Source organism: Chironomus tepperi, unplaced genomic scaffold, assembly GCF_022539635.2.
Source record: "Chironomus tepperi strain 1889 unplaced genomic scaffold, CSIRO-AGI_Ctep_v1 contig_337, whole genome shotgun sequence".
In the NCBI taxonomy this organism is placed as follows: Eukaryota; Metazoa; Arthropoda; class Insecta; order Diptera; family Chironomidae; genus Chironomus; species Chironomus tepperi.
This window is the reverse complement of record NW_027226459.1, coordinates 900,286-1,132,550: the sequence shown is the minus strand read 5'-3', so window position 1 is coordinate 1,132,550 and position 232,265 is coordinate 900,286. Positions and strand designations below refer to the sequence as shown.

General features: G+C 32.5%; 24 protein-coding genes and 1 long non-coding RNA gene across 31 annotated transcripts; 9 read left to right on the top strand and 16 right to left on the bottom strand.

The window, feature by feature from the left end:
• Nucleotides 1–40,374: 40,374 nt before the first annotated feature.
• or (AP-3 complex subunit sigma-2 or) lies at nt 40,375–41,734 on the bottom strand. The gene is made up of 4 exons (XM_070644421.1): nt 41,403–41,734; nt 41,152–41,339; nt 40,882–41,089; nt 40,375–40,820 (listed from the first exon to the last, which is right to left on the bottom strand). Exons 1-4 carry the CDS (start codon nt 41,469–41,471, stop codon nt 40,698–40,700), a joined length of 588 nt encoding a protein of 195 aa, XP_070500522.1. The 5' UTR covers nt 41,472–41,734; the 3' UTR covers nt 40,375–40,697.
• A 2,031-nt stretch (nt 41,735–43,765) lies between these two features.
• Nucleotides 43,766–46,354, top strand: LOC139093640 (peptidoglycan recognition protein 3-like). Its single transcript, XM_070644414.1, has 5 exons — nt 43,766–44,499; nt 44,873–45,251; nt 45,311–45,435; nt 45,670–45,763; nt 45,821–46,354. Exons 1-5 carry the CDS (start codon nt 43,768–43,770, stop codon nt 46,108–46,110), a joined length of 1,620 nt encoding a protein of 539 aa, XP_070500515.1. The 5' UTR covers nt 43,766–43,767; the 3' UTR covers nt 46,111–46,354.
• Nucleotides 46,355–46,496: 142 nt separating this feature from the next.
• Nucleotides 46,497–49,340, bottom strand: Patsas (palmitoyltransferase Patsas). Its single transcript, XM_070644392.1, has 3 exons — nt 47,911–49,340; nt 47,632–47,850; nt 46,497–47,572 (listed from the first exon to the last, which is right to left on the bottom strand). The coding sequence occupies exons 1-3, from the start codon at nt 49,210–49,212 to the stop codon at nt 47,390–47,392; spliced, it is 1,704 nt and encodes a 567-aa protein (XP_070500493.1). The 5' UTR covers nt 49,213–49,340; the 3' UTR covers nt 46,497–47,389.
• Nucleotides 49,341–54,149: 4,809 nt separating this feature from the next.
• Nucleotides 54,150–55,115, top strand: LOC139093762 (neuropeptide Y receptor type 1-like). Its single transcript, XM_070644593.1, has one exon. The coding sequence runs from the start codon at nt 54,150–54,152 to the stop codon at nt 55,113–55,115; it is 966 nt and encodes a 321-aa protein (XP_070500694.1).
• A 1,179-nt stretch (nt 55,116–56,294) lies between these two features.
• Nucleotides 56,295–57,777, top strand: LOC139093761 (glycoprotein-N-acetylgalactosamine 3-beta-galactosyltransferase 1-like). Its single transcript, XM_070644591.1, has 2 exons — nt 56,295–56,740; nt 57,156–57,777. The coding sequence occupies exons 1-2, from the start codon at nt 56,295–56,297 to the stop codon at nt 57,775–57,777; spliced, it is 1,068 nt and encodes a 355-aa protein (XP_070500692.1).
• Nucleotides 57,772–60,337, bottom strand: LOC139093660 (cyclin-dependent kinase 12-like). Its single transcript, XM_070644436.1, has 3 exons — nt 60,205–60,337; nt 59,323–60,142; nt 57,772–59,263 (listed from the first exon to the last, which is right to left on the bottom strand). The coding sequence occupies exons 1-3, from the start codon at nt 60,326–60,328 to the stop codon at nt 57,901–57,903; spliced, it is 2,307 nt and encodes a 768-aa protein (XP_070500537.1). The 5' UTR covers nt 60,329–60,337; the 3' UTR covers nt 57,772–57,900.
• Nucleotides 60,338–60,432: 95 nt separating this feature from the next.
• LOC139093664 (AP-1 complex subunit mu-1-like) lies at nt 60,433–62,312 on the top strand. The gene is made up of 2 exons (XM_070644440.1): nt 60,433–60,792; nt 61,004–62,312. Exons 1-2 carry the CDS (start codon nt 60,675–60,677, stop codon nt 62,149–62,151), a joined length of 1,266 nt encoding a protein of 421 aa, XP_070500541.1. The 5' UTR covers nt 60,433–60,674; the 3' UTR covers nt 62,152–62,312.
• Top3alpha (topoisomerase 3-alpha) lies at nt 62,215–65,678 on the bottom strand. Its single transcript, XM_070644439.1, has 3 exons — nt 65,447–65,678; nt 63,889–65,392; nt 62,215–63,790 (listed from the first exon to the last, which is right to left on the bottom strand). The coding sequence occupies exons 1-3, from the start codon at nt 65,588–65,590 to the stop codon at nt 62,445–62,447; spliced, it is 2,994 nt and encodes a 997-aa protein (XP_070500540.1). The 5' UTR covers nt 65,591–65,678; the 3' UTR covers nt 62,215–62,444.
• A 368-nt stretch (nt 65,679–66,046) lies between these two features.
• On the bottom strand, nt 66,047–68,910 carry TM9SF4 (transmembrane 9 superfamily protein member 4). The gene is made up of 6 exons (XM_070644329.1): nt 68,570–68,910; nt 68,420–68,484; nt 68,286–68,349; nt 67,910–68,225; nt 67,568–67,845; nt 66,047–67,373 (listed from the first exon to the last, which is right to left on the bottom strand). Exons 1-6 carry the CDS (start codon nt 68,676–68,678, stop codon nt 66,328–66,330), a joined length of 1,878 nt encoding a protein of 625 aa, XP_070500430.1. The 5' UTR covers nt 68,679–68,910; the 3' UTR covers nt 66,047–66,327.
• A 532-nt stretch (nt 68,911–69,442) lies between these two features.
• Nucleotides 69,443–125,942, bottom strand: LOC139093706 (uncharacterized). 4 transcript variants are annotated; one of them, XM_070644519.1, is made up of 8 exons: nt 125,814–125,942; nt 121,288–121,695; nt 102,113–102,351; nt 88,671–88,854; nt 76,639–76,837; nt 75,944–76,307; nt 75,413–75,880; nt 69,443–75,352 (listed from the first exon to the last, which is right to left on the bottom strand). In XM_070644519.1, the coding sequence occupies exons 5-8, from the start codon at nt 76,815–76,817 to the stop codon at nt 74,060–74,062; spliced, it is 2,304 nt and encodes a 767-aa protein (XP_070500620.1). In that variant the 5' UTR covers nt 76,818–76,837; nt 88,671–88,854; nt 102,113–102,351; nt 121,288–121,695; nt 125,814–125,942; the 3' UTR covers nt 69,443–74,059. The 4 variants fall into 4 exon arrangements, with proteins under 4 accessions (XP_070500620.1, XP_070500621.1, XP_070500622.1 ...); XM_070644520.1 differs by having other exon boundaries at nt 125,819–125,884; XM_070644521.1 differs by having other exon boundaries at nt 121,288–121,557; nt 125,819–125,852.
• Nucleotides 76,285–76,988, top strand: LOC139093708 (uncharacterized). Its single transcript, XR_011544728.1, has 2 exons — nt 76,285–76,487; nt 76,567–76,988. It is a non-coding gene; the product is annotated as an uncharacterized lncRNA (long non-coding RNA).
• LOC139093616 (uncharacterized) lies at nt 93,637–94,767 on the bottom strand. Its single transcript, XM_070644382.1, has 3 exons — nt 94,590–94,767; nt 94,344–94,530; nt 93,637–94,285 (listed from the first exon to the last, which is right to left on the bottom strand). The coding sequence occupies exons 1-3, from the start codon at nt 94,711–94,713 to the stop codon at nt 93,700–93,702; spliced, it is 897 nt and encodes a 298-aa protein (XP_070500483.1). The 5' UTR covers nt 94,714–94,767; the 3' UTR covers nt 93,637–93,699.
• A 941-nt stretch (nt 125,943–126,883) lies between the features above and the next one.
• Dim1 (thioredoxin-like protein Dim1) lies at nt 126,884–127,569 on the bottom strand. Its single transcript, XM_070644471.1, has 3 exons — nt 127,406–127,569; nt 127,213–127,349; nt 126,884–127,155 (listed from the first exon to the last, which is right to left on the bottom strand). The coding sequence occupies exons 1-3, from the start codon at nt 127,481–127,483 to the stop codon at nt 126,942–126,944; spliced, it is 429 nt and encodes a 142-aa protein (XP_070500572.1). The 5' UTR covers nt 127,484–127,569; the 3' UTR covers nt 126,884–126,941.
• Nucleotides 127,570–127,830: 261 nt separating this feature from the next.
• On the top strand, nt 127,831–131,927 carry LeuRS (Leucyl-tRNA synthetase). Its single transcript, XM_070644642.1, has 5 exons — nt 127,831–127,968; nt 128,066–128,149; nt 128,210–130,815; nt 130,874–131,039; nt 131,161–131,927. The coding sequence occupies exons 1-5, from the start codon at nt 127,966–127,968 to the stop codon at nt 131,809–131,811; spliced, it is 3,510 nt and encodes a 1,169-aa protein (XP_070500743.1). The 5' UTR covers nt 127,831–127,965; the 3' UTR covers nt 131,812–131,927.
• LOC139093802 (uncharacterized) lies at nt 131,924–138,410 on the bottom strand. 2 transcript variants are annotated; one of them, XM_070644641.1, is made up of 3 exons: nt 137,866–138,410; nt 133,016–137,324; nt 132,844–132,947 (listed from the first exon to the last, which is right to left on the bottom strand). In XM_070644641.1, the coding sequence occupies exons 1-3, from the start codon at nt 138,206–138,208 to the stop codon at nt 132,944–132,946; spliced, it is 4,656 nt and encodes a 1,551-aa protein (XP_070500742.1). In that variant the 5' UTR covers nt 138,209–138,410; the 3' UTR covers nt 132,844–132,943. The 2 variants fall into 2 exon arrangements, with proteins under 2 accessions (XP_070500741.1, XP_070500742.1); XM_070644640.1 differs by having other exon boundaries at nt 131,924–137,324.
• Nucleotides 138,411–139,795: 1,385 nt separating this feature from the next.
• Nucleotides 139,796–142,261, bottom strand: LOC139093760 (uncharacterized). The gene is made up of 5 exons (XM_070644590.1): nt 142,225–142,261; nt 141,138–141,261; nt 140,858–141,064; nt 140,489–140,764; nt 139,796–140,429 (listed from the first exon to the last, which is right to left on the bottom strand). The coding sequence occupies exons 1-5, from the start codon at nt 142,259–142,261 to the stop codon at nt 139,796–139,798; spliced, it is 1,278 nt and encodes a 425-aa protein (XP_070500691.1).
• Nucleotides 142,262–145,646: 3,385 nt separating this feature from the next.
• On the bottom strand, nt 145,647–151,591 carry LOC139093586 (uncharacterized). Its single transcript, XM_070644339.1, has 5 exons — nt 151,454–151,591; nt 147,133–147,256; nt 146,841–147,047; nt 146,494–146,769; nt 145,647–146,434 (listed from the first exon to the last, which is right to left on the bottom strand). The coding sequence occupies exons 1-5, from the start codon at nt 151,488–151,490 to the stop codon at nt 145,750–145,752; spliced, it is 1,329 nt and encodes a 442-aa protein (XP_070500440.1). The 5' UTR covers nt 151,491–151,591; the 3' UTR covers nt 145,647–145,749.
• Nucleotides 151,592–151,847: 256 nt separating this feature from the next.
• Acadvl (Acyl-CoA dehydrogenase very long chain) lies at nt 151,848–155,181 on the bottom strand. Its single transcript, XM_070644413.1, has 4 exons — nt 155,015–155,181; nt 154,624–154,873; nt 154,370–154,552; nt 151,848–154,198 (listed from the first exon to the last, which is right to left on the bottom strand). The coding sequence occupies exons 1-4, from the start codon at nt 155,080–155,082 to the stop codon at nt 152,801–152,803; spliced, it is 1,899 nt and encodes a 632-aa protein (XP_070500514.1). The 5' UTR covers nt 155,083–155,181; the 3' UTR covers nt 151,848–152,800.
• Nucleotides 155,182–155,305: 124 nt separating this feature from the next.
• On the top strand, nt 155,306–156,140 carry LOC139093668 (cysteine-rich PDZ-binding protein). Its single transcript, XM_070644444.1, has 2 exons — nt 155,306–155,518; nt 155,886–156,140. Exons 1-2 carry the CDS (start codon nt 155,379–155,381, stop codon nt 156,046–156,048), a joined length of 303 nt encoding a protein of 100 aa, XP_070500545.1. The 5' UTR covers nt 155,306–155,378; the 3' UTR covers nt 156,049–156,140.
• A 4,948-nt stretch (nt 156,141–161,088) lies between these two features.
• LOC139093759 (fatty acid 2-hydroxylase-like) lies at nt 161,089–162,585 on the bottom strand. Its single transcript, XM_070644589.1, has 4 exons — nt 162,346–162,585; nt 161,847–161,981; nt 161,490–161,642; nt 161,089–161,436 (listed from the first exon to the last, which is right to left on the bottom strand). Exons 1-4 carry the CDS (start codon nt 162,583–162,585, stop codon nt 161,089–161,091), a joined length of 876 nt encoding a protein of 291 aa, XP_070500690.1.
• A 2,550-nt stretch (nt 162,586–165,135) lies between these two features.
• On the bottom strand, nt 165,136–167,015 carry LOC139093758 (uncharacterized). Its single transcript, XM_070644588.1, has 5 exons — nt 166,773–167,015; nt 166,307–166,441; nt 165,755–165,844; nt 165,546–165,698; nt 165,136–165,492 (listed from the first exon to the last, which is right to left on the bottom strand). Exons 1-5 carry the CDS (start codon nt 167,013–167,015, stop codon nt 165,136–165,138), a joined length of 978 nt encoding a protein of 325 aa, XP_070500689.1.
• Nucleotides 167,016–170,188: 3,173 nt separating this feature from the next.
• On the top strand, nt 170,189–178,276 carry bib (big brain). Its single transcript, XM_070644355.1, has 5 exons — nt 170,189–170,672; nt 170,823–170,989; nt 171,142–171,268; nt 175,098–175,305; nt 175,707–178,276. Exons 1-5 carry the CDS (start codon nt 170,515–170,517, stop codon nt 176,997–176,999), a joined length of 1,953 nt encoding a protein of 650 aa, XP_070500456.1. The 5' UTR covers nt 170,189–170,514; the 3' UTR covers nt 177,000–178,276.
• Nucleotides 178,277–196,566: 18,290 nt separating this feature from the next.
• Gli (carboxyl ester lipase-like protein Gli) lies at nt 196,567–209,900 on the top strand. Of its 3 annotated transcripts, none has more exons than XM_070644319.1 (10): nt 196,567–196,692; nt 201,797–202,595; nt 203,507–203,639; nt 204,354–204,785; nt 205,543–205,769; nt 205,829–206,340; nt 206,398–206,585; nt 206,648–207,085; nt 207,150–207,319; nt 207,489–209,900. In XM_070644319.1, the coding sequence occupies exons 2-10, from the start codon at nt 202,339–202,341 to the stop codon at nt 207,988–207,990; spliced, it is 2,859 nt and encodes a 952-aa protein (XP_070500420.1). In that variant the 5' UTR covers nt 196,567–196,692; nt 201,797–202,338; the 3' UTR covers nt 207,991–209,900. The 3 variants fall into 3 exon arrangements, with proteins under 3 accessions (XP_070500420.1, XP_070500422.1, XP_070500421.1); XM_070644321.1 differs by having other exon boundaries at nt 207,150–207,332; nt 207,489–207,669; XM_070644320.1 differs by lacking the exon at nt 196,567–196,692 and adding an exon at nt 198,463–198,628.
• A 59-nt stretch (nt 209,901–209,959) lies between these two features.
• On the bottom strand, nt 209,960–229,996 carry CycE (cyclin E). Its single transcript, XM_070644492.1, has 6 exons — nt 229,798–229,996; nt 228,527–228,623; nt 221,616–221,685; nt 215,388–216,284; nt 214,708–215,325; nt 209,960–214,449 (listed from the first exon to the last, which is right to left on the bottom strand). Exons 2-6 carry the CDS (start codon nt 228,538–228,540, stop codon nt 214,291–214,293), a joined length of 1,758 nt encoding a protein of 585 aa, XP_070500593.1. The 5' UTR covers nt 228,541–228,623; nt 229,798–229,996; the 3' UTR covers nt 209,960–214,290.
• Nucleotides 229,997–230,431: 435 nt separating this feature from the next.
• On the bottom strand, nt 230,432–231,242 carry ND-B17 (NADH dehydrogenase (ubiquinone) B17 subunit). Its single transcript, XM_070644391.1, has 3 exons — nt 230,897–231,242; nt 230,721–230,822; nt 230,432–230,650 (listed from the first exon to the last, which is right to left on the bottom strand). The coding sequence occupies exons 1-3, from the start codon at nt 231,146–231,148 to the stop codon at nt 230,510–230,512; spliced, it is 495 nt and encodes a 164-aa protein (XP_070500492.1). The 5' UTR covers nt 231,149–231,242; the 3' UTR covers nt 230,432–230,509.
• Between the last annotated feature and the right edge of the window lie 1,023 nt (nt 231,243–232,265).

Here is a 232,265-nt window from a genome sequence, read left to right as displayed (position 1 = left end):
ACTGACACAGCGAATTCCTTATTTAGTGTAACCATGTTCCTATTTGGAGCTTAGGTAACAGAATAAGACTTTCAATGTGACTCTTTTGCTGGTTTTGTAGCCTAGTTTGTACAATTTCTCTGTGCTCACCTTAAGCTGACATTTTTTCATCACTGTTCTGTCCCAAGTAGCTCAATAAGTTATCGAAGCTCAATAAGCCACAATCTAAATTGAGATTTTTCAATTTTGTCAATATTTGATTCGAATTTGAGCTTTTAATCGATTTTCTAAATAATGGTAACTTTTCCAGGCTTGACTAAGTTATATTCTCACGTTTAGACTTCTTTTTGCCAGTTTGCTAAGCTTGAAAATGAATTAAACACAAATTAACTATTGTTCCACGTTTTTTTTAAAAAAAAAGGATACGTTCAGTTTACTCTGATCTTACAATATTTTTGAATCTCAAAAAACCGATCAAAATTTAAATTACAAAATTACGTTAGAACAAATTGAAATAATTATGATCTTGGATTTATGTTGTGTTACTTTATGTTATCCAAAAATCATAATTCTCATTATTGAACCAATAATCCTCATTATTGATGAATTCATATTCATCCCTGCCACCTTTTAACAAGCATATAAAACCGCGCTCATTTTTTTCCAGTTCCTCCATTAATTTGTAACAAAAACCATTCATTCTTCATCTCATTTTGATGTTTTTGATGCTTCAGCAACAATGACAAGAAAAGAAAATGTTTTTTTTTCTCTCCATGCAATAACAGAAAAAAATTGGATGTTCAACAACTAAAAATAGATTTCATATTCTCATCATTTTCCTTCTATTATTGTTTCCATTGTTGATGCTGTTTTATTGATACTGAATTTGAAGATGGGAGAAAGAAAATTGAAAGGAAGAAGAACGTGAATAAAAAGAAAGAAATGAAATTGAAGCTTTTAGTTTAGTAATGAGGGCTGTTCTATATACCATTTGCTCTTGTTGAGAATACAATAATGGTAATGGTTTTTTGCTTAATGTGAATCGATTCTGAATAGTTTTATTTTAGTTTGACGTGAAGGTCATACTGTCAGTGTCCTTGAATGACATATATAATGTGTGTCTTATCGTTAGAGCTTTATTGAATACGAATTTATGTCCATATATTGATTTTTAAGTCAAATACTGGCAAATTGTTTGAATGAAGATTTAATCAGTTTCTTGGAAATTGTAAATTGGACACGGAAAATGCTTCCATTTGATGTTATTGAAGCTAATCACGACGGAGTCATAAAAGGTCTGTGGAGGAGCCTAAATCTGCACATTATATGACCTAAGGTTAATGCAATGTATCTAACCACAATTTGTATGACACGAATCACACAAATCAAGCTGATGTGGCTAGAACAGACCCAAATACAACTAGGCTTTCCTTGGAATCCTTAAGGTCGATTGACCGGGTTCAACACCCGAGTCGTTAAGGTCGATTGGCCAACATTCTAACTGTTAATATGAGAGAAAAGATATACTTCCGATCAACAGACCCCGAGTGGGATTCGAACTCACGTACTTTGATTTTTGATCTTATACTCCTACCAATAAGCTATCGGGCGTTATTCGACTTTAACGTTTTACTGAACAGTACAACGATTTCTATAGTTCAGTGCTAGATTGTCGTATTAACGGTAAGACACGGCCTTGATGACAACATGACAGCTAATTGCGACCCAATACAACGAAAAATGCAGTTCATCACAATATGCCGCTCGGGTATCTTTCACTTCTTTCTCATTAAAGCTTTCCTCATAAAATTAAAAATTGATTCCAAAGAATTTTTATGTAGCTTTGTTGTTCAACAGCAATAAAATTGCAAAGTGTCATAAATTCCATAAAAAAAAGAAACTTTTTTGTATTTCCTTCGTTCCTGTAAACAATTCTCATCCTAGGTATTTTTCTTTTTTTAATTTTCCTCATTTTCTTTTACTCAAAGTTTTCTATTAAAAATAAACCGCTTTGAGCGAGCATAATACCTTTATACAAAAGATTTTTATTATTCAAAATGAGAAATAAAAGAATTTCTTTTTTATGTTATTCAGGATAAGCGTGTGAAGTGCTTTTGAAATAAATGCAATAAGAAATTTTGTGGAATTTTTTTTATGTGTTGAATAACTTTTCTTTGGCTGCTTATGGCTTAATTTGAATAATTTGATGGTTTTTAATCGATAAAGTCAAATATAGCTTGGATTTTTGGGACAGTGAGTAGCATTCTCACCTTGGACATCACAGGTAGGTAAAAATGGATAGAGTGGTTATGACCAGTTTTGCTATGGCTCACCCCTACTTGCTAGAACTCGTCCCTTCTTGCTATGACTCGCCCCTACCTGCTATTATTCACTTTTACTTGCTAGAACTCGTTTCTCCTTACTAGGACTCATTCCTAATTGAAAGAACTTAACTCTAATTGCTGGACTTGCCCTTTCTAACTAGAACTTGCCCCTAATTGCCAGTACTAACCACTCCTTGCTAAGACCCGCCCCTTCTAGTCATGACTCAACCTTACTTGCTGGAAATCAACCGTACATTCTAAGACTCACCCGTACTTGCTAGAAATTGCTATAACTCGCCCCTTACTTACTAGAACTCGACCCTCGTTACTAGGACTTGCTTCTACTTGCAAGAACTCACCTAAACTTGCTAAGATTCATCCTTACTTGCTAGGATTAGCCCCAAATTGTTAGGACTCGCTCTTAATTGTCACGACTCGATTAGCATCGAATAGCTAGCTTTGTCCCTGCACCTTATTCACTTCACTACAGATCCTTATAGATCAATAGTTGTCACTAAATGTTGAGGCATTCATTCACCACTTACAATGCTTTTCATTTTCCAATATCAACTATGCACTATAACACTGTCTCTATTGGCAGCCCTTCGGATATTTGCAGAATCTAAATCCTCAAATTTTAGAACCTCAATCGTGTTTATACCAAGTTTATACCCTCAAAATCCAAAATACAATCAATCTTTTGTTTGTCATCGCAAAAAAAAAAAAAAATCGTTTCAGTCACAAAGTTAAATTTTATTTTCAAATTTTGTCATATTTATTTGCCCCAAACTGAGGGGTTTCAAAAGCGAATGACATTTCATCGAGCATTCCATCAAAAGCAAGCAAAAACAATACTTTGTGAACCTCAACAAAAGAATGAAAAACAACATAAAAGAAAAGAAGAAAATGAAATATTCATGAAAAAAAGGAACGAATTTGAGGAAAGCAACAAGAAATAAAAAAAAGTATAAAGGTTGGTAGGCAGGTAAGGAGGCTTTTTTTTATGAAGATTTTGCTTCCTTTACTTCACTTAAAGTTACTCAAAGATTACATTATCTCAATGATACTTAATGCTCAAGTGCTATGCTTCTTCAAATGGAAAAAGAAATAAACAAATAGAAGGGAAATTGAATGCACAACAAATGGAAAGGAGCAAAGAAGATGTGAGGAACACAAATTTGATTCTAATAAAAATTCCTTCATTGTTTTTCTTATTTTATTGATTTTTTTCTTACTTGTGTAGCTTGTTTCATGACTTTTCCTCTTGAGCATATTGTAGGGAGGGATAGAAAATGAATTTTATTGAGAATATATCTATGAAGATGGTGATTGAAGGTGATGACAATGACAAATTAAAGATATTTTACAGGGTGTGATAATTGTGTAATGGAGTGTGGAAGGTTATTAAGTGGATTTGGTAAAATACACACTAATTGTTGATATGGTGAATCTCAATAATCAAGTTGATAGGTGTCTGAATGCATAGAGCAATTTTGAGATATTAAGCTTCATCTAGAGCTTAAAGTCGACTAGGATTTTGTATGGAAAATTCGATTCAAGTCGACTCGACTACATAGAAAATCCGCTCTGGCTTTATGTAAGCGAATTAGTTAGTGCGTGACTTAGGCCTTTGTGGCCGAGTGGCTTGACAAGCTTGTAATATTGTATTTCATGTGGACGTGGGTTCGATTCTCATCAAAGAACGACATCTCGATCATTACATAGAGTGCTGTCAATATGACTAGAGCTCGCACAATGTTAATGCCACTTAAATGACCAAAACAGCTAAGAAACACCGAAAGTTCAATAGTGGACATCCATTGAAAATAGCGTACCCTCCTTCCCCCCATCGTAATGCTTTGCATTGACATCATGAACCAAAATTTTGACTCTTTAACTTAATTGTGAACCCTCCTTCCCCAGAGAGATACTTTGAGATCGAAGTCGAGTAGGATGACCATCATATGACTACTTCATGATTGCTGCTTCTCGCTGATAGTACCAAAAATACCATAGAACAGTAATAGGGTAGTCTTTCTGATTTTAATCTTAGGATTGTCAATAAAATTTCTATTTTCTTGTTTTTTTGATCTGTTACTGCAAGTAAAATTGGGACATTTCATGACGTTAAGGAAATCTTCTCGGCTGCCCGACTGCCCTAGAATCTAAAGGTTCGACCCTCTTGTCCCTTCTTGAAGACTGATCAGAAAAATAAAGAAAATCAAGATCAAATCGCTTTCGAGTTCTCTACAATCCCAGAATATTCAGATCTCAATTCCATCTCAGAACCAAAACTTATAAGTCACATATTTTTCTTATGCAGCATAAAAGTTTGCAACAATTTTTTGAATTAATGCATTATAAAATAAAACTCTTAAATTAAATCATACAAAGAATTTTTACTTAAAAAACTTTCTTGCATTTCTCGAATAAATTTTCTTATATTTTATTCAATCTAGGTGATGAATGTGAATTTTGTGCATGCATTTTAATATTTGAGAAAAAAATTTCATCTTCCTTTATTTGAATGCAAAGTTTTTTACTTTTTCTTACTCAAGATAAATTGTTCAAGAAATGTTGCATTTTGCATTTTAAAATATTTTATTTCCAACAATTTTAAACTAATGTTCTTTGTCTGTTTGAAATAAATTTATGTGCACAGCACATAATGCTTTTTGAACATAATTCTTTTAAGTGAAAATAAATGTTGAGACACAATGGTAAACTTAGGAATTTTGTATTCGAATGCTCATTTTCAAATTATCTCAAATTGAATTGTTATAAAATCAGATTTATTCGTAATTTGTTCAAATCAGTGTCGTTATCTGGATTGTTGGTTAACCGAGTGACACAAATGAAGAAGGCTATACAATCTGCTCTAAATGGCTCTAAACAGCTTTGAGGGTCTAAGTGTCTCTGAGTGGTTCTTAGTGGCTCTAAGTAGCTCTGAACGGCTCTAATTGACTCTTAGTGGCTCTAAATGACTCTGAGCGACTCTCAGCGGCTCAAAGTGACTCTTAGCGCCTCTAAGTGATTCTGAGTGGGCTTTAGGTGACTCTAAGTGACTCTAAGTGGGTCTAAATTACTCTGAGCGAGTCTAAACTGCCCAAAGTGACTTTAAGTGACTCTGAGCGGCTCTAAGTGACTCTGAGTGGGCTCTAAGTGACGTTAAGTGACTCTGAGCGGGTCTCAATGATTCTGAGTGAGTCTAAGCGGCTTAAAGTGATTCTAAGAGACTCTGAGTGGGCTCTAAATAACTCTGAGCGGCTTAAATTGATTCTGAGCGGCCTCAAGTGACTCTAAGTTGGCTCTAAGTGTCGTTAAGTGACTCTGAGCGGGTCTAAGCGGCTCTGAACGAGTCTATGCCGCTCTGAGCTAGTCTGAGCGGCTCTGGGCGAATTTAAGCGGCTTTGAGCGGCTCTAATCTACCTTGAGCGTCTCTGATTATATTAGAAAATCGGCAATACAATGTTAAATCAAAACAACATCAAAATGATTTTGTCATTATTCTCCAATCATAAAGTATGTGGGAAGGAGAACATCGACATTATTCTTTTATTTTTATGGCGAAGCTTAAATTGTTTTTCAAAAAAAAGAAAGCTAAACTTCGTTTTTTAAAACGAATAAAAAAATATGATAAAGCATGTTTTATTTATGAAGTCATTTATATTGAAACGAGATATAATGAGTATTTGAGTAAAGCTTTATTGCCATATACATATTTATAGGCAAAACATAAAGTCATCTTGGATGAATGGATATAAAGTTTTTTTGAATGGGAAATTTAGAACCTCTGTTGCTGATGCTGTGCTATTGTGAATCCATTTATTGTTAATGCTGTTGTTTGTTGTTGCTGTCGACTCAATCATTTTTGAATGCCAATCGAGGACTTTTTTTGTTGAAAAAATTACAGACTAGAAAACTAAACATCATCACAATCGATATCCTTGTATAATGGCGATAACAATAAAATTATTGAAATAATGTTCAGCTTTGTGAGATGAGAGTTGACAAGTTTTGAGCAGAATGGGTGAATTGGTAGGTTTTGTGGATTGTCCTTCCTTCTAGAACAGTGGTGGACAACCTTTTATTTTTCATAGCACGCCTTGGTGGTAAGCATTGACTAAAATTGCACATGGCATACTATTCATGGCACTAGTTCGACACTCTAGGGTGCCGCTACTGCCCAAGAACTACTTCCGAGCAATTAGTCGACCTTATGTCTTGTTATGAACTTGACTGTATCACGACAAATTCCCAAAAACAAACAAATTTCCATAAAACCTCTCAAATGACCTTTTCATCAGCATAACCTCAAAATTACTTCCAAGAAATTCCAAACCTCAGGAAAAAAACAAGAAAAAACAAAGTTTTTAATCAAAAGTTTCCCACATAATAATAGTAAAATCGATACCAAACCTAAATAATAAAGCATCTTGTTAAAATCAGCAGTTCCCACAGATTTACGAAGAAATGCGCGCCTACACAAAAGTCGAGAATATTCTCTCCAACCTCCTATAAGAGGCAAAGGAAAGAAAAAAAACACAACGTAAATGACATGCAAGATGAGAAAAAGTTATGAATAAGAAGGAGGAACAAAAATTTTATTGCGAGATAGCATATTGTCACTCAACAATGTGTATCTTCCTCTTCATAACAATGTTGATGGCGTATCATATATAAAATATTATTCATTTAATATGCATGAATGAGCGTTTGTTGAAACTACTTTTGTGATGAGCGCACATGTTAGTGGAAAGAACGAGAAAATAAATTAATTTTTTGAAAATTTTCTCAAGCATAAAATATAAAAAGTTGACTTTGTAGACGCTAAGGGTAGATTTAGGATGTACGGGATTGATTTTGACGAATGTATTAACATTCAGGTACACAATGAAGGAGATCTGGAAATCATAAGTCACAGAAATGCCCAAAAATCTTATTTCAGACCGTCGTGACTATAGTCTAGTGCCAGATTCGGTGAAAGAGGTCAAGGATCAGGATCAAGCTAGCCTAAGACCAGATTTTTTTGTGTATTTGATATGTCATATGTAAGTTTTGTCCAAACTGTGTGCCGCGACACCTTCGTGTCATGTACAATCTAAGAGAGTGGCTTATTTTTTAAATCAAAGTCACTTAAGGTAGCAGTTACATGGACCAAAATTGCCAGGGTAATACCAGTTAAGTAGCTAAATTATTAGAACTTAATAATCCATCCAATCAGCTTTTCCGACTAAGTATCTTGAACATTGACTTAAAAACAGAATGTAACTCGCTTATCTTCACCATTCCTGAGACACACGTGATCCCATAACCATCCTTAGCCAAAAAAATCCCTATAAACACATTTCAACCTCATAGTAGTTGCCCAGGGGAACAAAAAATTACTTAAAGATGAATTAATTAAATCAATCTCAACACAAAATTAAGCACACTAGCCGAAATGAACGAGCAGCAACAAAAAAAGAATTTTCGTTAATTAAATTAAGAGTTTTGTATAAATAAATAATGAGTCGATGGAGAAAAGTTTCAGCAGCAATTTCGAGTGAGTCGAAAAAAAAAGTTTCATTAAAGGTATATGCGCACCAACCTCCATCCATATGATACACATTGTTCACAATTTGTTTGTTGGTATTCGTCATTGTTACGCGCTGATGAAATGAAAAATTCATTTCAATCGTAATTAATCAATTTTGTTTTGTGAGTTATAAACAATTAGTAAATGTTGGAAGTAAATATTTTGGTGGTGGGAAACATTTTTGTGTCGATTGAGTAGATTTGATTGAAATATTGGTGATTTTATCAGTATTTAAAAATAGAATTTCAATTAAATTGTTATTTTTGTTAGAAAATGAACAAATTAGCTTTAAAAATGTTGTAACGGTCATTTGAGATTTGAATAATATAAATTTTACATAGTTGAAGGCCCTTTTTGTACAAAACATCAGTTTGTCATTGAATTTTGAAGAATAAACATTAATGTGATTAATTAAATCATTTTTAACTATTTGGAAGTTGCTTAATTAAATTTATTTGTTCAATTACATAAATAGGCTTCATCCTTTACCTAGCAACATGTAAGTTTTGATTATAAATACCAAAAATCAAGCAAAAATCATCGAATTCTCCGAAAATTATTTGTAATCTCAATTCCCCTTAAAAAATCCCAACAACTACCCAAAATTTCAAACTTTCATTCACCACCTGAGCTCCACAACAACCTTCATTAAAATATAATTTACCCATAGCCTCAAAAATTACATTTTCTCTTTAGCAACAAAAAAAAAAATTCCTAAAACAACCATTAAACAACCACATTAATCTCCATTATCGTCATCTCTATCATCATCACAGTGACAATAATTACATTTCATAAATTTCAATCAAATTTACGTTCTGCCTAACATAAAATGGAACGTGAGAGAAAATCAAATTAAGTTAAATGAAAAATATTGAAATTAAACATGAGTCCAGGCAATAGGCAAGTTAGGGACGTAAAGAATATTTTGTAGTTTTAAATGAGATATGATGTTATTAAATTTGATTAAAATAAAGCTTTGGCATTTAGGATTAAGATTAAAAATATCAAATGATGGCTAATGGATGACTTATAGATGGAAATGGAAGGGAAAATTGAATTAGGATTCAATAATAAGCAGCTTTTTCTATGTTTTGGATTATTTCAGGTTCGGAACACTGAAATCCTCTTTTTGGATTGCACAAAGAGTAACCATCACTCCTGAATTACAATTCTATAAACCAGACCAGCACCATGAACTTGCTAATGGACTAAAACGTCGCTGTATAAACGGCAATACTTGAAGCTGCACTGAGTACACCGTGACACCTTTGAGCTTCTCGGACACTTCTCATAAAACATTGTTACAAATTTAACTCAGCACAATGACTAGCGGGCATAGAGCAAGCTCTCGAGAGCTTGTCTACCTTAAATATAATATATGAGCATGCTAACGAGCATGTTGATCTGTTCTTAAAAGCTGGCAATTTGCCGGCTAGGGTTATTGTTATGATGTACAACCCCAGGTATACAGAGGTTAATTATCGGTAGCATTTAAACGTGTGGAGTAACTAATTATTTGAACATATGTCCATGTCAGGTCTCATTCCACTTATTCAATCATTTACAACGTATTCAAGTCAGTTCCAGTGAAAGCTCTTTCCGTTCTCGGAACCTTTATCTATGAACTACATATCCCCCTTTCATGGCCCTTTCTAACAGCTCAAATTACCCAATTCTTGGTTTTTACGTCTTAAACTGATGTACATTAGCTATTCCACGGGATACCAAAAACACAAGTCATTTCAATAGAAGAAAAATAATAAATTAATTTTTTGTTTTTCTTTCACATGCCACTGGATGTTATTATGTATCACAACTTGAGAAAAATAGTCTTTTATGTCAAATTGGTCAATCCATTCACATATTTACTATTTATAATTCAATATTTCCATTAATCTTAAGTCCGTCAACAAATAAACAAGTATACAGTTCAGAGTAGAACAAAAAAAAAATGCGCTGAAAAGATGTAAATGACACAAAAATACAAAGCATCCATTGAGTGATCCATCATCTCCCCCGTAAGGCATTAATTTTATTCATCCCGAAGACATTTTCTTCTTCCTACACTTGATTGACATTTCTCATTCCATTCCATTATTTTTACTTCTCTCATTCCTCATTCACATCCACTTCATCATCGAATATGAAAATTTTATGCTTCCAATTCCTATTTTTTGTTATTATTACAAGTTAAGTTTAGCTTATTGATTTTGATGGAAGCAACATCAGGACGAAATAGGAAGAACAGAAGTGTTTTATTGATGTATTAGTGAATGAGCATCTTCATACCATTAGTTCCGATAGGAAATATGTCCTGAAAAACTAATTCATTGGAAATTTCCAAATGACTGATGAGAGTCCATCCAAAGATGCGATTCAAAGTTTAGTTTTCATTCCTTTTGATTAAAAATCAGAACGGATGGATGGACAGTCATTGGAACTAAAAGAGTTTTTCACTTCTAGATGATCATCAAGCATTCATCTTAAAATGACCAATTCAATGGGTTGAATTTATGTATGAGGGGATTTAGCAGGAGTGTCCAAGTTGAGTTGTGTCGAGTGTGTCAATTTAAAAAAATATATATTTTTTTGGGGATTTATTTTAAAATGTTTTAAGGGTCACATTTATATAAGAGAGGTTGATAATGTAGGGGATGAATAAATTGAGTCTGTATCTCATTGACACATAAAAATGTTTGGGATTAAGTTATGTGTCGAATACAATTAAAATCATCCTTATAAATAAGGAAATTGATGGTCAGTTCGGGTTGTATAGTGATGTATATGATTATTGCAATCTTCCTAAGTCTGGCAGACGAAGTTCAGTTCAATTTAATTTATTGTGAATTATTAAGTGCTAAAATTGAGGTTTAACAGGTTTTCGTCTTGGGATAAAATCATCACAGATCGTGACTCTGACTTGGTGCCGAATTCGATTTAAATTCGTAACCATGTCAGAGTTAAGCCAACCTGGTGTTGGAATTTTGGATGGATTTAATAACTTGTGGCATTGGGGTAGGATATACTCCAAAATATCACAGAATCTGGATTTGAGGTTGTAAAAGCTTGACATTTAAGAACCCAAATCTTTCATCTAGCATTATTGAAAAGAAGCTGGCGTTACTCTAGAATGGTGCCGGATTTATGAAGTGCATAGCACCAAGATGACATTTAAGAGAGGTTATGGATCGCAATTGATCTGTACGGCCAGCGAAATTAATATATAAAGTCACCTCCTCAAATCTGTCCATCTGTGTATCTCCATGAATAATACATTTTAACCCAGAACTCTTTATTATTTGCGTGCTCAAATCCACTCAGATTTTACCTCATCAAATTAATTTTTTACCTACCATGTCACATAATCAAGCATGACTAGCCGGAAAATAAATTGTAAAAGAAAATTTCAAGCGAAAATGTGACAAAAACATCATTAAATATTCAGCAACTTACACTGATGCTTCAATAAGAAGAAGAAGAAAAAAACACCAAAAACAGGCAATTCAAAATGGCATCCGAGGTAAAACGAGGGGTGAAAATGGAAGAAGAACCAAGAAATCATACAACACAAGGTGTGAAGAGAATGAATGACTCAGAAAGCAGGCAAAGAAAGTCGAGTGTCATTCAGACACACGCATATCAACGTGAAAAAGCAAATCGTGTGTCAAGGTAGGAAAAGCGAAGAAAAAACATTCATCATTAAGGTGAAAATGTGTGAATGAGGACGAGAATGCACTGGTCTATGAAATTGCTTTCAATTTATAAATTGAGTCGAGTTTTTTTCCATTAAATTTTGAATGGAATGTCTTTTAATGGGCTTTATTTTTGGAACTTGTACTTACTTTTGAGGAGGTTTGGGGGGCTTTGGTGCTTGGTTCTAAAAATAGATCAGATTTGAGGATTTTGTGGAATTTTCTGGTTAATTAAGGAGTTGGCAACTCACAATAACTCATAGGCTTTACTCTAGTCTGGCAACAAGACGTGAATGCAAGTAAAAAATACGAGGTAGCACGCTGTCAACATTGCAGCCATCCCGACAAAGCTTTAAGACCAATCGGCATCAGTCTGAAAGTGGCAGTCTGTTATTTAACCAGTCTATACTCTAACACATAGGATCTTGTCCGGTCTGGTAACAATACGAGAAAGCAACTTAAGAAAAGCGAGGCAAAATGACATGCAAATGGCAGTCAACAGACTAAATTGACTCTGTTATTTAAGAACCTTCAAGTTGGTCACTTATACTAGCATACCAAAGGCAGTAGACCGTTGCAGCATACAGCAATACTTAATTTGAAATGTACATGTAACTCAGAACTATAAATCCAGATTGACATGAGTAAACGGTAAGAAAGACGAGGTAGAATGCTGTCAACATGACATTCATGAAAGGCTGTACAATTTTAATTAAACTGCATCAGTTTGAGAGTGACGGTCACTTCGCTGGAGCTATTTTGAATTATACTGACACATAACCACCATTTTTAGCGTTCTCGTTCGAGTATTGGAAGCCTTTAAGGGTCTTTTAGCTTTGTAAAACTTAAAACAATGACAGAAGACAGAATAGATGCAAATTCCCCATTTCCAGAATATATGTCAACAGTAAGCAAGCCCTAAGGTAGTTCCAGCAATTCTTTTGATTAATTTATCTATTCGATGAACAGATTCAAATTTATTCGTAGTTTTTCTAGGATAAAATGACTCCAAAAATCGAAAATTGTCATGTCAAGTGCAACAGAAACAGCAGCAACAACCAATCAATTGAATTCCCTTTCCCATTGAAAATTTAACCCTTAAAGGCACTCAAAAAGAGACATGCAAAATTCCAATAAATTTGAAATTCCCTCTTTGAATATTAACTATCGAATTTACAGATGGGATTTACCGAAAATTGTCATTTTCATCCATTTCACCTTGTTTTACATTTATGAATTTTCTATTCTCATGCCGTTCACAACCAATACTTTTTTTATATCTGGTTGTTGCTGTATATGAATATGTGAAATGAATAAATATAAAAAATATTCCCAAACAATAGGAAGCAAAGGAGTAAATCGAGAGAAAAACAAATGGCTGCAACATGTCCATTTCCATGTAAATTTGAACATTTTCGTTGTAACAGAACTGAAAATTTTATTTCCTGTTCAACTGGATGTTCTCTTTTTCTAAAAATAGAGCATATATATGAGTAGCAGCATTTGCATTCGACATGTCATGAAATTCAAAAAAAAAAAATAAAAGCACAATCGAGATTGTGGATTGGGGAGTTGTTGCTGCCTGCCTGTCTGTCTATCACTTTTTTCCTTTGCCCTATTTTCACATATTTATGCTTGCTTTTAATGGAAATTTTTTCTCTCTCATGCTTGACACTTTTCTACATTCACAAACATCGTCCGTCGTCTTCATCTCATATCCCACATTATGACCAATGTCTTTCCTTCCTTCTTATTTTTAATTTCAATGATGAAAAGTTGATTTAGGAATCATTGAAGGATTGGATTTTCCTGTCTTGGGAAATATTTTTATTATAATTCTGTCATCAACACTACATAATGGAGATGTATGGATTGATAAATGGAAAAATAGCAATAGATGTAGATGTGATGTTGATGTAAGAATGAGTGTTGGGCTTTAGAAGAGTGTATTGACTCGATTTTATGACAATAATGACTTTTTTTCTTTGATTGTGAATAGTCTATTGTCATAAAAAATGGTAGACAATCAGCAGATTTTTAATCAGAAATTCTTGAATCTTGTGGCTTACACTCTGAGTAGCATATGAAGTAGGACAAGCTAAAAATCTGACCTAGCTGATGAAGCTAGATACCCAGACCACTGGTCGATCAGTGTGACTCAGGTTTGAGACCAGATTTAATCGAATCTGGAGTAGAGCTCCAGCTAAGATGACCTGGAACTAGATTTTGAACCATTTCTCAACTGTTTGCTTTGAGGACACTCACTCGAAAAGCACAAATCGGTTAGTAAACCACTTGAACAGACTTGAATTCGGTTGGACTCCAACATCATGTCGGTCTGAGAACGGATTTTGGAACGTTTAACTGACTTGTGATATAACTTGTGATATGAGGATAAGCACTACTTATTCTGAAAATTTGATGATATGCTTTAGACAGTTAAAATTAATCAAGGCAAAGACAATTTTCAATTTTATAGTTTTCAGATGCATTGTCCGATGCTTTATACGAACTAAAATTTGAGTCCTAAAGCGCAACTAGAAGTGGAAGATGAAATATGTACATACCGAGTATGCTGAACCCTCAAAATAATTCTAACCTCGCAACGTTACTAACTAAATGCAAAGCTTCTGTGCCTCTGAAGTCAGAAAATTTGACTCTTGAATTCTGGAATACTTTTGTTTAGTCTGCATACATTTAGTGGAGTTTTTTAGTATTTTTTTTACAAAAAACAATGGCGTAAAGGGTATTGTTTGACCCTTCCCATCTAAACTCCCATCCCTCCATCCAAAGGAAATTCCCATGAATTTCCAAAAATATCTCACATTTTAGTCGCCATAAAAAAGCATTTGACAAGCTGGATAATCATAATACTCCATGATTGTTGTCATAAAAATAAAAATAGGATCATCATAATTGAAATCGAGCATATTTGCTATGCCTCAAAAATAATGTCAGCTATGAGATGAGAATGGAATCGACATACATGAGAATTTTTATTATTTTTAACAAAAGTGAACCTGTTCGGTACACAAAGTGTCTGATAATAATTTAGAATGTATAAATATTATTAAAATAAATAAATTTTAAGGCATAAAAAAATGTGAAAATATTCAGTCATTCCGGGGATATCATATGCTCATTCAATCAACAATATCGACTGTGTGTATGTATGCTGTAGGGTATATGATGCTATTAAAAAGATTGATTATGTTACGAGTCATGAGCATATATACCTGTGTCGCTACTCATTCAACCTACTCCCTCGCCTTTTTTTTGTTCATTTTCATTTATTTTCCCGTATGAAAATTGAATTTGAAATTAAAAAATTGAATTTTCCTTTCTCTGTGTGGAAATTTAATTAATTTTTTTTGTTATATAGCACGTAGCCAGCATACAGGAAGATAGATTTAATGATGTTGAAATCAGAGTTGCAAAACAGGTGCTTTTGACAGGCAAAAACCGTACAAATTCTTGATCATTTGTATGGTTTTACAAGAATTTGTATGGAATTTGTACGGTTTTTGTCTATCACAAGCACCTGTTTAGCAACTCTGGTTGAAATGCATGGCAAGCAATAAGGAAATATTTGTTCTAATTTATTAGCCAAGATTCTAGCTTCATTTGCCTTGAGTCATTAGTTTTTCACATGTTATTAGCCAGAATTCAATTAAATTCATACAGTACATGATGATATTGACAAGCTTGCGCGTGGATATAAAAGAGTGAAGAAAATGTTAATCGATCAATCATTTTGACATCAAAAACACTCACACTTAAAATAAATGAGTTGACTGAATTTTACAAATGGAAATTTCCAGCTACGCAATTTGAAAAAGAAGTTTGAATATTTTAAAACTTCAGGTGAAATTTTGCCAGTGGTTTGGCTGAAGACACAGATAATTAAAATATAATTGGTCAGAATCTTAAATTGCATTGGAGTTGGGTATGAATAATTGGAAATAAAGCCAGCTTTAGGAGACATCTAAGAAAGGTCATGAATCGTATTTGGTATAACCAGCACCAAGCTCTGTCTTCACTGGTCGAGACCGTCCACGAGGCTATCATAAGACATCTAAGATTGTCTTCCCTTACCCGAGGAACTCAATGGAAGAAATTTAATTTTTTGCCATAAAAAAATATCAAAAACAGGTTTTACGGTTCTATAGGACACCTTCACGGCATTCCATTGATGCTTCAATGCAGCAGGTACCTTAGCGACTACGTTAAAATGCTCGACTCAAGATAAAGGCTCAAATTTCAACTAGCATTGTCAAACCTAATTTACGTTCACAAGCACACGTGCAACAAAATCTTCATTGTACTTTAAAGAGCATCTCCAAGGCTTAAATTTATCATAAACAGAGCATGATTAGTAAAATATGAGAATAAAAAGCTCAAGAATTCTACTTTTTTTTACCTTCTGTGATTTTTCTATCTCTTCGTGCATCCCCAAAGAACATTTCTTGACATTCCATTTATGACTTTTTTTGCTGTTGCTTCTATCTTTCATCTTTACTCCTTTACGCTGTGGTATTTCGTAGTCACATAGGAGTACAAGGCAAAAAAAAAAGTTTTCATATTTGTGCTTATGACATTCGTAAGCATGTGTACGTGCAGAATCATTTATCAATAATGTGACATAATGGACTATTGTTCATGTCATATGGAACTTAATCGTGTACAATTTTCATTATTATGCTTTGCTTGATTTTAATTAATCATCGAAATTTTGCAGATAGATTAAATTCCTTTTGGATTTTTGTTGGACGTCGTATGGAATTGTGAGAATGTTAGAGATATGGTGAGGGGATGTGGAGATGTGCGAAGGGGTTTTGGGTAGAAAATTTCTCAAAAAGTTTAAAGGATTAAAAAAACAATAAGAATTTTGAATTTATTACAAGGTTTACTCGAATAGCACAAATTGGTAGATTGGTCGAGCATCCAACCCCAGATCGGCGTGACTCTGACTTAACCTAGAGAGTAGCTTCCATTTGGTGTTGATAAAAGAGCTTTAAAGGAGCTTTAAAAGCTCCGTAGGGAAGTTTTCTTCATTTGAGCCGCAATCTAGTTTCTCAATTTACGTTTTCGATAGGGTAACTTCCTACAGACCTCGACAGAAAATGCGGTTACGCTACATTGTGCCGCTCATATACCAAAACCAAAAGATCGCGAGGAAGACCAAAGAATAGCATATACCAATCCAGAACACACAATCTCAACAAATTTCTTTGAATTTAAATCAAATTTTTATTTCCCCAAGGCATATAATTTACATCAACAAAAAGATTATTTTTCTATCAAAGGAATCCAACGAGACAAAATATTTCTAGGAATCTCCCCTCGGTCATAATCCCTACACGTTATCACAATGAGTAAATGCACATACGCACATCCACGTCAATGTATTATCTTTCCCAAAAAAAAAGAATATCATTTTCATATCTCGAGCACGTAATAAGATGTGCTTTATGCATAAATTTAATGATATTTCCTTTTCCATGCCACCATAATCTTCATTCAATTCCAGTGAAGGCGAGAAGCAAATTGAAAATTTTTTTTAGTGCTTTTCATTCAAAATTTAGTCCTTTGGGGTTGAAATGAGAATCATTTATGCATTAAGTGCTATAGTTTCAATTGATAAGGCACTGAAAATAAAGTGAGTGTCATGTCATGACACATGCAACATTTTTTTTTGTATCGCGAGGATGAATAGCTTTAGGCTGATACTTGATGATGGACTGTATTTTTAAAATATAATCGAGTTAAACTTAACGTGTTAATTAAATAAGTATAAAATTGGAAAATAAATGTCGATGAAAATAATTTAATAGACTGACTCGATAAAAATTTAATTATTTTTTGAAAAATGTGATAATTTTGCAAGTCATGAAAAATTTTTGTGACCGGATGATTATGATGTTATAGTTCACAATAATGTTGAAACAATGGAGAATTTATTTATGGATTTGTGAGAGTTATTTAGTCATATGCAGATTAATGTGTTAATACTAGCCCTGCTAGGAAAATGCTGAATTCCGGACAAATTCAGAGCGCCGGATTTATCATGATTTTCCGATGAACTCTTCGAGTTAGTGAGATATCCGAAAAGGTATATAAAAGATATAAAGATAGCCAAATGATTAGGTTATATACCGGAAATCTAAAATTAGTTTTTGGATTAAAAAGTCAGTCGCTCAGGATCATCATCACAAGTACGAACTCTCGATATTGGTAGCTTAAATCAAAAGTTCGAATCTCTATTGTCTTACAAGATTCTACACATACATCAGTATTTAGGATGATATTTACTATGAATTGTAAATTTGTTTACAGCTTGCAAAACATTACGTGAGCGATCAAAGAGTTATTGAAAGGAAGCTGATAATAGAACTTTGAGTGGACAACAAATCGTTAGGACTAGTCATTAACTTGCTCTTGACTAGTTATTACTTATTTTTATTCATTTTGGTAAACAATATTGTACTTGGTATTTGTAACTAATACTCGATAGCCAGTGATACAGTTGGCTGTTCAGGTGCTAAATCTATGAAATATCATTAACTGCATGTATGTACAGCCAGTAAAGCCCACAAGTTTGATTATTTAAATTTAAAGCTTTATAAAAAGTACAATTAAATTTATTAATACACAAATCATGCTGCCGGAAATATTCAAACGGAAATCCCATTATGATATGCATATATCCACAACCTCCTTAAAATTTTCACATTACCCCACCAAAAATTGCATAAAAATTCATTTCCATTTTTCTATTTCAAGCATAAAGCAGCTCTTCAAATGAAATTGACAGTAAAATGCTACGAATGGAGGATATGTAAATTTATAAGTAAGCAAATTCCGTGTACGATAAATATAAACTTTTACGTATGTCCTATTTATTAGAGGAATTTTGAAATACTTCATGAATAATTTAAATTCAAATGCTGTAAACTTTTTTTTTTGAGGATTTCAGGCACGCTAAAAATATTTTTTCGTTCTTTTCTGTTTCTAAGCTTATTTATTTAACGAAATAATTCAATAAGCACAGCCAGTTCCAAAAAATATTTCTTCGCATGGTTTTTACAGCTTCCGTTATTCTTTCCTTCCCTCCTACATCCATTCTGACTATGATAAGCTGTCACTTTATGTTAACATTAAAATTCATGAAATTTATTCCTAAGGCTAAAATGGAAAGGAGATGAAAAAAATTCTTATGCGTAAGATATAAAATTCCTTTCCTTTACTTTTGTGTCGAGTCACAGGAAAAAAAAGTTTTTTTTGTTTCCTCATCGCCCACTCTTATTCTAATGCTATTGTTATAGATTGTTGTTTGTTTAGTTGACATTCTTAGAGCCTCTTGTGGTCACTTTTACTATGTAGAAAATTTTTCATTAAATACCAATGTGTAGGAGGCCATGTGAAGAATTTTAGTAGTTACGTGGTAAGCAAATTATTACAAATTTTTATGATTAGGTTGGATAAGATTAAGATTGCAAGGTATTCATTTAAAAAGTAAGTATGAGGTCACAATGTCTTGAATTTGATCATTGTTTGATAGCAATATGATCCGGTGCAATATTCGATACTGGAATACTGGAGAAAACTGCTGTCTTTAGCATCTAGCCCGGAAAACACACGACATAAAAATAGTCGAAAATCTGGTCGGCTCGAATCTTTCAAGAGCCAAATTTCATCGAATCTAGAAATTAAAATGCCTTTTATTGTATCCTAGGCTCTTTAACGGAACTAAGTCAAAATAAATAAGAGCTATTCATTAAGGACCTTCATTTAAGGTGCATTTATGACATCTCAACTTCATGTTGACGTTATTCATTAACATGACAATCTGTGAGCATTCTAGCCACTATTTTACAATGTTCAGGTTTGATTTCACTTTTCTAAGACATTACAATTGGTAATTGGCAAGCGATAGACCAAAAAGCTCATGGGATTGCTGTGTGAGCAACGACGCAAAAGTGGTGGGAATTAGAAACTGGCAGAAGTTATCTAAAGACAGATCCAGCTTTCGACGAATCCTAAATGAGGAAATGGGCTCCCGTGCACCTTCGCCAAGGAAGTAAGTAAGTAAGTAATTGAAAAGCGGTAGCCAGCGATAGCCTCAGGAGCCGACTGAGTGAGTTCATGGATCACACTTGATCTGTACAATGACAATCCAGGAAGGCATACAGCCTAGAAGAAACGTCAAATCCAGGTACATACCCATGACCTCATTTCGCCGAATCCAAGCAATCCTTTTTTAATAAATAGTAACAGATTTAAAAAAGCATTCTCTTAAATGTCGGACATCAAAGATGAATAAGCTTTTTTTTGGTCATTATTTTTATCATACAAAGAAGCATACAGCATTGCTAGTCCCAAGAAGCCTTACAAAAACATCATGTAAGTCTTCAACCTTTAATTTTCCTCTTTTTTTATTTCGTGAAAATCGCTTTAGACGAAGGAGATTTTTAATGGTCTTTTTTTTAATGGAACTCCTCATACTTTTTTTCATATTTTCCTATTCTTATATATATTTTTTTTTATTAAAGGACGATAACAGAGGTTTATTTTTATTATTAAATGCTTTCTCTCCTTTTGTCGTCATCGTCATTTCTCTTTTCTTTTTTTGTTGTAATAACAACAATGCATACTGCTCAGGCTTCTTATAATACTTTTACATCTCCGTCCATCACACAGCACCCTCAAGTTCCATATCTACATTATATACTTCTTATTTTACAGGGGGCATATATAGGCACAGAGTGAGGATGAGCAAAAAAAAAATTGTTATTCTTATTTTTATTATGATGAATAAGACAAGAAGGAAATGAAAGAAAAACAAAGATGGAGATGAGCAGTGACAAAGAAGTGAAAGTTGCGTACTTTTTTTGTTCTGTTCCTTGTACGAGGGTGGTGAATAAGGAATGAGGAATTAATGAAAAAAATATTGAGCGATGAAATTTTTGTGTTGAATTTTAAAATTGTTTTGCATACAATTTTTTTTTGTAGCTTTAATGAAGAGAGTGGGGATGCTTTAAGGATGTCAAGTTGGTAAATATTTGTGGAATATAAATTGAGATTTTTTTTTTGGTTTGTTTGTATTAAAATGAGAGAATATGGTATTTTTGACAAATATATATGAAGCCTTGGCATATTTTAAAATTGAATTTGATGAACCCGAGCTGCATATTTTGGATCAGAGTTTGTTGACATGTTGGTAAAGGTAATTGACGAAAGCTAATCGAATCACTGATTCCGAAGAAGGCGAGCTGTAGAAGCGGCTATTGACGGAATATGACAAACTGCGGAAGAGGCAATGCACTTGGCCACAATTTGTGCGTCGCAAATTTACAAATTAAGTTGGTAATGTGACTACATAAAGCGTAAAAGCACCTAGAATTTCTCTGGAATCGAATCCGAGTCTTTAGAGTTTGTAAGCCGACACTTAAACCTCTATGCAACTGTTGATTTTTCCTTGCCTGAAGCAGTTCACTAAATCTGTCTAGCAACTTCGAATTGACAATAAATTCAAGCTTTAGTAGCTTGCGCAAGTCTTGTAGCTGCTTTAAATGCACTTGTTTTATGACGCATGCCTATCAGGGCAGATGTTTAAGAACGATAGAGCTAATTACAAGTTAAAGCCATTTGACAGCCTAATGACATCAATCACAAAAATGTACAGCTCGGGTAAAAATTCCCATTAACCAAAATAAGAAAGGATATAATTAAAACTTGAATACTTACATAACGGTGTTGTGGTGACAAAAATGAGTAAAGTAATCCATTTAATTAATATGATTAAATTGTCGGTGTGTATTTGTTGAAATTTCACATTAAATTTACTGAAACACTTGATTTTTCCAACATTTTTAAACGAATTATGATTTACTATTAGCGATAACATTTTCCACAGAAAATTCTCGGCGCGAAAAATTGATTTTTTTTCTCTTTTTTTATTCTTTTTTGTTAAAAATAATTTTTTATGACGAAATTTTTTAAATTTAAATTTATTATTTTGATTGCTGTGCGAAAAACTCCTGAAGAAATTTTCTTATTTAATCGTTTCCGCTTACTTAATTTTTATTTATTAATTTTAAAGTATTATTATTTATTTATTTATTATTTATTGTGAGAATTATGAGGAAAAAAATTATGAAAACGGTTATGAAGTCATGCTAAATTTGCGTGATTTTTTCCTCTCAGAACATCTGATGAAATTTTTCAATTTTTTAATGCTGTCGATGTCACGCGATGTCTTAAACTTTATATTTTGTGTCTTATTATCTAAGTTTTATGAATTACGTTCGGTTTTTTAATTCTCGGTCTAATTCATTACTATTGACTTTTATTTTATTTATATGCTCAATTATTAATTTTATTTAATTTAATTAATTATGATTCTCTTTTTTATTATATTTAACTAATTTCCCTGCAAATAAACAACAAGAAGAAAAAGTACAGATGAGATTTTGTTATTTAATATTATCCTATTCAGGTGCTTAGGCCTACGCATTTTCATTAATGGCTTTTCATTATTATTTTCTTATCTTTTCAGAGTTGTTTCTTTAGGTTTTAATTTTTTTATATAGTTCAAGTTAAGTCAAGAATCAGACTATATCGTAAAAATTAAAAAATAATTCAAAATTGTGGATATTAACATTTTTCAAATCAAAAATTGCAGATTTTTTATATAAAATCTATAAAAATTGAAATTTTGTCGACTTTTTATTTGAAGAAAATTGTAAAAATCGTAAAAAATCAAAATTTTTGAAATATTTTCAATTTTGGTATAAATTTCAAACTTTAGAATCTTTGTCGTGCATTAAAATTAGAAGAACTGGGAATAAAATATAGAAAATTTCGGATTATCGGTTAATCCATCAAGAATCCGATCCAAGGACGAATTGACTCTGACATGGCGCCTCAATTGATTTAAATCTTGCATAACGCCTGAATGAGGCCGGCATGAAGTTTGCTTTTTGTACTAAGCTTGTTTATCGACTTGTGCTCCTCGAATCTTAAGTCTCAATATCAATGTAGTGTCTTGAGTCTCAAAGTCGACTTGAATTTTATATGAAGTAGAATTGACTTGAGCCAACTTTGTCATCCAAAATTAGAGTCGACTTCAAATTATGAAATTTTTATCAAAAATTGAAATAAAAACGAATTTTCAAAAAATCCTTAAAAAATTTAACATAACCCTAAAATTCTTCAAAAATTCAAAAACTAATCCAAATTTCTCCCTTAATTTTATCATAAAATTTACAAAACACATGTTTAATTTCCACTGAACCATATCAATGTGCTCTAAATATATTTTAAAACTAAACGAATGGAAAAAGTTGAATAATGGAAAATTTCTAGTTTTTTTTTATCATCTCAGTGCTTGCTGAAAACTTAGCTCTTTTCACTCCGATTAAACTTTACACTTTTAAAAGAAAATAAAAACTGTTTCCACTGAAGTGGAATTTCCACTTTTTTGCTCTTTTAACCAGTTTTTCACATAAAGTTTGTTTTGTAGCTGAAAAATCCACTTGAAAAAAATTATTTCAAGATTAAATTCACAAACATTTTTCTTTTCATCATCATGCTCGATTTATTACAGCATGAATGGAATTTGAAATTGCAACAAAAAAAAAGTCAATCTTCTTATGGGAAATCAAGCTGCATTATAATGTCATCCGATTATGTCTTGTAAAAAAATCAATGACACTAGGGTTAAATCCAAGCATTATCTATAATAATCTATGTCATATCCACAAAAAAGTAGAGTCTAATGCACTTCCTTCTAGACAAATTCAATCTCCGTCTCAAAGAATGTCTTCCTATTAAATCTCCTTTATTTAAAAAATTTGTCCTTTTATTCTGATTCCTTTACATCCAACTCTGTACATTACACAGATGTATAAAATGGATGTAAAAAAAGGTAAGATTGGATGAGAGGAAATATTTATCTATGAAAGCTCTTTTCCTTTTTCCTTTTTTTTCTTTTGTGCCTTTGTCACTTGAGAAATGGGCAAATTTTCTCTTATTAAAAATTAAATGGAAGAGATGACTATGTGTAAAGTTAAAATGTGAGTATTGCAGCAACATGTGTTGGTGGAAATGATAGTTTATCATATAGGTGACGTTTGACTTTGTGTATGATGACTGGATATAAAATGCAGTCACTTGATAGCTTTCCTTTGAGAAAATTATGATTTTTTATGGAGCTTTGAGAAAATTTTTTTCAAGAAATTTTACAGCGACGCCTGCATTGATTTGAAGATGTTCTCAAGAATTGTGAATTTGCTGCAGAGACTATGAGCTGTAGAGACTCTATAGCACATTAATTGTTCGAAAGATACGTAACGCTTAGAAGAAGACTGGACAATTTTTGTAGGGAGGACTTATTGTGTTTCTTGCTTTTGCTAGAACTATAGCTAGAGCTATAAAGAGTTGCGATTAAGAGAGTCCTTCCATAAAGATACATTTATCAACGTAGCTTTCGAACGTTCCCACACTAGTTTGATGCTTCGACATTTAATAACCGACATCTGAGTAAAACCATTGATCACTATTGATCTGTACAGCCATATATAGGACCAAGGGCCGTTTTCAGACAACATTTGATGTTGAACTTTATGATTGTCTAGGATATAGATTTGAAATTGTGTATTTCGAGTCATTTTGGATTGAAAATTGACATTGTTATCATTATTTGATCAAATTCCTAATAGACAATGAGTATGATCCATAATGGCATCACGATACCATGAAAGGATGCTCATTATCTGTCAACTGACACTAATGACTTAGGAAGCCATAGATTAATATCATGTCAATCTGTACGATCAGAGAATGATAGAGCCAGAGGCCGTTAGGCTCCGTCTAAGGAATGTCATGGATCACAATTTGTCTATACGGACAATAAAGTAGGTTGATAACAAGGTTAAAGTCTGATACTTTTGTATGAAATGTGACAAAATTGCTCCTCAGATACAAAATCAATTCCAAACTACCTCCCATATAACTAATCAGCTCACTAAGCCTATATAAAAAAAAAATTAATCAATTTAAAGGCATTCGACAAAAATTTTAAAGGACCAAAAAATAAAAAATTGACACAAATGAAAAACCTTCCCAGAACATCAATGACAGACAAGAAGAAGTAAAAAAAAAAGTTTACGATTGAGATTAATGTTTACTTCAGTAGAGCAGCAAAAGAGAGATGAATGAGTCAAAGTAAAAAGGAAGGAGAAAGAAAAGCTCTTGTGAAGCTTTTTCATCAACAATTTACTTGTTATATTTTTTTTTCTAACTTCCTTCCTCCTTTTGCTACCTTTTTCTACACTTCTAAATTATCATGTTAAAGTAGTTGAAATGTGTCTTTTATGGCATTTTATTATGAACTGAGGCGCATTTTCTCAACATTTTCTTGTGAATTCGTCAATTTCTGTGATGTGAGTTATCATTTATAGCTGTGAAACATTTATTGTCTGTGACAAATTGCAGACTGAATAGCCTTGCTCAGGAGAGTGATTCAATGGAAAAAAGGCTTGTTACTTCTTTCTGTATGCAGAGTTGGTAGCTGAGATCGTACCCAAATTGAGAGTATGTCGCTATGAAATGTCAAGTTTATAGCTAGACTTACTGTCTACTAGTTTCAGTTTGTTCTACTCGTGCTAGAATTATAATCAAGAGTTTCAGATTAACTCTAAATCGTTGTATCGACTTTTTGCTTTGTGACAAATTGACATGGATGTGGATCTGATCAATAAGCAGTCAATTAGCATGTTCAAATGGTATCGTGATGCCAACACGGATCATATTCATTGTGTTATAAGGATTATTGATAGAAAAATGATAAAAATCTGAATTTCCCATCCAAAATCACTCGAAATATCCAATTTAAGTTTGGTATCCTAGACAATCGCAGGTATAGCTCTTGGTATAGCCTCAAAAATAGTCAATTCTTGAGATTCTATCTGATTTTAATCCTCCCAAATTTACAGCTATTTCACAGCCATCAACACTGCCCAATTTCTCAATCAAAGTGACCATCAAGACACATTTCTCTCACCAAAAACTGCGTCAAAAGAGTTGAAACTGTCAGTGTCTCTTGTGTGCCTTTTTGCATTTATCTCCCTTCCCATAATTTTTTTGTGCCTTCCTTCTTTGCTATTCTTTTGTGAATCGATGTGAGACTAGGAAAAGAATTTGTTAAAGGGATTACTTTGTGACGATATTTGACTAGGATATTTGAATGGAAAGAGGAAACAGAAAACTTTTTTTCTACTCAACAATAACAGCATCAGCAGCAACAAGGCATAAGGAAATAGTGAAGAAGAAGAAAAGTGCGAAAGATTTTTCTGTTTTTTCCCCGTTGTCGGATGGAATCGACTATTTGAGATAATTTTTTTGCTTGCTTGCCTTGTTCCTAACTCACATGAACTCACACAAGACTTTTTTGTTGATGCCATCATGTAAAGAAAAATAAAAACTTTTTCTTTCGATGTTTTACAAATTTTTTGGAAAGAACTTGAGCATTTTGGATCTTCTTCCGTTTTGGTCGCTTTCTGTGGATAATTCATGAGGTTTATGACTGTACATACACAAACTCATGTGCTAGAATATTTAATGTATTTGTGCTTAATGTAAAACATATTGTGTGTTATATATGCCTGTGGTTCACAAGAAATATTGCAGAAGTTTCCCCTCTTTTATGTACATAATGAAAATGTATCTGGTATAAAGCATAAAATATAATAGATATGTGAGGGAAAAATACGGGAAATACAAACTAGTAAATATCATGAGAGGGAATGTTTTAATAGAAAATACCAGGGATAAATGCCTGTCAATCATGATCAATCATTTTAACTTCAATGCCAGACATTTGTTCTGTTTTTTCAGTCAAGGAATAATTTTTTTACGATTACTATGTATGTTCGTTATGTAAAAGAATAATTTGGAAGCTGTGGAATCCCACTTGACATGAAATGATCAAAAACAGAACTCAAAGTTAACCCAAATTGTGTATGGGATCTAGTCTACTGAGGTAGACTTTTCTATGCGAAATTCGAGTCTTCTTCGAGTTCTGTTTTAAAACAGCGCTGTCCAAACTGTGGAAAGTATCACCAAGATGTGAGCCAGCACAAAAAGGTTTGAGCATTACTGCTTTAAAGTAGAATAATATTTAGAAATTCGAAAACTTTAAGACTTATGGTGTCAGATCAGAGTGAGATGTGAGTTATCGAGCCATATGAAGGCGAATCTGTCACTGGAATAGTTAAAGCTTAATGACGGAACAGTTAAGCAACATTTTTTATATTTTATAAAGAATTAGGTTCGATTCTCATTAAAAACAGAACTCTAATTCATTAGATACACCAATATAGCACAGAACAGCATTTTAGATGCACAGAACTGGAGTTTTCGACTGTACCCTATAGTTTTTCTAAGGCTGCGGACTTGAAGTTTTGGACGAATGCTCCTAAATTTTGCCTTAATCACTAAATACGATTGTAATCGATATGAAAAGGTTCCTTAAGTTCCTCAAGACATTACAAGAGCTACCAGGCTTCTTACAGAAATATCAAAGAGCAAAGATGGCTTCTTCTATTTTTGTCAAGCATATCCAGCACACAAAAGTCAAGAATTCTATAACATATAGACAAATTTCTCCCCAATATCCATAAACTATAGGCACAAAATAAGATATTTTTCTTAATACAATATATTGTACCATAAATATATGTGTATAAAACCCGTACGAAGAAGCCATACGTGAAAAAGGAACACATAAAAATATGAAGATAATCATCTCTATATATATAATATGTATCTTCAAAGGTTCAAACAGAAAAAAAAGTTTTCAATTACATATCTGCACAAGCACACACTGTAGAAAGGATAAAATTAATTATTTAGTCTTTGTTGGACATAAAAAGGGGAGAAAAAAGAAAAACTTTTCAATAAAAGAGAAGAAAAAAATTAATTCTCTTGGTTTTTGTTGCTGCTGACATTATTGATTGCCCCAACCAGTTGAAGTCATTTTTCTTTTGTTTCTATTTTCAGATATCGATGATGGATATAAATTATGTGTCAATTATAAATTGTTATTTAACTGATGTTGGTTTTATAGTTGGCAACTTTATCGAGGAGCATGAGGTGGAAAAATCTCATTAAAGAATTGATGAGAAAGGGCAGATTAAAGGGGAAGCATGAACGATTGAAAAAAGGCAAATGGGGAATTGTCAAGAATTATAGAAAGTCATGCAACAAGGGGGTGTTTTATAGTGAGAATTATACCTGATGGAATTTTAAGATAATTTTTTAGTTTGGGGTGACTTTTAATTGTGATTTGAGATGACATTTGAGATTTTTGGGGAATTTTAGATTTTTTAGGGGTGATTTTGAACTTTCTAGATGATATGAAAGCGTGGGGCCCATGTAGACAAAATGCTCCATGAGTATTAATGATTATGTATCATTTAGGATGCATAGAAAGCGACCTAAGAACTCCTGGAAAGAAGCCGTTGATAAAAACAGTGATGCACTTAGTATTGGAAATTGGCAAACGATAACCAGCGTTAGAACCAGCTTCGGGCGACATCTATGAAGGGTCATGGATCCCAATAGATCTGTCCGACCAGCGAAGTTAGGAAGATGGTTGCGATATTGTTTAAAATAAATTGAAATTGACTAGTTGATAACTCTTTAGCATAATTCCAAAATTGTCTCTAAATATCTATCAAATGGAGCTTTGTGTCGCTGATATGAGCAAGTAGCTTCAAATTCCTTAAAGATAAGAACTTAATAATTCCACACTAATTCCTTAATAACTTAATAACTCTTAAAAATTATCTCGAAAACTTTTCAATCATTACTTTAGAAGAATTTTTAGTTCATTAAATTTTATCCTCTAAATGAAGAACTTTCAAGCTGAATATTTAATACAAAAAATGTAAAACTTTAACTTTAGTATCAGAACTTTATAATTTTTGTGTTCTAGAACTTTTTCATTAAATAATCATATTGAATTTTTGTAGAAAGTTTTTTAACCACTTTGAGTGATTTGAAATTCACAAACATCTTTCTTTTATGAAATTTCCACTTATCTATTTATTATTCAGGAAATATGGAGCATTTTTTTTCATTCACTTCAAATTTTTTTAGAGCACAAGACTTTGTGAAAGCATTAATAAATGCTTTTTTCAGAAATTTAAAAAATTTTTTGTTATTTTTTATGAGAGAAAACTGATTTTATGTTGCTATTTAACATTTTAATGTTAATGGAGTTTTTGTTCATCAGTTTTGAATTAATTTACTTGGAATAATTTCTTGGAATGTCTCTAAATTGACTTTTTCATACAAAATCCGAGTTAAGTAGGAGCTTAGGTTTTTAATATTTGAAAGTTTAATTAAGAAAATATGCTCGATTTGAAATAAAATTGAAAATTTGTCCTTAAATTGATGATAATTTTGAAAATAAAGTCTGAAATCCCACTAAAGCTTGTGATATAGCACAGAAAGTCTAGAAGAACTCATATGCTCTGGTTGATGAAATTTTTAATTTTAATCATCAAAAAACTCTTTATTTTCATTTTTTTTTTAAAGAACCAGGTGTATTTATAAAAAAATGAATAGTCTATTTAAAAAAATTCGATTTTGTTTTTTAAAAATTGAAAAATGAGTTTTTTAAGATTTTAATTTTTAAAACTTTATCCTTGAATTTATAGATTCAAACATTGAATTTATCAACACAAATTTTAAATAAAAAATTTCAACTTTATAAATTTAAAAATGATCTTAAGTATGTGAAATGTAAGTCAAAAATTCTTTTTAAATATACAATTTTTTACATTGCATTTTAAATTTTGATCTCAAAAATTCGTTTTATGAGAACTAAATGTAAAGAATTTTCATAAATTTGAAATTTTTGATGTCAAGTTTTTTTAAAATTTCTTTAAAGATTCTTCAAAAATCTGGACTGTTACATTGAGCAAAACACAATTCTTTATTAATTCTTTCAAATAATCACTCTCTAAACTAGAGTTTAATAAATACGACAGATGTGCATGTAGACAGAACAAAATTAATATTTCATTCAATAATATGCGTGAATGGATAAATACTTTTACGCACGACGTATCAAAGAACTCATAAAAATGTTAAAGATTTCTCCTCAATAAGAAAAGCCATTAAAAATATGCGTAAAGCTCCCAAAAAAAAAAAGAAAATTATAAAAGAAAAATTCACCTTCGTTTTTTTCCCATTCAGAAATTTTTATATATTATTTGTGTTGCTTTATGATGATTTTTTTTTTATATATTATATTTCGGGAAAGGAAATGAATTACGTGCGTGTGTGCATGTATGAATGTATGTGAAGATATATCCTAATATAATATGTACGAAGAAAGAAATGAGCCTGTGTGTTTTGATAATATTTTCTATATAAGGAAAAATTCACATAATCCTCTAAATATTTTTCGTAAAGTCCTAATTTTCTTATCTTTTATTACTAAGCACATTATTATCATTAAACTTTCTTTCCTCCTCGACTTTTTTTTACATTTTTTTTCTTTCTTTTCATTCAAAAAATTTTTAATTTTTTTTACTTTTTGTCACAATTTTTATTTTTTGAAGTGCGAGGAAGGAAAATTGAGGTTTTCTCTTTTTTTTGGTTCTACATTAAGTTGATGTTTCCATGCCTGGGAAAATTTTCCCTCAACTTTTCACTTTTTTTCCACTTTTCCTTGGATTTAAATTTTCACTTTTCGGCCCATTTTTATGGCTGTTTTTGATTAATTTTTCTTTAAATTGGTGAGGAAAATTTGAAGCACAGAAAAAAATTGAGAACAAAAAAAATTTCCTGAGATGCTGCAACTGGTCGAATTTTCTTTTTTTTCCACTTCTTGCTTGAGGAGAGAAAAAAAAAACTTTTTTTCACACAATTTCTGCTGTTGCTTTTCTCAATTTTTCATCCATTTACACACGAAAAAAAAAAAGATTAATTTTTCACTTTATCCCATTATTCCATATCCATCAGAAAAAATTTTTTCTTCCTTCGAACGTTCAAAAACATTTCTTATGAGCTTTTTCTGTTCCTTGCTTTTTTGCGTTTAGCTCTTAAAATAGTTTCAATCTGTTTCACTTAAATTAACTTATAAAGAGATGTATTTAGGTATATTTTGTGTGTGTATGTGTGAGAAAAATGTCTTTTTTTTTAATTTGATAATAAATTTCTATTTTATTTGAAAAAATGAAAAAAATTTCAAATTTTCCACGGACTCTTTTTCTAATCGAACAGAACGACCCAAAACCGTGACACCAACTAAAATATCCTTTTTTTCTAGCTTTATCTGAATGGAAGCAGTTCTTGTTCATTACTCTCAATTTGGAAGTTTTTCTTCACAGATTCAATGATGATGATGATTCTGTTGGATGCTGCAAATGGAAAACTGGAAAATTCCATGCAGAGTGAAAAATTTTTTTAACTTCCAAATTTGGATGCTGCGCACAATGATTGCTACCCTCCATCATATCATTATTGTCATTGTCATCGTCAGTACTTTCTGTCATTAGATTTCCGAGCTTCTCGCATCTCACATAAATGAATGAAGATTTTTTTTCTTTTTTTGATAGTAGAAAGAGAGAAATAAAAAGTTTCAATTTTAACCTTAGTGGGGTTCAACGTTTTTTCTATTCTGCTGTTCTTTCCACAAGTTCTTGTCTATTTTTGGTTCTCATGCAAATTTGAGATAATTTAAGATCATTATAAATTAATTAATTTTATTCGAAATTCAAATGGTTTGGGAGAACAAAAAGCTTTAAATGGTCTTTAATTTTTATCTCAATTTGTTTAATTAATGGTGGAAAGTTATAAGCTGACTTCACAATTTATACTTTTTAATTTGTTTTCGAGCAATTTCTTTCATTTCACATCATTAGTTATTATTGTCAGAGTGTGGCTTTCTCAAAAACGACTGTTAATTTTTTTTAAAAAAATATATTTTTGTCGAATTCTTCGAATTTTTTTTGACCGTTACTTGTACTTTTCTTCGTAACGTAAATTTTTATTTTAAAATTAGTTCAGTTCGAATAGTTCGAATTTCTTCGACAATCAAATGTCGAAGAATTCGAATTTGAGACTGCCACACTTTGATTATTGTTTTTAAAATTAATTGGAATTGTCGTCCTTTAAAACAATTCATTTTCAAATTTCAACAAAAAGATGGAAAGCATCTTGTAGTAGTCAATTGAAAACTCTTAGATCTCAGATTTAGTATTAATGTAAGCTCTCGTTCCAATTATTAAATCAATTTCAGTAATAAAAACCCTCCACAAAGAATTCACAGATCTCGTTTCCTTCTTAATCATTTCATGACCCGCTCTAACATCTTACTTTATCTAATTCTTAGTTTCCGTCTTTAAACTGCACTACTTCAGAATCCGAAATATCAAATATTTAAGATGCTCCACTATATGCATGCTCATCTATATTTAAGATGAGCAAGCTCTTTGCCAGTTAGGGTTTGCTTCTTTTATTGTCTAATCTTGTTCTTAAATCTACTTCTATACATTTAACTAGTTCACCTTAAGCCTAATACCATCAAAGTTTTCAAAAAACATCTCAATCTACAGTTTAAATCCGCATTCTTCTTAACTCATTCAATTTATTTACAATATTTTCAATGCCAAGAAGAATTCCGCATTATCTTCCTCATAAGCCACACAATGTTATTTTGCCATTATATTTATGCTGAATCTTCAAGGTTGAAATTTTGTGAGGCATTTAAAGATTTTACGCTAAACTTGATATAAACAAGACATAATATATTCAATAAATCTCCATTTTTAAATGGCTCATCATAAAATGTTCTCTCGAATCTCATTCAGTAAATTCATGTTCAAACTTTTTCCTTCCTTTTCTTTATCTTTATAAGCCAATTCACTATCTCATACGCGCATAAATTACATATAAATCATCTAATTTTTGTGAAGAAAAGTTCAACATCAAAATGATTTTGTAAAAAGCAAGCAGCGTCGAAGGAAACAACACAGCAGAAAAAAAGAAATATGAAAAATGATTAAACTTATACTTACTCGGAATTCTCTTGGTGGAAGTATTTTCTATACATAAAAAAAAGTTAACATACGTAAAAAGGAAAAAATGCTCGATGGAATGAAGGAAATCAGGGAATTTATATTCATAATTTAAAGATGAATTTTAATATGCGATAAAATATTTCAATTTGACGAGGAGCAATTTTGTATACTTTTTTATTACCGAAAAATTTATGTTAAAATATTTTTTAATGAAGGGAACAACAGGAAGACATAATTTATAGACTTTAACAATGTCTGGGATGAAATTTAATTTTTTTTTGAAGCTTTTTTACGAGTTACTAATGAATTGTTAAGATTATATAAAGGAATCTTTTTGGAATGGGAGTTTTAATGTCAATTTTTGAGAGTTTTGAAAAGTGACGGAAAGTTGCTTAAGTTTATGATTCTCATGTTTTGATGCTTCATGTTTTAGGTCTAGAGTACTAAAGAATCTAACAGATAATGAGCATATTCACTTAAATGAGTGTGATTATTAGTATTTTTATTTATGCATTCCAGTATTACAAAGGTTTAATATAACTTAAGAGTTCAAGCAACAGATATTCTCATCTTCTAACTCTACAAAGTTGAATAGCCTAAGATATATCAATACAATGTACCTAGTCACATTTGTGTGTCGCAAATGCGCAAACCGAGTTGGTATGAGTATAGAAACAGCGTAAAAATCCTCGAATTTGAAAAGACTTTTCCTGGCGTCGATTCCGGATCATTAGGGTCGGCTGGTTTACATTCTATTCACTAAACTACTGTTGCTTTTTGTTGTCTACTTATGCCCGAGAAGACAAAAATATTCTAAACTAGTCATTAACTAGTTTTACCGTATCTTTGTCCACTAGGGATGAGTACACTCAATCAATAGAATTGATCATGCTCGAAATTGTAAGCATTCTCATCAAAATGCTCCTTGTTTGTTTAAAAGCAGCAGGTACCTATACAACCATAAGAAATATTAAGCTGATACTTCATTTCTAAATTCTACAGAGCTTTTCCACTTAGTCCTGTCAAAACATTTCACAAAAAAATCACCATAAAAAAGATTCAAAGCTTTCAAAAATAGAACCAATTGGATATTTATCAAACATATGTTACAAAAAAAATCCCTTTCAACTGTTGTTGCTTTTTACTTGCCAGTCGTAATATGAGAAATTTTACAGAATCACACCGAAAAAAGAAGCAAAAAAAAATTGGCTGGCAAATATTGAGCTTGAAACGAAGCGTGTTGTTATTTGATATGATATTATGCGATGTGAAACTTTTTTTTTAAAGGATGAAAGCTTTTATTTATCGAGATTTTATACTGAAACATTTTTTTGTCGAGGACTCATAAATACACTCAACTCTTTTTGATCTTTTTCACTTCAAATAATCTGATAAAAAAATCCTGTTTTTACGATAGCTGGATATAGCTTCTCGTTCAATTCCTTTTTGAATCGTGTTATGTTAATTTATTGAGATTGTCGACTCGATTTTCGTGCTTGAAAAAATTTTCAATTTGAAACTTTTCCGTCTATTATTTCATAAGTGACCCTTTGAGAATTTGAGTTAATTCCTTTTTCAAAAATTTGTCTGTGATGATAAGCGTTGAATTTAAATTTTTATTCGAGTCATTTCCCGGAAAAGCCTTTCTTAAATGAATAGATTTTTTCAAAAAAAATATTCTTAATCCTTAATGGCTGTCAACGTAAATTCAACAAAAAAACTTTTGAAAAATCTGTTTAAGTTCAAAAATCTTCATCAAAAGGAGGAACTTCTGTTGTTCTGGTTAACATCCTAAATAAATAGAATTGAAATAAAAAAAATACTTCTCGGAAAAAGCAAAATACAGTGACTTTGAAAATTTATGGAATAATCGGCAAGCTTCTTTATAAGAATGCTGCTATAGACTTTTATACAATATATACGCACATACATTACATTATAAAGTGAAGACATTCGTTTAAAGTTTTCTTTTCTCCCTCATTTCAACATTTTTCTCATTCAATGGTATTTGAGATAAGGAATGAAAAGCATATACACACATTTTTTTTCGTTTCGAAAACATTCTTCATGTCGTTAAAGAGTGAAATGCTGGTTGGAAAGTCAGGTTAAGAAGAAAGAAAATTATAATAATAAATAGAACGCATGTGAGTTATTTGGAAGGATACATCACATCGAACGGACCCCGAATGGAACAAGATGTGATTAGTTGATCATACTAACTTACCAACTGAAATCATGCTCTTTTGTGTAACTTCAGTTACAACATAATGCTTTCCATTTGACTCTCTTGCTAGCTCTGTCTTCTGGTTTGTACAAATTCACAGTCTGCACGTAAAGTTGACATTCTTTCATCATTCTGTACCATGTAGTTTTTGGAGCTCCCAGATGTCTTTTTGTGTTGTGTTCGAAGTCGACTCAAATTTTATATGGAGTCAAGTCGTCTTAAGTTGAATTTTTCAGGCAAAATTCGTGTCGACTCGAACTCTTTCCTTGCGGATTTCAACCAAGAACGGTCAAACGTATATTTCTGTCCCAGCATTGATATTTTCTCTGCTAAAAGTCAGTCTAGGATTTAACAAGTTAATAACTAGACATACGGTTTACTAATCGTAGCCTGTTCGATTCAGGCAGTTTTCATTTGTCCGTCGAAACCAAATTAAAAATCCATTACCTCTGAACTTAATAAGAGATCCATCCCTTTTGATAATGGCTCACTAAAACATTGCCACTCATTGCAAGGATTAACTTCTCGAATAAAGTTTATTCTGTCTTTGGATCCATGTATGTAAATAGCATTCCAGAAAAAGGTTTTAAAACTATTTTAACTAGCTATAACACAAAAGCGTATCCATCACAGACTATGTGGTCAGACCTTCTTATTTTAGGACAAAGATCTTCAATTTGCTTTGGTATTTCTTGGAAAAATCTCAAACTCCTTTTGCACATCATCCAAAAGAATCGTGCTAAAATTTAAATCAACAAAGAAGCAAGAAGCAAACAAGATGGGGTTTTGGTTTGAAAACTTTCATCCTAAACTTTTTTTTTTATTATTTCCCATTCCACATTTTTTTACACTTTTTTCATGTTGAATTTGCTCTCGCGGTTTTGTTTCGTTTTTTTGTATGTGCTTTATATCATGCTTTGTGTGATTTTTTTTATTAGTTGTACACTCGAGGGAATGAGTAAAGGATTTTTTTTTGTTTTATTTGTTTGAAACAATATGAAGAGTTTTTCTTTATTTTTTGAAGTTTTTGATTTAAAATGAAAAGCACAAATTTTTCTGATTCCACAACAATGAAAAATAAATTTTCTATTGTTTGTGAGTGAAAAGTTTTTTGGTCGAAATGAAATAAAATTCTCATTTAAGGAGAAAGTTTTGGTTTATGTTTGTTTATTTTTATAATTTGAAACAATATTTAAATGAGATTATTGTTCTTATCAAATTAAGATATGCAAAAAAAACTTTTTATTTCATTATTTAAAATATCTAATGAATGCAACAGTCTAATGGAATGATAGAACTCAACTTGTTATCTGTTTTAATGTCAATTGTTTTTGTAAATCGTAGCTAGACTCAATAAATTTTTTGGAAAGTCTGTCGAGTTTTTAGTCAGACTCGCAAAGTTATCTGTTTTTATGAAATTGTTTGTTTGAGTCGTAACTAGGATCAATCTCGAAGTAAGTCGATTCTGTTGGCTACGGCATGTATTTGTAGTCTTAGGGGACAGGAATCTATGACCGATTTCTTCGATGATGGTACGATACACTCAGGTCAGTTCCATCAATATTCCATATATAAATGAATCGTCTAGACGTGATACAAAGCCTCCAGAAAACTTTAGTTCAATTAATTTAATCTTTCGTCAGCCAAATTGATTTATTGTAACAATTTTTCCATTCAAACATTAGTTCCGATTGTCGATTTATTACAATCTTTTACTCACAGTGCTTCCCATTAATTTTCAAAACCAAAAAAAGAACAATAAAGAAAAATGGAAGTTAGATAACAAAAAAAAAGTGTTTTTCCCCTTTTTAATAGCGTCAAGCCAAAAGTTTCAGCAACAACTAAGAGCAAGAAGAATGAGCATCGATTTCCGGCTATATTTTCACACATAATATAAAACCATAAGAATGATACGATTAAGCTCGACGATTTATTTTGATGTAAGTTGTCATATGACACTTAAGGAAATGAATTTTTTTTTTCATGCTGATGCTAAACATATCACATAATTTATGTGTATATTTGTATTATGTCACATGTGTAATACATGACATATGTCATGTGGTGCAATTTTTGTAAATTTTCTGGTGTCTGTATCTTAATAATTTATGTGGACTTGAAAAATAAATTCATTTATTTTCATTTTAAAGAGACAGCGCAAATGCTCTGGAGGAAAAAAAAGTAAAAGAATAGAAATAGAATGTGGATGTGGGTATATGCTACTCTCAGCATAAGATATGAGGAAGCTTATTTTCTCTTTTTATACTTGAATGAATAACATTGGTATTCACACCTTGGGTGAGGCACTAAGACTAGGTTCATTAGTAATTGATAATTTAGTGTGAGAGTTTTGTTGGAACGCTCGAAGTTGATTCAAATTTTATCTAGAGTCGAGTCGACTTGAGTTAACTTTTTCATACTAAATCCGAGTTGACTTGGAGCTCTGGATTTGCTGATAGGTAAAAAATATCGATAAATGCTGTGTAATGTGCATGGCATACAGAAAGAAGGATTAAATAAGCATTGTGTCGCACTTCATGGTCGCCTTGGAAGCTAAATAGGTAAGAGCACTCTTGACATGTAATCGAAAGGTTCAACAAGAGTTTGGCCATGAATCGCAGGCCTGAATTTTTTACAATTTAAATGCACAGGTCTGCAGTTTTGGAGGAACTTTAGTTCAAGTCATTGCTTACTTACTTCGCTGGTCATATAGATTAATTGTCATCCTTCTTCTGATTGCCAATACCAAGTGCAATATTGATTCTATCGACAGCTTTTTTCTAAGAGTTCTTTGGTCATTCTCGAGCTCTTACCATCTCCAAAGTCAGAAGTTCAAGCCATTACTATTAAAATCTGAAAACTTTTCATAAATCGTATATTTTTGGATTTTCTTGAAGAATTTTGTGGCACACCTGAGATGCTTCGTGGCACACCAGTTGTGTCGGTATGCGCCGCGGCACACAGGTTGCTCACCACGGATTTATCAAATTCTTCCCTAAATAAAATCCTCTCAAAAACAGATAATTGAGTAATATTAATAAACATCGAAGGTATTATAACTCGAAAGCATATGGAAAATAAAATAAAGTTTTATGTTAAACAATTTTAAAGTCAAAAACAATTCATTGAAGCTAAAATATTCAGTTTCAGCTCATATTCTCAGGAATTTCAAATTTGCCTGGAGTGTTTCAATTTAAAATTAAATATTTTTGAAAGAACAAAAAAAATAAGAAGGAAAATGTTTATTTTATTTGATACTACATTCATTCCATTACGCTTGAGTTACAATTATTTAATGCATAGAAGAAAGGAAAGAAAAGTAAAAAAAAAAAAATCGCGACATTAACATAAGCAAAGACAGAAAATTATTACAATTTTGTATCTTAAATTGCTTAATTTAGATGAATTATATGGATGACGCTTCAACAACGGAACAAGACTTTTTTTTCTCATTTCATCATAAACGATAAATTATGAACAGCAACATAAAAAAAGGAAAACGAGCGAGAAAGATATCTGACAATTTTCTTTTCTTTCTTTTTTTCATACGTTTAACTTTGCTCATTGTATGTGAATCTTGATAACAATACAAGCAAAATATAAAAGGGGGGAGGATGAAATAAAAGAAAGAAGGAAATTCGAAAAACGAGAAGAAAAGCTGATAATTAGAACAATTATTTCAGTAAATCTCATCTTCACTGTGATGTCTTGTGTGTGTATGTCTATTAATATATGTCTCATTCCTATGTCATTAGGGAATGTTCGTCAAGTGATGTTTATTTGGGAGAAGGAGAATTATATTATATTTGCTTACTTCGTTGGTCGTACAGATAAATTGTGATCCATGACCTCCTACAGGTGTCGCCTGAAGCTTGCTCTATTTCTGGTTTTCATTTGCTAACTTTCAATACCAAACGCAACAGTATCGACAGCTTTCTTCCAAGATTTATGATTTTGATGGTGGGCCACCTATGTGCTACAAATAAAGTTTGGAAATGCCATAAACCGTGTGGAGTGTGGTACCATCCAGGTGTGTGCCGAAATATAAAAGGTTGTCCACCACTGCGGGAAAAAAAGGTGAGTCCAAAAACGCGTTACGCAATTTCCAAACGTTCCCTTCAGGAATTTTTTTCCTCATTTTCCTTTGTTCAAGTAAGATAAATGAAATAAAATTCTAGGAATTTTTCCCATCAAATGAAGGAATGTCGAGTCTTGTGAAAATTTCTCATTATTTAATCTATCAGAGTTTTTGATTGATTTTTGTCAAATTGCTTCCATTTGATTGGTTTGTTTTAGGAAATGTGAATTTCTTTTGGGAATTGTGACCAAAACCAAATGAATTTTAGTTTTTCGATTTTATGAATGTTAACTTTTGAGGAAAGATATGTGGTGAATCGTTTGTTAAAAAGCTGGTAGAATTCATTGAAGAATTTGAATTTCTATAAAGTAGTCGACAAGGCACAGCATCCTCAAAGTCCTACTTAGACATGTAAATGAGATTATATTGTTACTTTATAAATGGAATAATGACAGCACTGACCTGAAAGTATCGTCATTTGCTTACAAATTCAACGAGAAAATTCATGCTGAGTTTTAGATTTGATAAAATAAAATTCCCAAACATTTCTAAAGTTTGATGAACAATTTTTTGGGAATCCTAAATCCTTGTAGCAAAATCCTCAAAAGGAATCCTTTTGAATTTGAAATCTTTTCATGTATTTTTATTGAGAAAATTTGTGATTTCAAAACAGTGGTTTTAAAACTTTTATGTCAATTATTGGTTTGATGATTACAATTCGAGTAAGGTTGAGCTTATTATAAATTGAAAATTGCTAAATGGAATAAGAGATTAGAAATTTTAGTTAGCGTACTGACCTGAAAGTATCGTAAAATATTAATAACGACAGTTACTGCTTACAAATTCAACGAGAAAATTCATGCTGAGTTTTAGATTTGATAAAATAAAATTCCCAAACATTTCTAAAGTTTGATGAACAATTTTTTGGGAACCACAGGATAAATAATCCTTGTAGCAAAATTTTCAAAAGGAATCCTTTTGAATTTGAAATCTTTTCAGTCAGTATTTTTATTGAGAAAATTTGTGATTTCAAAACAGTGGTTTTAAAACTTTTATGTCAATTGAATGCAGATTCTCTAAGGTTTGATGATTTTTGATAATTCGAGTAAGGTTGAGCTTATTATAAATTGAAAATTGCTCGCTAATGAGTTTAAATTAAATTTACTGCAAAATTAGGAATGATCCTGGATTGAAGAGATTAGACTCATTTTAGTTAGCTCATTCTGCAATAGCTTTTGCTTATCGAATCAAAATGTGACAGCTCTGTAAAAGGTTTTTAAAAAAAAGAGATTTGTTTACTTAAAATGACTTTAAGTCATTTGTATTAAAATTAAATTAATAACGTACATTACTTCTCTTGCTGGGACAGGTTTTATTATTAAATTACTCAATTTTGCTATAAAATATTAGTATTTGATAATCTCATGATTTTTTTCTTTAAATATATATAATAGGTATAAGTGTCATATGTACGGAGAGATAAATTTTCATTTAAATATTTTATTTTATAAAATTTTGAATGATTTCTCTTTTTTTTTTAATTTTATGTTTCGTCTAATTGATTCATGATTCCATTAGTTAATTTCATTAAGATTCATTTATTTTTTCAGATCACCTTTCAGTTCAGTATACCCACTGTCATTTTGATAATAATCCAGTTTAAATGCTGACAAGCTCGTTGCATCCAGTGAGACAGTCGGGGGTGTATCAAGGGGTCGGGGTCAAAATTTAAAATCACGTAACTTATCGGGTAAGTCGACAAAGACTTTGTCTTTAATTTGGGGAAGATTAATATTTTTCATAGCAGAAACTGCGCGTGATGCACCAGTTGCTGATATTCCAGCCTAATAGATGAATTTGCATGTTTTGTGACAAAATTTTGGGAATAAAAAATCAAAAACTTACCTCAGCTTTTTGTATTTTACTTTGGTCCTCGATACGAGCAAGAATCTCATTCATATTAGTCTGTAGAACCATTCCGCCCATGACTAGTTCATTGAGAATGTAGTGTACAGCATCAGCGTGAAAAATTAAATCTAATTCGCATACATTTTCAAAGCATTTGTCAAGTGTCTCAACGAACACTTGAATTAAGTCGAGAATGCCAAGTTCACTGATAAGAAGAGAAAATTGATAATTATTAATTAAATAGTGTCAAATAAGGCAGATAATTACCTCTCACTGCTATCAACACAAAATACAAAATATAATGTAGCATAGTGACGGTAAATTAATTTACAATCTGTACTGGCATTATCAATAAGGAATGATCCTGGATATTCTAGGAAGTTACATACGGAATCCTCACGCTTACTCACTAACTGGAATGTTTCTTTGATTATTTGCTGTTGCTGATGCTCATTCTGCAATTAATTACAATACATATGTTACAGTCAAAATATCAATTTTCTAAAATATTTTCTTACAAAATACGTATAAAATTTTGTTAGTCTCGGTTTTCCATGATTATTGAACACAAGAATAGCTTGAATCATCTTGAACAAATTTATTTAATGTGATAATCTCTGTAATTCTGAAGGTTTTTAAAAAATTGATTTTTCTTCCTTTTGATTTTTCGTTGTTGTTGTGATGATTTGTTTACTTTTTTCTAATCATTAAATTGAGAGCTTTGGATGATTGATTTTTGGATGACTTTAAGTCATTTGTAAGGAACTTTTGTGATAAATTTATCCTTGATAAATTATTAATTAAATTAACGTATAATAGACTTAATTTTTAATATTATTTTTTAAAAGTAACTAAATCAGCTAAACTCAACACAGATGAACTGAATTGACATGAACTATTGGGTAACTGAACAAACGAAATTTGAATTTTCAACTTTTTTAACGGATTTTTTTCTTTTCTCACCATATAGTCATGCTTCGATTGCTTTGGTAATTTAAAATATGATAATGTTTTATGAAGGAAAGTGCAGATTGTTATTTAGAGATGGAAACAAGAGTATTGAGCTTGATATTGGAATTTGGCAAATGGTAAACAGTGAAAGTGACAGTTTTAGGCGTCATCTGAATAATCAGAATTGATCTGTACGGCAAGTGAATTAATCATGCAGACTAATCAATGTTAACTAGATTAATTTTAATAAAATATTTGTAAACACACGTTTTTTTTTTTTTTTACTAAGAGGATACAATTGTGTAAAATATCTGAGAGGATTAATTTTTGTAGAGTTTTGGAAGTTGAGTTTATAGATCAAAAATTTAAATTTAAAGAAACGGTTACAAGTTGTTAACTCGATAATTACTTAATTAATTGATAATTCGAACTTAAATTATGATTAATTGATTTAAAAGAAGATTTCTTAAAGGCACCTAGATGCGTTGAAACTTCTTGGTACTGATTGAATATATATATTGTACAAATAATGTAAGACAAAGGTTTTTTATGCCTTATTGAATGATCTAGCTAACATTCAAAAGGGCTTTTTCCTTTGAAATGATGAAAATATAATGAATAAATAATAATAATAATAATAATAATAATGAGTCTTTAGATACTGTATAACTTGCTTATTTAGTTGCCGATTGCTTAAAATCTATAAAAATGATGATAAACAGATATGATGAAATTGAAATTATCAGACACACCCGGCTAGACCTTATAAATATTCCTATTATTTTTATCATACAGTCCTACTTATCGTCTACTTTATTGGCAGTTATAAACCTATCCAAATAATTCCATTAAATAAACAATCAGAAGTTTAGTCAGCCTTGTAACTAATTGATAAAATCAAAAAATTTCACCAGAATGGATTAAACCGATTAATTTACCATTTTAGGTCATTAATCGATAAGCATGGGCGTCAAAACAATCGTCATTTTATATAATTGAACTTGTGTCACACGCCAGTAATGGTAAGCTTTCGCACCTTATCAACAAAAGTAGATTTTCTCTACAAACCAGTTTTCATTTCCAGTAACCAGTTTTTTTAATTTCTTATCAAAAACAAAACTTACAAAACAATAAGAGTGGGTGTGATCGATGGATTGATATTTCTGCTAATTGGTGATTAGTGCTTGAGAGATTATGAGTATAATATTGAATGAATTGGATGTTCTTTGATTTAGGAGGGATAATCATACACCAGAATATACCAGAATGGCACGAGTCGGTTACTAAATCGTCTACTGGAACCATGCAGTTGCTACAAAAGGCTTTCTATCTGACTTTATTGGTGGCCGAATCACAAAGCTTGGACAGATTCTCAGTGTTGACATCCAAATGGCATTCCTTTATTGTCGTCCTAAACCATGTTGCTTTTAAAGCACCAGTAAGTCAATCGATCCCAAATCCAGCACAAGGGCGGTGTGACTCTGACTTGGTGACGGATTCGAAACCATGCATCATGCAGCTTCGATCTACTCATCCGAAGAAGTGACTGAAGTGGTCCTAACCTTAACCGACAAAAGCATCCTTACTCGGGTAGGTGCCTGATGCTCTTGAGGTGATTCGATCACGAAGTAAATCCACAAAAGTCCAATAATTGAACTTTTAGCATGTGAATCAGTCGATGTTCTGATGGTCTTAATTATTATGACACGAAAATTAGGTAGCATTTTTGAGATTAAAATTCTGTTTAAATTTCCATAGAAAACTCCGTCAATCTTAATACTTTCAAACAAATGCCTTATCAAAGATTTTATTTTTAGCATATCAGATTAATGACTTTTTAAAAAGAAACGAGATAAGATAAAAAATCAAAATTATATTTCGAATGCTTTGATTTATTTGATTCAGTCTATTCGGAAATTTCAAGTAAATACGATGAAAATCGACGAAAACTTAGCAAATGTCTCAGAAATAATGGAAAGGCGGAGAGGATTACAAAGAAATGATTCATTTTCGACAACAACTAGTTCTAAAGCAGATGCATTTGTTAGACAACAGTATGAAGATTTAGCTAAATTAGCCTCAATAAGCGATAGTACATTAACATTAGGGTCAAAAAATAGTGCAAAATTATCAAATAAAGAAAGTGTTCATGTTGGTGACGTGATTTATGTCAATTATATCATACCAAATGATTCAACAAATTGTACCAATTGCATCTTTAATAATACTAATAATAGTCAAAAGCTAGATCGTGATAATGTCTCTGACACAGCTATTTCCATTTTCGACACAGAGAGTAACAGACTTATAAAGCATATCAGAAATAGAAAATTTATGTGGATTTGTATTACGTGTATTGTTATCGCACTTTTTATAATTATTGGCACTGTCATTACATTCGTAAAATTAAGACAACAATATACAGTTGTTGATAGATGTGTAAATTGTACGAAAAATGAAGAATCAACAACTGAATCTATTAGTACAAATCAGGGAACAAATACTTATGACACTACTCTGCCACAATTATTATTTGGTGATTTAGTCATTGCACGTGAAATGTGGAATGCTGATCCACCAAAGTCAAATAATATTTCATTACTTTCATGGCCGATAAAGAGGATTATCATCGGTCACACGTCAGGAGAATCTTGTTTTAATAAGGTACGAAAACATGATTGAATGTATTTTTTTATGGTAACTATCCTGCCAGATACATGGCAGGACTTGTGTCAGCTTGTTGTGGACTATCTTAGGTTTATCGACCTGGAGAGTCCCTAAATTAAGAAGTATGACGTCCCAACTCATCCGAATAGGACAGGTCGGTTAATCAATTCAAAATCCAGCACCAGGTCAGCATAACTCTGGTATTTTGCCGAATTTAAGCAGAATCAAGTACTAAGTCAGAGCCTGATTAACTGGCTTGATTAACTGATATACTTGTGCTATTAGGGTACCCTCTTAATTAAGCCCCTTGTTATAGAGTATAGCTCTCAAAAATCAAAAATCCAATAAAATCAAAAAAAAATATTTACAGCTCGACTGCTCAAAAATTATCAAGAGCATCCAAACAAAAGATCCTAATCTTGACGATATTCCATACAATTTCCTAATCGGTGGAGATGGAATGATTTACGAGGGACGTGGTTTCAATTATGAGGGACAACATTCAATGAATTTGGATGGCACAGATTATAATAGTATTGGAATATGCATTGCATTCATTGGAGTATACCAGGCTGATGCTCCAAATGCTTCACAACTTAATTTAATTGAATTATTCTTAAAAACATTCATTGATCTTGAAATCATAGACAAAGATTACATTATTGTATCGCAAGATGATTTAGTGGATAATCCAGTGCCAGCTACTGAACTCAATAAAGCAGTAAAGAAATTAAAGAATTATAGAGAATGTAAGTTGGTCATGAAAAAGTAAGGATTTCGAAAAATATTAAAAGAAAATTGATTACAGTGTACAAAATTTACCGAAGAAATCAGTGGAGTGCACAAAGATACAGAGGAACTCCAACAAAATTTAATGGAGTTGTTGAATCAATTCTCATAGGACACACAGAAACAACAGAGTGTACAGATTTGGTAAGAATATTTGATTTAGATAATCAGAGGTCGAAGTCGACTCGAATCGAATTTCTATACAAAATCAGAGTAGAACTCAAGACCAAAGCTCGATGTAAACTCGAAATCGACTCGAAGCCAGAGCTCGAAGAAAACTCGAAGTCATTGTTTGAAGTCGACTCGCAGCCAGAGTTGAGCTCGACTCAATTTCGATCTTTGTCTTATATTCTTGATCCTAACATATTTTTTTCATAGGAATCCTGTGCTATAAAAGTAAGAGCTATGCAATCAGATGCATTTAGCAGAAGCTATGATGATACATCATATAACTTCTTTGTTGGAGCTGACGGTAACATTTAGTACAAATTTCCAATCATTAATCTACAACATTTCAATATTTCTATAGGATTGGTGTTCGAAGGACGAGGTTGGGACAATGTTGGTGCTCATACAAGAGAATTTAATCCAAAATCTATTGGCATCGCAGCAATCGGAGACTTTAGTACAATCAAACCAAATAATAAATTGACAAACTCAATATTAAGGATTTTAGAAGATGCACAAGCACTAGGAAAACTATCATCAGATTATAAAATTTATGGTCGAAGTGATTTAGGATATTGGGGACCTGGAGATGCTTTTATGGATGTTATCAAAGAATGGTGTCGATATGGAAACAGAACAATGACATGCTGACATTTAATAAAGGAATATTTAGTCATAATGAAAATGCTTTGAGCTTTTAATTAGTTTATGGCATAAAAGTGTTAATTTTTTATCTCTTGTCCAAACTCATTTTACTTGTTTTGTTCGGTTTTTTAATAATCACGTCATTTAAATTCTATTGAAATCAGGATTAAAATAAGTAAATTTTTAGACTTTAACAGTCTTCAGATAAGATAGAAAGTAAATATTTATCAATTTTTTTGGCACGAGGATTATTGCATGATATGCAACTTTGTGGTGCTTTATGGTAAACAACATCTTCTTTTAATTAGAAACTTAATAAAGAACCTCAATTTTGATAAGCTTTGAAGCAAGAAAATTTTATTTATTCGATAACAAATTTTCAATATGTTGGCTTATAATTTTTTTTTTTATAAAATTTCAATAGAATAGATAAAACATTCAAATTTAATCATATCTAATAAATTCAAGCTATTTATGGAATTAAAGTTAGATAACGGCAATGCTTAAACTGGTTAAAACTAGTTACTGATACGGCAAAAATGGTTCGAGTCTTATGAATCTTCACTTAATTGAAATCCTGAGTAGCAAACCCAGCTGGAACCAAAAAGACACAAAAGCCTGTTTCAGCGTCACAACCTAACTTCACTAACAAACCAAGACCAGCTTTTCACTGACCTGCCATCGGCCTGTTGCCTGATTTATTCCACTGTGTTTTTCTAGTTTCTTACATTAAATCTTGCAATCAGATTAATAACCAAGTAACTTTCCCAGATCATTCAAATTCCAAAATTGCTAACTCTCATCATCAAAGTTCCAAATCGACATGATCTTTAAATGGAATTAAGTCAACTCGAGTCGACATCTTCATACAAAATCCAAATCATCTTCGAATTCTGCTCATTACCATTGCATCATCATCTAACTGCAAATCCATTAGTAGCTTGACATATTCCCAAAACGCCAAGAAATTTCAAAGCTTCAAATCACATCCTACAATTCACGAATTCCGTCATCCGTTTCCAATAAAAATCCTTAACACTACGTAGAAGCATCAAAATTTCTTGTCATTTGAGTTAAATTATTTAGGCTATAAAGTCGTTTTCTTGTGCAATAAGATTAATATTGTTCATCACGTGAAATCGTTGTAAATCATGAGGATCAAACTTTTGTTGAAAGCAGATTTTTTTTAAAGCTCAAAAAGTGAGTTGTGATAATTTTTTTTTCAAAAAAGATTTTATTCGGAATAAAGTGTTGATCTTGATGACCTCAACGATTTGAGTGATTTTCAAAGTTGCTCATCTAAAAACATTTCCTCATCGACCGGACGCATTAGAACAAATTCAAATAAATTCATAACAATTCCTCGTGAGAAGCGGTTATTATAACGTCCACGTTTGTCACGCAAATATGGATAGCGTTTATAATTGAACATTTCATTTGTTGTGAGATTCATGCAAGCATGTAGAATCTAAAAAAATTATGCAAATGATTAACAAATTTACACAGAAAACAGGGCAATAATCTTACTGATGTGGATGTCAATATCCATCCTAAGCCACAGAAGAAGAATGCTTCTAACAATCCGAGAACATACAGTATTGTAAATCCTTCAATCATAACGCAATAACAGGCAAAATAAATGGTGAATGAGCAGTTGACCGCAATTGATAAAACGAACAGGAAAAACCAGACACGATTTTTGAGACCGACACAGTTATGAATAAATGCACAATGATGGTCGAATGACTGCAAAATTAACAAAAATTTAGGAAATAATCCAAAAAATTTCAAAACTTTTTCACAAACCTGAACACATCTGTTGCAAATCCTACAATGTTTAGCTCTCATTGGTCGTAAACATCTGCAACTATGGCATAATCGTGACAAAATTGCATTACATGACCGCTTTTTCCACTTATCAAAGTAGGGTATTTGTTTTATTGCTTGATAATATGAATCTGAATTAATAGGAATATAGCCTGGATTTTTGCGATTAGCTATTATCCAACTAGCCCACATTAATAAGTTCCAATAGATAAAGACGTAGTGTGAACGTCGCAATGTATTCCATGTGAGTGGAATGCATCGAATGATATACATTGGATATCCCCACATCAGCACAGATACTAAAAATAAGAACAAAGGTCCTTTAGAATTTCCAGCTCCACCGAACAGCCATCCCCAAACTTCTGACAATGCTGGAAACCAGCGTGACTTCTTCTTCATTTCATTTTGAAGGAGCTTTACAATCTCATAATGGCGGTGACTTTGTGCTAACATAAGTGGTGTCTTTTCATTCTTATCCTTTGGTTGCAGATCCAAATTCCTTTTCTGACACAATAATTTAACAGATTGGATATTTCCAGATAAGCAAGATAGGTGTAAAGGCGTCGATCCAAAATTATCAGTTTTTGTTAAATCAACACCAGAATTGATTAAAATTTGAATAATTTCAGCATGTCCTTTATAAGAAGCCCAATGAATAGCTGCGTCACCATTAATATCTGTCAAATGATGTTGTGCACCCATGCCAAGCAAGTAGCAAGCTGTTATCATCTTTCCATACATTGCAGCAGTCATAAGTGGAGTCAATCCTTTAAAATCAGCTGTATTGACATTCACTTGACCCGTTTGAAGTAAAAGCTGAATAATTGCTGTGTGTCCTTTACGTGCTGCCCAATGTATCGGATGTGGTCCTTGAATTCCTAAGCACGGTAAATCAATTGGTGCATTTTTCTCAATAAGATACCGAAGAAGTTCAACATTTCCATCCAAGCACACCCAATGTGCAATTGTATATCCGTGCTTATCACGTGAACTTAATATTTCTGGTCCTAATTTATCAACTAAATTTTCAACTTCATTTATTTCACCTGACTTAAAGCAATCAAATATATCTAAATCGTCATCATCCATGGGATTTCTGAACAGCAGCATCTCTGAGCCACCACTTTCCGTCAGGATATTTGAATCAGTTGATGTGATCTCTTGCTGGTCATTTTCCTCATTCATTCCACATGATAATGTATTTAAATCTAACTCCCATACTGTCCTTCCCGTTGGTTGTAATGTTTGCGGAAATACACGACTACTTCTTAACTCTGTCATGTTTTTCTCCAGCTTGACTGATTATTATAATCCAAAAGTGCAAAAAGAATGAAGATTTTGTGGAGAAAGGAAGTGAAAAATATGTTAAATCTAATTTTTTAAGTCACTATGAAATTATTTCTGTATTTTTATTTTGAAAAATCAATTTATTGATCAAAAGAGGTTAAATGACATGCGCACAAGGGAGATTTATGAAAAATATAAGATTGCCAAAAGGATGTGGATGATTAGTAGATGGAAATGTGTAAAATGGAAAAGTCGTCCGAAAAACTTAAATATTTTGAATTTTATTTTGTTGATCAATAAGTAACAAATATTAAGAGTATTAATGCTGCAGAGAATTGCCTGATTATGTCACAAATTAACCTTAAAAATGGAAATTTTAAAAATTTTTTACAAATTTTTATAAATTAAAAATAATTTGAAATTCAATTTTTAGCGGAAAAAATGTTAAATTATGTTAAAGTTCTTAAAAATAATTTTATAGACAAAAATTCCGCCAAAAATTATGTCCAAAATAAATAATTCCAATACAAAATGCCCAGTTTTTGATGAAAATATGAAAAACATGTGCGTTTTCAGAGCCCGTTACGTTTTTCTTTATTTTATTTTTCATCATCCTATTGAAATTCTCATTCATTAGGGAATGTTCTGAAATTACGTAGCGGTAATAGAGCCCCCGAAAAGAAATCAAATGAAAAGAGCCAAATGATCATTTGTAAATTGTAACAAAAAAGAAGCTCAGTTCCCCTAAACTCTTACTAGTGTGGCGCAGCACACAAGTTACCCAGCACATCCCTAAACGTTACAGAATTTCTGAACGTTAACTAATACAGATTATAGTTTCTATTTATCGAAAGCTTAAATTATTAACATGAAATTTGAGCTAAAGTGACTATTTGCTGTATTTTTGCTGGAGAATAATTGTCCTTTTTCCTTGTCTCTACCAGAGCTTGAAGTCTACTCGAATCGGCTCGACCGACTTCGTGTATTGAACTCTATAAAGCTTCATAATGTACCAGACTGTGGAATTAATCAAACAAATTATGACAATGCTTTTAATTTCCGCATCTACTCCCAGACTTTTAATGATCCTAGTTACGCAAATCGAGATTCCCCTTATCAAAAATGTCTCTGAACCGTAAACGGAGTCAATAAACGCAAACAAAAGCAATTTGCAGAAATAAATGAGAGAAAAACATATGATTTCTTTATCAAGTGACCCCAAGAATCTCGGAAATGCGTTATAGATTTATTGCATGTGCAAGAATGTAAAGGCAAACAATTTCAGTCGTCGTTTTGAAATCGATGCAATCGGAAGAAATTAAAAATCAGTGAAGAGTTAAAGGATAATAAAATGGCAAATTCAAGTATTTCTCTTGCCTTTTCGAACCAAAAATTGTCAGTAGATTACGAAGAGTTTGAAATGTTTTACGAATATTTTGACAGAAGACCGATTCTGAGATTTTGTTACATTACAATTATGGTTACAATTGCGATACTTGGATTTATATCAAATGCACTGATCATCTACATGAATTTAAGGAAGTATAAGGACAGAAGTATCTTTGAATGGCTAGCAACTTGCATTGCATTTGGATTGATTTTGAACTGCTTCAAATATTTTCTATTGATGCTGTCGATTGTTACCCACGAAGTCACAAATATATTCACATGCTACATAGAACATATATCTGGTGATTTTTCAGATCCAATGATTATTTATTCTGCTGTTGTTCTGATGATTATCACAAAATTCAATCCACAAATCAGCAAAGTCCGAGGATTCCTACTTATTTTATTCATTTGGATTTTCGTTTTATTTTTGGCATATCCGATCTACAGCATCATAGTCATCCAAACTAGATTCAATGGTAGGGCAACTGGACATAACATTTGCATCCAATTTTTCCCAGGACAACACTGGAAGACCATAATGAATCGACTGTCAACTAAGCTGTATCTTGAGTTCATTGTTCCATCAATCATCATTGTGATCTACTTTTTTGCAACTTTATTATTCAAAACACCAAAAGTGATCAAACATTCAGGAATATGGAAGTACGTTGTGATTATTTCATTATACTTTTGTATTACATCAGTTCCAGTAAAGCTCAACATGCTATTCTTTCACACTCATGGTGTTACTTATTTGAAATATTCTTATGTATACTTTAACTCTGTCTTTATGGCTTCGATACTAATGATAAGTCCACTCACTTATTTCTGTTGCAATCGACAATTTTATACTGAAATTCGTGAATATTTTAATTTAGATGAGAAAACTGAGAATGAGAGACATGAAATATTTTGCGATGAGCGTATTATTATTTTTGATAAATAAAGCTATTAATACTAATAAAATCAATGAATTTAGCATGACTTGATTTCTTAGCTTCAGAGGTGGGTGACCTTTTATTTCTCGCGGCATACTTTTCTGGTAAGTCTCAACTGGAAAGGCATACGGTTTGTGACATTTTTAAAAAAATTGGCTACACATGAATTGACCACAAGAAAAAGGTTGCTCACAAATGTTCTAATTTGTCACTTAATAATCTGTTTGTATTTCCGTCAACGTTGTTTGTAGAGAAAAAATCTCAAATCTTGTAAAAATAATGATGATCTGAATTTAGAGCGTCAACAGATTAAGCACAGCATAAAGTTGATTTTGCTCATCTAATTTACGCTTCACGGTGTGAATATTATATGGTTAGTAGTCATAGACTGCATCCCGAGCCGCATAATATAGTTCAACAGCAACACGTAAAGGAGCTCGGGTCAGGTCGTAATCCGTGTAAGAGGTCGGAGGGAAGGAGTAATTTGATTCCTTTAAATGAGATCGTCAAAAATAAAAATTTAGACAAAATTGATTTGATGCAACTTTTGAATTTCCTATCCTAATCCTCTAACTACACCAGTGAACATATGTATATTATCAGTCAAAGCTGCGAAGATAGAAAACTTTAAATGCATGTAGCCCTGCATATAGCATTGAAAATAAAATGCGAAATGAATTTATTCAATGAATATAATTCAAATCAGTTGTAATTTGTATTTTGTTTAAATCACATTAAAAAACCTCAAAGCAGGAGACAAAAAAATGTCACAAGATAACAATCCAGAATTGGTGACTGAAGAACATGACTGGGAATATTTTCATCATCATCCTTATGTACTTTTAGTGCACGTCATTCTCAACATTCTCATCGTTTTAATCGGATTAATTGGAAATGTGATAATCATAGTGAAGATCAATAAAGGACGTCAGTTAAAAGCAGTGGATATTCTAATAGTTAATATTGCAATTTCATCAATATTTTATGGCTTTTTAATAGTTTCAAATATCACTGATGATGTTTATGGAGCATTGAACCTTACAGTATGTTATATTAAAGCCATGTTAGTTAATTACACAGCTGTTTCGACAATTGCATCAATATACAGCTTGATAATTGTATCAAAATATTACTGCAATTTAGATAAGTCATATGGATACATAATAATAGCAATAATTTGGATTATCGTAGCTTTTGCAGCTTATCCTTATATTTCTTTGGAACTTTACAGCTATAAAACCACAACGGGAGTAAATGTTTACTTTTGTGCTCCATTTTTTAACGAATATGCAGCATTTAGCAAATTAGAAGTGATTTTGATAACAATTGAATATTTAGTTCCAGTAATAGTTTTAGTCGTAGTTTTTACATACTTAAGTATGTCTTTAAATACCGAGAATGTGTCAACCAACAGAAACATTTACCATTATTCGTTATCTCTTGGCTTTCTATACAGTTTTGCATTTATTCCTATTATATTGTTTTTCATGTCATATTTGTTTTATTCAAAATTTTATATGACCTTTACATCCACAGTTTTATTATGTTATCTAAATAACCTAGTATATTTATGTAATATATTCGCTATTTGCTATTTTGATCGAGCATTTTATAGAGAAATTCAAGAAATTTTTGAAGATATAATTAGGAGAATACCTAATAACAGAGATTTGGAAGGTCTACTTACAGAAAATGATAATAATTAAACATTTTAGAATTATGTAGTGCAGGGCAACCTGTGTGTCGCGACACACTATTGTGGCACCAAAAATTATTCAAATGCTTTAAACCGTATGCCAAATGTGATTTCGGTCAAGGCTTGCAAACAAGTTGTATCGCGAAAAATTAAAGGTTGCGCACCACCGGTACAGTAAATTATAAGCTAGAGTGCATTATTAAGAATATCATTTTGAGCAACAAAGCGTGCCGTGACTCAAAAGTTTGTCCAACACTGCAATACATAATAAAAATATTACGACTAGTTCTTATCACAATGTTTACTTTAATTCAATTAAATCTATAAAATGTAAACAAACATTCAGTCTAGTGTTGCTTATTCATAAAACAATGCACACATGTACATTCTCATGTATTTTAAAAGAATTTAAAAACCAGCATTTCCGATTTGTTTTTCGCGTGTTATACTTAATTTGATAAGCAAACTTTTGTATGAATCAGCATAAAAGAGTAGTAAAAAGTATTTTTGTTTATAAATTAAATTTGAAATTTGGCTTGATTCCTCTTTTTCAGCAATCTATGAACACAGGTGCACAATTTTCATATCCGAATATTTATCAGATTCATTGGGACAATTTTTTAGTACAAATTTTTCATACCCGAATATTTTTTAGTACAAATTTTCCCCGAATATTTATCCCATCCATCGGGATAATATTTTAGTACAAATTTTTTCTGAATCTTCAAATCTTCGTCAACATTATCAAGTCAAAGTAATCAAAACATTCTTTTTTTATCAGAAGCATGAAAGTCGATAATCAGTACTTCCATTAATATCATAAATTCATTTCTCGCAGCCTAGTTTTATTCTCAGTATTAATCAAGTCGTTGTTCTATTCAGAAGTAAGACACACACAAAAAAAAATGATCGAAGACGACGATTACAATATTGTGACAGACATAGAAGAATTCGAATGGGAATATTTCGAGCACCGACCTGTTGCACTTGCATTCCACGTTATCATCGGAATTACGATAAGTTTCACAGGTTTTATTGGAAATTTGATAATTTTTGTGATGAAACTGAAGAAGCGACGTGATCGTAATGGAATTGTGATATTAATATTGAATGTGACATTTATGCTGTTAATTGCATCATTTTTACTAATTTTATTCATCATTGATGATACGCATCATGATTCAACTGGATATATGCAGTGCTTAGTGAGGAATTTTCTTCAGGAATTTTCATTCACATCCAAAAGCTTTTCCTACATCGCATTAATAATTGTGGCTAGATTTTATCCAAAATTAAGTGCAAGAAATGGAATTTATCTAGTCATTATAATTTGGCTTGTTGCATGCCTATATGGATATCCACATTATGACTATGAAATAGCTTTAGTTCCATTAAGTAATGATAATTTTAAAAGTGTTTGTGCTCCAATTATTTATCCAGGAGATAAAGAATCATATTTCACATATATCATTACAATGTTTACATTCCAGCATGTAGTTCCGACAATACTATACATTGCAATTCTTATCACGACAATTAATTGGGAAAAAAATGCAAATTCATCGCAAAATAGAAACATTTTCTTATATGCAGCTACGCTTGGCTTTATTTGTAACTTATCAATTGTTCCGGTCATGGTAATCATTATGGAACTTTATATATCAATTGAAGTTAGTTATGGATGGCTCATTATCATGTCCTACTTGTCACACATATTGATTGTCCTCAATCCAATCGTCTATTTCTATTTTGATAAAGGATTATTTAAAGAAATTTGTGAAATTTATCGAGTTATTGATTTAAAACTAAATGGAGAAGAAGATCCGGAAGTGCCAGAGTCAGAGGATACGCTGCGTATTATAAACAATTAGAATGTATGTTTTGTTTAATAACATTGAACTTGACATAGTTATGTGAACTTAAATATTTGTATTATTTAATCTCAGTATTATGAGAATTAAGATGGAGTCGTTCATTAATGATGTTCAACTTTTTTAGTGGGTATGGACTTTTTGGGACGTTGTGTAGAAGTTTCATACTATAGACAAAGGGCAGAGGTTGTGTGAAACAAGGTTAATCGATTCAAAACCCGATACTAGGCCGGTGTAACGATTGACATGATTTCGGATACAAACTTAACCGTCCGACATGATGTCCGATGCATGCCGAATCCTAAGTGGTGTCGGATATGAATCGACGTAGTGCCGGATATGATTCGGATCCGACATGGTGTCTGAAATGAACCAAATCCGGGATGGTGTCGCATATGAACCGAATCCGAAGTGGTGCCGGATGTGAACTGAATACGGCGCCAATTCGTAATCACACCAGCATGGTGCCGGATTTTGGATCATTTGGTCGACTTACAGTATTTGAACATGATCTATTCTTTATGCTATTCGGATTAAACTTGATTGATTCAATCGATTTCTTGTCGACTTAATCGAATGGAAGATTGTATAGTCTATTTGTTTGAGAAACATCATTTGTGAACGACCCCGATAAGCAATCATTGTTGTTATCTATGTTTAATTATGTCAGACTAATAAAATTGGATTATGTTTGCTCAACACCTATTTTACTAAAGATAATAAATAGATCGATGTATGTAGCTAGACGCGTCTTCAATTAAAGTCAATGAATTCAGAATTTTTGGAGTCGCATCTTGCACAACAACATCAAAATCACATGTTAACAGCATAACTAGATCAGTAGTATTTTTAGTTATTCTCAGATATTCAAGCTCAATGAACACGACAATTTGAATATTATTAATTTTTTTTTGTACATAAATTAAGTGCCTTAATTGGGTAAAATAAAAATTACATATTAATACATTATCGTTTTGATTTTTTGACGGTCGTTAATACCGATAAACATTTAGTAAAAAATGATAACTTTATGTCAAAAATAAGCGTGTAATAATAGAAATCCGCTCAATAATCATAATTGGTCACATACACATGTTATCAAAAAATAAGATAATACGAAAATAAAGCCCAAATATGTATAAATAATTCAGTTTATTGCTGCATTTCATTTGATAAGTCATGGTTAAGCATACTGTAATGATTTTTGCATTCTTAATAGGATTTGTGATCGGTGTAGAACTATTCTTGTGGATATTTTCGAGTAACATCAGTTTAAAGCTTCCTAATAGATTCATCTACATTAAGTCAAAGTCTAATAACAATCTGCATAAATACGACACATCATTAGCCGATAAGTTATATGACGAAGTGAAAATTTTATGTCTAATTATAACGCAGCCTTCAAATCATCAAACCAAAGCAATTCATGTTAATAACACATGGGGATATAAGTGCAACAAACTAATCTTTTTAAGTACACAAAATGTTACAAATTTTGAGACATTCAACATTCCCTATAATGAATCGCGCGCCATTTTATGGGGTAAAGTTAGGAATGGCTTCGAGCAAGCTTTCTTAAAATATCACAATGATTACGACTGGTTCCTTAAAGGGGATGATGATTCGTGAGTATTTAATTCTAATATGACTTGAATTTTAGATGGAGTCGAGTAGATATCCCAAGTGACACAAATAAAGAAGGTTCCGTCACGAAGCATTCAAGACTGCATGTTACTGTCAAATTTAGGAAACTTCTATTTGGTGTTAATCAGAGCTCGAAGTCGACTCGTTAGAATTAATCAAGAACTGGGCTTTAACTTGACATCAACTAGTCTAACGTATTTTTGTCCACTTGGGTTCCATTCAATATCCGAGTCGGCTTTGATGTCTTGTGTTAAGAAAATAACTTTACCTGAGCTTTAAAAGCTCCGTGATGAAGACTTTTCCATCTGTGTCACTCAAGCTTGTCTGGTCCATATCCAAGTCATCCTCGACCCCTAGTCACACAAGAACTAAATCACATTTAATTCCCAATTTAAGATATTTTATAATGGAAAATCTCCGACAAATGCTTTATCAATACAATTCTAATACATCAATTATTGTTGGCCATAAGTATGTAATACAAAATATAGAGGAAGGATATATGGCCGGAGCTGGTTATGTCTTATCGAGAAAAGCATTAGAAAAATTATCAAAAGTATTTAAAAACTCTTCAATTTGCCGTACTGATAATGATGGTGCAGAAGATGCAGAGATGGGAAAGTGTCTTAAATATAATGCCTTATTTCTCGATGGACATGATATATACGGTGAAAAACAATTTTTTCCTGTCGATGTGACAGAACATATGTCAAATAAGGAGCAAGACTACAGCTACTGGTATACAAGGAATGAATGGTTCAATAGCACACATGGTGGACTTAAATGCTGTTCTAGAAATATAGCATGTATGCACTACATAACACCGACTCAAATGTATCGATTTAACTATCTTATTAACAATCTTCATCCATTCGGACTTCAAAATGAATTTGACTTAAAATTGCCAAAGAAATTAGAATTTAAAGAACTAGTCGACCTAGCTGACGAAAAAAGTTCATCACCAAATTATGTGATCCATAAAATTGAGCATAATTTCGATAAAGATGAAGTATTTTAAAATAATTACATCGAACTTTTTTTATTCAGGTTTCGTTTGCTTATTGTTACTGTAAAATAACTACCTTATAAGTACAATAGATTTATGACTAGCTTTAGAGTTATCGAAACTCACCGAAAATCTTCAATATCCTCTTGCCTGCATCTCCAAACTATCCAATCTTGGAAGCTTTAATGGCTTCTTTTCAGCCTTCTCCATCTTATTTACCCAATTTGACTTTAGTGCATCTTCCGCTGTTATTCTCTTATCAGGATTTAATGCCAACATTTGATCAACAAGATCAATGACTGATGGAGGTAAAGTCGGAAATAATGTATTTTTAAGGTTTCTCATCCTTGGACTTGGCTTGAAGAGTTTATATTTCGGAAGTCTCTTTACTTCTGGCCACATATTATATTCAGGTGTGCCACAAAGTTGAAAAATGGCATTGACAATCTCAAGCTCAGTTGAGTAGTTAAACAATGGCTGGCGTCTAAACATTTCATAAATGATGCATCCAATTGACCAAATGTCCACAGGTGGACCATACATTTCCTCGCCTAATAACAATTCAATTGGACGATACCAAAGTGAAATGACTTTGTTTGTGTATGGACGATTTACTGTCCACATTCGACTTAATCCAAAATCACAAATTTTAACTTGTCCCTTGTTGTTGACCAAAATGTTTGATAACTTCAAGTCACGATGAATAATTTGATGCTTATGACAATAATTTATGCCTTCCAAAAGCTGTTGTGAGATGAAAAAGATTGTATATTCATCAAAATCCATTTCGCTATTAATCCTCAATCCCAATAAGTCATGATTCATGTAATCAAATACTAAATATGTTGAGTTCTTCTCATGTCGAAAGACAATGTCTTTTAGCTTGATGACATTTGGATGATCTAATTGCCGTAGAATTTTTATCTCACGCAGACATGTTATTGGAAATCCTTCTGTTTCATGTTCCACTTTTATATATTTCATTGCCACTGTTTCTTCTGTATCTAAATCGATTGCTTTAAAAACTTTTCCATAAGTTCCTTTTCCAACTTGTTCTAAAACTTTGTATTTTTCAAATGACTTATTTTTAAATCTTGTGATTGTAACTGACGGCTGCTTAACGATTGATGGCCGTGCTGGTTTGGCATATACTGGTGAAGTGCCTTTCTGATCAAATGGCGTGAATATAGCTCCTGTTTGTAAATGCTTCTGCATTTCCTCAAAATGTTCTCCATGATCAGTCACAGGCTTTTCTTTGGGCTGCGGTAAAAGCTCTGGTGGATGAGAAATGACTCCTTTTTTGAGCTGACTATTTTCAAAATTGGCAGCTATTATGGGCTCGATAGCCTTACTGTCAATTAGTCTAGCTATCGGGATGCTTACAGGAACTGATTTAATAGCTACTTCATTTGATTTTTGATGAAGATTCTCGGATATTTGAGTCGGAGATGGTATAGCTGATATATCAATTCCTGGTGGCATTGGAAGATCCAGAACGCTGTAAAATATTGAAATCCTATTAATTAAAATTCTTTAAATAATAAAATTCGTACATACCCTTTCTTTTTTGAAAGATTCTCATTGCTGACTGCCGGCGTTTGGTTATCATTTGGTTTGCAGGTTTTTGTAGTTTGATCACCAGTACTTGCTTTGACTTTTTGATCATTTTTAGCTTGAACGACACTGTTAACTGTAGACTTTGGTACAATATTTGACTTTTGAGCTATTTCACTGTTAGGTGTGAAGACAAAATTGTTGTTTTCATCTAAACTTGACTTATATTCGTTACTTTTAATGACCCTATTAAGATCATACTGCTTTAATTTTGAGATTTTCTTGTAGTCATCATCACTGCTTTCCTCATCCCTAGTCTTTGTCATGTGTGGTCTTAAAGGAGGTGTATATGATACATTTTCATCATTTAATTCATTAGTAATCGTCTTTTTCACTTCATCAAGTACCTTCTCAGAATTCTTAGTCTTTTTATTCTTAAGAATTTCACTAATAAAACTGCTGGAATTTAAATCTTCATCAGAACTGCTGGTTGATGAATGCTTCCTTTTCTTTTGATGCTTCTTATGTTTAGACTTATTTCTCTTTCTAGATCTCTCTTCAGACCTGTCTGATCTTTTATGATCTCTACGTGAATCTCTTCTATGTCTGTCATGTTTATGATGGCAACTTCGATGCCTTGATCTTACATTGCAGTCATACTTTTCACTTTTATCTCTGCTTCTTTCGTATCTTTCTCTATTTCTTTCCTCTCTAACACGTCTATCTTTACTCCTCTCTTCTGAGTCATATCTGTCTCTGTTTCGGCCATATTTATCAACTTTATGCACTCGACGACTAAATTCTCGATCATCAGCACGTTTTTCTGTCAAAAATAAGACAAATTTATAAAATTATAAAAATATATATTTTCTTGACTAAACTTACTATGATTTTTATCAATCTTCCGTCGAGTGTGAGATGACGAGCTTTCATCTGCAGAAATAGGTGAGTATTCTGGAGATATCGGCGAGTAAATTGATTTTTTCTGAGATTTAGTCGTAAATTTCATTTTAAATCTAAAACTGTCACAAAAAATTCAAATTTTGTAATATTTCCGATGAAAAATCACATTATTTACGCTGGATTAGCTGAGTAATCTACGTAAATGTGGAGTAACTCCATTAATTGCTTTTAAAACTAATTTTAGATAGTAAATCAGCTATAAGCTTTAATGAAACTACCTAATAGATTGATAATGGTCATCTAAGCATATATAAGCATATCAAACATGCGTTATTAAAGTATAAATCAGGTGTACTCAACGGAGCTATTACATTTTCATACTAACTGATTTATTTCTTGTCATCAAAAAAAATATCTTATTTTTTATTTGTTAAAAAAATTAATTATCCAGGATGTTCAGTCAAATATTTATATTAGATTTAAAGGGAAAGGTTCTCATATCGCGGAACTATCGAGGGGAACTTGATTCACAAGTTATTGATAAGTTTATGCCACTTTTAATGGATAAAGGTAAATATCGATAATTTTACAGAAATAATCTATAATTACAAGGATGTGTCAATGTTTAATGAGCAAGAAACTTTATTTAAGTAATATTAAGGATTAATATGACAAAGGAAATGTCTAACAGTAATTAATTAATTAAAAAGCATAACTTAACACACCCTTACTGGATCTCTAATCTGGATCTTTTACTATTAACATATTATTGTCATTTTAGAGGAAGAAGGCACACTTGGACCAATTTTGCAGACACAGGAATGTAATTTTGCCTTTATTAAGACCAATAATCTTTACATTGTGTCAACAACAAAAAGGAATGCAAACATTGCACTCATTTTTACTATGTTGCATAAGATTGTCGAAGTGTTCACCGAATATTTCAAGGAACTGGAAGAAGAATCGATTAGAGATAATTTTGTCATCGTTTATGAGCTTCTCGATGAGTTGATTGATTTTGGATATCCTCAAACAACGGATAGTAAAATTCTTCAAGAATATATCACACAAGAAGGATATAAATTGGAAATTCAGCCACGAATTCCAATGGCTGTTACAAATGCCGTCTCATGGAGATCCGAAGGAATTAAATATCGCAAGAATGAAGTATTTTTAGATGTAATTGAAAGCGTTAATTTATTGGCAAATCAGAATGGAACCGTCTTAAGAAGTGAAATTGAAGGAGCAATTAAAATGCGTGTCTACTTATCAGGTATGCCTGAATTGCGTCTTGGACTTAATGATAAAGTATTATTTGAAAGTACTGGTCGTGGAAAATCAAAATCTATCGAGCTTGAAGATGTAAAATTCCATCAATGTGTTCGTTTATCACGTTTTGAAAATGATCGGACAATAAGCTTCATTCCACCTGATGGCGAGTTCGAGTTGATGACTTATCGTAATAGTAATCAAATCAAACCATTAATATGGATTGAATCAGTCATTGAAAGACATGCTCATAGTCGAGTTGAGTATATGATTAAGGCAAAGTCACAGTTCAAAAGACGTTCAACTGCCAATAATGTCGAAGTTATCATTCCAGTTCCATGTGATGCTGATTCACCAAAATTCAAGACAACGATTGGAAGTGTTAAATACAATCCTGAACAAAATGCAGTTATTTGGAATATTAAGTCATTCCCAGGTGGAAAGGAATTTTTAATGCGTGCTCAGTTCCAATTGCCGTCCGTTACTGCTGAGGATGCAGAAGGAAAGCCACCAATTCAAGTCCGATTTGAAATTCCTTACTTTACAGTCTCAGGCATTCAAGTACGATACCTCAAAATTATTGAAAAGAGCGGCTATCAGGCACTCCCATGGGTCAGATACATTACGCAGAATGGCGATTATCAGCTAAGGACAAATTAAAAGCTATTTCCAATTTTTATTATTGTTTAAATAAAAAAAAAAGTTATATTTTATATTCATTTTGTAAATTAATCATGATGTTCTTGAACGCCATTTTTATTATATTAACTATCTTATAATAAAAACAATAATAGTGATACGTATAATACAAAACATCTTAATTAATACCTTCCTATACAAAGTGACAGTTATAGATTTTCAAATTTGAAATTTCAAAAATAACGACTAACTTCACGTTGTAAAAATATTTAACGGAAATTTAAATTTCAAAATTCTATGACTTGAAGTTGGTTTCAATGATTTGGAGCATTTGGACAATTCTTTCTGTTATGTCCCGTTTGTCGGCAAATTCCACATTTTTTAGTTCCTCTTTCACTGCCACCTGATCCACCAGCCTGCATTGCTTGTACATTTGGTGGCAGAGGCACATCGCCCCACTGAAAAAATTTACATTTATCGCCATTACATTTATAAAATGGACGTGACTTGTTCGGACCGTCCTTCTTGACAATCAGTTTAAGTGCTACTGTTTGACATCCGCACATAATGTTCGGTAAACTATTTAATGTGTCCTTTTCTCGTCGTCTATCATCTGCATCACCTCTATTTCCATTGCTGTCATTATTAAACCAGTTCCGTCGTTGGTTTTGACTATTTCCATAATTATTGTTCTGATTATTGTTATTTGAAAAGTTCTGAAATAAGTTTCCAAAGCCTTGTTGTTGATTATTATTAGAGTTATTGTTTGATCCTGAGGAATTGCTGCTGTCTTGCCAACCTCGTCGATTGTTGTTGGAATTATTATTAGATGACGATCCTGAGTTCCGATTCCTGTCATTCCAAGGTCGATTATTTGTGTTATTTCCAGCACTTGTACCGAAATTTCTGCTACCTTGAGGATTTGAATTGTTATTTCGAGGTGGATTGTTAGTTAAGGTTGAATTATTGTTTCGAGGTGGGTTGTTACTTATTACTTGATTTCTTTGGACTACTGGACGTGTTGAGGCACCGACTACATTTCCCAAATGCTTAACATCTTCTGTCTTAATTTGCAAGACTTCTCTAGCTTTTGAGTCACAGTATATACATGTTATATAGTGACCATTCTCTATCCGTGAGTATGCAGGCACTTCATCTACTTGCGACAGCATGTAAGGCTGTGAAAATTTGATTTTAATCTTGTGATTCTCGTTATTGCAATTTGTACATTTTTCGTCTAAACTTGTTACATCCTTGACGTTCATTGAAAGCCATATTGCATGCTTACATGTTGGATATCCTTGACATGAAAAGAACGAACCTGTATTGTCCTTCTTCTTTCTTATAATCACGGCTTCTGTTTGACATTTTGGACATTTAAATAATTTATGAATGGAAGTGATTTGAAGTGGTTGTGCATTATTGTCAGGCTGAACGCCAAATCTATTTCCAACAGCTCTATCAAGCAGTGCTACTTCTCTTGTTATTGTTCGGTAACAATTTTTGTAGATTTCAATCTGTTGCTGAAGTACTTCATTGGGATCTTTACGTCCTTCACAAATTGCTTTTAAGTCTACTTCTAATCCAGCTCGAAGTTCCGGTTGTGAGAGAGTTAATTTCATTAGCTTGTAACCTTCGACTAAGCCCATACCCAGTATACCTGTGAATGTTAGAATGCGTTAAAAATTTAATCTCATTTTTAAATCCAAGGATTTAATTTTTAATCCAAGGATTTAATGTAAACCTCATTTAACTCACCTGGAACTAAATGTCCACGATCGACTTCTCCTATATATCCACGATCTTTTATCGTTGATATATGTTCAGCATGAGTAGCATCAGTTCCAATTCCATGCTTTTCCATCAAAGCAATCAAATCTGCTTCCGTTAAAAGTGACGGCGGAGAAGTTTTGCCTTCATGGAGATCCAATACTGTTGGCACAAAAGTATTTCCTATATCATATCGATGGATTTCCTTTCCAGTCCATTTCTCATAGATGTAAACATCGAGGTAGTTTCTTTCGAGAATTACAAGACCTGTTGCATTAAATTCTTCGTCGCCTACTGTGGCATTTACAATTGTTTCAGATCCAACAGCATCTCGACTAACACAAGCTAGGAAATGACGGACAATCAGCTCATAAACTCTCTTTTCATTTCCACTTAGCGAATTCGTGAATTTTGTTGGATGAATCGGAGGATGCGCTTGATCAGACTTAGTTCCATTGCGTGGATTTGGTCCCCATTCAAGTACTCGATTAGCAAATTCACCCCAATCTGGATGTTGTGCCTGCATTTCAACTAATGGTCTTAATTTTAAATCTGGTGAAAATTTATTCGTTTCTGTTCTTGGGTAGCTTATGAATCCTTGAGTGTACAGCTTCTCAGCAATTGTCATGATCTCCTTTGCAGTTATTCTCAATTTTCTCGAGCCTGTCTTTTCGAGTTCAACGGTGTCCATTGCTTGTGGTCGCCATTTAGACTTTGGCTTTTGATGAACATTTGTAATGACTGCCAAGTTTTCAGCCTTACACAACATTAGAATAGCTTCACAGCATTGCTTATCAAAAAGTCGATTACGAGCCCAATTGTACTCAACAGTCAAGTTATTCATACGATGTGTCAATTTAATTTTCCAGAAATTAGATGCTATGAAGGTTTCTATCTCATTGTAACGTTCAACGACAAATCCAAGTGTTGGTATCTGACATGATCCATAAGACACTAAATCATCCTGACTGATGTTTTGTGGAAATAAATTTTTTAGACGGAGTGTTTGGAAACGAGTAAATGCAGCACCAATTCGAAGATCTAATTCAGAACGAACCTCTACAGCTTGACTGATTCGCTCATCTGGTGCGCTGAGATTAGTCATTGCTCGTCTTAATGATGGTGCTGTCATGTCTGAGAATTTCGCTCTGTAAACCTGAATTCCTGGTTTGATTGCTCGACATACTTCAATAATTTCATATCCAATGTTCTCTCCTTCTCTATCACAATCAGTCCAGATTATTAGTCCATTGCATGATCTTACTTCCCGTTCCAATGTTCGCTTGATATTTTCATATCGTTCAGGACAATATTTCAAAATTTGAGCATGAAAAAGTTCTTCTGGATTACAACTGAGCCACTTTCGATGGATTCCAGTGAATTCTCGATTCAACAAGTGTCCGGAAACGGAAGTAAAGACAATCTTGCTGTTTTGTCCACGAACATCCATTTCGAACTCATAAATTTTGTTGAATTGCGAATATCCTTCTCTCTGAAAATATCATAAATTAAATAAGATGGCAATAAGGTTTAGTATGGCACTTACTCTATCGGAATGTCCATTAGACAGAATACTTGAAATTGTCTTGGCTGCATCATTTTTCTCAGCAACACAGAGATACTTCATTTTGTCGTAATACCACAATGATCTACTAAAATGTCTTACTCCATTCAATATTCTAAACAACATCTATGTATTTGCAATGCATTAGTCACGTCTGTTAACGTTATAGCTTAATTAAAGTAAAAAATTCCTAAAAAATGAGTTTTTGCGGCAAAATTTTTGTAAACAAACTGTTGTTGGGGGGTCCATAATTTTGAAAAAGTGGGTTTAGGTAATGAATAAATCTAAGATTTTGAGAATGTTTTTATATTGTTGAGTTATAAGCAGCTACCAGATACTTGTGAACTGTCTGAAATTTAATATATTTTTGTGAAAATTTAGAAAAATTCACCAAAGAATGCTTTGAATCGAATTTTCAAAATTATGGACCCCTTTCATAGTAATTTCAAATTCAAAATTAACGGTTTTTTGAACCGATTGACTGAAAATGTATTATTTTGTATTAGAATTAACTAAAAATGACTAAAACACAAGAATTTTCATTAAGAATTTTACATGACTTGTTTTTTATTTGCGATCAAATTTTATCCTTACTTAAATTAAATAAATTTTTATTTCCATCATATCCAAATAATTAAGATTAAGAAATTAAATCGACTTAATTATTTTTCATTGTTTTTTGATTAACGTCAATCAAATGATAGTGAATAATTGGTTCATGAGTGTCATAAAGGGGAGAGTAATGAATGAAATGAATGATTGGGTTTATTGGAAAAATAGAAGCAGAAAAAGAAAAATAAATTAACTTAAAATCGTTGTTTTCTATAAAAAAAATATGATCCAGTTAATTTAATTCATCTCTTTTAATCAATTTTAACTGCTGAATATATTTTACGAATAAAACTATAAGCACTGAAGAAGCCAATTGTTCCAGTAAGGATAAAGAATGTTAGACACATTAAGCCTGTATATCCAAAATAAAGCATTGTTGGAATGAATTCAGTGATATCAAGTTTAATGAAAAAGTAGAATACGCTATAGAATAAAATGTATATAGCACTTCCACCTGATACGAAAAATGCTCGCCAGTGCCAGAGATAATTCTCTCCACATAATTGAAAATATGTCATCACAATTGACAATTGGCCGCAACTCACAACGAGAATACAGAAGACGAGGAAGAGAAATCCAAAGAGGTAGTAGAACTGATTTTGCCATATAGCACTGAATATAAAAAATAATTCAATAAATACAGCGCCAAATGGTAATATTCCAGCCATTAATGTACATAATACAGCATTCATGTACCATTGTTGCTTTGGAATTTGCCTTGGTATCATATTTGTTCGTACGGGATGTTGAAAACCTTGTTTTCGATATCCAAAATAATATCCAAGATACACTAACGGTAATGAGATGAAGAACCAAAGCAATAATAATCCAACCATAGTTCCGAATGGCACAGCACCTGATGATTCCTTATCCCATATAAAGAAATTAAGGAAGAAGCACGTTCCAAAGACAACTCCTGGGAATAGTGTTGCTGTCAATAATGCCGTTCTCTTCCATTCCTTTCCTTTCATTGTCTTGTATAGTCTTGCCGAAAAATATCCAGCAATTAATCCCATAAAGACAAATAACATTATAGCGGCTGTCATTAAAGCACCTCGACTTGATGGCGATAACATTCCCAACATTGCAATAAAAATCGTGATAAATGCCATAAAGAATATTTGTATACCGGTGCCAATGACTGCACAAAATAGTCGCAAATGACGTGGTGGTCTGAATACGTCTCCATGAACTAATTTCCATCCTGTTTCTTCAAGTGTATCTTCGAAGCTATCGTCCGTGTTATATTTTGCGATATCGCGTCTCAACGTTCTTACCATAATCATGGTCAAAATACCTAAAAGTAAAATTTTAATTAGAATTTTGGTGCTTGAAGTGAAAAACAGTATAACGGTCAAAAATTATTTGAAAAATAACGGCCAATAATATTTCAAATTTCTTACGTAATCTAACGTAACGTAAGAATTACGTAAGTCAATTCAAGGCTTTGTATGCAGCTTAATCAAGTGATTTGAAGTGATTATTCATTACCTGATAAGAAGAAGACAACGATGAGACTGTTGATAATACTAAACCAATGAATTTGTACGTCATTCATGCCCAGCAAGTAATCCCATCTTGATGCCCATTTGACTTGTGACTCCTTCCAAACGACTGAATAAGTGAAGAATAATGAAGTATGTCCAGTTTTATTCACTTTTTGTGGTTTTGGATTGTCTGGAAAATTGCACTCTTCTCCTTCAAATTTAATATCAAGTTGATCAACTGAAAGAGTTTCGACCTCAAAGCCCACGACACGGTATTGACCCCTAAATAGTCACAAATGTAGAATAAGAAGCACTGATAATAAAAGTAAATGTTATCAATACATACTCGCTATGTGTGTGATACGAAAGCACAAATCTCAAATGATTATTAATGTATGAATCGCCAGTTTTACTATTAACCATTCCGAGTCGATAGCCATGCTCATATTGAACATCCATTGTGTCTGGATTTCTAATTCTTGTTGCAACAGGAAGATTGTCCACAATTAAATGCACGAAATATTCATGCTCAATTCGTTCAGCAACCTTTCTGGATTGCAGCATATCCCAAGTAATTGGCTTATCTTTTGTATTACATAGCAATTTACAGTTCACATCCTCTGACATTCTCAATTCGTAAGGCGTATTGACAATTCTATCACCTATAATTAAAAATTTTAATTACAGCATGTTTTGAATTATTGACATGTAATATAACTCACCCCGTAATACTTCACCGAGATTTTCTGATTTGTAATGTAAAGTTCCATTCTTTGGCAGACAGAACTGTCAAGGGAGAAGGAAGAAAAAATTCTTTACTGGATGTTTGGTCAATAATGATATTTGAAGATGTTACCTGTAGTGAATAATATTCATATGGAAGTTGTGTTCGAGATGATGTCATTTTGACTGCTTTCACCTCTTAAAGATAAATTCAGAAAGTTGTAAAGACGTAAAGTTAGTAAAATTAGGATTTTGTTGCCAACATCAGCAGAAAAAAACTTACCTATCCGACTTCCTTTCGTGAATTCTCGTGGTGCGATGCCAGGAACGTAGAAGCCATTTGTAAGGCTTATAAGTAGTAATAATACGCAGGCAAATAAACTTAAATTCATTAATAATTTTTAATATTTTTTCTCTAACATAAGATAAGATTGATATCCTTTTAATTTTCTGCGCTTTTTTACAGTCAGGCGCAATTGACTAACATTTACTTCGAGAAGAATACGTCCTTATTGATTACTTAATGACTTATGTTTTATTAAATAGTGTATAATTTCCTATTATTTTTAAAACTTTTCAATTTTTTTTTTTTCTTTTCTTCACTCAATCTTTATTATTTACTAAATTTGCTACAAGGGCGATCGAAATGCAGGGCTTGTAAGTTTCTAATCTGTTCTTGATTTTTGTAAATCACTGGTTGATTTTTTTGGCGATGATATGTTGATTTAAATAAGAAAATTAACTAAATTTTTGAATCGGTTTGGATGAACGAATTTTGAAATTTTAAAAAATTAACGGCTGAAAATTTGAATTTCGCATCTTTTGATTGATTTTGAATTTTCAATGGCCGTTATGAATAGAAATTTAAAAAGATCCAACGATTTCTGAAATTTTGAATTTCGCATCTCTTTGTGATTATGAATTTTCAATGACCGTTATGAATTAAAATTTGAAATTTCATTTGAATTGATTTGTATGATCCTCGTGTCTTAATTAATCTGAAAATTGCTGAAAACGAAAGCAAAAAACACACCAAAAATTAAATATCATTTTTGAATTTTTCATTTTATTTCTCTTTGATTTGTACAAACTATAATTTTTTTATTCCTTAATTCTTTTTCATTTTCTAAATTTTTTATAGACAAACAAACAGCAGTTTTACAAATAAAACAAGTTTTTATCCTTTCTAAAACAATTTTTGTTTTCTGGATCATTATTTTTAAATAATTAATGAATTATTCCTTCATTTCTTCCATAATTTTTTTTCACTAACAATGAAAATTTCTCTTTTTTTTTTTTAATTTTACTTTATGTCATAATGATTTCTATTGAAAGTGTACCCTGATGATTATGAAAACAATTTTCTTTTTTTTTTGGCCACATTTACCAATGATTTCTCTTTTTACTATAATAAATATTCCAAGAAGGACAAGAAATGTGCTCAAGTAATAACTTTTTTACAAAAAATTAATTTTGTTTAATTTAAATTTTTGTCCAATGATTTTTAAAAGGTTCTACAAAGTCGAGCATGAAGCTCCAATAAAGCTTTTCTTTTAAAAATTCGCAATAGAAACTTTCATGTCTAATATGGTTCATAAATTGGTCAAATTTACTGTCATTTTTGGCATCACTAAGTTCAATGTTGTTCCCGAGCAACACAAACGAAGTTAAAGAGTCCAAATAAAATTCAAACAAAGTCCTAACGGCCTGTTCACTTATTACATATAGGACAGGAATCAGAAATTACATGAATTTTTGAAAAATGTCCGTTAGTAACAAGTGAACAGTCTCCATGTGGCTTCTAAATAGACCCTTGTGTTACCCGGAGCAGAATTCATCTTCCAAAATGACATAAAATAGCTGCCAAGACAACACCACGTTGTTCTGCTTACGACGCAGCATCACAGAGACATTGTGTGGTCATGGCAATGCTCTGACTTTTTGAAATTTAAATTTTGTGAACAGATTAAATACATTCAATGCAACTAAGATACCAAAGACTTCTCTTAGCAACGCTGTTAAAGTCAGAAGCATGAGATGTATTTGAAATTTATTTCATAGAATGTGTCAAAACTCGAAGTCGATTCGAATTCAGAGCTTGCAGTCGGCATGAATTTTGTATGAAGTCGAGCTCTGCTCGGATCTTGTATTCAAAAGTCAACATTCTTAGAACCAAGTGTGCCGATCGGGTAAGGGGTTTGTTACTTTTCTAGATTCATCTCTTAACCATCCATCCGAACAGCACAAATCAGTTTGTCGATCAAAAATCCGGCTCAAGGTTGGCGTGACTCTGATTTGATTCTGGATTCGATTCAAATCCAGCACCACGTCACAGTCACACCAGCCTATTCGGTTCAACAGTAATCTTGACAAAATTATGAACCAATATATCTAGAAAATAAAACAAGACATAATTTCCCATTTTTGGCATGGACAATTATGTCTTCAAAAATTTTCATCTGCCATAAATTTGATAAATTTGTTTCAAGGAAATTCATTTCTAAATTTTAAATCTTTTTTTGATTCTAGTAAGTTTTTTCATCTAATTTTTCATTGGTCATCTAGTTTTTAATAACTATTGAAGTATAAGAAGGCATTTAATGTCCATGTAGGAAGTGTATTTCTCGTCATTTTACAAGTTACAGAGTTGGAGAAAAAGGTTTTTTTCAAGACAGGTCGGTAAGAAGAAGTTTTTTTGGTTTTTTTCTAATTTTAAGGTATAAAATTTATGGATTGATGATCAGCAGAGCTGGAAGTTGAATCAAGTTTAGTCTTGAAGTCTTAACTCGAGTCTAGTCTTCAAGTCTAGTTCAAGTCTCGACTCGAGTATAGTCTTCAAGTCTAAACTCGAATCGACTTCCAGCTCTGGATTTAAAAGGTTTATGAGTGTATGTATGTATGTGTGCGTTGTTTGAAACTAGAACTTTCATACTTTCATTATTTTCTGTATTCTTCAATTCCCAGAAATTCATTAAGTTATGCTTTGCCATCAAAAAAAAAAATCTACTAACTCTGCTGTATTTCTAAACATTTTTTTCATTTAAATGGTGTTTTTTCCTCTTTGGCAAAAACTCTTTTTTTTAAGATTCTTTTATATGCTTAATTAAATTTGTTAACAATTTTTTTTTTAAATTCACTTTTTAAACTATTTTTTTAATTGCTAAATTTATCATTTCACTGATTCTATATCTGTGTGTGTGTCTGTGGATTTTATATATATTCATCAAAAAAATTTTTATTCAAATTGCAGCATTAACTTTTAATGTCAAACAATTTTTTTTTACTTATTTTCATCTGCTATGTCAAGCATCAAGTTGATGTGGAAAAGGATCCTAATTATCAGAACAAAGAAGCATTTTATTAATCGACTTATCCTTTTGGAAACGAGATTTTTTACAATTTTGGTTAGGTTTTGTAGTGTCTGTATCAAAGTTTAAAGGAAATCATGTCGACTCGACTTCATATAAATTTTGAATCAATTTCGATTTCTGGCCTGCAATATGGGATATCGGGTCATATATAAGTTAATCTGTCAGCGCGACAGCAAGACCTCTCAGGACGAGAGGTTAGGTAACAGACCGAATACTTGATTTACTCATTTATGAGTTCGATTCTTACAAGGATTGTAGTTTTATGGAACTTTATACAAAAGTATCAGCACAATGAGTTAGTTAAGGCATCTCTATTAAGTCGTCATATTAATGGAAAGTTGCCCTGGTTGTGCTATGGTGACTGATTTCCCACTAGAATGTCCCAAAGTCTCAGTTTCGACCAATTTTCCAGAACGAAACCGAGACTGAGACTACAATGGAATACTTCGAAGTTTCGATCTCGATAAATCTCGAGACAAAGATTGAGAAGTATTGGTCTCGGTCTCGAGGAAACTAAATTTCAACCGATTCATGTCGAAGAAGGTGTTTCGCAGCATTATAGGCAACAGAACCCTCCAAGACTTCATGTGACTTGCGTAGACTTCTAATATAAAACCTTGTGCCCAGGATCGATTTCAAAATATTTAATTTTATGCATACTTCCTAAAACATACTCAATTTCCAATAAAGACCAGTCAATTAAGAATGCAAACTAAATTACTGATAATCAATGAGAATTATTAAGATCGTAAACGTTATTCAAGCCATCAAATTTATTGCATATATTTTTAATTAAATTTTACGTCTCTGTCGATTCCAGCATACAAAAAGTCATAAAATTTAATCAGACATAGGTCATTTAATCATCGTTATCTAGCAGGGACTTTTTTTTTGCAGGTTTTTCTAGCACAAATACAAACTATCTAAAAAGCTTCAAAAAATTTAAATGGATAAGGGATTTATTCACTTATGTTGTCGATATAACAATAGATGAGGTCGACATACACCCGACTTGCAGGCCATAAGTGACAAAATCCCCTAATTGCATATCCATTTTACCATAAGAATCTACGTTCATATTCTCAAATTCAACTTGATTGAACTAAATACCTTCATGATATTTCAATTGTTTTTGGGAGAAATTTGAGCACAAAATTTTCATAAACGAGTTGATGAAAAATAACAATTTTTAATAAGCATGCAGTCGCATTTAGACATTTTCTTCTCAGAAGACATACATAATATTCATAGAAAAAAGCTCACCCTTTTGCCTCTTTTATCTCATTAACTCATCAACTTATGATTATCTCTGTTTATTTCTTCATCACTAAAATGTTCACAATATATGGTAATAAATACAAATATTTGTGTCTCTCGGGATCAATTCTTCCTCTCTGTATATCAAGCAAAAATAACATTAACATTTATTGAATCATAATAAACCCGAGTGGCCGACTTGTCATTATGTCTAGTTAATAACTAGCTATTTATAGACCTATGATCGACTAATGACATTTTCTCCGGAACGATCCATAAATATGCCTTTGTCAACTTTAGGTCTTGAAGACACTAATTCTAATCAACTAGACATAACGTGAAGATCTACACTCGGAAAAGTTGCTTATTCTTCTTCTCTTTTCTATGTATTGGGTAGGTATTTTCCGTATTTTCTTACAATTTTAAACATTTTTTTGGATTTTTTTTAATGATATGGAAATGATAGAATGCTATTTCGTTCCTTATTTTTGAATTTATAATAATTTTGATGAGATTCGGACGAGACATTGCTGAATTAATGAGCTTTATTGACCATGTGTGTTCAACAAGAAACAGACACTCCAAGTGTTTGTTTTAGAGTGTTTGTCCCTTGATATTCTGTGATTCTTTGGTATCTCTAGTAAAGCAGGTTGTGAATAGTCGATCATATATCTAGTTAGTCTAACATATTGATACTGTGGACTAAATACAATCTGATCCGCATGAGCATCCTTCGTAGGCAATTAAGCTGACCAAGGATCAAACCCGAGCAGCACTATGCGGTGAACCGCGTTTTTCGCCGTAAAAATGAGACGAAATTAGCCGTCACCGTAGCTTCAGGGTAATTTTACGTAATTCAATTCATACAGCAACATACCGGTACACTAGCGAACACAATTTGCTGTCCGGGAAAGAACACATTCCAAACTATGAACCAATCCACAATATATCAGATTCAAAGTTTATTACGTAATGGTCAACCACAGCAAATTTGAAACTAGATTCATAAAATTCCACTATCCAGCAATGCTTCGTCCGAAAACAAATTATATAACATAAAGCATGACAAATAAGAATGATAAAGAATTTGTTCCAAACACGGAATGTTTAATCATTATTAATAATTTACATAATGTAAAAAATTCTCAGAAAAGTGTTTCCTTAGACCATTTTCGAGACGATGGACCTGGTAATGATGGATCAAATGTCACCCCAATATCATCTGTATCAAATAGATTCGGTTGTTGTTGATTAATTTCAGTTTTTTGTGTGACTTGATGGTTGTCATCTTGCGTCACTAAAATGGGCATTTCAAGAATCACAGCAGAAGAAGATCTAGGGGCGGATGATTTTATAAAAGAGCTTTCATTTTTATAATCTACAACGTTAATTGCAACACATTCGGTACTACTTGATTTCTTATTGATATTTCTATTATTATTATTATTAATATTATTATTATTTTTAATATTCTCATTAATTTTAATTTTATCATAACTAATAATGGGTCGTATCGTCGATAATTTGTCATTTGATCGCTGCTGTCTTTCGATTTCACATGATGATGAACTTCTAATCGTTTCGAACTTATTTGTTGAATGATCACATGGCATTAATGTACCAGCTATCTCGCTTCTTTTCATTATAACAGAGTTATCACATTTTATTGTACTACTGCCACTAGGAATATGTTGATCTGTTGATGGAGGACTTTGAAGACTTATCTCATCACTATCGGTGCTAAATTGTTCAAGATCATCATCCGTATCGTTACAACTTTCATCAAAAACAGATCCATTTGCCGAGTCAGCACATTCAATTGATGACATTTTAAATGAACTTAATGATGCTAACGGTGCCCTTCGATTTGAATCTGCACAAACAACAGTCGCAGCTACTGCATTTATTTTATTATTTGGATGACTTGTGTCATCGTTGTCTTCTATTTTACTATTACTAGACATCGACGTTTTACTTTGGTGTATATTGCTATTTAAATTAACAACATTTTCAGACAATTGTCTACTATCGCTACTATGATATAGTTGTTGTTGTTGATGCTGATGATGATTGTTATTACTTATCTCATCAGGATATTCACTTATTGAATCTATTGAGTTATCTTCGTGTCGTCGTCGCTTAAAGCGATCGAGTACTTTTATATGATCCTTTACAGAACCGCCACTTAAATGCGATTGACGTTCGCTTGGACACGGTGACGATTTTGGAGTTGCTTCAATGATGTGTATGCCTGGATATGCTAATGCCGTATGATAATCATAATCCCATGAAATTTCACGACTTTGTCGTCGCGATGAATTACGTGATACGGGGGGCAATGAACTTAAACCTAATGTTATTGCTGAAAATCTACGCTCCAAGAATGAACTTTCAGTACTGCAACATGTCATACCGCTACTACGTCGTGAGTCGATACCCTTAAAAGAATTCAAGTTAGTAAATCATGAATAAGTTTGAGAATGTAGAGAGAATCTTACTCTTGGCACAGATAATAAACCATGTGGATATGATGCTATTTCAGCTGTTGTTGTAAATCTCTGATCAAACTCATCGTCCGCCTCCTCACAATCGCTTTCATTAAAGAAGTTTTCATTTTGATTACTATAATTATCGTTTAAATGATAGGCACTAAGTATCCTAGATGATTCTGTACTACTCTGACGACGATTACGTCCCATGTCGGAATACCGTCGCGGTGGCTCTAAAAGTGTACTATAACCACCGATTGAGGAAAATCTAAGATTAGGATTGATTAAATATGGTGGACAACTAACATTTCCTACTGAAGCTAGTCGATCTCGATTGAGACCAAAGTTAATAGGCATTGGAGGAAGTTCAAGCTCGTCTTGATATAAGGAAAATGCCGTTTTCTCAAATGCTTCTTGCATTTCACGGTCCTCTTCTTCTTGTACTGCTGCAGCTGCACGTGCTGCTATTTTTGGATCCTAAAAATAAATCGGTCAATTATAATAAGCTGTGCATTACCAAAAATTTATAGTTATACTTACCTTTAAAGCTTTAACTGAATGACTACGACTCTTATAAACGATTAAAAATACCATAAGAAAAAAGAATCCACCAAGTGTGGCGGCAATTCTTATTCCAGTCATAACATCATAAGTTGCATAGAACTCAGCACGCATCGCCTCTCTCGTCTCATTACGTCCATTATGAAAATTATAAACACGCGTTGACGTCGTCGACTTGTAGGTCGTTGTAAAAGCTTTATATGTTGTTGTTGAGGGTTTTTGTGTTGCGAGAATTTTCTCTGATTGTGACGCTGTATTCGATGTTTTTGTATATGACGTTGTACTACTAAGTGATGTTGGTGCAGCGGTCGATACTGATCTGTTTTCAACATTTTTAATTTGACTGTAAAAATAAACAAATATTGAATATTTAATACAAACGTGTCTAATCAAGAGGAACATTTTTTTTGTTTTAAAATAGTTTATGTAGAGTTGGATTTCCTTGAATTTTAATAAAAAAAAAAAAAGGTGAAGGAAGAAAGAATTTCGGAGAAAAAAACTTTTAACTACACAGAAAATAAATGTAAATATTTACATAAAAATCTTCACTTTTATCAGTGCAAGTATTTAAATTCTTTCAATGTTTTCGTCTTCTTTAATAGATTTAAATAAAACATTGAAGCATATCCACCTTTTAGATTTTGTTTTTTTACGCAATCATCTATATTCATTACCTCAGCGAATCGACGTATGACGATGTTGTATGCAAATTATTTTTTATAAAATATGTCCTCAACGATTGACCCGCTATAGTTGTTTGTGATTGTTGTGGATGCTGCTGATTAAATAGATATGATGAGCTCGATGGCGACGACGGCGATTCATCTATTGACCGTCGCGCAGTTTTTCCCATTGCTAAAGAACCAACATTATCTGAAAAATAAGGAGAAGAAATTAGATCAAGATCAAGTGGATGTATGAAAATAAATAGATTGATCAAAGAACAGCATGTTTATTTTACAAAAAATTGTGATTAATTGTAAACTATTTGATTTGTGAAATAAATCAACTTCAAAATTTGAAATTAATTCTTCCTTTTTTCACTTTATTTTCTCAGAATCAATTGAAAATCAGCACACAAGTGTCGAGAAACGAAAGTGATGATGTATATATGTTCAATCATTGACGTTTTTTGTTACCCAAATAAACTTAACGTCATCAATCATTGCTGTATTTATTCAAAGATACTCCGAGACAGTTCATTGGAAGTGAATTTTTCTCTCTTTACATAAGGTCAATCAACTTACAATTTTCACAAAATGCTGAGCATGTTGCATCAAATCACGCAATTAGTATGAAAATTTGACTCAATTTCATGAATAATAGACGGTTCATTCAGAAAAATAATAGTTAATCTTTAAACAAGATCTAAAGTCATTCAAGAGCAATTAAGATTCATCTGATTGTTGTGCTGACTCGAATAGCGTTCAACGGACGATGAAGATTGAGATTACTTGAAATTAAATTAAGTTTACTTATTTGCACCAATTAAACAGAAATGATGTTTATTCTTCGAAATTTAGAGTAAAACTGAAAATAATGTTAAGGGGTAATCAACTATGATGTGATTAATATTATTTAAATTAAAAATGACCGTTATGATAACAATGAAAGCCAAATGTTCAATTATCTAACTAATAAATCAGTTGAAATCAGCAATGAGACGTAAAAAAGCAATCTAATGACGTTCAACTTATATAATCTTGTGGAAATTCAATTTGCAAGTTTATTTTTGCAATATCTGCTACTTCTGTAAGGTAAACTAATTTCCCCTCAAATCAAAAAATCATCTCATTTGGATAAAAACAAATAGAAAGTAAATTTATATGGAAATTTATTAAAGTAATCACTTCCGTTAAAGCAGCTGCGAAAACACATCAGTGTAAATCAGATTTACTTGATATGTTTATTTTGAAATCTATCTATACTCTCCATGGCACACAAAAAATCGGAACACAAATTTTGTTATATTTGATTTACAATTTCAATCGATATCTGGCTTCATGCCTTATGAAACTTTAGTCAGTATCAACGACGGATGAAAATAATAAATATCCATTTCATTCATGAAAAAAAAATATATAACAATTCAGCATCTGTTATGAACACTTGAAATTATCATAACGCGATGGAACAATCATATAATTGTACAGACTTGCTTCCAATGCTAATTTTGAAGTCAAACTCATGATATTTTTTTCATCGAATATGAAAATTCGTGAGAAATGTGAAATATTAAGGATATTTATGTCTCATAAATATGTTTAATAAAATGTCTCATTTTCACAAACCGCTATCTCTTCTTCCTTTTCTTTTATGCGAGCTAGCACACAGACATCTATTTGAGGGTATGATAAATAATGAACATTTTATCATGCAACACTTCAGTTATACAACATGTTGCTGTCTGTTTGTCGGTGATTTTATGATATTTTTATAGATTCTTGAACTAACAAGAAAATAGTATGGAAGTCATTAACATTGTAAATCTGATGTTCTGGGTTAATTCGTCGGACCTTGAGCATTAAATTGGATGTAAATTGTAAAGTACCAAAAGATAACCTAAAATCTGGCATCAGGTTCATCATGTCAAATACTTTGAAATTCAGACTCAATCTAGATTCAAGTCGGCCTAGTGCCTGGAATTTTCAGTCATATCTACGCAGTGTGATTCCTGGGAAAATATCCAAATAGCACAAGCCATTTCCTTGAACAAAAATCCGATTCCAGTCCACCGTAACTCAGGCATGGTGCCGACCATAACACAAATCAGGTACAGTCCCCAATCACTGTACTCAACTCTCCAATTGCGCCACAAAACCTTGACACACAGAAGACAATTTTCAAACTTCTCTGCCTTTTCACGTCCGTTTATATTTTTTGTCTCATTTCCACTTCCTCTTTTTGGTGTCAAAATGTTTGACATGAAAGTACATAAGATATTGTTAACCTAAATTGATGGCTCATTTTACGGTAAATTTCTTCTTAAATTGTATTTTAGTGTTCTTATGACAATGATCTCATATCGTTGCTCTGATTGCTGTTGTTCTTCTCTTGTTCATTTAAACAGACATGACTGCTTTTGGTTTTTGTTTAGTTAGAATGAATGAATTGATGCACTAGTTGATGCTTTTTGTTTATTAAAAGGATATGATCTACATGCTGAATATCAGGATTGATCCGAATGCAGAATGCAGCGAACCGCATTTTCAGTCATGAAAATAGGACGGAAACAGTCGTCATGGTGGCATCAAAACAATTTAGTGCCTTATCATTGATGCTGTACCTTAGCAAACACGTTGTGTTGCTCGGGATTGTGACTTTAATGAGGTTTAAGACTTAACCAATTTAACAATAATAATAATGAAGAAGGTTCCTGAGATCCAGTGTGTTTTCACATAATCTACAGTTTATCTTCATGATTAAAACTCAGATAATATTCACTAAAGGTTAATCTTCTTTCTCAAGAACTGCTCAAGAGCCACAATGTTGGACTTTATAAGTAAACAACCTCTGATCCAATTAAATAACCCCTTTTTGAGGTAAAAATTCCACAGCGTGAAAGCATGATAAGTTTTAAGAAAAATGACTTTTCATTTTTTCCCCATCATCGCAGAATCAACAGATGAATCGAATATGCTACGTCAGCTAAAATGCAAATATACGTACATCTTCTTTAAGTGAAATGCTTTAACAAGAAAATCTAAAAGCTTTATGAATTTTAAAGATTGTGTAGAGCTGATTTTTGAGGTGAAGATTCTGTTTTAGAAAATCTTTAAGGATTTTAGGGAAGGTCTGGAGATTACGGAATGTTGAAAATCGCGTTTTCGACATCCCTGCCCCCACCATTGCTCATTATGTATATTAAGTAATTTACGAACCTTCTCTTTAAGAGCCATAAATTTCATCCATTAAAATTATTAACTTTTCAAAATGTTTTTGAATTAAAGCCGCATTCAGGCTAATGTCAAATTATTTTCATCGAATTGTACTACAAATTATAACAACTTCAATTCCACAATAAAAAAGTATTACTCTTTAAGAGCCTTCATTTATTAAGTAACACAATAAGTTACATTTTGCAACAGTTGTTCTAGTTTATGTTCCTGAATATCAATACAAAATATTTATTGCATATCAATTTACGTAACATCTTGCAACGAAATTCTAGTCCAGTGGTGGACAATCTTTTATTTTTCACGGCACTTCTCACGTCATTTCCAGAAAATTTTAACAACATAATTGTGTGTCGTAACACAGGTTGCCCATCACTGCTTTAGACAATTCTGTCCCTGGAAATGAATGAACTCTTGAAGCCAGAATTAGATATCGACTTACTCGATGGGACAGAAATATTGGAACTAGACATCAGCCGTACAATAATTTAGTAATAATGTATTTATGCCCGCTCACGTTTTGTATAAAATATCCAATTCAAGCCATCATGACTTCAATTAAAGTTGCAATCTTCTTCAAGCTCAGCTGAATTCTCGTTTAATTGAAATCGTGAAGATTTAATCGAAACTTTCCATTAATTACAAGTTTTTCAATTGCCTCAAAGAGAATATAATTAAAAACTATCTCAAATTTCCACCCAGACGTACTTCATTCCTCTTGAAAAATATGTACGTTGTATAAAAATAAAAAATAATAAAGGAAGAATTATGAAAGTTTTAATCCTCAAGCTCTCGCAATGAAATCTCTCAGCTTTAATAATTTTTTTTTTGTTCATTCTTTCATTTTCCTTGCTGCTTTTTTTTATATCCATCTGATATGTGTATGTATATTATTCAGTATTAGTATAAGCTCTATGTGCTTAATGTATGCCTTCCTCTGTAGTATTTATGCTTAATGAGTGGAAATACCTTGACTGAAACTCTGTTCCGTGTTTTGCAGATGTTACATGATTATTCATTGTACTCTAATTATGATTATATTCGCATGACATGGAACTCATGTACTGAATTAAATGCAACTGCATGCTGTGAGAGCCCGAATAGCAGATCGATTAAAAATCCGGCTTTAGGGTGACTTGACTCTTACTTGGGACTAGATTGGGTTTGAATTTGACATTATTATGAAGTCACATTGACGTGGCTTTGACTTGTTGCTGGATTTGGATTTGAATTTGACACTATGGCAGAGTCAGGCAAGTATGGTGTAAGGTCAAAATTCTCGAGACATATACCGAGACTACCAAGAAAGTCTCTGTCACGATCTCAGCGTTGAGAACCCTAAGTCTGATCGACTTGTGCTACTCGGAGACGGTTCATCTATTCTCTTTCAGTTCTGTTAGTTTTGAGATGGATTCTCAATGTGGCTGTCTAACTTCTGGTGAAAATCAGTCAAATGAATTTAATTTGAATTGTTTAGAGCACTGGTGAGCAAACCTGTGTGCTACAGTACACTACTGTTCTACTGAATTCTCTAGGAAATACCATGAACACCATGTCGTGTGCTGTTTGTGTCGTGGCATACCACCAAAGTGTCCCGATGCACAATAAAGCTTGCTCACCAATGTTTTAGGGATTGAACTAGATCTAACTAGTCGTCAATCATAAAACACATTAAATCAAGTGCTGTGCAACTAATTACAGCCATTTACACTTAATGAGAGCCATCCAAACTCTCACAAAGTTCCAGATTTCCTCTATTCTCATTAATCTTTCTAATTCACGACACTTAAGATCTCACTTCAACTCATACCTCATTGACACATTATCCCTACTCCGGAAAAAAATCTAATTTCATAATTAAAGGATGCTTATTTTTTGTAACTTGCTGCTTTGCTTTTACAGTAATTATTTAAAATAATGAGTAAGGTTCAACTGATAAGCGTCAAAATCAGCAATAAGCTTTTATGTTAATGAATGAAAATAAATTATGGCATAAAATGGCAACATTCCCAATAATTTCACTTCTATATTCATAAAACGTTATGATGTGCGGGGATTAAAATTGTGTGGCTTACAGCCAATATGATATAGGCAAATTTTGTGGATGTGAATTCATTAATTAATTTCGATTTTTGCTTTAACAAATCACATGATCTACAAATATATCAAATGCCATGAACTTTTAGGAACAGAAGTAAGTTAACCAACTGTGGCATGACTTTTCCTGACATTTTTCCTTTTTCGTCTATCTCAAAAAATATTTCCCTCATTCTTGTTTTGTCTCTTTTTTTCTGTTACTGATGTTTCATTGTTGACTGACATTCTGTTTTTAGCTTCATTTTATTGATTTTTCTTATACATGCTCCTTTTGTGTCGGTGCGGGTTCATTTGTCTCTTTGAGTATTTTTTTTCTCTCTCTCACTCTGCCTTCTTCCCTTATCAAAATTTACCTGCTCTTGTAACAAAAATGTAATATATTATGCTGGTTTGCTTTTATTTCATTTCCATTCCTTCCCTACCCTACGTTTATAGTAAATTGTTGAGAAACTTTTTTGTGCCTCTTGTTTCCATTTTCATTGTCAAAAAAGTTGTTCGGAACGAATATTAAATGACATGATTTTTCCTGTTTGTTACTGAATTTCAGGGCTTGAAGCAGAGGTCGAAGTCGACTCGAATATTACATAAAGTCAAGTCAGCTTGAGTCGATTTTTCCATTCAAAATACAGGTCGACTTCCAGCTCTGGTTCGGAGTTGAATTGGAATTCTTATGCTAAAATTAAGGTTTGTCCAAAATTGCAAGGCTGCATCCTTGCACAAACTAGTCGAAATCTGCTAACTTGCGCATCTAAATTGCAGGAAGAGCAAGCAATACAAAAGCTATTGACAAGGACAGTATTGCATTTGGTATTAAAAATTGGTAAGCGGAAGCCAGCGATAGGGCCAGTTTCAGGCGGCATCAGAGGAATGCCAAGAATCACTATTGATATGAACGGACAGCGAAGATAAGAAGAAACAAGTAATGCAAGCCTGTGAATCTTGGTCAAACCCTAGAAAAGGCAGACTCTCGCAGAATCAATTTTTTATATCAGTTTGGTTATATCAGCTTCCCACCAAGGTATGCAGCGAAACTAAAAGATTGTACACTACTGTCTTGCATAATTCAATTCCACTTCCATTTCTACTATATTTGCATCTCTGTTACATAAATTATCATCTTACTTCCTATTTTCTAGTTATGTCCTTACATTGTAATCCGATTATGTGCAGAGCTCCTTCCATACTACACACATGACATGAAAATCAAATTTTTTACTTGAAATTTAAATTGACATGCGATTCATCATCTTAATATGTTCTGATGCTGAAGGACGGAAGTTTTTATTTAAATTTTCAATTTATATTTTGAGGTTTTTATGATTTTGATGGCCATAGCAAGGCTCTGAGCTACTATAATGTTTGATGTTTTGGATCAGGGTTGTTCAAACTGTGTTTTGCGGCACACTAGATTGATCCCGAGATCTTTTGGAAATTCAATCAATCGTATGCTGTGTGTGGCTTTGGATGAGGGTTATCAACTCAATCAACCTTCAAGCTCGGCTAAGGAGGCGTCGCAGGACTACATTCCCTGCATTTTAGATGCACAGGTATGTATTTATCGGCTGACCTCATAGTTCGTCCGTAGCTGAAGGACTGCGTTTTTTTATCAACTTTGACTTAGATTGTTATGCCTCGTATTTATATCCTGTTTTGTCAGGTACTGATGTTTGATGTTATACAGTCTCAGTAAATTTTGCGGACCATGTTCGTATTTCATATGAATCTTATTTATTTTGAATGACAAGGACTTGAAGAAGATTGAATCTGATTGATAAAATATGAGAATCTTTTGGTACATAGTTTCGCTTTAATTCAGCAACTTCAAGTCAAAGTCTTTGAAATTTCTTTAACAATCTTCCGTAACTTCTTTTATTAAAGCACATAAACTGCTTTAAATCATTCAATTTTCTTTACAGCAACATTTATATTGAGATAATCCGCCATGGATTGGCATCAGCCGAATGTTCATAAGTTATGAGACATGCATAGCATATAAAAAATCTAATAAAAATGTGATTTCTTATTACACATTTTTGTTAAAAAAAACTATATAACAGAGAGATTACATTATGTAGTCATCAGACTAAATGGCGTCACAAAGATTTATTTCAATGTCACAGCATTCTATTTAATAGATTGTATGATGGCTTTCAAAATATTATCATCATGTAAAAATCATACAATATTATTGCGACGACATGAGGCTTTTGTTTTGGTACAGTTTGTGATTGTACAGAAATGTTTGGATATTTTTTCTGGAAGGCAGATGGGGTAGAGATGGACGAAAATTAGACCTTAGGCTAGTTTGTAGAAAAAGACGCTTAAGTCCTTAAGATTAGGAACAGCCAGACGGATAACAGACCATAAATATGCTCACATGCTACTGATAGGACATCTCATCATACTCATTGTCTGTAAGGGATATTAAGTCAAACAATTTAAATGCTACTGTAGAATTAGATGAAAATTAGACCTTTTGGAACTTAAAAAACGTTGTTGCTCCTAGTTTCATACTTCATAATGTCCTCCCTTCTTTCAGACCATTCTAACGAAATGAACTTGTCAGTAAAAGCCTTCTCAGAAATCTACATAAATCTCCCAGACATACGACTTATTTACTCACATAAATAGTTCATTGTTGATTTTGGGACATAAATATTCAACATATTACTCTAGTCACAACATGCTTAAAGCATAAAGTAGATAAAAAAAAACTTTTTTTTCCACATAGTCACATGCGATGACAATTCAAAAAGCTCCGATGAAAGACACATTTTTTTTTGTTGCTACACACCAGTTTTACTTCCCATAAATCATTTCTATTTCTAAACTGATTTAAGGATCAGCAAATTTTTTTGTCGTTTATGCCTTAAAATGTCCAATTTCCCACAGCAATATGTTCTCTTGAATCATGTTAAATTTAACACATCAGCACATCATATGCAAAAATATTTCAGATTTTCACTTACAATATTTTGATTTATTATCGACTTGTAGACCTTTCAATTTCAGTTTTGAGTTTACCACAAAAATAAATCAACCATAAAAATGTCAAAAAATCATTACGTCATGGTATCAAAATGTTTGTATGAGGCGTTTACGGCTGGTCATGTTGATGATATGACAATTTTCATTCAAAATATCGATATTGGTCATTTATGAGGCATATATTTTTAAACAATATCGATTAAAACTTCTGTGCATGTAAAATAAAGTTCGGATGAGAAGCGTAGGTCTGCATTTCCTGCACTTCAGATGCGTAGGCTGTTTTTGGCTAAACCTAATAGTTCGTCCAAGGCACCACAAACCCTAATGTCAAGTCATAATTTTATTCTTAAACCTACACCCGTCTTATATCCTAAAATAAGTCTATTCAAGCAATTCATCAGACCGTACGTCATGAAAACATCTTGGCCGACACATCAAATGAAAATCGATGATATAAAAAGTTCAATGTCTATGTTTATCTACATCTGAAGCACTTTATCACCATAAAAATAGCTTCTAAAAACAAATGAGATTTGTATAAATAGAAAGGAAGCATCAGGTTGATCGATAAGCTTTTAAAGGTGAAATGAATACAATAGAGGATGTAAGTTCAAGCTTATTTGAGTAACGGAAGTGACAAAAGGCATTTGTTTATGGTAAAAAGGACATTAATATTGATTAATAATGATTCATTAATTTTACATTGAACAAATGTGTCATTTATAGGACATAAATTCAATATCAGTAACAATAAAAGTATATCCAATAATATTTTTCATGTAAAATATTGTCAATTTAATTGCTGGAAGGGATAAAAACCGCATTTATGTAATTAATTTTCAGCATTATTAATGGCCATTCAATTTTTGAATAATGTAAAGCTAGTCAATGAATATGCAATTTTTGTAAAATTTATAGTCTACACTTCACATCAGATAGAATAGAATTATCAATAATATCGTTCATTAGAGAGTAATTAAATTTTGAAATAATGTAGCTTTAATCACATACATAGAACATAAATAAGGGCAATCATTCAGAAATTATGATCAGTTATTAACAGTTAAAGGGAGAAATTTATTACTCACATGCCATAAAGTTGTGAATTATTGGAGGAAAAACATTTAAAAGAAGAAGTGAATGGAATTGAAGAAATTCAAGGTCATTTAGGAATAGTCTATTAGTGATGTTTTGTAAGGAGTATAAATTGTTGACTCTACTTTTAGCTTCCTATTAGCAAGCGTAGTTCTTGAGACTACTTAGATTTTCTATATGCGAACCCAATCGGCTTACATTGAAATGCTGCCATAACGCTGACGAGGGGTCAGTATACTTAGAAACAAGTGGCAGTCCTTTAACAGAAACAATAAATTTGAGGACCTAATCCTGGTGTGACTCGACGCTATTGGATTACGTAACATCCGACCCTAATGACCCAGAGTGAATTCTTATAACGTATAATTATCATGGAGATTTCAAATCATTCTATTGTGAGATGAATCCAGAATTGAAAGAGAGTACACTGCACTACAATGACAGATCAACAACTTCAAAACATCAAAACTACGTCTTATTGCTTCATATCAACAAGTCATGGACGTCATAAGTGAATGACCCTTTATAACTTTACATGATTTCTATAGAATCGGATAATTGAAAATAGTTAAGATAAATATTTACTTAACCGCATGTTTAGAGTCGTAATTGTATTATGAACTTTACGAGAGGTAACTTCTGAGAAGTCATTGCTTTACATCAGTGGTGGGCAATGTATATGCTGCGGTGCATTAGTGTAGAGTCAAAATTTGCTGGAAATGCCAAGAACAGTATGTCGTTTGTGTTTTCGAGGCTTACCACTTAGGTGTGCCGCGAAAAATAAAAGATTGTCCATCACTGGATTACAGTAAACTTGCTGACTCGATCAAAAATGTAATTTTGTGTTATAAAATACAGCTTATAAAGCTAATTTTTGAATGTTTACTTTTTAAATTACATCAGCAATCAGTCTAGCACACACAAAAAAAAAGTAGAAGAAAATTGAACTCAAAACATGAAAGAAAATTTTTGCTCATAAAAATTCAATTTTTTTTTTCTTCATCTCTTTCCCGCACAAATCAATTTTCACATAAAAGAGTGTGTATTGATGCGATTCCTTTCCTTTTGCTTCTTTTACATCCAATTTATTTGTTCAAAGGTAAAAAATTTTCCTCTCATGAGTGAGAGCGTACATAAGAAGAAGAGAAATCAATAAAAATCATGAGAGGAATGGAAGGGCTTTAAAGAGGCTATAAGTTTACGTTTTATTTGCGTAAATACATGATTGGATAAGTCATGCAGAATTTTTAAGGTGAATAAAGTCAATATTTGTGCATAACACTTGGATGATTCTTTTTGGATCATTTAATATTTTTGAAATTTTATGAAGAAAAATTTGAATTATTGCTATTTTTTACAGTAACTTAGAGGTCTGGTTCAATTGCTTGATATCGACAAAATCGTGCCTTTACTTGTAACCAATCCAGTCAATCTATCTCAACCTTTTCAACCCAATTCAGTCAATTTTAATAAAAATTTTATGTTCCTCTTAGGAATCCCAAATGGGAATCAACTTGATTAGTTGCCAAGTGGCACTTTTTGCAATTCACTCATGACACGTCGTAAGCTCATTCCGTAAATTCAAAACAATTGATAAAGTCATAAAAGGTCATCAATAAAAATCGACCAATAAAAAGTCAATTATTGTTTCAAACACAAAAAGAAAGTGCTACAATTTGAAATTTTATGATTCGTTTTTATTACCATCAATTAATTTCAAATTACGAAAGAACATGACAGCTAGGAACATGAATGATTGGCTAAATGGATATAAAATAGCAACACACAAACACATTTTTTTGTGCAATGCAATGAATTCATTGATCGATATTATGAAATGTCATCAAAAGTTAGTATTGATCAGGGTTGGCTAAACGTTTTCGTACGTAGGCATATCCTGATGCTAAGCTACATGTTTCGTAATTGTGGTGATTATAGTTTAACTAAAAACTAGTTCCTTATCGATTTATAAATGTTTATTCTTCGAAGTTCAAAAAAAGACTGAAATTTTGTATGAAAAGGGGCTTGCAACTATGTACAGTAAATATTATTCAAATCTCAAATGAACGTTCCAATTTACAGCGGAATATGGCAGCATGCCGAAACACACAGTTTGGTCAACACTGGAATATGTACATGATGGTCATTAAATTGAAGGTGAACTCACCAATGACCTAGATACTGTCAATTTACTTTATCTTATTATCATATAGATTTTCTATAGAAATTAGGTCATTATGAGTTTAATGGTGATGTCTTCATACCAAACAAATAATAAAAAATGGAAAAATTATTTTTGCATTCATGAATTTTTCTTTCTTTCTTTCAAGGATCTTGTGCTCATGCTGTGTTAGCTTATGTCTATACTTTTGAAATTATTATGTTGACTCACATAAAGGAATAATATCAGAATATACAGAAGAATGTAAACTATTTGAGAATTCTTTTTGAGAAGTGGAAGTTTCGAGAACTCATATAGCATGTACAAAGATTATTTTTTATGGATATCGTAAAGGTTCTTGTGCTGTATAAGTAAATATGTAAATTTTGTGTATCTGAGAAATGAAAAACTTCAATAATTGTATTCGCATGTTGCTCTTTGTGCCTTGAATGTGTAAAAAGAAGCTCACCTTATGTATATGCCCAAATGATGTGTCCCTCTCTCTACTTTGATACAAATTCTTTGTTGCTTTTAGATTGGGATTTGTAAAATTTTTGACTAAGACTAGACTTTTATGATTTGAAGATCTTCTTGTTGCTATCTGCAATTTATCTAATTTGAAATTTGTTTCCTGTTTGCAATTAACACCATTTCTGGAATGAAAAAAGTATGTGAAATATTTCGTTAATTTTTATTGCGACTGATAAGTAAACAAAAAATGCTTCAAAATTCTTGAATCACGATTAACCTCATGGGGTCATTCATTTATTATGTAACGTTCCTGAGTGGGTTGTGCGTTAGGTCAAAAATGAACGACTCCCATCCTCAAAATGAAAATCATCCCAAGTGACACAACTACAATTTTCGCACCAAAATGGATCGAAATCAGTCATCAGAGCAAATTTTCATCCTATAATTAATAAAGTGATGTAACGGTACCCAGCCAAGCATATGCTATTCGGGTGTTTCCTCAAAATTATCGTTTAGATGTCAATCTGACCACGAAATAGGATGAAAATATATTTTTCATGAAAATCCGTAACAACAGAGCGGGAATTAAAGTATTTATTCAATTTGAATTGCTGAAATTGCTATCAGGGTCGTTCGTAAATGACGTCCATCAAAAATTGGCATTTTAATTGCTCTGCCACATACTAAGGACGATTGTGCCTTGTAATTTATAAATGAACGTCATATGCCAATGACCCCACATCGAAAAACACGCATTTTATATAAATGAATATACAGGAATGTAATGGCGATGAAAATCATTTTCAATTTTGTTTATGCTTGAAATTTTATCTTTTGCTCTCTGCTCCAATCCAACACTGCTCTGATTTTCAAACAGGAATCAAAAAGTGCGGAATATCTTTAATTTAACAGTGAAATGTTTGTTTCCTGTACATTATCCCGAACAGGACTACGTGTTTTCTGGGTCATAGCTATGTCGCTAATGGTAAGACGCGAAGTTCCCCTGATGGCACCACGACGACTAATTTCAAGGCAATGATCTGAATGCAACAATGACGCATTGTGCTGCTCGAATATGATATATTGAGTTTCAATAGTTCAAACTATACTAAATTATAGTCTGGACCAGTGTTGCAATGGAAGATGTCTGCCGAAGACAAAGACAGCAGATTCTTCCACAGAATTTGTCTTTTAAAAGATTTTATCTGCGGAAGAAAGTTGTCTTCTTGCAGATAAATAAAATTGTCTTTCGGAAGATTGTGTCTTCCGGTAGATTTAATCTTCCGCAGACAACTGTCTTCCAGTAGACAAAAAAAAGTCTACAGGAAGACAGAATCTGCATGTAGATTTATTCTGCCGCAGAAAAATCTACCAAAAATTTAATTTTTTTGCAAAATCCCTTATTTAGCAATATATTACCTATTAATTATGTGATATTTATGTTCGAAAACATTAGGGTTTCTGACAGCGGTTAACCGTTAACAGCATAACAGCGGTTTTTTACCTAAAAATGCGGTTAACGCAAAACAGCGTTTATTGAAAATTAACCGCTGTTAACAGCATTTTTATATGTAAAGGCTTTAAATAAGAAAATTTTGAAGGCTTTTAATAAAAAAAATTTAATTAGTTTCTGAGATTTTGTAAGAAAATGCGAGTTTTGGATGAAAATTTTAGGCTAGAATTGCTTTTAAAAATTTGAAAGACTTTGGGAATTTTTATTTTCAAAATCTCGCCATTGTCATGGAGTTAAGGGCAATTTCCGTCCAGCTTGACTTGAAAAATTCAGAAAAATTTCGGTCTAAGTTGCTACGAAGAGAGTGTTCTTAACTTTTGCACATTTTTGTGCAAAATTAACAGCATTGCTTTCAAATATATCATCAAACGCCTTTGTGTTTATGAATTTTCAATAGAAAAAAATAATTTTGGAGTTTAATCATTAAAAATTATTCTTTTTCTTTGATTTTGATTAATTTCTTTACTTTTGTAGGTTTAGGAAACCTAGGTTAACCATACGAGGCAAATAGAAAGAAAATATATCAATGAAAAGCTCATTAACATAGTAAAATTGCGATATTATTAAAAATTTACAATAACCGCTGTTAACCGCGTTAACAGCTGTTTTGAGTTTTTTCATAACAGCATAACAGCGGTTATGAAAAAACGCGGTTAATCAGAAACCCTAGAAAACATAAATATTAATGTTTCAATGCTTTTAAAATATTGTAGATCATTTAAAACACATGTAAATCGAGAAAAACAACTTTTGATTTTCAAAATGCCGTTATTCTTTGTTTACATTTGTTTTCGCACAATTTTGCATGAAAATTCTATGTAAGTTGATATAAAAAGCTTTGAAACATTAATATTGATGTTTTCGAACATAAATAGCACATAATTAATAGGTAATATATTGTTAAATTAGGGATTTTGCAAAAAAAATAAAATTTTTGGTAGATTTTTCTGCGGCAGAATAAATCTACATGCAGATTCTGTCTTCCTGTAGACATTTTTTTTTGTCTACTGGAAGACAGTTGTCTGCGGAAGATTAAATCTACCGGAAGACACAATCTTCCGAAAGACAATTTTATTTATCTGCAAGAAGACAACTTTCTTCCGCAGATAAAATCTTTATAAAGAAATTGTCTTCTGCAGAAAAACTGGCAGATTGCAACACTGGTCTGGACCGTCAAAATGAAATTCGAGAAGTTGAATTATGGACTGAAAATGCTCAATTATTTTAAACGATCGACATTACATTGATTTATGTTCAGAACACTCCCCAACCCCACTTTATTCTACAAAATATCAAAGCTATGTTCACAGCTTCCATTTACTACAATATAACATCCAAAAAACCAGCGAAATTTCACTCCTAAATTTGAACGATAAAACTTTCGTTGTCTGAAAAGTTTAAGCACTTAACAGAATTTTTCCCCTAAAGCCACAGAAACATTTGTTATTAAATAAAGTAGAAACGTCAGCTTCGATTTCACAAGATTTCGTGACTGTAGAGAACATTTTGTTGGAAGGACAAATAAGTTTTTGCAATCATGATATTAAATCTCTTACAGAAAAGAAATAAAAGAAAGTGCTCAACGGAAGGTCAAGTGTCTTGCACTATATATTAACCATGTGCTGTAGCAAGAAACAGTTTCAAGCTGCTTAACACATCAAAATCTTCTTTGATTTATTGATTTTTTTACGAGTGCTCTATGATACACTTGCTTTTTTCTTTCAAGTTCTAATTGTCATCTCAATGATCAGTTTCGAGAGCTCATTAAATAGTGTAACGGTGTTGAATTGCCACTTGAATAAGTTCTGCATGATAAAATCTTCTATCTTCAGATTCTTTTGTGAACTTTTTTATCATTCAATCAAGATTTTAAGCTTTGTCATGCTCTATTTTATAAGGATTGATAGAGTGCCATCAATTCTCAAGCTGTCCATTAAAGATTTTCATTGATTATCCAATAATAAATTCACTTTTATTGTCAATAAAAGTCCCGTCTATGTGGTTTTGCATTCAGGACATTATTCATGAATTTTTGATAAGTTTGAAGCTCAAAGCTACTCATCAAATGATCTTTATTACTCACTTGTGCATTGTTCTCGACCTTTTTCATTTTAAATGCAAAATGAATTGCTCAAAAACGAATAATTTACGCAAATTAAATGCCAATATTGAGTTTTACGGAAATTGATTTTTAGCGTAGTTTTGAGATATTGAAATGATGGTTCTTCACTTTGATCTGTTAGATATTGGAACTTACCATCGAATTGCTGCTTTATGGATTGATTTTATAGCTTTAAATTACTGTTAAATGCTTTAATTAATGATTTTTCAATTTACCACACAAAAAGTTCACGTAGTTTTAGCCCTTTGAGATTTGAAATTCTTTCATTCATTCATTTTCAAAAAAAGATTGACCGTTATTTCTCATAAAATTTTTAATTCATTTTTTATTACTTTTTGCTAATCAAATACAGATTGCAGGTCATACATGCGCTTACGTCCTTCGATTATTTACATTTTTAACCTCTTTCCTCTCTTAATTGTCTGATTTTTTATTTACGGAACAAAAATGCTTTGCGGCAGATTATCGAACGAATTTTTCTACATCATTATGGTGTGTTTGGAGGTTCTTTATTTTTGGTGATAACACAATAATGAAATTTCACAATACGATAAATTTCGATAAGCATTAAGTGCATGAAAAAATTATATTGAGCTTATAATAAAATATTGAAGTTCAATCAAATATAAAAACTCATCGATTGAATTTGGAAAGTTGTGAAATCACTTCAAGCGCTTGAGTTTTCATATTTTAAATGTCTTTTACTTTTATTCCATCCATAATAATCTGTAAGGTACAGACATTTGAATGAAAATATCGATTTTCTATTTTTACTCATTCTAAACATGAAAAAAAGGAAAAATCTCAAAAGTACAGAAAAAAATGGAAAAAATCTGAAAGTTGCAGAGCTGAAAATGTAAGTAAGATGGAATTTTTCTTTAGAGATGATGAGGGGGTTGTTCAGAAATGACGTCGAAAGTTCTAACAATTCTGAATCCAAGGATCACATTCAATTTCCAACTTTTTCCTTGAGGGATGTGGGCCCAGGGCTCAAAAAAACAATTGTCGATTTTCCACGTAACATAACAAGTGAACAACCCCTATTTAAAAAGTTTGAGAGAATATTTGCATGGAAAATGGAAGCGTTAATACGGTTTTTATGTTACACTCAAATTCGACTGTCGTAGAGATTTTCAACACATTTTTACAAATGCAAACACTGCTTGCAGATTTCATCTCGCATTACATTTGGAGTTCATTTACATCTTAAAACATTCATTTGCATCAGTAAGTGGAATGTAATTTACTGTTTAAAGTAAATTTAAACGAGCACAGACACTATCATTGGATGCTATCAGTTGATTTAATTAAAACTAATTAAAGTAAAAGTTTGTTTTTCATCTGAACTGATTCCGTTCCTTATTTAATATCACTTTACATAATCAGTTATGCTTACAAATTTCTATTCATTTGATCAAATCGATAAAGTGCGTCCATAACTTCGGTGTCAAAGCTATCTGCATTATTTCTAATTATAGTTCTAATCAGACCAATAATGTCCATTAAACCAAAGTCATTGATGACTCCATTAACTGCTGGAACAAATTCGTCATTAAGCCATAAATTTGCATTGATATTAGACAGCCCTATTAATGCTGGGAATGCTGCTTGTGCAGCTATGTTGAAGATACTCTCAGTAACTGGATTAAATCCAGTGAAATTAGTTTGAACCGAGGTTGTTAAATAAGTAGTAACCACATTCTTTAAATTAGGACGAATACGACCATTAAATTCAATTTCGACAAAAACTGATGCTCTAAAGTTGTTTAAAGTCATTGAAAATGGTCCATCTCCTTCAACTGTGATGGGGAATATTTGGCCCAATAATGTCGCACGAGTTGAATGGAATCCTTCCATCTCAAGCTTATCAACTGATATCGTAATCATCCCAAATAATCCAAATGGTCGAATATCAACTTGTTCAATTTTAAAGTTATAGAATCCCTTCAAGGAAGTATTATAAAGTCTCATTTGGAAGCTTAAAATAAAAATTAGGTCATTAACCAAAGATTAGATAAGGCTGCATTATTTTCTACTTAGAAAATCCAGGAACTACTTCTTCTGGTTCAATCAAATATTCTTCGATGTATAATGGATCGAGAGGTCTAAAATTTGGAGGTATGCCTGTAAGGATCAAGTGTCTTTGATTTTCCAACAATTCTTTAACAGCGTCATTGATGACACCGCGGAATCGATCGAGGATTTGTAAAATAATCTCAGCAACTAAAGACAATAAAGTAATTTTTAAGCTCCTTCCTATAAAACTTCTCAATTCAACTCACGTGCGTAATTTTCATGACCAATTTCATTCGACACCAACTTCTCAATTGCTGCTAAATCGTTTAATGAATCAGCTGTAGAACCACACGCAAAAAGAATGACGCAAAATAATGCCAAAAATTTCATTTTTCTGTCTGTTAAGAAACCAAGTTGACAAGTTAAAAGACTACCGAATACTAAACAAGGCAATAACCAATTAATAACAAATCTCAGAGAATTTTTTATCAAGTAGCTACTGTATCAGAGGATTAAAAAAATGTTGATAAGCCTTTATCAAGTGTGCAACTAATATCAGGTGAATTGAACCATAAATTGTCATTTTATTAATCATATAGGGAGTTATGAAGTCATAGTCCCGAGCGACTATCGATCACAATTGATCGGTACAGCTAGCGAAGTATTCCTGAGTGAAACAAATGATTCATCATTCAAATGACATCATTCAGAACTCAAGTCGACGTCAAGATTCTTTTACATAAATTCTAGCAGATTAAGGAGTTTTAAAGAAAGGTTTTTTGACTCCTAAATACATCTTCCAAGCTTCCATCCCGTAATACTCTCTGAATCGAAGTGGTTTCTATTATATGTTTATATATTTCATGATGTGATGCACGGAATTCAAAATTATGTCCATTAAACAATGAAAATTTGTAATGTGGAATAAAGGCAATTCGTGAGCATACAAAATTGAATTTATGAAACAAAAAAGGATTGAATACAGGAGATCCTCAATTTGAATAATCATATTAATCCAGAGAAATCTTGTTCAAATTCCATTTAAAATGCTTAATTTCAAAATGAAAAGCTTCCATAAAGAAAATATTTAAAAATTGCTCTAGAAAAAAATTGAGTTATTTATTATAAATTGAGATCCCTTCCCACAGCAGTGAGATAATTGACGAAAACAGATTTCTAATTTTCTCATCTATTAATCTATGAATATTACAAAAATGTCTCAATCATGATGATTAGGGTATATTTTTTGGATGAAAAATCTCTCAATAAGTTATTTGGCTGCTGGTCAAATTTCAAGTATAATTTTTGAGATTCATGCTTAAAGACAATTCCATTTCGTCGTTCATTCAAGACCATAACAAGGCATTTATATCCCGATGTAGATCTGCCCTTAAGGAATTTGCGATAAGTAAATTTCCTAACTATGAATCGTTGTTTGCAGCATAAAAATCATGTGTTCATTTTCTCACAAACGCTTTTCACACGATAAAATTCATTTCAGAAAGAAAATTTACATATTTAAAGCATTTCTCTCATGAAATTTTGTGTTTTTCTCAATTTCATGGCACTAATAAAAATAATTGTATTTTCGGATAATTACATTCATTTTATGTATTAATATTCCATATGAAAATACCAATTTATTTACAAAAGTTAAGCACACAGCTTCACATGATAAAGGATTTGGCACAATATGGTAATTCAAGCTACACTCAAAACTCAATAAACAGATCTCAAACATCAACCACGTGTTTGATTCCTCTTCAAGGCAAGCCTCAAGAGTTTCATTTTAAATATGAGAAAAAAAGCATTTTGGGGACAATTGTTAAGTACGTAACGCTTAGGGATTTTTTATAAATTTGATAAAGAGGACGAGGGGTGGGGGAAGGATGGCTTAAAATACTTATATTACTTTTACCCCGGGGCATACTCTTAGGTAGAAGATTGGGGGTTAAAATATCCCTTAAGCACCCCTAACCTCTCCTTACTAAATTTTTGCGATCTATATAGAAGAATTTAAGCAACTTCTCATCCCATAACCTCAAAAAAATTTCCAGCTACCCAATGCCTTTACGTAACTTCCGAATGCACCCTTCCCAAAAGAGCTTTTACATGGAAAATCTTTACACAGAATATCACTTCCAAGTAAAGTTTGGCAACACTGTAATCAATACTTTTTTATTGTTTTATGAGAAACGAGTTTCATTTTATTTCATATATTTCTCTATAGAACCTCACCAAAATTATATTCAACAGTAAGTTGTACACTGCCGAAAAAAATCTCAAGTTCATAAAATAATCACTTTGTGTTGAACGTGCGGTTAAATAAATATTTACACCATTGAGATTGAGTTTTTTGCAAAATAAAAGGAGGGGAAGGAGAATTGGAAAATCTATCATAAAACATGAAACAAAATCAATAATATTGAAGATAATTGAGTGATATAATATTTTGATTTTGATTTTTTGGATTTTTGGAAGTGAGTTGGGAATTTGAAATTGATGAGTCTTAATTAATTTTGGAATTGAAATATTCCTTCTTTTGATAAATGAGCTGTAAAGTCATAACATTATGTAACATATTAATTTGACTTTCGATACAGAAATCCTGAGCGGCACAATGCGACAAGCCACGTTTTTTTGCCATAAAACAGGGTCAAAATTAGCCGACATGTTGTCACGTTAACGCCACGTTTCTATTAAATTGCCGAAACACTAATGCCACAACACCACATTACCGTCACATTATCGCCACATTATTGCCACACTATCGCCACATTATCGCCACACTATCGCCACACTATCGTCACACTATCGCCACACTATCGCCACACTATCGCCACACTATCGCCACACTATCGCCACAGTATCGCCACTCTATCACCACACTATCGCCACACTATCGCCACACTATCACCACACTATCGCCACACTATCGCCACACTATCGCCACACTATCGCCACACAACCGTCAGGAAACTTTTCGTCTTACCGTTAAAACGGCATAGCAATCCCCCAGCAACCACATTGTGCTGTTCGGTAAAGTGCATAATTGAAACATTACTCGTAAAGAATGTTCATGCTGTTATTATAAATAAATGAATTGTAAATATCACATTGTAAAATCTCAGATGCTCTGTTGCCTGTGTGAAATTTATTGCATTTTTCAAACTACAGAGCATGAACTGCATTTTCATTTTGAATTCTTTCCGAGATATTTATGGACGAGGAAAAAGTATTTCGCGAAAAAAAAAATTAAGACATGTGCAATTTTCCGTAGCTTGTTCTTCATTTCATCTTAATTGCTTCCCATTCATTCTTGTCTATCGGATATAATTTTTCTCTTAATTGATTTTGGACCCATAAAATCCATCAAATTAAGTTAATTCACCTTCCACCTTTACTTTCTATATAGATTAAATGAAAAACTTTTATCTTCTTTTCGTGCCTTACTTCCACTAATAAGTTTTATTGATTATCATATAAGATTTTATGACGTAACTAGATAGCACATTACCGATTATCATGATTATGATTATTATTTGGAACTGAATGGATTATTATGGATATCCAATAAAATTGTTCATTTCCATTTTTACGTTCACATCCTCAATACTTCTTACTTTACATGTTGATTCACAAAAAAATTGATTATTTTAGTCAGTTCCTCTATTTGTGTACACTTGAAATGACCAAAATCTATGTCCTTAAGCTTTAAATGTTAAGCAATCAAGCAAAACATCTTGTCAAATTTAAATCCAAATGAAATATTCAGCATCACTAATAGTTTCATATTCAAATCCATGCTTAATAAATTAAAAAATCTCAAGCACTTAAATAATTAAAATATAGCACTTCTTATTTTCACTCAAATTCAAAACAATTCAATCTGAACATGATTTTAATCTGCACTTGCATAAATTAGAAAAGTTTTAAAGAAGTCTGATGACTAATTTGCATTTTTCTTGCTTTAAGCCTTTTCTATTTTTGTCTATGGAAATTACTTTATTAGCTTTTGTGTTTCTTATTGTATGATTAGAGAAACCAGATTCTTGGATATTGATTTTATGAGAGGAACTAGAGACTCTGTTGTTGAGAGAACTGTTTTGTCGCATCCTTATGACTGTTCAGGGACATATTAAGGGAGATTTTAGAGTCAAAACTCCAATTTGTCATGAATGATGCAATGCTTTTCTGCAATGTTGCATGACCTAGAGTATGCCTAGCCACAATTTGTGAGTCGCTATTGTGCATACCGAGTTCGTATGACTAGAAACAGCGAAAAAGCATTCAAATCTTACTTGACTTTTCCTGGGATCGAACCCGGGTCGTTAGGCTCGGAAGCCCATCACTCTAACCACTACGCCACTGCTGCTATTCTGGTACCGAAGCCGTTTCTGTTTCGTGTTAATAAAAGAGATTTAGCAAGTCTTAAAAGCTCTGTGATGGAGTCTTCTTCATTTATGTCTTTCGGGTTAGTAAATAACGATTTATAACTGAAAGTATATTAGCTTCTGATTATCTGATTGGTGATTCTTTGTGCCATGGTACACCTTGGTGTTAAGTCTCGACAGGAATTACACATTGTATGCTTACTTACTAATTTACTTCGCTAACCGAACAGATCAATTGTGATCCATAATCTTCCTTAGATGACGCCTAAATCTGGCTCTATCGCTGACTTCCGATTGTAAATTACATGCAGTTCATGGCATGCACTTCATGCCATATCCACAAAGTGTGAACAACTCTGAATTATCTCGTTAGACTGATCCAGTAAAGATTGATTTATTCTGATAATTTTGTAATAGAAATATAAAAGCACTTCATTTATTATGCATGAGAATTACTTGAGAGCTTAGTGTAAACATACTCTTAAAGCATTAATGCTGTACATCGTTAAAGTATTCAAAAACTTTCGTTTTTTTCCGACATGAATTCTAATACGCACGAGTCATAATAAATTGAGGGGATGAACAATAAATTTATTGAAAACTTTCGACATAAATTAAAAGTCTTAGACTACTCCCAAATGCCAAATAAGAGAATATATTTTGATTAAAATGGGAAATAAAACAAAAAAATTGCTTGTTGGGCAATAAATTATCATCAAAAAAAAAAATTGTATCATGGATGAGGAAATGCTGCAATTGATGCATGAAATATTAAGCTTCCAGTCCAACAATCTGATTCAGTAATGACATGAAATATGGCTTGAAATATAAAAAATCGATACAAGACATCATCCCTTTCATTTGAAGACTAAACTGTCTGCCAGTAATTGCTTCAAATTATAATCGGATTATACTTTTTTTGTAGGATCAAGAAGTAACCAAACCCAAACTGATTGAAGGAATCATTTGCCGGGGAAACATTGTATTATTGCGACTGACTGAATAAATTTTATAAAGTCACAGCATCATTGTTTAATGCTAAAAGTCATTAAAAATGAATTTGACACTGAAAAAGTATCTGCTTACAGCTTTCCATGAAGGATACGATTGAGGAAAATAAAAAGGCAACATTTCGCAACAGAAATAACATGGTCGTTAAGTAAACAGGTAGATAGTTTTGTATTACAGCAAAAACGAAACCTGGATGTACAGATACAGATGTAAAATAAAATCAATAAAGCGAAATTTGAAAATATAAAATGTCAGTGAAATGTAAAGAACAGAGATGAAAATGTTGTCAAGGCGTTGGAAACTCCGAGCGAAACAAATGAAGAAGGTGGTGGCATGGATCTTTTAAGGATTTGGATTCAACATGGAGGCAACTTCCAATTATTGCTTTGAAGAAGGCTTAAAAGCTCCAAGGCGGGATCTTCTTCATTTGTGATGCCCGGGAACATCAAAGACTTTCTGCAACTTTCTGCATCAGGACATATTGAACTGTATTGAGCCATTGAGTGAGTGATGAAGCAACAGACCAAAATATCCGCGAGTACGTGGGTTCAAATCCCACCAGAGACCAATCTTTCATCAAATATTGTAGAATATTGCCAATATGTACATCAAAGATTCCGCCCAATATACTACATATTGTGCCATTTTTGGTTGTATGCTTTAATGGAAATTTCAAACTTAAAGATCCTAAAAATATTTCAATTCTTCAGCTTTTATGGCTTCAAAAAAATTAAAAACTTCGCTTGCGAAATTCCTCAATATTTATTCATACCAAAATACACAAACAAATAAAATACTTCCGTATTGGATTTCTGCTATTCTTCAAATGAAACTTTAATGATTGCAATATCTCAAAAACATTCATTCATCATTTGTATGTGCTGAGATTGGATGTATAGTTTCAGTCAGGATTGTAGCTTTGTGTTTTGCTGCATGCAATAGAGAGTGCTTTTGTTCAACGATTATGTTACGTCATGGAATCTGTGCTGTTGGAATTTTGTAGAATTTTTAAAGCAGTTTTGGGCAACTTGTGTGTAGCTGCACATTAGTGTGTCATCAAGTTTTTGGGAGTGTCATGAACCGTTTCAGTCGATGCTTATCGCCAAAAATATTAAGCTGCAGGTACCCTCAAAATAAAGCCCCCAGAAAAATAAGAACCAGCAATAAGAACCAAATATCAACCATAAATGTGTGCAATGAAATGTAACCATCTTGATGTTACCTTCATGCTCAATATTAAGGGGGAAAATAAGGAAAAAATGAAGAAAAGCAATATGTACAAGAGAAACAGTCTTCGTCAGCAAAAGAGAATAGACTGTAATTGAAAAAGGATAGAATTATGCAATATGTCATGAAATGTATGTTTTCCGACTACTTAAAAAGCCTATTGCAGAAGATTTATGAAGTATCATCATACTTCCATATCGATTTGTGTAGGAAATACTTATGTTGACTTTAAGGAAATTGTATTACATTTTATCCTGATCGGCACAAGTTTTTCATGGCAGCTGCCGGCCGGTAACCAGAAAATTGTCATTTGTACGCCGTATCACAGCCACTTGGATGCCTCATGACAGCTTTTTGGACGCCACATGACAGCGACTAGGACGTCACAAGACAGCCACTAGGACGTCACATGACAGCCATTTAGGCGTCACATGACAGTCATTTGAACAACACATGACAGCCACTTAGGCGCTACATGAAGACCACTTTGACACTACATGTCAGCCACTTTGACGTTACATGACAGCCATTTGAACGCTACATGACAGCCAGTTGGGCGTCATATGACATGCACTTGGACACAATATGACAGACACTTGGACGGTACAGGATAGCCAATTGGCTGCCATGAATGACATGTGTCGATAGGGCAAATGTGTATTCTAGAGCATCGTACACGATGATTTCATCCAGACTAGCGCCATTTCAAATATTGACCGTTATTATTTGAATGAAAAAACGGAGATAAAAACTATGTTTTTAAAAAATAAATGACCGTTGAAATTTTTTAAAATCAAAAAATACGTTACAAACAAAAAATCAATATTTATTTAAATTCTGATGCATGTGCTGTTTTCTTTCAAATAAGCAATGATATCAATGATCATTTGAGTCTTAATTTCATGGAATTTCATCAAAAAAATTGATAATTTTTTAAAAATATTTTTCATTGTTTACATTTTTATCAACGGTAAAATATTTTTTGAATTTTCGCATACAATTTCGAATCCTTCGAAATTAATGTCGAATCCTTTCGAAATGAAATGGCGCTAGTCTGATTTCATCGACTTCTATATTGCTCACATTGGAAATTCTCTCCAATAATCGTGATTCATTAATTTTTTCGTACACCTTAAAGTAATAAATGCATCACTTACCAAGTATATCTCATGACTTAATCCATTCTGATTTCCCAGAAATTTGAAATTATTTCATCAATTTTATACAAAAAGAAACTTTCTAAGTGTTTTGCTTGTTATTTTTCTTTCACTACCTTTTTGTATTCACTCACGACTTCAAAATTCACATATTTTCATGCACCTTATTCCATCACACATGTGCGTATAGTAAGCACTTTATGCTTTTATTTAATTCATCACCATAATCATCATTATTCCTGAAATGAAAGGAAGAAAACGGAAGAAAAATTAAAGTCAATTTATCATTTCAAAGTTCTTAAAGTAAGATATGTTAAAGCAAGCAGCTTATTGATTCAAGACATGCTTTACATGTTCAACAGATCATCCATGACTTTATGAATTTTTAAACATTCGTAATTGTTTCATTTTGCTCAAAAGTTTTTTGTCTTAATGAAATCACGTAACTAAAACGACATTATGAATGTGATACTTTATGGACGGATGAGTGCTTTCATAAAGGTTAGGATAATGTAGAAACGAAGGTGTAGATTGAAATTTAGTATGAGTGAATCAAGCTCACATTGCTATAGCAGTGAAATATTAATGGGGAACATTTTTATACGCTTCGTTATGATTCCTTCAGACTTTTTTACAAAAGTTACAACTTTTATTAGAAAAGTTCATCATTTGTTCAGAGTTTTGCTTTTTTCTATAAGGATCAGGGGTATACTTTGGGTAGTCAAGTAGACAGTTTGAAGGGAGCAGCAGCGTAGAGAGACAAAACCGATACTAATTGCCTAGATCTATCAGAGTGGGATTCGAAAAGACTGTCAATCTGAATTGATAGCTGACCAACCGTCAAGTGCTTCACCTTCTCGAAGTTCTTCCTGTTTTCACTAAGAACTTAGTGCCATCCAAGGAAGTAATTAGGTAAATATCAGTGAAACTCAAAAAGGATAAACAGACGAATTTCAATTTTCGCAGTGAAAATAGGCCTTAAACAGCCGTCACGTTGCAGTCAAGGCACTCTTATGTCTTGTCATCAACGCAGCGATCAAACGACTAAATGAGTTGCTTAGCAAAGCAGCAAGAAAAGCTCGATTTAACTCTCAATATCAAAAAATCCCCACTAGATACATCTCTGCACATCACATTATTATCTTCAAATCAAAGTTGAGGATTTCTTTCAAGGATTTTTCAACATAATAATCTTTTGAACTTGATTATAAAATACACAAATAAAGTTAACGATGAAAAAAATAAATGGATAAGTAGCTTTTTTCTTGCCAAAAATGCCACAACCTCATTTCTCTTTTATTCGCATAAAAATCTTTCTAAGAAGATCTTTAAGTCTCTTCTAATATCTTGTAATGAACTTGCTTGCTTGCGTGAAAATGTCTTAAAAGAAGAAACAGCAAAAAAAAAAAAATGGTCTGGAAAAAATCGATTTTTAATGAGTTTTATGTATTGTTGACTTATTAAACATGAATGATTTAATTCATGGACTGCAACTCATGTTCTGGGTCAGTGGTGGGCAACCTGTGTGCCGCGGTACACTAGTTTGCTTCCAAAAATGTTTGAAAATGCCATGATTCGTATGCCAATTGCGGTTTCGGTCGAGGCTTACGACACAAGTGTTCCACGGCACAAAGGTTGAGCAATCCTGAATTAAATGCTTAATTTAGTAGAAAAAGTTGTCTGTAGTAATCATAATAAATATGGGTTAGTTATCATCAAACATAATGGAGGCTTCTATTCAGCCATTTAAAACGAGAAAATGTGGAAAATTGAAGATGAGAATAAAAACTGAAACGGAAGAAGACTTGAAAATTGTTGACAGATGTTGAAGCAATGGGAAAAATAGAAATGGATGGAAAGGAAAAGTTACTCATTCAATTTTGAATAAAAAGAGAAGTTTTTCAAACATACAAATGGAATTGCCTCAAGTCTGATGAGTTAATGTAAAAATTTTTTCGATCGATGCATGAATTAACAGCACTTCATCAGTTCCTGTTTTTCAATTCATTTACATCCATTAAATTTTAAGGAGACATTTGAGACTATCTGATTCTGTATATTCATGATTACAGATTCATTGATACTTTGCTTGGAGATATCAAGTCAGAAATTGCTGCAAGGCATTTGGAACTGATACATATAGACTTAACAGAGAATTGAGTCCTACTCAATCCTATCCAAACTGATTAGAACACTCAAAATTTAGCGAATAGTCTGTAAAAGATGCTAATGTCCTCAACATTCCAAACTGACAGAAGTTCTTGAAGGATAGATCCGGTTATAGACTTTCTCTTTGCGCGGCAACGGACCTACGTGCGCATTACGTAATAAGTGAACGGCTCCTATTCAGAATTCAGATTTAGTCATGCAGATAATCAGAACTAACTTAGTCTAATGCTTTTGCAGGCAATTCCTGAAAACCCAACTCTGATTTCCACACATAAGATACATTTCCATCCATATTCATCTCCAGGAAAGTCACATTATGCAATTATAAATATCCATAAATTTATATCCTCATGAAAACAGAGACATGATGAAAAATTAAACAGCATTTCACTTTAATATTTTAATGAAGACAATCACGTTGATTATGATGATGGTTAAACAAGAGTTGAGTAAACATCAGAGGAAGTGTATGAAGCATACGAGATGAAAAAAAAAAATCAGTTAAAAGCTGAGAGATGTGAATTAATGAGTAATACTCAAGGGGAATTTTTGTTAAAAAATGAAGGAATTTGATGCGCAAAGCAATTAGTCATTAAATTCCTCGTACATTTACTATGCTCGTTAATCTCTGTGGAATGAAAACACAATAACAAGTACGATCATCAGCATTTTCATTCAATCGAGGAAAAAAAATCATTTTCACGAAACAAGTTCAATTTTCATTGTCTTGGCTTCATATTTAAATGAAACCAGATGCATGTGAATTTGCTTTGTTTGAGTACAGACTATAGGAACTAACTAAAATAATCAATTTTTTGAATCAACATGTAAAGTAAGAAGTATTGAGGATGTGAACGTAAAAATGGAAATGAAATGTTTTATTGGATATCCATAATAATCCATTCAGTTCCAAATAATAATCATAATCATGATAATCGGTAATGTGCTATCGAGTTACGTCATAAAATCTTATATGATAATCAATAAAACTTATTAGTGGAAGTAAGGCACGAAAAGAAGATAAAAGTTTTTCATTTAATCTATATAGAAAGTAAAGGTGGAAGGTGAAATTAACTTAATTTGATGGATTTTATGGGTCCAAAATCAATTAAAAGAGAAATTATATCCGATAGACAAGAATGAATGGGAAGCAATTAAGATGAAATGAAGAAGAAGCTACGGAAAATTGCACATGTCTTAATTTTTTTCGCGAAATACTTTTTTCCTCGTCCATAAATATCTCGAAAAGAATTCAAATGAAAATGCAGTTCATGCTCTGTAGTTGGAAAATTGCAATAAATTGTTCACTGCCAGGCCAAACAAATGCTGTCAGAGATATTTAATATACATATGAAATTTCATACACACGTGGCATTCACAAAACATCTCTTTTATTTTTTCTCACTACAGTGTACATTTGACAGAAGCCTGTCATGTTACTTTCCTGTTGATTTGAACTTATTTAATTTGAAAGGTTTTTTCATTGGAAAAATATTATAACGTTCATTTGAGATTTGAATAACATTTATTGTGCATAGTTGAAGACCCTTTTTTATAGAAAAGTTCAATCTATTTTCAAACTTCAAAGAATAAACAAATCGTAAGGAAGCGTATTTTAATTGAATTACAATTAACAGACGGAAGTTAGCTATAATCAGCTTAAGAATACGTCTAGAAGAAGTCTTGAAACGCAAATGATCTGTAGGACTAGCGAAGTAAGTGTATAATTACAATAATCAGCAAATTTCTCTTGTTGTTGTTCCAGATTTAAAGATAAGTACAAAAAGTTGGCAATTTTGCAGTTCCTGTTATTGATTATTGATAAATTCCATCGACAATAAACCCCAAAAAGCATAAAACACAATAAAAAGCTCATTCAACAATTTCCATATCATCATCTTGTACAAATTTTTACCTTAAAAAATATGAACACGGAAATTATCGGAAACCAAAATATCCTCATTGTTGCCATAAATTATTTCAATGATCTGAACGATTTTTATGTAATTTTCTTCTTCTATAAACCTATAAATTCGTATTATTACTTAACCATATCATCGTCAGCATGATGATTATCATATAACATCCCTAACATAGATCTAGTATCCCACAAATTTGCTATCAGCTCTTAAACAGTAAATAAGATTAAAGCTTTTTGTGTCGTGAGAAACTGTACTTGTGTGTGTTTAAGGAGATTCCAAAATCTCGTATTTTTAATCTTTAGAAAATAAAACGAGACTTGAGGAAGAAAATAATCTCAAGGATATACAAAAGCACGTATGAGATTCAATGCATGAATAGCTTGAATCTTTTATTACCGAAATCGACAATAAAATGTAATTTGCTATTAGAAAAGAGTTGAATCCTTTGGAAATTTTCCATGGGACTATCGTGCACGGAGAAATAAAATCTTAAACAAGGCATCGTACTTCCTTAAAATTCTAACTTCATACCGAGTGCAGTGAATTTTTAATGACTAGTTGCATGCATTGTCTTAAGAACAAATAAAGTCATTGTGATGCGGTTTGTTATTGGACATGTTCCAATGTATGTCAAGTTTATTACTAAATATATGACCGAGCCGACAATCGACTACTTAATTGCAGTCTGTGAGATCTTCTTGACTTGGTCAATGACCATTGAATGTATAAGAAGAACAGTAAACAAAAGCAACAGATTATCAAGGATATCCTAATGATTTTAATTACTTTTCTAGTGACTTTATGATTTGCATGCAATTCCAACATACAGAGTTGAAGAAAACATAAGATGTCTCGAGACTTACTTAAGCAATCACACCTTGTTGTTAAAAGCGATAATACAATTCAAGTAAACTGAACAAATTTGAGTCAAGAATGTGAATTTTATGAAGTTGTTTGCTCCTTCCCCTCTACAACTAGAGACTAAGTAATTAGATCTGCTACAAAAAGATATGTCACAAAATCCCATGATACATATCCCATTACGAAAGCAACCTCAAGCTATCTTAGATAGATGTAGTAAATGAAATTTTAAACTTTAATCCAATAAAATAATAGAACATTAGCTCAACGTCAACAAACATATCAAGCTTGAGATTGTTGTCACTTTTGAAACTATAATTGAAAAGTTCTGTTTACTTTTCAGTCGTTTGAAAATTTAATATGTCATGACATCTGTAATACCAATGTAGAATTTAATGTGACCTCCATATGACAGCCATGTAACATCAATATGGCTGCCCTGTGATATGTGACATCGATACGGCTGTCATGTCAAATGTGACATCCATGTGACTGTCAAATAGAGACGATTTCAATGTTGTGTTGATAAAAGAGCTTTAATAGCTCCATGGCAGAGCCTTCTTCATCAGTGTCACTCGGGTATAAATTGCAAAAGAGAGAGTAAAAAAGCATTAAGAATGATGATGCGATAAAATATGATAATAATGAAGATAACATGATTTTGATAAATGTTTCTTATTCACTACACTAGACACATTTATTCAGTTAGTCAGCCAGTCTGTCAGTCTCATATGATGATATTCGGTATTAAATAATTTTATGACATGATGCGTAGTATAACGATATATCAATAAACGTGACAAGAGTAAAAAAAAATCTATGGAATTCATTGATATAGATTCAATGTGAAGGAAATGGAATGTATTTTTTTCTACTTCAATGATTTATGTCATAATCATTTGTTAAGTGCCAGAAAAATCGTTCAGTTTTTTATTTCCACAAAACCAAACAAAATTTCATTTCTTTTTCTCTTAACCATTCATAGATGTAACATAAAGGAACTTGATATGCGTCAAAGAAAGTTATGAAGATAAATCTATGTGCTACCTTAAAAACAATGATGCTGAAATAATCGTTGAAGAAAGTTTTGCGTTACTTTGTTCTGTTTAAGCTGAGAATTTTCCTTTCGTAAATGTTTAGAGGATATGCTGTGTTCATGCACAGTTAAAGCCATTCAAAATTGATTTATCTTTCTTAAAGTTGGAGATGAGAATGATTGGTTGAGGGAATGTAGATGATGAATTAGGAGAAGTAGGAAATTTCATAGGAATTAAGCTTAGGTTTGTACAAGAAAGCAATTACTAGTCTCTCGATCATTAACAAGACTGGCACATATTGAAATGCTTTTATTGAGACATTCACTTGGAATAAGTGATCCCAAGTGGGACTCGAACCCACGTCTTACGATTTCTGGTCGCTTGCTCTTTCCACTGAGCTATCGGGGGCTACTCGACTCTATGGCAAAGTACCATACATAAATTATACATATTCTGTATCCCTCTTTCCAACGGCACTTCCAATGACGTACCGTTGAAAGGCCATTCGAAGATTCCCATTCCAACATGATTGTGGTTATCCACTCCTGAGCCAAAATCTATTATGTAGATGAGGAAGCAATCATTTCAAGAACTTACTGCCCGAATAATCAAACTTGTTAGTCTAATTCTCAAATTCATCTCCTAAACCTACACAACTAGTACATACATTAAAATAATTCTAAATTGATGTTTAATCATAAAGATTTTACAGCATTAAGAAAAGTAAAATTTAAAAAGCATCAAGTCCAAAAAAAAATCTGATTCCATTAAAGATTTTGTAAACGTTCAAGCATAATATTACAGTAAATGTTGATTTTTGTTTCATAATTCCCAATAAATTTTTACCTTTATTTTGTGTATAATATCTCATGATGTAAATATTTATCTAACCGCATGCTCAACATCATAATTATTTTATGAACTTAACTCTGTGCTTTATACTTCAAACAGAATGAATCGAGTGAAAAAGGAAGGAAAATTTCAATTTTCACACTATGGATGAAAAGGCGATGTTGTTGCTATGTTGCCAGATTGTATTGCAAGGCGACAGAGAAATGTGTCGTGAGAGGAAGTGAAGAAAGCTTTTTGACATTCTTGACGGTTTTGCGACAATTCTTCCTCCCGTAAATTTACTTCAAGACGGCAAAAAATCAAACAATACAGAACGAAAATATGAAAGCATAAAAAAAGGGATCTGAAATGCTTCATAACCTCAATGCATGAATTTTATTTCCAATTTGAATAATTCAGTACATATTTTCATCCGCTATAAAAAAAGCACAAAATTTTCTAACAGGTTCTAAAACAACGACAATAACTGAAAGTTTTTATATTTTGTTTATGGTTTCACATGAAAATATTTTGGATAAAAACACGAATATGCTTCACTGGCGGAATGCCATTCAACGTCCTTAACATTCACATCACAACACATAAAAGGCTTTGTCTAAAAAGCTATACTATAAGCTCCATTGAAATTCAGGAAGTACTAAAGCGTAATGAAACTTGACGGATTTAAGCGAAAATGCGCATTTGCAACCGGAACAGTTGCATCTCTTATGAGCCATTCAACATAACTTTATGTCATAATATGAACTAAACTAATTGACATTAAGAAACTATCCATTTCCACCACATTTAGATGACTTCCAAGCTGTGAGTGTGACTTCTACTTCAACCTATTGTCATGGCTAACATCCACAAATTTTCATAAATGACGTCTAGCATTTAAAAGAAAAGAGTTTTTAGAGGCTTGTGTTGCTCAAACCATGATACGTGTCACACTAGTGTCATGTGACACAATTTTAAATGTGTTGTAAGACAATTTCAGATGTGTGGCAACATAACCTCAGCTGTGTCACGACACAACTTCAGGTGTGTTACGATACAACCTCAGAAGTGTTACGATACAACCTCAGAAGTGTTACGACACAACAACAAATGTATTGCGACACAACTACGGATGTATCGCGACACAATCTCAGATCTGTCGAGACACAACTTCAGATCTATCACGACACAACTTCAGATCTGTCGCGACACAGTTGCAGACGTTTGGCGACAACACTAATGTTGTGTGTTGTGTTAAAAGAATTGAGAATCACTGCTATTCGAAAGTTAAGCAGCTAAAGATTCTTCGAAAATACAATCCATTGATTGACATCATTTACAATCGACCCCTTAACCCTCTCATCTGTAATTTTCAGCTAAAAGGGCTTGAATATAAAGAACGACTTAAACGACACATTAAATGAACATCGCTGTGTGGTTTAAGAAGAGCAACTTGAACAGATTTGTGGCAACGGAAGCAAATTATGCAATGAATTTACTCGACAATTGAATAAATTAATGAAATTAGCATTTCCTAAAACTTGCAGCCATTTATTTCTATGATAAGAGTGCGAAGCACATAGTGTGTTGCCACTTCAGCTTTAGTACGAATGTGTTGAAGAACTAAGAGGAATAGAAGATGAAAATTTATTTATACAACAAACAATTTTTGCTCTTTTCCTCCACCAAATAAGTCATGTTAAAAATATGAAAACAGACAGCACTATAAAGTAATTTAACTCATTTCTGTTGTTCATGCTTCATTCTGTTGACGTTGAATATTTTTCCTCTGGCTGCAAAAAAAGGTAAATTTTTGCTTAAAACTTTTTTTTATATGTAGCGTCATTTATTCTTCTTGTGGTGGTTTTTAGAGCAAGAGCAAACAGCATATTTTTTGAGCAGTAACAGCAGTTGAAAAATATTAATGAAAACAAACAGCAAACAAAACTTAGATTGTTTGCATGCAGGTTTTTTTATGTGTAATAGGGATTGCTTTGTTTCGGGAAGTTCTTGAACGGAGGTCGATAGGAACAGTCATGGTGAGATATACAAATGTCAAGATTATAGCCATAAGTACAGTCAATTCTACTCAGGGAATTCATTTAGAATTTAGAATATCGTTCCTGAATAGCACAGGTTGGTTAATCGACCCAAACTCCGACACCAGACCGGCGTAACTCTGACATGATATCGGATTTAGATTCAGTTTGAATGTAGATTCGGTTTGAATCCGGCACCATACCAGAGTCACGTTGGACCGAATCCGGGTCTAGATGCGACAGACGAGACTCTGTCATGGTGCCAAATTCGCGTGTCAGAGTCACGTTGAAGTTAATCCGAATACGTAACCAAGTCAGAATCATGCCAGCCTAGGATCGGAGTTTGGATAGATTAACCGACTTGTGCTATTTGGGGTTGCAAATGTCTCAAACCTCATTGAATGCCATTTACCAAAAACAGACAAAGCTACCCCTCCGTAACAATCTCTCCATAGAAGTATTCTACCGTGAACCTTCAAAGCACATTCCCGTGACTTTCTTTCAACTAGAAACGCTTTTATTCAATTCATAGCGGTAATTTATATTCGTTTGAATTTATGTTGCCTTAATCGTTTACATGAAACAAAAGTTTCGTTCACCACGATAGCAGATAGAATATATTTTGCCTGTATAAATCAGCTGGTGTTAGCATTAATATTATTATCATCATATTAGTTTAGATATGTAGCAGTGATATATTAATAATTAATGCGAGAGTATTTTAGGGATTTAAACAATTAACAAATGGAACGGTTTGTATGATAAATAAATTAAAATCATATTAAAATTCAGGGGACTAGAAATGTTTTTTGGGGATTTACGTAATATGCTTGTGTATCCTCATAAATGGAGAGTAGTGGTTGGCAAACTGTGTGTCGCGGCACGCCTTGGTAGAGAGCTTCAACCAAAATCATACACGGCATACGGTTCATGACATTTCCGGCTAAGGATACTATGGTACCGCAGCACACAGGTTGCCCACCACTGACATAGAGGCAACTCATAGTAATACACTCAGTGGTAAACATACATACATTGTTATGCAAAGTCCCTTAATTATTCACACGTTGTTAGTAAGTTGATTCATCTCAGACAAGTTTAAACAAATTTACTCACATCTATAAAGAACTATAGTTCTCGAGTAAGACGTAAGATGAATGTCTGACGTAAGTAAACTGACGAAGGATGAAGTTATAAGCATGATAGTCGAAAATGCAGTATATCCTCAACAAAAATAACTCATTAAGCTTCTTATTTCGATGATTAAAAATAGAAAAATGAAAATCAATATTCTGAACGTCACAGACTAATGTGAGGATTACTAGATTGAGGTATAGCAACGGCACAGGCAAAAAAAAAAAGCTTAAATTTCCCACAAGAGAGATTTTCACTCAAGAAACTAAACATAAAATTTTAATTGATTTATTTCCGTAAACTTTTTCAATGTTTATTTTAAGCTTAACACGCACTTCACGCTTATCTATTATACCATAATTATTAAATTGAATTATAATGTTATCAAAACTCCTCCAAGCATAAACCATTAATGATGAATATGAAATGCCTTGTCTTTTTTGTGTTTGGGTAAATTTGAAGAAAGCAAGGAAAAATAATTTATTTTTGAGTCTTTTGGGAGGATATCAATTTATAAAGAAGTGAATATTGACAGCAGAGTTAGAAATTGGCTGATTTTTCGGGATTAGTATTACTTTCATGAGATTGATCTACTTAAATATACTGGTTGAGCATGCTCTTTGTGCTCAGCATTCTCTGCTTTTGAAAGCATGGTCAGGTTTACCTGCAAGGGTTTGTTGGGTTTGCCTGACTTTGTAGATGGTAAAAGAGCTCGTGGATGACCAAAGAACTCTTGGATGGAAGCTGTTGATAGAGATATCTCCTAAGAGACAAATACACGACGTAGTTGTAGTTCTGTACCATAAAATCATGTTAAGGAGAATTGCACTTTATATTCGAAGTTGGCAGACGAACAACAACTTTAAATGCAATCTGAGGGAGTCCATGGATCACAATTGAGCTGTATAGTCAGCAAAGTAAGTCAGTTGGTTAGAGTCTCCTTGAAAGTGATCAAGATATGACCTTGACAAGCCCGTAATTAGAAATCAATCAACCTAAATACTCCCCTAACTCTTGACCACCACCTTCAATATTAATCAAATTGACACATATCAACAGTTATTGATACCTACTATAACCATATGTCACGAGAGATTTTATGCCTGTCACCAATACAACTCTGATTGACATAATGTTTATTGTCATGATAATCATGATTACACACCCACATCGAGTCTGTCTTTTATCTTAGCCAATTTATCTTGACACATATCCTTTATATCTAATTCATTGTCACAATGATTCAATAATTTTGATGAGAAAATAACATTTATAAATTAAATGAGACAGCAATAAATGTCTTGAAGTGTAAACGGATAGGATAAATATTGTGTCATAGTTGGAGAATTTATAGCACAAACATTGATTCTACAACAAAATGGGGATAGAAATTGCGATGCCATTTCTATAAGCATCGTGCAAGACACAAGATGTTTTTTGTTCTTGCTTTCCTTTTCCCATAACAAGATGGCATTCACGGATAACACCATTATTGCTGTCGTAAAGAAAAAACAGAGATGAAAAATATAGTTAAAATAGTATTTATCTACTTTTTCATTGTTCAACATAGATCTTGACCTTAAAACTTTATTCACATTTCTACATGAAGCATTTTTGTTAAGAATTTGTTTGGCTGCAAACATCTTCAGGATGTTTTAGCGACTAAATAAATGGCTGCGCGCAATATGAATTCAGAGAATTGTTTTTACAGAAAAATTTGTCATTTTTTAAAGCTTTTTTGTTATTGAATTGGATATTAAATTGGATATAACAAACCTCGATCGATGCAATTTCGTAGTGTCGTGTTGAAATCTGCTGCAATACAGCTTTATGAACACAATTCACTTAACAATGTAAAAGATGTTTATTGTTTGACTTTTAAAATTAGACTAAATATTGTAAACAGAGGGTCTGCAACTATACAAGGGGAAAATCAACTAATTTTACATTCAAATACAATTTAAATATCAAACAACCGTTAATATATTCTCAACAAGTAAACTTTTTGTATTTTGCAGCTACTAGGCAACATTCAAAACTGTATCAATCGGTCATGCATCCGAAATGTATTCGAATAGAAGCAAAAGTCTACAACGAAATTAAACAAACAAAACTGCCCCAAAGTATTTTGTATCCTTAACAGACAAATGACCGTTGTAATGTAAACAGCTGCCAGCTATGACAAGTAAAGTCTAATACTAACCCTTGTTTTACTGAGTAGGTCTACTCTTAACTTTTTAAGAGCTGTAAAGTCTATTTCCTTCGTTACACTTTGCATCAAATCTGTTGAAGTGAGCAAAGAAGCAGAAATAACTTAATTCATCAATCACAAAATGTGGAAGTTCTTTTACTGCCAAAAAATACATGCTACATAAAAACTTGACCTAAAAAGCACAGCAGGGCTTAATCGTAAGCGTTTTTTATCCTTAAATGAACCAATTTTATTTCTTTATTTCAACCAGCCACAACTCAAACGTACAATAGGAAAAAAAAATTAGGTCACCATTTCACTATGTCTTATTTGCTCTAAACTGATTCACTGTTTTCACTTCCCACACTCTCTGTGTTTCTTATTATTTAACTTCCTTCATGTTTTTGCTACTGTTGCCGACTTTATCGTTCATGATATGAAAAAAGGAGGGAAAAAGATTTCATTTCTGCCATTTTTCTTCCATCTTCCTCCTTTTTGCCTCATAAATGTTGTGCTTTTTAAAGAAGTATAATAATGTGAGAATCATGATCCAAAATGTATCACTGCTAACAAAACGGCATTTCATTTATTCTCATGCTTTCTATTCTGTTTTTCAATTTTGCATTATTTTTTTATAAATGAAAATAAAAATTAGAGTTTTCAATAGGAAGCGCAGTGCTTTGATCTGATTAATGACATAAACTATGTCAGTTGTTCTCAAGCTTGGCTGCTGAGTTTGATCTGATTGTATGGATTTCGATAATATTTGGATGATTTTGTAGTCACGAGGTGTTCGATGGAATTAAAATAGAATTCAGAATAGGTTAATAGAGGTGGAAACTAACTTAAAATCGTTTCGGTTTGGTAAAAACTAATTGAAAATTTTCTTTGAATATTTTTCTGTTTGCTCTTGTGAAGTATAAAATTTCATACAAATTTCAATAGATTTTTAGTGAACCAGGGCGAATTGAAGTCGTATTTGCCCTTTAATATTCATTTTTAGAAACTCGGTGATTCCACCGATTGGTTGAATTTTGAAAATTTTTACTTGAATAATCCGTGTTCTTTAAAATTTAATCATTTCCAAAATGACATTTAATTCAGTTGACACTTCAAGAATACCAGATAAACATCTTTATTTACTCACTCAACATCATAAACAGCATTCTAATCAAAGCAATTGCTGTTAATTAAGTTATAATTTTGATTTTAAAAATTTGTTTTCCCGCGGATTAGGAATTTCGTTACTTATACTTTTTTTCAACAATGAGAATTTTTAATAATTTTAGCTTAATAGCTTGGTTTTGAGCCCTAATAAGCACAACATAAGATGTATTAGATAAGGAACCATCGATTAGACTACCAAAGAAGCTTTAAAAGTGTTTAAATAGTCTATATTTTCGTTTTAAATGATGTCAAAAACAACAAATTCCAAAAAAAGTATAAGTAACGGGCATAAAAATGGAAATATTTCCTTAATTAAAGTGTATTAAAGGTACTAGATGACATAAAACGATAGTAAATAGGTAAATACATGATATAAGGCATTAAAAGTAGTGAAAAAGTGAGTAAATTAAGAGAAATATCATTTTTTGTGAAAAAATTCATCGGTGGAATCACCGAACTTTGGACGAAATTTAGTTCAAATTATCCGATAGACTACGATTGTCACTAAAGCTCCTTTTCTACAACTTTTATCCTAATTATGTCTCATCTCTCAAGCTTCTTCGCTTGAAATACAATCAAACTTAATTTCAATGACACTTGAATGTCGTGGAAAAAAGTCTGCGAATCACTGATTTATACACAGCTATATCCAACAATAATTCAAATTATTTATTTAGATACATAAATCAGAAAATAGGAAAAAGTTTTTTTACGTTACTTTGTATATAGTTCCAGGTATTGATCGACTTTTTTTTCATACATTTTTTGAACTTTGGCCTTTTATGCGATATTTTTTCTTCTTTTTTTCTGCTCAACATTACTTCTCATTTTTATTTTTGTTGAAAATTAGTTTTGCAAAATTGTTTAACAAAAAAAAAAAATTATATTTTGTGTGTTTCTGAAATATTTTTTTTTTTGTTGTAGGCATTGCTTCTGCCGTTTTGGAATTTTTGTGGCTATGGGTTGTTGATGTTAAAGCAGAAGTCTAGAGATTTTTGTTTGTTAATTTTTGGGGTTGTTTACCGAGTTACACCAACCTTTCCTAAGACTTCGGACTAAGGTGTTCCAAAATGGAAGTAGAGGGGAACTGGTAAAGCCGAATTGTAGTTTCAAAGCTGAAGAGCGGCAGCTTTACAATTAGACTAGTGATGGTAAGACTGACAACCGGTCATTTATGGAATCAACTTGTACAAAGAAAGCAGGTAAACAGGACTGGACTAACAACGAAGAAGTAACGCAAACTACAATGGAAATGGAAATCATTTTGCAGTCACACGGGGACGGCTTCCATAAGATGCTAATATCAGAGCTTTCCATAAAGCTTTAAGTGTTCCATATTAGAGCTTTCTTTATTTGCGTCATTCGGGATTCAATTTCACAATATTCCAAATTATTACAACTCTCAGTCAGATCTACAAATGAAGTTTTTGATAGACGTAAATTTATTCCAACCAACCTTACACAAAAGCATATTTGGGGATTTAAATAAACCCTCAATTCAACAAAGCAACTTGATAATTTTCACGCAACCTTTAATCCAGAAAAGGAAATCCCATCAGTATTCAATAGCATTATTATTATTCATCAATTCACAAATATTCAACCCGAAAAATCCAGTTAATAACAAGTCAACAACCAAAAATCCCCTCCTCAAATTCCCATTCATTTTCAAATTAAGTTTTTTTTGGGTAATCAATAAAAAAAATTTGCATTTAATTTGTTTTAAAAAAATCCTACTAAAAAAACAAGTATGTATATCCACATAGAGTGATGAATAAAAAAATCAAAATGCAAATCAAATCATGCTTGTTATGGTCTCTTCCCTTTTTGCCTTTCATATTTTTTGCAGGGGGAAGATTACTTGGCGTGAAAATTATTTGCATTTCCCGCCAGCAGTGTGAAATTTCACGACGATGGCGTGAAATGTCGTGAAATGGCGTGAAATTTCACGACACAGTTTATTCTGGAAATGACTTTAACCTTACTGGATCTTGTTATTTGATCGGGAAACTAACTTTAACCTTACTGGATCTTGATTTTAGTTCGTGAAAGTGACTTTTACCTAACTGGATCTTGATTTTAGTTCGTGGAAGTGACTTTTACCTTACTGGATTTTGATTTTAGTTCGTGAAAGTGACTTTGACCTTACTGGATCTTGTTATTTGATAGGGAAAGTAACTTTGACCTTACTGGATTTTGATTTTACTTCGTGGAAGTGACTTTAACCTTACTGGATCTTGATTTTAGTTCGTGAAAGTGACTTTAACCTTACTGGATCTTAATTTTAGTTCGTGGAAGTGACTTTTGCCTTACTGGATCTTGATTTTAGTTCGTGAAAGTGACTTTGACCTTACTGGATCTTGTTATTTGATAGGGAAAGTAACTTTGACCTTACTGGATCTTAATTTTGCTTCGTGGAAGTGACTTACCTTACTGGATCTTGATTTTAGTTCGTATAAGTGACTAAAAACAAGATCCAGTAAGTCCAAAGTCATTTATACAAACAAAAACCGAGATCCAGTAAGATCAAAGTCACTTCCACGAACTAAAAACAAGATCCAGTGCGGTCAAAGACACTTTGCCAACATTAAAGCAAGATCCAGAAAAATTCAAGTCATTTCCAAGGAACTATCATAAAAAATAACAAAATCGTTGGGACAAAAAAGTTAAAAATATGCTTTAATCACTAAAGTATACAAATATTTAGCCGCCGACATTAGTGACTTGGATCTCTGACCCCTAAGAAAACCGAATATCAGATCGGTTCTCTTACTTAGGGTGAAAATCAACTTAAAAACCAATTTAAAGATGAAAAACCATTGGAAAAGTCGATTTTAAAAATAAAAAAAATTGGTGTGAAATTTCACGACGCTGGCGTGAAATGGCGTGAAAGTGGCGTGAAACGGCGTGAAATGGCGTGAAATTTCCCGCCACGGACGTAAAATTTTTGGCGTATACGTTTCGCGCCAAGTAATCTTCCCCCTGATTTTTTGTTATTTTTCTACCTATGCTCATGTGTGTATCTTCATCTACCTCACTGTCTGAACAGTGAACACACAAAAAAAAAAAATGCAAAAGATACGATCTGATGCAAAATGGAATTACCGATCTATATAAATATCTAAAAGTTTATAGCTCATGGAAATTGAAGTTTATAGATAAATCGAAAATAAAGTACGTATGAGAGAAAGAGAGTTTGTATATAATAACATTGATGGTGCGATATATACTTAAGTAAGTTTAAAAGTCTCATCTTGGTATGACACAATACATTGTGGTGGCTAATGTCAAAAGCATTGATATGCTTTTAACGAGTCAAAATTTCAAAAATGTGAAGTATCGGCAAGGAAAGTATCAAAAATGGATGATTTTTTTGAATATAACCTTTAAACTTTAAACTAAAGGATTCTTGGATTGGATGAGTACAAAAGGGATAATATAGTCCTTAACATTCCGCGAACTTAACATTCAGAATTCTCAAAGGATAGAGCCAACTCTAGACGTTCTCTCCGCGCGGAAATGGGCCAACGTGAGCCCTAGTCAAGGAAGTAAGTAACTAATCTTTAAACTAGAGCTCGAATTTGACTGGGAATTTGTATGGAAATGTCTCCTTGAGTTGACTCGACTCTATATAAAATTCTGGTCCAAATCATGTTCTGCTTTAAACCAAGTCAATCTTCATTTCAAATAGGAAAAGATCAAAGACTCCTGCTGAGTCTCGAACTCATGATCGCAGGTTCGATGTTGTAATAATTTTGTACCTAAGTACTAAACCATTCCGCCATCGAGCTCCTTCTACTCTTTTGTATCAATCTAACAAAATTGCATTCAAGTTATCACTGTCGATTCCGAATATTAGACAGCTGAATTTTGGAACTAACTGTTATTCAAGGATTTCCGTGATCAAATTAGGTTAGTCCTTATCTTCATCGCTTTAGAATCATCTGCTTACACAATTTAATTTGTACTATCCATCCTGTTATGTCCCTGACCATGACCTAATTTGCAAAACTATAATTTTATTCCACTCATTCAACTAGTCTGCATGTCAAAAAGTTAAAATATCCACAATTTTTTAGGATAAATTTTACAGGTAAAGCCATAAATATCTAGGTGCCTTTACCGATACAAGTACATAAATCGATAAATATCATAATATAATGTCAGGTCGTAATGGTGGCGGATAAAACTGAGAGAGCTTTTCATAAAGTTTCATGAAAATACATAAAACAGTACATTTTATAGGTCAAAAGGATATTGCAAGCATTTAGTTAAACACATAAAAAAAAACTTTTTTATTTTATCATCTCCACGTATGTAGATATTCGTAATGAATATTTCTCTCCTTCTCTTTACAGTTATAAAATAAAAATGTTAACAAGATTAAAAGTGAGATGTGAAGTATTTTGCGCACTCAATCTGTGAGTGATTTGGTAGTACGAAAAAAAGTAATGAGAAGTTTTGATGAAGAAGAAAATATTTAAAATATTTCGTCGGTTCCTTTTCGACGCATCATTAAATTTAGTTTTTTTTTTCTCAGTCGAAAGAGAAGCAAAAAAACGAGCAAACAAAGCAGGAAAGGTGATAGAAACCTAAATAAATAAACGAAAAAATTTTTTTTGAGAAAGGAGAAGTAAAAAATACAGCATTGAGTAACGATTGTGTGAAAACATGGATGCTGTACAAAAGAGCAATCAATTTCCTCTCGTTTACTTGTGAAAAGGTTAAAACAACGGTGCCTTTGCTTGATGAAGCTTTTATGTAGACCTTTTATACCGATACCTTCTACTCCTTTTTTTACGGATATTTCTCTCTGTCACTCTTTTAAGCACATAAAATGTTAAAGTTAGATTGGCCATTATGAGCCATTTTGATACTTTAATGCTTGATAGCACAAAGTTTGAAGTTAATTTTATTGCTGAGATTTGGTAACGGTCATTTTATATTTGAAATTATTAAGTTGTTTCCCCTTTCACGATCATTTTCTCTTTTTCATAGTTGATTCCCCTTTCATAATTATTTCCACATTTAATTGCAATTTTCAGTATTGTTCAGGATATTTGAGAGTAAACATTCATTAAACCAAGAAGTCATTATTAATTATTTACATTATAAACCAATGTAATTATCATTTGAACATTAATAATAAAGCTATGAATCAATTTAATAGCCAACAGGTAAATAGATTCGCCCAAAAATTCACATTTAATTGATATTGATTTTTTTAACACACAAATAATTCATCCATTATAGCACTGAATATCCCGGAAATCCGGTCATATATTCAGTGATAATTTTCATCAATTCTATAAACTTTTCAAAATCTGCTAATTTCATAAAATTTTCATATTTTTTTAGCTCGAAAATTCTCATGTACGTAGTAATAAGCACCGTCGTTCACCAAAATCACATAATCATTCCAAAAGGTATAATAATATTGATATGAAAATATGAAATATTCGACAGTATAAATATGGATGGAGTGTGGAAAACGTGAAGCATCGCAATTTGAAATTGAATGTAATCCGTGGGAAAAAGTCATGTAATCAGGCAACTTTCATGTAATTATTCCTCCCATGCGAGAAGTTCCTCCTCCGAATAATCCTATTCAATTTCTCTGTTAGACAGATACAATGGCTGAATTCGCAGAAATGTATATACATCAATGAAAATGTAGGAAAGAATGTGAATGAGGTGCGAACGCACGAGCAGATAAGTATATTCTATATGGTGTGCCTTTTTTTTTTTGTTGCGTATATGATAATGGAAAACATTTGTGAAAATGATAGTAATATGAAAGGATAGAAATCCATTTGAGACTCACCAATTTCTGTTTTTTTTTCTCCCTTCGGATTCATCCGAAAATGCCAAAAAAGAAGATGAAGAAAAAAGAAGTATAAAAGTCGATGTGACAAAAATGTGAATTTCCAAACTGTTGCTTCAATTTTTCATTTTCTTCTTTTATTTCACCTATTCAATATCACTTTAGCAAATATACATTCATAAAATTTAATATCCACAAATTAAACGATTATCTCCTTTATTTTTATAGCACATAATAATTAAGTATAGACGGGGTTGCTTATAACAGATCCTTAGATTAAATTGCACTTTCAGTATTCAATTTTCAATTCCAATTTCACAAATTATATGTTTTTCTATTCAACAGATTCTCTCTCTATATTTATTTTTTTTTTTCAATTATTTTAACACTGGCACACTTTGATTTCACCTACAGATAAAAAAAAAATTATTTTATTTTCTATCCTCTTTTTCCCATTGCCTTTTCTTTTTGCGATGTGGCTAATTTATTTTGCACTTTAAACACACTCGAAGAAAGGAAAGCAAGAAAAAAATTGATTCGTAATGTTTAAATAAAGAGAAAAAAAAATCTGAGATTTGAAAATGGTGAAAATCACTCGAAACATCCCACACACAAAAAATGTTCACTCTTCTTCTCTTTCATTCTGCTCGTAGAGGATTAAACATGAAAGCGAAAAAAAATTACAAAAGTCCTCGTGTCATATTGAGTGATGTTGGCGCATTTTTGGCCAAGCAATCAATATTTGATTGGATCAAGGTCACTTTTCGACAGAAAAAACAAGATCCAGTGAGGTTTAAGTCACTTCCTGGCCTTAAAAACAAGATCCAGTAAGGTTCACGTTACATCCCCGATCTTAAAAGCAAGATCCAGTAAAGCGTAAGTATCTTCCTTGACCAAAAAAACAAGATCCAGTAGGTTTAAGTCATCATACAACAAATTTATGAATTTAACGAATTTTTAGAATTCAAATGTTTTTAACGGTTTAACGGCAAGTTAAATTTTTTGTTCAGAAAACATCGCGAAAACATTGATGAACATTGAAAAGCCACGTAAAACATTGAAAAACGCATTATTTTTGTTTACCAAAATGAAAAATGTTAATTCTCTGTTTATGAGTTGATTTGAAACTTTTAAATGCTCCCTAGGTCAATAACTTGATAGAACTGAGCTATTGAAGCAAACCAGAGTTCTCTGTGATGCTTAGTTATGGAGTAATTGACTCCCGAACATTGTGCATTATTAAGCTACTACCTTCTTTTTGAAACAAGTTTCAAAAATGAGCTAAAAATGAAGTGAGTAAGAAACAACTTCAGTTCCTCTGCTTTCTGGCAGAGAAAAGAAAATGAATCGAGGGAAGAAAGAAATTTTCCACATTTCATTTTTTTTTTTACTTCAGGAAAAGTATGAAGAAATGGAGGTTTTTAAATATTTAAATGTAAGATATGCCTAAATCTGCATGTAAATAAGATGATTTTGAACTTTATTTTTTTGAATTTTTTAAAGTTCTCATATGAGATGGAATTGTGTTTTTTCTTTACTGGAACTGAATACAATCTGAACTACAAACTGAATCAAGGATACTTTGACTTATAATTTCAAAAATTTTAAAATTGCTATAAAATCAGATCTTGAAACGATATGAATTTTTGGTAAAGTTAGGGGACATTCGACACTTAGTCAAACATATTCTTTTGTGTTATTCGGGATTGAAATTTAGAATATAAGTTAATAAATGCCGAGTTGATGACTGATTCTAGCATATATTTGTCCATTGTTAGAACATCAGCTTTCGAGTTTTTAAGGTTAGGTATGGAAAAAGAATAGATTTGAAAGCTTATGCTTGACCTTCCATAAATATTAAGCTCTAAAATTGACAGGAGCATAACCCAATACTCTTCAAAGTAGAGGCTATCAATAGATTGAAAGGGTTTTAACCTTTAAATTCCATCCTAAATATGCTCTTAAAAACTGGAATTTAAGAATTCTAAAGATAAATGTCAAAAGCTATATTTGGATAAACCTTCAACCTTTTAAGCCTTTCCAATAAAAATAGAACAATTTAGAGCTAATCATTAATCAAAAAATGTAAATATATCCAAAATTTCTTTGTCACTTATTGAAAAATACATCATTATTCATTTAAACAGCACGACAATGAGTTTAACTTTTTACAAAAAAGCTCATGAAAGGAAGTAGGAATAGAAATGAAAAATTCATACTTTTTGCATAATTTCTAGAAAATGTTTCGACTTGATAATATGAATCTCATTTAAAGAAAAGACACAAAATCAAGCCTCTTATGCAGTGGTGGATAATCTTCTGGTATTCCAATGCTCCTTTAGGGAATTGGGAAAGTCAAATTCTGACTCCGAAGCTGACTCCCAAATGTATAGTGTTTACCTTCTTGTGGTATCTCTTGATATTAATAAATACACCGCTTGCGATCAATCTATGTGACGGAATAAGTACATCAAAATATAGAGTAAAACCCTATCCAAACCACCTTGTCTGAAGAATGGCAGCCACACAATCATACTTAGGACTGTAAGGCTTACCACAGACCATTTCCAAAGTCAAAGTACAAAGACAGCAACTTAAAATAAACAGGACTGGACTTTGGTGATGAACCTCGACCGAAACCGTACAATGTATACAGTTCTTATGTGCCTTGTGCGGTTCCGGTTGAAACTGATCACCAAGGTGTGTCTTGATGAGTGCCTTGATATGTGCCTACTTTCGATGAGATTGAGAATGGCACAAATGTTGCCCACCACAGTCCTTTTGGATGACTTTAAGGGGGGAAAACCAAAAGTTTACGGAAAAATTGCTCAATTCAGATTGATGAAACGATGAAGGGAGGGAAAGAGGAAGATGGAGATGAAGTTACATAAAATAATATCACATGAAAAACACATCACTTCACCAAAATTGGATTCATTAATTATTCATTCATCACTGCACAATGAAGTCCTCTCTCTCACTCACTCTCTTTCCATTCTTTTATATTGTTCATCAATTTCTGTTCCTCTCCACTCCGTTTGCTTTCATTTCATTTCATTTTCTCTCTGCCTGTATACAATTTATACTTTTTCGTCGTTCCATACTGTGAAAAGCTCGTCAGTAAAAATATGTGTGTGCATATACACAAATCTACATACATAAATTCTTCAATTCATGTCATGAGGATATATATGTATAGAGAGAAGCTTTGATGCTTTCTATATTCTCTTTTAATTGCCTACTACACGATGACATTTGACACGAAGATGAGTGGCATCAAAAGCATCTCTATTGCTGATGCACAAAATAAATTGATAACGTGTCTAATTTTCTAAAAGATTACATTTTACACCTCGCTTTTTATGACCTTTCATCTTGCCTGTCTTACGTAGACGTAAGGTATGGAAGCTTTTGTGTCTGGATGTCAGAGGTGGGCTTAAGAATGTAATTGAATTAAGGCACAATCGGAAGCTTACAAGTGAATAAAGACAGACATAAGATTAAGCTATAATCAAAAGATAAAAGAACATAGACTAAGCCTATGTTGTGGCTAGCTTGACTGCAGAATATGTCTGGATGTTCATGACAAATCCGTCTAGATCAGTGGTTCCAAAACAATACTCCGCGACGTACTTTTGTATATGAAAAGTATAGAGGCACATTAAATTAATGTTAGATTTGTCGGATAGTTGTGTCTTGTTTGAAAATGTTTAGGAGTCGCTAGTATAGCACTGTGCTACTCAAGACAAGCTTCGAGCTCTGCGAAACACTAGGACACACTAAAGTCTTCAGCAAATACAAGAGCTCTGAGACGACGCAGCAAATTTTCACTAAATAAGTCATGGTTATTAACATGCTCATGTAAGTGAATCAATGTCTGCATTGCTAATTACGGACATAGAATTTGTGTAAACTAGGAAACACAGCCACAGAATTTGATAAATAACCTTTTGTCGCAACCTAAGCTATACATAAGAACATGGTTACTGGAACTAAGTAAAAAAGTCATGCTAACCAAAGTTTGACTTTCCTGGTCTAGAGATTCATTACACCTAGTTTTTTTTATAGATTTGATTTTGTTTAGGATGCTCCTACATCTAGATCATTATTATGTGCTGTTGGAAGTATTAGTTAAGGCCTAGGTCGAAAGTTGTTCATTTAATCACTTAGGATATTCAAAAGAAGAGATGAACTAATGAAAATTTAATAAAGAAGACCTAAAATCTCCGTCTATCCAAACCATCTTCACTTTCCAGATGCCATAAGTAAACGACCCCATTCACACTTAGTCACAATCCAGAGTTGGTAGGACTCCATACACATCACTTCCACTGGAATCCGGACTCCAAAAAGGTATCTTCTGGAATCCAATGGAGTTAGTATAGGCGCTAAGGATTCCCAATTTCCTACCAACTCTGTTCACAATCCACCCCAATCACCAACTCTGTCAATTACCACTGATTTCCTTTCTTCTTCAAAAAACAAATCTTTTTTCTCTTTAATTATTATTACAGTAGGTATGCTACCTTACATCTTTCGGTTCGTTTATTTGAGCAATGGAAAAAAAATCTTTTTTTTTGTGTATAAGAAAATGAAAAACTTGAAAACTAAAAAAGAAAAACTTTATTCTTCTTATATATTTAATCAATTGAGTCTTAATATGCAACGTAAGATACGATGCGAACCGTATGAAATCTCGAAAGAAACTGAATCGAATGGAAAACGATGGTGTGTGTAAGTTTTTCATATTCCGTGAGATCATTGGAAATATTCATGTGCGAGAGAATCGGACGAGAGTCAGGAATGGAAATCATTTTCTTTAATTTTGCATATGGATATTTAGTGTAATTGAAGTTCAACGAATGATATTCGATGCTTCTTTGCATATAAATTTTTAAATGTTATGAGACCATTACTGGATGTTACTTGATCATTATAATTTTATGAAATTACCCCAAAAAAATGGAACTTTAGTGCCTGCTGTGACTGTGATAAGAAATCACGCATGCTCTTTGGAGGAAATTCAACAAGCGACTTGGAATTTAATGCTTATTGGAATGGCATGTTCATCATTTATAACATATTAAAAGAATATTATTTTTGTGCTCCTTACTTCTTTTAATGCCCTTTTTTTTGTACCTGGAAAGACAATATTCATACTTGAGAAAAAAGATTAAGGAATGAAATCTTCTTTTCTACTATCATTACATATCTATCTTCTTTTCATCATACTTTTATTGATGTTGTTGTTGTTGTTGTTGTTGCTGCTATTGTCTGTATTATGTGTATATCATGTGCTATGAAGATTCGCTGTTGTTCTGTGGCTATTGTACACAATGAATATTTGCGTTTTCATCTCGAGATCGTTGATAAATAATTCAAACAATATCGATTAAGCTTGAAGTGAAGGAACAAAAGAGAAATGATACTTCAATTATTAATCCTTGCCTACATTATGCAAATGAAAGCTTGTGTGAATGCACACTGTGGAACTTTTAAGCTGGATTTTTAATCGAAGGTTGAGTTCTTCTTCATACTGAATATTTAAATTAACACATACCTTACTTCCTGTAATGCAATAAATAAGAAATAGCAATTTGTCTAACTGTATCTTGAGAAAAAGTTTTATTAATTAAATTAAAAGTAAACTGAGTTTAATATCGATATTTTGTTGAGTAATCCTTCGGAGACACAACTAAACCACGACCTTTTCGCGCTCCTCTATACACTGTTTCAACAATATCAATCATTTCTTGTTTATCTTCCAGCGCCCAATTTATTTTGTTGTTGTTACCCGTTCCTAAATCTATCATGATGTGCTTATTTCTAAAGAAGAACATGACTGTGCATGGATCGTACAATTCGTACCTGTGAAATATTCATAGTTAGTTAAGCTATATATCTTATAAAAACTTAATTATTTACATTTTATTAAAGTCTGGAACTGCTGTAGTGTCCACAAGATAAATGACTGCAAAGTTTTTCACTTTCTCGGCAATACTGTATAGTACTTCATCCATTTTCATGCATGTTGGATCCCAATCGTGTCCAAATCGTATTACCTTAGCATAATTAACAAAATTAATATTTATATTTATAAACGATTATGAAAACTTACGACTATTCTGTCCTCCTCACTTAATATGGCTTGATCGACCTGCCATCCATTGTGTAAATGTGTTAACATATAAGACATGGTGGAATATTTTATTTAATTACAGCAGATATGAGTTAATTTGAGATTTTTCTAGAATTTTTCTGTTTTGTTTACAATAATTTTCATTACTGACTTTGGATTAGACGAAAATTCATGGAAAAATTAGAGCGAATTGAAACTGCAATTTTAAATTATTTTGACCGTTGACAGTTTGAAGCATTGTTTTGTGGATTCATTTAGGAATAGTCGGTAACATTGTGAATTGAATTAACGTTTATGATGTACAAATATCAGATAATAATATTAAGAATTGAACGAATAAAAAGAGCTTGTATTTCGTAACGTCGACTAAAAATTCAAATTAAACCTGCGGCTTAAAATAGTAGCGGCTTTTAAAGTAAAAACACGGCACAGAGAATTTGTTCGCTATAAAAACTTAAAATATTAATTAAAGTAACTAGTGATTAATATAATTAATACGTGATTTAATCAGACATTAGCCAAATTTATCGGATAAAGAAATGGTAAGTTGCTATTTATTCAGTTTTAAGCATATTTAATGTGACAACTCATCTTAAAAAATTCTGATGCAATTAATTATACAATTTGATAATATTCTAGGCTGGAGAAAGGAAAGGAACTTTGAAACTCGAGTTTCTGCGAAAGATTGAACAAGAAGTTCAAGAGAAATGGGAACGTGAGAAGGTAAAACATAATCAAATATTTTTAACCCTACTGGATCTAATTCCTTCCTTTATTTTTTAGATTCACGATTCTGATGCTCCACAGGAACCAAGGAAAGCTCTTGAAGAGAAATTTTTCGTGACTTTCCCATATCCTTACATGAATGGACGTCTTCATCTTGGACATACATTCTCATTATCAAAAGCTGAATTTGCAGTTCGTTATCATCGCCTAAAAGGACGAAATGTTCTATTTCCACTTGGATTCCATTGTACAGGAATGCCAATTAAAGCTTGTGCCGATAAACTCAAACGTGAATTAGAGACATTTGGATATCCTCCAAATTTCCCAGCTCATGAAGATGTAGTTGTTGAAGTTGAACGAGATGTAGTGCCAAAAGATAAAAGTAAAGGCAAGAAAAGTAAGGCAGTTGCAAAATCATCAGGTGCTAAATATCAATGGCAAATTATGCAAAGTCTTGGACTCAAAGACGAGGAAATTAAGAAGTTTGCTGATACTGATCACTGGCTTGACTATTTTCCACCTCTTGCAATTCAAGATTTAAAGAAGATTGGTGCTCACATTGACTTCCGTCGTACATTCATTACAACTGACGTTAATCCATTTTATGACTCATTCGTTCGCTGGCAATTCTGTCTGTTGAAGGAGAGAGGAAAGATCATGTACGGCAAACGACATACAATTTTCTCTCCAAAAGATGGCCAGCCATGTATGGATCATGACCGTTCAAGTGGTGAAGGTGTTGGACCACAAGAATATACTTTAATTAAAATGAAAGTAGCTAAAGATAAAGTTCCAGAGAAGCTTAAGAATGTCAAAGCTGATATTTTCATGGTAGCAGCAACTTTAAGGCCAGAAACAATGTACGGTCAAACTAATTGTTGGCTACATCCTGACATTAAGTACATCGCATTCGAAACAACAAGAAATAAGGAAGTTTGGATCTGTACAAGACGTGCAGCTAGAAATATGTCATATCAAGGATTTACTGAGAAAAATGGCGAATTTAAAGTTGTTGCTGAATTAACCGGACAAGAATTGTTAGGACTTGCATTGTCAGCTCCACTTACAGCACATAAAGTCATTTATACTCTACCAATGTTGACAATTAAGGAGGATAAAGGAACTGGTGTTGTTACATGCGTTCCATCAGACTCACCTGACGATTATGCAGCATTGACTGATTTGCAAAAGAAGCAGCCATTCAGAGAAAAGTATGGAATTACTGACGAAATGGTTCTTCCTTATAATCCAATTCCAATTATTGAAGTTCCTGGACTTGGTAATCTTAGTGCCGTGACTGTTTGTGAACAACTTAAAGTTCAGTCACAAAATGATCGTGACAAGCTCCTTGAAGCTAAGGAACTAGTTTATTTGAAAGGATTTTATGACGGAATCTTATTGGTCGGTGAATTTGCAGGCAAGAAAGTTCAGGATGTCAAAAAAGATTTAAAAACTAAGCTCGTCGATCAAAATGAAGCTGACACTTATTATGAGCCAGAAAAGACAATTATCTCACGATCTGGAGATGAATGTGTTGTGGCTTTATGCGATCAATGGTATATTAATTATGGCGAGGAGGAATGGCTGAAAAAGACACAAGGATTATTGAAAAATGTCGAAACTTACCATGAGGAGTCTAAAAAGGCTTTTGAGCATTGCCTTGACTGGCTTCATGAGTATGCATGCTCAAGAACTTATGGATTAGGAACAAAATTGCCATGGGATCAACAATGGCTGATTGAGTCACTGTCAGATTCAACAATTTATATGGCTTATTACACAATTGTTCATCTCCTTCAAAGTGGAAGCTTTAGAGGTGAGAAACCAAGTCCATTGGGAATCAAGGCTGATCAGATGACACCAGAAGTATGGAATTACATCTTCTTTGCTGATGCTAAATATCCAGCAGGTAGTAAGATCAAAAAGGAAAATTTGGACATTCTAAGGCGTGAATTTAATTATTGGTATCCAATGGATCTTCGTGTTAGTGGAAAGGATCTCATTAATAATCACTTGACATTTATGCTTTATAATCATACTGCAATTTGGCAAAATGAGCCTGCAAAATGGCCATTAGGTGTTCGTGCTAATGGACATCTGCTGCTTAATTCAGCAAAAATGTCAAAATCCGACGGAAATTTCTTGACACTTTATGAAGCTGTTCAAAAGTTCTCAGCTGATGGAACTAGACTTTGTCTTGCTGATTCCGGTGATAGCGTTGAAGATGCTAATTTTGTTGAAGTAACTGCTGATGCTGGAATTTTGAGACTGTTTACATTTATTGAGTGGGTCAAGGAAATGATTTCAAGTAAATTGCTGTTCAGAACTGGACCTAAAGATGCCTTTTATGATCGTGTCTTTATTAGTGAAATGAATAGTCTTACACAACAAACTGATGAGAATTATAGCAAAATGTTATTCAAGGAAGCTCTCCGTACTGGCGTGTTTGAGTTCCAAAAATCGAGAGACACCTACCGTGAACTTTGTGGTTCCAATAATATGCACATTGATTTAGTCTTTGATTTTATTGAACGTCAAGCTTTATTAATGGCACCAATTTGTCCACATATTGCTGAACATATTTGGCAATTGCTTGGAAAATCTGGAAGCATTGTTAATGCCAAGTTCCCAGTTGCTGGTCCAGTTGATGAAAAGTTGATTAAGTAAGTAATTATTTTTGGATGTGATTTACATTTTGTACATGATTGTGATTACTTTAAGGTGCTCTGAATATTTAATGGAATCAGCTCATTCATTCCGTCTATCACAAAAGAAGGCTATGAGTGCGAAAGGAGCTCAAAAACCAACAAATGGAGTCATTTGGATTGCAAAGACTTTCCCTCCATGGCAGAGCTGTGTCTTGGACACAATGAGAGATCTTTATGAGGTACATGACCGTTAAAATTTGAATTTTTAAAACTGATTCAAAAACCGATTAATTTTGAAATTCACATGACAATTAAATTTTGAATTCAGAAAAACCGTTAAATTTAATATTTTTTCTACAGAAAAACAATTCAGAACTGCCCGACAACAAGACTATTTCCGTGGAATTGGGCAAGAAGGAAATTCTCAAGAAGCACAAGAAAACAATGCCTTTCGTTCAAATGGTTAGAGATCGAGTTGCAACACTTGGAAAAGTAGCAATGGCAGTAACTGTTGATTTTGATGAGCAGGAAATTCTCACAACGAATTTAGAATATTTGAAGGCTACACTTGATCTTGAGCAAATTGATATCAAATTTACTGACGATCCAACAGCATCTGAAAACACTAAGGAAACAGTTCAGCCAGGAACTCCATTTATAACTTACAGTGTTAAGCCATCAGTCAAAGTCACTCTTGAAAATCCAATTCCAAGATCAGGACTTTTTACTCAAACAATTAATGTGTCTGATGGTGATACCGTCCAAAGTCTTAAAGAGAAATTAGCAAAAAACCTAGACTTGAAATTAATTACGGCAATCAAGCTTTGGAGATTTGATGATCACCTTAGCGGACCAAGAAAGATGCCAGTCTTTAACGATTACAAAAAAGATAAGCAACAATTAGTAGATGGAACATTCTCTATAGATGCATCAGCGTCAACAACATTCATCACAGACAATGCAGGAAGTAAAATTGAACTTGGATCAAATCTTGTGTACATCATTGAATGACTAGAACTTTAAATCGCGCAAAAATTGATCAAATAATGGCTTGATGGCTCCTTTACGTACTGTGTCTATCTATTAACAGTTATGAAATAATTAATAAAACATTTTTGGAATCTTAATTTCTAAGGTATGTTTATTTCTCGAGTATTATGCGCAATAAATATTTTTTTGGATAATGCGCACAATATTCTAGATTTGGTGTAGGAACAATGTAGAGCTCCATTAATTAGTATCAAAAACAAAATTTTCAAAATCCTGTCTAAAAGACTCCATAACTGCTAGATCTACGTAGTAATCATTGACATCTTCTATGTAGTCAATATCTGAACTGTACATCTCGTTCTTTGCTATGACTTGATCTGTTAGTGATATGCTTAAGTAGCTTTTTCGAAGTAAAGTTCTGTCAGTTCCGTAAATCTCAACAATAAATTCTTTAAATATTTTGTAATACTTTTCCTTCATAAGCTTAAAAATTAAGGAACTAAAGGTTTGGGATGCGAAATAAACTTGCAGTTCTTCCCAAGAAGTTTTGTATGTTTTATAGAAATTTATGAGTAGCTTATGGTCGTTTCTCCGCGTTGATTTGACTAGTGTTAATAGTGGAAAATGCTCTGCTGGATATTCAGCAAATAGAATTTGTCTAATACATTCAGTTTTAGACTTTAAGTCACTTCCAAAGAATTTAGACAGGAAGTCTTCAAACATTTTAAATTTTTCGACATTTTCAATCATTGAGTATCCTTCATTGTAATTAATGCATTGAAGCAGACGTGATTTATCACATTCGAAGGTTTCTGTGATAAATATCTCAAATCCAGCATAATTATCCATATCCATGTTGATAAAAACATTCAAAAAGTCTTGACAGGAAATGAAAATATTTTGTAGTTCTTCCTGACTGTCTTTGTAGGTGTTAAGAATTTTAGTAAAGAACTGAATGCTGTGCCGCTTGACAATCATTGGCCAAATGTACTGGAAATTTTCAATTGTGAAAAACATTCTTTTGACAAACATTTTTACATGATTTCCATCCATGCCAAAAAGATTCGTCGTGAAATTCACAAAATTATCGAAATATTCTTCAATCAGGGACAAGTTGATGTTATCGTCTGGACAGAATGTGCTGTCTAATAATTCATCTAAATTTTGATCAAAAATTTCATGAATAAATTTTAAAAATTCGTCTGGAAGCTTCATTGGACCGTACCCAAATGATTTGGTGTAGATATTTTGAGATAGAAATTCCGTCTTGAGTTCAGGCTTAGTCAGGTACTTCGTCAGGATGTTTTTGAGATTCTCAAGTGCACCAACATTTTCTGAATAGAATTTAAGAAGGAAATGCTCATAATAATTATTTTTATGGTACTTTGTATCCTCCATTGAGTATTTAATGACAGTCTTTATGAATTCATTGATATCATCCTCATTTCCATCAAAGTAATCAGCTGTAAATTTCTTGATGAAGTCGTAATTTTTATTTAAGAAGAAGATTTTTAGATTCCACGTACTGTACTGGATACAGTTGATTATTTCCTTCTTATTGGATGCAAAAATGTCGTCTATGAATTCCTTAAATTCACTGTAATCATCTAGTTCCATTTTGTAGAACATTTCAGTCAGTATTGGCCATGATTTAAAGTAATTTTTGAGTTCTTCTGGACTGGCTTGATATTTTCTATAAATGGCAATAATTTCTTGTATATTTTCAATACTTTTCGAACCAAGATTGCTGAAGTAGTCACTAAACTTATCATCTCTGTACAAAATACTTCTTATTCCTTGAATAATAAAGCTTTCATCCTTACTAAACATCTCGACTAGAAAACCTTCAAGTTCTATGAAGACTTCAGCATTAAATGGGATTGTAGAGTTATTAATGAACTGGATGAGCTTGTCTTTATTGGATTCAAATATGAATCTCATTTGTTGTACAAATATTAGCAGTGATTCCCGCATAACCTTAAAAATCTCAAAGAAATTCCCGTACTCGATGAAAACATTCTGAACATCTTCCCATGAGGCTTTATATTTGATGTACAAGCTTGATATAAACGTAAAGTCATTGTTATCCTCGTCTGTCAAATTCGTCATAAATGCTTTTGATACTGTCTTGCTGAATAGCACTTTTTGGATCTTGTTGAAGTCTTTATTGAATGTCTGTTCCAAACATCTCATGAAACTTGTGATGTGGACCGTACCAAACTCTTCACATAACAATCGTTTGATAATATGCAGGTGGATTCCTTCTTCGTCTGGATAGAGTTTATAAAATTCATCAAACAGCATTGATAGTGCTTCTTCAGGTATATCTTCTCGGTCTAGTGCTTGAAAATAGAAAAAGAAATCCCGCCAAAAAAGCTTATGTTCATCCTTGGTAAAGTTTTCGTCCATAAAATGGAGCAGCTTGAAGATATGCTTGTCGTACATCCTTTTTTCAAATTTACCAAAGTTAATGACCTTGGCTGCATATTTGATGTCCTTTTTCATCAATACTTCATACCAATCTTCACCTAGACAGTCACACAGGAAACTTATAAGGCTTGATATTGCATAAAACTCAGCTTCCTTCCGATAAAAGTATATATTCCTGAATAGGCTCTTATCTCCAGTTCCTTTCCACAATTTCTTTAACGTAGCTGGATCATTTTGTAGGAATTGGCACCAAAAGACTAAAATTTTGGTATCGAACTGTTCGCTGTTGATGCTTTTCTCAATTTGTTTTGAAATCAGTTCCTTAATGTTAGGTTGTAGACATTTCTCTTTAATATTTGACTTTTTATTGAAGAAACTAAGCAGGAACGACCCATTCTTTCCTGATTCGAGTAACTCGACAAGCTGACAAATTGTTTCAATCTCTTCCTTCCGGATATCCTCATCGTCATTAAACACAACCTCAACAATGAATTGAACAACGAAAAACTCTGCAAATGTTTTGTGGACAAAGTCAATTGAGTTCCTGTCATCAGTTTCTAAAAAGGAAAGATCAACAATCACAAATCCAAAGCGCTGGATCTTCTCGGCTGTCCAATTTTTCTTTTCCTTCTTCCATCGTCTTATGATTGATAAGCTTGTCAAGTTTGTGTCATCAAATATGAATCTTAGTGCTAAAACTTGGAAGAGAAGCTTGAAATTTAGAAAAATGCTTCGTTCCTTGCTGTCTATTTTTGATTCCACTTTCTCAACTTGAGCATCGATCAGCTTCTCGTAAATTTCATAGAGATTAATGGAATCAATCTCAAAGTCAATTTTACCACTGATGTAAAGTTCAGTTATGATGACTATAATCAATGGATTGTTAAAGTCGTCATATTTCTTAAACATTCGTCCAATATTTGTGTACAGAAGTTCAAAACTCCTTCTTTCAGTTGCTACATCAGACTTCCTGAATATTTCATTGATCATCATTCGTTGATTAACACGACTGTAAGGCTCATGGATGTATGATTCTGTGCTGAATTTGTCCTCAAACTGTTCTGCATGCTGCGGACGTGTAGAAATCCAGAGTTGAATTTTTGACTTTTCTTTCAATAATTTCAAAATGGCGGCAATGAAAACATTGAATTTTGGGCAGATTTCGTCGATTCCGTCGAACAATAGAATGACTTGATTGTTGACAAACAGCTTCTTGAAGACTCGAATCCCAAAATCGGCATCAAAATTAAAGTTTTTCTTCCTTGCACGTGGAAATATAACCTTACAAAGCAATGTAATCACTTCCTCTAAGTTCGGATCAACATTTGAACTGGAAAATTCATCAAAAATTTCACGAAAATTCCTCAATCTTATGAAGGATATCCAATAATTCTCATTACCAACTTTCAACTTTTTCGACAAATTTTCAAATGTTGTCGTCTTGCCACATCCAGCTTTGCCTGTCAATATGAAAATCTTTGAATTTTCCACAATGTTCTTTACATGCCCAAAGGTAAAAGCATCAGTTCCATTTCTGGATTTCATGAAGTTCCTCTCGATATATCCATATTTTGCTGACATTCTGCAAACATCTCCAAATTCATAGAACTCTCTATCCAACAAAATGTCCTTAATGTCATCAGAAGGCAACAACTTCAATATTTCGTCGTCATCTCCAATTATATCAAATAAGGATATGGATATGCCTTGAAATTTGACTTTAGAATGAAATAGTTTTGCTTTCATTGGCTGTGTTAGGTCTGCATACCTTACGTCTTGATTGTCATCCTGCAGATTGACCAGAACTGGCACTGCCTTTTCCAGTTGTGGCTCAACAACTTCTTTAAAGTATTTGAAAAGTTCCGGAAATTTTTTCATTCGGTCTGCAATAATTTTTGAGTTTTCGCATTCAGCATTAGGATCCTTAATGTGGTAATTCATCGTCATTTGAGGAACCAGCACAATCAATTCAGAATGGTGCTCATCTTTAGGGTAAAGATCATAGACATTCTTAACTAATTTCTCAAAATCCTGATTTTTTTCACATTCGGTTGCAACTACATCCACAAATCTTACTGTATCCTCATTGTCACCCATTGGATATGGATTAAAGTTATTCATGTAGGACATAAGGAGCGCTAGATGACAGAATTCGTGAGCAAGTACACCATAAACTTCATATTTATTGTCTTCCTTCAATAAGCTTCTTGCGCCAATGTTGATAACTCCAGATGTGTAAGTTATGCCTCGAGAACCAGCGGAACTATATGGATCAAAGTAGTAAGTTGAGTCATGTGTGAAGTCAAAGAATATTCTGAGACTCTTGCATGTAGCAACTACTTGTAGGACTTTTGATGCTCCTTCATTTTGGTCAATAGTCTCGTATGCTTCATTGATGCATCTCCAATGCTTCCTACTGTCTCGGTCATTGTTGCCAATTTTGGATTTAGATTTGAGAATCAAAAGATGAGCTTTTGGAAATTGCTTTGCAGTTGCTTGATTCCGGGTACGTAAAACTCTTCGTTGTCTTGCTTCAAAGGTTGCATAAACTTCTTGTAAGCCATAAATTTCATGACATCCAATATTCAGATCCAATGAAGCTAGTAAATTGTAGATTTTATGCTTCTTATTTTTAAGTGCATAGAACATCAGTGACTCATTATTATCATCATAGAAATAACTAATATTTGGCGATGACTGAATTTTTTCAGTTAGTGATGTCACGTCACCGTCATCAACAAAGTCACGCAGTTCCTCACATTCATCTATAAAGTCTTTTATGTCATCACATGCTATATCGTAATTGAATTCATATGGAAACTTTGAATTTGCTTTAAGGAGATTCAGCATGATTTGACTGCATATGCTTTTAGTGACTTTATCGGTTGAATGGACATAAGCTTCCCATGCCTTATCAATGGCATTCAACTTTTTATTTTCACTGTATTCAAATTCGAAATCGAGATCAAAATGATATTTGAGTAACTTTGAGACAAGAACAGCATTATTATCAGTCACAGCTTTAATCAGAAGATTGTGACCATCGATATTTCCAAGATCCTGAACTCCATAAATCTTTTTGCCCGCTGAGCTTTTCAAAATACCTGTGAATTGTTAGAAATAGGAATTAGAAGAAGTTTGCTGATGTCAATGTGTGCCGATCGGAAAGTATTTTAAAAATGGCGAAAACCCGAGCAGCACAATCAGGCGAAATGCATTTTTCTACGTCACTGTGTTATCAGGACAAATTCACGTCTAACCGTTTATACCCAGTTAATACGGCAACAAAGCGGTGTCCTATGAACACATTGTGCTGCTCGGGTACAATACTGATGACTCGGACTATCCGAAACAACGCCCACGTTATGAATCTGATTGTGACTTTGTACAATCTTGTGCCCGAGCGACACAAATGAAAAAGGATTTAACGAAGCTTCCTTTGGTAACGTCAAATGGCGATGGCCATCTGTTTAGAAGCCACACTGGAATAAGTGTATTTATGGCGGAGCCTTTTTAATTTGTGTTGCCCGGGAAAAGAATTGAAACCCGAACAGCACACCGTCTTTGCTAGGGCACCACTGCGTCGCCGAATTAAAAGTTAGACTTGAAGTTGCCTTGCGTCATTGTGTCGCTCGGAAAACTTACCATTTTCTCCTTTTCTCAATTTGTCAATTAGAAAGATCTGACAAATTCTGGTAACAGTTCCGTCAAGGTCATCAAAAATGTCAAGTATATGAAACGAATTCGTTCCTGTTACTCTCCAAAATATTTTATTGACACGATCACCAACTGTTGATTGAAATGTGAGCAATACTGACTCATCATTTCCAAAATAATGACTGAATGTTGCTGCATCGAGTTTGTCATCAACAATTTGATTAATTTTGAACTCAATTTTAATTAAATTATCTTCAGTCACTGCATTAGGTCCGTAATTAGGCTGAGACAGTGACTTAATTGCTTCGTTAAGAGAGTTGAATGCTTCCATTGGATCCAATTTATGCAAATCTTTCAAAATTTAATTTTGTTATCATCTAAACTGATCATCTTAGTCTTACACACATCTAATCAGTTCTTAGCATGTTTATGTTCCTTAATAATCAGTATAAATCAACTTTTTAGAAAGTTTAAAGCTTAATTAAGTAAAATTTGTTAATTTTTTTGCTTAAAAATATTTACTTGCGACCGAAACAATCAAAAATTTAGAATGACTGCCAAAAAAATAGAGATAAAAGCGGTGAAAACAAGTTTTGTCTTACAATATGAAACAATTTACGCCGGGTATAGTGAATTTTGCAAATTTGGCAACGTAGCAACTCACTTTATAAATTTTTAAATTTTTGTAAACTTAATGCGCTGCTTACTCATTTGGTTCTAAGGAAAAGTGTTGATAATAGAAATTACAAGTCCGATCGGCATAAATTATTTAAGGCGGTCAAGTGGCTGTTCTCGAATAGTCCTCGTAAATTTTCCGAGGTCGAGACTCCAGCAAGCTAAAAGACTGACAGATTTTTCTTGAAATTTTGACCCCTGATACCAACCCAACCCCCAATTCCAACCCTTAAATACACTACGTCTAAGCCACAAACGTGATAACTGCACCCCCAATGAACATGCTTATCAGCAAGATTATGGAATCAAAGTGCACGCACGTTTTGTTTTCATTTATTTGACAGATTTACGAGTTCATTCTGACTCATTTTGTTTGTATTTAAATCTATGCAAACACAGAGCATTGTGGACATTCACTTATTAATTGTGAACGATCAGACATCACTAATCGCTATTTGTTTTTGAACACTTTGTTCGGTTACTTGCTTACTTACTTCGTTGGTCGTACAGGTCAGTTGTGATCCACGACCTCCCACAGGAGTCGCCTGAAGCTTTTTCTATCGCTGGCTTCTATTTGTCAATTTCCGATACCAAGTGCACTACTATTTCTATCGACAGCTTCCTTTCAAGAGTTCTTTGGGCGTCCACGAGCTTTGCTCGATTAATCGCTGTTATTAACTACTCGCGCGTCATTTAATCATCTCCGGTAGGTGGACAGCATGTATGATGAAGGCATGTATGACGTTGTGGAAATTGTATCCTTTTGGATCCATTGGTACACGTCGTCATTAATAAATCCTATCTATATCGAATCGCATGAAGGAATGCCAGTTAGATGTCAAAACTGAGAATTTCTACAAGCTTTGTGATACAGCCAGCAGCAGAATCAGATGAAAAGCATTTTGTAGCAACCTAGGCACCAAGTCGGAGCATGGTTCCAGTAAGTATCATCGAATCGCGTCTTATAAAGTCAAAAGTCGGAGCTGAATTGCTTCTTTCAATAAAATAAATATTTATGGCATATACGTATTCTAAATACCATCGGTAATAAAAAGTATGCTTACTTACTTACTATGCACGGACGATTTGGTCATAGTGGATTATTCTCAGAAATTAGAGAAAGTAGTGGAGTCCCTAGCTTTGCGTAATTAAAAATGCAATTTTATTGTTTTTTATTGCTCATTTATTTCTAGAATTACATTTAAAATGAACTTAAAGCCATAACAAACTATAAAGCCTTTAATTACATATGTATAAACTTCATCACACTCAATAAAAATGATAAGGTCAATTCTACAAATGGCTTCATTATAACATTGTTAATTGATTTGAGCTGGCCAATGGAAATTTTCACAAAAATTTGATCCGTCTTGCTTAGTTCCTTAAATTTTCTGCCATTTAAATAATTTTTGAGATTATTGTCGTTGATTTCTGTGATTTCTAGTTCCGAAGGATATTTTAGATCCAATAAGTCCATAAGTGCGCTATTTTTGTCATTTATGTCAATTTGATTTGTATCCAATTTGTTATAACTTCCTTCAGGCATTCTTTTGATGTCAATCAAGTGCATATTCAAATCAAATATAAGATTTTGGCGATACTCAAAGCCTTTTTCATTCTGAAATCCAGCTTTGATTCTTTCAAGTTCAGCTTTTGTGAAAATTTGTCTCAAATGGAACTCCTTTGATAAATCAACATCATATTGATATCCTGGAATGCCTGCAAGTCTTCTTGCTAGAAACAGACATGACTCATAAGTTATGAATGGAATGTACCATTTAAGTCCTTCTGCGATTGCACGGCCGAGCTTTTCGAATATTCTAGTTTCCATTTGAAGGAATACTGAGAAATGATAACGAATTACTATGTGGCAGATCCTGCAAACATAAAAGTATTATTACTATCCATCAATACTTTCCATTCATGAATAACTCACAGTTCCACAACTTCAATTGGATGTAAACACATATTGTTTTCATCCTTAATACCCAACATACTTCCTATCACAGCCCACATATGCACAAATGCTTCTCGATCTTCCTGGCAGTCATGTTTAATATATAATAAGTGTGGCTTAACAAGTGCATATCCCATAAATCCAAAAACCGTAAATGTCATGAAAGTTTGTGGAATTCCTAGACCAGTGCGTTGAAGTGAGGCATTTGATGCTGCTAAATGCATTTTTCTTACACGTTTCAGGGATTCCCATGACCTATAGAAGAGATTAAAAATAATTTACTAATAAAAATAAGGCTGACCATCACTAAGAAATGACAAACGTCAAGCAAAGAAAAAGCATACATACTTCGATCCTGGTTTTAAAGGATCTGTGTACCAGGAAAGCATATGAAATATTGTATCTGCGTATCGTTTCCTAGCCGTAATAGCATTGCTTGAATGATTAGTTTTATCCAAAGTATTAGCTCCGGTTGGTTCACAAATTAAAGAAAATAATCCAGAAAAATTGGACTGCATGATTCCGAAACGATTGTCCATGAAATATTTCTGTCCGCTAAGGAAGCAATAAGATGATTGGGAAATTATTCAGAAATGATTGCGTACGTAATAGATTAAGTAACAATTACCGTTTGAATTTAGCATCATCATAAAAGTCAGGTAGTCGAAATATGTCTTCAGTAAAGCTGACATCACAGAGTTCTGACTGTCGATACCCTTTCAATACAAGTTTAAGGACGAACTCTTTGGCGGCTGTAAAATATGTATTGTTAGAATTAAAGACGAGAAAGCCAATGGATACGCAATTATTTTAGCAAACGATACCCTAACGACTACGATTATTCGAGATTTGATGCTTGTTATAAAGCATATTGATTATTCGCGACGAACAAATTGTGACTACGTATATTGTAATTATCAATGTTTGTAATATCAAATCGAATGATGAGTTTTCACGGTTAACAACTTTATAATCAAAACAATATTAAGCCTTGCAAAATAATAGAAAGAAACAAATCTGTTATCAATTTTGGTAATAAGACATAATTCGAAAGCAGTCACGCATGGCCATTAAATGGATGACGTAAATCCTTATCGTTCTCAGTTCCTCATTCCCTTACTTGAAGGTGAGATTGTTATTGATGGGGATTTTGGAAGGACTTTGTGTATGGAACACACAAATTATGATGGGTTATCATCGATTCTAGAGGAAAGGAAGGAGGGAAAGTAATACATGAATTGATCTAGATACATGACTCGATGGATGCGGCTCTCATTTGATGTTCCGCGGCGAAACATTCTTTATTTGTGTCGGTCGAGGTACTCGATGACTTTTAAAAATGTCTGAAATCATACACCTTGAGGAGAGGTTCTCACTTAAAAATTTCTGGCTATACCTTAGGATGAATGACACGTTTTTAGAGCAGCATAGCCCATTTTTATGTTTTTTAATTATTTGTAAGTCACGGACGTTGAAAAGGACGTTAGAGTCCTTAATATGAAGGATAAAGTTCTCTTTATACATTCCATATACGTGGAAATCTACCGCGTCCCAGTCAAGGAACTAATTAAGTATGTATGTAACGCAACGTAATCTATGTTATGTAACTGATACTCATATGTCTTATATAGCACACGTATTTAAAAGTATATTCAACTGATTGACACAATTTACGAATATGATGGACATAATGGACACTATTTTGATTTTCATACCTTCTTCAGCAGGTGTTAGCTTCAAATTGTCATCCATTTTTTAGACTTAAGCTTAAATATCTTTATACTTTTGGGATTTTTAAATATTTTCGGTACTTCCCGATTATCCCGTCAAACACTTCCTATCGATTAGATTTTAAGAAGAATACTGAGAATAGTATGAAAAACTTCTATTTAAATAGTTGTGGATTTAGAGCGCTTGTTATCATTGCTTGTATTTTGTTTATATTTTTTATATTGAGACATCCTTCCTTCCGTATAAAAAGTACATTCACATTTCTATTGTTTTTGTGTAATTTTTTCCTGTTTATTAATTCAATTGGACGTAGTCAGGAACAAGTATGGATCGCAAAAATTTAAGGTTAATTATTCATGAAAAGGAAGTCTCAGCATAAATTTAAATTTTAACGGTTTTTGCATAATTTAAATTAAGTGTGGTGAAATTGTTTAATTAAAATATAAAGGACACGTTCAGTTTTTGTTTACAATTTTCATCAAAATATGAATGAAAAATAAATTACCTTTGTTGCCGTAAAGATCATGAAAAGAAGCAACTTGACTTGACATTCAAACGATCATCAATAAAAGCACAAAAATACGTTATTTAAAAGCTATTGATTTTTTTTAAAAATTCGACCTTTTTATTAAAGCTTTTAAAATGGACTTAAAGCCAATGATACATATTCCATTCCATAAAGCATTTAGGGAAGTAAGTTAGTAAGTGTTATTCATTACCAGAAGTATTCAAATAGTAATATAGAGAAATCATATTAGGTTAAATCAACAAATTGGAAAACAGACAAAAACATGACATTTTCGCCATTAAAAAGCAGGCAATGGCGCATACACTTAGATCCATTGGGCTCATTAAATTACAAATTTGTCAAATGCATTGCACCTAAAATTGATGATAGAGTCAATTCTACAAATGGCCTCATTATCTCATTGTTATTGGCTTTGAGCTGATCAATGCAAATTTTGACTAACATTTGATCTGCGCCACTTAGTTCCTTAAATTTTCTATCATTTAGATAATTTTTGAGATTATTGTCGTTGATTTCAGTAATTTCTAGTTCCGAAGGATATTTCAAATCCAACAAGTTCATAAGTACACTTCTTTTGTCATTTATGTCAATTTTGTTCGTGCTGGATTTGTTAAAACTTCCATCTGGCATTCTTTTGATGTCAATCAAGTGCATATTCTCATCAAAAACTAGATTCCTTCGGTACTCAAAGCCTTTTTCATTCTGAAATCCAGCTTTGATTCTTTCAAGCTCGGCTTTCGTGAAAATTTGTCTCAAATGGAACTCTTTTGATACATCAACATCATATTGATATCCTGGAATGCCTGCAAGTCTTCTTGCTTGAAACAGACGAGATTCATAAGTCGTAAATGGAATGTACCATTTAAGTCCTTCTGCAATGGCACGGCCGAGCTTTTCAAATGTTCTAGTTTCCAATTGAAGGCATACTGAGAAATGATATCGAATTAAGATGTGGCAGATCCTCTAAACATAAAGTATTCTTAAAATATGTCAATTATTGACCATCCATGAACTCACATTTCGACAACTTCAATTTTCTGTAAGCACATGTTATATTCATCCTTAATGCCCAACATGCTTGCTATCACAGCCCACATATGAATAAAAGCTTCTCTATCTTGCTTGTTATCATGTCTAATAGATAATAAGTGTGGCTTCACAAGTACATATCCCATAAATCCAAAAATCGTAAATGTCATGTAGGATTGCGGAATTCCAAGACCAGTGCGTTGTATTGATGTATTTGATGCTGCCAAATGCATTTTCCTTACACGTTTTAGAGATTCCCACGACCTATAGAGATAAATATAAGGTTGCTTCTTACTGAGTTCTGTCAAGGAAAGATTAGATACATACTTTGAACCAGGTATCAAAGGATCTGTGCACCAGGACAGCATATGAAATGTTGTATCTGCATATCGTTTCCTAGCCGCATCAGGATTGTTTGAGTGATTGGTTTCATCCAAAATTTTAGCTCCGGTCGGTTCACAAATTAAAGAAAACAATCCATACAAATTGGACTGCATGATTCCAAAACGATTGTCCGTGAAGTATTTCTGTCCGCTAGGGAAGCAATAAGATAATTCGGGAATCAGAGATGATTTAGTACGACAAAGATTAAGTAACAAATACCGCTTGAATTTGGCATCATCATAAAAGTCAGGTAGCCGAAACACATCTTCAGTAAAGCTGACATCACAGAGTTCTGACTGTTGAAATCCTTTCAATACAAGTTTAAGTACGAACTTTTTAGCAGCTGTAAAAGATGTATTATTAGAATATCATTTACTTAGTAAATTCGCTGATGCTTGTTATTAGGGCCATAATTCAAATTTAAACATTTCTTATGAATCAGTATCAATTTCTTTCTAAAACTAATCAACACAAAATAAACCTCACATTTACAACATGAATTATTGCAATTTGGAACTGTAGACTAGCAGTCAATTGTTCAAAACAACTTAAAACAGCATATTCAGGCTAATCAGTTTTTCTGAACAAACTTTTCTGATTTTTCAGAAGTCGACTAGGATTGTGTGTGAAAAGATCAGTTTGAGACATAGCCAACCCACACCCAACGATCGTTACGTAATAAGTAAATAGATAGATCGTCAATGACAGAAATAATCCACGATATTCTCCCTAGGGGCTAAGTAAAGTCTCATATTCCGAATTTTACTGGAAATTTACATTATAAGTCAATCCAACAATGATTAAAAATCAAAATAAACTCAATTTTGATTTTCATACCTTCTTCAGCTGGACTTAGCTTCAAATTATCACCCATTTTTTAGAATTATATAAATTATCCAGTCAAACACTTCCGAAAGGTCAGAACAAAAGCTTAACACTGATAATGAAAGGAATTAAATTTCAATTTATATAGGAATGCATTGTTATGTCCAGGATTTATAAAACATATTCTGTTTAATATAATACATCAGCATCCAATATATTCTGGATAATTTGTGTACATTGAGAGATGACAATTTCTACTGCTGTGCAAATCTACGGATAAATTTAACATTGTAAACAAATTTTCGGAAAAAGTTTCTGGATTGGATATGTTGATAAGGATGCTAGAGTTCTAAATATCCTGTCTACATACGCGGAAATGGACCCTAGCCAAAAAAGAAAGTAAGTAAGTAAACAGAATTTTAAGTCATTTTTGCTCTAAATCTCACCTTTTAATTTAAATGAGGTGAATTTGTTGAATTACAATGTAAAGGACACGTTCAGTTCTTGTTTACAATTTTCATCAAAATATGAATGAAGAATAAATTACCTTTGTTGCCGTAAAGATCTTGAAAAGAAGCAACTTTACTTGACATTCAGTTGATCAACAATAAGAGTAAAAATCCGTTAAAAAGCTTTTGATTTTTTTAAAACTCGACTTTTATTTATTAAAGCTTTCAAAATGAACTTAAAGCTAATGATACATATTCCACTCCATTTAATAAAGCATTAAATTACATTTTTGTCAACAGCATGTTTCCTTCACTGACATCACACTCAACATAGAGGATAAAGTCAATTCTATAAGTGGTCTCAGTACAAAATTGTTAGTTACTTTGAGCTGATGAATGGAAATTTTGACTAACATTTGATCCGATTTGCTTAGTTCCTTGAACTTTCTATCATTTAAATAATTTGAGAGATTACTGTCATTGACCTCTGTGATTTCTAGTTCCGAAGGATATTTTAGATCCAATAAGTCCATAAGCACACTTTTTTTGTCATTTATGTCAATTTGATTTGTATCCAATTTTTTATAGGTTCCATATGTATTGCTGTTGTAGTCTAGATGGTCATTATTTGTTTCGGAATCAGACATTCTTTTGATGTCAATTAAGTACATATTCTCATCAAATACAAGATTTCTGCGATACTCAAAGTCTTTTACATTTTGAAATCCAACTTTGATTCTTTCAAGTTCAGCTTTTGTGAAAATTTGTCTTAAATGGAACTCCTTTGATACATCAACATCATATTGATATCCTGGAATGCCTGCTAGTCTTCTTGCTTGAAACAGACGAGCTTCATAAGTAGAAAATGGAATGTACCATTTAAGTCCTTCTATAAATGCGCGGCCAAGCTTTTCGAATGTCCTTGTTTCCATTTGAAGGAATAATGAAAAATTGTAGCGGATTAAGATGTGACAGATGCTGTAAATATAAATGAATTACTAAAATTCTTCAATACTTTCCATTCATGATTAACTCACAGTTCAACAACTTCCATTTTCTGTAAGCACATGTTATATTCATCCTTAATGCCCAACATGCTTCCTATCACAGCCCACAAATGAACGTATGCTTCTCGATCTTCCTGGCAGTCATGCCTAATAGCTAATAAGTGTGGCTTCACAAGTGCATATCCCATAAATCCAAAAGTTGTAAATGTCATGAAAGTTTGTGGAATTCCTCTATTTGTACGTTGTAGTGAAGCATTGGATGCAGCCAAATGCATTAGTCTTACACGTTTTAGAGATTCCCAAGACCTATAGACGAGATTCAAAGTTGTCACTCACTGACTTATATCAAACATCAAGCAAAAATAAAGCATACATACTTCGATCCAGGCTTCAAAGGATCTGTGCACCAGGAAAGCATGTGAAATGTTGTATCTGCATATCGTTTTCTAGCTGTTGTAGCATTGCTTGAATGATTAGTTTTATCTAAAAGTTTAGCTCCATTTGGTTCACAAATTAAAGAAAACAATCCATATAAATTTGATTGCATGATTCCGAAACGATTGTCCATGAAATATTTCTGTCCACTATGGAATCAACAAGATAATTGGGAAATTATTTAATACACGATTCAGAGATGATTGCGTACGTCATAGATTAAGTAACAATTACCGCTTAAATTTAGCATCATCATAAAAGTCAGGTAGTCGATACATATCTTCAGTAAAGCTGACATCACAACGTTCTGAAGGTTGAAATCCTTTCAATAAAAGGTTAAGAACGAACGATTTGGCAGCTGTAAAAGATGTATTATTAGAATTAGACATGAGAAAGCCAATGGATACGCAATTATTCAATTACGTCATGAAATCATAAAGTCAGTGGTTCTCAAACTTTTCATCAAGGAACACATTAAATTAGAAGTAAATAATGATTGTCCAGCGATAAGCTTAAGATCACATCATGACTCAGCAGTGTATCGCGGATCACAGTTTGAGTAGCACTAAGCTAGATTCGCGAAAAAAAAAGAACAGACAGTAATGACTTTTAAAATTAATGTATTCTTCTTATGGTATCTTCTGTTCAAGTTTAAGGTCACTGTACACTCTGTTGGCATTTCGTATTGGTTCGCTCAGCTGAGTTAATTTATATCATGATTATACTGTAATATGTCAAAATATCACGTAGTCATTGCTTTTTGTCATTTTGAAAATTATTATCTGATTCGATCTTGAATAGCAAAATTTAATCCCGAACAGCAGAAGACAGTAAATTCAATTTTTGATTTTTCAAGGCAATTTCACGTAGAGCCGTCAAATGACGACGTGACAGCGTTCTGTCAACTACATTGTGCTGCTCGGTAATCCGCAATTTAGGCACATACTGTTTTCTACGCCAAAAATTCAATTAAGTCACTCAATCGGACTCGATGTTTCAATACAATTGGAAACTCATAAGGAGGTACTGCAGTTGTAATATATCTATATACAATAGTCATAGGGGTTTAACCATAATTCTTCTTCCCTCCCTGGTTACGCCCCTGAATAAGAAAATGACAGAACATTGCAACTTCTATGTGATGATCCAACTCTTAAATTTTAATTAATGATCCATAAACGATTTTTGAATTATTGAAAAGAAATTATGAAGTAAACAGAGTCGATAGAACCTTCACATTGATATTTAATCTGTAATTATATATTATATTAGGTACAACATTTCAACATTTCCTTAAAATATTAAAATGAAGGAAAACCTCTAATGAAGGTTTATTGACGAGTTTATTTATATTTATCTCAAATATCCGATGTAAAAATTATTAATTGTCAATGATTCTTAGTTTTATGCTTGTTATTAAAGCTCTCTAACAGGTAAAGAGAGTACTAAAAAACAGAACTGATCTGTTCCTAAGAACACGATATTGTTCTGCTAGAGCCGATTATCTAGATTTAAACATTTCTTATGAATCAGCATTAGGGTTGTCAATTACAAATACCAATATTTGGGTATTTGGTCCATTTTAAAACTATTTGGGTCACCAAATATTTTGTAGTTATCTACCAATATAAGAGTTAAATGTAAAGCAAGTATGAAATTTTTCCTGAAAATTTTCAAGTTTAAAATTTTGCAATATTTCTTTAAAAATTTATGGAGTATTTTTTAGAATTTTTGAGTATTGTTTTGATTAAATATCTTGTGAATACAAAAATTTAACACATGTTGTGGTTTTGAAAGCCAGGACGAAGAGATAGAAAATCGCACTTCATGTCCTTATGATTAGAATGGCTGTATTCATGAATAGACTTAGATCTAGACATTAAGTCATTCAAAAATACTAAAAACAGGACTGAGAAGTTAGAGGTGCGGTATATTTCATTGAAGTCCATTCAAGCTACAGCTACGTTAACAAGTGATGAACGAACCTTCTCTGGATATAATGTTTTGAGTCGAAATTTCTAATCATATGATTAAAGAGAAGTTAATGTTTTAGCTATTTTTTTTAATTATTTTTGAAAACATTAAAATTTCATTAATTCTAAATTGATTGTTATTACTAATTATACACTAAGCGTGAATAGACAGGCAATTTTTGAAAATTCATATGTTTTTATCATATCCATACTTTCGAAAATATTTGGTATTTGTACAATATTTGGGGGTCTCGATATTTGGGTATTTGGTATTTGTACAAATAGTAAAAACCCAAATAATTGAAAACTCTGAATTTCAGCATCAACATCTTCCTAAAACTAATCAACCTAATATGAAGCTCACATTTACAACATGATTTATTGCAAATTGGAATTGTACTTTGTCAGTTAATTGTTTAAATCATCGTGAAATACGATACTCAGATTAGATTCTCTGAACGGCTCTAAACAAAAGATTTCTAATTTTCCACTCAATTAATCATATTCCGTTGATCATTTTAAAAGTCGTAAAATCTCAAAGTAATTGCAAAATTTACAATGCACATAATTTGTGTGTAAGATGAAAAGTTACAAGTTAACATGTGCAATTTAATCTCAAAATTATGTAACTACTATAGTAAAAGCTGTATCCAATGCCAAGTTCAAAGTCATCTCTAGCTCTAGGAAAACCGGTACGGAAATGGTATTGAGTACATATTTAGAGATTTTGCAAAATCACGTCTAGATAGAGTTCAATTTTTATGACATTAGAATTTTTTTCAAAAATGTGTCTAGATGGAATACCTGGTCGGTGATCACATGATATTCACGAATGATATTCACCTGCGATGCCAATATTTTGTTTTAGATTCAGATTTAAAGAATGTAGGCTGTTATATTATAGGATTCAAATTTTATTAATGCTGAATATTTCTCATTAAGTTTTTAACTACATCAGTATGAATACTCGGGAATATAATTTGAATATTCATTAAGTATGCACTTTGATTTTGCATTTCTAAAAGCAACAAATCAAGTTGTTTTCAGAGCTTAGACTCAAATTTTATATGGAAAAATCAAATCGACTTTGAGATTCTTTCAACGCGTTAAATCGCTTGACGCTTGACCTCATCTCTTCTTCCTATTATAGATCGAAAATAATATTCACTATTTGAGAGATAACCCCATCAACAAAAGATTGTTACTTAATAAGTGAGCAGATAGATTGTCAGTAAACAGAGAATATAACAATTCATTATAGGCAATCTTGGGGCGTATTCAGTGGTTAACTCAACTCTCTGGATAAAATTCTATTAAGCTATTTAAATCTAGAAACTCTTAAGCTTTGTAGTATATGTATCTCAAGGCAAGCTACAGTTTAACGGTTGAGGACTCGCAAAACGATCGGATTCAAACCTAGAGATACAGTTTATAATGAGATTTGAACCATTTTCTCTGATGTCTTTACTGTCTATGCATAAAATGGGCATGTGAAAGATTTCCAATACCGAGTCTCAAATACATGATCTTTGGGTCGGTTTACAATGAAGTCTCAAAGAGCGAAACCACTACGACACAGAGCCACTTTTACTCTATATCACAAGATAGTTTAATCCCGATTGAATCCCAATTGATCAAAAATTCGTTATAGCTAGATGATGACAAGTTATATGTCAAGTCAGAACATTGATTAAATCCCAATTGAACATAAATACGTACAAGTAGATGCACAGTTCTAACGAATTTTTGTTCACTGTATTAATAGAGTATAGGTCATATATAAGAGCATCTTATGCAGATTTAATTCTAAAAAATGTATGCCATTTCCCAAATAAACATTCCTTTTGACCTTTCATTGGATCTTCTTCTTTTTTTTATCCAGTTTTGATTTTTGTGGGATTTTTGCCACTTTTAAGGATTTGTTAATGCTTATTTTGCATTTGCGATTTATAAAGCATTTGTTGGTATTTAATTAATGACAAAAATTAGTACAATTTAAAATTTACTACAGACTTTTGCATTTTTTCGTGTTCTTCAAAAAATACGGGAATACAAGATACTTAAAACAGGTTCTCACGAATTCTGATTGTGCATTTATCATGTCTGAACTTTTGTTTGTGTTTGCTTCAATTTAGCAATATTGTAATTTTTTGATGATTGCTAATTATTCCTGTGTGGACAAAAATACGCAGTAATTAGTCATCAACTGGACATTAACTTGCTATCAACTAGCTATTACGTTCCATTCGGGATCAAATGAGTTTTTCAGCCTTAATAACTTTATGATTTAGAGAATGAACTATTAAGCTTTGCAAAATAATAAATATTTCTGTTATCAATTACTAGCCATAATCTAAAAATGACTAAGCCTTGATTCTTGATTTAGAAAATAGTAAATTTTGATTTTTTTTCCAATGTCATTTTATGGATGACGTAAATCCTTTTTTTTTTCAATTAAAATCACGTAATAAAGATAAGAAAATCCAGAAACTATCGATATTTCCGTGACTTTGACCGACTTATGTGAATCACAATCACACAGCTGATTACGGGCACAATGAACTCAGTTTTTATTTTCATACCTTCTTCAGCCGGAGTTAGTTTCAAATTATCATCCATAATTATATAAATTTATCAAGCTTAAAAATCTTCAAATTTTAAATATTCTCGGAACTCGAATATCCCGTCAAAAAAACACTTCCGAACGGTCAGAACAAAAGCTCAACACTGAGAATAGAATGAAAATTTTCAATTTAAATATGAATTTTGGAGAAAATGAGCATGTATTCAGAACATGCGGCGAGTGTTTTTTTTATACATCACTAGCAACGCTTGTTATTGTTTGCTTGTATTTATATTTATATATTCCAATTTAAAATAGCATATGTCTCTCAACGCAATGTACTTTTACTCATTCTATGTACATTGAGAGATGACAAATTCCACAGCTGAAAATGTTACAATTGAAACAATTAATTACAAGTTATGATAATTCTATTTATTTCGTAGTTAAATCAAGAAATGTTTCGGGTTTATTATTTATTTACAATGATTTAATAATTGTGATGCATTAAACCTGACGACGGAAAATATATAATTAATGGTAATTATTGTGTCCCGAGCGACACAAAATAAGAAAGCTCCGTCTCACATAGCTTGAAAGTCTCAATCATGCCACTTTGAAGCCTCTGTTATGCAGCTTTGGAGGCTCCGCTAAATCTCTTTTAGTGACACTAAATGGAAGTGATTTAGAAGTTGCCCTGATGACACCGTAAAGGAAAAATTTCCTCCCATTTGAACGTCGATCACAAGGAAGGACAACAAATTCATGGAATAAAGCTGTTGACGGAGGCAGGATTACATTTGGTATTGGAGTTATTGATGGAAATTGGCATGCGTTAGCAAGAAATAGGGCGAGTTTTAGGCGATATCTGAGGAAGGCCATGGAGCACATTTGATCTGTAAGACCAGCGAAGTAGGTAAGTTTCCGATGAAAAATGTAGTTTGTCGCAATATGCCCTCCGAGGTCACCTCCGTGTGACATACATATGAGTACAAAATAGAACTTAGTGCCTTCTTCATTTGTGTCACTCAAGTTGAAGTTTACTAGAGTCGTCTCTATATGACTTCCATATGGGTGCCAAACAGAGCATGGCGAAGCCTTCTTGACTTGTGTCACTCGGGATGTATTTTACTAGAATAACTTTTCAAACTTTCAAATCTCTGCAGTGCATATTTTCGTAAAATTATTATTATATTGTCCATAAAATCTATTAACATTTTAGAATCACTCAGGCTTATAGGTATTTATAATTAGCAGTAAAATAAGTAAGATAAAGGAAATGAGAAATTAAATTAAATTAAAATTTCCGTTTTGATTTTAAAAATAATAATAATTGACCTAATTGAGACCCTTAAGTTTAAGTTCCTTAAACACCAATTGGATTAGTCTGAACTACGTCATGATTCTCGCAAATATTTTTGGAAATGAGGGACATTCTCTTGTAATTTTCGTTGAATTCTGCACTATGGATCTTCCTTAAATTGATTCTAACTCTGTCGCTTGCCTCCACACACCATGTCTCAGTCATCAATTTCTCATGATCAGCTGAAGGTAAATTGGCTTTAAGTGATCGCGAACAACGAGAAAGTGCACAAGTCATTGCATAAATATCAATTGCGGAATCAGCGAGACGATTAAGTAAAAATTGTTCATCAACAATTCGCTTTCCGTATTTAACTAGCAGTGACTCTACAGCACGAGCAAACATGTCAATTGATTCACCACAGAGTTTAGCTGAATCCTTAAGTGATGGTTCAACGAGTCCAGTCATGTCTACACCACCTAATCCAATGTAAGATCCTGCACGCTTTGAAGCCTCTTTGAAAATAATTCCTAAATTAGTTGCTGGATTTTGGAAGGCTCTTTGGAGTTCTTTGAGATGTGAACCAGCATATTGGATTCCAGTCAATGCGACGAACAAACGAAGGATATCATTTGTTCCTTCAAAGATTCTGAAAATACGCAAGTCACGTAAAAATCGTTCCAATCCTGTGTCTCTCATGAAGCCCATTCCACCAAGAATTTGAATAGCTTCATCGCAGGCATACCAGGCACCTTCTGATGCAAATACCTTTGAGATTGCAGCTTCTAAATGATAATCATTAGATCCGAGATCCATGTTACCAGCAACCATATAAGCAATTGATTGATTGACATACTGAACGGTTGCCATTCTTGCTAATTTCTCTTGAATTCCTCCATATGAGTCAAGCTTCTTGCCAAATTGAGTTCTTTGAGTAGCATGCTCACTAGCTTTCTGAATGCAAAGACGCATTGTTCCACCAAGTGTCATTCCCATACCAAATCGTCCACTGTTCAAGATATTCATTGCAACTTTAAAGCCTTCACCTTCCTTGCCAAGAACATTTTCAATTGGAATTTTTACATCCTCAAAGTAAACTTCAGCTGTATTTGAGCACTTGATACCCATTTTCTTTTCTGGTGGTCCATTAGTGACACCACCGAAGCCTCGTTCAACAATAAATGCCGTAACTTTGTCCTTCTTTTGACCATTTTCATCAGTGATTTCTGTTTGAGCGAATACAGTCATGATGTCTGCAATACCTCCATTTGAAATCCAAATCTTTGATCCATTCAAAATATAGTGCTTGCCGTCAGCAGATTTAACTGCTCTGCATTTGATTGAAGCTGCATCACTTCCGGCTGATGGTTCGGTAAGAGCAAAAGCTGCATATGTTTTTCCAGTTGATACTTTAGGTAAATATTTCTCCTTTTGTTCCTTAGTTCCGTAAAGTAAAATACCCTAGAATTCATAGAAGACATTCATTAGTATGAAATTATCTTATCATAAATTGAAATTATGTGATTGATCAAAGTCTGTGTACAATGTGCTTTAATAAGTCACGCGTTGATCCCTTATCAGTAAAAGTTCTAATCTAAAGATCAATTTTATTTTTATTTTGTATAGCTTTACCTTAAATCCAATGGATTGATGAGCACCGATAAAAATGCCTAAGCCTAAGTCATGCATACCGATGATTTCTCCCATACGTCCGAATTGTGTATTGTTCAATTCCAAACCGCCATACTCTTGTGGAACTTGCAAACCAAATGCGCCAAGTTCCCAGAGAGCTTCAGTCGTAATTTCATCTACTTCCTAAAATTAATTTTGTAAATATTTACATAAACAGTCTCAAGGTCATCTGTAAAAAAACTTTCGAATCTTACCGCATTCATGTCATTTTTATTGGCGTCATTAACATCTGTGAAGAATTTGGTAACGGGATCAATGAAAGCTGAGACATATTCCGTTTGCTCTTGATTAAGGGCTATTGGATATGGAAAGACTTGTGAATGTTCAACCTGTCCACGAAAGAGATTATGGACGAATGACTGATTGTGCTTTGCTTTCTCGCGAAGTGCCTTCTTTTCTTCCTTTTGTGTCTTTTGTGGCTGTGCCTGTGCTGCCGACAAACACCTAGCATGAGAAAAAATATAACAGAGAAATGATTACGATTACAAAGTCCAAAGTCCAACGATCAACAATATAGGAAGGAATTTGAATGTTTCATAGCTTGTTAACTGGGTCAAAAATATTTCACATTAATTTCACATTTACCTGATCACTTCTTTTTGGCCATTAATATTTTTTGAACTTTTTGCGACTTGACCAATTACACGGAACATAATTAATTATTTTTAAGCAACTTAATAACACGAGCGATGATGAGGAAATAATAAATGAATATGAAAAAATATTCTTCTATTTTCTTCTTGAATTTTCGTAAACACCAGAATGATTTGGAATAATAAGTTAACCTTTGGACTGAGTCTTGGGTTAAATTTTTTGAAAATTTAAAATCCGTTATTTAGAGCAGCGGGGAAAGAAACTATTTGTTGTTTACGTTTGATTTGTTTACAAACTTTACTTTTAATATAAAAATACGATTATAGGATTATTTATAGATTAATTCAAGTTTACAATGGTTTGCGAAAAGTGTGAGCTGAAATTGAAGCATGTTGCCACAGCTGATCCTTATAAAAAAGGAAATACGCTGAAGGAAAAGGCTGGAACGTCATCAGGAAGAGCTATTAATGAAAATAAAGCACTTTCGGCTAAAAGGTAAATGATTGCTCAGGATTCTTAGTTGTATCTTGGTTTTATGAAGTAAACTGTAGCTTCTTTGGTTGCTTAACATTCAGGATCGTTAACTATGTCTAGCTATTTATGATAAAACTACCGCAAATGAGCCTGATCATAAGCAAAGTCCGATCTGCACATATTGAAATGTTGACGAGGCGAAGAGCCAAGTCTTTTGGCGTGAACAACCAAATTTGCACAATGGCTGCCACTTGATTCAAAGCATACTGCCGCTGCGTAGCCGTGATGGCAACATCTCAATATGTGCCTAACAGGAAATTTACAGATGCAGTTTTATACATTCAAACCTTTACCTCTACTAACTTACTCAACCTAATTTAAATTACAGATATGATCCAATGACTGGAATCAGAAAGTGCCGAATTTGCCAAGCCAAAATGCATCAAGAAGGAGCTTATTATTGCCAAACTTGCGCATTCAAAAAAGGAATTTGTTGTATGTGTGGGAAGAAGATCCTCAATACCAAGTCATATCGACAGTCAACGACATAATTTATTAATAATTTTAGAATCAATATTCATTTAATTTCTAAGATGTACTTTAAGGAATAAAATATTCAATTTTTGTCTTTGTAAAAATTCAATTTTTCTGTGTATTAGTCTGTATATCCCGAGCGGCACATGACATGGCTGTCAAATGACGCCTTAAGTATTTCGAGGATGAAAGCAACAAATGATTGATTGCTCAATTTTTGATAAACTAGGTAGAAATTATAGACTCAAAAATGCAATATGACGCTTCAGTTGCTCTTCAGGAATATGACACCTGAAAAATTAAATCCCGAGCATCCCTTTTACAGCATTCAAAATTATCGTGATCCAATTTCAATTGAATAATTTTGTTTAACTATTTGTTGCATTTCAATTTGTTTTGGCTGCTCTGTGCATCAATCAAAAGGATTTATGAATGCCTGTATTAATCCACAAACCATATGTTTTTCTGTGGCACTTTATGTCTGGATTTTCACTGAATTTCAAATTTTATTTTTTCAAATCCAAAAGCAAACATTGAAAAAAAGTAAAGAAAAACATTCAACAGGATTTGTGAGCAGGAATGAGCAGCGATTGAAAATTTCAATATTTTTAACACAAATGCATTTACCAAATTACTGTTGCTTGCCATGTATGCATACATGCGTAGCTCAACAGGCAGGTGAGAACTTAAAAAAGATAAAAAAAAAATGTTATCGAAATTTTCACTTTTTGTGGCTTGTTTTTTGAGCTGTTTATTTTATGGATAGTAAGGAACTGATGACTTTTTAACGCAATTCAATTTTAATGACTATGAATTATTAATGAGCCTTGAACTTGAAAGCCATAACATTAATTAATGAATATTTCACGCCAAATGCAATTTTTGGTTCATAAAAAATGGAAGTACGCTATGTGATTTACCTCAATTATCAGATGTATTGAATAGGTTCAACGACCATTAGGTCTGATTTGATAAAGAACTGACGCCAAAATGTCAACAAACATTTGTACAGGATGTAAAGCCAACTTTTTATTGAATTCGTGCATTGCAATCACAAAAAAAAGAACTAATTGAAGTTTGAGGAACTGGAAAATATTTTTTGTTGGTGCCACAATCATCATCATTATGTTTTGAGGATGGACATTTCAATTGCAAATATTTCGGCAACATCATAATTTTTTTGGAGCATTTCAAGTGCCTTTTCGGGCTTTTGTTCTTTAATGTGAGTTGTGAACAGCAAGAAATTTTGCTTTTTTTATGCTGCTGCACACAAAATTCTTCTCATCCACGAAGCACTGACTGGAATGGATGGAGAAGAAGAGTTGAATAATTAATGAACAGGTGGTTCCGAAATTCCATTTCAGTTCAATTTCGTTATTTTTTTGGTTGATGACTGGATTGTTGCATAATTTGTGATTCTTCTTCTTCATCATCTTCGTACTTCTGTCGATCATCATCAATGAAATTCTTACTCACAGTTATTACTGATTCTCATTAACTTTCTTGATTCAGCATCAAATCCAAAAATCAAGCATGAAGAATTCTTGTCCCACAGATTGTATGCTGTTGACTATAATCAAGCAATAAGATTAATTGATCATCTCAGAAAGGCATAGATGACTAAATGAGAATATCCACGATCGTGTTTAGGTGTTAAGACACATTAAATGGATTTAATTAGATTCCTATTTATTGTGCTTGATGCGAACAAGAACGAAGCAGTTAAGAAAGGCGAACAAGGCATGGAAATAAAGAAATTCTCACGACTTTTGATCTTCACGAACTTATTCCGACACATCGTGGCATCACTCTCGATTCCATTTTAGTTCCATTCTTCTCATAGCTGTATACTGTCCAAAAATGCTGTTTTGCTTGAGATCAATTTCGGGAAATACTCTCGACCCTCATCGTCGTTGTCTTCATCATTGATTGTTATTATTATTGCTTTATCTCCTGTGTATTTCTTTTATTGGCTTGTTAATTCATTTTTCACGACTCATACTCATTTCACTCATATTTAAGGTTTGCTTGGATGGCGCATTAAGACGATCATCATGCGCAAACGGTCATTCTCACTCTTTTTCCTTCTCTGTCTATACTGAGACTGAAACTCTCAACAAGTCACAGACACAAAAATGAAATTTCTCATCGGAACTTTTTTTGGTTTCCACACTCATCATCGGCTCATGACTATCATCTTCATAAGATATTATGTGGGAATCTCAAATCTGATGAGAACTAAAAAATTGCGCGCAAAATACATTCTCGATAATTTTTGTCTCATTATTGATAATTTCTGTTCTGACTCGCCATTCCTGATGATAAATGTTTCATGATTCTCGTCGTTCTGTTCTGCTTTTTAAATTATTTCATGTTGATTCATGTCTGTGAGAACTTTTTTGACTTGTTATCATAAACTGTATTTAAGTCAGCAATGAGAATGACCGCGAAACGTATTTTTTGGCCTCTCGGAAGTGACGAAATGATAAAATTCCCATGTTGTGCCTTAATATTCTAATTCTGATGAAACTCAAGTGATTGCTGTTAATTGCCACTTGAAATTGGATCATTTGGATCTTGAGAATAAGACAGTCACATCCAGGTTTAGATACTCTAACACATGAAGCAATAAAATGTACCAAATATTCATCATGCATCACAGCCTCAAGAAGTTTAATGAACTAAGCAATATGAGTTAATAAAAAATGAACTACAGCTGCATCTTGTCATTTTGATTAACTTCATAATTTAGTTACAAATCTCTTTGACCTCATTCACACATATGTAACATTCATCTCTTCCAATTTTCCATGTCATCCTCCTCAACCCTTTCATTTCGTTACAATTCAGTGTCTTTGAATGTATTTGTGCAGCAGTGACTTTAATGCTGCGTAACATAGACGCGTAATTGTAACTGCAATTATAAATGCTGAACTAATTTTGATTCCTTTCATGCGAATTTTTCACTTGTTTCATGTTCACTTGATGAACTTTGTATAATATCATGTCTGTAGCTGTTAATGTCATCAACATTTAATGATTGAAGACAATGAGAAAATTTTAAAGTTTACAGCACACGGAACTTAATTGTTCTCGTGTGTGACATTAGAATAGTCAATGGAAGGGTGAAATTTGTCATGTATTAAGCCACAAATGGTCGATGATCGTGAACAGTCTGCAAAAAATGCAAATCAGCAAAGGAAATCGAACAGCTGAAAAAGTTGTCAATAAATCACTCAAAATTCTCTTTTTTGTCAATCAATTGTCCAACAAAATTGAATCTTTTATGCAAATCATCCAGGCAGGAATAATGGACTGTTCCTGTTTTATCCGTTGAACAAATCTCTCATTTGTTAAGCCAACAGATCAACAGATGAAACAACTTTTTTAGCCACAAAAATATGTCAGCAATAAAAAAGAGGGAAATTAAACAGAAATGAATTTAGACAATTGCAAGTTCAAGTGGATTGCTATCGATAGTTGACTGTTAATCCTTTCATTTGAATTCTGAACCCTTCGCACTCAATTATGATCTGATCTGAAGTTTATTCAGACTAAGAATCGTCATGCAAATGTCGCAATATCAAAATCACATTTAATTCAATTTATAGAGCAAGTGGAACTCCCGACAGATTTAAATGTAAGCACAGATGAAAAACCATGAGAAGAATTTTCCACTTGAACATGATTCAACCCTTAAAAGTAATAACTATTCATATTTTGGCAGTTCCTGCATCTCGTTAACTTGAAATTTATGTCGCACATTTTTATGTCTCTTAAAAAAATGAGGGTAAAAATCAGATACAATTGTCTGTGCTGCTTAGTTTTGAACCCATCCGCAATTGGAATAAATCAGATCTGATTCATTTATAGCCACAAAAATATTTATCGCAGATTTTTTCATCCCAAAAATACAAAATTAATTTATCGCGCATATGGAAATGACAATTAAGGCAAGATGTTCTGTGTGACTACATATGGAAATACTGCGTGCATTGAGAGAAATTTCCACATTTCTAGTTCTGCTGACTATGTCTCATCAATGACCGGTTAAAAACAATTTTGACAATTTCCTGTCTTTTGATGAATTTCTATGCAGCTACGCAGGAAATGTCGAAAGGCTTTAAAGAACAAAATTTGAAATGACACAAAGACAGTCATTTAGAGAATATCTAATGAATAATTAATCACGACCTGATGTAACCCACAATAAAACATCAAAATTGTCTATCGGAACGTGACCAACTCAAACAGAACTGAACGAAATTTGATGCCTGTGCTGGTACCTGCATCGACTTTTATCATTTTGAAGACTCACAGCCACTCACGTGGATTTTTCTTAATTTTTTTGATAAATAAAACAGGATTTTAAGGCATGAAGCAGCTGTTCATGATGCTGTCTTATTCTCGTCTTCCTTAATTTCTTCTCATTTTCTTTTCATTTCGTCCATAAAAGTTTTTTAAATCATTTCCTCATTTTTTGTTGCTTCCAAACGATGATGCCGCGTCTACTCAATTAATTGTAGCACAAAACATTCAATCCTAATAAAAAGTTGAACATTTGTTGATAAGAAAGGAACAAAAATCATCAAAATAAATTTCCCGTGCATCTCATCCTCAAAAAATAGCACAAACAATTTATTGCCCTCGCTTATGCTGCATTATTTAACAATAGAATGCTAATAAAAATATTAGGGAAGTAAAGCAGTTCATGTAATTTTTATGGAAAGAGAATCGTGTGCACTTAACATAAAGTGCAAAAGTTAGGGTTGAATGGAACCAAAAATGCAAACAATCAGTGGCTAATTTCCTGACAAGAATTTATTGACCTCATTTTAATGATCCAAATTTGGCGAATTTTTTGTTGCACAAATCTTTTAGTGATGAAGACAAGGAAGAGGAGATAAAAGGAAGGTAGAATTGCACCTGCTCAGAATGGAATGTGATTGTGATCATTTCTGAGACTTCTTCTTAACTCATTAATTTTGGATGCTGAACTGAAACAATTTACAAGATAAATGTCCGAAATTAATTGAAATTTTTTTGAACCATCCAGCTTATTCCCACTTAATTTGATATTTTAACTTATTCAATAGAACTTTAGTTGAGAATATCACATCCCAAAATGTATTGCTTATTCCAAAACCTTTATCGTGATGTACAAAATGATGTTGATTGTGGTATCTCTTCAAATTATAAAAGTAATTGCTAGTTGGACTTGCAAAATGGATATAATAATGTGTCATGTCGTAGCATAAATATCCAATTATAAGTCCTGACATTATGAGTTTGGGATGACTGATAAAATTGCAAAAATGAAGAAGTTTAAGGACAAGATAAACAATTGACGCCATTAATGCTGCTGGAATCGGTGGAAATACCAGTCGGTGCTTGTCAAATGGAACCTAATTAAGTAAATCATGTAAATTATTGTAATCTTGGATATTAAACAACTTACTTTATGATGATTTCCATGAATCAAAAAGTGAAAAGCTCTTAAGCTTGGCATGCTATGTAAATTAATATGGAATAGATAACGATGAACAACATACTCCATAAAAGGCCATAAGCATATTCCAATCATCAGCTGAGTAAACAGAACTGAATTCCACTGAAAGTTTATTTTGAAAAATAATCATCTGTAGACTTAATTGCTAAGTTCATCTTACTTTGGAAATATTATCATACTGTGTCATCTCATTTATAATAATTCCAATAACTACTGGAATCCAAAACAATAATGGCATGTATCACGTTGACTGAAATATTTAATTTTGTGTCAATTTTACTTTAGGGAACATTTTCTTTATAGTACCTTGGATATCAACTCAAGGAAGTCATTTTCAAAAATCCTTAAAGGACGATCAACTGGTAAATTTATCCATTTGGCATAGTCATCGCCAAGTTTTGAAATTTGTGGAAGCATTGGTTTGGTCCAATCAACTAAATGCTGTGAAATTGTAAAAAGCACTGTCAAAGGCTTGAATTTCAATTTTTGTACGAATGAAATGCCTGATCCTAGATTTTTGCAGAGGCTGTAGGTTTGATCTTGAACCGCTGGCCTGCATTTACTCTATTTTAGATGCGTAAGTCTGTAGTTTTGGGCTATAAGTCGAAGCCGACTCGATGATATGGAAAAGTCGATTCAAGTCGACTCGACTCCATACAAAATTGAAAGACAGTGTTGTGCAGACTTGTTGTCAGAGCTACTTCAAACCTGACTTTAAGTCAGCCTGCTGCCAACCTTCTGCTTGGGTCTTACCCTTGTTTTCCAGGATAATGACAGAAACATTCAATCAAATTTTAAATCTTACCTCCATTCCTACATCACTGTTCTCCTCCGTCTTCAATTCATACTGCTTTAACAAGTATTTAGCGGCAGATGAATGAATCACGTTATCAAATTCAGAATCAATACTTTGGTGGCTTTTATGCTTAAGAATATTGACACCTCCAGGATGTAGCCGAATGAAATTTGTCAGATCGTACCAGTTATTTTTATATTCTACAACAAGTTTTTCATTATTATTATTTGTACTATGTCTGTTTTCCATGACTAAACTGACATAGAGACGATGTATTCGTAACAAGATCTGAAATTGACTAAATTTGAAATGTAAAGATAAAATTATAATCGTGTACAGCTATATTGTTTATCACTAATGTGAATTTGGCTCTAAAACTCCAACACTGAAGATTATCGGCTGATGATCCTCTGCTGCTCACTGATATATCAGTCGATCCCTTGCCTCATTTACACATATGTAACATTCTCTCTTCCAATTTTTCATGTCATCCTCCTCAACCCTTTCATTTCATTACAATTCAGTGTCTTTGAATGTATTTGTGCAGTAGTGACTTTAATGCTGCGTAACATAGTCGCGTAATTGTGACTGCATTCATAAATGTTGAACTAATTTTGATTCCTTTCATGCGAATTCTTCACTTGTTTCATGTTCACTTGATGTCTGTAGCTGTTAATGTCCTCAACATTCAATGATTGATGACAATGAGAAAATTTTAAAGTTTACAGCACACGGATATTAATTGTTCTCGTGTGTGACATTAGAATAGTCTATGGAAGGGTGAAATTTGTCATGTATTAAGCCACAAATGGTCGATGATCGTGAACAGTCTGCAAAAAATGCAAATCAGCAAAGGAAATCGAACAGCTGAAAAAGTTGTCAATAAATCACTCAAACTTCTCTTTTTTGTCAATCAATTGTCCAACAAAAATTGAATCTTTTATGCAAATCATCCAGGCAGGAACAATGGACTGTTCCTTTTTTATCCGTAGAATAAATCTCTCATTTGTTAAGCCAACAGATCAACAGATGAAACAACTTTTTTAGCCACAAAAATATGTCAGCAATAAAAAAGAGGGAAATTGAGCAGAAATGAATTTAGACAAGTGCAAGTTCAAGTGGATTGTTATCGATAGCTGACTGTTAATCCTTTCATTTGAATGTTCAACCCTTCGCACTCAATTATGATCTGATCTGAAGTTTATTTGGATTTAAAGTTGTTATGCAAATGTCGCAATATCAAAATCACATTTAATTCAATTTATAGAGCAAGTGGAACTCCCGACAGATTTAAATGTAAGCAGCACAGATGAAAAACCATGAGAAGAATTTTCCACTTGAACATGATTCAACCCTTAAAACTAATAACTATTCATATTTTGGCAGTTCCTGCATCTCGTTAACTTGAAATTTATGTCGCACATTTTTATGTCTCTTAAAAAAATGAGGGTAAAAATCAGATACAATTGTCTGTGCTGCTTAGTTTTTTGAACCCATCCACAATTGGAATAAATCAGATCTGATTCATTTATAGCCACAAAAATATTTATCGCAGATTTTTTCATTCCAAAAAAACAAAATTAATTTATCGCGCATATGGAAATGACAATTAAGGCAAGATGTTCTGTGTGACTACATATGGAAATACTGCGTGCATTGAGAGAAATTTCCGCATTTCTAGTTCTGCTGACTATGCTTCATCAATGACTGGTTAAAAACAATTTTGACAATTTCCTGTCTTTTGATGAATTTCTATGAAGCTACGCAGGAAATGTCGAAAGGATTTAAAGAACAGAACTTGAAATGACACAAAGACAGTCTCAAGAATATCTAATGAATAATTAATCACGACCTGATGTAACCCACAATAAAACATCAAAATCGTCTATCGGAACGTGACCAACTCAAGTAGAATGAAACTTGATGTCTGTGCTGGTACCTGCATCGACTTTTATCATTTTGAAGACTCACAGCCACTCACGTGGATTTATCTTAATTTTTTTGATAAATAAAACAGGATTTTAAGGCATGAAGCAGCTGTTCATGATGCTGTCTTATTCTCGTCTTCCTTAATTTCTTCACATTTTCTTTTCATTTCGATCATAAAAGTTTTTTAAATCATTTCCTCATTTTTTACCGCTTCCAAACGATGATGCCGCGTCCTACTCAATTAACTGTAGCACAAAACATTCAATCCTAATAAAAAGTTGAACATTTGTTGATAAGAAAGGAACAAAAATCATCAAAATAAATTTCCCGTGCATCTCATCCTCAAAAAACAGCACAAAAAAAATTTATTGCCCTCGCTTATGCTGCATTATTTAACAATAGAATGCTAATAAAAATATTAGGGAAGTAAAGCAGTTCATGTAATTTTTATGGAAAGAGAATCGTGTGCACTTAACATAAAGTGCAAAAGTTAGGGTTGAATGGAACCAAAAATGCAAACAATCAGTGGCTAATTTCCTGACAAGAATTTATTGACCTCATTTTAATGATCCAAATTTGGCGAATTTTTTGTTGCTTAAATCTTTTAGTGATGAAGACAAGGAAGAGGAGACAAAAAGAGACAGAATTGCACCTGCTCAGAATGGAATGTGATTGCGATCATTTCTGAGACTTCTTCTTAATTCCATTTTAATAACGTTTTTTTGGTGATTTTTCTTTTGTATTTTGTGGCTTAATGTTCTGTAATTTTGGATCATTTGCTGTAAAAAATATTACCCGATTCATTTGTATCATTCGAGCTAAGGAACTAAATTAGAGTCAAATAAGTCAAATTTAACATTTATTAAAATGTCACCAAACTTTTAACCATCGAATTCGATAGCTTAATTTATTCAGTAGACCTTTATGAGAGAATAAACTATTAAGTAAGTCATTGCTGACTCCATAGCCTTTCTCCTGATTTACAAAATGATGACGATTGTGATTTCTTTTTAAATTATAAAAGTAACTGCTAGTTGGACTTGCGAAATGGATATAGTAATGTGTCATGTCGTAGTATAAATATCCAATCAGAATGCCTGCCATTTTAAGTTTGGGATAGCTTATTAAATTGTAGAAACTTAAAAGTTTAAGAAAATGATAAAAACATATCGCAGTCATTGCTCCAGGAATCGGTGGAAGCACTAGCCGGTGTTTGTCGAATGGAACCTAGATTAAATGGTATATTAAGCATAGTTCTAGCATTAATTTAAGCATCTTACTTTATGGTGACCTCCATGAATCATGAAATGAAAAGTTTTCAAGCTTGGAAACTGGCGACAGTCAAGATGAAAAATATAGCGATGAATAAAATACTCCAAAATCGGCCATAAGCATGTTCCAATCATCAGCTGGATAAACACAATTGAGTTTCGCTAAAAGTTTATTTGCGCCTTTAATAAATTGTACACTGCGCTTTATTTATTCTTACCTCGAGAATATTATTCAGCTGTGTCATCTCATTTATAATAATTCCAATAATTACTGGTATCCAGAATAATAATGGCATGTACCACGTTGACTGAAATAAATAGTTTGTGTTTTAATATATTGTCCTAGGTCAGCGTGACTCTGACTTGGTAATGGTTTCGGTTTGAATCTAATAACATGGCAGAATTCTTCTGGCCTGACGTTACTTGTACCGAATCTGGTATCAAATTATAGTCACGCCGGATTCGGTTTATGCCAGAGTTACGCCGGTCTGGTGCGATTTAAATCAAATAGAGCACCAAGCAAGAGTTATACCAGCATTTTGAGATTTAAGCCAAATCCGGCACCATCCAGAATAGTGCTGATTAGATAGCAGAAAGGCATATGGCGTGCAAATGACCAAAAATTAGACCTCAGATCAGTGTGACTCTGGCCTCAGACCAGATTCAATGAAATCGGGCCTCAGGCTAGACTCAAATCAGTCTGGGACCGGATTTTCAGACTTTTCTACCCAAAGCCCTTTCCAGGATATTTTAGAACAAATTCACCATACCTTAAACATTAACTCAAGAATATCATTCTCAAAAATCCTCATAGGACGATCAACGGGTAAGTGTATCCATTTAATGTAGTCATCGCCAAGTTTTGAAATTTGTGGAAGCATTGGTTTGTTCCAATCAACTAAATGCTGTAAAATTAAAATTATTCATTTTCATAAATATCCTCATAAAAGTTATTGTTTATTTATATAGCTGTGAATGAATATCACAAAACATATTGATCCCGAGCGACACATACTGTTATTATCACTAATTGGAAGTTGCCTTCACATGTTTGTCACATATGACAGTCATTTGTAAGCTAATTGCAAGCAGCTTCCATTTGATGCTAATAAAAGGGCTTTCGTTGAGCCTTAGAAGCGCCGTGAAGGACAATTCTTCATCTGTGTCGCTCAGGTCAACAAATGACACATTCTCTGAAATTTCTCACATTTTGCGTATAAAACATTAAGCACTTACTTCCATTCCTTCATCACTTTCCACTTTTCTTCCCAACTTATACTGATTTAATAAATATTTTGCAGCATACGAATGATTTGAGCTGTTAAATTCAAAATCGATATTTTTAAGATTCTTATTCTTAAGAATATTTTCACCACCGGGATGCACACGAATGAAGCTTGTCACATCAAACCAATTATTTTCATATTCAACCACAACTTTTTCATCAATGCTGTTTTTCAATTTACGTCTATTTTCCATGACAAAACTTAAAAAAGTCGATGTGTTCGCGACAAGATCTGAAATTGACTGACTTTAAATCGTAAAGTTCAAAATCATATCCAATATACAGCTACAAAATGTTTAAAGAGATTTCGAATTTTTTTTTATGTAAATTTATTTAAATTTCTTTTTTTGACATTTGTTGATTATCAAATCAAAAAGTAGAAAATCCCAAGTTAATGTTAAATTATCATATCAGGTGTTCATGATAAGCTATTCCCGAATAGCACAAATAGGCTAATTGATTGACAGTTCAACGTGACTCTCACTTGACTCTCACTTAGTGTCAGATTTGGTTTCTATTTAAATTGTTAGAGTCAAGCAGAGTGTGGCTGTCTCAAAAATGACCGTTAATTTTTTCAAAAAAAAATTTTTGTCGGTAAATTTCAAATTTTTTTTGACCGTTACTTTTGCTTTTCTTCGTAACGTAAATTTATATTTTAAAATAAGTTGAGTTCGAAATGTTCGAATTTTTCGACAATCTAATTTCGAAAAACTCGAATTTGAGACGGCCACACTCTGGAGTCAAGCTAGACAGTGACCTAATTATGGATCGATTGACCGACTTGTGCTAGTCGGGATAATGAATATGTTTACGGACATTATAATTCATAATGAAAAATTGACCATTAGCGCACCTAAAAATTTCTTTTTAAATTATTTTTATGATGTAATCAAAAATAAAAGTGTGCTGCATGTCCAAGCATAACATGTTTGGATAATGATAAAGCAGCGGGAATGCGATGAGAAACATAAGGGTAGAACTGAACATTAAGTTTAACGAAATATTAACAATATTTTTGGTACTTAAACATTTCATGAGCGCGCTATGAGACGTTTTATGCATCTGTTGATAATGCACAAAAGGTAGAATGAGGAGAGAAAAATAAAAAATCGATTAAGACAGAAAAAGGACTAGAATTGATGATGCATGTTATAAATTTATGAAGAAGGGAATATGCGTACATACGTACTGTATTATGTTGATGAAAAACAAATAAAGGTAAGAAATTGTAAAGGACATGGAACAAAGGACAATGAATTCTTCTTCTTTTATGCTCAGCATCTCCCTCATCTTATTCTTTTTAATCTTTTCCTTTTCAATTCTCTTCTTTATTTATTTTTTCGCCATGCTCAAAATTGGTACAAAAAGTAGTTTGAAGGAAGCATCATTCTTCATGTTCATGCACTTCTGCTCCTTCATCTTTTTCGAGATGTTGAACATGAAAATGTTTCTACCTGAATATCCTCCTTTTTGTACACATTTGTGCAATTTGAATCAAATTCAAAGACACAAAAAACTCACCGAGACAAAGTTACATGCTGAATATGCAGCACCAATCATTGCTGCTGAGTTGCCAAATAATTTACGTTGTGAATTAATTGATACGAAATATGTAAAGACAACCACGAATGTAAGAATCATCTCGACACCAAATCGTTCCCATGTTGAGACCGCAGATGAATGTGAAATTGCAGCTTGGAGATTTCCTTGATATCCAGGAAGTGATACTCTGTAATAAATAATTGAAGGATTAAGAAGACTTTTCCCATGAATATCATCATGATGAAGTGAAAACCACAAGAGACTAAGGTATGCTGTAAACAAGTGTTCAATGTCTAATCTGATAATCTTGTCTTGGATCAACAAAAAACAGCCCTAATGCTTACATTTATGCATAAAATGTTTGTAATTGAAATTTAAACAGTTTTAAAAAGTAAACTGATCCTTAATCTGATTGTTACTGAACTATCTCTCCCCTCTAGACATAATACGTAACTTCAATGTGCGATATTTTATAACCACATAAGTGAACATAGATACAGTGTCGATTGCGGTCACAAAAACTGTTATTACATGCTGTACTGAGGGGTGAAACTTAATTTTTACGAGTGGGTTTGAATTTAATTTTTTATTTACGCGGCACAGCACTAAAGCAAAAAAATGATTCCTGCCATAATGTCCTCTCAACTTTTTTATACATCCATCCACTGATTGAACCAATTGTCAGTTCCTTTCATAAACATTTGTTTATATTTTTTATTTTCGTTGACTTTCGAGTGCCTTCATCAATTTTAAACTTTACACTTGATCATTCGAGCGATTAATTTTTATTGCACATAGTGGATTTATGTATCGATTGATTAGGCAATTGGTTCCTGTCCATAAATTCGAATTTGTTATACTATCGCTTAACAACTTCATTTTAAATTTTTTTGATATTATTTATTGACATTCTTGATGATTATTCAGTCTGCTACATTTGTGATGACTGTAAATTGAGATTGTTTGGGAGGATTGAAGTGGTGTTGTTGGATGTGAGATGATTTTTAATTTATGAGTCGAATTTTGAAATGCGATAAAAAATTAGTTTTTTGGCAATTTGAAAGGTTTATCTTGATTGAGTAGGAAGATTGAATTTGAATTGATTTGAAATATTAACTCGACATATGGTGAGCTGGATGTTGAATATTCTGGCAAATGCTTGAGTTTGAAGTAGAATTTGAAATTAAATTTAATTTGATTCTTAAGGAACAAAAAGAATTGATTTTTTATTATTTTGAAAGCTTTGTTTAAATGTTAAGGAACATTAAGGTTCATTATAAGTATTATTTCAAACAATTTAAGTTTGCAGATAATCCAGATTTTGTAAATATTTTTAAATAGTTTAAGCACTTATCGATGTTATTTTAAAGGATTCTTATAATCCAAGAAGTTTATCTTGTTCCAAAAAGTCCTTCAACTTTGCATCCAAAAAATTCTTTAAAATTCCAATTTTCAGCAACTTTAAAATTCCACTCCTCTACAAATCCACCAAAAAAATTCGTGTTAATTCCTTAAACTTCAAATTCAAACTGATAACACTTCTCCAAAAGACAAAATCACATGTTGCATGCTAGTCATCTACAGAAACAAAATCAACATAGTATTCGTGCTTAAAATTTCACAAAACAAAGTTTTATTTAATTTTAGTTCCATTTTCCAGTCTGTTCCTCCTTAACCTACCCTAACACACAATACACCAACGATATGAATCTCTTATTGCATTTACTCGTACACACCAACACAAGGTCATCAATTTTTGGTTTGGAACAGTTGGAATCTATCATCATACACATATTTTTTTGTCAGTTCTATCTTGAACGTTGCCGATTACAGACGTTAATTCTAAATACTAAGTGCGGGTGATAGAAATAAATAAAAATAATTTGAATAGAAAATTGAATGTGAAAAGTGATTGAAGAAGCATTTAGACGTCATCTTTTGTTGAATATTTTAATTTCCTGTGAGAATATATATAAATAAAAATATAATGAATTTGTGATAATAAGAAAACAAGAAAAGGCAGCAGCAAATAATACAAAAAAATATAAATCTTTTTGTGGAATAAGAATTAAATTAAATTCAATTGAATAATTATAACTGTGGATTGTGCTTTATAAAATTAACATTTCTTGGTAAACTAGCATTAAAAAAATGGCAAGTGAACCGATTCACATATCAAGTGACCATCATATGGATTACCAATTGATTGCACAACTAGTTAATGGATTACGTAGAGAGCAAAAGTCACTTGCTCCATATAATTCAAGACTGAATATGCACACCGAATTGAGGACCTTAACATTTTGGAGGTGGGTATTGAAAAACGAGAGACAGTAATAGTCATAAATCATGTGCTACAAGACTTGCTCTTATGCAAAAAAAAAAAATCTTTTTCATCTTCTCGTATATCTGTGGCAAGTACAAAAATAGAGATTAATTTATCTTCCTTTACGTTACAGGGCAATAATATCTGAATGTATGGCATCATTCCTATACGTATTTATCGTATGTGGTGCGGCTGCAGGAGCGGGTATTGGCGCCTCCGTCTCATCCGTTTTACTTACAACATCACTAGCCTCAGGTCTTGCTATTGCTGTTCTTACGCATTGCTTCCTTCATGTATCAGGTAAAAAAAAATTCACCAACTTTATTATTTTTTTGGTCCTTTTTTTCTGGAAAATCCATTAATGACATACATATGCTAGGGATTATGTTTATGATTTAGCCTCATAAAAATTTAGAGTAATTCTTAAAAAATATTTTCATCCTTCTTTACAGGCGCACACATAAATCCTGCTGTGACTTTGGCATGTTTTGTGACTCGACTCATTTCGCCATTAAGGACAACAATGTATATTGCTGCCCAACTTGGCGGTGGAATTGCTGGAGCAGCTTTACTTTATGGGTAAGTTGATGACATGATTCTTATTTTTTGCGGATCAAATGCAAGCGATTTGGATTAAATTTAGAGGAAGTGAAAACCATAAAAAAATGAGATTTGGGTCTACTTTTTGGTGGAATAAAAAATAATATTCGTGATGACTTTCGGGATTTTAAAATTCAATCATGAAATTACTTAGCCATTATTAGGGACCTATAAATGACTAAGCAACAAACAATGCTAAAATCTGGACATTAGTCGGTCTAAAATGTCTCTCGAATATTGCTGTATGTACATGAATTGTTCATGATAAACCCGAGCGGCACATTGAGATGTTCCGAAATCAGCCGTCAAGTCCGATCGACACAAATTATTCATGGTAGCCAAGTGGCTGCTACATAGCGTCCAAGTAGTAATTTTCATGTTAATTGCCATTTGGTCATCATCTAAAGGCTTGTGCTGCTCGGGTCGGTATGGTCAGGGCAACTTCGTGTCTAAATACGTTGACCTAGCAGTGCCTTAGCATACACAATGAACTATTCGGGAATATATACTCAAATGAACATAAATTGTCAAAAAAACTGCCGCTAAGTAGCCATACACAATGAATCTAATACCAAGAAGCACTTGAAGCTGAAAAATAAATTTCAAGCCCAGTGGATTTCGCAATAATTAAATTAAAGGAACAAGAAAATATGATAGCATGATGAAAATTACTTCTACTCTAATGCCTGTAAAATGTATATATTGTCAAGTCTCATTTTTAATGATTTAGAAAATTAAAATCATATTAAAAATGTATTCAAGGGAAATCATAAATTGTTGATCTGGATTCGTCGTAAAAGAAGCCATGTGTTGCTTCTAAAAAACATCATTTTTTTAAAGCCATGTTACGGATGAAGATTTGAAAAGCAAAAAACCATGAAAAGAACCAATACAAGGATGTAAAAAGAAAAGAATTTTTTTACGTATTCAACAGCATGCTGAAAAAAAGATCCAAAAAAACACACCAACGAAAAAGGGCAGGTGGTTCCAACAAAAAATCGTTTCTTTTACGTTTTTCAATCTGTCATGCTTTTAAGGAACTCGAAAAAAAATTGGATTTTTGAGTCAAAATTTTCATTCTAAACTGATTCATGCTGTATATGCTGTATAAAGATCATGAACCTCATTTTCTCACATTAAAAACTTTTTCTGTAATTAAAATTTATTTAATCAAGTGATTAACGCTGCTGATGCATTTAAGGCATTTTGTGTACTCAAATAATGTTCATGGCTGACTCGAGATTCACTTTCATGACTGACTGTTTGTGATACACATTTGAGGCACTTTTTTGTGTTTATTTTTGTTCAATTCTTTTTATTAGAAACAGAAGAATGACTTAATACCGCAGCTATTACAGAAATAAACATTTGAGCATTCTCAGACATTGAAGGAAGCACAAAAATCTTCCCACGTTGTTCATGAAAGATAAGGAACATTCATGTGGATCAGAATGTGCAAAATAAGAAGAATTTTTGTTTAATCTTCAACATCCAAAGCAGCTTAAGAATCACCCTAATGACTTAAAGATTCATAAATAAGAAATCAATTAGCATCGCATGACAAGGAGGGGAGATTGGAATTGCAAATATTTGCAGTTCTTTGGAATCGATTAGAATCGGATCTCAGAATGGGAAATATTAAGTCTTTGACTTATAACCGGTCTTAAATTATAAAGGAAATGTACAGAAGTCAGAACAAGGAACCCTCATGATTCAAAAACAGCAACAAGATGTCAGAAATTACTTTTTATGGGTCACAAAAAAATCGATTCCAAACCACAACGAGATTGCATTTTGTGACTTCTTAATTTTGGTATGAAATATTTATAGCCGCGACAGACGACAGTCATTCATGTTGATAAGAAGGGAAACGATAATGAGCATTGCAATTTTATTTATTTTTTCCACATCCCATCATCATTAATCATTGGACATAACTATGAGTTGTCTTTAAAGGAACTGACATTAAATAAGCATCCACGAGAGTCATTTTAAAGCTGATTTGTGGATGCAATCAGCAATTTAATATGGAAATGAAATCACCGGACATGAGAAAGAGATTCTGTGCCTGATTAGCTGAAGAATATTTTTGAATTTTAATGAATTTTGTAAAAGAACAGGAAGTTGCAAAACATTCAGCATTCACCTTCTTCCAGGTGTTTTCTTCTTCATCTTCTTCTTCTTAGTTCCATTTCATCATATTCTATTCTATTTTCGTGTCTGCATAAACATCATATAAGAAGATATGCAGTAAGTACAGCAATAATATTCATCATGAACTGCTTCTTCTTTGTGTATGCCTGAATATTATTCTGAGTTAATATTTGATAAGTTTCAATCCAGTCTGCAGACACTTTTCATCGTCGTCTTATCGCTAGTCTATATCCATAAATTCCTCAAATATCAACAATTTCATCGAAATGTAAACATTTGCACGTGTGTCTGTTGATTCCGATTTTAAAGGAATACGAACGAATTTTTCTGAATCATCAGCAAATGGAACTGATTCTTATCGACATTAATAGCAACTTAATTTTCATAATTTTTAATTACAATGACAACTTCTTCTTTATCTTTACATTCGAGATGTAATTTGATAGCCTTCACATATGTGTGGCAACAGCCATGACAAATAAACATAAAAAAATAAGAATTTTGACATAAAAAACAGAAGAGACAAAAACAAGGAAGGGAAAGTCTCAATTTACCACTCGAGAAATTAAATAATGATGGAACGAGATCGTCCTAGGCACACACAAGTATATCCTTTTCACTCAACACGACTTAAAAAAAGACAGAAAGAAGCCAAAATAGAAAATTTGAATTTCTTTACAGCTGCATTTTATCATACGAACTGGATCTGCACAGACAATTTTATGTTCATGCCTTTTTGGACATGAAAAATTGTTTTTAAAGTCTCGAGTAACACTGATAAGAGCCCAAAAAAAGTAAATGCTCATAAATCAACAAACTCTTGTTTACATTTGCTCGACTTATTCCTTCGAATTCAAAATCAATAGAAGTGCAATATGCCTTCAAACTACATCCAATCATCACAAATGTAGCAGACTAAATAATCATCAAGAATGTCAATAAATAATATCAAAAAAATTTAAAATGAAGTTGTTAAGCGATAGTATAACAAATTCGAATTTATGGACAGGAACCAATTGCCTAATCAATCGATACATAAATCCACTATGTGCAATAAAAATTAATCGCTCGAATGATCAAGTGTAAAGTTTAAAATTGATGAAGGCACTCGAAAGTCAACAAAAATAAAAAATTTAAACAAATGTTTATGAAAGGAACTGACAATTGTTCAATCAGTGGATGGATGTATAAAAAAGTTGAGAGGACATTATGGCAGGAATCATTTTTTGCTTTAGTGCTGTGCCGCGTAAATAAAAAATTAAATTCAAACCTACTCGTAAAAATTAAGTTTCACCCCTCAGTACAGCATGTAATAACAGTTTTTGTGACCGCAATCGACACTGTATCTATGTTCACTTATGTGGTTATAAAATATCGCACATTGAAGTTACGTATTATGTCTAGAGGGGAGAGATAGTTCAGTAACAATCAGATTAAGGATCAGTTTACATTTTAAAACTGTTTAAATTTCAATTACAAACATTTTATGCATAAATGTAAGCATTAGGGCTGTTTTTTGTTGATCCAAGACAAGATTATCAGATTAGACATTGAACACTTGTTTACAGCATACCTTAGTCTCTTGTGGTTTTCACTTCATCATGACGATATTCATGGGAACAATCTTCTTAATCCTTCAAATTATTTATTACAGAGTTTCACTTCCTGGATATCAAGGAAATCTCCAAGCTGCAATTTCACATTCATCTGCGGTCTCAACATGGGAACGATTTGGTGTCGAGATGATTCTTACATTCGTGGTTGTCTTTACATATTTCGTATCAATTAATTCACAACGTAAATTATTTGGCAACTCAGCAGCAATGATTGGTGCTGCATATTCAGCATGTAACTTTGTTTCGGTGAGTTTTTTGTGTCTTTGAATTTGATTCGAATTGCACAAATGTGTACAAAAAGGAGGATATTCAGGTAGAAACATTTTCATGTTCAACATCTCGAAAAAGATGAAGGAGCAGAAGTGCATGAACATGAAGAATGATGCTTCCTTCAAACTACTTTTTGTACCATTTTGAGCATGGCGAAAAAATAAATAAAGAAGAGAATTGAAAAGGAAAAGATTAAAAAGAATAAGATGAGGGAGATGCTGAGCATAAAAGAAGAAGAATTCATTGTCCTTTGTTCCATGTCCTTTACAATTTCTTATTATTTACTTTTTCACAAGAAATCTATTGAATTCTTTGTCATATTTTTATATCAAACATAACTAATGTATGTCATCAATTATTCTTATGTTCATTTACAGATGCCTTACTTGAATCCCGCGCGCTCACTTGGTCCATCATTTGTTCTTAATAAATGGGAGAATCATTGGATTTTCTGGATGGGACCAATGGCTGGTGGCGCAATTTCTGGCATTTTATACGAAATCATCTTCAATTCCAAGAAACGTCGTCCACATGGCAAGGATTCAGAAGAATCTTCGAGCATGAACTCAGAAGATGACATCAACTACGACTTGGATATTGAGAAGGCAAATGCAATTCAACCAAAATTCCATGATGGCAACTTCAATACATATCGTAGTGCACAAGGAAATGGACAAAAGCAAATGCTACAACAAAACATGTGCCAGACAATGTATCAATCGAAAGTTGAACGCGAACCAATTTATGGTGGAACCAGATCACTTTACTGCCGTTCACCTCCACTAACACGTGCCAATCTTCATCGATCACAATCAGTTTATACAAAAAGTAATGTTGCAATAAATCGTAGCGAAACAACAGGAGTTATTCGTGCCGGTCCATTAGTTCCAGCTCAATCACTTTATCCTTTACGTGTGGCACCATCAAGTCAACAAAGTACACATTTACAGAATCAAAATGTCCAAAATCAATTGCAACAGCGTTCAGAGAGTATTTATGGAATTCGTAGCTCAATGCGTCAATCGACAAATACCGAAAGGACAATGAATGAAAGAATGCCTGAAAGAGATCGTGAGCCAGCTGCATTTCAGCCAATTTATGGCGCACGAAATAATCCAACACCAAATGACACACTCAATTATGAGTCACGAGAAGAGCCAGTAAAATATGGTAGACGACCTGATTCCGTCTATGGAATGTCAAATAGACGAATTCAATCAGCACAATCAGACGATAGCTCATATGGATCATATCATGGATCATCACTCACACCGCCAACACGACAGGCATCACAGAATGGAAATTTTCATCAAAATAGCACAATGATGAATCAGCAACAAACATATGGAATGCTTCCAATTCCCAATCCACCCCAACATCACCCAAATCAAAATCAAAATCAGCAAAATCATCACCATCATCCCGCCCAACAACAAAAACAACAACAACAGCAACAGACACAAAATGAGCGGAAATTATCAACATCGACAAATTCATCAACACAGATGCAAAGAAGTGTAGAATTTTCTGATTATAGTCAAAAAATAACGCCTGGTAGTGGACATCAAACTCCCATTCCACCACCACCACTACCAAATCATCAGAGTCATCCACAATCGTCACAACAACAACAACAGAATTACCAAATGCATCCAATAAGACAAAATTAATCAACATCGTCGTACTCATTTGTTGATTGAGATTTATTGGATGTTGGGGTTGTGACTATTTTTTTGTTGGAATGAGGACATATGCTGTGAAAATTAAGCATAATAATTAACTGAATTTGACTTATGCCTAATATTGTTGATTGTAAAAATTATTGGAAGTTCCAACAAAGCTTCATCCTCAAAACAATCTCAGAGTCTATACATTTTGTATACAAATTTATCGAGGTTAATTCAGGGCTGTTGATATTTCACATAAATTTATCCTCTTTAGTATCAATACATTCAGCATATAACATACTGTTAATCTAATAAAATAGCAAATTTATAGCACCAAAATCCCTTCTACGTCAGTGGTGGGCAACCTGAGTGATGCGGTACATTAGTGTCATGAACCGTACTTTTTGTATGGTTTTGGTATAAGCATAGTAAGCCTGACTTACCCTAAAGGTGGACCGCGACATACAAAAGGTTGTCCATCACTGCATCTCCCATCTCATTCCCCAAAGCATATAAATGCCGGTTAAAATTGATGAGCAATTTTTACAATTCACTGACTGACTGAAATACAGAAGAAATAAGTTATATATATTATGCTGTATAAATTAAATTAAATTAGATAGGAAATAATTAATTGTAAGAAATTTTATGATTGTTTTTTTTTTTTTGTGTATGTAGATAGAATTCAATCGATTGTAATAATATTGAAGAAAGTATGAAGCATAAAATGGGCTAATTTATTTGCATAGGAGATATTGTGTTTGTTTGTTGATTCCTTGAAGGTTATTTTGTTAGAATTGTGCTGAATGTTGACTTAGAATTGACAATTTCGATGTCAAAAGGACATGAGTTTTGGATTTTGAATTATTTTGACTTTTGAGCAGCACAGAATCACTAAATGGTTGATATTCACTGACATTATGGTCACATAATGTCCTTGGATCAGATTTTTGATAGATTCTGATTGAAAAATCATCAAAACTCCAATTTTTGATTCTGTACTTCTCGAAATGTGATCGCAAAAGAATCAGCAATCATCATAACAATCATAGCAATCCCAAAACTCAATCAACCTACGTCAAAAATACAATAATTCTAACAAAATAACCCCAAAAGACCAAACCAGCATTGTGTAGGACAAGAATCGCAAAAAATATCACAATTTATTGTACAAAAATAATGTAAAGTCTTTAGTTTGTACCCAAAAAAAAATACCCAACAGTATTTGAACAATAATATTGAATATACATTAATTTTCTTAGAGTCTATCCATGTGTATTGTACATAATTCATTTTAATTTTTAAAGTGAAAATTTGTTTCGAGAATGAAAAAAAAAAGAAAATAAAAATAAAATTGAAAATAAAAAGAAGAAATTTTACCTTCAAAACAAAAGAATCTTCTTGTTTCCATTCTTACTTTTTTTCAGCTATTCCTATTGCCTTTTTTTGGATTGATAAAAAATTTATGAAAAATGAGGGTTTATTGTGCCAAATTTTTCATTTCTCTCTCGTTTGTGTACCTTTTTTTCTGGTTGTTCTATTTTTAGCGGAAATTTTAAAGAGCAGGCAGTTTGATGGAACACTTTGTCTTGTCGATTAGTGCATCACAAAGTCTTAAATCTTGTAATCATTCCTAAATTCGATAAATAATGAATTTTATTCACATTTCACTTGTAAACATACCTGAAGTTTGCTGCGATTGAAAGCTTTTCTTCAGTAATTTGAATTTCGAATAAACGTTACAAATATTATTTTGTCTGTGGATTCATCCGGATTAACAACCTAAAGTGGCAATAGAAATAGTCATCAACAGGGCATGAACAAGTTATCACGCATTTTTATAAAATCAAGAACTTTTTACAGAAAATTTTAAAATTTTTCAAAAAAGTTAGAAAATTTGAATTCCAAAAAGCCGTTAGTTAAACCATTTTCTGATATTTAGGACAAAAATGCGCTTAAGTCACTCGATAGGAACGAACCCATTATTTCTATATAGCACATATAAATCGTATATGTAAAGAAAAAGTTAATATACACATATTCAGGCTCTGATACTTCATAAAAAGAATTCACTTCTCTTGATTTATACGATAAAATTTCAACTTTGTTGTTGTTTAATCCTCAACATTTATTTTGTGCTGTTCTTTTATTTTGAGTGTAGAATTGGCATTGCTGCAAATTTACATGGAAATTGAGCACAAAAGGAATTGCAATATCTACCCTAAAGGCATTCACAAATGTGATTTTGTTTGAAAATTTAATCATTTTTGATTCAATTTGTCTCGACGCCTTTTGTTCAGTTCCTGTTACATCAGAGCGTCCACCTTTCCACACATACTTTATTTTCATATCAAATATTAATGCTGAATAGCTTCATCCCTCAAAATATTACGTCCATTCAGCACATTCATCATAGAAATGTTATCCAAAATTCATATGCGATAACATGAATTGTGAAAGGTATTTTTGTGGATTTACTTCGTTTATATTCAGCATAAAAATCCATGCCTGAACTTTTTCTCTTTTTGCGTCTTTATAAACAATTCATGAAATTTCGGCCAAGCAAATGTTCAATTTTTACATGAGAATGATGCTGATACAAGCAGCTATGCTGATACAAGCAGGCAATTGAGTAAAATTCATGATAATTGATTCAGGATTGAGTATTGGAAGGATTTTTCGATTGTCCATTTGATATGATAATTGTTGGTAGATTTCTCAAGTAAATTATGATACAAAAAATAACAGAAGAAGCCTAATTATTACAGATATTAATTATTCAGCTTGATGACATGACATTATCGTTGGCAGAAAAAAAGGATGTTTACTTTGTTTTTGGCAATCATTGTTTTCTTGATGGAAGTAAATTGAGAATGGAAGGTCATGAAGAATTCATTTGAATGCCATATCATTCAGAAAATTAGGAATTTAATTGAAATGGACATTGAAGCTGTCATTTTATGTTTGTGGTTGTGATGGAATTCCTTTAAGGAAATTGAAGGTCCATATAAATGGAATGGTTTAGCACTTCGGTACCAGTGGTAACGCAGCTCACAGCCTTTCTATATAGACTACAGACAGCAATATCATCAAAGGAGTGAATCGGATCCTGTAAATTGTAGGTTAACTGAGCGCTGAGGTCTAACGCAACCTAAATTGCTTTATTATCCGCGAAATTCCCTAACGCAGATGTAGATTCAGTACGAGCCTTGGTACAGACGGATTTTACAAGACAATGTGTTGGTCCTAAACAACACTTTTAATTCAAACTGGTGCATTTGGACATAAATTTGGTTTGTTCCTAGTATACTCAAGGGTCTCGTCATTTCATGCTCTAGATACGCACCATAGTTGTCAAAGCATTCTGCTTCATCGAATTTTTGACGTGGAGATGGAAAATTACCTTGACTGATATCAATTCTTGTTCTTCTTTCAACCCATTTGACGCCGAATTTGAGACTTTTTACAACGAGCCGCTTGAGTTCACTTAAGTTAGTAAAATTACAATTCGACTTAAATTTTGAATGTCTCGGCGGAGTTGACTTTTTCATACAAAATTCAAATCAGCGTTAAGCATTGATAGTTCAGCAAGAACTGTGCTGCTTATTTCTACAATACGACAATTCAATGGAATGAATTTCCAAATATATACTTAAATATCCAGTCAACCGACAACATCCAAACACTTTCCAATATCCTATCTTAATTTAAAGGAACAGACGTAATCATGCTAAAATAAAATGTTTTGCTGTAACTTTGACAGGCGAAATCTTGGCTGTAAGCCAATTATAAAACTATCAAGTGCTCAGTTGTTTATGATAACGACCAAATTCACATTATGTTCTGGATTTCTTTACCAACTATTCCATGCCAACTAGTTCTTTTCTGACTTTTATGTATTTTTATGATTTCAATTTCCATAGTTTCAATTTAAATCCTCTTCGTGCTGTGTTCTTTGTTTTCTAAAAATCAATTTTAAAGCATGAAATACGATAGGATTGTTGTTTAAGCAAGTTACAAATTGAAAAAGTTCCAAAAAGACATTTTGGTGTTAAGTTAAATGATAGGTTGGCAAAAAAAGGCAAGAGAAAAATATTTTGACACGCCACATCCAGTAAATAATTTTCTGTAATTTTATTAATTGGATATCTTCTAAATTCTCAAAGATACTTAAGATTCTTTCAGAAAATGATCCAAAATTACAGAACATTAAGCCACAAAATACAAAAGAAAAATCACCAAAAAAACGTTATTAAAATGGAATTAAGAAGAAGTCTGAGAAATGATCGCAATCACATTCCATTCTGAGCAGGTGCAATTCTGTCTCTTTTTGTCTTCTCTTCCTTGTCTTCATCACTAAAAGATTTGTGCAGCAAAAAATTCGCCAAATTTGGATCATTAAAATGAGGTCAATAAATTCTTGTCAGGAAATTAGCCATTGATTGTTTGCATTTTTGGTTCCATTCAACCCTAACTTTTGCACTTTATGTTAAGTGCACACGATTCACTATCCATAAAAATTACATGAACTGCTTTACTTCCCTATTATTTTTATTAGCATTCTATTGTTAAATAATGCAGCATAAGCGAGGGCAATAAATTTTTTGTGCTGTTTTTTGTGGATGAGATGCACGGGAAAGTTATTTTGATGATTTTTGTTCCTTTCTTATCAACAAATGTTCAACTTTTTATTAGGATTGAATGTTTTGTGCTACAATTAATTGAGTAGGACGCGGCATCATCGTTTGGAAGCGGTAAAAAATGAGGAAATGATTTAAAAAACTTTTATGATCGAAATGAAAAGAAAATGAGGAGAAATTAAGGAAGACGAGAATAAGACAGCATCATGAACAGCTGCTTCATGCCTTAAAATCCTGTTTTATTTATCAAAAAAATTAAGAAAAATCCACGTGAGTGACTGTAAGTCTTCAAAATGATAAAACTTAATGCAGGTACCAGCACAGACATCAAATTTCATTCTACTTGAGTTGGTCACGTTCCGATAGACGATTTTGATGTTTTATTGTGGGTTACATCAGGTCGTGATTAATTATTCATTAGATATTCTCGAGACTGTCTTTGTGTCATTTTCATTAAACAATCAAGTTCTGTTCTTTAAATCCTTTCGACATTTCCTGCGTAGCTCCGTAGAAATTCATCAAAAGACAGGAAATTGTCAAAATTTGTTTTTAACCAGTCATTGATGAGACATAGTCAGTAGAACCAGAAATGCGGAAATTTCTCTCAATGCACGCAGTATATCCATATGTAGTCACACAGAACATCTTGCCTTTATTGTCATTTCCATATGTGCGATAAATTAATTTTGTATTTTTGGGATGAAAAAATCTGCGATAAATATTTTTGTGGCTATAAATGAATCAGATCTGATTTATTCCAATTGTGGATGGGTTCAAAAAAACTAAGCAGCACTGACAATTGTATCTGATTTTTACCCTCATTTTTTTAAGAGACATAAAAATGTGCGACATAAATTTCAAGTTAACGAGATGCAGGAACTGCCAAAATATGAATAGTTATTAGTTTTAAGGGTTGAATCATGTTCAAGTGGAAAATTCTTCTCATGGTTTTTCATCTGTGCTTACATTTAAATCTGTCGGGAGTTCCACTTGCTCTATAAATGGAATTAAATGTGATTTTGATATTGCGACATTTGCATAACAACTTTGAATCCAAATAAACTTCATATCAGCTCATAATTGAGTGCGAGATATTCATCGTAGGGTTAGAAAGGATTAACAGACAACTATCGATAACAATCCATTTGAACTTGCACTTGCCTAAATTCACTTCTACTCAATTTCCCTCTTTTTTATTGCTGACATATTTTTGTGGCTAAAAAAGTTGTTTCATCTGTTGATTTTTGGCTTAACAAATGAGAGATTTGTTCTATGGATAAAAAAGGAACAGTCCATTGTTCCTGCCTGGATGATTTGCATAAAAGATTCGATTTTTGTTGGACAATTGATTGACAAAAAAGAGAAGTTTGAGTGATTTATTGACAACTTTTTCAGCTGTTCGATTTCCTTTGCTGATTTGCATTTTTTGCAGACTGTTCACGATCATCGACCATTTGTGGCTGAATACATGACAAATTTCACCCTTCCATTGACTATTCTAATGTCACACACGAGAACAATTAATATCCGTGTGCTGTAAACTTTAAAATTTTCTCATTGTCATCAATCATTAAATTTTGAGGACATTAACAGCTACAGACATCAAGTGAACATGAAACAAGTGAAAAATTCGCATGAAAGGAATCAAAATTAGTTCAACATTTATGAATGCAGTCACAATTACGCGACTATGTTACGCAGCATTAAAGTCACTGCTGCACAAATACATTAAAAGACACTGAATTGTAATGAAATGAAAGGGTTGAGGAGGATGACATGAAAAATTGGAAGAGATGAATGTTACATATGTGTGAATGAGGTCAAAGAGATTTGTAACTAAATTATGAAGTTAATCAAAATGACAAGATGCAGCTGTAGTTCATTTTTTATTGACTCATATTGCTTAGTTCATTAAACTTCTTAAGGCTGTGATGCATGATGAATATTTGGTGCTTTTTCTTACTTCTTGAGTTAGAGTATCTAAGCCTGAATGTGCCTGTCTTATTCTCAAGATCCAAATGATCCAATTTCAAGTGGCAATTAACAGCAATCACTTGAAATTCATCAGAATTAGAATATTAAGGCACAGCATGAGAATTTTATCATTTCGTCACTTCCGAGAGGCCAAAAAATACGTTTCGCGGTCATTCTCATTGCTGACTTAAATACAGTTTATGATAACAACTCAAAAAAGTTCTCACAGACATGAATCAACATGAAATAATTTAAAAAGCAGAACAGAACGACGAGAATCATGAAACATTTATCATCAGGAATGGCGAGTCAGAACAGAAATTATCAATAATGAGACAAAAATTATCGAGAATGTATTTTGCGCGCAATTTTTTTAGTTCTCATCAGATTTAAGATTCCCACATAATATCTTATGAAGATGATAGTCATGAGCCGATGATGAGTGTGGAAACCAAAAAAATTTCCGATGAGAAATTTCATTTTTGTGTCTGTGACTTGTTGTTGAGTTTCAGTCTCAGTATAGACAGAGAAGGAAATAGAGTGAGAATGACCGTTTGCGCATGATGATCGTCTTAATGCGCCATCCAAGCAAACCTTAAATATGAGTGAAATGAGTATGAGTCGTGAAAAATGAATTAACAAGCCAATAAAAGAAATACACAGGAGATAAAGCAATAATAATAACAATCAATGATGAAGACGACGACGACGATGAGGGTCGAGAGTATTTCCCGAAATTGATCTCAAGCAAAACAGCATTTTTGGACAGTATACAGCTATGAGAAGAATGGAACTAAAATGGAATCGAGAGTGATGCCACGATGTGTCGGAATAAGTTCGTGAAGATCAAAAGTCGTGAGAATTTCTTTATTTCCATGCCTTGTTCGCCTTTCTTAACTGCTTCGTTCTTGTTCGCATCAAGCACAATAAATAGGAATCTAATTAAATCCATTTAATGTGTCTTAACACCTAAACACGACCGTGGATATTCTCATTTAGTCATCTATGCCTTTCTGAGATGATCAATTAATCTTATTGCTTGATTATAGTCAACAGCATACATTCTGTGAGACAAGAATTCTTCATGCTTGATTTTTGGATTCGATGCTGAATCAAGAAAGTTAATGAGAATCAGTAATAACTGTGAGTAAGAATTTCATTGATGATGATCGACAGAAGTACGAAGATGATGAAGAAGAAGAGTCCAAAAATTATGCAACAATCCAGTCATCAACCAAAAAAATAACGAAATTGAACTGAAATGGAATTTCGGAACCACCTGTTCATTAATTATTCAACTCTTCTTCTCCATCCATTCCAGTCAGTGCTTCGTGGACGAGAAGAATTTTGTGTGCAGCAGCATAAAAAAGCAGAATTTCTTGCTGTTCACAACTTACATTAAAGAACAAAAGCCCGAAAAGGCACTTGAAATGCTCCAAAAAAATTATGATGTTGCCGAAATATTTGCAATTGAAATGTCCATCCACAAAACATAATGATGATGATTGTGGCACCAACAAAAAATATTTTCCAGTTCCTCAAACTTCAATTAGTTCTTTTTTTTGTGATTGCAATGCACGAATTCAATAAAAAGTTGACTTTACATCCTGTACAAATGTTTGTTGACATTTTGGCGTCAGTTCTTTATCAATTCAGACTTAATGGTCATTGAACCTTTTCAGTACATCTGATAATTGAGGTAAATCATCAAATCACAGAGCGTACTTCCATTTTTATGAACCAAACATTGCGTTTACCGTGAAATATTCATAAATTAATGTTATGGCTTTCAAGTTCAAGGCTCATTAATAATTCATAGTCATTAAAATTGAATTGCGTTAAAAAGTCATCAGTTCCTTACTATCCATAAAATAAACAGCTCAAAAAACAAGCCACAAAAAGTGAAAATTTCGATAACATTTTTTTTTTATCTTTTTTAAGTTCTCACCTGCCTGTTGAGCTACACATGTATGCATACATGGCAAGCAACAGTAATTTGGTAAATGCATTTGTGTTAAAAATATTGAAATTTCCAATCGTTGCTCATTCCTGCTTTTAAATCCTGTTGAATGTTTTTCTTTACTTTTTTTCAATGTTTGCTTTTGGATTTGAAAAAAAAAAAATAAAATTTGAAATTCAGTGAAAAATCCAGACATAAAGTGCCACAGAAAAACATATGGTTTGTGGATTAATACAGGCATTCATAAATCCTTTTGATTGATGCACAGAGCAGCCAAAACAGATTGAAATGCAACAAATAGTTAAACAAAATTATTCAATTGAAATTGGATCACAAAATTATTTGAGTATAGCCAGGTGAATGTTTTGTATCAGACACAGAAATTGATTGACATCTAATTGTTGCGTGTTGTACTCATTGCAGGTTGTGCAGGTTTGAAAACTAAATTGCATTCAAAAAATATGAAATTTAGGTCATCCTGAATTAGTCTTGTGGAAATAAAGGATGAATTTAGACAAGATGTTTTAATTTAGGTATAGAAATTTGCTTATATTAAGCCTGGCTATAATTTATTATTTACAAAAATTGTCTGTGCAGATCCAGTTCGTATGATAATATGCAGCTGTAAAAAAATTCAAATTTTCTATTTTGGCTTCTTTCTGTCTTTTGTAAGTCGTGTTGAGTGAAAAGGATATACTTGTGTGTGCCTAGGACGATCTCGTTCCATCATTATTTAATTTCTCGAGTGGTAAATTGAGACTTTCCCTTCCTTGTTTTTGTCTCTTCTGTTTTTTATGTCAAAATTCTTATTTTTTTATGTTTATTTGTCATGGCTGTTGCCACACATATGTGAAGGCTATCAAGTTACATCTCGAATGTAAAGATAAAGAAGAAGTTGTCATTTTAATTAAAAACTATGAAAATTAAGTTGCTATTACTGTCGATAAGAATCAGTTCCATTTGCTGATGATTCACAAAAATTTCATTCTCATTCCTTTAAAATCGGAATCAACAGACACACGTGCAAATGTTTACATTTCGATGAAATTGTTGATATTTGTGGAATTTTATGGATATAGACTAGCGATAAGACGACGATGAAAAGTGTCTGCAGACTGGATTGAAACTTATCAAATATTAACTCAGAATAATATTCAGGCATACACAAAGAAGCAGTTCATGATGTGATATTATTGCTGTACTTACTGCATATCTTCTTATATGATGTTTATGCAGACACGAAAATAGAATAGAATATGATGAAATGGAACTAATAAGAAGAAGATGAAGAAGAAAACACCTGGAAGAAGGTGAATGTTGAATGTTTTGCAACTTCCTGTTCTTTTACAAAATTCATTAAAATTCAAAAATATTCTTCAGCCATTCAGGCACAGAATCTCTTTTCTCATGTCCGGTGATTTCATTTTCATATTAAATTGCTGATTGCATCCTCAAATCAGCTTTAAAATGACTCTCGTGGATGCTAATTTGTAGTCAGTTCCTTTAAAGACAACTCATAGTTATGTCCAATGATTAATGATGATGGGATGTGGAAAAAATAAATAAAATTGCAATGCTCATTATCGTTTCCCTTCTTATCAACATGAATGACTGTCGTCTGTCGCGGCTATAAATATTTCATACCAAAATTAAGAAGCCACAAAATGCAATCTCGTTGTGGTTTTGGAATCGATTTTTTTTTGTGACCCATAAAAAGTAATTTCTGACATCTTGTTGCTGTTTTTGAATCATGAGGGTTCCTTGTTCTGACTTCTGTACATTTCCTTTATAATTTAAGACCGGTTATAAGTCAAAGACTTAATATTTCCCATTCTGAGATCCGATTCTAATCGATTCCAAAGAACTGCAAATATTTGCAATTCCAATCTCCCCTCCTTGTCATGCGACGCTAATTGATTTCTTATTTATGAATCTTTAAGTCATTAGGGTGATTCTTAAGCTGCTTTGGATGTTGAAGATTAAACAAAAATTCTTCTTATTTTGCACATTCTGACCCACATGAATGTTCCTTATCTTTCATACAAACGTGGGAAGATTTTTGTGCTTCCTTCAATGTCTGAGAATGCTCAAATGTTTATTTCTGTAATAGCTGCGGTATTAAGTCATTCTTCTGTTTCTAATAAAAAGAATTGAACAAAAATAAACACAAAAAAGTGCCTCAAATGTGTATCACAAACAGTCAGTCATGAAAGTGAATCTCGAGTCAGTCATGAACATTATTTGAGTACACACAAAATGCCTTAAATGCATCAGCAGCGTTAATGACTTGATTAAATAAATTTTAATTACAGAAAAAAGTTTTTAATGTGAGAAAATGAGGTTCATGATCTTTATACAGCACATACAGCATGAATCAGTTTAGAATGAAAATTTTGAGTCAAAAATGAAATATTTTCGAGTTCCTTAAAAGCATGACAGATTGAAAAACGTAAAAAAACTCAAAAGAAACGATTTTTTGTTGGAACCACCTGCCCTTTTTCGTTGGTGTGTTTTTTGGATCTTTTTTTCAGCATGCTGTTGAATACGTAAAAAAATTCTTTTCTTTCTTCTTCTTTGTGTTGGTGAAGTTCTTTTTATGATGTTTTTTTTGCTTTGCTTCTTTTTTTGAAGGCCTTGTCTGCACATGAATTTGAAAGTGAAACACTTAGTGATCTTCAAGAGTATAGAGAAAAGGATTGATGAACCCAATAAAAAGTTGAGTCTAACTTGGTAGGTGGTCAAATGCACTCACTTACTTACTGCGCTTACTTTATAGATCAACTGTTATTCATGGCCTCACTTAGCGTCTGACAGCTGGCTCTATCGCTGGCTGTCCTTAGCCAATTACCAATACCAAATGCTTTACTGTCTCTTATGTTTATTATGTCAAAAGTCCGGTTTGCCTTATTTCGAGCATTTTTCAAAATAAATTGTATTAATTTTTAATGCGGACAGAGTTGGCCGGACTCTAAAAACCCAAAAGTCAACTGCCAAGCCTGTCCAGTTGAGGCGCCTCAATATTGGAGTCCTGCCAGCTCTGAAGAGTCTTCTCCGTTCATATATGAACGATAGTGACTTTAGAATACTTACTTAATTTCTTAGCTGAGGCGCACTAAGACACATTAGCGGGCATAGAGAATGTCTAAGGAAAGCTATATCCTTCAAAACCTTCGACCATTTTGAGATATTGACGACTGTGGCGTCCTTTTCAACACATCCAACCCAGGAATTCTTCGGACATCAAAATACCGTTGTAGTTTGTCCATCCAACAAGCCCAAATCGTTCCAAAACATCATTTACTGCTCGGGCAAAAAATCTTCATCCGTAGCATGGATAAAAAAAAATATTATTATTATGATGCTTATTCCTTCTGAAGCAACATATGGCTTCTTTTACGACGATTCCAGATCACCAGATTATGAGTGAATAAAGAAGTCTTCTGTATATTTTATGAAGGGGTTAAAGTAGTTAATTTGAAAGGCTCTTTTGAAATTAAAAAAAGAGTTTGGGGAACGCCAGTTGTCTGTTGTTGTATCTTTCATTATTTTTGATGAATATTTTTGTTTTGCTTGCGATCGAGCATAAAGGAATTGTCAGAGCCTGAAGAAAATTTTTTAATTTAAAATTTCTGCATTATGCACAGAATGTGTGCAGTTCCCGATCGGTACATACTTAAATGTTGTTGCTAAGACGACGAGGCGCGGCAGTAGACTTAGATCCAAGTTTCAGCCACTTGGCATAAACTGCTGAATTTGCCAATTGGTTGACATTTGGTCATAAGTATATGTAGCCATGTCAGCAGCATTAAAATGTGGACCGATCGGATATTTATTCAAATTTCAAACACATTGATGGAAATTAGGCCATGCGAATGAGACACCAGCATGTGTGTCCTTCTCAAGAAATCGTCATGACTTGTTCCAATTTCAGAATTGTTTCAAACAAATTGTCATGGCTGTTAATAAGTTTGGCAGGTAAAAATAATGGTTTGCATAAAACAATTGTGGATAGAATTTTTAACAAATCAACAGTTGCCGACATCTGTTGGAAATTCGATTGGGGTTTTTTTGGCTAATTCAGTCAGTAACACATGGTTCCTCAATTTATACTTTATAATAAGGCAATAACTCATATAATTTGCATGATAATAATCATAATTTTTTATTAAGTATGGAACAACATTGTCTTGTCTTGCTTTATCGCTTCCTTCTTTTTCCATACTCGATCCTCAATAAGATGAAGACAACATAATACAATATTTATCTACAACGTCTGTCACAAGTTTTCTTTCTTATTATTCCTTCGCCTTCACATGCCATATGCTGCACCAGTTTTTTTCTATGATTTTTTTTTGTGATCCATTTTTTGTGTTTTTTTGAAATCTAATACATGCAACAGTTTCAAAGCGTCGCAGGCAAAAAAAATTAAAGAAATTTTTTGTGAAGCATCTTTTGATGGATATGAGTGCAAAATGGATGCACTTTAGGATATTTTTGAAATATCATCTAGAATGTAATATAATGTAGGGGTTGCTTATGGCAACGGCATTGCGATCGATGATATTTTGTAACATCCCAAATTCTCTACAAAATGCCTCTGTCCTTGATAAAGTCAACAATGTTCAAAATATAATTTAAGGTTTTTCATAATTTTTAAATTTCTTCAAATTTTGAAGAATTTGGCAGACTTCGAAAATGACTTGAATTTTGTATGGAACAGAATCCACTCGAGTCAACTTTTACTTCCAAAATCCAAGCTGACTTCGAGCTTTAGATATTTTATGACTTTATTTAATATTTTATGACTCAGAAGTGATAGATGATATGTTCAACACTATGCAAATTTTCAGCATTTAACTACAGTAAGGAGAAAGTGAATAAAATTAAAGTTTAGATGTTACATAATCAGAGACACAGTTTTTTAGTGACCCATAAATATTGCAACTGTTTCTTGATTATCACAAATCGATGAATCTATCAAAAATTTAACTTCAGGCCAAATTGCTGGATTTAGTTTAAATCTGACACCATCCTTGAGTAATGTAAGCCTAGTGCCGGATTTTGGATTTATCAATTGATTTGCGCTATTCCCCTAGCAGAAGAAGAGACCGTTTTCAGGTACCGCAGTTGGCTATACATATCAACTTTGATCCATGGATTTACTTAGTTGCAGTTTTGATGCAGTTTGCAAAGAATTCCTTGAATTTATTGTTTTTAATGCGCTTCTTTCCAGTTCACACCCACACAAACTCATTAATTCTAACTTGATCCTTTAAAAAGGAGCCTCCTTGATGATATTTTTCTTCCAATTTTTTTCGAATTTACAAGCAACAAAAAATCTTTAGAAAAAGAAGAATAAAAGTGGCAGGTGGTTCAAAAGAAGAAAATAAAACTTTTTTTTTGTGTATATCTCATCCTTTAAACTCTCGAGAATCATTTGATGCTTTTTTATGACTTAAAAAAATAACACACGATGAGATGAGATTCACAAAAATTAAAAAGAATTTTTTTTGTGTGTTAAAAAAACGTTTTTTTTTTGTAATCTTTGGACACGTGATTGGAGCACGACAGGCTTGAGGATGAATTAAAGATATTTCCTTGAAATTTGCATTCGGTAGTTTAAATATGTCGAAAATCGATGCTTGGGGCAATTTACTTTATGCATTTTTATTTCATTTTTCTTCTTGGCTTCATTCGCCTTTTAATCTTAATGTCCATTTATGTGTTGAGCATTACTCAGCAGGTGTAAAATGTATCTTAGGTATTAAAAGACTTGAGAATCGTGATATAAAATTTTCATATCCATTTTCGTCTTTTTTATGCTGTAAATGATATATTTAATTGATGTTAATTGGTTTATGGTTTTCAGTCAAATGCACTCGATGGACCATAAATCAATTTCTCTTTTTGGATGCATCAAATTTTAGAGAAATAAAAGGCAATAAATCAATTAGCAGTTTGTCAAGACAGACATGATTTTCTTGACTTGCTATTGATGTTTCTTGGAGGATTTGGGATGGTAAAATTTTAAGAAAAAAACGGCAGTTTAGATAATTAATTAAATTTGGGTTGAGTATTTGTTTGGTTTGGCTGTATTATGGAGTTTTTATTGAGGTTGTTACTGTGTGTCTTATTGAATAGGAGCTATTTATTATTGGTAAAATGCAACATCAAGGTAACTGATCCTTAGTTTTACCACTAACCTGAATAACACAAAAATCTTTAAATGCATCAAAAATCCAGCCGTAGGTTGACGTGAATCTAACTTGATGTCGAATTCAGATCCAAGTTTGCCACCATGCCCAAGTTACCGCCATCCTATATTAGATTATTTGTGCTATTTGAACTGTATGTTTCGAAGCAATTGACAAATTTGGTCCTTAGTATGATGCCGCCTCGTCACCGTGAGATGAACACTTCATTATGTGCTGATGGGGACTTGTAGATGGATAATATCAACAACATTCGAATGTACAGCTTCAAATAACTCCAAAATCGTGTACAATTTAGGATTTATTGAATTAAAATTCTAAGAATTCAATGCTACAATTTAATGATTTACATTTTCATGATAATATCATTGCAGACTTCACAATTAAATCATTTAAGTCGATATCCCTCATCCCTCACAACATCCTAAACATAAAACACTTTAAAATCAATTGAACATTCCCAAAAGCAAATAAAAATCATCGATTAGATCCGCAACATTTAAAATATCCTCAAAGGTCATTTAAATGACAATTGCAGACTCACAAGAATGTTAAATGTTGCATAAAAAATTTATACGGTATTTTATGTGCATTCTTGTTGCTATCTTCCTGGACATTAATGTATTTTAAATATTATGGAAATTCTCGTCAGCATATAAATCATGTGAACAGTAAACATGAAAAGTGAAGAAGTGAAATTGGCGAAAAAAGAACATGAAAGGCAGGTGCATCAACATTGTGTATGATTGTTGGCTTTAAAAAAATTCAGCACAAAATATAATATTTTCATTCACAAATGAATCTACCTTTTAAATTTTAAGCGGATTGTTGATGAAAAAGGCAGTTTAATGAAGCATTTTGTGCGGTCGGTCGGCAATCGCTAAATACTCGTTAGTTAGACATCGTAGAGGGTCCAAATAAGTGTTTTTAGGTCACTTTTATTGAATTATTCGAGAATTATATCAAATTTTGCTAGAAAAGTCCAACTTGAAGCACCTCCTGTTGAGTCTAAGCTTCATGATGTAGGCGCCTACAATTTGCAGTCCTGCCAACAGTGAACTTAAACCTTTTAATTATTCCTAAATTAGATAATTAATGATTTCAATTTCATACTTAATTTGTAAACATACCTGAAGTTGGCTACAAATGAGCAATTTGAACTCAGAAATTTGAATTTTTAAAAACCGTTACAAACATTATATTCCTTATGGACTCATCCAAATCTCAATATAATCATGCTTTTTCCAAGAATTGAGCAAAAATGCGCTATAGTCACTCGATAAGGTCAAGTACCTTTTAATTTTTTTGATATATTCCCGCACAATCTCAAGCGTCTGTTATTATAATTCTGAACGGAATATAAATACAGACCCTTAAAATCATCACAATTCCTTTTAAAAACATCAATCAGCATGTGCTCTTTGCAATTATCTCCCATAGCATGTAATTAAGGAACAATCATCGATTAAACATTCACTCATGATGCAACAATGTAAATGACATTCCTCGATGAATGAAGAACTAAAAATATGCAGGAAGGAAGCAAAAATCGGATGTTCTCTTCCTTTTTAATCGATGAATTCTTGCTACTTTGTCTACGAATTGTTGAGAATGAGATGCACAGAAGATTATTATTGTCGTCTTCTCTTTTTTCATCAATTCTTTTTTTTTTGTTGGAATTAAAAAATTTCTTTTTTTGTTTCATTCTTTTGAGATTATCATCAGTGGAATGGCTTTTAATGGAACTGCTGTATCGATATGACAAAATAATGATGTTGTTGAACTCGGGTGTAATGCATGTTAAGTGGTTGCATATCTTGCAGGGGATTATGGGATTGTTTTGATGCAAGTTGAATGGAAGGAACTTGAATAATGATGGACTTGACATTTTTTATCTGAGATTGCATATTGCTTAGGGGTAGAATTTGCTGATATGTCAAGTGAAGGATTGAAATGAATCAAGCTGTGTAATTTTGTGAGTTTTGATCTAAAACTCAATCTTCAGGCTGACTTGACTCTGGTTTGAGACTGGATTTAATCGAATTTGGCCAAGAGCTAGAGACACATTGGTCTGGAACCGGATTTTTGATGTCGTGTGTGGTGCACAACCTTTTATCTTTGTCGGTACAAGCCTTGATCGAAACTGCACATAGCAAACGCATCTCCAATAGTTTTTGTTAGCCCACTATTGTACCGCAGCACACAGGTTGCCCATCACTGCTTTATGCAATGATTTAAAGATCCGGTTCTGATGGGATTCGAATCCATGTACTTACAAGAAGGGTGACACAGATATCAGATCCGTTGCTTAACCAGTCTGAAATATAGGCTTAATTTTCGGAAAGGCAGATTCCCCTTCATATGGCTCAATACCCCAGCTTCAACTCTTCTCAGACACCACGCACTGGTATCAAAATTCACAAGTAAATTTATTTTTCCTCAATTCAATATTTAATGTCCATAAAGAGCCAACAATATTAAAGCTGATGATGTAAAAACCATCATCAATATTGTTGTTACTTCCTCCAAAGTAAATTAATTATTAATTCAAAAAGTTTTAAAATTTTTTGAAAATTTTTCCAAGCTTGAAGGAAGCTGTTTAATGAACAAGGATTAAAAAAAAATTCACAAAAAAATTATATTTTTCAGCATGTGTAACTTTTCTCATAATAAATTGACGCCTTTTATTATTGAAAGAGTGTTTTTATGCAAAAAAAGCTTAGAATTTAATTCCTGACTGTTATTGTCGATGAAAAGAGATTCGAAATTCAAATTTATCATTTTTATTGAGTACAGTTGAGTACATCATTAATCATTATTGAGAGATTGTTTTGAAAAATTTATAACTAAAAATAACGGATTTTAAAATTTTGAATTCAAAAGCTCACAAAAAGCTTCAGTGAGCTTTTTTACGTACCAAATAAACGTGGTTGATGATTTTAACGTTAGAAACTGCAAAATTTTTGCATACAAAAGACTTCATTGAGAATTGTTCCAACTTCCTTCTCAAATGTCAATTAACATGATATGTCACTCAAAGTAAGTCCACCAATTGCCCAAATTTTTTGTCATTTCCGCTTCCATTTCGCATCAAATCAACGTTCATTTCACTCAATTTATGATTCAATGTATGAATTAAATTTTCTCTTAATTAACACTGATCAGAAGCACTGCCTTCTTCTTCCATCTGTGTGGCTTGTTGGATCTGCAGATATACACAATTTAAAATCCCTCATGAATGAAACACAAACTTGGTGCTCAATTAAATATTAATTAATTTCATTTTATGTCTTCTATAACCTGCCCTCTTGGCTTTTATGACTTCTTTCACTTAGTAACGATTGTGACTCAAGGCATTGATAATATGATCATATTTTTATTGATTAAATGATGGACATAATAAAATCTGTGGGGGAAGTGAATTTAATGTGTTCTATTAGACTTAATGTCTAATGTCTTTTGGCTATGATAGTGAATTTTTTATTAAGTATGGTCTTGAAGTCTATGCCTTGATTAATCTCAATTTTATTGGATGATCCATAAGAATTAATGGACACGTGTATGTGTGCGTTGATAATAGGACAGTAAAAAAATTATTGAATTAGTTTTGGGAAATTAAGGAGTAAGTGCATCATCAAAATGCTATTACTAAGTGTAATTAAGAAAGAATATTAGGAAATGGCTATTAATTGTCATATGAGGTTTGTCGGTAGCCTGAGTGTGTTTTGAAGCCTGTTAAAGATCTATGGCCAATAAATTTGTGAAATATTTATAAATAAATTTTACTCAATAAAGATCACTGACAATGTGATTTTGTGGATATTGAATAATTTACAATCAAAATCCGGTCTGTTTTCGTTATCAAGTCTTGCGAAATGTGTTCTGGAATTCTGTCAGGATAGTGTCGTGAGTGCAAGAGAGTTTAGAAAGAAGCATCAACGCATCAGGTACTGGTTGTCGCTTTATGCGTCATCTAAAGAAGGTTGTGTTTCACAATTGATCGGTATAACCAACGAAGACAGTTCCAAATGGACAACATGGTATGTATATTATTTAGTTATTCACCAGACTTACGGTCGACTAATGACTGTTTCTCCGAACCGTTCCATAAAATTTGTCATTAGTCGTACCGTAAAAGTCAGATTAATAACTAGACATTATGCCAATTTATCCACTTGTGCAGTAGGTAAGAACTGTGAGCACTGTTTGATTTTGTCATTTGACAACATTCTATATAAAGATTGAGAGATTGGACTCTGATGGGATTCGAACCCACTTCTTCATCACTTTACTATCTGTTATCTATCCACTCAAGCACAGAACCTTTATTCTTATAGCGACAAATTCGACTCCATAAGACTCGATACCTCAGATTCAACTAAACTCTCACTGTAACTACAGACAAGCAGTCTGCATCCAATGACATTTGCAACATATCCTTTAGTATCAATTTGTCATCTTAATTTCTTACAGTCTAGTCAAATAGACAACCTAAATCCTCCTTCAATTGAAGAAACAAAAAAGTATGCAAAAAGTCACAATAAAACAATTTCCCCTAAGTAAAAGAGAATCATTACTTCCCTTAATGAATGAAGAAAAACAACAAAATAATAAAAACAAAAAGTTGATAAAGTCGAGCCACCTTTAGTGGTAATTGTAAACCTTATTAAGCGTTTGTATTGTTTAACATTTACATCCACACAACACAGCGAAAATCGTGAGCGAGTTGAGTATAAAAAAGTATTTTTTATTTCTGTTGTCTTTACGACATTCAGTCTTTCATAGCCGCTTGTTCTGTTCGCTTCTTTTTCATATTGCCGTCTGTATATTTTGGTTAACGCGTGTGAAATTTTCATCTAAAAAACTTGAATTAATTAAAAATTTTAACAAAAAATTCAGGAAAAAATAAGGTAAAAAATAATATTCAGGAAGTGCACCTTTACGACTTAAATATGGCATGTAACAGCCGTAAAGGGGGAAGAATTTCATGTAGGGCGTTGGTTTGAGAAACTGACTTGTGCTGTTTTATCGGAATTGAGCAAAATTATCATTAGTCATACACAAAATTTTCACAATAAATTTCTTATCAGTTGTATGACTTATCGGATAGGTCGATAAGGGAGTTGTTGTGGTATGTTTGATAAAAACAGGTGAAAAAATTGTGTGTAGGTTGTGTTAGAAAAAAGTAAATGATACTTTTTGATTGTGCAGATGTGAATTTTTTGAATTTTGACAAACAGAATTGGATTGATTGAGGAGTGATTTTGCTGGAATTGGAGTATATTAGATCTTATTAAGTATGAGGTGTCATTAAAGCCACAAATAGCACATTGTGTGGAAACGATCACAGAAAAATGTAGTTACAGTTTGACCTGAGTCTGGCCTAAGACCAAATTTCAACTAATTCGGCACTAGACCAGACCTGTGTTGACTTTCGGCATTTCTATTTCGAATTACTTAACTTCTACAAAATGAAAATGGCAATTATGAAGAATTACATTCTCAAGCTACACAAATGAAAAGGCTCCGACATGGAACTTTAAAGACTGCTAAAACTCCTAAACCTTCAGTTGAGTCGCTCGGGATTGCATGATATCTTAAGAAAAACTCGAATTTGCTGTTATTTACGCCAATTGGTTGCAACTTGTTGATGGTGTCCTTTAACTTTGAGTCTAGGGCGCTACTTCTTGGCTCTAAGTTTAATGCCGTCTCGGTGTCATGGAGGCACATGTTGCATTCAAGATTCTCTGGCCGAAATTCACAAAATCCTCTTGCTCTTCCTCATTTTCCCAAAAAATGCTAGAACTTAAGTTTAATGCATCTTAATAAAGCATCTAAGGGCATTTAAGTATCAATATGGCTTCTACATTCCATCTTTCAAATTTTTAATCCATTTACTAAAGCATTGAGTAAGTAGACCTTGGCGAACTAACCAGTTGACAATATCAATCACCGCAATATGCACAAATCAATCAAGTGCCAAACCAAACAATTGTGAAATATTTGCAAGATCCAGTGCAAGTTTATCTTTCAAGGCAAGCATTTCATTCTTAAATATTTCAAATACGTCAAGTATCTTGCCCTCAAATACACCTTATACTTTGACACAACAGCTGAGTTCCATCAACCACAAGAAGTCACTAAACTTTCCCATGAAAACAACCCCAAATTCTTAAAAAAAATGTTAAATTTAACACAAAGAAATTCAATTTCTTCCCAATCTCGATACACTTGACTTCTTCTCTCACCAGCTTATTACCTGCATCAGTGTTGAGCACGTATGAATCATTGTGACGTCATAAAACCTGTTTGACTCACATATACACAGATCTAACTTTTTGTTGACTTTAGATTATTTTATGTTGCACAATTCTTGATCGTTATTTTTCTCTTCTGTTCTGACTGCTTCAGTTTCATATTACAAACAACTTGATGTAGTTCGACGATCCAAAACAAATAAAAAAAAATTATTTCGAAGTCATTAAAACTTTTGGTATAAAAAAAAAATTATTAATGCAGAACTCAGCAAATATAAATCCATATAAAGCGTAGAATTGAGGACATTTAAATTACAACATAATTAAAATAAATGATGATGTCGAAATATCAACGATAAGAAGCACACGAGTCATTAGAAATGTAGACATTAAAGCTTGGTTCTGTGTTTCATGTTAATGTTCCGACAATATGGATTAGACAGAAAAACATTAAAAGGTGATAAGTGAAATTGTATTGGATATTGATGAGCTATAAGAAGTGATTTTATGCTGAAGCTTCTCAGTCAGTTGGAACAGTTTACCGGAACAGGTCGTGTTACTCAAAGATGAAGAGAAGAAAGTTTTTGAGGTGAATTTTTATATAATAATAATCAGTACATGTGTTACGTTACTTCAGTTAGGTTTACTCAGTTGAATAATTTCATAAAAAAAAAGTTTTTCTCAATTCTCAGAGGAAAAACAGTCGTGGCTTCTTGTGTATATATTATGTGTAGTAGTGCAATGGTCGGTCACTTGCTGTGGTTGTGTTTTAAAGAGAAATGTAGTTTGAAGGTTACTTACTTACTTCACTGGTCGTACAGATCAATTGATATCCATGGCGTCTTTAAGTTTGTGTCTAAAGCTGGTTCTAGAGCTGGCAACCTTTTGCCAGTTATCGATACGAAGTGCATTATAATCTATATCGACTGCTTCTTTTAGTTTGGGGATTAAGACCTCAGCTAGGTTAATAGCAGAGTTATAAAATCGAACAGCACAACGTGCTTGAAAGGGCAACGCAACATCGTCGTATTAAGTTGCTCTGTTCTCGACCCATTTTAACGGTGAAAATTATTCTTCGTCGCATTGCCACACTCGGGTAAGGCTCCGCTGAAGCTCTTTTATCAACAACAAATGAAAGCCGCTGCTATGAGGGCTATGATGCTCGAGAAATGAGCAGCTTTTCCATTATGCTGCTTGTTTATTGTACGATCATCTAAACAAATTGGTCACACTTCACAATCACTTCAAATCTACACAAACTTTAACTCAACTTCAAAATTGAACATAATTTGCGACCAACAGCATTAATATCAATAGTTATTCTTAATAAATAGAGTATGGCATTTTGTGTGATATCGCAAACCGTGTAATGTTATAGTTATCAGCACGTAAGATTAATAAGCGCTGTCATTTCAAAACATTCTGAAAATTGACAATGAGTCATACTATTTCAATGATATTTGATAAGTAAGAATATAAGTATAGCATTCATAAAGTATTTTTAAAAAAGGCTAAGCTGATAAAATTCCTTAAAAAACTTCGTTTGGAATTGGAATTCGGAAAAAATATCTAAGCAACTAAGCATAATCTTGACATTATCATAAATTATCCTTCAAGCTATAAGCTTAGAATTAGAAAAGATTGATTTTTACATTAAAGAAACTCAAAAAATAAAGTCATTATGGAAGTTTTCTATGAAATTGTTTTAGGCAGATCGGTCAAATTACAATGAAAATTGGAATAAGATAAGAATCAGCTTTGGAACTACAAGTATTTTCAAATTTTGACATGGTTTTCTTGGAATTCCAAACATTTAATCTAAAGACAAGTCTTTTACATACTTACTTCGTTGGCCGTACATATCGACTGTGATCCATGGCTTCTCCCCCAGATGACACCTAAAGCTGGTTCTATCGGCGCCTACCAAATGCAATACTGTCCATAGACAAGTTTAAGTTTGGCGTTAATAGTTGTGTTCATGATGGAGTCTGAAGTGAATCATACCCGAGCGACACAAATAAAGAATACTTCACCATAGAATTTTAAAGGCTGCGCTAAATCTTTTTTTCATTAACACTAAATGGAAGTCGCCTATTTTTGGTAACTAAATGGCTGTCAAACGGTGCATTTAAAATTCCATTGTAAAGCCTTCCTCATTTTTGTCGCTCAAGTCAGCCAAAAGACTTCTCAAACTTATCAATTTGATTGAAATGTAATCACATTTGCCATAACTTCCTCACAAAAAGCACAAAACACATCAAATTCCCTTCAAATAACCTCCAATTCATTATAAATAATGATGACCACTCGGTCCGGTCTTTAATAATTTCATAACATGCACGTACACTTTTACGACATGCATTTCGAGGTGCGGTATGATGATTCATTCACGAAATAGTTTTAATTTTGATAGTGGAAAAAGGGAAATAAAATCTACGAATAAAATCAATAGCACAGAACCGACAAAAACACACAATTTTGAGATACAAAAGAAAGTGAAATATTTCAATGAAAGTGACAATGACATGCTTTGATTGCGTTACAGACATAAAATAATAGATTTGATAGTGAACATGAATTTTTTCAAGGTTCCATTAACATCATTAACTGCTTATCGAAAATGAAATGCTTTTCTGATAGAATTCATTCAATATGGAATGTGTAGAATGAGTAAGAAAGCAGGGTCTATGTCATGTTTATTATAAAGAGTAGTATTTCAAGTTCCGAAGAAAGACATTTAAGAATGTGAGTCACTCGACAGACAAAGTTGAGTGAATTAAATTTGAGACAAAAGTTCGTTAGAAGTTGGGAAAACCCTATAGGAATCAAATGTAAATGGAAGTTCCGATCAGCATATATTTAAAGGTTGTTCATAAAGTGGGAAAGAAGATAGTTCCAGAAGTTGAAGTCGACTTGGATTTTGTATTGAAAAATCGACTTGAGTCGAGGCGACTGTATATGAAATCCGAGTCGACTTCTAGCCCTGGACAGTAAATTATGAATCAGAGATCGAAGTCTTCATTGCGCCTAGCCTATAATCCCATATAAAATCCCCAAGCAGCATCCCGATCAGCACATGTTTATCATAACAGCCATATGGAATTGTAGAGCCAATTTTAATGACAATTTACATGAAAATTACAACTTGAACGCCATATGGAACCCACTAGGCTGCTCATGCATAACTTGAACGATCAGGCATGTGTTTGCTAGGGTACCGCTAAATCACCGTATTAACGATAAGCCGTAAATTCACCCTGATAACACTGTAAATTTGTTGGGTGATTTCGGTTCGTTTTTGAACCATGAAATGCAATTCATCGTATTGTGCTGCTCGGGATCCAAACTTGAAGAAAGAGTTTTCAATCCTGAATGTCTGGATTGATCCTGGAAGTACACGCAATTCAATTCCGGGATTGAAAACTCTAGTTGCAAAATTGATCAGAAATATGATTACAGTTCCGAACTCTTGGAAAAGTCCGAGTGGACATCAAGCTATGATTAGAACTAAACACTGATCACTTGCCAGTCACTTTCTACATACATTTCAAGTCAAAGACCAAAAATAATAACAATTTGATAAATTAAATTAACATCCAATCAATTCATAAATTGCTATCTCAAATCAAGTCACTCGTTCCTTATTTCCATCCAGTAAAAATGCCATAATATATGATATTTTATATTTCATGATCTCACATAATCAATTAGACTCAATTTCACTTAATTAAATTATTTCATCTTAATTCTTTTACAGAATTCATCGTCATTGTCGTCACAGCACACCAACTGATTCATCAAAGAAAGAGAGAAAGATCAAGTCAAATGTACATCAAAGCCGCTCATCATCACATTTGTATTCAATTAGTTATCGTGTAGTTTTCAGTTTCATTCATCATTTTTTATTCAGGCATTGCCCAACAATACAAGTATATATCATGAACTCGCAATCATCGGGTTCTACAAACGATAGTAAAAACATTCGTGACGTCATCGAATGTAATTCACTTGCACCGACATAATTTGTATATTGTTCTATATGTAAATACAGCACCGCTAAGGTGTATTCAGTTAGTTTATTAGCAACATTGTAGCTTGCGCGCGGCATACAACTGTATGTGTGTTAAACACTGTGCTTAAGACGTTAAACAACAGCAAAAAAATCGAGTTTTTTTTTCACTTCTCTTTCGTCTCAATTTGTGTTTTGATTTCGTTGTGAACGGTTGTAAAACGAGCAACTTTAAAAGTTCGATGTAGTGAAAATAAAACAAAATAAAAAAATATAAAATATTTTTAAAAATGGCGACATGCAAAACAAATTGTTGCCATAGCGATAGCCAAAAATCGCATTTTAATAACACAAAAGTGTATAAAAAGACGAGACATGAGACAAAGAATGTCCAGTTAGCGTTCATGTTAAGTTTTTGTGCTTTATTTGTCATAACATATGGACAATTGTATCCACAAAATCCATATTTGAAGGATCGTGATCCGAGATGGTATTCGAGACCTGGTGTTGATTATCAGCCGAGAGATCCGGGCGATAAGGAATATAGGTGAGTGTCTTCATTCTGGAATGACTGATTATTTTGTGGATTAACTGCCATAATGAGCATCATCAGACTGTTTAATTGGGTGGGGCGTTTGTGCTACATATTGATGCTTATTATGACTCAAACAATGAACTTTCATTCAAAAATTGTAATAATTTGCGAATGGATAAATGCCATGAAGATTACATGCAATTAATTGCGCATCTAAGATGGAATTCTGTTGGATCCCATAAAGAGAAATTGTTCATCTACAATTAAAGCTTTTTTCTTGTTGTTTCGAGTCTACTCAAGTGTATTTGTGTAATGTTTAAGCTTTCGTGACTCAAGATCATTGCTGTGTTGACTTGAGAAGTATGTGTGGAGAAGAAACGACGTTATGTTATGGAATTTCCAGCATTTAATTTCTGTTATTTTTTGTTTACCGCTCATGAAATTGTCACGTTTTTTCATTTAAATGCTGGGCATTATTTCGAGTTCAAGAGGTAGACGTGAATGGTCAGTTACGTGGAATTGCCTATTTTAATGTGAAGAAAGTTTCTAAAATTACTGAGCGACTTGATGACATGAGAAGTTGGCTGCATTGTCTAATTATGTTTTAGCAGTTGAATGAACTGTTCTTTAATTGTTTTTGGGTATTGAAGCATAGGATTGAGGTGTTGACTTCGATTATTATGGGGAACATTGATGTTTTGTGGAAGAATTGACACCAATTACTTAATATGTAGCTATAAATGTGAATAGCATTCTGAATGACACAAAATAGGTTAATTCAGCCATACTAGCTGAGTACTTATACTCAGATATCCATGTGGCTTACGAACGGCCGTCAAATGATCCTTGAGTAGCTCAGAACATCATCAAATCCTCAATATTCCCAAATTTTAACCCAAAAATCTATTTCTTAATTTTTGTAGAACATACGTCTACGGAAATCGTCGTTATGGCTACTATCAACCAAGCGGCTACGGTCAATATCCCGGACAGTATCAACCAGATCAATATCCAGGCAATACGGGACTCGGTGATGACAAATTCAAATATGATCCAGTAAGTAAATTAATCAACTTTTATGTACATATGTGCTCTTAAAATAACAATTATCACTTTTTTGCAATTGACTTACTGTTAATTAACAAGAAGATTAATTAATCTAATAGTACAATGTCAATTGTTTAAGTTAATTAAACAATTAACTTAGCTTGTTTGTAATTTTATAAATGGAAGAATAATTTATGAATGAAAATAACATGTGTGAAGAGTAAATAATTGCTAGCTTTGGTGCTAGATGCTTGCTGGAGATGTAGATTAGTCATTTATGAAGAATTCGCAGTCGCATCTTGAAATAATTTTAAAAACTATTTCAATTAAATTACAATTTAAGTTTTTCGTTATGAAAATTATTTGAAAATTTGAAAGAACGAAAACCGTACAACAGTTTTCCTAAAAAATTGTACCGTTCTAAAAAAAACAATTCAAAGCAAACTTTCAATACAAATTAAATAATTATCTTTAAATCACTTCCATTACATCTTCTTCTGCACATTGCAAGCATATAAACAAAGCAAAACGAGTAACATATGTGACTGGAATGAATGAGCGCAAATTGTTGTATGAAAAATGAGCATAATTTGCAATTACAAGATAATGTAAGCGGCAATGAATGTTTACATTATGTAAGAACTCTCGATTTCATTCTGTATTGTAACAACATTTCATGTCACTAGGTCAATTAATTAATTAAATTTTTGCTTTTATTTATAGCTTAACCCAAATAATCCACAAACGCCATTTCCTGGAGTTCTTGGTGGATTTCGTGAAGATCTTCAAGGGAAATTGAGGAGGGACAGCTTACTACTGGATCGTGATATCTTCGTAATGACAAACTATGGAGAAGTTCAAGGCTTTAAAGTACATTTATATGACAATCCAGATCCAAATTCATACTTTCGTCCATGGCATCAAAATGTTGATCGAATATTTAAGGACGTTTCAGTATTTTTGGGTATTCCTTATGCACTTCCGCCAATTTATGAAGGACGATTCAAACCACCTCGAGTTCATCGAGGTTGGCAGTTACTACAGGCTGTAGATTTCGGTCCAGCTTGTCCTCAGCCAATTGAGTATGTTGGAGCAACAAAAGGTGTTCGGGATATGGATGAAGATTGTCTTTACTTGAATGTCTACTCACCGAATGTAAGTTTGCCATTTAGGTTTCTACACTCTTAGAAAAATTCTAAAATTTAATTTTAGATTTGTATGAAAAAATCTAAAATTTAGTTTTTAACATAGCACCTAAAACTAAATTTTAGATTTTAAAACTAAAATTTTAAAATTTAAAAACTTAAATTTTAAAATTTTAAAATTTTAATATTAAAAATTTTTCATACAAAAACTAAAATTAAAGTTTTAAAATTAAAAATTAAAATTTTAAAATTCTAAAATTTTAGTATTAAAATCTAAAATAAAGTTTTAGGTGCTATGTTAAAAACTAAATTTTAGAATTAAAAATTAAATTTTAGATTTTTGATTTTTATTTCCTGTAATAAGGAGCAGAAAAAATTCAAAGTAGGCATTTGTTATGACTAATAGCTCACACAAGTGAGTAAAGAAGGGGAAACATGCTTCATAAGTTGGTAATTTTATATCAACTTTTTTTAAATTTTTCATACAAAGTTGGCACATACTTCATCAAGTGATTTCTGCATGCGCTTGTGAAGTTTTATGAGAAATTTTTTTCTAAAATATTAGTTTTAGAATTTTAAAATTCGGGTTTTAGATTTTAAAAATTAAAATTTTAGAATCAAAAATTAAGTTTTAATATTTTAAAATTAAATATTAAAATTAAAAATTAAATTTTTAAACTAAAAAAAAATTTATTCTAAAACTAAAATTTTAGAATTATTTCTAAGAGTGTAGTGACTTAATATTAATTGCCTCCTGTCCTTAATAGACTAAGTCTGGTGTAGCTCAGAAATATCCAGTCATGATATACATCCACGGTGGAGATTTCGTCCATGGAGCTTCTAACTTATTCCCAGCACATATTATGGCTGCTTTTTATGATGTCGTTGTAGTCACTTTCAACTATAGATTGGGAGCTTTAGGATTTTTATCTACTGGCGATGACAACAGTCCAGGAAATTATGGAATTCTTGATATGGTCTCTGCTGTTGAATGGTAAGGCTGAACTTCTGTCTTATATCCTCATTTCCTAATCAAAATCTTAAAATATTCAGGGTTTACCACAACATCGATTATTTCAATGGAGATAGAAAGTCAATAACACTTTTTGGACCTGATGCTGGAGCTGCTGCAGCTGGAATTTTGATGGTTGCACCAAGAACTCGAGATATTGTCACAAAAGTAATCGCACAATCAGGCTCAGCTTTGGCTGATCAAGCATTTATTGTCGACAGATATCGTGCACAAAACACAAGTCGAGTGTTCGGTCAATTAGTTGGATGTCCAATAGATTCCTCCTGGAAGCTTGTGAATTGTCTTTCCAAAAGTCGATCAATTTATGAACTAGGAAATGCCGAGTTCCAGCCTCATGTTGGTTTATACCCTTGGGGACCAGTTATGGACACAAACTTTACATTCCCTGGTGATGATTGGTTTGATGGATGGCATGAAGCTGACTGGCACTTTTTGGATGAAAAGCCTGAAGATCTTATACGAAGGAGGCTGTACAATCGAGGGCTGCATTACATGACTGGAGTTACAACACAGGAAGCAGCTTATCTGATATGTAGGTTGATTAATGACTTGTGCCTGTAAACAAATATTAATTTTCGATTTTTTTCAGACCAAAATGAGTCACTAAGTCCTAGATTTGAGATTGATTGGACGTTTATGGACCAGAAAATAAGAGAGTTTGTGCTTCGGTATAATTATACTCTTAATTTGAATGGTAGCTATGAAGCTATTAAGTTCATGTATACATATTGGCCAGATCCGAACAACAAAACTCATATTAGGGATCAGTACATCCATGTAAGTTATTAGAAAGGGTTCTGTATGGATGTTTGGATTACAAATTTGCTTTTACCTTGTAGTGGCTGTCAGATTTCCTCATCCGAGCACCAACAGACAAAATGGTGAAGCTTCTAGTTGAGCGTAAAGTTCCAGTCTACTATTATGTCCTCAACACAACAGTCGAAGCATTCAAACTTCCAGAATGGAGGAAGTATGCTCATGATAATGAATATTTCTTCCTAACTGGAGCTCCATTTATGGATGTAGAGTTCTTCCCGAAGAAGTATCGACTAGAGCGCACAATGTGGACAGACAATGACAGAAATATGAGTCATTTCTTCATGAAAGCATATACAGATTTCGCGAGATATGGAAATCCCACGCAGCTGGGTGAGATTTTAGGTCTTCATTTCGATAAAGCCATACATGGAGAATTGAGGTATTTAAATATCAACACAACATACAATTCCTCAATACTTTTAAATTATCGACAAACTGAGAATGCTTTTTGGAGTGAGGTAGGTCAAGGAAGTTGTGGATTTTGACGACTTATAACTAATTCATTATTTTCTCACATTTTAGTATATTCCAAGTGTGGTTGGAATGTTAGTGCCTACATATCCACCAAGTACAGAATTCTGGTGGGAACCAAAGGAGCCACTTCAGATTGCTTTTTGGAGTATGACGATAGCATGTCTAATATTGCTCATTCTACTCGTCATGTGCTGTATTCTATGGCGTAATGCAAAGAGGTATGAAACGGAGGTAGGAATCATTAGAAGCTTTTATTTCTATTCTGGTGGTTTTTTAAGTAGTTATTTGAATGCATGCAAAATTATTCTAATGATTCCACTTCATATCCTGCACTAACAATCAATATCCATAAAATAACTAACCATAAACTTGATTCTATTATTTCAGGGAATCGGAGAGGTTTTTCGACGAACCTTTTGCGGAGAGTGAATTTAATGCTGGCGTTGATAATCATATAGCACAATCACAGCCATTAAGATCTCGTGATAATATTTATGAATACAAAGATTCACCAGTCAAAAAGTCACAAAGTGACTTTAATTCCATTCGTTCACCAAGTTCAATTGGCATGACACAAATGACAAATACAACAAAAGTGTCAGGAAGTCAAAGTTCCTTAAAAAGTGCGATCTCAATGAAAGAGTCACCGTCATCGAAAGATTTCAGGACGTTAGACAAAAAGGAGAAATTTTCCGAAAGGGAAATTGATGTAAAATCCGATAAATCGGAACCAACTGATAAAGCATCAGTCATAAGTACATCAACGTCATCATCCACAATTAAGAAAGATTATATAACCAGTAGTCCAGTGCCACAAGCAAGAAATCCTAGAAATATTAAATCAAGTCGAACCGTTTTAGATAATGGAATTCCACAAACAGAAGTATAGACATTAAGTATATTTAGGAACTAAGGTTAAAATTTAATCTTTGATTAATTTTTGTCTAATCTAAGATTAAGTGTTCATTAAGGTTATGTACATAATTTATCTTGTAAAAATGAACGAATTAATTCCATTCCCGCAGATCCGTCACTACATTTAGTATATATGATTAGTTTTTATGTTGTTGAACAAAGTTGATGCACATAGTGCCTTTGTTATGAATCACAAAAACCTTTATACATTCCATGTTTTTATTATTAAAGTCAAGTCTAATCCTTCAAATTTGTAGATTTATTAGATGAAGGTATTAGGTATGTTAAGGACTAGTTGTTAAGTATTAATCTTGGGATGTTGGATTGATTTGTATGATTCAAAACCAGCATGTCAATCACCAATTCCCAAGATTAACTGTATGTATTTTGTCTTCGTCTCCAATTATCAGTGCTCCGTCCAACTGAATGTTTAGTTATAAGGAACAAATTTTAGGCCAAATTGTGCAAATAATTAGAAAGAGGTGTAAATAGTAATATAAATTCTATTTCCAATGCTTTCTCTTGTATATTAGCTTATCCATACTTTTTCGTACTAAGTTTTAGCATTTTAAGGATATTTTTAGTTTTAAGATCATTTGAGGGTCAGCAAGAGTCCTGTATCTTAGTTAGATTTGTAATCTTTTCTCTACTCTTATGTTTTTACCATCTAAAAGTATTATTTTGTAGAAGGAATTTATCTTTTGACAATAATTTTACATTGAGCTGTTTAGAGAGATTAGTTTACCATAGAATTAGGTCAATCTATAAAGCATCCTTAACATTATTAGTTAGTTGAAGCAACTTTTCCATTTGTTAGGTCTGTTTTCTCAGTTAAATTTTGTAAAATTTCAATCTTAGATAGTTTTAGTCAGTTCTTCTCAATCATTTTAATTCGTGACACACTAAACTACACTGGAAGGCATACTTACTTACTTCCTTGGCTGGGGCGCACCGAGTCATATTGCCGCGTTTAGAGAACGTCTATAGGCAACTCTATATTTTGATAACTTCTGTCAGTTCGGGATATTGAGAACTCTAGCGTCCTTACAACACATCCAATCCACGAAATTTTCGGTCTTCTTCTCGATTGATAGGCATATGTTAGATAAATGGTCGAAAATCCAGCTATAGGGTAACTCAACTTTGGTTGAGTCTGGATTTCATTTAATCTATCTTGAAACCATAGTAATATAACCTCCACGCTGCTCTGGAGAAGGATTTTTGACCATTTCTATGATTTGTGCTTTCCGGATACATATCTAGTACTAACTTACTAGCTTAGTATGTTGTTATACAGAGAGATGTGTCACGGAGCAGTTTTTTTGATTGAGTAGTGTTGCCTCCAATGGCGTTAGTCGGTCAATCGATCCAATATCCTGTACTAAGCCAGAGTGAGTCTGTCATGGACTTAAACTTAATCCAGAACCATATCAAAGTCATGTCGACTTTAATCCAGATTTTTATCGGTTAACCAATTTTTGCTATTCGACTCCTTTTGAGTAATCTTCATAAATTCACAAAATCATCATAAATCCACAAACATCCGAATTTCAAATCCAAATTCTCATCTTCATCAAACAACTCTAAACCCTAAAAATTAATGCATTTACGACAAATTCATGAACAGCACAAGGAACAAAAATATTTGTTCAAAAGAAAATTCATAGAAATTCACTAGTTTTGTAGTTAGAACCTTAATAGAGATTAAAAGTTAGAATAGTTTCTAGATTATTAGTCACTTCATGACTATTTTTTTGATCCTTTTTGGACATTTAGGATGTAAATCGAATGAGCTTATTTTTGTAATAATTTAGAATAAAAATCAAAAAAGACCCTGAAAATTTTAGTCTGAAAAAATTTAAATAAAGGAATTAACATCAAAAATTATTTCTGTTTTATTGCATTATATTTATTTCAGTAATGTATATGTAGCATGTTATTCCTGGGGTGAGAATTTAACCCCAAAAAAAATATTGTATTTACAAAATATCTTCCAACTGTTTATGATTTATAAAAAAATATTTTTTCATATCAAAATATTAACTTGTGCGATAAAAAAATGTATTTAAAAAATGTTAAATTTCTAACAAACTTGATAGAAGTTAGGAGCTACTAGTTGTTGCCAGGTGGCTTTGTCATATCTTAATTCATGATAAGGCAATATTGACAAGCACTAGAAGCTTCTGATTCTACCATAAATAAGCAATATAAAATTTCAAGGGGTTAGAATGGATTTAACTGTTGATCCAAGGATTCATACCTAAACCTAACCTTTGTGAAATTTTATACCACTGAGAAAATGTATTATCAGCAAATTTATTCTCTATTCCAGTCAATCTGCAGTTCATTAACCTTAGCAATTACGTCATAAATACAAAAATTATTTTTTTGCTAACACAATGAACATCTCATGTGACAAATTAAGGTATTAACAGCTGATTAAACCTTTATACTAAGAACTTTATAGACTGACTGGACATAAATGTAGAGAAGAAGCTTGCTAATTAGTATTAAATGTTTTTCCTTACATACTATCATGATTTCATTAAGCGTCATACTTTTTTTCAGTTTTTTTTTTTTGTATATATGTTTGAATATCGGATATGAATGCTTGCTTAAAATGATCACAATTGTGGAAGTAGAAATTGTCCTTAATATACACATGAAGAGAATTTCCAAAAGAAGCGTAATTCCACAGAATTATTGTGTAAAATCTTAAGACATAAGCATTCATTTACATATGGCATTGGATTTATATTATCGTAAGTCACACAGATTGTTACTTGATTACTTTTTTTGTGTATAAAAGTCAGATGACATACAAAAATGTTTCTTAATCGTTATCTGATTGTCTGAATAAGCGTAATTGTACATTAATAGTCTTTCTAAAGGCTTAAAACTTCCCTTTTCAGGATCATCCAGTTATGATGTCAATTTTACTTATGACGTCATTTATGGACAATTCCTTGATTATTATAATTATTGTTACAACTTTAATATAAAAGTTACTTTTTACAGGCGATTTGTTGCACTTCCATATAATGAAAGATTTAAATATTATTAACGGTCACTCATTTTAGTTAAATGAGGAATAAGAGGTTGAAAAATTGCTGGATATTGAATGGAAAGTCCAGCAACTTTTCCATTCTTTAGAGCTTAAATTCGACTCAAATATTGTAGAATTTTCCATACAAAATCTGAGTCGATTTTGAACTCTAATTTTTTCGGAAGTGAATTTTTTGAAAAATTTTGACAAAATTTCAAAAAAACTTTAAAAATATTCAAAATTTCTTCAACTTTGCCACTTAATTTCTCAAATAATTCTACTTCCATTTTTAATTTTGAGGTTATCCACCTATAACGTCCAAAAGTTAAGAGATTAAAGTTCTAAGAATTTATAACATTAGATCCATTTCGTCCAGAATATCAAGAGCATTTAGATCAGTTTTGTCCAAACTATTTTGTTCCACGACACACCTTGTTAGTAAGCCATGACTAAAACTGCAAACAGCATGCGGTTTATGAAATTTCAACAAAAATTCGACGACACACTTGTGTTCCGTGGAACGCAGTTTGAACACAATCATGATTAAGATACTCATCATTTTATACAGGATTAACGAACTACAGGATCATTACTGATGGACAACCCCTAAGGCATCATTTGCATTATAAAACGCAATTAACTTCATTAGTTTTCTACTTTTTTGAAAAGTTTTTCAAGCATTTTTGTCCAACAAAACAGCAAAATGTGAAGTACAAATCATTAAAAAGTTCACATTTTGCTGCTTCCAAAAAAATCCTTAAAATTTTCTATCAAGTTTATTTTCTTCTTCTTACAAGAAATACGAATTTTAAGCCCTTTCGGCCGATTTAGAACAATTTTTTTTTGGCCTATATCAAATAGATTTATATAAAAAATATCTTAAAAAATTAAACTAAATTAGTTTGTGATGTTGTCACTAACATTTTTTGAGGACATCACAAACGAAAATTATTTTCTAAATTCTATTTAAATTTTCATTTACACATTTCTTTTATACATCAATACACGACGTTGAAAATGCATGCAAGCAAACTACTAATTTTTTTTTGTGGGTTTTTTTTTGTAATTTTTTCAATCAAATAGAATCTAAAAAATGCACACGTTTGAAAAACAGAAGTAATTTAGTCTAGGATTGTGTTTTTAATTTTAAAAATTTCATCAGAATTTGTTATTCTAGCTTTTTTTTGTTTGCCTATTTTTAAGGAATTCACGTCTATGTCAAATCAATTTTCATATTAATTCATAGATTTATGATAGTTTAGTGTGTTAATGTTAAATTATAGTTAAGTATTATTGGAAAATTATTGTTAAAATTAAATTAGGGGTTAGTTCACTTATTACGTTCAACTTACGTCCTCCAACTCCCGTTCAAGAGCAAGAGGAAGTAAATTCAAATTAAACAATTGAAATTCTTTTGTTAATTTCAAAAAAAGTTCGTTATTTTTTAACATAATAAGTGAATTGACCCCTCAATAGATTGAGGATGTAGATACCTGGACATGTCGATATAATGTTGCCTTGATGCTGTAATCCAGTCATTATATGGTTTAATTATGCTAACGAAGATTAGTGGAGTGTCCAATAGAACTTAAACTAGCAGATTCATGTCTTATTTTGAGATTAACTTTTAAAAACTCTTGGAAACGATCAAAAAATGTTAATGCAATACCAAACAAAGCAACAGCAACTTTATAAAAGTGCTAAACTATTAGGAGCTGATATTCAAGCTTTTTAAGATCATTTCTATAGTTATTAAAAGTTTTGCATTGATCATCTTAAATTCGGATATTAATTAAATTGATTAAGTCATTGCTATCATTGGTTCAAGTCCTTATAATTATCAGTTTCTCAATTAGAAACGTCCCAAAGCACACTTAAATGCGTCAATTCATTTTTTTCTCAACAATATTATTTTAGATTCATCAATTTTAAGCCGTCTGCACATTGAGAATTTAACAAAAATTGAATATTATCAAGAAAGAGCACTGAATTATGAGCTTATAGCTTGAATTGTAAGGATTCACCAATTTTGTAGCATTTAATCAATCAAAATCTGCTATCAAGTTCCATTGAACCAATTTTCAGTCTATTGTAGAATTTGTACTTGTCATTAATTTTGTAATTTTGGTCTATTTATAAATATTTGAGTTGTTCTTGAGGTATTTTGTGTATTTTGCAGTAAATGACAGGATTACAAGGCGTCGACATTCCAAATTCATCCATCCCTACATGCCACAACCATTCAAATTAAATAAAGTCATTGATGAAATTTCTAAAAGAAAAAAAAAGAGCCAGAAGGTAAAGACAGTCGTAATTTACAGTCATTTTAGTAATTTTTATGTATAAATTACATAAGTTCCATTTTGCATAAATTATACAAGTTCTCACATAGTCTATTAAAAGTAGCATAAAGACTAGCATGTTCAGAAGTTAATCGAACCATGTTAAAAGCAGTTAAAGGCATTCAAATCAATCAAAAATTTTATTAAAAAGGATGAAAATCATTTTCTATTGTCTGAATTGTGCTGCTCATTCCTCTTCCCGTTTTTATTTTCATTCATTGAATTGCATTTGTGGTTTCCGTTAATTGGTAATTGAGCATAAATTGAGCATTATTTTGGAAGAATCAAAAGAAAAATTATGATTGACATGTGAATTGAGCATCTAATGATGTATGGCTTAATATTTTGAAAAAAAGTCTCACAAGTGCCAAAAGTCGAGCATCAAACTAAAGGAAAATTTTGTCTAAATTTGTTTAGAGATCATGCCAAAAAGTGTTAATTATTAGTTTGATGCTCTGTCGGAATTAAGGATTGTTGGAATTTTTAAGGTTACTTTTCTGGATGTTGGATGTTGCGACTAGGCAGAATTTTCATTGTTGATGCCTTAAGTTGCAAGCAATAAAAATGAAAATTCTACAAAAATTGTCCAATATTTTGCAACTCATCCATCAGGAACCTTCAAAAATTCCCAATTTAATCACCAAATTCCGACTTCCTTCAGCTTCCATCACATAAAAATTGATCTATAAAAAGTCCTAATCAGATATTAATTTTGGTCTATTGATTCATAAATTTGAAAAATATAAGGTTAATTTATTAATTTTAAAATTTTTAATGATTGCGATTATTGGAATGCTTGCGATGATATCGATAAGAGAATTTTTTCACTATACAGCTATTACCAGTGATGTTACAGGAAGCTCAAATAAAAATAGTTAAATTGATATCAGTTTGCCATCGAAATTTCAGCTGATTTTCTATTTGATGCTGGTGGTGTTAAAATTCCTGGTGGACATGGAGGTACTGTACTTGGAGCTGGTGATGCTTCCTGTTTAATTATTGTTTCGGCTGCTTCTAATTGTTCACGTCTAAGAATTCCCTTATCCTGAAAATAGATAGAATGTATAATGAGAATTAGTGACCTATAGCTTTATAGAATTAAAAAGTATGTCAATTGATAAGGAAATATTGACAATTTTTCGCTATCAGCATTAAACAGTCTGTTCACATAGCCATTTAATTTTTAAAAAATTCCAAAAATATAACTGTTATCAAACCGCAAGCTGATATTAGACCACAAATTGGTTAAAAATCGAGTTTTCAGCTTGACAACTAATTAGAATGTTGTGTATAAAATACTTACGAATACGTCCAAGCTTGTGGAATGTGTTTGAATGATATGTGATGGATCTTTATTAAGATTTGGACAAACGTGACTTAATCCATAGCTGATTTCAACTTGCTCATTTTGTTCAAGTAATAAAATTGGATTATATTCAGCCTCTTCTTCAAGAACTTGATAGTATGGCTCCATCCATTTTGCACATGGTGCTATTGTTGCCCAATCAAGACCAGACACTTTCTTTGATGTATTTTTATCAAGTACATGACTTATTGCAGCTGCTGCAATTATTGAGTATGGAAAATTTGCAATGCCAACATCAAGTGAACATAAATCAATTAATTGGGCTGTCCTCGCAAAGTCAGTACTTGTAAATTGTGGATAAATAAATGAATTGCCATATTTTGATGAATTTAGAAGTAATAATGCCTTTGGTTCTATTCCAGCCACATCGGTTTTACTTTGTGTTGCATTTAATTGCATATAAATGCTAACCCATCCCATGATTGTTACGGGCGTTATACACCAATTAAGGGCTTGTAATATTAAAATCTCTTGTTGTAAAATGTCTTCTTCTGAACAAGCGCCGTCTGTGACGTATGCAAACTCATGAAGTTTTGGGGGATAAATTTCCTCAACCTGTGAATTGTAAGGATAATGTCAATACATGATTAATTCCAAAATAGTCAATAGTAACTCACCTTTGAAGCAACAAATAAGCATGTAATGCCAATTAATTGAAGTTGATTTTTACTAATATTTTGCTTTGCAGTCAAATAACGGTCAAGATAGTCTACAGTTAAATAATAAGTCTCGCGATGAAGTTTATATACTTCACAAACTTCAATTAACCAGTCTAATAGTATTGCTCTCATTCTTGGCTGTAGTCCTGGATGACTTTCAAACATATTAACATCACGACTCAACGATGCCTTCTCATCCTTACGTACCATACTCTTCCATACTGATTCACGATCAGCCCAGGGAAGTATTGGTAATGGACATACACGTTGCTCACTTGATGGCGTCACATAACATGGAACTTTATCGTCAACTTTTGTTTTATAATATAATGTCGGTACTGGTTGTTTATTCTTTTGTGAATGTGGAGTCTTTTCGTTCTTATTTACAAGCAATTTACGATCATTCTTAAGACTTTCAGTTTCTAATGGACTAAATACACTATAATCGCTACCTAAATCATCAACATCTAAATTTGTAACAGCATCAAAATCTGATACTTCACTTGTGCCAGCTGATTCGGGTGACGATACAATTTCGATTGTTGTTGCATTTTTTAATGACTTATTACTAACAAATTGATTATTCTTAGAACTAGAACTGTACACTACGGTTTGACTATCACGTTGATTGCCAGCGATTGACTTTGAGCATTCGCCAAATTTTTTCTTTGCATCGCTCGTTGAGATTGTATATGTTTTATCGTTAATTGCTTGTTTTGTGAATTTTTCGTCATCTGATGACGTTATTGATTCTGGATATTGTGGTGAGAGGCTACATGCTGATGAGTCTGGTGACGTTTCTGACTGTGATGATGAATTATAACGTTTAATTGGCCTTTGTGCTACATCGTCGTCCTGTATGAGGAAAAAAAGAAAGCAAAAAATGATGAAAATTAGTTAAATTGAATGTAAAATTAGTTATTAAGGTTCGTGATCAAGTTGGGAATAGTCTTACAGAAGACTCAAGCGCATTTATGAATAGTTGATTGAAAAGAATCATTTTTAATGGTTTAGATTGAAAAAAGTTGATGATTTTGATAATATTGAGAATTTTCAAAGATATACTTTGGTCAAGGGGATATCCATCAATGACGTTTGTCTAAAAATAAGGGGTTTTCAGGTAAAACTATTAGATTTGAAATTCTTCAACATTTAACAGTCTTTGAACTCTAAAAATCCAATATCATAGCTGACATCATTGATAAACAACCCACAGGACATAATGAACCAGTTTTGTTCTACATCTTGCCAAAAATCACTCCATGAAGTCAGCATTCGCAGCAAAAAATGTCAAGCACGTTTGAATATTTAATGAAACGCGCCAAAAAAAATAGTAAAAATCTTCCTGCAAATGCACCATTTAAATAAAAATTTCACGTCAAGGTGTTCATGATCATAAACAATTATTTTTTTGTTCCTACTTCTTATTCTACTCAATATCACACACATATTTTTTTCTATTGAGCTGTAAGAAATCCCTTAAAATTGATATCAAGCTGCAACAATTTTCTTAAGAGCATTAAGGGGAGAAGGAAGCTGATTGTTTTGTTTTTTTTTTGTTCCTTATTGTGTCACAGAGGGAAAGTTTTTTTTTACATTCTAGGCAGGCAGTCAAAAGACTTCAATGAGAGGTTGCGTACTGCGCAAAAAATGGGTATTAAAATCAGAAGTAAACAGTCATAAACAAGACACAAAAAAATTGAGATGACAAAAAAATGATGTGAGTGGCATAAAAAAGATGATGCAGCGGTATTTAAAGGGCAATAAGAGCGCAAGATGTTCATCATTTTATATCCATCTGATCATCATCAACATCTGATGCCAATATATCTATTAAGGGACGTTTGGAAGGGCATTTAAATTCCCTTTATTTTTCTTTATAATTTATGTCATGTCTTCTCATCGCAAAATCCTTGCATCTTTCTAGATCAACATCCCATCATGCATGAGAAGGGATGGGATGAAATTAATCAAATAACGGAAGATTCTCAAGGAAGATTTTTCTGCACCTTTCCATGCCTTAATTAAAGCATAAATTGTCTAATGTTACTTTTTATGATGCAGCTTGTCGGAAATTAAAATCGCGGAACTATGGGAAATTTGGAAGTGAATTTATCACATCTGTTTTTGCATTAACAGGATTTTTTGATTTCAGGATATTCAAGGTTTAGGTATTGAGTTGAATTTCTTGTTAAACAACTGTTTAGGTCGATGAAGCTTGAGTTTATTGTGGTTTGAAGCATACATTTTGCGTTTTGAATCTAGAATTTCAAGTTTAGGCTAGCATGTAAGAGCTCGTTCCTGAATATTCTAATTTGAAGATTGAGCTGAATTCTAATGGAAGTTTCAAGTTTCTGAGGCAACCTGGTGATTTTTTTAAGCATATTGTGCCTTAACACACAACTTCAAACTACTTAAGCACAAGCTCAACCGCAATCTTGAAATAATTCATCAAATCTTCATAGCCTCAAGCTAAATTCTCTCTTTATTCCTCATCGGCATCCTTTAGACTCAAATTTCAATTTCCTTAATTGCAAAATAATAATAATCAACATTCAGACTTCTGTTCAAATTTTCCATCCAAATCTTTAGTAATTTCAATCATATTTCTACCTCATTGCATATTGAACTTTTGATTAGCAATGACTTTTCACGTCACTGCTTCTTTTCAGTTCGATTTCGTAAATTATTTATGTTTTATAAGGAATGTCTAATTCCTATAAAGAATGTCGGATTAGCAAAAAAGAAGTATATTCATAAATAAGAGCTAATGACGTGTTATGATTACGCCTTGGGATTTTTAAATTTGCCAAAAAGAAGAAAATAAACGAATTTTATGCATTCGTTCTAAATTTAAGCATTAAATGAAGAATAAGAAGCAAATTGAATGAAAAGGAAAAAGCAGACGGCATCAGTTTCGGTATGAGAAGGAACTAGTAATATGCGTATAGACTTTTTGTTCCTTCCTTCTCTTCATTCCTTATTATGTTTCGATATTAAGTCAGCAAGAATAAGGAATAAAGGTAAAGGTGAGCAGATGCAGATACCGTTTTATGTCGTTTATTATTTTTTGAATAAAATTTGAACAGAAAATTGTTAAGTAAAGAAGAGCCTGACGTAAGAAAGACGACACATTTGCTCAATTTCAATAATTTTTTCTTATTCTTTTATGAGAGGGTTCCCCTATATATTCATTAATATTACTACCACATTGTCCATTCCATTTCGACAACAACAAAAACAACATTAAAATTATTCAGTTGCATTTGGTTCCTTTTTTTCATAAATAATAATAAGAATTGAGGCATTCTTGTCGGTGTCCTTCTGGTATCCCAAAAAAAGTGAGCACAAAAGTGTAATTAAAAAAGAACAAGGAAGAATGGAAGAATTTGAAAATTTTAAAGTACCACATAAAGATGTTCTACTTGGGTGAATTCCATCATTTCCCGCTGCTCGCTCCTCTTCACTTAATATTCATACATACAGCGATCCTTAAGATATGCGTGCATGTGTACATTTATTTTCAAGATGTCATTTTGGGCACAACTTTTTATTTCCATTCCACTTGGTGGTTCAAGATGATTGCGGTAGTGGTGCTCATAATTCTTTTATCCGCGGGCTTCCTTCTATTGTTTTTTTACATTAACTTTTTTTTTCGTGATGATACAAAACAGAAAAGGGACAGGGGACAATCTACCAGAACGGCTATTTTTTCCTTCTTCCTTGTTCCGAAATTATTGTCAAATGAAACCTCCGAATCTAATGTAATTTAATTGTAGTATTAAGAAATTTTTATGCAATCTGCACAGAGAAGCACACCACACGCACATTAATGTATGAAGATTGTTCCTTCTTTTTTTTTGATAAATTATACTTCTTATTTCTGATTCATCCCCTTAACTGTGTTATAACTTTTCTTACCATATATGAAGGGATCTTTTCCTTCCTTCTTTTTTTTCCTATTCTTTTAATTCAAACGACAAATAATAATAATACACAATGAATGTATTCAGCACGTAACAAATGTGCAGCAAAAATATTTTCTAGTTAAGAAAATAATAATCTTTACAATCAACGTTAATCAAAGGGAGACTAAGACTTGAATAGAAAAGAAAAAAAAAAAAAAGTTCGTTAAAGTCGAAGACGACATCAGGCAGGCAAAAAAAAAAGTTTGTACACATTTGCAACACTCACACAATGATAAGTTTCTTATTTAGCTTCTTTTAATCCTCAATTCGACATTTAAAGATCCCTATTAAATGAAAATTTTCTTATTTTACGTTTGATATGCATATAGGTAGTAATGTAATATGTTTAAAAGGCCAGTGGAATGCGACAGATGTTTTCGTCGATTTTTTCATATATTCGAAGTGGCTCGTATGTGTTGTTGACGTCTTGCATTTTGCAGGTAAAGGGAAATAGTTGATTACTTCTTTAAACGAATATAACACCCCTTCGTAAAACTCTATTTTTTTAAAAACTTTATGAACATTTTTACTAAAAAAATACAAATTTTTTTTAATAAATATTCAAATTTTGCCTCAAAAACTTTTTCTGAAGATTCTTGAGAATTTCTGCCTGACAAACAAAACAAAAATAAAACAAGGTCCTTGTTTTTCTTCTTGTTTCGTTAAATGTTTATAGAATGAACATGCTAAGTGTATGCTTGAAAATTGAGGTTAAATTGTCGATTTGTCGTTTTGACCAAGAGTTTAAGGGTATAGAATCTATGTGCTGTTGGAAATGCGGTATTTCTAGCTCATTTGATATTTAAAAAGGCGTTAGACTTCGAATTCAAGCTTCAGAGTCTTGCTGTTAAATTACATGACGAAATTCTCATAGAATAACTAAGTTTATCATAACTAAGTCTTATGAGTTGCTAAACTCTAACTTTTAATTTCCTCGGTATTATAGTGGTGAGTATCTCATAGTCAGTTACAGATCCCAATTGCATCACATAAATGGGTACAAAATGCGTCTTCATCCCTACATAAAAATTAATTCCCATCATTCAAATTTTCTACCTAAGAAAATATTCAAGATTTCATAAAATTTTGCCTGAAAAGATCCTAACTATTGCTGCTTCATAAATTATTATTCTAATATATTTCTTAAGCTCATTAGATTGTTTATTCTGCTCTCAAAAAAAACTATAACGATTTCATGGCAATTCTATATATCCTTCTCAATAATATGCATCAATTTTTCTACCCTTTTTTCATCATCATTATTAACATACATAAAATTTTCTCTGCATAAAAATTTATTCGAGTTACTAACAATTACACACTCATATTCATAAAATACATCAAAATAGCTATAACTAACTGAGTTGAAAAAAAGGTAAAAACTTGATGACATTATGCAAATTACGTTGCACACATCACAAGAAAAAATGATCGTATATCGTATATTTTTATTGACGAAACATCAAAAAGCATAAACCATAAGGGGTTTCACTTATTGTAATTGAATCTAAGCACGATATTTGTAAATTAAGGCAAGATGTAATTTTCACTGAACATTATGAATTCCCATACATCTACATGAAGTCGTCGCGATTATTGATGAGTTTCATGGAACTAATTTTAAAACGGCAGTGACATAGTTTAAAATATACAGAAGGGGTTGTGACGGACTTTCACTATATGTCACTCAAAATGTAATCAAGAAAACCAGAAAGACCGACATCAATTATTCTAATTTAAATTGACCGTTCACGATGGACATGCAAAGGAGGTATGCATCATATGTAACATGACCATTTACAATAGTTTTTACACTCACTTTTCATCATTTCTTTACTATTATTTTATTATAGTTGTTTATTGTAATTTAACGGGGAATATTTCATGTTATTGTACAGCGGAGTTTAACCTTTTTGAGGGATTCTATCAGCTCTAATTTGGTTTGCACTTTTGACTCTTCTAATTTTCATATTCTTATATTCTTTTTGATTATACGTGATTTAATTTTTGGGTGCAGTAGAGTTTTTCAATATATAATACATTAAGTGAAATATGATTCTTTTCGGCGTGCGATGAGATGAATAAAAGTGGAATATTTTGTTGTGTTTTTTAAGTCGGTAAAATTAATTTTAGATTCACGAAAAAAGAGGAAGTGAAATGTCAGGTTAAATATGTGAGAATAAAAGGATGATGAAATTATTAATCACACAATACTTACAAAGCCAGTGGAGGAAAGTTTACGTTTTCGACTATTTCGAACTTGTTGCTGCGATGATCCCTCTTTTTTGCTATGGAAATAGAAACGAAAATATTTTTTGTTATTATAATTTTGTGTAAAAATTTACATAAAAATAAGAAAAAGATTTAAATTACAAAGGAATCCCAACAAAACCACTAACGCTTAACATTTAGTATTTTGTACTGATTCCTCATCAATTTTTTTCAACATTCATTCCATTCTGCGTACATTAAAATAAACATTTAACATAGAAATTCTCAAATTCTTACAAGAGAACTTTCCTCTCCCTCTCATCTCTATGTACATATATCTCTGCATGTATATTTTTTTCATTTACTCAACAAAAATTTTTATTTTATTGTTTTTGTTGGTCTACAGTGGAATATATGTATTATCAAGTTTATTATTTTCTTTCTGGTTCTTGGTGAAATATAATCATCGTCATCATCGTTCGCTGTCAGCGGAGCAGAGTTCTCCATATGTAAAAGGAAAACAAAGAAGTTATGTAAAGAAAACCGGGTATGAGAGATGGAGAAGGCACCAACATAAAAAACTTTTTTGCCGGCAATCAAACAAAAACAACAAAAAGTGAACAAGCTGGCATTTTCGAGAATGATGCGCATTGGGATTTAAAGGTTCTAATTGATGTGGATATTGTCTGAACTTGGAATACTTTAAGTTGGTGTTTTGTCAACTTTCTTGATAACTCCCGGTAGCCTAATGGTATAAGTTACTGATAATTGAATGGTAGCTATGTGGCGGTGTGGGTTCGAATCCCATCCGGGATAAAGTATTATTAACGTAGTCGTAAACATATTTTTTTTGCTTAATATTTCATTTTAAGCTCTAGTTTTGCCATTTAAATAGCGATAGTTGTTTTAGCTAACAGTACTTTAAGTTTGAATAAATTTGTCAATACAGTTCTCTTGGCTATTGACCCTACATTTCAAGTAAATAAAGGCAATTTTACTGTAATCCGCATTCATTACCCTCATAATTAATTGTTAAGCATCATAAAATTTTCATATTTACATTTTTGTCATCTCTCAATTGTCTTTATGACAGGAAACTAATCCGAATTAAAGAATTGCGATAGTTGATTCATCTATTATCAGTCAGTCAAATTGACTAGTTGATGACTAACAAAGCACATCATAAAAGATCAAGAGTCTCGCGCTCAAACATTGTATACAGTAAAGAAAAAAAAATGTACATATATACCAAGAAGAATAAAATCTGGTGGCATATCCAATATACATACGAATATGGATATAAACACATAGTTATAAAATAGAATTTCGGGAGGAAAACAGAGTAAGAAAAGAGAGATGAAGAAGAATGTAAAGTACCCGGGCGAAAAAAAAAATGTTTTTGTTGTTTTTTTTAAAAATATATAAATAAAATACACTCATATGATTTCACTGACTTATAACCAACTCCACCGTCATATCCATAGTGTTTGTGAGCGCGCGAAAAATTTTCTTTTCTTTTGTATGCCTTCAGTTCTACATATGATGATCATAAGCGATCGCTTTATGTATCTATTGCCTTTCAATTACACAATTCCCTCCAAAAAAAAAGTTATAAAATTGTACATAAAAGAGAAATGGAAAGTTTTAGCGCCAGAATTTTTATGCTCTCGATTCTCTCATTTATATTTATTTTTGTTAGTTCATTTGCTCAGCGTCATTTTTGGTTAAATGGATACAAATAATAGAATTTATTTATTTTTAATGTTTTAAAAATTTACCCAAAAAATGTTTCCAGTAAATTTTTCATAAAAATGACAAGAAATAAGCAATAGATAAGGATCTATTAGAGCGAAAGTAATTTATATAAAAATTTATGTTTCCCATCGAAACTCAATAATAAAAAAAGCGGTAAGCAACACCATACCTGATGTCTGTTTGATTACATTCCATCGCATTAAATAAGCCACGGGGTAAAAATTGTTACTTTTATTGTGTCACAAAAGACACAATCGCTTTATATTTTTTAATCAAGCAATTCTAGGAGGGTGATTGTGTCAATTAAATATAGTTATTTTTTATATATTTGCTTTTTTTTCCAATTGCATTGCCACCAACTTTATTTCCTCAACCTCGCGCCACGACAATATTATTTTTTTTAGCCCCGAGTAAATTTTACACACAAAAAAAGGAGTCATAAAATTTTATTTTTGTAAAAAAATTTAATGTGAAAAGGAACGAAAATTAGTTGGGTTGATCGGAACTCGATGTGTTATTGTTTAACCAGTTGCATTTAAAGGTACAGTATAGGTATGCGACAGAAATTATTTCATCAAGGGTGTAAATAAGTTTCAACTTTCAAACTGTTGTGTCCATTCATTTCCTACAACTGTGTAATTATTGTATTTCCTTTTTCTAATGCTCACTGCTGTTACATTAACTTCCTCGACTTGATGGATAAGGTCAAAATATTTCATACAACACATTTGCACTCTGAGGGATTTTTTAAAAAGATTTTTGTTTTTTTGTTGAGAAAATTTGGCAGGAATGAGATGAAATTTGAGATTTTTGGGATATAGAAGTTGGAATTTCGGTTGAGTAATATCCGTCAAAATTGAGAACTTACTGAATGACATTCCTGCCTAATCATTCCAACAAACTATGCAACATTCAGCAATGCTTCGACTGAAAAAAATTCATTATTATCAATCAACATGCACGACTGTTCTGTCTATGATTACGAAATTAGTGCATACTCAGGGTTATTATCGTTTTGTTTTGTATTGCATTGAGACTTTTAAATTTTAATACATACGAATTACGAAATAATACATAAGCGAAGAATTTTTTATGAATTTAGAGTTATTGTGGATGTGTGTTTGGACTTGATTGAAGTATAGGAGCAATTTATTATCTCATATTGTGAAAATATATCTTAGGTTAAGGTTATGTCTAGTAAATTGCTTAAAATTCGCACAAAAAATGGTTGATCATCACTGTGCTACACGTATAGTCGAAGCTATGTATCTGAAGGTCAAGATTCATCGATCTTGAAAGAGATCACTTGCTTTACAGGCGCGGTCTAGATTCTCAGTATCACTGAAGTATGCATACCTAACCACACAACTGAATGACATATCAAGTCAAAATTCAATTCTCTCGTAAATCTCCCAAATCCCAATAATCTCAATTTGATGACTTCTGACCCAAAATTCATCAATCTCCTGAATTCTCTCATTCTAAAACCTTCAATTCTAATAGTTCCAATTACAAAGCACTTTTTTTTTGCTAACTACATAATATCTTCGTGTGCGAGACATACAAAAATATGAGCAAAAGAATAAAGAATCAGTTCCAATGTGTTCAAATACAATCGAAAAATGTTCTTTTTTTGTTGTTCTTTTCATTCTTATTTATTGCTTTTTTCATCTTTAAAGCGCACAAAATGGCGTCTATGAATGCTCAATGGACTTTTAAAGTAGAAATTCCCATGCTGTAAACAACTAATTAAGGGACCAGCCGTAAATATCATGCTGTTTGTCAAGGATAGCAAGATCATTTTTGAAGTCACATGTCTATAAAATGCCGTAAACTCGAAAAACTTGAATGCAAATTTTTTTATGCGCCTAAATTTTTTCTCAGGCAGGAGTTTTGCATGACGAGAAGCAATTGAGCATCGTTTACTACTTTTAAATTTGATAATTGATCATCAATTAAGAGTTTTGTAACAATGGTCAATCCCGTACTCTGTTAAATTGAACGTAATCATGTTAAATGAGGGAAATGCTCTTATTTTTAACATCATTATTAACAACAATGCGTTGATGGAACCAACTTTCTTTTTTATTGAATTACATCTACACATATGTAGGGGTGGGAAAGATGATACTTCAACATCCCAATTCGTAGAAGACAGGATGATAGTAATTCATTATTTGTAGTACAAATAGACGAGATATTGTTAACACAGGAACGGTCAGGTAAGAGATTTAATCGGAATTATGAAGTAAAAATGGGAATCAAAAAAAGTCCATTTGTTATGATTAGTTTATGGTATGAAGAGTGGAATTAGATGCGACAGGTAAGGGACTTTTGGAGATGACAAATTAACTGTTTGATGATGGAATTAAGAGGGTGGTTGATGACAAATTATAATTAATATCATTTGATATCAGCCTGGCATCAGCACCTTGATTTTTGGAGGGAATTTATTGCCTATTTGCTTTTGAGATTGAATTAAATTTGAGAATCAGGTATAAATTTCCTTCAAATCTTGGCCTAAATCGTTGAGAATTTCTAGATACTGCATTTGTGTCCTCTAAGCTAGGTCATCAACATCAGGAACGAAGGATGATAAACGGATAAAATGATAGATAAGTCATTTGGATGAATCTGAGGATGATCATAATCAAGTATTAACTAGTTAAGCTCAACTTAAGGTCATTAGCTTATTAAGGGTAGCAAAGATCAGCAGATATGGCAGGTTAGCTACAATTAATCCTGCAGATCATGAGATTATTGGAATTAGGTCCCTCAAATCCATAAATTCAGAATTTCAGTAACTTATTCATTCTATAAAGTCACTCAAAATCAGAATCAATCCCCAACAACCTCAAAACTCGCCTAGAAACCAAACAACCATCCACAAAACTTTCTAATTAATTTAAATATTCCTCATTATGCAAAACTTTTTATCATGAAATTCAGTCAAGCAGGAAATAGCACTTTATGCGAATGCACACTTTTGCATTTTTAAGCTAACAAAACAGCTTAACTGAAGGTGAATTTGCATTTTTCAACAACAAAAACAGCATAAATTTCTAATTAATGTGGGCACTAGAAATGCAAAAACAACAACAAATTTTTGGCACAAGATAAATTAACATTCAAAGTTGTTTTGACTAGGCTAATATCATTCTCGAGTAGCTTCACAGTACGAAAGATAGAAAAATTTTCCCACAAAAACATCCCCGACTATTATTTCAAAAAAAAAGAGCAACAAATATAAAGGAATTGAAACACAAGAAGCTTTTATTCAGGAAAACAGTTACTTTTGCCAGGTAGGAATTAAGATCCATTTCTCATAAATTTCTCGTGTGAACTACATACATAAATAAAATTCATCTCTAAAAATCCCAAAAAAGGAATCTGAATGCTTGTTGCCTTTTTTGCTTGAAATGTACACAAAAACACAATTGATGCACACAATGACGGGGACAGGATGAATGGAAGATAAAAGATATCCTTAAAAAATATTCATTTTTCTAGATTTTCTGTTTATTCACTTAAGTGAAAATAAAATGGAATAAGAGAAGAAGAACCGGACGTGATCTACATTGAAACAACAAATGCAATTTTTGTATACTTTTTCCATTTCGGGCATCGAAATCTTCAATACATTACTCTTTTCTTCTCTTAATATTTATTAATTTGGAATCTTCTTCTTCATTCACATTTTCATTTTCATTTCCTACGTGCTATAGATATTGGAAATAAGGGAAATGAGCCTGTATTGATGAGAGGATTTAAAGACATTCCTTTTAACAAAATTTTTGCCTAAAAATAAATTTTTATGGCTTATTTTTAACATTTCCCATGACAAGTTGTTGTTGTTGCCTACAGGCAATTCCATTTTAAGAATCTCCATGCAGAGTTACACATCAAGTATCACTCGAGTAAATTATTTATGCAACCAAATCCCTGACTCAAATCAAGTTGTTTATTTATGTGGTGCCATATGCTGTATGTTGAAGATCTGCAATCCTAATTTTCTCAAGAACATGTTGTTGCCATGTTTTTCTGCAGCATATCCTTTTTTGGGCTGATTTTTTTTTTAAATTTCATGTTAAAAAATTCGTCTGGCAGCAAAATTTAGGTTCCATTTTTAAATGGTCTGTTAACAATATCCAATATCCTTCGTAACGTATTTTTCATTATCTTTCCATTCCTTCTTCTTCTTAATTTTTTGCTATTTAAACCGATTTGAATCTTACAGACGAAAAAGTATCGGCACCATCTAAGAACAATAGACGAAGAAATTGTGTGCAACAGAGGGATGCAATGGAATGCAGGCAAAAAAATTTTCTATTTCTATTGTGTCTTGGCCCTTCCAAGAAATAGAAACCCATAAAGTAATCGAAAGGAATTGATCCCTTACTATTGAGAATCAATGTAGGATGCCTTTTGTTCGAACATATTTGTGCGTAGATCTTATGATAAAAGATGATGAAGTAGAGGAGGAGATCGAGAAAAATTGCAATTAAGGGATGATTTAAAATTATTCAATTGGATCGAATGAGACGGGATGTATGGTCGTTGATTTGATTTAACGGACTTTTGGATTCTGGAGGATATTTGGGTGATTTTTATGGATTTATAATCCTTAAGGTAGCTTGAGAATTGGGTATGGGTAAATTATCAATCCATGACCTCGACCGATCCCTAAAAAATTAACATCCAGAAGCCAAATTGAAGGAATTGCCACAAATCCACAACTTTCCCGCCAACCGTACATTTGCAACGTAAGCAAGATCTAGAAAATGTGCAAAAAGAATTCTTGACTAACCACCAATGAAAAGTCAGTGCCATGTGATCGAATATGTCGATGTAGCGAAGAAAAGAATTCGACACGTTTACATTTGAGGAAATGATGTAAAGAATTTTCTTCTTTTTAGTTCTCATACTTTTATTTTTTTTTTTTTCAAATACGCTTGCAACTTTTTTTGCTTATTTTAATCTGCGATCATACACACCAAAAAGAATTTCATACGCGTTCGTCTTTCGAACTCTAATGTTTTCTTATTATCCATAAATTTAAAGAGGAAAAAGTTTTTTAAACGACACATTCACACACGGTTTGGGGGACATTTAAAAAATATCATCACATAATGACGTCACGATAAAAAAAAATTTAATACTCACTTTTGGATATCCATTATATGCGGCGTAAATGCCGGGTTTTTGATTGATATTTATTTATTTATATGTCACGTTCAATGGACTATACTTGTTGATATTACTGCAAAATAAAAAAGGTACCGGAAGCAAGATGTTAACACAATATTGATATGCACGCAGAGTTATTTGCACCCCAAATTGTAATTTTTTCTTTTGTTTTTTGATCCGAAATGAAATTTGACGGTTTTAATTATGAAGAAAGTTTCACGAAATTAAATTCACAAAAAATTGTCGCTGATATCTGGATTCTTTAATTACCCCCCGAAAGGCTTTTTATATATTTTTTTGTTGTTGCGTTTTTGAACTTTTTTTTTATAATATTTCTTCGTTTTCCTCTCCGTACATTTAAATGGCTGACACACAACTTTTTTTTTTAAAGAGCTAATGCGATGACTTTTCACTTTGAATAATTCGGTCCGTATATAAGCCACAAAGTTCATTCAAATTTCATATGAAAGTTTAGAATGCCATTAACACCGTACACTAATTTTTATGAATTGATTGTCACTGGAAGTTGGATAGATTTTAATTTAAAAATTTTTTTTTCGACTTATCACTTTTACGAATGTGGCCGGGAATGAGAAGAAAAGAAAGAAAAAATGGAATCGTGAAAAAAAGCAGTGAGAGGAGGCAGAAATTGGCGGGAATGCTTTATAATTAATCCTCGTTAAATGCTATTTTATTATCAAATTTGATAGCTGGATGTTTGACAATTATTTTGGTATAAAAAATTTTAAAATTTGATGTCTCTAACTTGTAGAAAATCGACATTGAATTTTACCGCCAAAGATTGTTTTTGAAGTTTTAGACCACAATTTTGAACGTATTGTAACTTTTAATTTATGAATTAAACATATTTAAATAATTATTTCATTTCATAATTTTCATCTACGTGATACAGATTTTATGGACATATCATAAATCCTTGGATAGTATCTAAGGATATTTGCCGTATAAAAATTCCTTCACATCAAATACACATTTTTCACTTTTTCGGATATATTCCCACAGTCACTTTAAATGTTCTTGTGACACACAAATTAATTAACTGTTTATAAACTTTAATTTATGCCTTTAGCATTAAATCGGATCATTTGGGGCGCAATTACCATTTTTTATGAATTTTAATTTTTTTTTTGGTTAAAAAACAGTAAACATTGAAGAAAAAAATTAAAATTTTTTTAATCAATTTTATGTTTTCACTTATTTAACACTTATTTAATTAACTTTTATACCTTTTTATGTCATGTGCTGTTCATTTGTTTCTTGCACAATAAATTTAACATCGCACGTATGTCTTATAGCTTCCAAATTTCAAACAAGAATGATCAGCAGATGTGTACAAAAATACCTCTATGTGAACATTAACTATTTGGGTACGAAAAGTTTAAATTCTTTCGTTATTTTTAAGCTTATGCTATCACTTATGCTTTTCACAAACACACACACTGAATTGGCACTGATTTCACTTTATTATTATGTTAAGATTAACAACTTTTATATTAAATTAATTTTAATTAAATTTGGTGCCTGAAATTTATGAAATTTCAAAAGTAAACATTGAAATTTTTTAACGAAAAAATAACGATTTTAAAAAATTTAAATTTTGTATTCAGTGGGTACGAAGGTTTCGTTCAAATTTTTTGGGCAGCTGACGATGCGGATATTCATGCAAATCGACCATTTAACTTAATTAACATAATCATAAGCAAGTTATTGCTGAGTTCCTCGACTTTCCACAGAGTATCTAACACATTTAGCACTAAAAATTAACCAATTGTTTCTGACCCCTGAATTTTCCCCTCATTCAAAATTCAAAATCCAGTTGTTTACAAAAATTTTGTAAAAATTTAATTAACAAGTCACAGATCCCATTTTTAAATAAATTTTTATTCTTCAATTTAGTGATTTTGGTTATTCTACAAATTTCCATTCAGGTTTAACGATTTATATTGGTGATTGCTTGAAACCACGATTGGCATAATCTGATGGAGCACTTCTGTCGGGAAGTTTTGGGAATCCTTCATCACCTGGATAAACTGCTGTTCTACTCTTAATGACTCTCCAGCCACCTTTTCTTGTCCAATCCTGAAATAATAATAATAATCAAGTCAGTAAGCATGTCACAAGTGCAGTTAAAAATTTCACTGGATCTTACATTAGAATTGTATTTCATGTAGTAATAGCCAGCATAAATACCAGCAAAAACCATTGCGAACTTTCCGGTAAAGAATCGAATTGTGTATGCTCGTTGCCATCCCTTAAAATTGTGGAAATATTTATCAGTTACATCATCACTGGATCATAAATAAACATTAATTAATGAAAACTTACCAACATGGGTGTCAATGCCTTCTGAACTGTGTCTAATGGGAACTTATAAAGTCGTCGAATTGGATTAGTACGTTCTTTCCAGTATTCAGCGACATATCGAGGCTCTTTATCGGATATAACTTGATCCTTCAAATATTGTTTTCTCCAAGCTCTTTCTTCATCTGTCATTCCAATACATCGTTCACGTTCGCGGACCATTCGTCCCGCAATGGGGAATGGCTTAACTCCATTCGTTTCTGATGCCTCGACCATGTTTAATTAATTGATTTAAGTTGACAAAAATCAAATTTTATTTTTTGTGAAAAACTCGATTGTTATGAAAAATACACGGCAAAGAGAGTCAATTTGAATATTTTTTAGCCGTTATGTTTGTCTGAAAATTATGATAGATACGCAATATTTATGTATTCTATGAGGTTTATGTTGTTGATTAAGATCTGTTGAGTTAGTAAAATCATGATTTGAGTGTTAATTAAGCTATAAAATTGAGTTTAAAGATTTTAAGAGAGGAATTATAGGAAAATTATCCAACTTAACGAAACAATCCAAAGTCAATAATTTGTGGTGAACTTGAAAATTCAAAAAATGACCGTTGAACATGTTAAAATTCACCACAAACAACAAAAACACATTTTCAAATTTCCTTCTTGATGAAAACTTTTAAATGCGATGGTTAAGAATTTTTACTCTTCGTCTCCTTTTGTTGCTGTTGCTGCATGATACAAAACTTTTTTTTATGCATCAAAAAGAATTATAGATACTTAAAAAAGAGAAAAACTTTTTCCTATGACTATGAGTGAATTTAATCATGACAAAAACTTTATAAAATAGATTTTTTCTAAGCTTAATCATAAAAGATTCTTAATGAAAGAAGAAAAAAATTTGAATCCACAAGAGTCAATCTTCTTTTTTGTGGGGGAAAGTGAAGGGAAGAAATATGATATTTTGATTAGAATGGCTGAATGGCTGATTGAATGAATAGTTAGCTGGATGTTTGAAAATTGTGACTAGATGTTTGGTAATTGTGGCTGGATGTTTGAGAATTGTGACTGGATGTTTGGAAATTGTGGCTGGATGTTTGAGAATTGTGACTGGATGTTTAGAAATTGTGGCTGGATGTTTGGAAATTGTGGCTGGATGTTTGAGAATTGTGGCTGGATGTTTGGAAATTGTGGCTGGATGTTTGAGAATTGTGACTGGATGTTTGGAAATTGTGGCTGGATGTTTGGAAATTGTGGCTGGATGTTTGAGAATTGTGACTGGATGTTTGGAAATTGTGGCTGGATGTTTGGAAATTGTGACTGGATGTTTTATAATTGGGCTGGATCTTTGGAAATTGTGACTGGATGTTTGATAATTGGGCTGGATG

Bases quoted from the DNA above. Each gene is read 5' to 3' on its own strand.
- or (XM_070644421.1), bottom strand. From the start codon at position 41,471: ATGATTCAAGCTATTCTTGTGTTCAATAATCATGGAAAACCGAGACTA. The intron at 41,340-41,402 runs GTAAGAAAATAT...AATTAATTGCAG, and splicing joins CAAAATTTTATACGTATTTT to AATGAGCATCAGCAACAGCA. The intron at 41,090-41,151 runs GTAATTATCTGC...TCTTCTTATCAG, and splicing joins TGTGTTGATAGCAGTGAGAG to TGAACTTGGCATTCTCGACT.
- LOC139093640 (XM_070644414.1), top strand. From the start codon at position 43,768: ATGAAAATCGACGAAAACTTAGCAAATGTCTCAGAAATAATGGAAAGG. The intron at 44,500-44,872 runs GTACGAAAACAT...AAATATTTACAG, and splicing joins GAGAATCTTGTTTTAATAAG to CTCGACTGCTCAAAAATTAT. The intron at 45,764-45,820 runs GTAACATTTAGT...ATATTTCTATAG, and splicing joins CTTCTTTGTTGGAGCTGACG to GATTGGTGTTCGAAGGACGA.
- Patsas (XM_070644392.1), bottom strand. From the start codon at position 49,212: ATGACAGAGTTAAGAAGTAGTCGTGTATTTCCGCAAACATTACAACCA. The intron at 47,851-47,910 runs GTTTGTGAAAAA...TTAATTTTGCAG, and splicing joins TTTGCAACAGATGTGTTCAG to TCATTCGACCATCATTGTGC. The intron at 47,573-47,631 runs GTAAGATTATTG...TAATTTTTTTAG, and splicing joins GGATATTGACATCCACATCA to ATTCTACATGCTTGCATGAA.
- LOC139093762 (XM_070644593.1), top strand. From the start codon at position 54,150: ATGATCGAAGACGACGATTACAATATTGTGACAGACATAGAAGAATTC.
- LOC139093761 (XM_070644591.1), top strand. From the start codon at position 56,295: ATGGTTAAGCATACTGTAATGATTTTTGCATTCTTAATAGGATTTGTG. The intron at 56,741-57,155 runs GTGAGTATTTAA...TCCCAATTTAAG, and splicing joins CTTAAAGGGGATGATGATTC to ATATTTTATAATGGAAAATC.
- LOC139093660 (XM_070644436.1), bottom strand. From the start codon at position 60,328: ATGAAATTTACGACTAAATCTCAGAAAAAATCAATTTACTCGCCGATA. The intron at 60,143-60,204 runs GTAAGTTTAGTC...TATTTTTGACAG, and splicing joins GAAGATTGATAAAAATCATA to AAAAACGTGCTGATGATCGA. The intron at 59,264-59,322 runs GTATGTACGAAT...AATATTTTACAG, and splicing joins AATCTTTCAAAAAAGAAAGG to CGTTCTGGATCTTCCAATGC.
- LOC139093664 (XM_070644440.1), top strand. From the start codon at position 60,675: ATGTTCAGTCAAATATTTATATTAGATTTAAAGGGAAAGGTTCTCATA. The intron at 60,793-61,003 runs GTAAATATCGAT...TTGTCATTTTAG, and splicing joins GCCACTTTTAATGGATAAAG to AGGAAGAAGGCACACTTGGA.
- Top3alpha (XM_070644439.1), bottom strand. From the start codon at position 65,590: ATGTTGTTTAGAATATTGAATGGAGTAAGACATTTTAGTAGATCATTG. The intron at 65,393-65,446 runs GTAAGTGCCATA...TGATATTTTCAG, and splicing joins CTAATGGACATTCCGATAGA to AGAGAAGGATATTCGCAATT. The intron at 63,791-63,888 runs GTGAGTTAAATG...TAACATTCACAG, and splicing joins TCGTGGACATTTAGTTCCAG to GTATACTGGGTATGGGCTTA.
- TM9SF4 (XM_070644329.1), bottom strand. From the start codon at position 68,678: ATGAATTTAAGTTTATTTGCCTGCGTATTATTACTACTTATAAGCCTT. The intron at 68,485-68,569 runs GTAAGTTTTTTT...TTTATCTTTAAG, and splicing joins CACGAAAGGAAGTCGGATAG to AGGTGAAAGCAGTCAAAATG. The intron at 68,226-68,285 runs GTGAGTTATATT...TTTTAATTATAG, and splicing joins TCTCGGTGAAGTATTACGGG to GTGATAGAATTGTCAATACG.
- LOC139093706 (XM_070644519.1), bottom strand. From the start codon at position 76,817: ATGGGAAAAACTGCGCGACGGTCAATAGATGAATCGCCGTCGTCGCCA. The intron at 75,881-75,943 runs GTAAGTATAACT...ATTTATTTTTAG, and splicing joins ATTCAGTTAAAGCTTTAAAG to GATCCAAAAATAGCAGCACG. The intron at 75,353-75,412 runs GTAAGATTCTCT...AATTCTTTTAAG, and splicing joins GTTTATTATCTGTGCCAAGA to GGTATCGACTCACGACGTAG.
- LOC139093616 (XM_070644382.1), bottom strand. From the start codon at position 94,713: ATGAAATTTTTGGCATTATTTTGCGTCATTCTTTTTGCGTGTGGTTCT. The intron at 94,531-94,589 runs GTGAGTTGAATT...TATTGTCTTTAG, and splicing joins TGGTCATGAAAATTACGCAC to TTGCTGAGATTATTTTACAA. The intron at 94,286-94,343 runs GTAGAAAATAAT...TTTTATTTTAAG, and splicing joins GTAGTTCCTGGATTTTCTAA to CTTCCAAATGAGACTTTATA.
- Dim1 (XM_070644471.1), bottom strand. From the start codon at position 127,483: ATGTCTTATATGTTAACACATTTACACAATGGATGGCAGGTCGATCAA. The intron at 127,350-127,405 runs GTAAGTTTTCAT...AATTATGCTAAG, and splicing joins GTGAGGAGGACAGAATAGTC to GTAATACGATTTGGACACGA. The intron at 127,156-127,212 runs GTAAATAATTAA...AATATTTCACAG, and splicing joins GTTCCAGACTTTAATAAAAT to GTACGAATTGTACGATCCAT.
- LeuRS (XM_070644642.1), top strand. The intron at 128,150-128,209 runs GTAAAACATAAT...TTTATTTTTTAG, and splicing joins AGAAATGGGAACGTGAGAAG to ATTCACGATTCTGATGCTCC. The intron at 131,040-131,160 runs GTACATGACCGT...TTTTTTCTACAG, and splicing joins CAATGAGAGATCTTTATGAG to AAAAACAATTCAGAACTGCC.
- LOC139093802 (XM_070644640.1), bottom strand. From the start codon at position 138,208: ATGGAAGCATTCAACTCTCTTAACGAAGCAATTAAGTCACTGTCTCAG. The intron at 137,325-137,865 runs GTAAGTTTTCCG...AACAATTCACAG, and splicing joins ATTGAGAAAAGGAGAAAATG to GTATTTTGAAAAGCTCAGCG.
- LOC139093760 (XM_070644590.1), bottom strand. From the start codon at position 142,261: ATGGATGACAATTTGAAGCTAACACCTGCTGAAGAAG. The intron at 141,262-142,224 runs GTATGAAAATCA...CATATTTTACAG, and splicing joins GCTAACACCTGCTGAAGAAG to CCGCCAAAGAGTTCGTCCTT. The intron at 141,065-141,137 runs GTAATTGTTACT...TTGCTTCCTTAG, and splicing joins GATGATGCTAAATTCAAACG to CGGACAGAAATATTTCATGG.
- LOC139093586 (XM_070644339.1), bottom strand. From the start codon at position 151,490: ATGGATGATAATTTGAAACTAACTCCGGCTGAAGAAG. The intron at 147,257-151,453 runs GTATGAAAATAA...CATCTTTTACAG, and splicing joins ACTAACTCCGGCTGAAGAAG to CTGCCAAATCGTTCGTTCTT. The intron at 146,435-146,493 runs GTGAGTTAATCA...TTATATTTACAG, and splicing joins AAAATGGAAGTTGTTGAACT to CATCTGTCACATCTTAATCC.
- Acadvl (XM_070644413.1), bottom strand. From the start codon at position 155,082: ATGTTCCGTGTAATTGGTCAAGTCGCAAAAAGTTCAAAAAATATTAAT. The intron at 154,874-155,014 runs GTAAATGTGAAA...TTCTCATGCTAG, and splicing joins GGCCAAAAAGAAGTGATCAG to GTGTTTGTCGGCAGCACAGG. The intron at 154,199-154,369 runs GTAAAGCTATAC...TATGAATTCTAG, and splicing joins ATCAATCCATTGGATTTAAG to GGTATTTTACTTTACGGAAC.
- LOC139093668 (XM_070644444.1), top strand. From the start codon at position 155,379: ATGGTTTGCGAAAAGTGTGAGCTGAAATTGAAGCATGTTGCCACAGCT. The intron at 155,519-155,885 runs GTAAATGATTGC...TTTAAATTACAG, and splicing joins AAAGCACTTTCGGCTAAAAG to ATATGATCCAATGACTGGAA.
- LOC139093759 (XM_070644589.1), bottom strand. From the start codon at position 162,585: ATGGAAAACAGACATAGTACAAATAATAATAATGAAAAACTTGTTGTA. The intron at 161,982-162,345 runs GTAAGATTTAAA...ACAATTTCACAG, and splicing joins ACAGTGATGTAGGAATGGAG to CATTTAGTTGATTGGACCAA. The intron at 161,437-161,489 runs GTAAGTTGTTTA...TTACTTAATTAG, and splicing joins TTCATGGAAATCATCATAAA to GTTCCATTTGACAAGCACCG.
- LOC139093758 (XM_070644588.1), bottom strand. From the start codon at position 167,015: ATGGAAAATAGACGTAAATTGAAAAACAGCATTGATGAAAAAGTTGTG. The intron at 166,442-166,772 runs GTAAGTGCTTAA...TTAATTTTACAG, and splicing joins AAAGTGATGAAGGAATGGAA to CATTTAGTTGATTGGAACAA. The intron at 165,493-165,545 runs GTAAGATGCTTA...CATTTAATCTAG, and splicing joins TTCATGGAGGTCACCATAAA to GTTCCATTCGACAAACACCG.
- bib (XM_070644355.1), top strand. From the start codon at position 170,515: ATGGCAAGTGAACCGATTCACATATCAAGTGACCATCATATGGATTAC. The intron at 170,990-171,141 runs GTAAAAAAAAAT...CCTTCTTTACAG, and splicing joins TTGCTTCCTTCATGTATCAG to GCGCACACATAAATCCTGCT. The intron at 171,269-175,097 runs GTAAGTTGATGA...TATTTATTACAG, and splicing joins GGAGCAGCTTTACTTTATGG to AGTTTCACTTCCTGGATATC.
- Gli (XM_070644319.1), top strand. From the start codon at position 202,339: ATGGCGACATGCAAAACAAATTGTTGCCATAGCGATAGCCAAAAATCG. The intron at 204,786-205,542 runs GTAAGTTTGCCA...TGTCCTTAATAG, and splicing joins TGAATGTCTACTCACCGAAT to ACTAAGTCTGGTGTAGCTCA. The intron at 206,341-206,397 runs GTAGGTTGATTA...GATTTTTTTCAG, and splicing joins GGAAGCAGCTTATCTGATAT to ACCAAAATGAGTCACTAAGT.
- CycE (XM_070644492.1), bottom strand. The intron at 216,285-221,615 runs GTAAGTATTGTG...TTCCTCATACAG, and splicing joins AACTTTCCTCCACTGGCTTT to GACGACGATGTAGCACAAAG. The intron at 215,326-215,387 runs GTGAGTTACTAT...TACAATTCACAG, and splicing joins GCTTATTTGTTGCTTCAAAG to GTTGAGGAAATTTATCCCCC.
- ND-B17 (XM_070644391.1), bottom strand. From the start codon at position 231,148: ATGGTCGAGGCATCAGAAACGAATGGAGTTAAGCCATTCCCCATTGCG. The intron at 230,823-230,896 runs GTAAGTTTTCAT...CACAATTTTAAG, and splicing joins AGGCATTGACACCCATGTTG to GGATGGCAACGAGCATACAC. The intron at 230,651-230,720 runs GTAAGATCCAGT...TTATTATTTCAG, and splicing joins ACATGAAATACAATTCTAAT to GATTGGACAAGAAAAGGTGG.